Below are 287,391 nucleotides of genomic sequence, written 5' to 3'. Positions count from 1 at the left end.
CTCTGCCTTGAAGGAAATTCCCTTCTTGGCACCCAGACAAGCCGCTTTCTGCTCTAGTAAGTTAGTGGTGTTTTTATCCCCCATCACAGTCCAGGGCTGTGAAGCTCAGAGAGGTTGCAGGTTCCCAGAGCCAGCCTCGGGCAGAGCCCAACTCCAAGTCCACCTCTTTCCCTGATGTACATCCTATCCTGTATCGAGGGGACTTTAGTATTGTCCCCAATAGGTTGCTGCATTGCATTATTCCAGGAGGCATCTCTCCTTAGCAGTTGGTGTTCCCTGAAACCATGGACTATGGCAGCCATTTACTGTCCCCCAAAATAGACAGTTCTAGAAAACCAAATATATAAAGCATTATTGTTTTAAAAAACTTGCTCCTTTTAAAAAATATAGTATATATGCAGAGGAATTAAAGTCAAACAATATGAAAGGGAAAGAAAGTCTCTAATGAAGTTTTCTAATGAAAAGAAAGTCTCTGTCTGTTGGCTCCAAGTGTCCAACATCCTTCTCTGGAAGTAACCGTTATTACCAGTTCCTTGGGGGCTCTTCTGGAAATATACATGGAACAGACTTTTGCATGGAACAGACTTTATTTTCTTGGGCTCCCAAATCACTGCAGATGGTGACTGCAGCCATGAAATTAAAAGATGCTTCCTCCTTGGAAGAAACATTATGACCAACCTAAACAGCATATTAAAAAGCAGAGACATTACTTTGCTGACAAAAGTCCATCTAGTCAAAGCTATGGTTTTTCCACTAGTCATGTATGGATGTGAGAATCAGACCATAAACAAAGCTGAGCATCGAAGAATTGATGCCTTTGAACTGTGGTGTTGGAGAAGACTCTTGAGAGTCCCTTGGACTGCAAGGAGATCCAACCAGTCCATCCTAAAGTAAATCAGCCCTGAATATTCATTGAGGGACTGATGCTGAAGCTGAAACTTCAGTATTTTGGGCACCTGATGCGAAGAACTGACTCATTAGAAAAGACCCTGATGCTGGGAAAGATTGAAGGCAGGAGAAGGGGATGAGAGAGGACGAGATGGTTGAATGGCATCACCGACTGGATGAACATGAGTTTGAGCAAGCTCTGGGAGTTGGTGATGGACAGGGGAGCCTGGTGTGCTGCAGTCCACGGGGTCGAAAAGAGTCAGGCACGACTGGATGACTGAACTGAACTGAACTGTGGGCTCTAGAGCATAGGCTCAGTAGTTGTGGAGCATGGGCTTAGGTGCCCCACAGCATGTGGAATCTTCCTGGAGTAGAGATAGAACCCAAGTCTCCTGCATTGGCAGGTGGATTGTTAACCACTGGAGCACCAGGGAAGTCCAGGAAGCATTTTTAAAGGCAATGTGAGGGAGAGGAGTCCAAGGGTATGTGATTAACTCATGCACTCAGGTCTTGGGGCTATGTACTCATGGTCATCAAATAGTTAATTTCATCCATCTGGTGGGAGTTTTAGCATCTGTAATACAGCTCTGGAGATGGGCATCAGATCGACTATCGAGGTATTTCAGAGAAGAACTAAAGAGAGGATATGGGGGAAGGATCTGTCCCAGGGAAGCCCCATAGCTTCCTGCATGCTTAATTGCTCAGTCGTGTCCTACTCTTTGTGACCCTATGGACTATAGCCCACCAGGCTCCTCTGTCCATGGAATTTCCCGGGTAAGAATCCTAGAGTGGGTTGCCACTTCCTACTCCAGGGGATCCTTCCAGCCCAGGGGTCAAACCTGCATCTCCTGCACTGGCAGATGAATTGCTTACTGCTGAGCCGCCTTGGAAGCCCAAGGCCCGTAGGGTCCTGGTTAGTTACGTTTTTAATTGCCCCATTTCTGTGTGTCATCCACTTAAGGAGTGCTGATCAGATGTTTTGTAGGACACCATAAGTGGGCTTTAAAAAAAACTTTTTAGTTTGTATTGAGGTATAGTTCAATGTTATGTTAGTTTTAGGTGTACAGCAAAGTGATTCAGTTGTACATATACATGTATCTATTCTTTTTCAAACAAGAATGGGTGTTTTTGATGATACTGTTCTGTAAACTCTTCTCTCAAATGGCTGAACCACTGCAAGGATCCCAGGATCCTTGAGCAGGGCTTTTGTGTGCAATTGGTTGGCTGGTGGAAGTGATAAAGGAGAGAGAGTTGGAGCACTACTTTGGGGAGAGAGGTCAGAGGACATTTATTTGGGAACAGCCTGTTTGGGTGGTTCAATGAGAAAAAAGCCTCTTGAAGAGAAGGAGCAAAATCTCCCATGTCAGCACCACAATCTAGCCTATGGGTCTGTAGATCTTCTCTGCTGAGCACAGGGTTTGGAGAGGGGCAGGGTGGTAGGAGACTGAGGTAGAAAGAACTCGGGCTGGAGTCTGACAGTGTGGGCTCCCTTCCAGTTTTGTCACTTGCTGATTGCACGGTTCTTTACAGTCTCCAAGCTCCAGGTTCACATCTGCAGAGTGGGGATAAGCTTTCCTCTTCTGCAGGAAGCGTGAGGATTTGCTGGAATCCTCAGGTGGGAACCCACACATTTTAGTTGCTCTGGAAGGGATGGTTTTGATGATGATGACTGACCCAGAGAGGAATTGGGAACCTGAAAAATGCATGAAGTCTTTGCCCTTAGAAGCTGTTTAGTCTTTGTGGAGCTAGAAACAGTCTCTTTCCTACCTGGGAGGGCTATTTAGATAACCCAGGCACCTAAAATTGCTTTTGGCCTTTCTTTCAGGATAAATATGCTATTTTAGGACAAGTACATTAAATCAAAGCTTCCATTGAGTATCTTCTTCAGAAACCTGCCTGACACCTTATTTTGGAGGAATGCAGTTAAGGCTTGTTTGTGAAACTATTGAATTGGCTAAAAAGTTCATTTGGGTTTTTCCATTAAGATGTTGTGGAGAAATACTTGAGCGAAATTTTTGGCCAACCTGATACAATGCATGTATTTCTTTGTATTTAGAAACATGTATTTAACAATCTGTATCTATTTCTATTTTTTTCCTGAACGTATTGAGCTTTTAAAAAAATGACGGTTTCAAGATTCTGAAAACCATGCCGATTCTACCAGAATGGGGTAGAAAATGGGGACCGCCCAACTCATGAAAATCTTCCACTGACCATTTCTGAACTCGAAGGAACAATGTAGCGATGTGGAGGAGAAAAGGGATCCAACGTTTCTTCCGGGGATTAAAAGTGAGTCCAAAATTGCAAGAACTTGGAGAAAAAGACTCTTGTTGAGTTTCCCTTTGAATAACCGAGGCGCTTTCTCTCTGAGCGCTAAGTGTTGAGAGGCAGCATCCTTACTGCCTAGAAACCCAACAAAGACTGGCTTGGTGGCTGCTTTGAGGTTTCTGTTCCATGTAGAATTCTAACCATGAAAAGACACAAAGATTGGTTTCTTCTGAGTCCTTAACTGAACACCACAAAGGGGGACAATTAGTGGGGAGCTGGGCTACTGTCTCCCACCAGCTATGCTGCTGCCATTCGGAACCTTGGACCCCACACTCCAAAGCCATGTGGGGTACACCACCCCAGTCTTTCTCCATCTCCAGGGTTTGGAAATGTGCCATAGACTTGGCTGCCCTGGTGTGGAGTGTGGTGGGCTCCAGAGAGGCCATTAATTGTGGATTAGAGAGAGTGGGTTGCTATTTAGTTTTGTAACCACTTTTACAAAAAAAGTAGTTGTGTCACCTTTACTAGCTGGAGGTCCTAATCTGTAAAATGGGATGAAAATTTCTGGATTGAAGGCCTGCTATTAAGGTTCAGTTCAGTTCAGTTCAGTCGCTCAGTTGTGGCCGACTCTTTTCGACTGCATAAATCGCAGCATGCCAGGCTTCCCTGTCCATCACCAACTCCCGGAGTTTACTCAAACTCATGCCCGTCGAGTTGCTGATACCATCCAGCCATCTCATCCTCTGTCGTCCCCATCTCCTCCTGCCCCAAACCCCTCCCAGCAGCAGGGTCTTTTCCAACGAGTCAACTCTTCACATGAGGTGGCCAAAGTATTGGAGTTTCAGTTTCAGCATCAGTCCTTCCAATGAACACCCAGGACTGATCTCCTTTAGGATGGACTGGTTGGATCTCCTTGCTATTAGGGTAAGCTGAGATAACTGTAGATAGTGTTGCCTCAGGGTAAGGATGTAATGGGCTTCCCTTGTGGCTCAGGTGGTAAAGAATCCGCCTGCGATGTGGGAGATCTGGGTTCAATCCCTGGGTTGGGAACATCCCCTGGAGAAGGGAAAGGCTACCCTCTCCAGTATTCTAGCCTGGAGAATTTCATGGACTGTATAGTTCATGGAGTCATGAAATCAGATTGATTATATTCTTTGTAGCCAAAGATGGAGAAGCTCTATACAGTCAGCAAAAACAAGACTGGGAGCTGACTGTGGCTGAGATCATGAGCTCCTTATTGCCAAATTCAGACTTAAATTGAAGAAAGTAGGGAAAACCACTAGACCATTCAGTTATGACCTAAATCAACCCCCTTATGATTATACAGTGGAAGAGACAAATAGATTTAAGGGATTAGATCTGAAAGACAGAGTGCCTGAGGAACTATGGACAGAGTTTCATAATGTTGTACAGGAGGCAGGGATCAAGACCATCCCCAAGAAAAAGAAATGCAAAAAGGCAAAATGCTTGTCTGAGGAGGCCTTACGAATAGCTGTGAAAAGAAGAGAAATGAAAGGCAAAGGAGAAAAGGAAAGATATACCCATTTGAACGCAGAGTTCCAAAAATAGCATCACTATGAACAAAGCTAGTGGTGGTGATGGAATTCCAGTTAAGCTATTTCAAATCCTAAAAGATGATGCTGTGAAAGTGCTGCACTCAATATGCCAGCAAATTTGGAAAACTCAGCAGTGGCCACAGGACTGGAAAAGGTAAGTTTTCATTCCAATTCCAAAGAAAGGCAGTCCCAAAGAATGTTCAAACTACTGCACAACTGCACTCATCTCACACACTTTTAAAGTAATGCTCAAAATTCTCCAAGCCAGGCTTCAACAGTATGTGAACTGTGAACTTCCAGACGTTCAAGCTGGATTTAGGAAAGGCAGAGGATCCAGAGATTAAATTGTCAACATCCGCTGGATCATTGAAAAAGCAAGAGAGTTCCAGAAAAATATCTACTTCTGCTTTATTGACTATGCCAAAGCCTTTGATTGTGTGGACCACAACAAACTCTGGAAAATTCTTCAAGAGATGGAAATACCAGACCACCTGACCTGCCTCTTGAGAAATCTGTATGCAGATCAGGAAGCAGCAGTTAGAACTGGACATGGAACAACAGACTGGTTCCAAATTGGGAAAAGAGTATGTCAAGGCTGTATATTGTCACCCTGCTTATTTAATTTATATGCAGATTACATCATGAGAAACGCTGGGCTGGATGAAGCACAAGCTGGAATCAAGATTGCTGGGAGAAATATCAATAACTTCAGATATGCAGGTGACATGACCCTTATGGCAGAAAGTGAAGAACTAAAGAGCCTCTTGATGAAAGTGAGAGAGGAGACTGAAAAAGTTGGCTTAAAGCTCAACATTCAGAAAACTAAGATCATGGCATCTGGTCCCATCACTTCATGGCAAATAGATGGAGAAACAGTGGAAACAGTGAGAGACTTCATTTTCTTGGACTCCAAAATCAATGCAGATGGTGACTGCAGCCATGAAATTAAAAGACGCTTCCTCCTTGGAAGAAAAGTTATGACCAACCTAGACAGCATATTGAAAAGCAGAGACATTACTTTGCCAACAAAGGTCTGTCTAGTCACAGCTATGGTTTTTCCAGTAGTCATGTATGTATGTGAGAGCTGGACTATAAAGAAAGCTGAGTGCCGAAGAATTGATGCTTTTGAACTGTGGTGTTGGGGAAGACTCTTGAGAGTCCCTTGGACTGCAAGGAGATCCAACCAGTCCATCCTAAAGGAGATCAGTCCTAAGTATTCATTGGAAGGACTGATGCTGAAACTGAAACTCCAATACTTGGGCCACCTAATGCAAAGAACTGACTCATTTGAAAAGACCTTGATGCTGGGAAAGATTGAAGGCAGGAGGAGAAGGGGACGACAGAGGATGAGATGGTTGGATGGCATCACCAACTGGATGAACATGAGTTTGAGTAAACTCCGGGAGTTGGTGATGGACAGGGAAGCCTGGCGTGCTGCAGTCCATGGGGTCACAAAGAGTTGGACACGACTGAGCGACTGAACTGAATTGAACTGAAGGATGTAATAATGGTAGCCATTTATAGAGTACTGTTATTCTCCCCATTCTAGGCTTTATGACACAGATACCCTCTGTCTGGCTTTCAAAGCCCCCCAGACCATTCCCAGCTCTATATCCTCTGCTTTGACTGAATAGGTGTCCATGATGTCTCCTGTTCATCTTCCTGTTACCCACAGGGATAAGGGACCATGTCCCTGACTGGAATGTGTGTACGTTCAGTCACATTTGACTCTTTGCAGTCCCCCAGTTTGTAGCCTGTCAGGTTTCTCTGTCCATGGGATTTTCCAGGCAAGAATACTGGAGTGGGTTGCCATTTCCTTCTCCAGAGGATCTTCCGACCCAGGGACTGAACTCAAGTCTGCATTGGCAGGCAGATTCTTTACCACAGTCTCAGGGGAAGCCAAGCCTTAGTTTGCTCACCTTTAAAAGAGTTTGCAAAACAGTTCCTAAGATTTAAATTGTTTTAGGATTAAATTATATGAAGTATGTATAGGGCTCCCCAGGTGGTGCAGTGGTAAAGAATCTGCCTGCCAAGTGGGAGACTTGAGTTTGATCCCTGGATCAGGAAGATCCCCGAGAGAAGGAAATGGCAACCCACTCCAGTATTCTTGCCTGGGAAATCCCATGGACAGAGGAGCCTGGCAGACTACAGTCCATGGGTTTGCAAAGAGTGAGACACGACTTAGCAACTAAACAACAATGACAAACAAACATGTCTAATGCATAGCCCATAATAAGAATTGAATAAATTATTGTTGGTCTTCAACAAATGTTTGAATAAATGTTTCTGTAGTCAGCATATGAATAGCTTGCCTATCTACGTGTATTTAGTGAAATCAGTGTACCATAGCGTTCTCAACTGTATCCTAACCTTTTGAGTTCACTTTCATTTTTAGTTCTTTATTTTCACCAATAGTAAATAAAGTTGTGGTGAATGTCTCCATGCAAGTATTGATTTCCTTGAATGGAATTCTTCTCTTAAGACAGAATCCTAGGAATGAGATTATTGGTTTACAGGGCTTAGTCAGCATTTCCAGAAGATGTTTCCATTTGGCCACATAGGCTGCAAAGAGATATTTAACAATACAAAATACTCAGAAAATGTATATTATCCCAAGCAATTCTTTTTGATCTTTTTGATGGATGTCTTGCTTCCATTTTAGCTTTTCATTTTAGCTAGGTTGAAAATCCATGGCTTTAAAATTTTTATGATATGTAATTATTTCAGTTTTTATTCAGTAGAACTATTATGCATAGTTATTTGTTTTTAAAAGACCTATTACTTACAAAAATTAATGTAACCATTATCTATTTTATGCAACTAGACCTTGGGGTTCCCCCCCCCCCACTTTTTGCCTTTATTAGTGTGTTATGTCCCTTGATACATGTGACAGACATTTGACTCTAACTAGATTAAGCAAAACCAGAATAAGCTGGCTCTTGTAATTAGAAAAGGAGGGCTGGTACAACTTCAGGCAAAGTTGGACCCAGGGGCTAACCCATGTGGCCATAGTTTTGTCCTTCCATTTCTCTGCTTTAAATCCTTCTGTGTGTTGGCTGTGCTCTCGGACAGATTTTCTTCAGAGGATCCCAAAGATGACCTCTAGTACTGAGAGACCATACCCTTTTGACTTGTGATCAAAGAGAAGAGAAGCCTTTCTCCATCTTCCACCCAGCAAATCTTGTGAAGTCCCTGATTGGCTTTCCTAGGTCATGTGTTCATGTCTCAGCCAATCAGTGTGCTCGTGGACTCCTGGGGTAAGGTGAGGGTATGCCTATGCATTAGTGCTCCGTCTTGTAGACTCTTTGAGACCAGATGGACTGTAGCCTGCCAGGTTCCTCTGTCCGTGGGATTATCCCAGAAAGCATACTGGAGTGGGTTGCTGTTTCCTCCTCCAGGGGATCTTCCTGACCCAGACATCAAACCTGCGTCTCCTGCATTGGCAGGCGGATTTTTTACCATTGAGTCATCTGGGAAGCTCAAAGTGGATGTACGTTTAAAAGAAAATATTTTTTCATTGACTTCTTATCAATTTACCAGTTTAGGTGAGGGTGGGTATCATAATATGTAACCCCTCAGGCTTTATAGGCTAGGGAAGGGGCTTCAAGAGTGGGATACTGTTACTGAGGAAGTGCTAAGGTAAACAGCATGCAAGTTGTGAAGTAACCACCAGATGGCACTTTTGATCTTTCACTTTCTAGATCTTTCACCTTCACGCGACAGCTGGGCCCAGACCACCTTCCCTGGGTCTTTCTTTAGATCTCTTAACCCGCAGAGATTTGGTGCAAGCTCTGGGAGCTGGTGATGGACAGGGAAGCCTGACTGTGCTGCAGTCCAGGGGGTCACAAAAAGTCGGATATGACTGAATGACTGAACTGAACCCGCAGAGATATATGTTCAGTGGAACATATTGATGGGTTTCAGAAAAATTGAGGCCTTGCAGTTTGTAAGAAAAGGAACAAGCCTAGTGGGGGTTATATACCATGAGGGAGTATGGAAGAGTGGTACAGTGTGGACGGACCTGTGGATGGAACTGGCTCAATACCTAGATGGTAGTTTGGCTCCAGTGGTGGTGTTTGGTTATTTTCTGTTAAGCTTCTTCTCTTTAGCCAGACTCCTCAGTATAAAATTCTGTGAGTTCGCTTAAGAATGTGTTTTATGAAAATGTCTGAGTTGACCAGGAATTTGGCTATCCGCTCAAGAGTAGTGAGAGATCTCAAACCAGAGGCTTCCTGAACCTTCTCCCTCCCAGTATGCAGCCTGCTGCCTTGAGGAAGCCAGCTGTGTGATAGAGGGTGAGGGGCACACTGCAAGTGCCCACTGCTGGGCACAGGGGTGGACAAGGGTGTGGGGGGACACAGGGCCACTCCTTCCCATCTGCTTTCCCATAACTTGGGTGAGTGAATGTTATAATCTTAGGGCCAGCATGGTCCTGTGGGCTAGGGACCCAGAACTTTCTGGTCGTATGGACAGACATTATATCCTGGCGGCCCACAAGGTAGAATAGAGGCTCTAAAAGAAGGACCTGAACTTCAGGGCTCCACTCTAAGAAGCGTTTTCTTACACACTAGCCCCCAGTGACCACAGTGACCCCTTCCCTTGTTTTCCCTCCCCCACTAGTCATAAAATACCTGCTCTGTGCCAGGCACTTGCTGGGGGCTGGGAATTCAGAGACAAAACCTATTCACTATTGTCAGAGATCCCACAGGCCAGTTGGGGAGATGGACATATGTAGAAAAACACCATTCAGTGTGGAAATGCCGAGGGTGTAGTGCAATAGTGTGTTCAGACAGGCTTGGGTTGAAATCCTGGGTTGGCTAGTTGCTAAGTGGATGATGTTAGGGAGGTGATGTAGCCTCTACCAGACTTTTCTTGTTTGTTAAGTAGGAATGATAGTATAGATGTCAATGCCTATTTCATAGAGTTGGTGTGAAGAGTGAGTGAGAACGTGTGTAAGGCACCTTGTCCCGAGCTTCAGGCAGAAAGATATGCAGGTCTCATTGATTTTCTTATCTTGTATATGTCAAAGCCCAGAGGCAGAATGAACATACTGGGTGACAGAATGTGAGCCAGACTCTGCTTGAAGGTTTGGAGTGCTAGGGAAGAAATTGGTGAGACTTAATAATTAATTGGGACATATGTAGAGTGGTGGGCTTCGGTTCAAAAGACCAGTTGCCCAAACCCAAGGATGGAATGCAGGTCTGTGTGGCCTGACACTCTGCTCTTGCTTGAAGAGGCCTTGGGGACCATTTAAATGCCTGCTTAATGGATGTGATGGGGTCACTAGCACAGTTAACAGGGCTTAATAGAAATCTGATGTCCTGACAAAGGAAATGAGCCTCCTCCGTGTAGGAGGTGGTTTGGGGAGTGGGGGTGTCCTGGATGGCTAAGGGCCCAGAAGCCATCACTTGGAATGACTGAGTGGACAGGCAGCTTTAGCCTGGAGAGGGTCACACATGTCACTACCTTCCAAAAACATCAAGCGTTGGCACCTGAAAAAGGTATTGTGTTTCCTCTGTGTTGCTCCACAGGGGGACCTTAGGAAGCCTCATTTAGGTTTCTGATTTAAGGATGAATTTTAAAACTTTTTAGCTGATTTGGACTTTTCCAACATAGAGTGAGCTGCTTTATAAGTTGTGAGGCTCCTGTTACTAAAAACATTCAAGCAGCCTCTGGAGGCCCTATCTGGGATGACCTAAGGCAGGATTTATACAGGGTCCAAGACACCATAAGGATAACTTCAGAAGAATACAAGAAACTTCTGAAGTTGTTTGCAAGGTTGTGCATTTCTTTGGGGGAAAAAGAAATAGAGTATTCATCAACTTTTCAAGGGCACCCAATGTCCAAATGATAAGTTGCTCAGTCATGTCTGACTCTTTGTGACCCATGGACTATACCCTGCCAGGCTCCTCTGTCCATGGAATTCTCCAGGCAAGAACACTGGAGTGAGTTGGCATTCCCTTCTCCAGGGGATCTTCCCAACCCAGTGATCAAACCTGGGTCTCCTGCACTGCAAACAGATTGTTTACCACTGAGCTACCAGGGGAGCCCCCATGTCCAAAAGCAGTTAAAAAATTCACAAGTTCAAAAAAATCTGGATACAAGGTAGGAATAGATTCTAAGGTGTTTTCCTTCTGGAATTTAAGAGTCTTTGGATTATAAAATATGTTCTTGTAACATGAAATTTTTGTTATTATTAGCTGTCATTTATTTGTTTGGTATGTGTCACATGAAATTTTACATATTCTATTTGAATAATCTCATCTAGTATTAAAAATAACTTTGAGATTAAGCACTACTATTATTTCTATTTTACAAGTGATGAAACTGACGTATGGAAATTTGCTCAAATTCTCAGAATGTTCAGGTTCCCTGGATATATATGGCCCCAAGTTTGGCCTTTTTATGTCTAATAAATGTGATGTTAATACAAGTAGGTCCACATAGGGTAGAAAACTACAGTTTTCCCTTGGACATTTTAAAGGCAGGATGATAATAATAAGTAACTACCATGTAGCGACTGCTTACTTTCTGTGTTGAGACATTCATCTCATTCAGTGCTCATGGTAACCCTGTAAAGTTGAGACTGGGAGATTAGGGGGTTGGGAGAAATGAAGTAACTTGCTCATGGTTGCAGGAGAGAAGCCTGCATTGTCAGCTCAGCAGACGTGGGGGATAGACACTAACCTCGGTGTCCTCTGTGTGTTTATCCGATGAGGGACTCTTTCAATACGTTTGGAGGGAAGTGCAGAGAATCCCTTAGCATCTGAGGCGAGTCAGCTCAGATAGAGTGGCAGGAGGTCATATCCTGAAACCTCAGAACAGGAAGCCAGCCCAAGGACTGAACATGGAGAGGACAACAGTCAGTAACCTAAAGTGCTCGGGTGACCCCTTCTCTTCACCACCCACCCCAGAGCTGCCCGGGTTCCAGGCGGCTCGGTGAGCCTGAGGCTCCAGCACGGCCTGTGTCTTGGGATTCTGTCCTCTCTTCCATCCCAGCTCCTCCCAGGTTCAGGGAAGGGAGTGAGTCAGTAGCCTTATGGTGGGAAAATACTTCAGACTTGCCCACAGCTAACATTCAAAGGGGTCATGTATTGTTTGGGACTGCTGTGAGGGGAAGGATTTGCACTTTTGGGACTCCATAGCTTTCCCCAAGCTTCCTGATATGCGTCAGCCCTCCCCAGGCTCACTGGGGGAATAAGATGTCAAAGGCCCATATCCTGTTACTACTTCTCTGAAGTAGCTAATCCCTCCCTTACAGGACATGCCAACCTAATTGTCAAGGAAAGATATTCCTCCATCCTCTGGGAAATACAGCTGCTTAACTGACTTTTGTTCTTCTGAAACCAGAGTCTGATACTCTTGTCTGGGGAATACCATGTGGACAGACACACACAGAGAGGGACAAGGATTTTGATTTGGGTCTTTATTCAACAGATGGGGCTCCCCCCAGTAAACAATCTATGGGCATCCACTCCAAGCTTTGTCTGGCAAACGAGGGAGGCCAGGGTGGAACAGGGAAGCCAGAAGATGGCCCAGGAAGATTCTCTAAAGTGCTCTGTGGGATTTAAGGGTCACCATTACTTCCCAAAGGCCCATACTCGCTCAGATTGTCCAAGGGGAGAAATTATTTCTTAGACACTGCACAATCCCACACCCTATGTACTCTCCCACTAGGCCCTGAAAGTGGGCTGATCATATAATTTATCAACCACACTAGAACTCTTTTAAGAGCATGGAAGGGAACCCTCTTCATAATTATACTGGAATAACTGTCCTAGACCTGGATTATCTCAGGAAACCAGGACATAGGGTCATCCTACCTAGGAGTGTCCAAACCAAGATTTAACCGTGCTTAAGACCACTTGCCTAGACCTGGGGGCATAGCTCAGTGGTAGAGCACATGCTTAGCATGCATGAGGCCCTGGGTTCAATCCCCAGTACCTCCATCTTCAGGCTTCCCTGGTGGCTAATATGGTAAAGAATCCGCTTGCAATGCAGAAGACCTGGGTCTGATCCCTGGGTCAGGAAGAGCCCCTGGAAGAGGGCATGGCAACCCACTTCAGTATTCTTGCCTGGAGAATCCCATGGACAGAGGAGCCTGGTGGGCTGCAGTCCATGGGGTCTCAAAGAGTCGAACATAACTGAGCGTCTAAGTATAAGACTACTTGGCCACTCGGTGACTTTGGCCAAGTTACTCAGTTTCTTTTTGCCTGGAACTCTTCATCTGTAGAATGGACTAACTAACAAAGAGTCTGTTGAGAAAGCACTCAAATATTGGTGGTGGTGGTGGTTGTTATTATTATTTTTATTAAACTTTATTGCCCTGCAGAGTATGGGAATCAGCCAGGTTGATATCTTAGCAGCTGTAAAGAAATTGAGGGATGTTCTTTCTGTCATAATTTTCTTGGTTTATGATACTTTTTGACTTTACTAATGCAAATACTTAACTCCTGTCTGTCTTTTCAGGCCATTATTTCCAGGAGACAAAAGCCTTTGCATGTAGAAATGATTCCTGTGTAAGGGCTGCTTTCAAAGACACAATGGGTTGAAAGAGCCTGTTGCTTCACCTTCCCTTTTGCTCCTGGGGGAATATCCTTGAATATTAGATGAGTGTCTCATCTGCATCTAATTAGACATCCTACTACTGTTCCCAGAATATCAGCTCTCTTCATTGTGAAACAGCCTGATTATTTTAAATCCAGCTCTGAATTAATTTTTTAAGTCAACATCTTGATGGTTTCAACTTGTTTATAACCAAAACATTGCGTTAAATTTGATACCATGGTCATTTTACTTTTTCCACTTATTTGGTACATGCGTGCTCTGTTGTGTTTTGACTCTTTGCAACCCCATGGACTCTTTGCGACTCCTCTGTCCATGGAATTTCCCAGGCAAGAATACGGGAGTGGATTGCCATTTCCTCCTTCAGGGGATATTCCTAACCTAGGGATCGAACCGGAGTTGCCTGCGTCTCCAGCATTGGCAGGTGGATTCTTTACCGCTGTGCCGCCTGGTGGTGTTGGGACAAATCTGTGGCTGCTTCTACTTAGGCTGAATTTGTGTCTCTCAGTGGTGGGGCAGAGCAGCGATTCCATGGCTGTGGGGCTCACTTTGCTTTGTTGGATGAGTGGGAGAAGCCCGAGGGGAGCATGTGGCTGTAGTATTCTGTTTCTGAAAGACAAAATGAGGCACACCCAAAGCGCATGGGGCTGTGCTGCTTGGCCATGTGGCCCAAGTTCGGTGGACGATTAATCTCTACTTAGTAAACAGTAGGTGAGGCCTGGGTGAGGGCACAGTATAGTCTCATCGGCTGAGGTCGGCAGGAGCTCTAAGACAGCATGTCCTCTTGGGGCAGAAGCCTATTCTGGAGCCCAACACAAGGGTTTACATTCTCTGTCTACTGTCTACTAGCTTTGTGAATATGGGCAATCTGTATTCACCTTGCTAAGCCTCAGTTTCCTCATCTGTAAAGTGGAGCTAAAGGACAGACCCCCACACTCCCTGCTGTGGTGGTTACCAGGAGTCCATGGGATAAGGCTGCAAGGGTCTCAACACAGGGTCTGGCTCAGAGTAAGTAAGGACTATTCCAGTTCCTATTGTCACTGTTCTCACACAGCCCCCAGGGAACTTGGAAAGCCCTTGGCTGAGGCTCACTGGCTCCATACTGCCTTCTGGTGGCATGAATTGTCATGGCCTGGTGTGGAGGAAGCTGGGAGATGTTACCTTAACACACTATTATCAATATTTGTTTTTATTTATTTATTGGGCTGCACCAGGTCTTAGTTGCAGCAGGTGGGATCTAGTTCCCTGACCAGGGATGGAACCCAGCCCCCCTCCATCATGTGTAGTCTTAACCACTGGGACCAGCAGGGAAGTCCCTTAAGAGTAAAAAAAATGCTTTAGGTTTTATTGCTTCCTTAATGACCTCCAAGGTTATCTATTCAACTTTTCAAAAACGGGAGCACAGGGGAGGGCTCTACAAGCAGTATGGTGTCTTCTTCACGTGGGAGAGTGAGCAGAAAAGCTGTGGTGGGCTTCCTTGCCAGTGAGGTTGGGGAGGTCCCAGCCATGGTTCCCTGGCAGGCCAGACAGGAGGTGAAGAAGAGGGAGAGGAAGGGAGACACAAGCTGGGAGCGGAGGTTGGAGCTGTGCCAGGTCTCCCTGGACGCTCACCTGGGGCGTGGCTGGTGTTCCCGAGGCCCCCGTGAATTCCCTCACATCTCCTCTTCTGGCTCCAGAGCTCTGTCTCTGCTGGCCTGTCTCATCGCACACGGACCCAGGAGTCATGGGCCACGTCAGGGACAGGATGGAGTCAGGACTTCCTGCCATTGCCTGAGAACAACTTACTATTTGCCAGGAGCCTGCTCCAGATTGATAGGCCTTGGTCAGAGGGGGCCCCCTCTCTGAGACTGGGGGGGACACCTCTTTGGGGTGTCCCTAGAGCCTGCTCTGCAGCCCTCTGGCTTAATGTTAGACTGACAGGAAATTTCAGCAGCTTCTTTGTCTCCATTGTGGACCTGTTGTTTCTAGAGGGGTCGTCCCCAGCATCCAGCAGTTGGTGACACATAGCAAATACCTCATGATGGAGCAGTGGCTGGCTCATGAATGTTGCACTCTGCCCTTGAGGGTGAGGGATGGCACCTCACCAAGACTTGGCTCCCCTTAGCACAGGGCTTTGCATGCAGTGGTGGCTCCATGAGTGAGTGCAGAAAGCATGTTCTTAGGGGACTCTCTGAAACTAAGATTAATTCCTGGTGCTTGAATACGTCCTAAGAGCTATCATAGGTTCTGGGAGATTTTTACAAAGAGGTGTAAGATGTAGTCCCTGGCGTCTAAGACTGTCTTGTTAGCTGTTCAAGTTCAAATAAAGGCATTAAATTGTAGGAAAAGTCATGTAATAAGTCAGGACCCAAATGGGCCATCCAGATGGCTGCTAAAGTTGATACCTAAGTGGTAAGACAGGTGCCATGGGCTTGCGGTGTGAGAGCTACACAGAGCCCTGTGCTTGGGCTTCATGCGCTGCTGTTGCCATCTTGAAATTCTTAAAATTTGAACAGAGGGCCTTGCATCTTATTTTGTACCAGGCTTGCAGTTGTGTAGCTGGTCCCGACCCCAGTTATGTAGGTGGTTCTGGCTGCAGGTCCAAGGGGATCAGGAAAAGTTCTGTGAGGGAGGTGTGGCTGGGTAGAGGAGCACAGAACTGGGCTGGAGCTCCCCAAGGATGCAGTCATCCTGGTGTCAGGTCTGGGGCAGCATGTGTACCCGCTCAGGACCTGCCTGTGGGAAGAGCGGGGGGTCAGGACCTGGAGTTTGGATCCCGACGTGTGCCCATGTGTGAGGAAGCAGTGTGGGGCCTGGTCTGCCTGTGGGCAGAGGAGCGTGTTCATGCCTCCCCAGGGAGGCCCAGGAGAGCCCCTTAGAAGGCAGCCTGGCTTTGCTTTGCTGCACTAGAGTTACCCTCCTTTCTGGAATGCAGTGAGTGGATGCTCATAAAGCTACTGGGAAGCTCAGAGAAGAGAAACAATGAGAAGCAGTTCTGTAAGTGGGAAAAAGGGCGATTTCCCTGGAGCCAAGCACAGTTCCTGGCACTGCGGGGCCCTCTTGATGTTTGGCAAAGTTTGGGACTGAGAGCCCATTCGTAGTGGCCCAGCTGGTACCTGTCTGTTGGAGGACAGGGTCCAGGTCATCCACGAAGCACCCCCAACCTCCGTTCTCCAGGGGCACACAGTCCCTGCAGGGGATGAGATGTTTGCCCATAAGACCTCCGCTCCTTCTGCTGACACCCTGGAGCTTGAAGTCCAGCTCTTCTCACTCTTACTATCTGTGTTTCTCATGCAAATTGTGTCCCTTGTCTGGACACCTTCAACACAGCACTGCTGGGAGGGTGGAGAATGAGCAGCAGGGCAAATGCCTGGGGCTACTGCTTGACCTCCTGTCCAGGGACTTTGTTATTGTTATTAAGAAGCCAGTCGGTGACTTGCGAGGTTGGAGAAGGGACAGGACTCATGGACCAGGAGGGCTGGAGGAAGAGATGCTGGGATAAACTAGAACCCTGAACTCAGGTGGGGAGTTGTGTGTCTAGAGTGAGTGGAGGGCAAAATTTGCAACTCAGGGATTGGCACCAAGAATCTTACACCCCCGGTCGTCTGCCGTCAGGTGGAGAGGCCTTTGCATTGGCAGGGCTGGGCTTGAGAAGAGTGGGATTTGGGGGAGGCCAGGGAGGATCCTGCAGTCTAGTTTCTTATGGGGGCCCTGTCCTGGTGAGGCCCCACCCCAGCATGGTGTGCTGATCTGAGGGTCAAGCAGGTCTCAGAGCTCCTGGGGGAGAGAGACCCAGCCTCTGCTCTCCCCCGCCCTCACACTGCGGCTCCTCTGTTCTGCCTGTTGGTGCCGTGGCTTCCCTGTCTAGTCGCCCTTCTTTCCCCATAAGGAAGGGAGAGCAGGACCACACCAGGCATTCACGGTCACCCTGCCCAGCGTGGTCTTGGCCCACCCTGTCCTGTTCCTCTCAGCAAAGAGACTGCCAGCCATTGGAGTGGTGTGAGGGCTGACCCTGGGCAGTTTCTGTAACTTCTCTGGGCCTTAGTTTTGTCCGGCTCACACTTGGTGGGACTTGGTAGTGCCAGGAGATGACAGAAAGGAGGCAGTAGCACCCTGCTGAGGAGGTGCTCAGGCAGGGTCCTTGCTGTGCGTCCTTGTTAAGTGCTGGCAGAGCCGGGAAGCCATCCTCAGAGGCGGAGAGACACGGGTGCCTGGCTCCTGGTGAGGCGGACAGAAACTGCAGAGCCAGGCATGTTCCCTTGGGCAGTCCTGTGGAGAGTGGGGGTCCAGGTGGGCACAGAGGGGCCTGTTTCAGGGCCTGGCTGACCGGGATACATGAGGTGCGGGGCCGTGGACAGTTTGTGCAGAACACAAAGTGGCTTGGTTTTGTGGATGTTAAAGGAGCTCACATTTACTGAGTGAGTGTTCACCATGCCCTGGCATCCTGAGCGCTTCCCGTGGATTGCCGCCTTCAGTTTCCAGAAGCGCCATGAGGTGTGTGCACACATCGTCTCCATCCTGCCGGAGCAGAAAGGGACCCCCAACATCGCGCTGGCTGTGGCGCCCACACAGCCTGGTCCTGGAGCCCTGGGGCCTTCAGGTGGGCACTTCTTGCCTTTGCCTGAGTCCCACTAGAATCCTGGGGCCCTGGGCTCCTAACTGGTCCCCTTTCTGTTCCCTCCCCTAAGTGGGAACATTAAATTGACCCTACGGTTCTGTTCTGATGAACCTGGCCCAGGTGTGGGAGTCAGGCAGGGAAGAATCAACAGCCTTGAGACCTGGCTTTCTGTCTTCAGGACATTCCACAGTGGTGACAGTGCTGACTGGTATCTGGGAAACACCAGTTTCCTTCCCAGTACCTTTGTCCCTGTTTATTCAGGATGTAGTAAACATTTGATTGTCATCCTGCCTTAATTAAATAGAAAAAAAAGTCAGTACTCTAGAATTTTGGTACATTTCAAATATATTTTATTACTTTTCTTTTTGTCTTAGAAAGAATATCAAACCTGCATGCAATGCTAATGGTTCCTGACATTTATATAGCATATGACACCATAGAGCAATGCGGCGTATACTGAAGGGGCCCATGTAGGGCTGGCCTTCCTAAGAGTATATTTACAAAGGGAAGGGCCTGTGGTCATCTCAAAGAGGACTGCACCCGAAGAAGACTGCACTGTTTAACACTGAAGGGTTACATGGGGAATCACAGAGAGATTGCTTTAGTATTGCATGTTCCATTGTCGAGAGGGAAAGAAACAGGCTTTGAAGGCTCTGACTCGTCAACAGCATGTGTGTCTGTAGTTGTATGTTGTGTGTGTATTTGTATAAATTTAAGTTTTCTTCTAAGATTTTCACTGATTTTCCCCTAAGATTTTCAGGGGCTTTCAAAACATTAAAGATTGAAGTGGTGAATTTTTCACAAATGCTCATGTTGGAGAGAAGACCCAACCCCTTCCTTAAGGACCATCTATCTGCTTCACCATCCGAGGATCTTGGAAATGTTTCCAAGGATGTGTAAAAATTAACCACAGGGATGAAGCGTATTTCTCTGACAGCCAAACTCGAGTTTGTCAAAGAGCAGATGCAGAGAAATCCGCTCTGGCTTGCCCTGTGACTGGGGCCGCTGCCGAGTCCCCCCAAGGCTGTGACCAGCCGTGAGCCCAGGAGAGCTCGTGGCCGCTGTGCCGAGGCGCCAGGACTTCTGAGTGGAAGCTTCCTGCACTAGGAAGGGAGCGATGCTGTTATGAAATGTCTCAACCAAGTTCCCTGTTCCTCCCAGGCGCTTATAAAGCTCAGATGTACAGTGATGTCTGGACAAATACAAAAAAAAAAAGGATTTTTTTTTTTAATACAAAGGAAAGGCATGAGTTTCCCCACTTTTCAGTAAAAGGCGGCTTGTGATGAAATCTGGAGCACGAAAGAAGGATCTCACATCTGGAAGCCTTTTGCACACAGCTATAAAATGTAAAAACTGACCCTCGGTAAAAAGTGCTTTGTAACAATATTTAATTTGTGTCTTATGCCTGTGAGAAAGAAAGGGTTTGTTTTTTGAATCTGCAAAGTCCTTTGCTTGTTCCCAACTGGTGTGAAGTTTTCCCATCAGGGATTTTTCACCCTATTCTTCGTAGACCCTGGGAAGAGAAAACACCCATGTCAGTGGCTCAGGACATGAGGCAGGTAACACACAGGCTGGTGTCTGAGCTGCTCTGCACCTGGCCTGCGGAGTGCCTCTCCCAGGACCGCAGGAGCCGGGGAGAAGCAGGGGCATCACAGAGGAGGCCCTCACACGGCCGTGAAAGCTCCCCCAAACCCAGCTTTGACCTTTCTAAACAGCCTCCACCTCTGCAGTTTCTTTTTATCCTCAAAGCTCTAGGAAGCAAACCATCCTGGTGTATGAGGAGACCAGGTGCAGGAGACTTAAAAGTCAGCCCGACGCACACTGCATATCAGTGGTGGGAATGACATCTGTCTCCAGTGTGGATGCAGAGGGGAGGGGATAGAGGCACCCCCTCCCTCCATTTAGGCTTGTATCTTTGTGTTTTGTCCAATAATACGTGTCCTCCAGAAAAAAAAAAAAAAAGAAAAGAAAATCCCCAGGCCCAAGGATGGTTGGTGGGGCTGCAGCTGTCACCGAGGCCTGGGGCACCAGGTCACTTCCTCTAGCAGTTATCAGGCCTGCAAGCACTCCCAAGCTGCCTTTCCCCCTCACCTCCCCAGCCGGCTCTGTTTAGGTCCTTAAATTCCTTCCCTCCTGCCTCATGGCTGCCTGCCGTGGGGCCACATGGCACATTCAGAGAGTCCATGCTCCCTCTCCCTTGGTTCTGATTTCTGAGTAATTATGCACTGAAATCAAAAGCCTGATGCTTCTGCTTCTGGTGGCAGTGAAGGCTCTGGGCTCTGAGCTTCTGGGAGCTCTCTAGTCTTGCCCATAGCCTGGCTTGGCTGCTTCCTTCCCCTGCCTCTCTTCGAGGTTCAGCATTCTCTCTCTCTCTGCAAAGATGACTTCAAGATAGTTCCTTTATTGGGACTTCCCTGGCAGTCCAGTGGTTAAGATTCTGTACTTCCAATGCAAGGGATGCAGGTATGATTCCTGACGGGGGGACTAAGATTCCACATGCAGTGCAGTGTGGCCAAGAAAAAAAGAGATAGTTCCTTTGTCTCCACGGAGACATTTTCAACCTTTATAGATAGAGGAAGGGGAGACGAGGAGGACAACGAAATGCCCACATCCCTTTCCAGGACACCTCGACATTCTAATAACGAGGGCACGTGGTGCTAAGTTGCTTCAGTCATGTCTGACTCTTTGTGACCCCATGGATTGTAGCCCACCAGACGCCTTTGTCCATGGGATTCTCCAGGCAAGACTACTGGAGTGGGTTTCCATGCCCTCTTCCAGGGGATCTTCCTGACCCAGGGATTGTACCCACGTCTCTTGTGTCTCCTGCATTGGTGGGCAGGTTCTTTACCATTAGTGCCCCCTGGGGAGCTAGGAAGGAGGGATGAACTCATTTTGTAAGGAAGTGATGGGAGGCCTGGGAGCAGAGGTGCCCTTATGCTCTCACCCATGGAATCTGCAGGAACAAAAAGAGCAGGGCTGCATGGGCCAGACCTGCCCCCTTTCCCTCAAAGCTGTGGCCCTAGGTGGAGGGGTAGGGGACAAAGTGCACAAAAGCCTGAATCTCCCAGCAACGTGACGAAGACTTGCCAGCGCTTCTGTGAACTGGCCCTGCAGTAGCCTCGTTCCACTTTCGATGACGCAGGGCCCGGAGGGTGACTGGACAGGACATGTCCTGTGTGTGTCATGTGAGCTGCCTGCCCTGACCAGAAAGAGGGCTTCATTCTCATCAGACTTTATAGAAAATAACCTCTCTCTCTCATCACTTTCTATTTCAAGCAATTGCAGATGAGGCAATTTTGGAGCAGCACAAAAGGCCCAGGTACTGGGGATGGGCCGAAGCGTCAGATATGGGAGAGGTCATGGGCAGAGCTTAGGCTGGAAGGGCCTGCTGGTAGGTGGAAGTGGGGCAGGAGGGCGGGGCTGGCACCGCTGTAGGAGGGGAAGGTGACACCAGGAGACCTAGCTTCCTAACTTGTGTTCCCAGGCGAGTCACTCCCCACCCCCACTGAGCCCCGCTGTGGGATGAGGTGCAGGCACCAGCTCCTGAGGAGCTCACCTCTGTGTGTGTGTGTGCACGTGTTTGTGTGTGTGCATGCACATGTGTACATGTGTGTGCACGCTTCCCTAATCATGCTCTGCGAACACAGTGTAAACAGGCTCTGAGTGTGTGAGAGGCAGGTCAGCTCCAGGACAGGCTCACCTTTAGGAAGCACAGGGGAGCCAGGAAGTTGTCTGGCCTCAAAGGGACCCTAGGAGATCAGAGCCTGGAAGATCTGACTCTGAAAGCTCTTTTCTGAAAATGGGGAAACAGCCCGGAGAGGACAGACATCTGTTTCAGGGCTCTGGTCATCTGGCTGTTGCTGCCCCCTAGGGTAAGAGTGGCTCTGATTTTAAAGGGTCAAGCCCAAGGTCCCTCCCTGCACCTGCAGCAGAAGAGTTTTATCAGGTTTCTGGGCAGCAGGGGAGCATGTGGGGCACCTTGAGGGAAGACGGTGTGGTTGGCAAGGAGTTATCCTCATCATCTTGTGGTTGTAACCAGTTTTAGAGTTAATGAACCGTAAGCAATTGTGTTTCACCAAACCACACAAATCACTGAGAGATCCATGCCAGGTGCTCATCCAGCCATCTGACAGGGGGAAACTAGGGGTCAGAAAACTTAAGTTACTTAAATAAAGAGAGGAATTAAGACTATCACATATCACAATAGAATGAGACAAACTTTAGTTCACTAAAGGATCAATTTTCGATGCTTACAGCTGTCCAAGAGAGCAGTAAATGTAGCACTAAGTGGTGAGTTCCTTGTCCCTGGGAGTATGTAAGCAGCATCTGGGTATCTGCCTACTGTGACAACTGTGGTGGGTGTTCATGCCTTAGAAGGGCTAGATAACCTAGAGGGAGTTGAGGATCTGGATTTGGTAGGATGGTGAGAAGGAAGGTGAGGGGCGGTGGGCCATACCTGCGCTTCTCATTCCAGGCGTTGTACCATTTGATGAACCGCTTGGTGCTCTGCAGCTTGGGGTGCAGGCAGTGCTCCTGACCCCGGTACCTGGACATGCTCTTGGTGGTGATGCTGAAATGGAGGAAGGTGGGGTAGAGGATGGAGAAGCCTGAATGACAGCCCCTCCGTGTGGCTCCCAATCAGGGCACTGAGAGACTGTGGCCTCCTCCCTCCTTTCAAAGAACCCTACCCACATGCAAACTCCCTGGTTCTTTCATAAAAGTTTCTGGTTGTCCCCTTAATCTCTGACTCCACATTCAGGTCTAACCATGTACAGAGTGATGGGCTCTCACTTTTTCTCCTGGAGCCCCCAGAGTCTGGGAGAGTCCCTCCCCACCCACCACAGCACTCATGCCCCCCTTAGGGAACAAATGTCAGGGGACCCTTTCAGCTCCTCCGAACCTGGGATGGAGAGGTGAAAGAGCTAACGCCAGCATGGTACACATGCCAAGACCTCATTCCTTGGATTTGAGGCACTCCATGGCTGGGCTTGAGTGTGCGGTGGTCTCTGTCTGATCTTCTAAACCCTAGTTCCCTGTATCCTCTCTAGATTGTTCTGGGGCTGGGCATTTGTTGACCTTGAAGCTGAGTCTTGTTGGCCTTGAAGCCCATTCTGATTCCTGAGTGTGAAGTCCCAGTTATCTCACCCTTGGGCAGGAAAATAAGACCGCCCTTCAGGCCTCTATCCACCAGTGTCCCAACACCAGTGGAGATCTAGCCACGTGGTAGAGAAGCAGGTGGCTTTGTACAGAGTGTAGAGCCTGGGTTTGCATCCCAGATCTGTCTGTGGGAGCCTCTTTGAACCCAGTTTGCTCATCCATAAGATGGGTATAATGATAGGACCTACTTCTTAGGGTTATTGAGATGAGTAAAGATATAATCTATGTAAATTGCCTAGCACAATGAACAGTAACTGTTATTAGCAATTGTCATGGAAGACAGGATGGCCAAGGAAAAGCCTTAAGGTGTGAGGTCCAGCCTGGGAGCGGGGGAGGGCAGGAGAGGCTGCTGCCCAGAACTGCCGTGTCCTTCTCAGCCAGGACTGGGCCAAGGTGGCAGGAGTTCGGGTAGGGGAGGAAGGATGGTGTTCAAGAATGAGGGACCAGCTAGTGAACATGGAAGAGGGGAAGGTAAGAGGTGAGGATGTCACTCCCCGGGAGGTTGCACGCAGGAGGGAGGTATGGTGGTGGACTGGGTGCTGGGGTGCAGGCTGAGGGGGCAGAGAGAGATGGTTGGAGGTTGGGGTGGGAGGGGTGGGAAGGGAGGGAGTGAGGTCTGCTAGCACTCCATGGGTTCCTTACTGAAGTGTCAGGGTGCCTGGGCCAGGTTCTAGAAAGGAGCAGGGTTGCCATGAACTCTGGGTCTGCCAGTTGACCGGGAGAGGTAATCAAATCATGATACCTCAGTGGGGACAGAGTATTTCTGGGCAGCCTGTTCTCTTCCCTTCCCTGTGCTCTGAAGTTTCCAGGGCCCTCACCATGGCCTCAGCCTCCCAGGGCAGGGACAGGCCTTGTGCTAATGCCAGGTGACTGGGTTCTGCTGTCGCCAGCCCTCTCTATGAGACCTGGGACTGCCTGGGTCCCTAGTGCCAGATCTCAAGCATGGGGCACTGCTGTGGAGTGGAGTCCAGTTCCCTCCCCCATAGTACCTGGTCACTCCACAGGAATTTAGCCTGTGTGTTGCTCTCTGCCTACAATGCTGCTTTTGCACTTGGAATAAAAGGCTGTGGCCAAGCCAGATAAACTCCTCCTCCTCAGTTAGGTCAGTGTGCAGGCTGAGGATTCCAAATCCTGAAGATCGGGGCAGCAGGGGAGGACCCCACGGAGCTCAAATGCTCAGTCATAACACAGGGACTTGGAAACTTAATTGTGGGGTGAAGACATGAGGATTTCTGCCCCCAGCAATTATGCAGAAATTCTGGGTCCTGTGTCCCTGTGCTTAGCCGTTCTGGGATATTGAGGGTTTCAGCAAGAGCTCAGGAGGTACGTGAAACAGATTGCCCTTTCTAGAATCTTGACTCTCCTGGATCCTTCTAAGTGCAAGGACTCCCACTCTTGCAAAGCAGGCTGCACCCTGAGCCTCATCAGAGATGTCTAGATGACACAGGGTGAGCTGGAAAACTTCCTTTAGTTCAGCTTTGGGGCTAAAAACCTGTTTTGGCCAAAAACGCTGGTCCCTTGTGCAGTCTGAGGAGCCCTAGGAGCTTAAGAGGAGAGAAGACCTCCAGCTCTTCAGGGACCGGGCTTGGGTCCTGGGTGTGAGGTGGAGGTTTAGAAGAGGGTCACTGTGTGCAAGGGTCTCCTGAGACCCCTGCAACTTTTCACAAGGCTACATAAAGTCTTCTCACACACTTGCCTGACTGTCAGTTTCCTTTCTATTCTGAAAAGTGTAGCCATGAAAAAGAGCAAGCCTGTTGATGGCAGGTTCTGTCCTTTGGAGATATCACTACACCTTGTATCCTATTCCATTTCTCCTGTGAGGACTCAGTAGCTCAGCTTGGTGTGTGTGTGGCATCCTTCAGCACTGTGAGGAATGCAGAGTTAACTTGCCATGTCCCTGTCATTTTCAGCCTGAGAGAGCTGAAAACCCCAAGGGGCTTGTAGCTCTTCCCTCAACTGTGTGACCTCCGGCCCCCCACCCTTTTCTGGCAGTTTTTCTGGACCTTGGTCTGCAAGGTAAGGGGCGGGGACAGGAGTCACTTTAGGTACCCAGGAAAGAAGGCAGAGGTATTCAGCTCAGGCCCAGTATTTTCTGAACTCCCCTAACTTCAGCCCCACTGTGCAGCCCCCAGGTGGCAGTGGGAGGGGGTAGCGGGGTGGGAGCTGCCCTGCAGACACTGCTCGGAGGCCTTTGGGCCAGCAGGGCCAGTGAATGGAAGGCACTTGCCCAGATTGAGAATAAAGTGTGTCCTGTTTCTGGGGGAGGGGAAGAGGGGCCAATGGTCCGTGGCAGATATTTGGTAGCAGGTTTGCCAAGGGTTCCCTTCCTGGCCAAGAGCGTATTGATGGGGAAACAGTGGTGCTGGCCTCAAGTGGTTAATTGGGAAGGCAGAGAAGCAAGGAAACTCAGTGTTCTCTTGCTCTGCCCCACTTTTTAAAATATTCTCTGCATCCCCACCAAGCAGCGCTCCAGCCTCATGGCATGTTAACCCCAGCAGAGCCCTTTCCACAGGAACCCGCAGAAGTCCAGCTGGTGTCGGAAGACTGAGGAATCGCTGGAAGCCAAAAACCAGATGGCCATAGTCCCCCATCCAGAAAAAAGCCCTGAAAGGAGGTTCCTAGGACTTCAGACAATGTTTGTTTTAATCTTCTCCCCAGTAACAGGAAGGCAGCACGCCTCACAGTTTGGGCTCAAGTTTAATAGTTCTGGGTGTATTTTGAGTGACTTCAATCTGGTTGTTCTAAGTTGGCACAGGGAAACCATTTAACCTGGGATTGCCCTAGAAAGGTAGGCTGTGCCACACCTAGGTTATCCGTCGGAAACCTAGCAAGGGTGAACTCGGGGAAGAGGCTGTTTCCGGAGCACAGTACTGTGACCCTTTTTTTCAAACTCTTCCAGACTGCCATGCCAGCGTCCTAAGGACTCGCTGGGCAATTGCAAAGGCTCGCCAAGGCCTTGACAAAGGCTGAGAGAAAGGTTTGTTAGGCTGACCCAGCCCCAAGTTGTGCCCCAGCACCGGGTTTAAGAGCAGCGCGCACAGGCTCACGGCGAAGAGCGAGAACTCACATAACCATCTTCTCCTCGCAGTGCGGGTACTTTGGCTTCATTTCCAGCTTCTTCACGTCGCTGTAGCGGATCTTGGGTCCCTTTCGGGAGCACTTGCATTTGGACCCTGAAAGAGAGAGAGCGCGCGGAGAATCGCTCACTTGCGCGCGGGGTCTCCGTCGCAACTCACTGACCACCCTAGATGCCCGCCCAGAGCCTCCGGGGATCCCGGGACGCTTAGCGGTTGGCGCTGAGGGTTCCCCAGGACGGGCCGGGCCGGCGCCCAGGGACCTCCCAGGCACTCACCGTCCACGCGCGCGGCGCACAGCGCCAGGAGCAGCAGGAGCAGCGCGGCGGTCAGGAGCCTCATGCTGGCCGAGAGGCGCGGCGCGAGCAGGTTTTCGGGGAGGGCGCCCGCGCGTCCGTACGCCTTGCTTGGCTCTTTCTGCCCGGAGCGCGCCTCCCGGCTCCGCTCACTCCCGCTGCGCCCGTCGGTGGGAGCTTCGGGGCTGTGGCAGAGCGCTGCGCTGTGCGCTCGGCTCTGGGCTCTCTCCACAGCCTCCCTCCGCCCGCCCAGGCCTCTTTTAAATCCGCTCCTGCCCTCGCTGCGAGCGAGCTCATTAATATGCAGAACCACTCGGTGACTCACTGAGATTTCTCAACGCGGCGGGGGGAGGAGACCTTCCCCGCCCGCCGCCCGCCCCGGACCGCGATCGCAGCAGCGCACACTCGGAGCCACGCGCGCACTCGCTCCTCCAAAGCTCACGTCCGCTACCTTCTCGCTGTCACACACTCTCTCCTTCACACACTTGCACACCCAGGGTCTGGCAGGCACACAGAGCCAGTGCCTGGCGCCACTTGACGGTGGAGAGAGGCTGCTTAAAGGCACGGGCTTTTCTGATTCGCATGGTTCCCTTTGGCCTGCTGTCGTGAGCCGAGCGGGGAGACCCAGGCCCGAGGGCCAGATTTTCCGAGGAGACCTGAAAGGGATTTGGGGCACGTGCCAGGTGTGAGTGCCAGCAGGCCTGACTCTAGGGCATGAGCTGTCTCTATTGGGCCAGCAGCCCTCGTGGCCAGAGCACAGGCCAGGTTTGGAGAGTGGTCGCGGGAAGGATGTACAGCAGTGCAGCCATGTCCTGTGATCCTGGAGCTGGCTCAAAGAACATGTGTGAGATGCTTGGTTACTCTGAAAGGACGGCTTCTAAAAGTATGTGGTTCCACAGGCCATCACAGGTTCCACTGCCACATCATTCTCAAAACTTAGGTGGTGGCTGGCCTGGGAGACATGACAGTGATAGCCATCTGGATGAAGTCCATGCTGTGGACATTGTGCCAGGATGTATGGTGTGGTGTGGACCCAGGCATGATGACAGCAATTCCAGCTCCATGACTTACCGGTGGTGACGTAACCACTCTAAGCCACTCTAATCGGCTATAGGGTGGGAGGAGTCACAGTGCAGCTGTGAGAATTCTGTAAGATCAGAGCTGGAAAGTGTTTGAGTACCTGACCAGTAGTTAGTGCCCAGGAAATGTTACCTATTGGCATCATTATTTTATGTATATCTATGATATATTATGTATACTTATATATAGTATATATGTGTGTGTATATACATGTGTATATGCGTGTGTATGTGCTGTGCTGTAAGTCACTTCAGTCGTGTTGATGTGTGTCTGTGTGTGTGTGTATATATATATATATATATACATATATATACACATAAAATTCCATTTTTTTTACAAGTTTCTTTCCAAGTTGGTATTTTAATTTCTTTACTTGATGGGTATCATTGGAACAGGCTCAGAGAGAAAGACCTCCCAGGTGGCGCTAGTGGTAAAGAACCCACCTGCCAATTCAGAAGATATAAGATATGAAGTTTCAGTCCCTGAGTCCAAAAGATTCCCTGGAGGAGGGCATGACAACCCACTCCAGTATTCTTGCCTGGAGAATCCCATGGACAGAGGAGCCTGGTGGGCTATGGTCCATAGGGTCACAAAGAGTTGGACATGACTGAAGCAATTGAGTACCCACACAGAGAGAAAAATGACCATCCCGAGATCACATAGCCAGGAAGCAGGTGAGGCCAGGAGGGGCCCTGGTAGTGTGGCTGCAGACCTGGGGCTCCTGTCCCTGGGCCATTTGGCTTCGTTCAGGCCTGCGTGCTCTTCACTTGGTGAAGCATTTCCTTGAAAGACCCGGCAACAGAAGACAGAGTGTCTCAGACTCCGAGGGTCCTTGGACTTGGCTTCCAGACCAGAGCTGGAGCCAGGGCAGAAGTGGCCAGGCTCTGGCAGCTCTTGCAGCTCTGGGCTGTCCGTTCAGTGGCTCCTTGGGGGCGAAAGTGCCAGAGAGGATCCTGGGGGGATGGGAGGAGCAGGCTGCTGAGGGGTAGGATGGGAAGAGTCTCTGCCATCTCTTCCTCCCGAAAGAGCCTTGGCTGCCTGGTGGGGAAGCTGAGCCATGAAGAGCCAGCAGAGCCTGTGAATGGGCTTCAGGCCATGTCCTGAATCCTATGCAAGCAGTGATCTCTATACTTAAAGCAAGGCCAACAGATGGGCACTTGGGTTTATGCAGAGCAGAAGTGCAAGGGAGTGATTTTTGTCATTTATGTTAATTTTTTTAAATTTTAAAAATACAAAATTAGCATGTTATGGAAAAATCAGAAAACACAAGCCTAAGAAAACATAAAAAATACACACATAATTCCATCCACTCAGCAATCAACACCAAGATGCTACAGCGTTATCTTTGCAAACCCTTCTGTTTTGCTTACCATGCATGTGCATCAGTGGGATCAGCTTGCATGTCCTATATAATAACTGTCTTGTTTTACCTATCATTACATCATCAGCATTGTCCCGTGTGACTGGTCTTGCTTCTACAATATCTCTTTTAATGGTATTGTTTGAGGCCATATAGTATAATGGCTAAGAGCTTGGTGTCTGGAGTCAGACTGCCTGGGCGTGAGTCCTAGCTACTAGCTGTGTGACCTTGATTTGTAACCTAACCCTTTTAGGTACTGATTCTCTCATCTGTGAGATGGGAATGACAAGGGTACCTATAGCTTGATGAGAATTAAATGAGATGGTGCATGTAAAGCTTTTAAGGTGATCTTTTGCACAGAGTAAATGCTCAATAAGTGCTATGATTATTAGTATTTTGGATGCAGTATGTTTCATTGTATGGGTGCACCATAACTATTTTAATTACTTGCTCCCTGTTGGACATTTGAGTTATTTTTGAATGATATACTTTTACAAGCAGAGCTGTATGACAAATATTCTTGTAGCTCAATTTTGCCATAGCCCTTTAAAACTTGAATCATATCTCAGAAATATAATCACTAGGCCTTGGTGCATGCCCATTTTAAGGCTTTTAATGCAAATTGCCCTCCAAAAATATAGTACTTTTTTATTCTCCAAAGGGAATTTCTTTAATATATGACTTTTGCAGAGCATCTGGAATATATATGTATATATTTAACAAAATTATTTTTATCATATTTATTTCAAGAGTATGCTGATTAATTAAGTGGGATCTAATAGCACTAGGGACCATGGGCACTGTCTTGTAATAGGAGGAAGTGGTTGACCCTAAAAATAGGGGCCACATTTTTCCAACTTTCTGGACCAGACCAGAGGTCAGACATTCCAGTGTTTTCTCTCCAGGTTTAAGCCTTAGTCTGTGTATGCAAAATACATTTTGCATTTTTGGTTTGCAAAATACAGCCATTGTATCTTTGCAAATAGGCCTCATCCCTGTTTGTGTGAGCAATTCTGGGACTGTGGGTCCAGGGGAGGACAGGGGCCCCTGCTTCTGGTGGGTCTTTGGGTGAGGCTGCTCAACTGGGAGAGGGAAGAGGGGTTTGACCCTAATTTCAGGGCACAGAGTTTTTATCAAGCTCAAGTGGGAAGTCTTTGAGTAGGTGGAGGTTCAAATGGGTGAGGTACTTCTTTGCATGTACAATGGCATCACATGATTTGAGGAGATCCTAGGCATACAGTGAAGGACTACACACATGCCCTGCCCTCTGGAGTTCAGTCTAGTGGGTATGCGTGTGTGCACATGTGTGTGTGTGTGTGTGTGTGTGACAGCACCACAGATATTTGCAGTTGTGCTGGGTTCTACAGAAGAGGCAGATGAAGAGTGTCAGAGCATAGGGGAGGGAGGAAGCAGAAGTGGGGAGCCATCTCTTGAGGAAGTTGAAAATGGGCTGAGGCCCTGGGGATCTGCCCCAGGGTCTTCTTGTGTTCATATCCATTGAGCACACACTGCACGCCAGGCTCCCTGCATGGTGCTGGGGATTTAAGATGAGCAGAGGCAAGGACTTCCCTGGTGGTCCAGTGGCTAAGACTCTGCTCCCAGTGTAGGGGACCTGAGTTCAAACCCTGGTCAGGGAGCTAGATCCCACATGTCACAACTAAGAGCTCGCATGCTGCAACTAGAGATCCTGAATGCTACAACCAAGACCCGGTGCCACCAAATGACAAATATGTGAGGACGAATGAGGCAGATGTGCACCTGACCCCAAGGAGCAAAGAGTCTAGCGGAGAAGAAAGACATTAATCAAATGACCAGAGGCACACATGAGATTACCTCAGAGCTAGATGCGATAAAGGGAAGCTGCTATTATGATCTGACCGGGGATGTGCCTGTTGGGTTGGCACTGGAAGGATGGGAAGGAGGTCACCAGGTGGCAGTGGGAGGGAGGCCTCTCCTGCCCCTTTCCAGTCCCTGCTCCTCGCACAGTGATCTTCAGGAGGACCCCTTACTTATAGCCCTTCTGCTCCTGAGCTCACCCAGAGCCCCACTCAAATCCCCAGCAGGTCTCTATGGGGTCTCATGACCAGCATCTACCACACTGCCTTGTCTTACCCCTCACAAGTGTCCACCCTGTCCCCGTCTCAGCAGCTTTGCACCTGCTGGCCCCTCTGCCCAAACTGCTCTTCCCCAGCCAGATGTGGGCAGCTGGCCCTCTTCTCCTTACTGAAGCCTCAGCTCGAATAGTCAGTCTTCAGACACCATTGCACTGGCATCCCCAGCCCTCTCCCTCCCAGCAGTCACTCTCTGTGCCGTTGACCTATGTTACTTTTTACATTGTATGGACATCAATTCACGTTACACTTTTTTTTTTAAGATTTATTTATTTATGGCAGTGCTGGGTTTTCGTTTTGGGCTTTCTCTAGTTGTGGTGAGTGGGGGCTACTCTTCATTGTGGTGTGTGGGGTTTTTCTTGTTTTGGAGCATGGGTTCTAGGCATGGGCTGGGCTCCAGTAACTGTGGCACATGGGCTTAGTTGCTCTGAGGCATGTGGGAATCTTCCTGGACCAGGGATCAAACCTGTTTCCCTGTATTGGCAGGCGGATTCTTAACCGTTAGACCACCAGGGAAGCACTCACATTGCACTGTTTTCATGTTTGTTCTGGAGTATATAGTGGTCATCCTCTGATTTCCTGGTTCTGTGAAGGTAGATACTGCATCTGTCTTACTCATCCTTTGTGCCTGCAGCAGTGTGTGGCATATAGTAGTGGCTCATTCCGTATCTTTTGATTAAATTTAAAAAGCATGTTTTAGGCAAAAGCCCAGAGATGTGAGAGAGCACTGCTGAATTCAGGCTGTGTAGACTATAAGGTCATGGGTGAGTGTGTGCACACATGCATGTGTGAGTGTGTGTGTAGGGGGTGGTTAAGGGTAGCCATTGGTAAGGCCATATTTCCAGGAAAACCAGTTCTTCCCCGGGGCACTGGCTTTAGAAAAAAGACCTTTGGGAGGAGAAGGAGGTGAGTGAGCAGTAGTGTGGTTTTCTAGGAAACCCCACAGGTATCTGGACACCACCTTCCAAAAGGGTTAAAAGCTAGGCAGGTCTCGCTAGGGAGGCCAGAGGTCCCCAAGCCTCAGGAGGAGACAAAGGGACTTTTTTTTTTCAGCATCCCTTTATTAAGCTTTAACCATGTAGGAGGCTCCTTTAATTCTGTGTTGCTATAACGACAATCAACAGTCAGCTCTGCCTGAAAGTAACTTTTTTCCAACCTTGATCTGCTAACTGCCCAACAAAATAGTACATCTTATTCATGGAAATGCTTTTCTTAAGCTATGTTAATGAACTTAATGAGTTGGCATCACCGGCTCCGTGAACCTGAGTTTAAGCAAACTCCGGGAGTTGGTGATGGACAGGGAAGCTTGGTGTGCTGCAGTCCATGGGGTCACAAAGAGTCAGACCCTGTTGAGCAACTGAACCATGTTAATGAAACTATGTGTCTTGTTTAGAAGTCTGTTTTCCTCTAAGACTTATACAGTATATCTTGCCCAGAGACATCTAGTTCAGAGAAGACTCCCCTTGTGCAGATATGTATGTTGTGTGAGAGAGCTACGCCTGGTGCAGCTCTCTCAGCCTTGAGGTGTTTCTTTTATCTATGACCAACAGTTTACTAATGAGTATAAGATGCCTTGCAAAAACTGGTAAGGGGGAGCACTCTCCTGCCCCCTTCCAGTGCCTCTTGCTGGGGGCTTTCTCTATCTCTGTTTTAGTAAAATCTACACAAAACTCTGAGTGACTGAGACTGTCCTTGGTCCCAGAGTTAAATCTTTTTCAGAGGCTATGAATCTGGCAGCACTGTTCACAGTAAGCTATCATCTTGGGGGCTCATCTGGGATCCCAAGACAAAGTGTAAGCTTTCATCTGTCACTCCTAGGTCTGCTGAGAAGGTGCACCTTGACTGGTCAAAGCTGGTTTCCCACCCTGGGAGCTGGGAGACATATGGATTCCTCTCTACCTCCACCCCTGGGCCTTCCCAGCACTGACCTGCTCAGAGGGAGAGTGACTTTGTACTTCCCTGATGATACAGAGCCATCCTAGATTCCAGAACTGGAAGGGGCTGATGCCCCACCTAGCCCTCATTCTGCAGATGAGGATGTTGAGACCCAGAAATGGGGTGGGCATCACACAAGCACTCCAGAGCATGAACGGCAGCCTGGTCCTGCCCCTAGCTGCTTAGACCACAGTGAAATCCTGGGCTCCAAAGACCTGTCTGGCCCTGACAACCACTCATTACAATGGGAAGCACCCCAAGATACCTACTTTCATTGGGTGGTGTAGCTGCTACTCGTGTGTGAGCCTGGTGGGTGCCCCGTCCTCTCCTGAGCCCCTCCCTCTTCTGAGGTCTGCATGCCTTTCTCTGAGTGTCCAACCCATGGAACCCAGGGCAGCCAGCTGCCTCATCTTTGCTGGTTCTTCTTTAGCAGTCTTGTGTACTGACCTCCTTCCCAGGGCCTTGCTCTGAGGTGGAGGGGGTGTAGGACTGAGGTACCCCAAGTTCTTTACATTTGGCATGCTTAGGGAGCCTAAGCATCATAAGTCCAGAGGAAGTGGTGCAGGATGTAGCCAGGCAGTGTTGAATTAGGCTCCAGTCAGCCCCATGGCAGCTGAGGGTTGACTGAGGGTGCTGTGGATTCTCCCAACATGCGAGAAAATGCTGGCAGCAAATATGACAGACTGACAGTTAGCCTTTATTCATTCAACACTACCTCATTGCAGACAGGCATCTTTACTATGTTAAGAAGGAAGGCAAATGCATTTTCAAAGAAGGCCCTAAGGTACAAATGAGCAAAGGCCATCAAAGGACAATTGGGAAAAAGGAAGAAAAGCAGTGATTAACCAACCCATGAAAGAATGTTCATCCTCATTAACAATCGAGGTAAAGCACATCAATGCTTCAGTATTGTGGCATACGATAGTTAAATATTTATTTTAAATAGTAACGTCCAAAGCTGCAAACTGAGGAAAGGCCACATAACCATTACTGGCAGGGTGAGATTTGGGGAAATCATGTTTATTGAATATATCCAGAGTGTTTCACGTATAACTATTTCATCCTGCTAATCCACTTCAGAAAATCTGTTTTAAAAGTTGATAAAGGAGAAATGCCACATGCAAAGATATTCTTTGTTAAAAACAGTTAACCTGAAAGCCCAACGCAAGGGAATTGTTACCTAAACAATGAGAGTTCTAAATGAAATATTATATGGGTGTGAACTCATGATTACAGAATCTGAGGAATTCCATGGAGTAAATGCTTATGTAGTATGTAGAGACCACATAAGGTCATGTAAACACTGTGACTGCAAGTGTGTAAAACAGCAACCACTGTATAAAACATGGCAAAGACAGAGATACAAACATCATTCTTTTTGAGTGGTGGGACTTCGGGCGTCTTTTAAAGCTTCTCTCCTTACTTTCCAACTTATTCGAATGTTCTTAGTATAAAAGGGACTCAGGAACATTCAGTGAAAGAGTGAGGCTTGGGGCAAACCTCCATGATAGGGGTTGGGCATGGCTGTCCAGTGGCTGGCCCTGCAGAAGAGGCACATAGAGTCCTCGGTGGTGCAGGTAAATCCTGCACTGAGGACCAGGCCCCATTTTTGGTGCTGTCCCTACTTTTCTTGGCATAGCTCACTCACCTATCCCAGCAGCATCACCTTGCCTTGTCCTGCCTTGCCTTACCACTGCTTCGTGTTGGCAGCCTGGGTCCTAGCTTCTTCTCCAGGCCTCTGTAAGAGTCCTGCCAAGCCTTGTCTCCTGACACGGCCCTGGGGACTGCTCCCAAGCCTCCACTGCACCTGACTCTCTACCAGTCTCCAGCCATATCTCACCCTCTAGTCTTCAATTTCTGGAAAACATTAAGCTGCTTCCTAGCTCCAGGCCTGTGCTGGCTGCTTATTCTTCCTGAAGGTCCTTTGCCCCTGGGTCAGGCTGGTTGCTGTTTTACCTAATGGATCTGCAAAGAAGTCTTTTCACAGGGACACCTTCCCTGACTAGGCACCTCTGCCCCTCCTCTCCCCTACCCTGTCTCAGTCTGGGATAGCCCATGGCTCCCTGCATGGTTCATAGCCCCATTTTCTCTGTAGTACTACTCCTCACTCCTACAAAGGCTTCTTCAAGGTCTTTCCCTCTTTAGTTCATGAGCTCCAAAGGGTGGGGTGGTTGTTCTGTTTCTTTCCTTTTTATACCAGTGCCCTGGCACAAGCTCAGGGCCTGGCACTCAGCAGATTCTCAATGAATGAGTGATGAATAAATTGATATGTATCACAGTTTACTGCAGTCTAGTGAGCTCTGGAGTCAGACTTTCTGGTTTAGAATCCTAGACTACCACCCAGTGTTTCTGTGTGCCTCTGCTTCCTTGTCTGTAAAGAGGATAGTAATAATAATATTACAAATGGGATTGTGGTGAGAATTAAATGAACTAATACAGGACAAGCACAGAGCATAGTGTTATGTTGCATGGAAAGTGGAATCAAGATTGTCAGGAGAAATATCAATAACCTCAGATATGCATATGACACCACCCTTATGGCAGAAAGTGAAGAGGAACTAAAAAGCCTCTTGATGAAGTTCGTGAAAGAGGAGAGTGAAGAAGCTGGCTTAAGACTTAACATTCAAAAAACTAAGATCATGGTATCTGGTCTCATCACTTCATGGCAAATAGATGAGGGAACAATGGAAACAGTGACAGACTTCATTTTCTTGGGGCTCCAAAATCACTGCAGATGGTAACTGTAGCCATGAAAATAAAAGATGCTTGCTCCTTAGGAAAAAAAAAACTGTGACAAACCTAGAGAGCATTTTAAAGAGCAGAGACATTACTTGACTGATAAAGGTCTGTCTTGTCAAAGCTATGGTTTTTCCAGTAGTCATGTAGGGATGTGAGAGTTGGACCATAAAGAAGGCTGAGTGCCAAAGAATTGATGTTTTCAAACTGTGTTGCTAGAGAAGACTCTTGAGAGTCCCTTGGACTGCAATGAGATCAAACAAGTCAGTCCTAAAAGAAATCAATCCTGAGTATTCATTGGAAGGACTGATGCTGAAGCTGAAGCTCCAATACTTTGATGCAAAGAGCTGACTCACTGGAAAAGACCTGATGCTGGGAAAGATTGAAGACAGGAGGAGAAGGGGATGACTGAGGATGAGATGGTTGAATGGCACCACCGACTCAATGGACATGAGTTTGAGCAAGCTCCAGGAGATGGTGAAGGACAGGGAAGCCTGGCATGCTGCAGTCCCTGGGGCTGCAAAGAGTCAGATATGGCTGAGCGACTGAACAATGACAACAAAGTGCTCCATAATTGTCTGTTCTGTTTTTAAAATAATTTTTAGTATAATATCTTCTAGACTCACCCCTACCCCAGTCTATGGGTTTGATTGGCTAATTCCTTTTGCTTTATATTTATAAAATGCTTATATAGCATGTACTCTGTGTCAAGGAGTATTCTAAAGGTTATACAAATATTTATTTAATCCTCAAAACAACCACATCTGTTATAAAGTGTATAAAAGGTTATACCCACTTTACAGGTGGGAAAACCAAAGCACAGAGAGCTTAAGAAGCTTGCCTAAGATTACTGGCAAGTGGCAGAACTGATCTTTGACCTCACATAGTCTTGCTCTAGAGATCTGCTCAGAACAGCTATATGCTGCCTACTAGGAGGGGGGAATGAGAAACACTCCCTTTTCCTTTGCCCAGGTCTTACTGCTGCTTTCCTCTCCTGTGCTGCTGGCATCTGGCACCAAGCTCTCCTCCTTGGATGGTGTCCCAGGCTTCCACCCCGCCGGGGTTGCCAGGTTTAACAAACAAAATACAGGATGTCCATGACAACATTTGGGAGCATGTGTGTGTGTGTGCGTGCTCAGCCGCTTCAGTCATGCCTGACTCTTTGTGACCCTGTGGACTGTAGACCACCAGGATCCTCTGTCCATGGGATTCTCCAGGCAAGAATACTGGAGTGGATTGCCATGCGCTCCTCCAGGGGATCTTCCTGTCCCAGGGATCAACCCCACATCTCCTGCGGCTCCTGCATTGGCAGATGGATTCTTTACCACTGAGCCACTGGGGAAGCCCCATTTGGGAGCATACTGATTCTAAAAAAGTGTTCATTGTTTCTTTGAAATTCATATTTAACTGAGATCCCTGTATTTTAACTGGCCACCATACATCCAGCACAGTGGGTGGCAGCATGGTTTGGGATCACCCGCCTTCAAGTGGCGGTTGCAGACACAGATGTGGAGTGCCCTGGGGTCTGCCGTGGTGGGGGTGGGGAGAGGAAGGGAAGGCACACGTGTGAACTCTCTTGGAGGGCAGAGTGGGCCTTCAGGCTCTCGCGGAGAAGGAGGGAGACTTTTTACAGGAAGGAGACCGTAGAGGAGGACTTTCCAGGTGGAGGCAACAGGTTAAGCAACTGCTTGGGAAGAGGAAGGCCAAAGGCATGCTAGTACATTAACAGAGCACTGCGAGTTCAGAGCAGGCATTGTGGTGGGAAGGGGAGGGTTGGGAGGCTGAATATGTAGATCACGGCCAAATTGTGCAGGGCCTTGAGCCGGGAGGAGTCTGGGCTTCATCACCTAGGTCATAAGGATCCACTGGAGGACGTCAGTCTGGAGGGCTGTGTGATTGGATTTTGTCTCGTAGGAAGATCTATCGGGTGGAGGAGAGATAGAGCTCGAGGTGGGAGGCAAGAGAAACCTGGGTCGAGGGAAGTCCTTGCCCAAAGGACAGGGGATAGCACTTTGCATCCTTATCCCTGGAATTCTTTGCTTTTTCCCTAAAAAATGTAGTGCAGAGAGGGAAAATAAAAGATGGTTTTCAGTCCTCTTTGTTATCCAGAGGGAGATGTTTCTGATGTTGGTGTTTTTCATTTCTAGCCACCCTCTGTCAGTGGGTCTCCAGCACTCAGAGGAAGGAGCGCAGCAGAGGGAGGGAGGAGACTGGGTTTGGGGTGAGGGTGGGGTGGTTCCTAATTTGCTTCTAAATCAGCGTCTCAGGCAGATGCAGGAGGACAAGGTCAAAGGCGCTGCTCAGAGGATGTACCTGCCAGGTGAACATTAGCCTTAATTCATCTTGTATGAAGAACGCTTTTCAAGCAATTATCTGAGACACGTTGCAGTTTTCTGTCTTAGCAACTGGCCATTGCTTCTGAACACATCCAGGTTCTTAACGGTGAGCGATTTAAGGCTGTAAAAGAATTGTCATAAACAGCTCCCCGGAGCCAAGAGCACAGCCCAGATTTTAAGCACATAATGGAATCATATCAAAAGCAAGGAGGGGCAGCAGGAACCATAAATCCTCGAAGTGCAAAATCTGTCCGTTGTGAAACTTGCGCTGAAGGGGAACCAGATGTGGATGCTGGGGAGAGAGGCGGCAGGAGGGAGGGAGGCAGCAGCGGGAGCTCTCGGGGCTGGAGACGCAGAGGAAAGGGCCTTGTGCACCGGGAGATGCCGCCCACAGAGCTGGCAGGGGCGCAGGCCTGGGGGAGCCAGGCAGGCTTGTGTGTCTAGGGGGTCCGAGTCCAAGGGAAAAGGCAGAGGCTGAAGGTTACAGGACTTGTTGCTGCTTCTTCAGCTGGACCAACACAAGCATTTTACAAGCTTTTCCTGAATCTGTGCTGCTGAAGACACAGCGCTTGGAGCAGTTCTTTAAAATGGATTTGAAATAAGACAGAAAGACTTTGTTTATCCTGTAGAGGGAAAGAGTAACTAATACATGGAAATCCCTTTGGATGGGGTAGAAGGCGTGTGCCCAAACGGTCTTCCTTGGCTTGAGATGGGGGTGGGGGGGTATATTTTATTCTTATGGGTCAAGTCCTTTGGAAGCATCAAGGTAAACACTTACTGGGCACCCACTCTGTGCCAGGCACTATAGCGGGGCTGCAAAGGCCTCCCAAGATGCCTGCAGTGCACGGGGCCAAAGGCCAGCAGTCAGAGGAATTCTGGAAAAGGGCTCCTCACACGAGTTCTGGGAGTTCAGACAGGGTGGTGTAACAATCTCATTCAGAACTTGGGCAGGAGAGCTGTCATAGAGTAGATAGGCTTGAAATGGACCTTGAAGGGTCAGAAGGTTTTACTTGGGCAGAGAAGGAGTGAGGGAAGGATGGGCCCCAGGGACAGAACAGCAGTGGCACAGGCTTGGAGGACAGAAAAGGTGTGATGAGTCAGGGAGTGGCTATGAGATGATGCAGCATAAGAAGTGAGATTATGGGCAGTAGAGGTGTTGAGAAGAGCCTTGAACGCTGGTGTCAGGAACTTGTAATTAAAGCTGATTGGAAAGTTGAATTTGATGCCTCGATCTGTTTGAGGTCATTTCAACTTCCATTTCTGAAAAGAAGAAAACTCGCTAAGTGAAGCAGCTGCGCTATTCTGAAATCAGTACAGGAGAAGAAAAGGTACAATGGAACCTTCCACTTTACCAAGAGCTAGTCCAGTCTCAGCCCATGCAGACTTCCACATCATTGTAATCATACTGTACAATCTGTGTATGCTTGTTTTTCTGTGGTACACCTTATCTCATAACCACTCCTGCCCTATTGAATCCCCACTTTAAATGGCCCAGGGAGCCTTAAAAGGACCCTGCAGTAAAATACAGACTTTCTGAACTATGAACAGTTCCTAGCTTGGTGGTTTCAATCTGGAGTTCTCAAAACGTTTCTCCAGTTCTCATCTGCAGTGGTTTGGAGAGCCCTTGAGGCTTTCTTCCCCATTTCACTCAACCACATACCCCACAGTGCCAGGAAAAGTGACCTAGTGTCAACACTTGCCCAAGTCCAGAGCAGGGGGCTAGGTTGGGCTGAAACATGCTTGGAGCAGGGCCAGGGCTGATGGTGATGCTCTGGGAAGACCCCTTCGTACAGCGGGTAGTGGGCACAGTCCTGCAGGGCCCCAGGTCAGCTCTCCAAAAGCCAAGATGCTGAAGGGCTGAGGCACTGAAAGACTGGTCTATCAGAGCTTGGTTTCTGGGGACTTCCCTGGTGGTCCAGTGGTTAAGAATTCACCTTGCAATGCAGGGGGACATGGGTTCAATCCGACATGTTGGGAGCACCTAAGCCTGTGAACCACAACCAGAGAGTTTATGCACCGCAACGAAGATCCCGTGTGCCACAACTAAGACCCAATGAGCCAAATAAGTAAATAAATATTAAAAAGTGAGGTTTCAGGTGACTACTAGTGACACTTATGGGTGTTTGGGTCTTCCTGAGGCTGCCCGTTTTCAGTGTATTTGGTGGTGAACACATTTTTATGTAGTTTGAATTTGGGATGTGTTGTGTGTTGCCAAAAGGAACATTTTATAGATGAATTTTCAGTCCAGCTGGTTGGTTCTCCTGATTGTAAATCTACTGATTTGCTTTGTGAGAGGCAGAGAGAGGGAGTATCTGGACAGTGGGAATTGGGGGTGTTCTCACCCAGGGCTCACACATACCCATCCCACAACTTTGGGTGCAAGATAAACCACTGTGGGGGAAAGGTTGTCCTGGGCATGTGAGACCTCTCACTCAGAAGAGCTGTATGAGCCTGACTCTCATCAGGAGGGACCTCTCCCCCTCCTTCCTCCACACCCACCAGTGGGCAGCCAGAGCTCTGCTGTGGAGAGGATGAGGAGCAGGGGAGGTCTTTTCTACTTCACCCCTGTCCTTGGGCCTGGGCTCCGGCCAGCCTGCTGGGGCCTGGGAACTGCTCCCTAGTCTCTGAATGCCTTTGCTCCATGTCTGGGGCTGTAAAACTGCTTGGGGCCCCCAAGAATGCAAAGGAGCCCTTTATTTGTGGATTTTTTTTTTTTTTTTAAATGAAGGCACCTGGTTCCCTTAAGCTCAGGGCTTCTGAAAGAGCTGAGGGCCCAAGCTAGTGGAGGAGAACACAGACCCTGCTGGGGGACTGTAAAGCTTGAGCATTTCCAGGTCTGCTGCTGGCCCACCCCCACCCCCACCCCAGCACCTGGGCTGGGGGCTGCACTGTTCTCCATCCTGTGAAGGAGGGCGGGAGGCTCTGTCAGAAAGACAACAGCCTGACTTTGTCAGGCCTCAGATTCAGATACGCCATTGCTCTAAGCTTCGACAGCCCGCGAGGGCGTTTGCTGTAGGCCTGCTCTGTGCCAGGCCTTGTGTAGTGCTGCCTCGCACACACTGTCTTCTAATTCTCAGCCCAGCTCCATGTTCAGTGTGCTCCCTGCTGGTGCAAAGAATCAATGACCTTCCTAAAACCACTCAGCATCTGGGTAGAACTGGGCTGTGACTCACATCTCCGTGACTGCCCACGTGCTGCCACAAGCATATACTGTCCCCAGCTTCTACCCCAGTACCATCCGGTGCTCCGGCAGGAGCTTCCGGGGTGTCCAGGTGACAAGGCTGCCTGTCACCAAAGCTCTCCCCTACCGGAAGGTGGCTGAGATTCCACTATTAGACTGCCCTGCTCTGGGTGAAGGCAGGGCCTCCCCTGGTGGTGATGCCAGTACAGAGCATTAGCGAGTCAGACGGCACCCTGCAGGACAGGCATTCCCATCCCCCGTTGGGAGACGGAGGGCAGAGAAGGGGCTTGCTTAGTCAGGGCACAGGAGTGGGGCAGCTTGTGGCTTGTGCCTGGTGCTTGCACAGGGTCTGTATATTAGATGCTCGTGGCTGGTCCTTCTGTGGGATGGAGGGTGACCAAGGCCCACACTTGCCTGTCATAGCTGCCTCCCCTGGCCCCCTGCTCTGGTTTGAGGTGCTCTGGGCCGTACCCTGCCTCACTCGACCTCAAGTGTTCCTTGTGTCCTGCTTATTTCTCCCCCAGAACCTTCTCCAAGCCTATGGGAGCTACCATTGGCCTTATACCAGTACATCCTGGAAGCCTGGAAGTTTATGCCTCTAGAAGCAAATCCCAGTCATTGCAGAGTGGGAGCCGGTAGATAAATGCTTGGCTCTGCCTTTTAAGGGCCTGGTTCTGGGGGTGTTCTCCAAGTTTTCAGAGACCCTAGCAAAATGCAGTCCACATTGACTCTATCTTTGACCTGGATAATACACCCCATGGTGACCTCTTCTCCTCTAGCCTCACCCTCCCTGCTCCTTCATACCTGCTTCCTGGGAGTCCTTCTAGATGAACCACTCATCCTCAAGTCCTGGTCTCAGACTCTGTGAGGGCAGAACCTAAGCTAAGAAACCCTCTTGGCTGACCCGACCCTCAACTCTTCAGAGCCAGTGGAGACCTCCTGGGGCCTGAGAGTGACAGCATGAGGAGCCTTGAAAACCACCCAGTCCTGCTTGTGTTAGAGAGGGAGACTGAGGCCCAGCCCTTCACCCCCGTGGTCTCAGCACTAAGCCGAGGCTGCCAGAAACAGATGCAGTCTCTGGTCCAGCTCATCCTGGAAAGAGCTCCAGGATTGCTCTTTCTCTCCTGAACAACTTTGTTGTATTCTGGAAAGATCTGTTAACATCTATCATGGTTAGATGTTTATACCTGTGGTTTGTAGTAGGTGATGATCAGATCAGTGTTCTGACATTGTAGGTCCAGAATGTGTATGACACAGGAGTCCACTGCTGAATGTGGGCCATCCTAGAAGAGGGTGTGTGGAGGGCTTAGTGGGCAGTGCCATAGGGACCTGGACAGGGGAGGGGCAGGTGTTTAGGGAGAGAAAAGCTGCAGGGTATGACAGGAAGAGGAAGAGGAAGGCAAGCTGGAAATAATAGAGAGAGAGAGAATGCACACATGCCTGAAATAGTCTAGACCTGGCCCTGGGAAGCAGGACCTTGGGAACTGGGAAGGTAGGTGAGGGCACTGGGAGCTCTGGGAGGCGTTAGTTCCCATGCAGATCCTGGAGGGTGGAGAAGACATTTGGGCTTTTGGAAACTCTGACATACCGAAGGCACCAGTGGCTGTAGGCAGAACTGTCAGAGAGAGAACAGTGGGGGTCAGAAGTGGGAGGGTGAGAAGCCTGGTGTAGATATTCTTTTATTCAAGAATGTTGATGATCCCCTGGTCTACCACCGAAGGTCTGAGAGCTCTAGCAACAGCCCAGGGGGATACTCCCCACCAGAACGCAGCAGAACTCCTGGTGAGGTGCCCAGGGCTCAGGTCCAAGGGCTCGGGGCTCTGGCTAGGCTTCAAGGTTGAACTGCAGGAAGAGCTACTCCATCCAGCTCCGCTGGCCCCTTCTCCCTCTTCTTTTCTGATGCACAAGTTCCCTCCTTTCCTGGTCGTGGCTGATACAGTCCTCAGCATCCTCTATTCCTGGGCCAGAAGCCAGGGCTTCTTGGTCTCTGCATCCAGAGGGTAAAGCACACAGCAGGCCACCAGCAAGATGCTGGTCTACCCTTGCGCCTGACCGCCCTGTTCCTGGAGAGGCTCCCGTCAGATGGCTGGCTGTGCTCTGACCCTGTGTCAACCTCAGTCACAGCCCACGTGTCCTAACCTCAGTTCAGCACTCACCAAGTGTGTATCATTTCCAACCTCTGGCAGATCCCATCCAGAATGGAAAATGAAAAAGGGGGCTTTGATGGATCTGGGGAAGCAATTTCATTTGATTAAGCCGCATTTGCAGTTGATTAAGCAGCATCTGCAATTTCCGGCACCACAGACAGAGTTCCAAGGGCTTCCCCCAAGAGGCAGATGGAGACGGCATCTCGAGGGCCTGAGTGATGAGCTAAAGCCATCGCAGTGACCTGTTTCTGTGGGAACCTGACATCCAGGGCTTTGAGGGGTAGCCCTCCCTCCAAATATTCTATCTCTGTTTTAAACATAGGTCAGACCTTGTTCCCTGATTTTGGATCTTGAAGATGTGATCAATGTATCTTTGAAGTCTGATTATAGCTTCAGTTATAATCACTAACAAGCTAAATGATGAACAAATGTTCTGAAAATGTGAGGAATAGTTAATGTGGAAACCGGTGTTCATTTTGGAATTGAGGCCCGGGAGAAATGCCAGAGTCCCGGCTTTATAGCTTCGGGTACCAGCCCTCCCTAGGCTTGTGCTGGCCCAGACTGTGAGCTTGGTGAGTGCAGTGACAGCATCCATCTGGTTTCCCTGGTACGGTGTCTGATACCCAGCAGGGGCTTCATGAATAATTACTGAGTGAATGCACACTGCCCTGGTGGGATGGCCCTAGTGAGGACTGGGCTCCATCTAGAATCTCTCAAATACTGTGACTTCAGCGGGCGAGGAGTCAGAGGGACTGCCACAATGACTTCATGTTTGGTTTCTGAGGACTTGAGTTTTAAAAAGCCAGCTCTTTTTACATTTTGGTCTTTGTTGGGATATATATCTGTTTAGTTGCAGAATTGCTATGTATTTAAATTTCCCTCGGGAGAAAGTGACTTCAGCTGGGAAGACTTGGCCAGAACAAGAGTCCTGGTGAAACCTGACACATCCCTAACCCCCAAACTCTGTGGCAGTATAGACTGCAGCAAGAGGCCACGTGATGCAATGGGGAGGTCTGGTGCTTTGGAACTGGACAGCACCAGGTTCGAATCCTGCTCTCTCAATGCCTACCTGTGTGACTTTGGCCAGGTCACTTAACACCTTTGGTCTCAGTTTCCTGATCTGTGAAATGGGAGTGTTCAGAACCCTCCTAGGATGGCTGGGAGGACTGTGTGAGGTAGTGTTGATAGCACTTATCCCAGTGCCGTCCACATAGGAGGGGTCTGAACTGTGTGGATAGGGAGGTTGTGGTTAAGTTAAGCCCAGCTGCTCAGAGGCTGGCCCTGGAGGTGAAGGGTAAAAGCTGAGCAAGCTGGCAGTGAGGATGGCATTACCACCAGAGTGGCTGGAGGAAGTGAGCGAGTGGATACAAAACCTGGCAGCACCTCTGCTTGTCTCTCAGTGGCTCCACTGCTTGGCAGATGCCCACATCCCTCTTGTGGTGATCTCAGAGGAGCCTCTTTGCTCCCCTGTTAGACAAGAGGCCTGGTGATCATTAGACTCATTTCATAGATAAGGAAATGTGCAAAACACATGGTGACCAGGCCCAACCTCATAGGCTCCTGGTGATTGGAGCTGCTGAGGGTCCCACACTGGAGGGAAAGTCTCCCAAGAGAAACACAGAGATGCAGCGGACGGACACTGCTGCCCAGAAATTCCAATGGTGAAATCTGTTTCTGGTGGTTAGGACCATCTTCCCGTCAGGGTCACCCATCCAGGAAGGTTTCTGCGAGAAACTTCAGAGTTTTGCTGGGCGGTCGTGACATACATGACTGTGGGCCTGTTGTGTAGGGTCTGGACAGGAGGGAGTGGAGAGAGAAGGAGCTTTGGATTCAGACAGGCTTGGGTGTAAATCCCGGCTGTCCTTCTTTTATTAATAGCTTTGTGACCTCTCTGTGCCTCTGTTTCCTCATCCTGAAATTTGGTGTAACAATAATTATGTCTACCACATAATGATATTCCGAGGACTACATAAGGAAATACTTGTAAAGTGCATGATATAGTGATTGGCACTATATCATAAGAACTTTCATCATCATCCATTCATTCATTCAACATGGTTGTATCTACTTAACAGGCATCAGCAGGTGCCATCAGTAAGCACAAAGATTAAATGGTGGCTTTCCTGAATGGTCCCTCAGTGTGTCTGTGGGGACAGCAGTCTCCCTGCGCTGGTACCCCTAGAGTGAACATCATCATGTGCTAGATACCATTTTCTGGGCACCCCCCACCCGTCTCAGCCAGGCCCTTATCCTCACCTGCCTTGCTTAAGGAGATCTGATGCATTCATTGGAGGCTAGGGCTCAAAAAATAATCTTCAACAATCCTTACATTATTTGTTGTTGTTGTTGTTCAGTCACTCAGTCATGTCTGACTCTTTGTGACCCCATGCACTGCAGTACACCAGGCTTCCCTATACTTCACCATCTCCCAGAGCTTGCTCAAGCTCATGTCCATTGAGTCAGTGATGCCATCCAACCATCTCATCATCTGCTGTCCCCTTTTCCTCCACCTTCTATCTTTCCCAGCACAGGGTCTTTCCCAATGAGGCAGTTCTTCACATCAGATGGCCAAAGTACTGGAGTTTCAGCTTCAGCATCACTCCTTCCAATGAATATTCAGGGTTCATTTCTTTTAGGATCGACTGGTTTGACCTCCTTGCAGTCCAAGGGACTCTCAAGAGTCTTCTCCAGCACCACAGTTTGAAAACATCAGTTCTTTGGTGCTCAACCTTCTTCATGGTCCAACTCTCACATCCATACATGACTATTGGAAAAACCATAGCTTTGACTAGATGGACCTTTGTCGGTAAAGTAATGTCTCTGCTTTTTAATACACTGTCTAGGTTTGTCATAGCTTTTCTTCCAAGGAGCAAGGGTCTTTTAATATCATGGCTGCAGTCACTGTCCACAGTGATTTTGGAGCCCAAGAAAATAAAGCCTGTCACTGTTTCCATTGTTTCCCTGCCAATATGGCATGAAATGATGGGACTGGATGCCATGATTTTAGTTTTCTGAATGCTGAGTCTTGAGCCAACTTTTTCACTCCCCTTTTGAACTTTCATCAAGAGGCTCTTTAGTTCTTCGCTTTCTGCCATAAGGGTGGTGTCATCTGCATATCTGAGGTTATTGATATTTCTCCCGGCAATCTTGATTCCAGCTTGTGCTTCCTCCAGCCCAGTGTTTCTCATGATGTATTCTGCATATAAGTTAAATAAGTGGGGTGACAATATACAGCCTTGACACACTCCTTCCCTGATTTGGAACCAGTCTGTTGTTCCATGTCTGGTTCTAACTGTTGCTTCTTGACCTGCATACAGATTTCTTAGGAGGCAGGTAAGATGGTCTGGTATTCCCATCTCTTTAAGAGTTTTCCACAGTTAGTTGTGATCCACACAGTCAAAGGCCTTAGTATAGTCAATGAAGCAGAAGTAGATTTTTTTTTCTGGAATTCTCTTAACTTTTTCAATGATCCAACAAATGTTGATGATTTGATCTCTGGTTCTTCTGCCTTTTCTAAATCTAGCTTGTACATCTGGAAGTTCCTGGATCACAAGCTGTTGAAGTCTAGCTTGAGGGATTTTGAGCATGAACTTGCTAGCATGTGAAATGAGTGTAATTGTGCAATAGTTTGAACATTCTTTGGCATTGCCCTTCTTTGGGATTGGAATGAAAATGGACCTTTTCTGGTCCTGTGACCACTGTTGAGTTTTCCAAACTTGTTGGCATATTGAGTGCAACATTTTAACAGCACCATCTTTTAGGATTTGAAATAGCTCAGCTGGAATACCATCACTTCCACTAGCTTTGTCCATAGTGATACTTCCTAAGGCCCACTTGACTTCACACTCCAGGATGTCTGGCTCTATGTGAATGATTACACGGTTGTGGTTATCAGGGTCATTAAGAAATGCAAAAAGGCAAAATGGTTGTCTGAGGAGACCTTACAAATAGCTGAGAAAAGAAGAGAAGCTAAAGGCAAAGGAGAAAAAGAAAGATATACCCATTTGAATGCAGAGTTCCAAAGAAAAGCAAGGAGAGATAAGAAAGCCTTCATCAGTGATCAATGCGAAGAAATAGAGGAAAACAATAGAATGGGAAAGACTAGAGATCTCTTCAAGAAAATTAGATATACCAAAGGAACATTTCATGCAAAGATGGGCACAATAAAGGACAGAAATGGTATGGACCTAACAGAAGCAGAAGATATTAAGAAAAGGTGGCAAGAATACACAGAAGAACTGAGCAAAAAAGATCTTCACGACCCAGATAATCACATTGTTGTGATCACTCACCTAGAGCCAGACATTCTGGAATGCGAAGTCAAGTGGGCCTTAGAAAGCATCACTATGAATAAAGCTAGTGGAGGTGATGGAATTCCAGCTGAGTTATTTCAAATTCTAAAAGATAATGCTATGAAAGTGCTGCACTCAAATATGCCAGCAAATTTGGAAAACTCAGCAGTGGCCACAGGGCTGGAAAAGGTCCGTTTTCATTCCAATCCCCCAAAAAGGTAATGCCAAAGAATGTTTGAACTATCGTACAGTTGTACTTATCTCACATGCTAGCAAAGTAATGCTCAAAATTCTCCAAGCCAGGCTTCAACAGTACGTGAACTGTGAACTTCCAGATGTTCAAGCTGGATTTAGAAAAGGCAGAAGAACCAGAGAGCAAATTGCCAACATTTGTTGGATCATTGAAAAAGCAAAAGAGTTCCAGAAAAACATCTACTTCTGCTTTATTGACTGTGTCAAAGCCTTTGACTGTGTGGATCACAACAAACTGGAAAATTCTTAAAGAGATGGGAATACTGGACTGCCTTAACTATCTCCTGAGAAATCTGTATGCAGGTCAAGAAGCAACAGTTAGAACCAGACATGGAACAACAGACTGGTTCCAAATCAGGGAAGGAGTGTGTCAAGGCTGTATATTGTCACCCCACTTATTTAACTTATATGCAGAATACATCATGAGAAACACTGGGCTGGAGGAAGCACAAGCTGGAATCAAGATTGCCGGGAGAAATATCAATAACCTCAGATATGCAGATGACACCACCCTTATGGCAGAAAGCGAAGAACTAAAGAGCCTCTTGATGAAAGTTCAAAAGGGGAGTGAAAAAGTTGGCTCAAGACTCAGCATTCAGAAAACTAAAATCATGGCATCCAGTCCCATCATTTCATGCCATATTGGCAGGGAAACAATGGAAACAGTGACAGGCTTTATTTTCTTGGGCTCCAAAATCACTGTGGACAGTGACTGCAGCCATGATATTAAAAGACCCTTGCTCCTTGGAAGAAAAGCTATGACAAACCTAGACAGTGTATTAAAAAGCAGAGACATTACTCTACCGACAAAGGTCCATCTAGTCAAAGCTATGGTTTTTCCAATAGTCATGTATGGATGTGAGAGTTGGACCATGAAGAAGGTTGAGCACCAAAGAACTGATGTTTTCAAACTGTGGTGCTGGAGAAGACTCTTGAGAGTCCCTTGGACTGCAAGGAGGTCAAACCAGTCAATCCTAAAAGAAATGAACCCTGAATATTCATTGGAAGGAGTGATGCTGAAGCTGAAACTCCAGTACTTTGGCCATCTGATGTGAAGAACTGCCTCACTGGAAAAGACCCTGTTCTGGGAAAGATTGAGGGCAGTAGGAGAAGGGGACAACAGAGGATGAGATGAGTTGGATGGCATCACCAACTCGATGGACGTGAGTATGAACAAGCTCCAGGACTTGGTGATGGACAGAGAAGCCTGGTGTGCTGCAGTGCATGGGGTCACAAAGAGTCAGACACGACTGAGCGACTGACTGAACTGAAGATCTTTTTTGTATAGTTCTTCTGTGTATTCTTGCCACTTTTTAATATCTTCTGCTTCTGTTAGGTCCATATCATTTCTGTTCTTTATTGTGACCATCTTTGCATGAAATGTTCCCTTGGTGTCTCCAATTTTCTTGAAGAGATCTCTAGTCTTGCCCAGTTTATTGTTTTCCTGTGTTTCTTTGTATTGTTCACTTAGGATGGATGGCTTTCTTATCTCTCCTTGCTATTTTTGGACCTCTGCATTTAGAAGGGTATTTCTTTCCTTTTCACCATTGCCTTTCGCTTCTCTTCTTTTCTCAGTTATTTATAAGCCCTTCTCAAGCAATCAGTTAGCTTTTTTGCATTTCTTTTTCTTGGGGATGATTTTTATCACTGCCTCCTGTACAACGTTATAAACCTCTGTCCATAGTTCTTCAGGTACTCTTATTGTATCTAATTCCTTGAAGCTCTTTGTCACTTCCACTGTACAATCATAAGGAATTTGATTTAGGTCATACCTGAATGGTCTAGTGATTTTCCCTACTTTCTTCAATTTAAGTTGAATTTCGTAATAAGGAGTTCATGATCTGAACCGCAGTCAGCTCCTGGTCTTGTTTTTGCTGAGTGTTTAGAGCTTATCCATCTTTGGCTTCAAAGAATATAATCGATCTGATTTTGGTATTGACCATCTGGTGATGTCTGTGTGTAGAATCATCTCTTGTGTGGTTGGAAGAGGGTGTTTGGTATGACCAGTGCGTTGTTATTTATAGCCAAATGATTTTCCAATTTTATTGATTTTTCGTGTAGAAAGACATTTCATGTAAAAAATTTTATAAGAGTCTCTGAGTATTGCGTATATTTGATTTCCATGACTGGAGCCTAGGGGTACTTTCCAAGAATATTTTATGTAAGAGACTAGTGATAACTGTTTCTATTCAGCTGGTAACCATAGAGATGAAACTATCAGATCAAAGTATGAAGGTAATTAATTCCCTGCAAATTACAGCTGTTGAGCTTATGCATAAGACACATGAATTCACTCATAGGCTAAGCAGCCAAGAAGAAATCTCTGTGGGGAGGAAAAGGATTAGCAAGGGCTCTCCAGCAAAGCTGTGTCCCCCATCCCAACCAGAGGCAGGGCCTTTGAGGCACTTTAGGTTTGGCCGAAGGGGTTAACCTCCGTAGCCTTCAAAGTCGTCTTGAATCTCTTCCACTCACTTTATCATTCAAAGTGTCTTTTTCCTGATCCACCAGGCCAGAGCTCATGGATGTGGGGAAGGAAATGGCCTGAAAAGCTCAGCTATGGATTTGCCAAGGAGTGAGTGGTCATCAACCCCCTTTGCCTGTAATCTCCAGGTACCACCTTCCCCATACTTTACTTTACAAAGGGGGAATTTTCTCATCTATATCATCCGCTAAGCAAGGTGACTACATTTTTAACTTTTAAATAGACTGACCTACCTGAGTATCCTCCCTGTTATCTACAGCACCATCCGTTTGAAAGAGTGCCTATCCCAGCAAGTGTCTCCTCTTGTTTCCTGTCAGGCTTCTCCCGTTGTTCACTGGAAGCTCTGAAAAGGCATGCCCACATGGCAGTCTCCAGGAGACAGTGTTAATCTGCTTCCTTCAGTGCCGTGTAGTGTGGTGGTTGGGGTGTACTTCCTTCAGTGCTGTGTAGTGTGGTGGTTGGGGGTGTACTTCCTTCAGTGCCGTGTAGTGTGGTGGTTGGGGGTGTACTTCCTTCAGTGCCGTGTAGTGTGGTGGTTGGGGTGTACTTCCTTCAGTGTGGTGTAGTGTGGTGGTTGGGGGTGTACTTCCTTCAGTGCCGTGTAGTGTGGTGGTTGGGGTGTACTTCCTTCAGTGCCGTGTAGTGTAGTGGTTGGGGTGTACTTCCTTCAGTGTGGTGTAGTGTAGTGGTTGGGGGTGTACTTCCTTCAGTGCCGTGTAGTGTGGTGGTTGGCGGTGTACTTCCATCAGTGCCGTGTAGTGTAGTGGTTGGGGTGCACTTCTATCAGTGCTGTGTAGTGTGGTGGTTGGGGGTGTACTTCCTTCAGTGCCGTGTAGTGTGGTGGTTGGGGTGTACTTCCTTCAGAGTGTATCCAGCTTCCTTCAGTGCCACTTACCAGCTGTGTGACTTCCTTCAGTGCCGTGTAGTGTGGTGGTTGGCGGTGTACTTCCATCAGTGCCGTGTAGTGTAGTGGTTGGGGTGCACTTCTATCAGTGCTGTGTAGTGTGGTGGTTGGGGGTGTACTTGGCAGTGGACTGAGATCCAGCTCTGCCACTTACCAGCTGTGTGACGTTCTGTGAGATTTAGCATATCTATGGCTCAGTTTTCTTTTCAAAAAGGTTGACCTGTTGTTAGGGGATAATGCATGTGAAGGGCTTCCCCAGTGGCTCAGTGGTAAAAAATCCACCTGCAATGCAGGAGATGCAGGAGGTGAAGGTTTGATCCCTGGGTTGGGAAGGTCACCTGGAGGAGGGCACGACACTCCACTCCAGTATTCTTGCCAGGAAAATCCTATGGACAGAGGAGCCTGGTGGGCTACAGTCCACAGGGTCACGAACAGTCTGATGTGACTTAAGCAACTGAGCACACCCACAATGCATATAAAAGCCCTAAGCCTGATGCTGTATCACAACGGAGCAAGGCAGTTTATAACCCCAGTTTGCAGTGGTGGAAACTGAAGTTCACAGAGAATAAAGTGACTTGCTCAAGATTGTGCTTAACCTTGGAAGGTTATTTTGAGGATTAAATGAGCTAATGTGTTTAACACCCACAGAGGGCTGTCAGGCACATATATATCAGTCTTCATTCAATACTAGAAGTGGAAACCGAGTTACTGACTTTGAGCAACAGTAGATTCAATACAGGCAAGGAGGCCCTACAACATTGTCAGAGAGGGCAGAGGAGCGGGTCCCGTGGGCCTCTGGGAGGATTCCTGGGACAATTCAGAACTGATGCTCTGGAGTAGGGCCACCTGCTTCTGTCCCGATTCTGACACTGGGGTTAAGAGCACAGGATTCACAGGATTCATTGTCGTCGCTGGGATCCAAGTACCAGGAAGCTGAAATCAGGAAACTACTGTTGCTGCATCATCACCCAGGTGGCACTAGTGGTAAAGAGCCCACCAGCCAACGCAGGGAACGTAAAGGATGTGAGTTCGATCCCTGGATCGAGAGGATCTCCTGGGAAAAGGCATGGCAACCCAATCCAGTATTCTTGCCTGGAGAATCCCATGGACAGAGGAGCCTGGAAGGCTACATTCCAGGGGGCTGCAAAGAGTTGGACACGACTGAAGCAATTTAGCATGCCCACACACACTGCCACCACAGTAGCCTCTTGACAACCAGGAAGCTGCCAAATGAATGCTGGAACCAGCTGCAAGAAACCCCAGTTTTCTAGGATAGAAACAGCCCAAAGTGATGGAAGGCTAGCCTATGCCTCCCTTCTGCTTCTCAAATCTGGTGTGATTGCATCCAGGTGGCAGAGCCTAGTTGACATCCTCAACCCTAGTTGCAAGAATCAGGGAAGCATTTTAGCTTCCCGACCTCCCCAGCTAGAAGGAGAGTGGAACAGAGGTTGACAGAACCAGACCACAGAATCCAGTACAAAGTACTCATTGGTACTGTTGTGATTGTTCAAAATATTTGACATTATTATTATCCTGGCCCTCTCAGGCAGCTTGGCTTCAAGGCTCACTAGACTGATCAGCCTCTATGAGACATGGTTAAGGTTTGCCTTTCTCTTTGAGTACCTCTCTTACCAATGGTTCTCACTGAAGAACAGTCTCATGTAATGGCATTGTCATGTCTCACCCTGCCACGCTGCCTGTGCCAGGAACTTGGGTCCTTCTGACTTACTCTTCTTCCTCACTACCAATATGCTTAACTCCATCAACCATGGAGCCCTGTGCAGTGCCTGGAATGTCCTACCCATCCCTTCACCCTATTGCTACAGTCCTAGTCAAGTCTTCATCATAATCTCTGAGCTGGAGAGTGTGACTGCCTTTTCCCAGGCCTCCCAGATTCCAAGCTTGCCCCCCGCCCCCAAGCTGTTTGTGTCCCTGACAGCCTGAACAACTTTCTTAAACACAAATCTTGTCCCTCATTCCTCTGCTTTGAGCTCCTGAGTGGCTCCCTGGCCTCCAGGTGGAACCATGTTCAGGGCCTGGCCCCGGGCCCCTTTTGTCTGATCCCTCTGGTCTCACGGTCTCCTGGTCTCATCCGCCCTGCCACACTCCACGCAGCCCTGCAGCCCCTGTGGCTCCCTGAACATGCCATGCACTCTGACATGCCCAGGCTTCACCACGTTGCCCCTGCCTGGAATGTCTTTCCTGCCTCTGCCCCTGGGATCTCTGGGTCATCCCTCAGGACTCCCTTGAGGTTGCCTCCTGCTACAGTCCTCCATGACCTCCTATGTATGTTCCCTACTCCTGCACCTTTGTGGGGGCCCTCTGCCCCCTTAACATCATATATGATGTCTACCTCGCCAGGAAAGACAGCTCCTTGAGTGTAAGAACAGAACTTTCTTATTTTCACCCCCCATTCCCATCTCCCTTGGTCTGTTGCTAGCTCAACCTCTCTGCCAGAGGTTAAGAAACCTCTTCCCTCACTGTTACTCCATCTAGACTTCTCCAACTCTCCCCTTATTGGTTCAGCAGTGGCCTTGTACACCTGCTCTCCCTGAGCAGCAGGCTCTGGCGGGGGTGCAGAGGGTGGACCTTTAGGTAAACTCCAGGCCTGTGCTCTGGGGATATACAGCCAGAGAGGAAAGCAAGGCTAAGTGACAGTGAGAGAAAAGGAGGGCAGATCCAGTGTTACAAGCAAGGACTGGAAAGTGCCATGGGGCCCTTCGTAGGTGGGCAAGCAGGAAGGCATGCAGAGAAGGTAACCCGGGGGTCTCTGCAGAGCTGGTCTGTCTCAGTGTGGGACTCTCCCATGCTGTCCTTTTCCTTCTGGCCAGTGGCCTACTCTGAGCCCTTCCTTTTGCACCTTCTCCAGAATGGTCCTACCTCCTAGTTTGGCAGTTTCGCAATGGCTGTCTTGTCAGCAAAGTTCCAGTTTCCCTGTTACTGATGAAAGGAGTTGCTCCTTTGACATGCAGGCCTCAGCTTGCCCCCGGGGGGTGGGACCCAGAATTTGGGGATCTTGTGTATATAGTGATGGCCCTTATCAGTATATACCAGGAAGCAATGAGTTCTTCAAACAAACTTTCAGCCTATTGGTGAGGCCCGAACAAGTGCCAGCCTCATTGTGCACAGGAGGATGTTAGAGCAGCAGCAGCTAGTGAGTGGCAGAGGCAGGACCGCCAGCTTGGGATGGCCAGACTCAAGAGTGTGGGCTGTATCACCACGTGCACCTTTCTCATGACAGTGCTCCTGCTACGGAGCTGGATGTTCCTGGGCAAATGCTGCTGAGAGATCAGAAGTGGCCACAAGGAGCGGTCCACGACCTTGGCAAGAGCAGTGTCAGTGTCAGTGTCAGTGTCAGTGATGGGGCAGAGCCCGCTTGTAGTGGTTAAAGTGGTGGAGGGCAACGAGGGAATGTAAGCAACTCTTTGAAGTCCCCTAGTTTTGATGGGAGGAGAGTGGGTGCCAGGCTGGGTGAGGGTGGAGAAGTGGGCTATGAGGAAAACTGTGTCCTCTTGTTTCTCAGTGAGTGAGCAGGGCCTGAGCATGTTTAAGGAGAGGAGACAGAGGACGGATAGCGAGTTGGAGGAGTTGCAAGACAGAAGTGCTGATGGGAGGGAGCCCCCTAGAGGTGGGGAGAGTGGGGACCCAGAGCCCAGGGGTGGAACTGGCCTCGGACTAGGGAGAGCTGCAGAGTTTAGGGGCAAGAGGCCATGGGCACGGTGCAGGTGTCTCCCCAGGTGGCAGGGATGAAGGTATGTCTTTGTGTCTCTGTCCTCAGTCCTAGTACTTTCCCTTAGCCCTTGTACTATACTGTTCTTTCCAAGACTTAATTTGTTTACCTTGTTATTGTTTGATTTCCCCCACTTGGCTGTGAGCTCCATCAGGACAGGGGTTTTTGTCAGTTGTGTTCACTGCCCAGTGCTGAGGACATTGCCTTGCACATGTTCTGAATATTAAATCAATAATTGTTGAATGAAAAATTGAATATTTTCTCTATGAGGTCAGAGTAGATCTGCAGCTGGCAGGAAGGGGGCAGGGTATGGGGGAAGCTTGAGAGAAGAGGGGGGAGAAGAGCAGGTAGGAGGGGGAGTGTTGACCTAGGGGACCACAGGAGCACCCCAGGCAGCTCACTGGGAGACTGTTGGAGTTTACCAGTGGGCTCTATGTCAGGGTTCGGGTCAGGCATGGTTCCAGAGTCAGGGCTCCCCCAGATAGGTGAAGGATACTGAGGCTGCAGGGCAAAGGGTGAGGTGTATCTGAGTTGGTGACCTGGAAGACAGAGTGAGTCTGGGGTCTGACAGTGCACAGGGTGTGGCTGTGGATGTGGGAGGCTGGGGCTGCGTGTGGGTGAAGGCCACCAGCAACAAGGAGCTTAAGGGCTGATGGCACCCATGGAGGCTGAGGCACCCTGGATGGCCCCCACCCAGGTCTTCAGTGAAAGAGGAGGTGTGAAGGAAGTAGGTAGATGACCTCTGCTGGGAGAGGAGCATGAAACTGCAGAAGCCTCAGATGGATGGGAGCTGGGTACTGACAGAGACGTCTCATCTGGAAGCAGGCCTGGGGGTGAAGACAGCTGGGAGCCACCTACCAATGCAGAAAGGAGTGGCCTCTATGCAAGAGGGCCATGCGGAAGTGGTGCCCGAGGGGAAAGCTGGCTCCAGGTGAGGCCCGGGGCAGAGCAGGGAGAATACGTGGTGGAGTTACTATGTGTGTGCGTGCGTGCTGAGTCGCTTCAGTCACCTCTGACTCTTGGCAACCTCATGGACTGTAGCCCACCAGGCTCCTCTGTCCATGGGATTCTCCAGGCGAGATTACTGGAGTGGATTGCCTTGCCCTCCTCCAGGGGATCTTTTTGACCCAGGGATCAAGCCCTCATCTTTCATATCTCCTACATTGGCAGGCGGGTTTTTTTTTTACCACTAGCACCACCTGGAAAGCCCTGGAGTTACTATCAGTTCAGTTCAGTAATGCAGTCATGTCTGATCTTTGTGACCCCATGGACTGCAGCACACCAGGCTTCCCTGTCCATCACCAGCTCCCAGAGTTTGCTCAAATTCATGTCTATTGAGTCGGTGATGCCATCCAACCATCTCATCCCTCTGTCGTCCCCTTCTCCTCCTGCCTTCAATCTTTCCCAGCATCAGGGTCTTTTCTAATGAGTCAGTTCTTCTCATCAGGTGGCCAAAGTATTGAATCTTTAGCTTCTGTCCTTCCAATGAATACTCAGGTTTGATTTCCTTTAGGATTGACTGGTTTGCTCTCCTTGTAGTCCAAGGGACTCTCAAGAGTCTTCTTCAGCACCACGATTCAAAGAATCAGTTCTTTGGCACTCAGCTTTCTTTATGGTCCAGCTCTCGCATCCACGCATGGCTACTGGAAAAACCATAGCTTTGACTAGATGGACCTTTGTTGGCAAAGTAATGTCTCTGCTTTTTAATATGCTCTCTAGGTTTTTCACAGCTTTTCTTCCAAGAAGCAAGTGTCTTTTAATTTCATGGCTGCAGTCACCATCTGCAGTGCCATCTATCAGTTCAGTTCAGTTCAGTTCAGTCGCTCAGTTGTGTCCGACCCTTTGCGACCCCATGAATCGCAGCACGCCAGGCCTCCCTTGTCCATCACCAACTCCCGGAGTTCACTCAAACTCATGTCCATCGAGTCAGTGATGCCATCCAGCCATCTCATCCTCTGTCGTCCCCTTCTCCTCCTGCCCTCAATCCCTCCCAGCATCAGGGTCTTTTTTAATGAGTCAACTCTTCGCATGAGGTGGCCAAAGTATTGGAGTTTCAGCTTCAGCATCAGTCCTTCCAATGAACACGCAGGACTGATCTCCTTTAGGATGGACTGGTTGGATCTCCTTGCAGTCCAAGGGACTCTCAAGAGTCTTCTCCAACACCACAGTTCAAAAGCATCAATTTTTCGGTGCTCAGCTTTCTTCACAGTCCAACTCTCACATCCATAGTGCCATCTATAACCATTTGTTGATTTTTCCCTAGAACCATGGTTCCAGAGGGACCATGTGCTCAGCAAGGGTCCCTCTTGAGTGGGGACTGCCAGAAGGGCTCCCACCTGGACGGCCATGTGTGCCTCTCACTTTGGGGACCACTGTCTGATCGTATGGCTCTGTGTACATCCCTCCCAGGCTGTCTGAATTGGATTCCTAGACCTGATGGCTCCTGGGGTGAGCCCTTCTGGCCAGGTTCTGGTGGGGAGCCTTTGGGGTTTGCTGTGTTCAGAGCACCTATTGCTCCTTTGTCTTCTTCCTTACCATGCACAGGCAGGGTGCTATGGTTCTGGGCTGGGCTCTGCTGCTATCCTTGCCCCCCATCAGGGTTCACAGTAGCTGGAGGCAGGATGGGCTGCTGGGGAAACTGAGGCTGGAGGGACACAGCCAGCACTGCTGGTATTAAGGGTGCTTTCACATCTCTAACTGCATGTCTCCCCCAATTCCTGACCTCAGACCAGCCCCGTATGTTGCTTGTCACTCCTTCCTTCCAGCATCCATGCCTTTGTTAATTTTATCCATCAAATCTTCCTTGGCACCACCAGTGGCCTGTCTTTGTGCCGGGAGTCAGAGGACACAGCCTCAGTCCTGGCCTCTAGCACTCACAAGCTTGTCCAGAATGGGGCTGCCTATCAGGGAAACTTGTGGAACTTCAGAAACTTTGGGGAAGTCAGTACATGGCAATGACCTTGGAAAGAGGAGTCTATTCCTGTCTGTCTCTGCCAGAACATATCTAAGGAAAAAAAAATCCATTTGTATTTCTCCATTCTCCTTTCTCCCTTGGCCAACCTCCTCGGGGCTCAATATAGCACTCAGCACTTGTGCTGTGCTGGAGTTGTCAAGGATACTTCTGCTGGCCTCATTACAGCATCTCATGCTGGGAACTGTGTCTTTGGGTGTGGTGTTTGGTTGATTGAAAGTAGGTTAAAGTAATAAGGTAGAAGAGGCCTTTCCAGGGCCTTTCCGCTCTGGTGCTGACGTGGTGATGGCTGGGACACTCCACATGGAGCAATGTGGGGAGTAGAGGAGTACCGTGGTCCTCCTTCTCCATGTGGGCAGGGTCCCCACCCTTGCCTTCTCTGCTCCCCGTGCCCAAGCCCTGAGCATGTCAGTTTGTTGATTTGAGGGTTCCCTAGCTCAAGCACAGTGGTGCTGGGGTGTCCTGGGGAGGGGTGCCCCAGGACCCAGCTGAACTCCCCGAGGAGAGGCTGGGCTGAGGGGGAAAGCCTCCTCTACACCCTTTCATGGGCTGGTGCCTGCACAGAGTCTTGCCTCCATGCCGTCTCCCCCACTGACCTTCCACTTGCTCCCACCACTTTGTAGCCCCCACTTCTGCACTCCTGTTACCCTTCCTGGAGTGCCTTCTCCTGCAGGGATTGTCTATTTTTTCACTGTAGTAACCCCAGCACCAAGTGCAGTGTCTGGTACATAGGAGGGAAGTGTTTGTTGACTGAATGAATGAATGAAGAAATTATCCCTTCCCTGGTCACGTACATGGAAAGTTGAAAACCAATTGCAGAAGAAGGCACTAAGAGCAAAGAGCTGACTGCTGCCTGGGGTCACCCATCCATGGGGGCGCTGAGTCATTTAACAACTTTGGGCACAAGGTCTTCATCGGTAACCTGGCTGCCCACTGTCCTTGCAGGGCTCTGCTGGGGACCACGTGGGAACTCCGTGCACAGTGTTTCATGCATGCGGGAGAGGTCGTCACCGCCCAGGGCTGCCGTCTCCCGAGGCACCTCCTGCTGCCCTGCCTGGGGGATCTGGCTTTTGCTCATTCTCTGCCTTCCTGGACAGACCTGGGTACCTTCCAGAGGAATGTTCTTCTATCCATGCGCAGCCCGTGTATGCTGGAAGGTTTTGTCTTCACCTTGTCTAACTCCTGGGAGAAAGTGTGGTTCTTCGCTCTCCTCTTCTTGGCGGGGACTATAGGTTATACGTCTTTGAAGAGACTGCCCTCCCTCCCCAAGCTTTCAGCTTCCTTGTCACTCTGACTGGCAGGCTCTCACCTCCACTGGGCCCTTGCCCTTTCCTGCTGGATCACGGGGACTGATCAGGGGCACCTCCAGTCTGTCAGCCCCCGCCCAGCTGCCAGAGAGAAGGCCCAGCCAGGCCAGAGGAAGCTGTGCTACTGAAGTCCCAGAGACATCATGTGTGCAGGCTTTGAGTTTGAATCCAGCGATGTGCTCGCTTGCTCAGTGACCCTGGGAGGTTACATCATGTGTCTGGGCCTTGCTTTTTTTCTTTTTATAAATCTGGGTCAACAACATCTGCCCCATGGGTTTATTGTGACGAGTGACTTCAGTGTCAGTCACCCAACCCAGGGTCTGCCACTTAGTAGAAGCACAGAGGATTAAGTGCTTCCACCGCTTGGCTGGCGTCGATCAATAAACTTCCTGCCTCTGACTTTTGTAAAGAGTGCACCCAGAGCCAGGGCCCATGGCCAGTAGCGTGAACCTCCAACAGCTAGAGTCAGCTCTGATGGACAAAAGAGGATTGTTGATGTCTAGCTCCTCATATACTATACTAGTGTGTGCTGCTGAGGGGCCTGGAAAGACTTGAAGCTAAACATTGTCCCACCATTGTGTTCACCAGTGTGCCTTCCCGAAACCATCTCAAAGGAAGTATCCAGGCATTGAGTATCCCATTTGTCATGAATTCTGGATGAGAGTTGATTCAGTGAGACTTTTAGCAAGGGTGGGTAGACTTACAAAGATCTGGGGGTGAAGCCAGATTCCAGATTCATTCCTTACATCCCAGTCACAGCAAAGGGTGTGTACACAATGGTTTGGCTTCTTGCACCTCTATTCCCTAAAGGCTTTGAGCTATGGGGTTGGGGATTCTATTTAGCTGCTAAGAGATGCTTTGTTTGTGTTTTCGTTTTTCCAGTTGCAAAGGATTTGCTTGTTCTCAGCTCAGCTTTGTAGCCGTCAACCCCCTGCATGCAGTTTTCTGGGTAAAGATCTATTCCACCCAGCCTGATAAGTTTTTCTGATTGCCAGGTGGTCAGTTACATAAAATCAGACAACACTGTCTATCTATTCAGCCTTGGCTTACAGGAGGCCACTGCTATGGAGGCCAAACAGCTGGCGGAAGTCAACCTGTGGGAACCGTGGGAAAGAGCAGGGGCACAAGATCTCTACTGACCAAGTCACATAGGCTCAGAAGGAGACCAGACAAGCCCCTAACCCTGTAGTCCAGGCCTGGATCCTGACTGGGCACTAACAGCTGAGAAGTCTCCCTTTTTGTCTATATTGGGCATAGATTTCATTGGTTAGCTCTGCACTTTGAGACTCCTCTGAAGAGTTCCAGACTCCAGCTCCCTAACCTTCCACCCCACCCTCCAGCTCCACAGCTGCTATGTGTTTTTTTTCCCCCCTAAAGATGCTTTTTGAAGGTTGAAGGTGAATGACTTCAGGCAGATGATTAGCCTAATTAAGGTTAATGCCTCCTGCAATTACCAGGCTGGCTTTGAGGAGTATCCCATTCCTCCTTTGCATCCTCAGGGCTGAGTGGAAATACAAAAGAGGCAGTCTCACCCCACAGCAGGCCCAGCCCTACCTTGGCACACTGCTGCAGACTTCCCTTCCCTAGAGTTGGAGTTGTTGGTGCGGTATCTTTAGGGGGCAGGTCAGCTCATCGCCCCAGGGAGCCTTATCCCCTGGAACTGGTAGGTGGGTGGTAATAGCCAGTTTCCTGGATCCTTCACTTAGGACCCAAGGAAGGGGGCTTCAGAAACACATGTTCCAGCCTCTGGCAGGTCAGAGCACCTGAATAAGTGTTTGCTGAAAGGAGAAGATGGTTTCTTTGGAAATCAGATTCTAACGGTTCTCTGGGTGCTGGAATAGGCTTCTGCAGCCCCACCAGTGCTCTGTGATGGTGGCCAGGTTGTCTGAGCCATGAAGTGGGAGAAGGAAGTGGAAGGTGACCAGGTCCCTGACCTCTCCCGGGACTCTGGTTCCTTGAGGGTTCTTATGTCATAGACCGAGGCCTGGTGGGCCATTCCTCTGTCCCCTTCCCAGTTGCACCTCAGTGGAGAGGCAAATGAAGTGAGTATGGAGGAAAGCAGACACAGTGGGAAATGATACATAGCCATGATTTATTGAGTTCTTCCTACAGGCTAAGTTCTTTGACGTGCATTGTCTCATTTAATTCTCATAGTAACCCTCTGTGGTGGGTTCCATTATTATGCTCATCATACAGAAGAGGAAGCAGAGGTTCAAAGTTGGTAAGAAACTTGACCAAAGTCCCACGGCTATCAGAAGCAGCAGGGCCGGAAGTCCATCCCAGCCTGTCTGACGATAGGGTCCTTTCCATTCCAGTGGACAAGGCATGAGTAAATAGTGACCAGAATCAACAGGTAAATTAAAAACAAAAACAAAACAGCCTTGAATTTGGCCCAGGGCCAGGTACATTAGGTTTATCTGTCTCCTTAAGCCTCATAGACTTCCTTGTCAGGCAGGTATAAGTGCCCCTGTTTTAGCAATGAAAAATGAGGCTCAAGCAAATCAGGTGACTTGCCTGAGCCAGTCAGTAGAGAACAGTGATCGCCTGGGGGCATTGAGGTGTGGGAGGCCAGGGGTCACAGCTAATGTTCTTACAAGGAGTGTTTTGTTGGCACTGTTTCCCCTGTTTGCTATAAATAGCCTTTCCCAGTGGGTCCCACCCTCAACCTGGAAGTCAACAGTTGAGGCACCTGATATTCAGGATCCTTGCCTTTTCCTGCAATCAGTAGAAGAGTAACTTAGACTGCTTTGGGAAACTTGGCTGGAAGGGACTTTGAGGTGGCACTGCCCCACTCATGGGAGACCAAACCAGAATATTATGGAGTCAAAAATTCAGGTTTCCAGAGACCGCAAAGGCAGCCCAGCATGATGGTTGAGGGCTTGGCCTTTGGAGCTGGAGTGAACTCTAACTTTGCCACTTGCCTGCTCTCTGATCCCTCAGGGCCCCCAACTGCAAATGTAGATAATAATAATTTTCACCTCAAAGCCTGCTGTGATGAATTAATTCTTGTGAAGCACTTAGAACAGTTTCTGGTACAGAGTAAGTGCTATGTGGGTGTTCATGAATTGTAAACATTCAATGCCATTGGAAAAGGCTTTTGAGTAATTTTAGGTGAGAACTGCAGGATGCAAAATTATGTATATTATGCTTCTAATTTTATTTATATATTTATGCTTTTATATAAATGTTCATAATGATTATCTCTGTCATGGAAATCAGGATGGTTTTTCTTTTTTTTTTTACTAGCATTCTCTCGTCTCTATTTTGTACAATGAACATCAATTACTTCAAAATTAAACCAAAAAATCCTATTAAAATTACAAAACAAAGGCTATTCCTCCATGCTAGGCTCTACGCCTCCCCCTACCCCCACCAGCCGCACTTGCATTATAAGATCAGTTCTAAGTGGTAAGAGTAGTGTGCACCTCTGAAAGGTTGGGAGTTCTTGTTTGGAAGCATCCAAAGACTTTTTCTCTTCTGACTGTGAGGAAGGTTTGGGAACAGCCTGGTTGATGTCCTTGTCTGTGGCTAGCACATATTTCTTCTAGGGTCTCATCATCCTAGATGGCCCCTATCCCCTGAAGAAATGCTGCAGGTGTCCATGTAACAGTGGATTCTCTTGGTTGAGCTTACCTTGGTCCTTGATTTCCAGAAGCATGAGCATTTAATGTCTTCACTGTCATTGCCTGACTTTGTTGCTTGCAGTTTGATCATCCTGAATTACACATCTTTGAAACTGGTAGTGAAACTTAACTTTGAAACTTAAACTTGGAAACTGTCCTGAGTTTGAAGCCAATGGAAAGTCTTGTGAGACTCTTCTACATTCCCTTGATGACTCCTTGGCAAGGATACTGATTTTACTCCAGCACCAGATAAGCAGAGAGATATTTGTGTTGCCAGAGAAAATACAAATTTGGGGAGATACATACCTGGCTTGTGAGGGTGTTTGTCAAAGAGAAGTTTGTTGGTTGAAGCTAGTGTTTCATAAGATACATATTATTTTCAGATTTAAGACTGAGGTCAGACTTTCTCCTAAGGAATCCACTGCAGAGGGCTGTAAGAACAATGTCAGCCCCAGTTCAGTTCAGTTCAGTCGCTCAGTTGTGTTTGACTCTTTGCAACCCCATGAACCGCAGCATGCCACGCCTCCCTGCCCATCACCAACTCCCAGAGTCCACCCAAACCCATGTTCATTGTGTTGGTGATGCCATCCAACCATCTCATCCTCTGTCGGCCCCTTCTCCTCCTGCCCTCAATCCCTCCCAGCATCAGGGTCTTTTCCAATGAGTCAGCTCTTCACACCAGGTGGCCAAAGTATTGGAGTTTCAGCTTCAGCATCAGTCCTTCCAATGAACACGCAGGACTGATCTCCTTTAGGATGGACTGGTTGGATCTCCTTACAGTCCAAGGGACTCTCAAGAGTCTTCTCCAACACCACAGTTCAAAAGCATCAATTCTTCGGCACTCAGCTTTCTTCACAGTCCAAATCTCACATCTGTACATGACCACTGGAAAAACCATAGCCTTGACTAGATGGACCTCTGTTGACAAAGTAATGTCTGTGCTTTTTAATATGCTGTCTAGGTTGCTCATAACTTTCCTTCCAAGGAGCAAGCGTCTTTTAATTTCATGGCTGCAGTCACCATCTGCAATGATTTTGGAGCCCAGAAAAATAAAGCCAGCCACTGTTTCCACTGTTTCCCCATCTATTTGCCATGAAGTGATGGGACCAGATGCCATGATCTTAGTTTTCTGAATATTGAGCTTTAAGCCAACTTTTTGACTCTCCTCTCTCACTTTCATCAAGAGGCTCTTTAGTTCTTCTTCACTTTCTGCCATAGGGTGGTGTCATCTGCATATCTGAGGTTATTGATATTTCTCCTGGCAGTCTTGATTCCAGCTTGTGCTTCTTCCAGCCCAGCATTTCTCATGATGTACTCTGCATGTAAGTTAAATAAGCAAGGTGACAATATACAGCCTTGATGTACTCCTTTTCCTATTTGGAACCAGTCTGTTCCATTAATGCTCAAAATTCGCCAAGCCAGGCTTCAGCAATATGTGAACTGTGAACTTCCAGATGTTCAAGCTGGTTTTAGAAAAACCAGAGATCAAATTGCCAAAATCCGCTGGATCATCGAAAAAACAAGAGAGTTCCAGAAAAACATCTATTTCTGCTTTATTGACTATGCCAAAGCCTTTGACTGTGTGGATCACAATAAACTGGAAAATTCTGAAAGAGGTGGGAATACCAGACCATCTGACCTGCCTCTTGAGAAACCTGTATGCAGGTCAGGAAGCAACAGTTAGAACTGGACATGGAACAACAGACTGGTTTGCTTTTGAACTGTGGTGTTGGAGAAGACTCTTGAGAGTCCCTTGGACTGTAAGGAGATCCAACCAGTCCATCCTAAAGGAGATCAGTCCTGCGTGTTCATTGGAAGGACTGATGCTGAAGCTGAAACTCCAATACTTTGGCCACCTGGTGTGAAGAGCTGACTCATTGGAAAAGACCTTGATGCTGGGAAAGATTGAGGGCAGGAGGAGAAGGGGACGACAGAGAATGAGATGGTTGGATGGCATCACTGACACAATGGACATGGGTTTGGGTGAACTCTGCGAGTTGGTGATGGACAGGGAGGCCTGGCGTACTGTGGTTCATGGGGTCACAAAGAGTCGGACATGACTGAGCGACTGAACTGAACTGAATTGTTATTCCATATCCACTTCTAACTGTTGCTTCCTGACCTGCCAACAGGTTTCTCAAGAGGCAGGTCAGGTGGTCTGGTATTCCCATCTCTTGAAGAATTTCCCACAGTTTATTGTGATCCTTAGTCAAAGGCTTTGGCATAGTCAATAAAGCAGAGATAGATGTTTTTCTGGAACTCTCTTGCTTTTTGATGATCCAGCGGATATTGGCCATTTGTTCTCTGGCTCCTTTTCCTTTTCTAAAACCAGCTTGAGCATCTGGAAGTTCATGGTTCACACATTCTGAAGCCTGGCTTGAAGGATTTTGAGGATTACTTTACTAGTGTGTGTGATGAGCGCAACTGTGCGGTAGTTTGAGCATTCTTTGTCAGCGCCAGAGGAAAGAAAAAAAAGTCAGACTTCTTATCCAGGGTGGACTGAGTTCAAAGATCTTTACCCTGGAATTGTATTGACATGCAATTAGTTAAGCCTGGGCCTGTGTCTGGGCAGAGACTTGCTTGTTTGCAGTGATTCATACTCTATCAGCCTTACATTTTTCTTCCACAGAAAATGTCCACATTTTCAGGACTGAAGGGCTGTGGTTTGTAGGTCTGTCTTGACAAAGCCAAACAGATATCAGATTGAAACAGAGATCAAATTGCCAACATTCATTGGCTCATGGAGAAAACAAGGGAATTCCAGAAAGAAATCTACTTCTGCTTCATTGACATGAAAGCCTTTGACTGTGTGCATTACAACAAATTGTGGAAAATTCTTAAAGAGATGGCAGTACCAGATCACTTTACCTGCTTCCTGAGAAACCTGTATGCAGGTCAAGAAGTATCAGTTAGAACCAGACATGGGACAAGAGACTGGTTCAAAATTGGGAAAGCAGTATGACAAGGCTGTATATTGTCACTCTGCTTGTTTGACTTATATGCAGAGTACATTATGGGAAATGCCGGGCTGGATAAATCACAAGCTGGGATCAAGATTTCTGGGAGAAATATTAACAACCTCAGATATGCAGATGATACCATTCTAATGGCAAAAAGCAAAGAGAAACTAAAGTGTCTCTTGATGAGGGTGAAAGAGGAGAGTGAAAAAGCTGGCTTGAAACTCAATGTTAAAACAAAGTAAAATCTTGGCATCTAGTCCCATCACTTCATGGCAAATAGAAGGGGAAAAAGTGGAAGCGGTGACATGTTTTATTTTTTGGGCTCAAAATCACTGCTGGTGGTGACTGAAGCCATGAAATTAAAAGACGCTTGCTCCTTGGAAGAAAACTATGACAAACCTAGAGAGCATATTAAAAAGTGAAGATATCACTTTGGCGACAAAGGTCCATATAGCCAAAGCTATGGTTTTTCCAGTTCATGTATGGATGGGAGAGTTGGACCATAAAGAAGGCTGAGCACTGAAGAATTGATGCTTTCGAACTGGTTCTAGGGAAGACTCTTGAGTGTCCCTTGGACAGGAAGGAGATCAAACCTGTCAATCCTAAAAGAAATCAACCCTGAATATTCATTGGGAGGACTGATGCTGAAGCTCCAATTCTTTGGCCACCTGATGGGAAGAGCTGACTCACTGGAAAAGACCCTGATACTGAGAAAGATTGAGGGCAGGAGGAGAAAGGGGTGTCAGAGGATGAGATGGTTGGATGGCTTCACTGACTCAATGGACATGAGTTTGAGCAAACTCTGGGAGATAGTGAAGGACAGGGAAGCCTAGCTTCCTGTTGCAAAGAGTTGTACACGACTGAGTGACTAAATAACAACAAAGATCGTGGCATCCAGTCCTATCACTTCATGGCAAAGAGATGGGGAAAAACTGGAAACGTGACAGATTTTCTTTTCTTGGGCTCCCAAATCACTGCAGATGGTGACTGCAGCCTCAGAATTAGAAGATGTTTGCTCCTTAGAAGGAAAGCTATGACAAACCTAGACATTAAAAAGCAGAGACATCACTTTGCCAACAAAGGTCCATATAGTCAAAGCTATGGTTTCTCTAGTAGTCATGTATGGATGTGAGTTGGACCATAAAGAAAGCTGAGCGCTGAAGAACTGATGATTTGAACTGTGGTGCTAGAGAAGACTCTTGAGAGTCCCTTGGACTGACTGCAAGGAGATAAAACCAGTCCATCCTAAAGGAAATCAACCCTGAATATTGATTGGAAGGATTGAGCCTGAAGCTCCAATACTTTGGCCACCTGATGTGAAGAACTAGCTCATTGGAAAAGACTTTGATGCTGGGAAAAATTGAAAGCAAAAGGAGAAGGGAGTGGCAGAGGAAGAGATGGTTAGATAGCATTGCCAACTCAGTGGATATGAATTTGAGCAAACTCTGGGAGATAGTGGAGGACAGAGGAGCCTGGTGTGCTGCAGTCCATGGGTCATAAAGAGTTGGACACAACTTAGTGACTGAACAACAGCAACAAACTTGACAAAGCAATGGAATATGTTAATCTTGGCTAAGCTCAAAGTTAATGTGAGCTCCCAGAAATTGTAATAATTTGGTAGTATCTGACTTTGTTTTCAACTTTCCATTTAAAATATCTGGGAAACATTTATCTGCAGACAAACCATATCTGATTTTTAATCTTGTAATAAGCACATGACATGACTGTACATCTGCCGAGCCCTTCAAGGTCACCCAGTGGCCACCTGGGCTCCATGCAGGTTCTTTTCCTCCTCAGCACCACTTGTAAGCCAGCAGCATAGTCAGATTTGTTTAGGAGATAAGAATCCAAGGCTCAGAGAAGTTCAGTGGCTTGGCTGATGGTCCCCAGCCTTGAGTGGCAAGCCCTGAACTAGAACCCAGCTCTCTTGACTCCCAGTCACCCTGAATTCCACTCCTTCCATGGTACAGAGGTCATGTTCTCTCCCTGGGCAAGGGCAATTTGCTGGGGGGTGTGCGCTCAACAAAAAGTCAACAAGGGAGTTCCTTGGAAATTGGTGCCTTTGTTTTTGTGGCCTCTGAACAAACCTCCCCAACCATAAAGGAGAGGTTTTCCAGGCCTGGTGAAGCTGCTTTTAACATGCACTGTGCATACTTTTATAGTTCAGAGGAACAATAAAATGGATGAAATTACCACCATGGCTAGTGAGAGAAGAGAACAGAATTCCTTGCTGGTGAAACCTGTAATTCTCTTCTGTTCCCTCTGAGTTCCTTGGCCCCCTCTCTGCATCACGTGTCCTGACTTGACCATTCCTGGACTTCACCTGCACCCCAGGACTTCCATGTGTCTACCAAGTTGGCTTGTCTCCTTCTCCTTCTCATGGCTGCCTTCAGAGGGGCTGCTTCTCCAAAGCTCAGATTCTTTCATTCACCAGGTTCCTCGGCTTGGGTTAGCATGTTCTCCAGATCCTTTCTTTTTCTTATTTGTTATTTTTGCACTGTAGCACATGAATTATCAATGGGGAAAAAGTAGATATCAAAGGTAAAGCTTAATCATGACCTGCTTATCATGTTCTAAATAGATTTGTAAATAAAGCTGATCCTCTGTCAAAGGAGATTAACTCATTTCCATGCATGCCTGCATGTGTTCATACATGCTCCTATCCATGTATGTACATTTCAAATAATGCATTCAACCAGCCACACACCCCTCTGTCCATCATCTACCCTTTCATGGGATTTGAGCACTTTTCTGATGCTAGGCACTGTTAAGAGGTGAAGTATAACTGTGATGAAGACAGCACTGATTCTCACCTCGAGGAGGAGAGACCCCTCAAAAGTCACACTACAGAAAAAGAAATGCTATGATCAGAGAAGAGTAGAGTGTACATTCTGTGGGTGATAGCTTTGGAAGAGTAGTATGGATGCATCTCTAAATATGTATGTTTTCCTGTTCTATATGAACTATAGCTCTACCCACTGTGAGCAATTCTTTAGCTCAGGATTTCTGACTGAATATTGGTTAGTACCTAGTAGAAGTTCATCTTGTGACTTCCAAAGGGATCTGCTTCTACTTTGGTAGTTTGCACTGGTCCACGAAGGAGGTGGAATTGGTTTATCCACTGTACATGGTCAGGAGACCATGTTCTAGTCCCATCTCTGTGTGACCATGGACAATCTCCTTACCTTACTCTGCCTCCTTGCCTTTGTTTTTGAAGTGGAGATTATACTTATTTTCATAGTTCACAAGAATATTGTATGGATGTGCAAATGCTTGGGAACTTTTTTACAAATGCAAGGTAGTGGAAGATATGAAGTTGGGTGAGTATTTGGCAGATGGTCCAAGCTTGGAGATGTCTTCAGGGCCATAGGACCAGCAGACTTAGTTAGGGTGACATGCTCCTGATTTGCCCGGGACAGTTCTGATTCATGCCTGAAATCCTGGTATAAGCATTAAGAGTGTCCAATTTTATGCTCAAAACTATTTGTATTGGAAGGTAGATCATACAGCCCCCTTATCTGTATAAGATGTGAGCCAAACGGAACATTAACCTCTGCCTAAGTGTCAGTGAGTTCTGCCATTATGTCTTAGGTTCATCTAATGGAGATGGTCAGAGTCTTCCCAGGACCAGCCGTGATCAATGCTTGCATCTGCATAGTTCAAGTCAGAGGTGAGCAACTCTATCAAGGATGGTGACCTTTTCTCACTGTAAGGAGGCCTCTGTAGTTGCCATGAAAGATCTCCAAGTGTATTAGCTAATGAACTGGTTCCCAGAAAGTTGTGAGGAAAAGCAGATTTCCATTGGGGCCATACCCCACTTCTCCCCAGTGTAGCCTGGCCTTGGAGGGCAGGGCATGCATTGGAGCATGTCCATAAGGGCCAAGAGTGCAGTAACATGATGGGGTTGCTCCATGGTGGCCAACAAACTGATTGGTGGCTATGGGCAGGCTGCGTGAGACATAGAAGGTGTCTTCTTCTCCCCAGGCTGGCCAAGCAGGTATGAGCAGAAATTCCTGCATTCTCCCTGATGTCAAGGCCCCTGATATCTATCACCTGTGCATAGAATAATTCATGTCCCTTGAGGGACTTGCTGCTCCCTGGGACACATCCTTAGATCCTAACTAGAGGAAGGAGTGTGAGCTGGTCTTGGCCCTTTATCTGTGGATATTTGTAGAGTTGGGATCCTATTTGAAGACAAGGCCTGGTGTTTTAAAAGCTTAGGTTTAGTCACTACAACTTGGTGTTTCCTGGTGGTGAGTGGGGCCTGCATCACAGTGTCTGGGTTGTAGTACTGGTTCTGTCACTGACCCCATGAGGTCTTGGACAGGTGGTGCTTCTTTCCCAAACCTGTTTTTCCATCAGTAAATTGGTGTTAATCCTTAGCCTAGTGATCTCATACCATCTCACCTATACCTCATATGGGAAGTAAATGAGCTTTGAAAAGTCATAACATTATTTACTTACTGAGTATGCACTGAGCACCTGTCATATGACAGGAACACAACAGTGACCAAGACAGTGGTAGCCTTGGCCTCCACGAAGCTGCTGTTTCACAGAACGAGGCTGATGGCGAAGCAATAAATAGACAAATAAAGTAGCAGGGTGTGCTCTAAAGTGTAAAGAAAACGTGCAGCTTTAGAGAGAGAGAAGTATACACCTTGGTAGGAGAAGCAGGTATTTCTTAAATAAGGGAATCTGAGAAGACTCAGCTTTTTGATGGCATTTTCACTGAAACGTGCGCATAGGAGACAGTTGCCCAGTTGCAGAGTCACGTTCCAGGCAGAGGGACAGACAGTGAGTCCTCTTGCCACACCTGGTATGTGGTTTACATATTGTTTCTGTTTGCAAGGATTACAGGAGGTGGTCTGGGCCCATCAGGTCAAGGATTAACCTTATCTTCAAGAGAGATTTTTAGGTGGAAGCAGCAAGGTATAGAGCAAGGTGTTTAACTGACCATTATCTGCATAAAGGGATGTGTATATATTCATACGCCCACATATGTGCAGACATCTACCAGAAGCTGGAGATACCAGAAGCTGGTGGTTGTACCTGAGAAGTGAGGCTGGGGGACTGGGGTAAACAAGAGACTCACTTTAAACCACATATCTATTTGTATTGTTCGATTTTTTTTTCTTTTTTTACCATGTGCATGTATTACTTTTCAATGAAAAGCTCAGTTATTTAAAAATATGAGTAGTTATTTAAAGTAAATGTCTGTAGGCCATTGGGTAACCAAAGTAAGACTGATGCATAAGGAGGAATACGTAGAATCTTTCAGGTGCCAGGAAAACAAGCCAGGTTTGGAACTGAGGATGGGTCTGGGGCCAGCACCAGTCTCAAGAGCCCAGGAAAGGGGAGTGTGATGACCCCAAGCATTCAGTCACACAGGCCCAGACATATTTTCATGGCCTTTCTTTTCACTGCATGTGATGGGGTTGCCCCTTCCCTCTCTGACATTCCTTCCTAAGATGACTGATCATGTTTCTTTGGGCCTGAAAATTATGGCCCCAAGCCTTCCTCATGTGCTGACTTTTATTATAGTTGTTTCTATGCAGGTTCAGTTCTCTTACAGAACCATATATCCCTAGAGTTCCTAGCATAGTGCCTCATGCCACATCTATATGTTAGTAAGTGTGGAGTATATATTACAGAGATGAGTCACTTGCCCCAATAGGTTGTCATCCTCCTTCCATGCTGTTGCCCAGGTAGTGAGCACATTGATCACAGTAACTTTTATCATATAAATTAGGATGAAAACTTCCAATGAGTTTATAGAAACAGAATTGAATGATTGTAGAATGAAGTCTTTAATAACTGTCTGCTTTACTCCTGTTTTGTTGTTGAAATTCTTAAGGCATGTTTATGTTTACTTTCTTGCCAATGAGATAATAATGCTTCAACTACCTGGAACCCTCTTCTTTCCAGAGCAGAGCTGACAGCCACTGAATACAAGAGAAATTCAATTAACAGCTAACATGACTCAAGATTTAGTAATAACACTTTCACTCTTTCTCATAAAGGAAATGATTTCTCAGCTTATTTTCACTTTATACATAACTTTAAAAAGTAGAGTTTTCTAATTTTTATGTCTATGACAAATTAGAAGGATAAAGCATAATAGTAGTGACAGATACTTTGATGCTAGCAAGAAGTGACAAAGTAATAGCACAGAAAAGAAACATAAAAAAGCAGCTATCTGATTTCAAAAAACATAGTGTTGGTAGATATAATTAATATGGGGGCAAGAGAATTTCGTGTGTCTTAAAATATTATAGTAATAGATATGAGTCAGTAATTATGAATCCTCAAGGGGAGTTATATTCTAATTCTTCTGTTTAAAGAAGACAGAAGCAATAAATTTTAGAAAGTTTTTTTTTATCAGAAATAGTTAAAATTTTAAAGTGCTGTGGTGCAAGAATGTTTCTTCAGCATAATATAGAATATCTGTCTAAACCAACAGTCAACACCATAGAAAATAGAGAAATTCCCATTAAAATCGACAATATGATAAGAATGTTCCCTCCTCACCTCTACTATTTAGTACCATTCCAGGCAACAAGGCATAAAACCATAAAACAAAAGGTACAGCTATTGAAAAATAAAAATAAAATTATTATTACTTTTAGATTGTATAATTCTCTTACAAGAAAGCTTAAAAGCATGAATAGAAATATTATTAGCTTTAGTAAGAGTGTTCAATAAGGTGGCCAGGCTACATAAAGACTTTATACGCTATAGCTTTACTATGTATTAACACTAGCCAGTTGGAAAAGTACTTGATACGAAAAGCTCACTTTAATTGTGTAAATATATAAAATACTGGGAATAAACTGAATAAGATATGTGTTGAGCACTTATTAATTATGTATTAAAAACTACTAAAGGTCAGTTTTTATTCCAGTCTCAAAGAAAGGCAATGCCAAAGAATGCTCAAACTACGGCACAGTTGCACCCATCTCACACGCTAGTAAAGTAATACTCAAAATTCTCCAAGCCAGGCTTCAGCAATATGTGAATCGTGAACTTCCAGATGTTCAAGCTGGTTTTAGAAAAGGCAGAGGAACCAGAGATCAAATTGCCAACATTCACTGAATCATTGAAAAAGCAACAGAGTTCCAGAAAGACATCTATTTCTGCTTTATTGACTATGCCAAAGCCTTTGACTGTGTGGATCACAATAAACTGGAAAATTCTTCAAGAGATGGGAATAGCAGACCACCTGACCTGCCTCTTGAGAAACCTGTATGCAGGTCAGGAAGCAATAGTTAGAACTGGACATGGAGCAACAGACTGGTTCCAAATCGGGAAAGGAGTACGTCAAGGCTGTATATTGTCACCCTGCTTATTTAACTTTTCATGCAGAGTACATCATGAGAAACGCTGGACTGGAGGAGGCACAAGCTGGAATCAAGATTGCCGGGAGAAATGTCAATAACCTCGGATATGCAGATGACACCACCCTTATGGCAGAAAGTGAAGAAGAACTAAAGAGCCTCTTGATGAAAGTGAGAGAGGAGAGTCAAAAAGTTGGCTTAAAGCTCAACGTTCAGATAACTAGGATCATGGCATCCGGTCCCATCACTTTGTGGCAAATAGATGGCGAAGCAGTGGAAACAGTGGCTGACTTTATTTTTTGGGGCTCCAAAATCAGTACAGATGGTGATTGCAGCCATGAAATTAAAAGACGCTTACTCCTTGGAAGGAAAGTTTTGAGCAACCTAGACAGCATATTAAAAAGCACAGACATTACTTTGTCAGCAAAGGTCTGTCTAGTCAAGGCTATGGTTTTTCCAGTGGTCCTGTATGGATGTGAGATTTGGACTATAAAGAAAGCTGAGTGCAGAAGAATTGATGCTTTTGAACTGTGGTGTTGAAGAAGACTCTTGAGAGTCCTTTGGACTGCAAGGAGATCCAACCAGTCAATCCTAAAGATCAGTCCTGGGTGTTCATTGGAAGGATTGGTGCTGAAGCTGAAACTCCAATACTTTGGCCACCTGGTGTGAAGAGCTGATTGTTTTGAAAAGACCCTGATGCTGGGAAAGATTGAGGGCAGGAGGAGAAGGGTACGATAGAGGATGAAATGGTTGGATGGCATCACCTACTCAATGGACATGAGTTTGGGTGGACTCTGGGAGTTGGTGATGGGCAGGGAGGCCTGGCATGCTGCGGTTCATGGGGTCACAAAGAGTCAGACATGACTGAGTGACTGAACTGAACTGAAAAAGTACTAAACATTACTGTTAGTCATTAAAGATTATTTGAATCAATGGAAAAGTGTAGTATGTTCATGAATTGGAAGATTGTGTATTTTGAAGGTATGTGAGAAATTATAGTGTGAAGATTGAGGAAGTGCTATAGTTAAATTACCTAGATCTGAGTGGCAGCTTTACTACTTGCTAATGTGTAATCCTGGTCAAGTAGCTAAATATCTCTGGGCCTCAGTTTTCTCATCTATAATAATAATTGCCTCATAAGATTGGTGTGAGTTGATATGTATAAAGTGCTTTAAGCAGAACCTGCCACATAGGGATGGCTCAATAAATATTAGCTATTATTTTAATACTGACTTCTCTAAATTAAGTTATCAGTTTATGTATCTGGGAATATTAAACAATATTCTAAAAGGCTTTTTTCAGAGAAACTTTACAAAATTTTATCTGGTAGTTAAGAATTTGGTAAGAATTGTCAAGGGCATTTTGAAAAATATGTAGGAGGATTTGTGTGTCTAGATATTTATGTGTATTCCAAAATCTTAATAATCATAAAATGATGGTTCTGACACAAGAATAAAAAGACAGATTAGCAGAATAAAGCAAAGCTTAAGAATAGACCCAAGTGGTTATAAGAATGCAGTTTCTCATTTAGCATTTCACAGCTATTGGTAAGGAAGGGTTATTCAATAAATATGCTGGCACAATTCATCTACTTTGAAAAAAAGTTAGCTTCCTACTGTGTCAGTGTTTATCAAAGTATGACCACAGGCTTCAGAATTCCTTGGAGCACTTCTTAAAATGACCACCCCTGTGTGGGGGTGAGGGCACCTAATTCACCTTAAGATATGGGAATCGCTGTCATGGACCATACCTCAAAAGACATTCCAGTTGAATTAAAAGGATAAGTGTTGATATTGCCATCTTAAAACCAGAAGGCGATATGAAGGAATATTTACTTCCATATTTGCAATGTAAGATTTTTTTACAGTTCAATAAGAAAAATATGAACGCACAAGAGTAAAAAGGGCAAAAGACATAAATAACCAAACCACCAAAGAAAGGAAAAGACCAATAAGCATATGGAAAAATGCCAGACTTCACTAACACTCAAAAAATGTGCATTAAAGCAGTATATCATTTTTCATATTTCAAGAGGGAAAGCACTTAAAAAACGATAAAGTCCAGTGACACTGAGGATACAGTAAACTGAGCACTTTGACACACGGGTGCGGGACTAGCATGCTGAACCGGCTTTCTGAAACGCTTTGCGTCAAAGTCTAGAAAATATTCACACCTGGGTTCCAAGCTGTTCATCTTCTATGAATTTATCCTGTGGAAGAATCACAGGTTCATATACAGACATATATATTCAGGTATTTGTTGTAGCATTATTTTAATGGAAAAAATTGGAAACAGCCAAAGTGTCCAACAATATGGTAACAGTTAACTAAATCATGGCCCATCAATATGATGAATACTCTGTGGCCTTTAGAAATTACGTTTTTGAAGATGAGACATGAGAAACTGGTTACAATGTATTAAATGAAAACACCATGATGCAAACTATATAAATAGCATGGTTCCTTTTCTTTAATTACAAATAATCAGAAGCATAGAAAAAAATGGAAGGAAGGAAAGAAAATATCCTAAAATGTTAACGGTGCTTATGTCGGAGTGGTTGGATTTGAGCGATTTTATATATTCTTTATATTCTTCAGATTTCCCAATTTTGTACAATATATATATATATATTGTATTTAGAATGAGAAAAATGTTAGTTGAAAGATAATGAAACAGGTGACGCTGGCCAAGAGATTTTGAAAATGAGTTGTATTTTAAGATGGTCACAATAAAAAGACTGTGGTCCTGGATTTAATAGAAAGGTCAATGAAGCAGACTAGACCCATCAGAATCTGATCGTGTGGAGGAGCAGTGGGGCATGAGGATGGACAGACAGATGGGATGAGGGTCAGCGTGTATGGGACCTGCAGGGTACCAGGGCTTCTCAGAGAGTCTTAGCCCCCTTCTGAATAACCCTGCACTGCAGACTCCCCTAACCAGGCACAAACACAGCCTAAGTCCCTGAGGTACCTGCTGCAGGATATTAGCTTCATCCAAACATGGATGAAGGGGCAAAGACACATTGTGCGTGGCCTACCCTCCTAAGTTTCACTGCTTTGAAGGGAAAATACTCTAGTATAAAGAACTTGCTCTTGGGAAGTCCTGAGGTTGCCGATGCAGTTCCCTGGCTGAGCTTTCTCTCCTCTTACTCCCACCTCAGCCCCCAGTCTAACCCCAGGATCCTGGAGCTTGCTGGCCCAGTGGGTGGGGAACTCTGAAGACGGGGGCTTCCCCATCAGCATGGTTCTCACGGCCTGGGAGAGGGCGGTCTCTGCTGACCACTCCAAAATGGACGATAGTGTGTTTCTGCGCATAGCAGCATGGCTGGGGAGAGCTGGTCTCAGGTGTCAAGGCGCAGCAGAGGAGCCCTATAGACTGGATGTGGGCTCTTGCAGCTGTTGGAACCAGGAGCGGTATGACCTTGGGCTTGTCTCTTTACTTCAGCAGTCAGTCTCAGGCTCCCCTTCTGTAAACAAATTCTCATTGGTAATTAGTACCTTGAGAGGCCCTGCGAGGCTTAAATAAGCGAATGTATGGGAAGCATTTATCCCAGCCGGATGCAGGGGAGGTGCTCTATAAATCACAGTTACAATTATTGTGGACTTTCTATTCTTCCCCAGCTTCGTGGCATGTGATATGTGGTGGCAGGTGCTGATAAAATGTGCCTGGCACCCATGAAGCGAGACTTCAGGAACTGTAGGTTGTCATGAGTATTACTGTTGCTACTGCTATTGTTGCTATGGACTCTGTCCCTGGGCACCCTGTGAGGAGATGGCAAGGCTCTGTAGCCCCACCTTCAACGGCCTGCAGCTCTTGGATCTTTGTGAGAGAGGTCTTCCTGTGCTGGTTCTCTTGTCTGCATGAGTGGCTCAGAGAATGGAAAGCAAGTAGGCGGGAGCCTGGGGCGGGTGTGGTTATTCCCTGAAATGAGCACAAAGCCTGGCTTTGCCCTTCTGTCTTCTGCCTTCCAGTGTTTGCAAATTCTGCTCACAGTAACCTCCTTAGCTGGGCCCTCAGGAGCTGCTGGGCAAGGTCGATGAGTCATCCCAGCGGCCTGGGAACCAGGCAATGTAGCCACTGTGCGCAATCAAGTGGAGCAGAAATGTTGACATTTCTGTCTACAATGTTGGAAGGCAGGCGGAGCAAACCCGGGCCACACCAAGCAGGCCATGATCGGGAGACCAAAAGATTTTAGATTGTATGCAGGCTTTTAGACAGATTAATTATTTCTGTTTGTTTTAGTGGATATTAGGAAAAATAAAATGCAGTGAAAGAGTAAGGCTAAGTTTAAATAAGAGAGAGCCGTGCATCCACGCTATGTCGCTTCAGTTGTGTCTGACTCTTTTGTGACCCCATGGACTGTAGCCCACCAGGCCTCTGTGTCCATGGGATTCTACAGGCAAGAATACTGGAGTGGGTTGCCATGCCCTCCTCCAAGGAAGGGAGAGCCATCTTAATGTTAATGGGACTTCCCAGGTGGCACTAGTGGTAAAGAACCTCCCTGCCAATGCAAGAGACAAAAGAGATGTGGGTTCAATCCCTGGGAGCTTGGCATGGGATTCTCCAGGCAAGAATACTGGATTGGGTAGCCATTCCCTTCTCCAGGGAAGCCATTCCCTTCTTCCTGACCCAGGGATCGAACCCCGGTCTCCTGCATTGCAGACAGATTCTTAACCATCTGAACCATCAGGCAAGTCCCTAGTGACAAAGTAGGGGACTTTAAATTTGTCCAAACTAGAGGAGGCTTTATCAGAAGTTTCCAGCTTGGTGCTTATTCGAAGATTGTTGAAGGTTGTTTGACTATAGATACATTGAAAAGATAGGATAAGATTTTGGCTGTTATGGCTGACTTGGTATTTTCTTGGCTGGATCAGATGATGGAGGAGATCTCTGCCCTTTTTATGTCAGTGGCCAACAAGTCAGATACGTGGAAGAGAATTGTCCTCCCATATCAGGTGAAGCATTTCTGATGCGATTAAGTGACACAGCTTCTATTTACATGAACTGAGTTGTAGAATCTAAGTGTGCCTGACCCCGGGCTGGTGACACAACCCTGACTCCATGTCCCTGTGGGGCTCTATGTCTACTGGGGTAGATGGGCCATGTGCTTGCTCAAAAATGCTCACCGTCTTTTTTTTTTTAATGCTTATTTATTTGGCTGCACCAGGTCCTAGTTACAGCATGTGAGATCTTCAGTCTTCCTTGAGGCATGTGGAATCTTTGGTTGCTACATGCAAACTCTTCATTGTGGCATATGAGGTTTAGTTCTCTGACCAGGGATCTAACCCTGGCCCCCTGCATTGGGAATGAGGAGTCTTAGTTACTGGATTGCCAAGGAAGTCTCCTCATTGTCTTTTATTCAAGACAGGGGCTATAATGGCCGTGGGGCATCAGAGAAAGGAAGAGCTGCCTCAATTTGGACAAGAAAAGGGTTTGGGTAAGTGAGAGAGAGACCAGAAGTGATGGTTGACTGGTTTTTGAAGGTGTTTTCCAGGTAGGAAAAGGCATGGGCAAGGGCACAGAGGCTGCCAGCACAGGAAATCCCAAGTTGTGTGTCATGAAGGTTGAGGGGCTCTGAGAGCTAGAGAAGGGGCGTGTGGTGGGGGCAGCAGATGAGCCTGACAGGGCTGTTGGGCCTGCATTGAGGTGTCCACAATCCCCCACTGAGAGGTGAACTTATTTCTAGAGCAGTTCCTAGGGCTTTGAGTGGTCAGCATCCTCTTCTCCCACTTTAGATCACTACTCTCCCCCAGATTCTTGGTTGTGATGAGGCTCTCGAGGGAGAAGGGGACACTAACAGCATCACGTGCCCCTGCAGTCTCAGCTGGCAAATTCTGCTCTGGGGATTAGGGTTTGGTTCCTTTTCAGTGCGCATCTAATCCAAGATGTCTTGTGCACACTTATTGGGATTTGATGGTTTAGGACATTTTAAGAACTTTTGGGGGTGGCCACAGATAGAATGAGGAGGAAAAGTCTTTGATGGGGAGGCAGGAATGTGGGAGACAAACCAAATTCCCTGTTCTGCCCACGCTGGCTGTGACAACTGCCTGGTAGGGGACCCTCAGAGTCTCACAAGGTCAGCCTTCATACACTGGTGAGGGGCAAGGGTTGGCAAACTCTGGGTATGTGTCCAGGATGGTAAATCACTCTCTTGGCCACAGAGAGAATGGATCTCCTCAGGCCCAAAGAATTACTTCCTTCATATGAGCTGAACTGTCACCACCCACCTGTGAATTTCTGTCTTCCCCATTTCCTGTGGGTTTGGACTGAGCCTCAAGCTCTTCAAAGATCAATGGCAGACCCTAACACTAAGACCGAAACTTGATGTCTAAAATCTCAAAATAGTTGGAGTGGGTTGTGGGCAAGACTACTTGGGGTGTAAGATTGCGACTTCAAGAGTCAGAGTCTGCCTACCCTTGTCAATCCTTTTCCATTTCTCTGATGAACGTTTGGACAAGGTTGGTGGCAGTGAGTTTATTTAGCATGTCAAATTCCTGAGGCGGTTGCTCAAGTATAAACAAAGCTTTTAAACACCTAGCTGTTTCTCTGCAAAGTGGGATTTCTTCCATGTCTTCCCATAAACATTCATGGGTGCATGAGCCTTGCTTAAATGTCAGAGTTGGATTGTTCGCAGCATTATTGGTCACTGGCTTCCAGATTTTGATGTGTGTTTTGCTGAACAGTGGCTTTTTAATGTTAGAACATTGGGTCCTCAAGCCAAAGCCTTGGCTTATCAAGGGAAAAAGAAAGGAATCAATTTTAAATCATTTGGGAAAATGTCTAGAAAATTCTAGCATGCATTGTGAATATATGTGTGTGTGCATGCCCATGAACACATGTTTATGTATGCAGGTTTCTGCAAAGCAGACTTCCTAATTCACACTTCTTTTGGACCAAACCTCTCTGGAGGCTTTCATCAGAATGAATTAGAGGATAGTGTCCAGATGTGTGCATTAAAGGCATCCTAACAAGCCCTAAAGGATAAAATTGACCATGTGACCCTGAGAGAATTGATGTTATGGACCCACTGGAGTGTGTGGAGTGGGCACTACCTGGGGGTAAGGGTGAGGGAGCTAGTTCTGCTGGGACTGTTAGCAAGCTTGGGTGAGTCCCTTCACCTGCACTGCTGTCCTTCCAGACTGGCCAGGCCAGACCTGCCCTACTTGATCAATGTCTGATTATCCACGATGAAGCCAGCCATCCTCCTTGGTTTGGTTTGTGGTCCTCTTGGAACAGAGTTCCAGAAGTAGCCCCGACTCAGGGCCTGGCTTGGCATGGGAGGTGGGAGAAGAACAGAGAGTAAGGAGAACCCAGGACCATGGCAGATGAGGGCAGATGCTGTAGTGGGAGAGACAAAAGCAAGCACTGGTGCTTGGACTACTGCTCCCAGGTCTGTTACACCCTCTGCCCTAGTTGTGATCAGAGGGTGGTTGACTTCTTAGATTACCTTGTGTTCAACCGGTGGCAGGCACCAGTGAGAGAATGGAGGCTGAGAAGCAGGAAGAAGCCAGCTGTGTCTGCCCCTCTCTATTTGGGCCACTACCTAGGTCAATGGTTGCGTCTCCCTCGTGGGTCCGTTTTCCACGGGCAGTCTCTCTCTCTGTGGTCTCAGTTGCTGACCAGTGTCTTGGCTTGGCTCCAGAGCTCTGGCAGTGCCACCTCTATGCTTTGACCTTCCAGCCTAGGGATGGTAGCAGATTCCTGCTACTGCTGATCTTTAGGTTGCTTCATATTTCCCTCTTTCTGCTCTTTCGATACTTTTGTAACTTGTACAGAGCTACTGAACCCCTTCTATTAAAGTACTTCGTGTGGTTTTTTTTTTGGAGGGTGCAACTGGGCCCTGGTTGATCAAGGACAACTCTCTCCCTCCTCATTACTCTTCTTCCTTTCTCCTTCCGTCTCCATTGTGCTGAGGGGTGTGAAGACCCTTCAGAACATCTGGCAAAGTGAGCTGGTGTGGTGGAGACAGTTCTATTACTACCATATTGTGTATATATATAGTATATTTTGGTGTTTGTGTTGGGGAAGAGAACATCATGAAATGACCTCTTATTACCACTTCTGTCATGGTGGAACCTGAAAAGTTTTTCCTTTACCCACGTTCCTCCTTTAACGTTTAGTGAGCACCTCTTTGCAGCAAGATGCCGCTATATCAGTGGTGGGAATGGGGTCTGGGCCTGAGAGGAGGAGATCAGCCCTGCCTGCCCCGAGCCCACTGCACATTGAGAATGCTGGGGCATCATGCATGGAAGTGAGAGTGACATGAGACATCACCCAGTGAGGGAAACACAAAGGACTGTGGAGGACAAGAGGGCTCCTTTGACACAGGAAATCCGAGGGCTTTCTAAAGAGGGAGGCATTTGTCTAGTTTGGCAGGATGAGTAGTGTATGGGGAGATGATTGTAGGGGTGTTCCTCATGAAATACATTCAGGGGTTAGAGATGGAGTCTAAGGTTTCCAGTTCCTCTGAATAACTGCAAATCTCCCAATTTTCCATCTGTGCCTTACTGAAGACTCCCAGGCCCTTTTCCTGGAGGTATTACAACCACAGAAGTTAACCGATACATTGAGGAACCTAGGGATAATCCTTAAGAGGTTTTAGGCATGTGCAGAATTCCTGAAGGTTCCTGTTTGGGGCTGGCCTGTCTGTCTAGTCAAAGCTATGGTTTTTCCAGTAGTCATGTATGGATGTGAGAGTTGGACTGTGAAGAAAGCTGAGTGCTGAAGAATTGTTGCTTTTGAACTATGGTGTTGAAGACTCTTGAGAGTCCCTTGGACTGCAAGGAGATCCAGTTAGTCAATCTTAAAGGAAATCAGTCTTGAATATTCATTGGAAGGACTGATGCTGAAGCTGAAACTCCAGTACTTTGGCTACCTGATGCAAAGAACCGACTCATTTGAAAAGACCCTGATCCTGGGAAAGATTGAAGGCGGGAGGAGAAGGGGATGACAGAGGATGAGATGGTTGGATGGCATCACTGACTCAATGGTCATGAATTTGAGTAGGCTCCAGAAGTTGGTGACTGACAGGGAAGCCAGTCCATGGGGTCACAAAGAGTCAGACATGACTGAATGACTTAACTGACTGTCCTTTGGTGGAGAACCCTACCTGGGATTATTTTGCTTTCCATATATCTGCTTGAGGAGAGAAGCAAAGATAAGTTTTTGGTTGGTAGGAGAGCAGAAGAGGAGGAAGGCCAGGCTTGGGCCCGGGGAACATCCTGGTTAGAGCATCCTACTGGTCTGGACTAGCTTAAGGCAGCCTGAGTATGCTAGGACCAAAGGGAGGTGACACTGTTCAGAGTCACATCAGTCGATGGTTGACAGCCTGTTCTCTCAGCTGGGAGAATTGCATGTAGAGACCTGTCCCAGCAGATAAAATACCCCTTCACTGTCCCCAAGACTATGGCAAAGACAAGGCTGGTTGATGTAGACAGACAAAAAGGGAACCTCTCTCCCTCTTCTGCTCCCAGCTGCCCTCCCTCTGTCCTCCTTTGGAGGGATGTCAGAGGCATCATTACCAAGATAGAGGGTGGGAGTTGAAATATATCATGGATTTAATAATGGAGATTTGTGGGATTTCATCTTGCATGCTTCAGCCCCCCGAGGCCACCTCGTATCCAGATGAGCATATGTGTGAAGACAAGGATATATGTCCACAGCTCTGGGGCCAGGAGGCTGCAGCTGGTGCTAGGTTAATTTCCAAAATTAGGCTATGGTCTCTTTCCCTAAAATCCTCAACAATTAGGAACTACTAAGCTGTGACTTTTTAAGGGTGGGAAATTTTTGTCATATTTCTAATTCTGCCTTGGGCTGCTGTGGGCCATTTCACAGAAATTCGGGGCTGGAATAAACTGAAGGGGCATCTTGTGCCAGAAGCCCTAGCATTGTAGCCTCTTCTAAGCAGCCCAGCTTAAAGTAAAAAAACCCTCCTGGACGTTAGACATATAGCCAAACACCTGGGTTGGAATCTGAGTGCAGAAAACAGGCATGGAATGCCAAAAATGCAACACCTGTGGACAAGCTATTGCCTTGGAGGCCAGTCTGGGCTCTGAAGACAGGACTCCACCATGTGCCACTTCACTAACTGCCTGTCAGGTGGGGCTGGGGGCAATTGCCAGCCTGGTGTTACAGAAAGATTTGGGGCTTTGAAATCACATAGATCTGGCTTTTTCTCCTAAGAGACACTGAGCAGTGGTGGGTGGGAAGTGAGGAAGTAAGACAGGGAAGGGAAAGGAGTCACTGGAGGGTGTGCTATCTAGTGGGTTAACTCTATGGGTGATTTGAGGGTGCAGCTCTGGGAGAATGAGCTGAGTCATTACAGCCAAGGGGTGAGGGAGCTGGGGTACTGATCCTCCAACTTTCACCCATCAGGGGTTCAGAGCTGCTGCCAGTGGTGTGGGGTGTTAACTCCCTAGCACACTGGCCTGTTCTGTTGCATGGACTGAGCAGGCTCCACTGGTCAGAGAAAAACCTAGCACAAAGACTGGTAGGAGTTTGCAGTTAGAAGCCCTGGGATTGACCTGAGAATGGTAGGTGTTGAAGGGTTATGGGTAGGGTACCAACAGTGACTGCCAAAGGTACCAAGATTCCAGAAATTTCTGATCTGATTAATTTATCCACATGAACCTGCTGGGATCCCATTGGTTGATCCTCTCCACTGGTAGTATTTGTTCTTACACAGGACTTGAGAAAGAGTAGTGCTTATTCCAAGGAATGAGTGACTTAGACAGATGTGGCAGGTGGCTGAGAGTTTGGGGCAGGCAGACCACAGTTACCTTTATGCAGATGTGACCTACCTGCCTGTGTGGAGCCTGTCTGAACTGGATGGTGCTCTTGTGTCCAGACCATGCAACTGACACACAGACTTCTGGCTTCCTCCTGTCTCTGCTATAGTCCTGGGAGGCCTCCTGGGAAGGTTCCCCTGTTGCTGTTTCTAATGAAAATAAACTCCTTCCCTGGTCTTGAGAATTGAGCACCCAGGCCCATGAGGGAAGCTTGGAGAGCACTGCCACAGCCATGCTCATTACCATGGGGAGGATGAAACGAAGACTCCAGGGAAATTTGGGCAAGGCCTTGACTTGAGCATCCAGGGCCTAGGGGCTCAGGGTGGAGCCAGCTGATGGAGTTTTAGAAATTAAGCACTTGTCTGCCTTTTGTGGCTCAGGGTGAAGGGGGAAGGGTGGGCTTCTGTTAGGCCGAGTCCCATTCTCAGGCCACATTGCTAGAAGCTGGGCCTGACCTGAAGGTGGCAGCACCATCAGACTGCATGGTTGCAGTCTGTCCACAAAAGATAGGCCAGGATGGAGGACAGGGCCTGTGGGAGGGCCTGAACCCTTCCCTTCTTGTACTGACCCAACTTGAGCATGAAGCCTCCAGTTAGAAGCATGTGCATTTTTCATTTGGAGAAATGGACAGTGTTATGGCTGCGTGAACAGAGCCTGCTGTGCTGACTGGGGTTCTCCAGGTAGATTTGGGGGCCTGGTTTGTATAGGAGAGGGGAGAATTAGAAAATGAGGGAGAGAAAGAGATAGAAAGTGGGATCTCTTCATTTAAAGCATTACTGGCTATGCATTGAGTCTCAGCTCTCTCTGTGTCGTGGTGGGGTTTCCTCTCATAGACTGATGGATTTCCTGGACAGCATGCTCAAGTTACGCAGTGACTTTCATGTCCGAGGAATAGAGATGGCGCCATCTCCATCTCTATGTGCCTGTGCTGTGGCTTGTAGCCTTTCATCGCCACACGGCTCCCATCTGTTTGGTGCCTGGAGAACGGCTCTGTGCAACTGGCACTTTTATGGCTCTCATTTTAGAGAAATTTCTGGCTGACTTAATGCTCTGGGAGACCAAATTCAAAACTCCAGGGTGACCCAGCAGATGCCTAATTTTCCAGAACTAATCTGTCCTGCTTGACTCATTCCCTCTCCTCTCCCTGGAACAGCATAGCCGTCAAAGTCTTTCTGATGATGTGCAAAATGACAACTGTAATCACAGATGAATGGAATGGGGCCACTCTGGAGAGCAGAGTCTGTTTGGAAGATGATTCATTCAAAACGTTGTTCTATGAGGTTGCTTTGCACTGGATCCCTATATGAAAAACAGCCACAGGACTTAAAGAGTTTCTCAATCCAATCATTAGTGTCAATTTTAGATGGGCGTAATTTCCTGTAGGGTATTTTTGCTCTTTATCTAAAACAGTGTGTTAGAGGAACTGCTTTGAAGTCAGATCCAGGGAAGGGGGAGGTCATGGAGACGAGGCCAGCCCTCTTCCTGCTGTAATTTAGATGCTTTCCACCTAGAAACAAGGGCCTACATTCTGGGTTTCTTATGATCCCCTCTACCTATGTGATCCTTGACATTTTGAGTGTTAAGATTAAACAGGTATATAAGACTAACCTGAGTATGACATTTCATGTGACTAGATTATCTTTTCTGGCATCCCCTGGAGGCCTGGTCCATGGGGACATCATGAGTTAGCAGGGTGATCAGGTCACGGAAGGTCTTATATGCCACACTGCATTGTGTAGGCCTTGTCCTGATAGGACCAGGGGAGCCGCGAAAACGTTTCATGTGGGAAAGTGGTAAGGAGGCTTGGTGGCTTAGAAGGATGACTCAGGCTTCCATGTGGAGGATCAGTTACAGAGAACTTGAGGGCACTGAGATCTGTTAGGAGGCAGGTACATGTACCCAGGTGAAAGAAGACACGATGGCTTGGACTAGAGATGGGATGGATGGATGGCGTATTTAAGAAGTATGATTTTGTAAAATACACATCTATCAACATTAAACTCATATAATGTTATATAAGTTGTATCTCAAAACAGGAAAAAATAAACATCTAACAGATAAACTTTAGAGAACTCAAGGGTTGGTTGTGAGGTGCAGAAGAAGGGGAAGTCCAGAGTGGTTGTACAAAGTCAAGGTTGACTTTAGCCTGTCCTTCTTGGGAATGTGTTCCTCAATGTGAGGGTCTCCAAACCACCAGAAAGGAAACATTAAAAAAAAAAGAGAGAGAGAAAGAGCCTGAGCAGAATAGTGGGAAAAAATTTCAAACCAATATTTTGAACTATTTTTTATCATCATTTCCCAGACAATGTCATTATACTAATTTGAAAGAGAGCGATCCAATTCATTTTCTATTTGTGGTTGCCAACCCCATGAATACTTGATGGTTTTGGATTACAGAGCTTCCAGCAGTGACTCTTTTGCAGTCAATAGGATGGAGGGTGAGGAGAGGCCTGTGTTTAGGTAGTGATAGGCTGTGTACCTCCTCATGTGTCTCCTGCTTTAATAGCGTCTATTTTGAGCTGAGTTCTTTCTGAAGCTCTGGCAGGGTAAGGAAAATGAGCATTCTTCCTGCTTCTAGGGCTGGCTGTCAGAGTTCTAGAAATGATCTGTTGTGACAAATGGCAATGGCTTTAGGTTATGTGGGAGGACTGCAGCCTTCAGATGGATAATTATCTTTGCGGTTAAATGGCAATTGCAAGGGGAGGGGGAGCTGATATGAGCAACGGGAAGGTGACAGACTGTGGATGATGATTATTTTTATAGGTTTCTTATAAGAAAGTGGGCTGCATTAGTCACAGACATGTCTCCTAGGAGAAAGATGCTTGGTCTGGAAGTACTTTGTACCTGAGGTATAGGGAAACTTATCTCAAACATTGCTGTGGATGGAATTGTGTACCCTTCACGTTTCTGTGTTGATGTCCTAATCCCCATTGTGACTGTATTTGGAGACAGGACTTTTAGGAGGTAACTAAGGTTAAATAGGTCATAAGGGTGGGGTTCTAATCTGACAGGCTTGGTGGTTGCCTTTTGAGAAGAGGAAGAGAGAAACCTCTCTCTGTATAGACACGCACTGAGGCAAGACCATGTGAGTATATAGCAAGAAGGTGGTCATCTACAAGGCCCAAAGAGGGCCCTCACCAGAACCCAGCCATGCTGGCACCCTGATCTTGGAATTCCAGCCTCCAGAATTATGAGAATATTAATTTCTGCTGTCTAAACCACTTAGCCTCCAGTGTTTTGTTATGGCACCTGGGTGGGCATGAGGATGATCTAATATTCATTTAGCCAAACAGATCAGCTCTCCTGGTACTATGCTTGGAATCAACAATAAACCTAATTCCCCTGGATTTAGGGTTTTATACAATGAAGTAGCAAATAACTTGTTTGTTCCATTTTAGAATCTGCCATAAATATTATGAGCTTTAAAAGGAATTTGAAACTTCATTTAAACCCAAAGTTAGTGAATGGCTGACATATCCTCATGATTTCTGAATTCTCTCAGTGGCGGGGAGCATACAGCCATCCCTCCCAGAATTTGAGCTACTTTCTGAAACTAAGTTAGACCTGGGGAGGACCAAGCGCTTTATGCTGCTTTCATTGCTGTTCTCTAGGGGAACAATGCCCATGACTCTCTCTTTCATAGAGTCCAGTTTTCTCTCCAAGAAAAAGGTAAGAAGGTAGGGCCAATTCTACATTACCTGGGTGATAAGGGGGTACTGTATGTGCTTGGCCTGTGGGCTATTCTGCTTCCTTCCTAGGATGTGGTTGCCATTTCTGGGGATAAAATGCTGGCATGGGGTCCATTCTGTAACCCAGTGAAAGTGAAAGTTGTTCAGTCATGTCCCAACTCTTTATGACCCCATGGACTATACAGTTCATGGAATTCTCCAGGCAAAAATACTGGAGTGAGTAGACTATCCCTTCTCCAGTGGATCTTCCTGACCCAGAATTGAACCAGGGTCTCCTGTATTGAAGGCAGATTCTTTACCAGCTGAGCTACTAGGGAACCCTACTGCCAAAGGCAAGGAATAAGCACCTCTTCCAGAATCACTTAGGAGAAGCAATTCAGGGTGGAGAAGCAAAATAGCTTCTAGAACTGAGCTGTGACCTAGTGAATGGAGGACCTGGCCAATGGCCAGTCATCATGGGACAGTGGAGCCCCTCACCTTGAGCTAGATACCATAGAAGGACACTAGAGAAAGTGAAATCTCAGGTCCTTCCAGTAGTCCATGATCTCCCTGAAGAAATAAAAGCCACACACTGGAAGCTAAGACAAGCTCCAGTAAAGGGTCATTATGAGCTAACTTTGACTGGAAAATTTTTGAGAATGGAAAGAAATAAGTTGGGGTCCAATGATGCCCTGGGTCGATGGCATGCTTAATACCTGGGTTTGGGAAGGACTTCTGGAGGCTGGAGGAGGTAGGTTTGTTTTGAGTCCATGGAATTCTCCAGGCCAGAATACTGGAGTGGGTAGCCTTTCCCTTCTCCAGGGGATCTTCCCAACCCAGGGATCGAAGCCAGGTCTCCTGCATTGTAGGCGGATTCTTTACCAGCTGAGGCACAAGGGAAGCCCTTTGGTCCTCAAAGGGGGTTGAAATTTGAGAGGCCTAACACAGAGCTCCAATTTGTTTTTAGTCTATTTGTTTGCTCACTTAGCACATACTTTTTGAGTGCCTACTGCATGCCAGGCCTTGCTGTGCACCATGGAAAGGAAAACAAATAGCTTTGGCTGTTTCGGAGAATTCATTTGTCTAGCCCTGTTGAGGTTCTGAGGATCCAGGTAACTGGAACCAGATGAATTCCTCATTCAAGGCAAGAAACCAAGTGTCCTCTAGGCAGTGAGTGCTCCCAGTGCATCTTGGTCTGGAGACAACTGCTAATTGCCTTCCTCTGTGTCTCCTCTGACGCCAGTACCCATCTTTCCCTACAGGCTCCCCCATGTGTCTCTGCTCCTCATGGGAAGGGGTCCCCTGCTGGCGCCCAAGCATGTGGAGTCAAAGGCTGCTGCACATCTCTTGTGGGGCTTGGGGAGAGCTCTCATTCCCCAGAGCAGGAAATAATCCCAAGGAGTCTGCCAACTCAGGGCTTTGAGCACGACTGCCTGCCAGGTGCTGAAACCACACATATTGAGCTGGGATCTGAAGGTAAGTGGAGAGTTGGTTTTGGGGAGCTAGACCTATAACTAAGTCCATAAAAGAGTTTAATTTTAGGGTAACCAGGCCTAGAAACCTGGCAGTAGAGTCAGCAACCTTAACCACCACTGGCATGGAGCCTCTCTCTCCAGGTGGGACAAGTGATGCTTCAAATCAGTTGGCACTGGAGGAGGCTTGAAAGGTTATCTTGCTAACTAGTGTTTCATTGCAGGATCTTATGTACAGATTTCCTCAATACCAGTCATGTAACCTTTAATCAGTGGTGTGCTGGTAAATGTTTAACGACTGGCTATCTGGGGAAAAGGAAAGAGTCTTGATTTGTAGTTTGCTACTTTTAATGATGTAAATACTCCAGTCATGACTGATTGCCAGCTATCAGTATAACATCCCTGAATGCAGAGTTGGGAAGTAATATAGTTGGCTCTTGTGTGAAAATACAGGCCAGATCCTGCATGCCACTGCCTTTAAATGGAATACCTCTAGTGACAGGAAACTCACTATCTCTAGGCTGGCACAGTCTACTCATCCTTCTATCTTAGGCCTCTCAGATTTCATCCTCTTTTGAGGGTTAAAGCAAGTCTCTCCTGAAGCAAATGTTAAGATATTGTAGCAAACCAGAATCTGTCATTCCTTCATATTGACCAGTACTTTCCCCCTCAACTCTCATTTTTGGTTCCTATTTCTACAGATACTTAGGGAACAACAGGAACATCAGGATTAGAGAAGAATGGTTCTAGTAATTATTACTTACTGGTCTTAGATAATAACTTTCTATTGACCTCCTGATCGTCCACTTGTAAGTCACCTCAAACCTAGCACATTATGTTTCTAATTAATTTCACTCAGCAAATACAATACAACATCTACTTGGCCCCAGGCCCTGTTCTGGGCACTGTGGGGAAATGAATAAGATACACAGTCTTGGCTCTTAAAGGGCTTATTGTTTAGTGAGGGAGAGAGACAAGTCAGACAATACTCTCAAGGGCTTTGCTCAATGAGGTGGGGAGTGGAGAATGTGCTCTAAGGGGCTCTGGTTATGGAAAGATCACTTCTGACTGGATGGGCAAAGATGATGTGAAATTTTAAGCCTCAGTGCAGTCATCTGTAAATTGCTGCAATTTTTGTGGCTTGCTGTTTTTGTTGTCTGTGCTGTGGAGAGGGACCAATAGCATGGCTAACTTCTTAGAGCAGAGAGTGCTTTCCTGATGAAGCTCTGGGCAGCTTCTCTCACACACATGTCTACAGAAATTGGCCCCTGTTTCAGTGACTTAAAGAAGATTTAAAACAGTGCCATTGTTAATCTGATCAATAGCTCAGCATGTGGAATAGAACAAGCCCATAGTTCTTGTATTAGAAACATCCTCTGTAGCAACGGCATGCACAGTAGCCAAAGTCTTTAGATGTTGGACTCTGGTGCCAGTTTTCAACTTCCATTATCCCTGAGGTTGAGCAATACCATATTTACACACCAGGATACATGTGGGCCGCTGTTAGCCAAACCAGACCATGTAGTACATTTCTGTTGAAATATGGTCTGCTTCCCTTGGGAGTCGGAAAGAATTTTCATAGTTCTACACTGCTTGAATGTGACAGGAGAGAAAGGAAGAGAGAGCATCCTCTAGGACTAGAGTGAAGAGCATAAAAAGTGACCTTTAAAAGCCAGATCTTAGATGACCTTTAAAAGCCAGCTCTTATTAACCAAGTTACTCATGATATGCATGGTGACTGGCGTTTGTCTGATAGTTATTGGATTTGAAATTGATATAGGATCAATTAAACTGATTCCATCTCTAACCTTCAGAATTTGTGATTTGTCATCAACATAGTCATCACAAATAACCGACAAGTAACTTTGTATCATATGCTGGTTCTGAAAATGGTGAAACAACCAGTGCAACATGCCAAGTGTTTAGCTTACTTCTGCCCATGTGAAACCACATCCTCCTGCTGAACCAGGAGTTGAACCAGGGGAGGAAACCTATGTAAAGAAGTGGACGCGACAGGATTCACAGGATTTCCAGTTTCATTAATTCTCTTTTGCCCTCCCTCCCTGTTACTTCTTGGGAAAGAAGGTTCAACCAACACTTACCAAACACACAACAAGAAGTAATCAACTTAAGGAGCTCCAGAAATTATTGAGGGCTTCATTTTTTTCTTGGTCCCTAAGACTGAGAACTCTCAGTCATGAGTTTTCTTCATGCTAAAGATCAGAGTGAGGGATATAGAAATTTTATTTTATTGAGGAGGAGTCTTTTTTGGCAAATGTGTTTTTCCATCACACTTTTCTTCATCACATGTTTCCATCAGGAGAGAAATGTTGAGAGTGCTGAAAACTCTGGTATGCACTAAAGTAGAGAAAATTCCTTTTGTAAGCAACAGAAACTTTGACTAGTTATAAAGTGGGTAGAGTTCTCAACCGCCTGTTCTTAGTTAAGGAAGCATGTTCAGCCTCCTTCCATTTTTAGGGAAACCAGTTGGAGACTCTCTAGTGATCAGCTATGCCACCATGACAGGGACCACTGGCTGGATGTTTGGATTGTATTCATTGTTGTAACTAAGTACTTGGGTTCTGAGTTCTAGAAAAGTCTGAACCTAGATCAGGAATGAATGTTTTTCATCACTTACTCTGGTGTATCAATTTTAGGGTATATAGTTCCCCCTTTTTCTATATTTTAACATCTCTGAGATTAATGTTATTAATCAGTGACTGTTAGCCATGAAACAGTCATGACATGTTGTCATTGCCTGTGCCTGTGAAAACTTGGTCTTAGCTGTTTGTATTTTCACTTCAATGAGTTATGAACTGATATGCATTTTGGTACTACACGTATTAGGTTTCATTGACATCCAGAATGTTTTTTAAAAAGATTACACTATGCTTTGGCACAGAAACTGAAAAAGAGCAGAGTATGTAAAACTGACATTCAGTTCAGTTCAGTTCAGTTCAGTCGCTCAGTCGTATCCGACTCTTTGCAACCCCATGAACCGCAGCACGCCAGGCCTCCCTGTCCATCACCAACTCCCAGAGTCCACCCAAACCCATGTCCATTGTGTTGGTGATGCCATCCAACCATCTCATCCTCTGTTGGCCCCTTCTCCTCCTGCTCTCAATCTTTCCCAGCATCAGGGTCTTTTCCAATGAGTCAGCTCTTCACACCAGGTGGCCAAAGTATTGGAGTTTCAGTTTCAACATCAGTCCTTTCAATGAACACCCAGGACTGAACTCCTTTAGGATGGACTGGTTGGATCTCCTTGCAGTCCAAGGGACTCTCAAGAGTCTTCTTCAACACCACAGTTCAAAAGCATCAATTCTTCTGCACTCAGTTTTCTTTATAGTCCAACTCTCACATCCATACATGACCACTGGAAAAACCATAGCCTCGACTAGATGGACCTTTGTTGGCAAAGTAATGTCTCTGCTTTTTAATATGCTGTCTAGGTTGGTCATAACTTTCCTTCCAAGGAGTAAGTGTCTTTTAATTTCATGGCTGCAGTCACCATCTGCCATGATTTTGGAGCCAGAAAAATAAAGTCAGCCACTGTTTCCACTGTTTCCCCATCTATTTGCCACGAAGTGATGGGACCGGATGCCATGATTTTAGTTTTCTGAATGTTGAGCTTTAAGCCAACTTTTTCAGTCTCCTCTCTCACTTTCATCAAGAGGCTCTTTAGTTCTTCACTTTCTGCCATAAGGGTGGTGTCATCTGCATATCTGAGGAGTTATTGATATTTCTCCCAGCAATCTTGATTCCAGCTTGTGCTTCTTCCAGCCCAGCATTTCTCATGATGTACTCTGCATAGTAAGTTAAATAAGCAGAGGGACAATATACAGCCTTGACATTCTCCTTTTCCTATTTGGAACCAGTCTGTTGTTCCATGTCCAGTTCTAACTGTTGCTTCCTGACCTGCATACAGGTTTCTCAAGAGGCAGGTCAGGTGGTCTGGTATTCCCATCTCTTTCAGAATTTTCCACAGTTTATTGTGATCCACACAGTCAAAGGCTTTGGCATAGTCAATAAGCAGAAATAGATGTTTTTCTGGAACTCTCTTGCTTTTTCTATGATCCAGCGGATGTTGGCAATTTGATCTCTGGTTCCTCTGCCTTTTCTAAATCCAAGCCTTGAACATCTGGAATTTCACGGTTCACGTATTGCTGAAGCCTGGCTTGGAGAATTTTGAGCATTATTTTACTAGCGTGTGAAGATGAGTGCAATTGTGCAGCTGAATGGTGTAGTGGTTTTCTCCACTTTCTTAATTTCAGTCTGAATTTGGCAATAAGGAGTTCATGATCTGAGCCACAGTCAGCTCCTGGTCTTATTTTTGCTGACTGTATAGAGCTTCTCCATCTTTGACTGCAAAGAATATAATCAATCTGATTTCGGTGTTGACCATCTGGTGATGTCCATGTGTAGAGTCTTCTCTTGTGTTGTTGGAAGAGGGTGTTTGCTATGACCAGTGCATTCTCTTGGCAGAACTCTATTAGCCTTTGCCCTGGTTCATTCTGTACTCCAAGGCCAAATTTGCCTATTACTCCAGGTGTTTCTTGACTTCCTACTTTTGCATTCCAGTCCCCTATAATGAAAAGGACATCTTGTTTGAGTGTTCATTCTAGAAGGTCTTGTAGGTCTTCATAGAACTGTTCAACTTCAGCTTCTTCAGCATTACTGGTCGGGGCATAGACTTGGATTATCGTGATATTGAATGGTTTGCCTTGGAAACAAAGAGAGATCATTCTGTCATTTTTGACATTGCATCCAAGTACTGCATTTTGGACTCTTGTTGACCGTGATGGCTACTCCATTTTTTCTAAGGGATTCCTGCCCACAGTAGTAGATAAAATGGTCATCTGAGTTAAATTTACCTATTCCAGTCCATCTTAGTTAGCTGATTCCTAGAATGTCGATGTTCACTCTTGCCATCTCCTGTTTGACCACTTCCAATCTGCCTTGATTCATGGACCTAACATTCCAGGTTCCTATGCAATATTGCTCTTTATAGCATCTAACCTTGCTTCTATCATCAGTCCTGTCAACAACTGGGTGTTGTTTTGGCTTTGGCTGCATCCCTTCTTTCTTTCTGGAGTTATTTCTCCACTGATCACCAGTAGCATATTGGGCACCTACTGACCTGGGGAGTTCATCTTTCAGTGTCATATCTTTTTGCCTTTTCATGCTGTTCATAAATGTTTGTTATTGGGGAAATGGCCAAAATTCCACTTTTTCTTGCAAAACAGCAACCAATTAGTTTATGGAAATGCTTCTTAAACTTTAACATGCGAAGTAACTTGAGCATCTTGTTAAAATTATTTTGTAGTAAGGTCTGGGGTGGGACCTGAGATTGCTCATTTGTGGTCAGCACCCAGGTGATGTCACTGCTGGAGGTCCAGACCAAACTTTGAATAACAGGGCCTTGTTATTGTTCAGTCACCCAGTCATGTCCAACTCTTGGCACCCCATGAACTGCAGCATGCCAGGCCTCCCTGTCCTTCACCATCTCCCAGAGTTTGCCCAAGTTCATGTCCATTGCATCAGTGATGCCATCCAGCCAATTCATCCTATGATGACCTCTTTTCTTTCTGCCCTCAATCTTTCCCAGCATCAGGGACTTTTCCATGAGTTGGCTGTTCACACCAGGTGACCGAAATACTGGAGCTTTAGCTTCAGCATCAGCCCTTCCAGTGAGTATTCAGGGTTGATTTCCTTTAAGATTGACCGCTTTGATCTCCTTGCTGTCCAGTGGACTCTCAAGAGTCTTCTCCAGCATATAGTTCAAAGGCATCAATTCTTTGCCACTCTACCTTCTTTACAGTCCAGCTCTCACAACTGTACATGACCACTAAGAAGACCACAGCCTTGACTATATGGACCTTTGTCAGCAGAGTGATGTTTCTGCTTTTCAACACACTAAGTTTGTCATAGCTTTCCTGCCAAGAAGCAATCAACTTCTGATTTCATGGCTGCAGTCACCATCCACAGTGATTTTAGAGCCCAATAAGAGGAAATCTGTTACTGCTTCCACCTTTTCCCCCTTCTATTTGCCATGACTTAATGGGGCCAGATACCGTGATCCTAGTTTTTTTTAAAATATTTAGTTTTAAGCCAGCTTTTTCACTCTCCTCCTTCACCCTCATCAAAAGGTTCTTTAGTCATTTTCCTTTCTTTCTGTGAAAGTAATTTTCTTCACTTTCTGTCATTAGAGTGGTATCATCTGCATATCTGAGGTTGTTGATGTTTCTCCTGACCATCTTGATTCCAGCTTATAACTCATCCAGCCCAGCATTTCTCATGATGTGCTCAGCATATAGGTTAAACAAACAGGGTGACAACAGACAGCCCTTTCATACTCCTTTCTCAATCCTGAACCAATCAGTTGTTCCATAGAGGGTTCTCACTGTTGCATCTTGAGCCGCATACAGGTTTCTCAAGAGACAGGTAAGATGTTCTGGTATTCCCATCTCTTTAAGAGCTTTCCACAATTTATTATGATCCACACAGTCAAAGGCTTTAGCATAGTTGATGAAGCAGAGGTAGAAGGTTTTCTGGAATTCTCTTGCTTTCTCTATGATCCAGCAAATGTTGGCAATTTGGTCTCTGGTTCCTCTGCCTTTTCTAAACCCAGCTTGGACATCTAGAAGTTCTTGGTTCACATTAATGTTGAAGCCTAAGATGCAAGATTTTAAGCATGACCTTACTAGCATGGGAGATGAGTGCAACTGTCCAATGGTTTGAAACATTCTTAGTACTGCCCTTCTTGGGAATTAGGATGAGGATTGACCTTTTCCAGTCCTGTGGGCCCTACTGGGTCTTCCAGATTTGCTGACATATTGAGTGCAACACTTTGACAGCATTATCTTTTAGGATTAATAGGTCTACTGGAATTCCACTGCATCCACTAGCTTTATTGACAGCAGTGCTTCCTAAGGCCCACCTTACTTCACACTCCAGAATGTCTGGCTCTGGCTGACTGATCTCACCGTCATCATTATCCAGTTCATTAAGATCTTTTTTGAAAATACAGTTCTTCCATGTATTCTTTCCATCTCTTCTTGATCTCTTCTGCTTCTACTAGGTATCTCCCATTTCTATCCTTTATTTTGCCCATCTTTGGGCAAAATGTTACCTTGATATTTCCAATTTTCCTGAAGAGGTCTCTTCACACATCACTGTCTTGTCATGAAGAAGGGGCTTGCTTAACTCAGTGAAAATATGAGCCATGCCATGTAGGATCACCCGAGATGGATGGGTCATAGTGGAGAGTTCTGACACAATGTGATCCACTGGAGAAAGGAATGGCCAACCACCCCAGTATACTTGCCATGAGAACCTCATAAGCTGTATAAAAATACAAAAGGATATGACACTGAAAGATGAGCCCCCCAGGTTGGAAGGTGTCCAGTATGCTCCTGGGGAAGAGCAGAGGACAAGTACTAATAGCCCCAGATAGAATGAAGTGGCTGGGCTAAAGTGGAAATAAGGCATGAACAGACCTGATAAAGGAAGGGAGCCACAGGAGGTGAAGCTGTGTTCATTTTGTTACTGAGTTTTATGCAGCAAGTCGTGTACCATTTGCTAAGTCATGCTACTTAAGACAGGATGAATGCCAATTCCCTAGGAATAGAATGAAAATTTTAGGGCTGTAATTGTGTGATTGATTTCATGTGTCTGATGAGGCTCTTGATGAGGTATCATGAGGTATAATTTAATTGAGGTACCAAAAATAATGTTTTATGATCTAGTGAATAATAGTGGCCTTAGATGTAATGAAGTACAGTAATGTGCACACATCATTATCCTTGTATAAATCATGAGGAACCTGGTTTCAACTCTAAGCACTGTATGAACCCTTCCTCCACATCTTGTCAAGAGAGCCAATGATGTGGTGTCATGTTCTAAACACCCCCCAAAACAAAGCATAATCTTAAACACAAATAACTTCAAATTCTTTCAGATTTCCATTATCACTCTGTTCTCAATCTACACTCTTCTTCTAACAAAAAGGTTAAGCTACTGTGACTTTTAAACTGGATAGGCTGAGAGTGAAGGATCTTAAATGGCATCCAGTTTCATAACCAAGCTATCTGATCAAATAACCAGCTAGAATCAGGAAAATATGGCACCAAAAATGATGTTCAGGTACCAACAGGTATGAAAAGCTCATTTAATATGGTCCTTCATGCAAAAGTTATTTGGAAAGGCCAGGGCTTTTAACCACAAACTTTGTCTTTATAATGGTCCTAAGAAGAAAGCTATTTTTGTGTAGCAAGGGCTACAATATAGTCAGGGAGATGCCACACAATGAGAGTTTCCAGCCTCACATCTCTCTTGTATCGTTCAAAAAGCTTTATATTACACAACATCCATCACCATCTTTTTTTTTTTTTTCCTGAGTGAAACACAGCAAATCAAATTTGACAGATGAGGCAAAGGTCGGAATTTGGAGATGGATTGGAGATGAATAAACTGCAGAAACTTAAATGAGAGTCTATGTGGATCCTTGGATGAGGGCTGGATGAGGGTTTTTATGTATTAGATGATAGTCTAAAAAGTCTAGCAGAGAGTCACCTCTCTTGATCCGAGAGCTGAATGGAAACACCAGAGATCTCAAGAGCTGGAAGTTGTCAAAGTTATGGTCAAGTCAGAATGGAGAAAACACAACAAGCACTTCAAATGTTCAGATAATATCCTGAAAAGATCATGTGTTAGGAATAAAGACCATGCCCTATAGTAAGAACTATACCCTGAGATTAAGGGAAAAACAAAACTATACTAGCCCTAACAAACAATGAAACCAAACTCAACAAGATCAAGAGCAATGATTTCTCTATCTTCTAGAATAAACAGCAATGCCCTTTAAAGGTAGATGACATTATTCAAACTTCTATAAGGTACTTTGACAGTGTCAGGAATACAATAAAAAATTATTAGATGTATGAACAAGCAGTAAAATGTACCTGCTAGTCAAGAAAAAATGAAGACCATCACAAGATGACCCACATCTTGTAATTAACAGTCAGGATTTAAAAACTGTTACTACAAATATGCCCAAGAACCTAAAGGAAAAGATGGATATAATGAGAAAACATGGAAACAATAAAAACAAACCAGATGGAAATTTTAAACTGAGAAGTACAATGTCTAAAGTGAAACTTCTTGAACTGGATTGATATCAGATTAGAGACTTAAGAAGAGAGAGTTAGTGAACTAGAGGAGAGCAATAGAAATATTGAACAGGGAGAAAAGAGATTTTGAACACTGAACAGAAATTCACTGACCTATGGGATAATAACAAGCCATTTAATGTATGGGCAATTGGAAGCCTAGGAAGGTAAGAAAGAGAGGATGCAACAGAAAAATGGATTAGGAAATAATGGCACAAAGTTCCTAAATTTGTTGGAAAACATCAATCTCAGATATAAGAAGGTCAGCAAACCCCAAGCAGGATTCATTGTATAAAAACCCAGACCAAGGCACATTGTAGTCAAGCTTCAGAAAACAAATGAAGAAAAAAAAAAAAACTCCAATCTAGAGGAAAAAAGCTACAATCCATACCAAAGGAACAAAAATGTGAATAGCAGCCAGCATTATCAGGAAGAATAGAATGCAGAAAATAACGGAACATGTCAAGTCAGAATTCTGTATATGATATCCAGCAAAGATATCCTTTTAAAATGAGAGTAAAATAAAGAAATTTCCAGGTAAAAGCTGAGAGAAGTTGTTGCCAGAAAACCTACATTACAGTCATGCTAAGGAAAGTTCTTCATGCTGAAAGAGTATGTCAGAAACTTGGATTTCATAGGAAGAAACAAAGAACATACGAGAAAGGGTTTATAAGTGAGTAAATGTGAAAGTCTTTCTTTTCTCTTAAAAATCTTTGAATGATCCTTGACTATTTGATTGGAAAATAGTAACACTCTTTGTGAGGTTTTATAATATATGTTGAAGTAAAATATGTGACAAAAGTAACATAAAGGATGGGGAGCACAATGAAATTGTTTTGTAAAGTGGGGTAAGATATTAATTCTAAGTAGACTATGATGGGTAAATATGCTTCCCCCTCCCCAGTTTCATGGATAAATAATTGACATATACTTCCCAGGTGTTTCAAATGGTAAAGAGCCTGCCTGCCAATGTGGGAGAATTAAGAGACGTGGGTTCAATCCCTGAGTCAGAAAGATCCCCAGCAGAAGGAGATGGCGACCCATTCCAGTATTCTTACCTGGAGAATCCCCATGGACAGAGGAGCCTGGTGGGTTAAGACCACAGGGTCGCAAAGAGTTGGACACAAATGAAGCGACTTAGCACAAAATTGACATATTCAGTTCTGTTCAGTCGCTCAGTCATGTCCGACTCTTTGTGACCCCATGAACCGCAGCATGCCAGGCCTCCCTGTCCATCATCAACTCCCGGAGTCCACCCAAACCCATGTCCATTGAGTCGGTGATGCCATCCAACCATCTCATCCTCTGTCGTCCCCTTCTCCTGCCCTCAATCTTTCCCAGCATCAGGGTCTTTACAAATGAGTCAGCTCTTTGCATCAGGTGGCCAAAGTATTGGAGTTTCAGTTTCAACATCAGTCCTTCCAATGAACACCCAGGACTGATCTGCTTTAGGATGGACTGGTTGGATCTCCTTGCAGTCCAAGGGACTCTCAAGAGTCTTCTCCAACACCACAGTTCAAAAGCATCAACTCTACTGCGCTCAGTTTTCTTTATAGTCCAACTCTCACATCCATACATATATTACTATGTAAGTTTAAGGTATACAGCATGATGGTTAGATTTACATATGTTACAAAATTACTGCCACAATGGGTTTAGTCAACATCCATCATCTCATATAGACAAGAAGCAAACTGTAATCTCTAGAGCAATCATTAAATATAAAATAAAAAACAGCTAAACATCTAATAAAGGAACTCAAATTGAAAGCTAAAAAATATTTGATTAACTCAAAATAAGACAGAAAGGGAGATACAAAAGCACAATAAAACAATGACAATGAACAAATGGGGCAACTTCAAAACAAATAGCAGAAAGGTAGACTTAAACCCAAGCATATAAATAATTGCACTAAATAAAAGTGGACTAAAAGGCAGAGATTATAAGACTGGATATAAAAACAGGACCAAACTATATGCTATGTATAGGAGACACATTTTAAACATAAGTTGAAAGTAAAGGGATGGAAAAAAATACCATGAAACCAGAACAGAAGAAACCTGATACAGCTCTACCAATTTCAGGCAAAATAAATTTCATGATAAGGAAAATTACCAGGGATGATAGGGACATTTCTAAACAATACAAGTGTTAATTCACAAGGGAAATATAACTATTCCAAATACATATGCTTCTTATAATCAAATTTCAAAATATTTGGGGCAAAACTGATGTAACTAAAAGGAAAAATGGACAAATTCACAATCAGTAAAGATATGGAAAATTTGAACACTGTGAATCAACTTAAGCTAATTGACATGGAGAACTGCACTTAATAGGTACAGAATATTATTTTCAAGTATTGGGAAGATCCCTTGGAGAAGGGACTGGCTATCCACTCCAGTATTCTTGCCTGGAGAATTCCATGGGCAGAGGAGCCTGATTGGCTATAGTCCGTGGAATCACAAAGAGTTGGACATGAATGAGCAACTTACACACTTACATGTGATAAATTAGAAATGTTCAAACTAAATGATACTGAAAACACAACATATTAAAGTTTGTTGGGATGCAGTTAATGCAATATAAGGAAAAGTATAGCTTTGAACATTTATATTAGAAAGTTTAAAATCAGTGGTTTAAATTCCTACCTTAAAAAGCTGAGGAAAAGATAAGCAATTTAAACACAAAGTAAATAAAAGAAAATAAATATTAAAGATAAGAGAAGAAATCAATGAAATAGAAAACATAACATTAGAAAATTAACAAAGCCAAAAGTTGGCGCTATCAGATTTTTACACATGTTAAACACCTAGCAAGATTAAAGAAGAGAAAAGACAAGACACAAATTACTACTATCAGGAATGAAAGAGGATATTCCACTATTTGTCCTATATCTGCTGAAGGGATAACAAGGGAACATAGTTAACAACTTTATACCAATGAAATTTGACAGCTTAGTTATTATGTCTAATACCTTGGAAAGCACAACCTAGTAAAATGAACTAAAAAAGAAATAGAAAATCTGAATGGTTTTATATCCATTAAATAAATTAAATTCATGATAAAAGCTTCCCTTCTAAGAAAACTCCAGGCCCAGATGCTTCACTGGTGAATTCATATCAAGCATTCAGCAAAGAAATGATACAAATCTAATTACTAACTCTTTCAGAAAATGGAGAAGGAAACTTTCCAAACTTGTTTTATGAGGTCATTGTAACACTGATACTAAAATCTGACAAAAATACTGTAAAAGAGGAAACTAAAGACCCATATCCTTATGAACATAGACAAACAGAAAAAATTCTTAATAAAATATAAGGATATGTGAATCTAGAAATATATAAAACTATTATGTTATGACCAATTGAGATTCATTTCAGAAATACAAGGTGGGGTTTAGCATTTAAAAATCAATCATTGTAACTCAGTTTATTAAAAGGATAGAGAAGAAACTATATAATCATTTCAAAAAGTGTGGCAAAAACATTTGACAAAAATTCAATACCCATGTTCACAACACTAATTTTCACAGAAAACTAGAAAGGAAAAGGAACTTTCTCCACCTAATAAAGGGCAGGTGAAAAACCTACAGTTAATATCAAACTTGGTCATTGAAAACTGAATACTTCTCCCCTTAAAACCAAGAACAAAACAAAGATGTTCATTCTCATCATTTCTATTCAGCATTATAATGGAGGTCCTAGCCAGGGAGATAAAGCAAGAAAAAGAAATTAAAGGCACATAAATTAGAAAGAAATCTAGCTATCTTTATTTTCAGGCTAACATGATCTTGTATATAGAAAATCCTAAAGTACCTATAGAAAAAAATGCTAGAATTAATAAATAAGTCTAGTAACATTGTAGAGTATAAGATCAATATACAAAACTGATCAGAAGTTTAAGTTTGAGACATCAAGTTGGCAGTAGGATTTAAAATCTAGGATTCGTATAAGAGGCATGTCATGCAGATATAAACGTAGAAATAGATTTTGTTAGATAAATAAAACATTTGGATAAATGAAATCGCCTAAGGAATATAGAGAGAGGCAGAAGAAAAGAGGTCCAAGGACTGAGGGTACCTTTTTAAAGAAACTCTCTCGTTGCATACAGTTACCCTTCCTGTGAGTCCTGATTGTGAGGTGAGGGGCTTATGGGGCTTCAGCTGCAGGGAGCTTCAAATAGAAAGCCATGTTCCCTTTCAGGGACTTTCATCTGCACAGCAATAGGCTCCCTTTGGGTATTAGAACTCTGTTGCTCATACAATAAATTTTCATTAATAGTAACTGACTCTCTAGCTGGTATTTATGATGATTTCATTGAGAAGTCCACAGATACTCAGAGGCCTGTGCTTAGAGGGCATTGGTTATTTCTAGTCTGGGAGAGAGGTCTGCTGAACCATTAAGTGTATGAATCTTCTTTCCATTGATTGCTCAAGAAGATGGATTTTTGTGATAAACTGCAGGGCTGTTTCTTTGTTTTTTACACTTTGGCGACTCGTCTAGAACACGTGCAGTGTTTGGCTTTGGGGCCCTGCAGAGGCAGGAATGCTCCAATATATCACCATCATCATCATGCTGCCAGCCTCCGAGCTCTCATGTTGATGTCTCGCTTCTGTTCCTCCCCCAGACCTGGAAAGATGAAAACTTTGGGCATTTCACATAGCCTCAGGCTACTGATGACTATAAAATATGGAGCCAGATGGATTTACATTCTTTTCCTGAAGACAAAACATAGCCTGTCTCTGCTAAGATCTTATCTACTTAATGAGTAGAGGCAGTATAATTAAGGTCTTTCTCCAGTGCTGTGGATGTGCCAAACCTACTGGAAAGTTTGCTTTGTTTCCATAAATCAAATTTGTTTGGACCTTCACACATTTGGGGGCCTGTTCTTCTGACACCAGTATATGGAGGCTGTCACAGTGCCTTTTTTTTTTTCTTCTCATGGGGCAGTTGCCTTTGTTTAGAGGGAAGCTTCTTGGGTGGTGCTGCTGACTGTGGCCAGATGACCACTTTCAAGCCTAAGTCATGGGATGAAGGAATGTTTCTATCAAGTGGGAAGTGTGAGGTAGCAGGGCTCTGGGAGTGAGCCCTTTGGCATGGAGCAAGTCTTCCTGATCTGGGAGAACCCAAGAGTGCCCAAAGTTCAGCAGGCCCCTGACCAGTGAGCAGAGCCCAAATGACTTTGGGTGGCTTTCTTAGCTCTGCTGGCTATAGGAGGTCTTCAGCATGATTCTTCAAAGAACTTGGTATATTTAGATATATTTGCAATTTGCATTCTAAACAAGCTGTTTGGAATAAATATGCTGTCTACATTGTTTTCTTGGCTCTTATTCGTTGGTTTATAATGCGTTGTTTTTTGGGAAACAATTCTTTCTCTGTTGGCTTGGAAGAGAAACCCAAGAGAAATATCATGTTGGATTCTGTGTTAATCTTTCAAAACAAAACGTGTGCAGGAGTGGCTTGGCCAAACCTGGCTTCAGCCTCATAGAAACTCATAGCAAGTAGATCTGGACATGAGGAGGACTTAGGACAGGCTGAAAACTCTGTTGACAGGTCCTGGTGATTCAGATGTGGATTCTGATGGGCACTTGCTCAAGAATAGAGAGAAGAGGACAGCGGCACAGGTGGCATCCATGGAACTGAGGACATCACTTATCTGCAATGGTGCTGAGAGAATGTCTCACATCCAGGCTGCAAGGGAGGGGACCTGGGCCAGTGGGAGCTAGAAGGGACTGTACAGTAAGTTCTGACCTAATGATGCACAGGCAGGGCAGGGGACAGAGAATAGTCCAGAGATGCCCTAGGTGGACTTATCTCCTATCATGTGTATTAACTGTCCCGTCACCCAGTCTGCAGCACAGACTTGCTGGACACTGCCTATTGTTCTGAAGCAGGTTCTTTTTACAGCCACAGCTGCTCAATTACATTTCTGGGTTGTTTCCTGATGGTTAGTGGGGAAAAGCCAAGAACAGCTGCAGCCTCCGAGAGAATGAAGCCCAGTTCCTTGTGCATTTGTGGCTCTGCCTAGTGTGGGGCTAAAACAGAGGCCCTTGAAGAGGTGACAAAGCTGAGTTTCTAGTCCTTTCTATGGTCACCTCCTCAGAATATCACTCATCAGCTCCTGAATGAAGAATTTTCAAGCTGGGAGTGGGTATGGGACCAGAATGGATATTTCCTGGCTGTGGAAGGCAGAGCGTGAGATTGGAGGGACCTTTGGGGCTGTGGTGGGGCCAAGATGTCCCCATTACTGCAGAGAAGGGCACCTCCTGTTATAACCTGTCTTCCGTGGGCCTCACTCTCCTGCAGCTGGTGACAGGCTGATGAAAGGCTGGCTTGCCCTCTGCCCCTACTCGCCACAGTTCAGAGAGGTCAGGATACACTTGGTCTTAGCCTTCAAAGGGTCAGCTCTTCCAAGCGAAAAGTCTGATCTTATTCAACATTTATGGGGCAGCTGCTCATGCCAGGAGCCATATTCTCTCTGTGGGGGCAATCTTGTTCTGGCCTGGGGCAGCTTCTAGGCTAGTGAGCCAACAACCCTCTGTACTGACATAAAAGCACAGCCAACCTTTACCCGATAATATGTGCCAGGTACCTTCACCTGCATAATCATAGTTAATGCTCCCAACAGCTGTTTGTATTTGGTGCTATGATTTTCTTTCTTTTAATGCTCTATTTTTTTAATTGAAATATATTGACTTAAAATGTTATGCTAATTTCTGCTGTAGAGCAGAGTGACTCAGTTATACATGTATATACGTTCTCTTCCCATATTCTTTTCCATTATGGTTTATCCCAGATTTGATGTAGTTTCCATGTGCTACACAGTAGGACCTTATTGTCTATGCATTCTAAATGTGATAGTTTGCAACTACTAGACCCAAACTCCCAGTCCATCCCTCTTCCTCTCCTCTCCCTCTTGGCAACTATAAGTCTGTTCTCTATGTCTGTAAGTCTGTTTCTGTTTTGCAGATAGGTTCATTTGTGGCACTGTGGTTTTCATCCCATTTTACGGATGAGGAAACTGAGGCTTAGAGAGATAGATAACTTGACTAAGTCTCCCTACCACTGAATGGAAAAGCCCACTTTCTTTACTAAAGCCAGAGGACTGATATCAGAGAAAAGACATATCTTAATCTAGCTCTTATGATAAGCAATGGATAGTGCACGTAAAACTTGATGGAGGGCAAAGTGGTTGTTCTGATAAAGATTAGGAAGGCTCTTCAGAGAAGATCACTCATAAGACAGACTGGAAGACAAATGGAATTTCAAGTGCAGATGGAGAGAAAAAAAAAACCCGGGCAAAAGACCAGTCTTAGTAAAGGTGTTAAGCAAGGTGTGTTCAGGAGATGTCTGGCATGGTGGGAACCTGATGTTTGTGAGAGAAGGTGGTGGAAGACACAGCTGATATTTGGGAGGTCTGACTCTGTGAAGCAGACAGTGAGAGCTGTGAAGATTTAGGGCAGTGCTGTATCTCATCCGAGTGTAGATTTCAGGTTGGTGGAGACACCTGATGAAGTCCAGGTACACAGGGGGCTAGCCTCACTGGGCAATGCCATCTGCTAATATTCATGGGAGAGCTAGCATTTGTTCTGTGTATGTGCATTGCTGCTGCCATGCTAGAGGTTTTATGTTTAATATCTTTAGTCTTTACCACAGCCCTGCAAAGCAGATGAAGAAACGAAAGCTCAGAGAGGTTAAGCCATCTGCTCAAGGTCACCCAGCTAATGAATAATGGAGCCACAAGTCAGTCCCAGGTGTGTGTGATTCCGAAGCCATGCTCTTTGTGTAGCATATAGGGCATTTCCCAAGAGACCAGAGGATGACAGGAAGACTTTTCCTGCCCATCTTCATTCCTGGGAGGCCACCTTCCCTGGTGTGAGTTAACAATGAGGCTGTCACTTAGCACTGATTTCACCTGCAGGGAGGTACCTTCTAATAGGACTCTCCACTGACATCACTGTTGACAGAAAGGGTCGGAAATACACAGAGGGAAGGCACTCACCAGAGTGAGGCCTCTAGGGGAATAACTTGTATTTGGAGGCAATGGGGGTAGCTTGCTGTACCATCCATCACCATTCTAAACAGCCAAAGACTCTGCAAGGCTGTCTCTGCACTGCTCGGATGCACACCAGCTTGGAATGAAACCAAATTGGCCAATTAAATGGCATACAGGAGCCTTGATTATAACTCTGCAGGTAAAGACTTGTGGACAGTTTTCCTTTGGTTGTTTGCCTCTTTCAAGTTGTGTTTCAAGTTTACAGATGTTTAGCCACAGCTGGTTTCTTCTTTTCCGTAAGGGCCCTTTGATAGACAGTCAGTTGAGTTTTCCATTGTTATTTTTCACAGGTCTAATAGCTGTTGGCAACCACTTTGTGTTATTTTGTTCACATAATTATTCACTGAGCCTGAAATACCCCCAAGCGACCATCGGCATCTCAGCTGTGGCCTTGATTGCTGGAGTCACCACTAGGAAGTGGTTAAAACCTTGAGGACGAAGAGGGGAACTTTTCCTAATGAGGTTGATTCAGCCACTAAGAGCAGAGCCCAAACCATGCATTGAGTTCTGGTTCATCCTGAATGGCCTTTGCACAATTGCCCTGAGTTCTGCCAAGTCTGTCAGTGATCAAAACTCTAATTAGAGAAGTGTTTTTGAGAAAGACAGGCCAGCCTGATCTCCCTGGCTCATAAATGAAATTTAGTCCCGAGACCACCAAGCCCCACATGGAAACCCCCTTCTGTCTGCTGTGGGTCTTTCCATTTCTCAGTAGCTCATCTTTGACTGGTAGCTACTAAGAATTCATGTTTCCAGCCCCTGGTAGAGCGTAGGTGCTAAAGAGAGAGAACTCTGAGATTGTCACCTGCTCTCTGCCCAGGCTGGTTAGGGAGAGAGAACGAGAACTTCTCCACTCCTTCACCTCGTGGCCCCAGCAGCAATTCTCGGCAGTGACACTGAGGGCCAAGGAGGGGGACCGCAGACAAGGGCTGTCAAGCACACTGGTGGACAAGGGCAGAGCCTTGTGCCTAACCAGAGACTTGGTAACAGCTCCAAGCTTTCTGTGTGTGAAAAAGAGCCCTAGGAAGTGTTTTGAGACTTGAAAAAAAATCTTGTAAATAGAAGGAAGAAAGACTTTTCCCTTGGTGAGTTTCTGAGGACTATGTTCCAAGGCCCTTGAGGAGCGAATAGGAAGGAATTTAATTTCCCACTGGAAGGATTTGCTCACTTCAGGGAGGGGCAGTGGCTCCTCCCAGCAGATGCTTCACAGGGGAGAGGGCGCTCTCAGGCAGGCTCTTGAGGGAGTTCAGAAGACCCCCTGAGTTTCAGAGGCCTTATGGCAAATCACTCACTTTTGCTTGGACTCAGATTTCCACGTAGCAAGTTAATCCAACAGTGCTACATACAGATGGCTGCCTGGTCTTGCTCCTCCAAGTGCTGGTAACTTCTCAGCCACCACCTGCTGCCTGCCTACACTTGGGGTGTCTGCAGCTCTGGCCTCAATTTCCTCTGCTGTAAAGTGGAGGTTATAATTGCAGCTCCATAAAGGTTCAGGGGGTGGGCTTCCCAGGTGGCACTAGCAGCAAAGAACCCGCCTGCCAATGCAGGAGACATAAGAGGTGTGGGTCTGATCCTTGGGTTGAAGGGATCCCCTGGAAGAGGACATGGCAACCCACTCCAGTATTCTTGCGTGGAAAATCCCATGGCCAGAGGAGCCTGGCAGGCTCCACAGTACACAGGGTCGCAAAAGAGTTGGACACAACTGAAGCAACTTAGCAGACACATATGCAAAGTTTGTTGGAGGATTAAATGAGATAATGCAGGGGAAGTACTTAGCCCCATGACTGACACATAGTAACTGCATGCTCAATGGTTACTTTCTTAAATGTTTTATTTTGAAATAATCTTAGTTTCAGAGATGTTGCAAAGATATTATAGTACAGAGAGTTCTCGTAGATGCCTCACCCAGTTTCCCCTAATGTTGACATCTTACATAACTGTGGTACATTTGTCAAGACTAAGAACCAACTTTGATACATTACTGTTAAATAAACTCAAGATTTTATTTGTCTTTTATTAGTTTTTCTAGCAGCATCCTGTTACTGTTCCACGATTCATCCCAGGGCATTAAATCACATTTAGACTTGTTTTTATTAGACTTCTATTAAAAAGTCTGCAGACCCCTGAAGAGTGGAACAGTGTACAGACTTAGCAGTCAAGCTCAGGGCTTGAGTACAGAGTTGGGAATGTGATCCATGACTTTGCTGTAAAAACGTCTTGCCTAAATCTTTGCTTTGGGGAGACCAGCAGGACCCAGAGTGGCAGTCCTCAGAACTCCTCCAATCTTCAACCTCCCAGCCTTATGGAGGACAGAGCCCAGGGCCTGTGCAGAGGGGTCCTCCTGGACTTTAGGGCACAGGAGGAGGTGGGCCCACAAAGTTTTGGCATTGAGCCCATGGCTGGGAAGGGATCACCTTCAGGCTTCCTAAGGATCCCAAGCCCTCCTTGACCCTCTCTCCCACCCTAAGCCAGTGCAAGGTCAAATCTACTCTGCAGAACAGGCCCCATGATGGGAACAGCCCACGGCTTTTGTTGAAACCTGACTCCTTGGAGCATAGGTTCCAGCCCTCAGAGCCCTGCTAGGAAGTCCTACCATAGAGGTTTAGAAAGAGCTTTGCTCATTTTCCTGTCAGGGCCTGTGGAGCTGGAGAGAGGAAGGAGTTGGCCCAGAGGGCTTAGGGCCTGTGTGGCGTCTTCCAGCCTCGTGCTAGACCCTTCCTCTCTGGCTCCAGGTCTCGTGGAGGTTTCTGGGGGCTCTGAGAGATGGTTTCCAGTCTGAGATGAGATGTCTCAGTAGGGATCTCCATCCCTGGACCCACTGGGGTGCGTATAAAGGGTGGGTGGTGCCCAGCCCCTGCCCCAGAGCAGTGCAGATACTGCTGGAGCATGACATGAAGGCCCTTAGCCCTTGCTCCGACTGGAGCGGTCATCTTCTTTCAGAGACTGTACTCGGGGCAGCCTCTCAGGCCTGGCACTTTAACGTGAGGCCGCATGGCTGGCTGAGCAGCCTGGGGGCCTGTGTCTTGGAGTTGTGCTACAGATGCCTGACACCCTGAGTCCCAAGGCACTCACATTGGGCAACCAGCCAGCCTGGTGCTGGAGGGTGGCTGACAACAAAGAATGTGCACTTAACACACATTCCTTCTCCCAATCCTAGCGCATTAATATTTTGAAACCTCAAATCAGGTTGTTCTCTTAACAACGAGAACCACATGCCCGGAGGCAGCGTGCTGATGGGCTCCGATGTTTTGCATGTGAAATGGGAATCCTAGGCCTGTGGAGGCTGCACTCCAGCCCTAACTATACCACCGAGGGCCCTGCGAGCTTGGGTGGGTCCCTGCCTCTCTCAGGGCCTCAGGTTCTCCATCCACGAAACAAGAACCCGGGGTCTTTAAGGGCCTACCAGCTCTGAGGGTTTATGAATCTTGGGGGAATGGAGACTCTGAAGTTGACTGCTTTATAGGAAAGTTTATTTGAAATCCATAAGGGCCTATGATTGCTTGTAAATGTTTAAGATGCGTTTTTTAGTAAGTCTAAACACAGGCAAAAATGGCAAGAATGTAAACAGTCCTTGGGAAGGCCCTTTCTGCTGGCCCTTGGTGGAGGACTGAGGGAAGAACACAGGGAGGCAGGAAGAGGTGCAGGGTGGTCTTTCAGGGACCGTGGCCTGGGGGCCTGGAGGACTGCGCTATGGCCACGCAGAGCTGGTACAAGTCAGCCTGGACACCGCCTTTCCTGCCACCAGCTGTTTCGGAGGCTTTCCAGCTCTGTCCCAGGAGCAAGGGGTGAAATCTGCAGCCCTGATCTCCCAACTCCCCTTGAGGATCATCCCCTGGACTTCCTGTTGCCAGCTTTGAATTCTTGTCAGAGCTAAACAGCTGGGCAATAAGGTCCCCAGCTAATCAATTTATGGGAAAATAGGGCAGAGTCAATGGCCAAACTCTGGCCTGTGACTAGCCCTCTCCCCGGTTGGGGGGGGAGGCGTGGTTGGGGAGGATCTGGCAAGCACAGCATCCACAGAAACCTCTGGCTAGAAGGCCTTCAGGGCTCTGAGGTAAGAGTGCTTTAGGACAGAGAAAGAGTTCTGTGGCTAACAACACAAATTAAAACAAAAAGCTATTGTAAGTGATCTACTTGGAGTCAGTTGGCTGGGAAACCCCTTGAGAGAGGGACTTGAGTTGATAGCTCTTCATTCTTCCCTTCATGGAGTGTTTGTTGAGTGTTCAGTAGGTCCTGGGTATAGTCCTGGTGCTGACTTGATGGTGGCTGGAGCCTGGCAGGAGAGAAAGGGCGTAAACGGGCGAACCACAGATAGGAAGTGGTGACAGTGGCAGAGGGGGGACCTGATGGTGACAGTGGCAGAGGGGGGACCTGATGATAATGGAGGGCAGATTCAGACACCATGTCTGAGTTGGGCAGTGAGCCCCCAGCAGATACAACTGCACAGGCTGAGGCTCTGAAGTCGGAAAGGGCTGGGCTGAGAGGGAATTTTGAATGAATGGGAAGAGGCAGGCATTGGAGATGCACATGTAGGGTTTTTGCTTGTCTGTGTGTCCTGAGTGGGGGTGGCTTTAGAGCAGGATGGTTGTGTGGGAAGCATGAAAAAAAGGACTATTTGTGTGCACCCGTCAGCATCTTAGGAGTGGACAAGCCTTGCCCACTGGACTAAGCACGTCCACGCAACTAAATGTCAGACTTTTGACTAAGAAGCTACAAGTCAGGGCTCCCCAGGGTCTCAGTCAAACACAGAGTGAATTCATGGAGGCTTTCCCGCCTCCACCCACTTCCCCTGCCAGTCATTATCAGCTGCCATTCTCATTTTTTTGTCCTTGTCTCACAGTTTTACTCATATTTCCCCTCAGATCTTTGCACTTACTTTTCCTGGAGCCCCACTGTTCCAGCTGGCCCATCATTGTTTGAGGAGAGAGTAGGCAGAAGTTCCTCCTGTGTCCTTTTCCTGCTCTCCCCAGTCAGAGGAACCAGAGTGGGAAGAGGAACTTGATTGTGACACACAGCATGTACTTGATCCAGCTCCTGGAAGGAGGGCCTGTCGGAGAGTGTAGATGAGTCAGAAGGCAGGGCCTGAGAGAGCGGTGGTTGTAACAGGAAGAAATGAGAAGATGAAAGTGCTGCCTCCTCTGCAGACCATGAGTGCACCCCTTGACGTATGCCTCTCATCCTCCAAAACCTCCTGGTCTTTAAGATTCAGCCCTGGTGCCAACAACTCAGTGAAGCTTTGTTCAGCTTTTTAGAACTTGCTGAAGGCTGTGTCCTCTGTTCCTGTGAGTTTTAGAGTTGCACTTGGCTGCCTAAGCCACACACCATAGACCCCTGCTACTCAAAGTGTGGTTCCATGGTTTGGCCATTTTGGCATCACTTGGAGTTGTTAGAAATGTAGGTTCTCTGGGCCTTCCCCAAACCTTCTAAATTAGGATATGCATTTTTAAAAGGTCGGAAGTGATTCCTATGTTCCATACAGTTTGAGAAGCAGGACTATAGACTTTCATCAACTGGTTTTCTAGGGGTGGGACTCTGCTCTTCTCGATGGGATGGTGAGCTCCTAGGGGCAGAGCCCCAGCACCTGCTCTTGAAGTTGAGCTGAGAATAATGGCCATCTGGGCAGGGACTCAGCATGCACTTGATTAGAGGTATTTGGAGGTGGTGAGGGGCAAACCAAACAGAGAGGCAAGGGGAAAAGGAAGGAAGAGAGCAATGATGAGCAGTTCATATAGGGTCTTAAGAAGTTTGGAGAAGGTCCCCAGCTAATCAATTTGGAGAAGGCTGTGGATCTCTTGGAATGTCCTCTGTCCAAGACCATTTCACTTAGTGAGTCCTGAACTGAGATGTTTATGAAATCAAGCTATAGCTTGGAGATATTGCAAGACTGACAGTGCAGTGACCACTCTTTTCCTTAACTTAAAGTCCTGGGGACCCTACAGGGGCCGTTTGCTTCTCCATTTCTCTTTGTAAAAGTCTGGCTTACAAAGAGCAAAGGTCAGAGAGACCGAAATTGTGAACCAGCATCAAGATAGGTCAAGGACAGCCCCTCCCCTTCCCTTTTCCATCATCAGGACTGCAGGCTTAGTCATGAGGATGGAGAGACTTTGCCAACATCCAGGAGGCCAGAACTTTGGGCAGCATGATTGAGGAGGATGCTTCCTTCCCGTGAAGGAGCCTCCAGACACACTGATTTCTGAGGAACCACCTGGCATCACTGGGGAACTGCTGCCTCAGAGAAGAAGGACTCCAGGGCAAAGGATAACCCTGGGGGTAAAGCACGGTCATATACTGATGATGTGGAGCTGGAATATTCTCTCTTTCAAAGAAACTGATTATTATTAGGCACTTACCATTAGCCAGATTCTGGAGAAATAAAGGAAGGTGCTCAGTTCAGTGTCCCAATTCCAGGTTCAGATCCACAGGAGTTACATTTAAGGGGAATTTGCTTAGAGTTGAACTGAACTCAGAACACACATCCAACCCCTACCCTTGAGTTGAGCTTGTCATATTATTGGGGTGGAGGAAGCTCAAATTCTGCCTCCCACAGACAGCCTCTCCTCATTACTCTAGCCCTGTCTCCTAATGAAGAGCTGTATTTATCTTCCCAGTTTATACATAGAATAGTGTACTGTTGTGTCTTGGTCTTCTCCCTGACCTCCTCTCTGGCCCCGTCTACTAGCACTCTCTCCCCAGCCCAGTTGTCGATGTATTGCCATTCAGCTCCAAACTCATCCATATTTGCTTGCCCTGTGATAATGGAGGTGGGTTTTGCTAAGTGTTTTTCCTTTGCCAGTAGCATGATGCTCAGCCTTGTCAGTAGAGGACATTGGAGGGACACTGGAGAAAGAAAGGGTTTTCTCTTCCTGATTCCTGGGGGCCTCATTTTCCCAGGCTCCTGTGGAACATGCTTTCTCCAGGACTCAGGTCTTAAGAGCAGTGGCTTCTGCTGTGCCAGATTCCCACAGAGGACCTTTTTCTCTAGTGCGTGGCTCCTGAAGAAGTAGCTTCTTGAGCTCCTGTGATGCCCAGTGTCTAGCAGCTTCCCCCTACATCTTCTCTGGCAGTTTCCCAGAGGAATGCTACCAGCAAGATCACCCCCTTGTGAATGGCTTCCTCAGATGAATTCATAGTGAATTCTGAGCTGTGACATTTCCGTGTGGACACTTTCTTCTGACATCCCAGAGGGCAGAGTCCTGGTAAGTCCCACCAGTAGGTATCTAGTGACTTTTCTGCCATCTAATGAGCCATGACTGTGCCCTCTCTGAGGTTTGGATCCCAGTTTTTGGTATGGGATTCTTCCTTGGGCACTAGGGCACTATCTCAGCTGTAGGCATTGTGTGTGTGTGTGTGTGTGTGTGTGTGTGTGTGTGTGTGTGCATGCTCAGTCGTATCTGACTCTTTGTGACCCTATGGACTGTAGCCTGCCAGGCTCCTCTCTTGCATCTCCTGCATTGGCAAGCAGATTCTTTACCACTGTACCACCTGGGAAGCCCAGGAATTGTGGCTGCTCCCTGTACCTGCTATTCTTACCCTGTATCAGACTCTCCAACTCTTCTTGGCCAGGTCCCCATTGCTCCCCTATTAATAGTTTTTTGTATTAATATTTTATTTGAATTATTGTGTGGTTTCCATGTCCTGATTGGACTCTATGGGAGGAACTTTGAGCAGTACACTTGGTTGTCCACTAGTTTGAAATGAGAGATGGCCAGAAGTGTGAATCTGTATAGATTTATGGACAGTTACTAAAGATTTGACTGGATGGTCAGGGACTTGGAAGGAACATGATTGGGAGATTAGAGACAAGAAAGTCTGGAGAAGGGGAACATGGCTAGACCTTACTCAGGAAAGGCACAGACTATGAAGATATTTGTGTCCCATGTGAATGCCCAAAGGGAATCCATGGTGGAGAAGGTTAGTAATCAGATAGACAGAATGACAAAGTGCTCTGGAGACATCAGCCAGCCTCTTTCCCAGCCACTCCAGTGCTCATTCAATGCACCCATGAATAAAGGAGCCATGGGGGCAGGGATGGAGGCTATTCAGGGGCTTAGCAAGCAGCATGGACTTCCCATTGCAGTGACTGTGTGGGTAATACTGTGGCTAGGTGCCTAGTCTACCTAAAGCAGAAGACAGCACTGACACCCTGATATGACACCATCCCTTGGGGCAATTAGCCAGCCTCCAGGTGGCAGGTTGATTACATTGGACCTCTTCTATCATGAAGGTAGCTGATATTTGTCATCATTGGAATAAACCCATTTTCTAGGCTTTCTCTGCATATAATATGTCTGCAGCACCATCATCTGTGGCTCACAGCATGCCTTATCCACCTTCATGGCATTCTCCATAGCCTTGCTTCTCATCAAGTAACCCATTTCTCAGCAAAGGAAGTGTAGCAATGGGCTAATATCAATCCCATGGAATTAATTGGTCTTACTATATATCCCAGCTTCCCTGGTGGCTTAGATGGTAAAGAATCTGCCTTCAATGTGGGAGACTGGATTCGATCCCTGGGTTGGGAAGATCCCCTGGAGAAGGGAATGGCTACCTAGAGAATTGCCTGGAGAATTCCATGGACAGAGGAGCCTGGTGGGCTGACTCATGAAGAGTCAGACACAAATGAGTGTCTAACACACATTTTTCACACTATGTACCCAATTAACTGGGAGTGGCTGGGCTAATTGGAAGGTGAAATGACTGACTGAAGTCTCAGTTGCAGTACCTTTTGCAAGACAATACCCTGAAAGGATGGGGTCCTGCCTTACAGGACATACTATATGCTTTGAATCAAAGACCATAATGTGGTATTATCTCCCCATAGCCAGAATACATGAGTCCAGGAGTCAACAGGTAGAAATGGGACTTGCATCCTTTACTATTAATATTAGACCCAATAATTCATGCACAGGATTTTTGCTTCCTATTCAAGTATCCTTCAGCTTTGCTGGTTTGTAGGTTTTAGTTCCCTAGTAGAAAACACTTCAAATAGGGGCTGCAACTGTGATTCCATTAAATTGAAAGGCAAAAGTTTGCCATTTTGGACTTCTTCAGTCAGTCAGTTCAGTCGCTCAGTCATGTCCGATTCTTCCCTACCCCATGGACTGCAGCACACCAGGCCTCCCTGTCCATAATCAACACCTGGAGCCTCCTCAAACTTATGTCCATCATGTTGGTGATGCCATCCAACCATCTCATCCTCTGCCATCCCCCTTTCCTCCCACCCTCAATCTTTCCCAGCATCAGGGTCCCTTCCAATGAGTTGGTTCTTTGCATCAGGTGGCCAAAGTATTGGAGTTTCAGCTTCAGCATCAGTCCTTCCAATGAATATTTAGGACTGATTTCCTTTAGGATCAACTGGTCTGATCTACTTGCAGTCCAAGGGACTCTCAAGAGTCTTCTCCAACACCACAGTTCAAAAGCATCAGTTCTTCGGCACTCAGTTTTCTTTATAGTCCAACTCTCACATCCATATGTGACTACTGAAAAATCCATAGCTTTGACTAGACGGACCTTTGTTGGTAAAGTAATGTCTCTGTTTTTTAATATGCTGTCTAGATTTGTTATAGTTTTCTTGCAAGGAGCAAGCATCTTTTAATTTCATGGCTGCAGTCACCATCTACAGTGATTTTGGAGCCCAAGAAAATACAGTCTCTCACTGTTTCCATTGTTTCCCCATCTATTTGCCATGAAGTGATGGGACTGGATGCCATGATCTTAGTTTTCTGAATGTTGAGTTTTAAGTCAACTTTTTCACTCTCCTCTTTCCCTTTCATCAAGAGGCTCTTTAGTTCTTCTTCACTTTCTGCCATAAGGGTGGTGTCATCTGGGTATCTGGGGTTATTGATATTTCTCTCGGCAATCTTGATTCCAGCTTGTACTTCATCCAGTCCAGTATTTCTCATGATGTACTCTGTATATAAGTTAAATAAGCAGGGTGACAATATACAGCCTTGAGGTACTCTTTTCCCAATTTGGAACCAGTCTGTTGTTCCATGTCCAGTTCTCTTCTTTCTTTCTTTTTTTTTTTTTTTTTTTCCATTTCCAGTTCTAACTGTTGCTTCTTGACCTGCATACAGATTTCTCAGGAGGCAGGTCAGGTGGTCTGGTATTCCCATCTCTTGAAGAATTTTCCACAGTTTGTTGTGATCCACACAGTCAAAGGCTTTGGCTTAGTCAATAAAGCGAAAGTAGATGTTTTTCTGTAACTCTCTTGCTTTTTTGATGATCTAGAGGATGCTGGCAATTTGATTGGGCTTCTTATGCCACTGACTCAAAAAGGAGTTAATTCTACTGGTTGATCCTTATTATGAGAGGGTAACTGGATTGCAGCTACACATTGGAGGAAAGGAAGACTATTTCTGGAACCTAAGGGATTTTCTAGGGCACCTCTTAGTACTTGCATGCCCATTAGTAGAAGTTAACCAGAAACTACAGCAACCAAACACAGGCAGGGTGACTGAGGACTCAGGCTCTTTAGGAATTAAGGTTTCAGTCACTCCATCAGATAAAGAACCCCACCCAGCTAAGGTCCTGACTGAGCATGAGGGAAGCACAGAAAGGTTAGTGGATGAAGGAGCCATGCATATTAGTTATGACTTCAAAACCAGTTTCAGAAAAGAGAACTATACTAGATTTGCATACTTTCTGTTATTTATTTTACTTAATATGTTTATTTGTATATGCCTAGCTGACTTCCCTCCCCTTTCCATTTTTATTTTCTGTACAAGTTGTTGAGGTTAACTATACAGTTTAGTCTTTAGATAGCAGATTATTCAGTAGGTCTGTGATGGATCCAGGAGCAATTAATATGGCTACAGTGATAGATGCAATGACCGTTAAGAGTGTGTGTCTCTTCATTTTGGGATAGTCTGAGAAATTCTTCACTTGGAAGGAGGATAGCTATATTTTAGGAGATGGAAATAAAGCACTGTTTCCTTGTTACACAGAAGTTCCAACATGTGCTGAAGTGCGCTTGTGGAAACGGAGTAGCTGAAGGAGTGAACTGCGCAAGGAGAAAATCTATTGCTTTTGGGCTCTCAACCCTTCTTTGCCAGCTCTGTCAGAATGGAGGTGGGCTCTGCAAATGTTTCTTCTTGGCCCACTGGCATAATGTTAAGTCTGATCAGTAGTGAACCCGGAAGGGACATGGAGGAGGAAGAGATTTCCTCTTTCTGGTTCTGTACATCTCACTTGCTAGACTCCTGAAGAGTGCACTTTCTCTAGCACTCAGCCTCAGAGGTTGACTTCCTGAGTTCCTGGTTCCTGTGAGTGTGCTGCAGCCAGAAGAGCCTATTGGCCAGTGTCTGGATGTTAAGTGGGGAAGAGTAAAGACAAATGAACTTGCATGTGATGGTTAATTTTCTCTGTCAACTTGGCTATGCTGCAGAGGCCAGTTACTTAATCAGACAGTCATCCAGATGTGGTTAAAATCTCCAGTCAGTTGACTTTAAGTAAAAGAGAATATCCTTTAATGTCATAAAGATATGTGGGTGGGCCCTGTCTAAGCAGTTGAAGGCCATAAGAGCAAAAACTGAGGTTTCCCAGAAAAGAAGACATTCTGCCTCAAGACTGAAGCTTTCAATCCTGTGTGAGTTTCCACTTCTTCCACATAGATTGTGGGAGCCCAGCCTGCCCCACTCTTACATGTATTCCTAGCAGTGCTGAGCACAGGGTTTGGCCCAGGGAGGATGCTCGATAAATATTTCCTGTCTGGAAACGACAACCATCTGTCGGAGTCGGTGTGAACAGAGCTCTGCCTTGGGGCAGAGGCGGAAGCTGAGGGACTGAGGAGGGCCTTTCCTGTCCTTAGATCCTGTGACAGTGAGTGGGAAGCTCTCCAGACTGAGAATAGGTTGTTGGGAGACTAAGTGGGAAGGGAATCTGAGATCTATAAAGTAAAAATGAAAATTTAGGAAGAGTGCTGGAAGAGATGCAACTTTGGGGAGAGATTCTGAAACCTCGGCTTTGCTGGAGTGGTTGCTGCAGGTGAGGACTTATGTTGGCTATCCCAATGTGTCAGACACCTTCTAAGAACATCACATATATTAACTCATATCACCTTCACAGTTGCCCCTTGAGATAAGTACTATTATGATCCTGTCTCACAGATGGGAAAAGGGAGGAACAAAGGGGGCAAGTAGCTGGGAAAAGATACATTTCACCCTGTGGGTGCTCCTTCTCCAGGCACATCCTCTCAGGCAAAGGGAAGTGGCCCCTTTGTCTATCATGATTAATTCCAGCTCAGACCCCCACTTGTGTTTTCCGGAGTTTGCCAAGAAAATCCCGTGAAGCTAAGTGGGTTTCCTATTTTCTCAGGGACCCATGGTACACCCTGCATCAGCCCTGGTGGTCCTCCATGTGGGGACAGATGTCTGTACAGATCTTTTCACTTAGAGCTGCAGAGCGGGCTTTGTGGCTACATGTGTGATTCATAAAGTTTGCATTTTCCACAGGACTTGGTTTCCAGAACATTTTGGTCTAAGCACGCCAAGCTTTCAAGACTTTCAGCCGAGAAATGCTGTCCACAGATTGCTCAGCTACATACATCCTTCCCACGGCTGTGAAGTTTGGCATGGGTGTTCTGTTATTGCTCCGGGATTGGATTTGGAGTTTTATTTTATTAATATTCTTTTCTGTGAGGATTTAAAGGGGAGGGGACTTGGACCAACACTAGTTTTTTCAGGTTCATCATTATTCCCCACTGACATCCACATTTGGCCTTTTTCTGTCATTTTTGACCCTGTTTGCCACATTGACTCATGTCTTCTGTATCCTGGGTGCAGTGCATGGAGTTGAGTGTGGCTTGTAGATGAGGGAGTATGTTTATAGTCTATAAATTTGCAACCCTCACTTTATTTGAGTTTCAGAACCATGTTTACATTAATTTTTTCTAAGTCAAAATAATCTTGACTTCAGGGGCAAAGTCTGATGTTGTGGGATTTGATCTTGGTCATGTTGGGAATCCTACTCTGACTGTCCCTCTCCTGGGCTGTGAAAGCTTTCAAGACTGCGCTGGCTGATGACCTCAGGGAAGGTGTGCTGGTCCATAGCGTTCTCTAGTCACCTTGTCAAAGTCCGCAAATTCCAGGATGGGCAGCACGGTGACTTCTGTGCCCAACTTGGGCACCGGGTTGTTACTAAGGCTGAGAGCATTGAGTCCTGTGTCCTGCCTCCCCACAAACCTGGAAGGTCTGCCATATTCCCTCCATGCTTCCAGGATATCCAACCTTGCCGGTCACGGAACCCCTGGGCCACCATCTTCTAGTTCTAAGGACCATCCCTCTTCTGTTGTGGGTTGTGTCATACTTGAAATAGGTATGTTGGAGTCCAGTCCTCAGAATGTGATCTGTCTTGGAAATAGTGTCATTGCAGATATAATTAGTTCAATTAAGATGAGGTTACACTGGAATAGAATGGGCCCCTAACCTGACATCCTTACAAGAAGAGGAGACATAGTGACACACAGGGAGAAAGCCACGTTGTGACAAAGGCAGGAACAGAGACTGGAGTCATACAGCTGCAAGCCAAGGAGCTCTAAAGATGGTCATTACAGCAAACCACCAGAGCAGGCAGGGAGGGATTCCTGACAGGTTTCAGAGGGAGCATGGTCCTGCTGACACCTTGATCTCAGACTTCTAGCCTCTAGAACAGTGAGAAAAGACATTTCTGCTGTTTTTAGCCACCTAGTTTGTTACAGCAACTCTAGGAAAATAAAACACCCTCTGTCTTAGGGTCAGCAACTTATTGGTCCCTCGTATGCATGTCCACACTTCATCCTCCAGAATGGTCCAGCATACGCTGTCCTCAGTGGATATTTGGACTTGTTTTGGTGGTGGATGTCCTTTTCAGGGACATAGTGTTGCAAAGGTGATGCTGAGAGCAGCCACTTTTCTTCTATTGACCAACCTTGTGTTTATTTCTATCACTATTTGTTTCTAAGCAAAGCTCCATCATATGAGTAGGTGACCAGGGCTGGTTAAAGTTTGGAGCCATCCAAATGCATGGATTTTCCTTTCAGTTTACTCTTCCACTGTAGAGCCCAAACTGAGTCTCCAGTTTGATCAGAGATATTTCTCAGAATTCTGATAGAGCAGGGCTCTCTGTGAGAGATGGAAGACTTATAAAAGTCAAATGTTTGTGAAATGTGAACTTTTTCATATTTTTATGGCACATGGATGCAATAATCAGGGCATGAGCCATGAGATAAAGAAAACCATCAATCAGTTTCCTTGTCCTTTATAGTGTTGAGATATTATTTCACTTAGCCTGGGGCTACATGGGTACTGGATGTGTTGCTCTGAGTTTTGGTCTTTCTCTTCTTGGTGCTCTTTCCAGAAAGTCTCAGCCTTGACTGTCTCACTCATGATCCCTCAGTCATCCTCGGTTTTAGGGCTTCAGTCTGACCCCCCTTACTGGTCTTCAGCAACTTGACCCTCGTCTTGACTTCGGAGGGAAACAGGTTTTAGACTAGCTTCTGTTTGCGTGCATTTAGTCCTGGGCTGCCTGTCTGCTCCTGCTCCATGAACTGGGATGAACATAGGGAGGGCACAGGCTGAGAAGAGATGAGGTCCTTGGGCTCCAGAGAGAAAGGAATTTCTCTGGAGTGGCCAATGGGCCATAAAGTTATGGTTAAAGAGTGAAGCTACATGTAAGAGAAGCAGGACTGAGACTCAGCTCTTAACTACATGCTGTGTACCAGGGTCTGTGTGTTGAGAAAAGTGATGAACAAACCATACTGAAATCCCTGTTAGTCAACCAAAGACCAGGGACATGAGGCAGGAGGTCCTGTGCTGGGAGGATCAGAACCACTTGGGGAAGTGGTGTGCTCTGGGGCCAGGATAGTACTTGGGGCAGAGGCTGCCCAGAGCCTCCTGCTGGTGGCATGTGTTCATGGAGGACTGGAGTCAGGTCATCGGGGTGAAGTTCATTTTCCTTGTTAAGCCTAGACAGTGGCTGTGGTAGATCTCATCAGGAGCATATTGACCAGTCTTCTGGATCTTTCCAGTGAAGGAGACGGAATTAATAAAATCTGTAGCTAACTCACATCTTCCAATGAGATCTGAAGAGAAATGAGACATATAAATAGAAAGAGAAGGAGCAGAAAGAAGAAAAGCTGACACTGGCCCCTGGCTCCAGTTCATAGACACCACAACCCCTAAGTATGGCTGAGTAGTGCTCCCCTGTGTGCCGAGGGGTGGAGAGGCCGATTGAGATGCCACCCAGTGTGAGAACCACATGTTGGCTTCCTCATGCCTCACAGGTGGGTGTCTGTGTTGGTATGTCTGCTCTGGTTCAGGTACTGGCTTCCTGCAGTGGTCAGCACAGGAAACATCCATCACAAACTGGTGTGCAGAATGACTGAGAGGTGGCAGTCTCCAGATGGGCTGCCTGCATCCTCATTTTGCAGAGTTTCCTGTGGCTCACCAGGCCCCACTGTGATCTGAATGAAGAGCTGCAGCTATGTGTCTATTCTACACTCTTGGAAGGAGTGTCAGCAACACCTACCAAGCGGCTTCTGTTGTAAGCAGGCTGCCTCGGGCAACAGCCAGCTGGAGAAATGGATTAGCCTGATGAACCAACCTCCAAGGAAGCCCTCTCTTCACTTTAGAACCTTCTAACCTTTTACAAAAACACCTAATGTGGGTGACTGAAGCAACTAGTCAGAAGTATGCAATATACAACATGTATCACACGCTCATGCATGTGTATACACACACATGTATGCAGGAGCTTTGGAGTTCCCCAGTGGCCTTGTGTTTTGCTTCTGCAGACTGTTAATTGCAGTATCTCTATCTGCACTGATCTGACAACTAGATAATTCCCTTCCTAGGATATTCTGTGGAGAACAAGATTCTGGTTTGGCCTCTTAAAAGTCAGCTTGAGCCAAGAGGCTCTTCTCATCCCTCTGCAAGCTGGGAATGGTTTTCCCACCTTAGGGCCCTCATGTTTTGTCCTTTGCCATTATACTGTTTTATGAGATTATTTCCTTCTAAATGACTCACAGTCTGTGTTTGTGGGAGCATGCACACGTGTGTGTTTGGGGGGAGGTGTGTGTGTGTGTGTTGCCAGCTGAGATTCTGGAACTAAGGAGAACTGCGTGTTAAAGCACAAACAGTTTTGGTATATAGTTGCACTTATATTGGTTGCCTCCCCTCACTCCCCAGACATTTAATTGTGCATATTTTAATTGGAACACACTTCTGATCCACATGCATAAGATTTAACTTTGGCTTACTCAGCAGGGTCCTAAGCTTGAACATTTTAGCTATAGAGATGGTATGGTAAAGGCACTCAGTCGTGTTTGACTCTTTGAGACTGTTTGGACTGTAGCCCACCAGACTCTTCTGTTCATGGGATTTTTTTCAGGCAAGAATACTGGAGTAGGTTGCTATTTCCTCCTCCAGGGGATAGATAAGCCTTCTTTTTTTTTTTCAAATTAAAAACTTTTTGAGATTCATATGCAGTTGTGAGAAATAATACAGAGAGATCCTCTGCACACTTAACACAGTTTACCACAATGATAACATCTTGTAAAACCATAGTAAAATATCACAGTCAAGATACTGATGATCATACAGTCGAACTATGGAACAGTTCCCTCACCACAATGACTCTTACCCTCCATGCCCACCCAGCTCCATCTTTTATCCCTGGCAACCACTAGTCTTCTCCAGTTCTGTAATTTTGAAAGACATTTTTTAAAAAAAATATCAGGCTAATCTTGGTGAAGTTGGCTTTATTCTTCACTAGGATCCTAAGCTGTCTGCCACTAGCTAGATAGAAATATAAAACAGCTGTTCTCCACGCTCTTTACATGGGCAGCGCTGTACTGTAGTGACTGGTAATACGGGCTCTGCAGGTGGAATCATAAAGGAATTAGTAGGCTAGTGGTCTAAGACAAGTTACTTAAACTTCATATGCAAATTAAGGATCATAATAATAGGACCCAGAGATTGCTGAGGATTAACTAAGTTAATAGATCCTATTATTGAAGACAGTGCTCCTTGAGCGTTGAAGTCTTGGTTGCTCAGTTGTGTCTAACTCTTTGCGACCCCATGGACTGTAGCCCACCAGGCTCTTCTGCCCATGGAATTCTCCAAGCAAGAATACTGGAGTGGTTTGCCATTTTTTTCTCCAGGGGATCTTCCTGACCAGGGATCTAATCTGTGTCTCCTACATTGACAGGTGGTCTCTTTACCACTGAACCACCAGGGAAGCCCTACCAACGGTTGACTTGGCCTTCATACATCAAGGATAATAGTGGGAATGATAGCTGTGCCTGGGAGCGGCCTTATCAAGTGTCTTTATGGAGTCTCTGTGCCTCAGGTGGCCACAGTTACCAGTCCTGAGCTGGCAGCCTCAGGGAAGATGAGCAGGTTGGGACTTTTCTTTCCAAGGCAAGTTGGAATGCCATCTTCCTGGCATTACATCTCACAAGTGACCCAACATGGTTGTAGAAATACAAATATCACATAAGTACACTCTCAGTGTGTGTATATTCACTCGACACATCCCTGCTATTATAGGGTGTCCCTAGCTTCTTCATGCCTATCAGCCTGATGGAGAAAGATAGCGTCTTGTGCTAAAATTGCCTTTCTCTAGTGACTAGAAATGCTGAGCCTCCCTCCTGTCGGATGCTTATTTGCCATCTGCAGCTCATGAAATTGGGTTTCTAGCAACCACCAAGCTTGGTGGCCACCAGCTTGATGCACCCATGAGGAGGCAAAGGCAACATGAGGTGGCTTGGGAGGAGGTGAGCAGTATTTACTGGTTTTACATAAAGATGGCTGCAGAAGCCAGTGCTATGGCCCCCAGAGGGCCAACAGCTCATGTTGGAAGAGAGCTTCCATGTGACACCAGACTCTCTGCTCTGGTCACTGTTTATCGTCATTCCGAGCCTGTGACTGTGCAGCTCCAGCCAGCCTGTCTGTGTCCAACAAGAGGGCTGTTCATAGATCCATGTGGTCGTGAGGCAGTGTGGCTTGGCCAGTGGGAAGCCCTTGGCCTGGGGCCAACAGATCCAGGTTCAAATCCCAACTGTCCCCGCAGAGGGCACGGTGACACTCCCCAGCTCTCCTACTCTGTGCCACCCTGCAGCTTCTGACCTGCCTCAGCCTGTCCTTAGGCCTCACTGCACCCTTGGCCTCTGTGGCACTATTTTTGCCAGTTCCTCTCCCAGCCCCAGGACCACTCTTCCCCTCTGCCCTTGAAGTGTCCTGGTCTGGGTGTCCTCCAAGTCCTTCTCTGTTCATGCAGTTCCTCCTGACAGCACCCACTGGGGCAGCTTCAGAGCATTTCCAGCCAGCCGGCTCCCAGGCAGGCGCTCTTCCCTGGGCCCTTGCTGGCAGCAGTGCCACCTGGCACTCTGTTCCCACAAATGCTCGCTGTGTCTACCCCTGAATGCATTTCTCTCTAAAGCTTCTGCTGGGAGTCCTGTCTAAGTAAATGGCATTGAGTAAAAAAATAAATAAATAAAAATAAATGGCATTGAGTAGTCCCTTGAGCCAAAGACCTCAAGAGTCCACCCTTGGGTCCTCCATCTTTTTTCAATCTCTTTCCCATGACTCCCCCACTGCCCACTTAATGAAATCTGGGCTCTCTGGAGTTTCTCCTAACTTCTTGATTTTTCTCTGCTGATTTTCTAGCTTGTATTCTACATTTAGGTCAAATTGGACAGCTTACAATTGCTCAAGTAATCATGTACTTCCTGGTCTCTGCAGAGCAAGATTTTTCAACCCTGGCACTATTGACATTTTCATATAGATTGTTCTTTGTGGTGAGGGGCTCTCCTGTGTATTACAGGATGTTTAACAGCATATCTGGCCGGTACCCAGTAGCATCACCTCCCTAGGCATGATGATTAAAAATGTCTCCAAAGGTTACAGTATTCATCATACTAAAACTTTCATTACATTCAAAATACATTAAACTTTCCATGAGGTACATTGGACCAAGGAGAATGTTTTAGATCCTTCTTATAATTATTTTTATAAAAATGAAAAAGTCTAAAGGTTGAATATTTTGAAATAAAGATTCCATTTTAGGCTCAAACACTTACATAATTTTATAGAAATGTACATTTCTTTCCTCCAACTTATACATAAGTAATTGTCAGAGTCATATAAACACTACCCATATAATAGTAAAAAGGTAGAAGCCAGTGATCAAATTAGAGTGAAATTCATAAAGCCGCCTTATATGAGAAATACGTAAACATTATTTGTATGCTATGATTTCAACTATGTAAAACCAGGACATGGTAAAAAAATTCATGGAGAAAAACATCAAAGCAACCATGGTGATAAATGTATGGTTTCAAAGATATTAATTCTCTATATTTTGGAATGACAAGCTCTTCAGGATCAAGTCTTCGTTTTACTTCTTATGGTAAACAAGGAATTAGATAAGTAAATCAGAGTTGCCTGAAGCTGTTCTAATGCTCCCAAGTGTGTAGTAGAGTTCGGCAGACCTCTGTAAGGGTGAAATGGAATGTGTGCATTATGACCACTCTCACAATAGAACTGCCACTGTATATCAGAAACCAAATGAGGGAATCTTTGCTCACCCCACATCCCATTCCTACATTCCTATATTTGTATCATATTATATATTATATGCATATGATGCATACACACACATATATATAAAATTGTTGTTTTTTAGTTGATAATTTTTGTCCAACTCTTTTGTGACCCCATGAACCATAGCCTGCCAAGCCCTTATGTCCTTGGGATTCTCCAGGCAACAATACTGGAGTGGGTTGGCATTTCCTTCGCCAGGTGATCTTCCTGACCCAAGGATCAAACCTGCATCTCCTGCATTGGCAGGCAAGTTTTCTACCACTAAGCCAACAGGGAAGCCCCATACATGTGGCTTAGTGATAAAGCAAAAGAGTTGGACACAACTTCTATGTATATGTATCATATATGTATATGTGTGTGGTGTTATGGGTAGGTATGTATGTGTAGGAAAAGAGAGAAAAATGCCTCATAATAGATTTCACATTGAAATCTAAAAATAATGATGCAAAAATATGAAACTGTGATGCAACAATATGAAAGTACAGGGAAAAGAAAATATATAAAACAAAAAACAAAAAGAAAATTGAAAAAAACAGAAATAAAGTCCATTATATGCTTCTGCCTATTTGTGAATAATACTCACTGTCATTACGTGGCAATTAAATATAGTGAGGCTTTTTTTTTTTTAAGTCTCCAGACACTGACTAATGTTCCCTGCGAGGCAAAACTGCCTCTACTAGAACCAGTGGGGCCTCCCCACTGGCTCAGTGGTAACGAGTCCACCTGCAAGGCAAGAGCTGCAGGAGATGCCAGTTCAATCCCTGGGTTGGGAAGATCCCCTGGAGAGGGGCATGGCAACCCACTCCAGTATTCTTGCCTAGAGAATCCCATAGACAGCATAGGCTAGTGGACTACAGTACATGGACTCACAAAGAGTTGGACATGACTGAAGCGATTTAGCATGCATGCATGCACAAGAACCAGTAATCGAGAGTTCATATTGTTTAATCTGCATGGAAAGCCCTCGCCCATGTCTCCCAACCCCTAATTTGTACTTTAGTGATAAATTCCAAAAAACAAATTTTAGAAAAGTATACACTGTGATTGTTGTATGTGTAGGTCAATGAAGATTGGCATAGAATATGCAAAGATGAACATAGTGATCTAAGTTGTGTTTCCTCAGGCTCCTCTTGTTGGGGATTAAAAATGTAGTGACTTCGTGTATAACCAACCTGCATTTGGCTGTCTCTCACTTCCACCTGTTATTGTAGGTTTCTGGCCCCAGAAATTCCTGGGAGTAGTTAATTTCCAGTGGCTTCACAAAAGAATCCCATGATAGATGAATTTCCTCTCCCATGAAATCTACCCCTCGTCTCAAACACCTGTCAGGCTGGCTGATGCCCATACATGAGGTACCTGCCAGGCACCGCGTATCCCTCACCAGACACACTCATCCTTGAAGCCTTGAAGGAGCCCTGCATCTGTGGGAACCCTCATAGCAACCCTGTCTCTGCATTCTCTGTGGAACTATAGCTCTGGGATCTTAATGAAACTGCTCTTTACTGCTTAGAGAGGAACCCATTGGAGGCTGGGCTGGGACTCAGCCCAAGGGACAGATACTACGACAGACCCATTATTCTGCCACCTTGGCTTCGTCACTTATGCAGTGTGTCATGCATGATGCTCTCCCAAGATGCTGGCCAGGGCACAGTCCTGGTGGCCTGTCCCATGGCTCTCCATTTATGCCCAAATATATCTGAATCCCAGTGGCATCAAATCATAATCTCAAGACTGCAGAGAATAAAAAGCTTTATTTGGGGTCTTCAGAATTGCATTTTAGGAGACATAGATTCTAGTGAAACTGAAAGAGTGATTCAACACAGGGAAAGTGTCAGGACCTTATAAAGACAAAGAGCCACACAGTTGCTCTAGTTGCCCAGGGAGAGTTGTGATGAACCCTGACACAAATCAGGAGATATTTGTTCTTAAGGAATTACAAGTTTGTTTTAGGGTAGGGGTCTGATAAGTGGGTAATTGTCATGAATTAGAATAAGGGTCTGATAAGTTTCTTTATCTTCTTGATGCCTTTGTTAGTACAATAAGTAGTCAAAAGGTCAGATTCTATCCAGGTTGAGATATGACTATATCACACCTCTTTAATGGCCTCCTGGCTCCATTTCAGGGAGCTATCTTAGCAATTGAAACTTCATTTTTATTTTCCTTCCACAGCCATGTTGACTGGAAAAAAGCACAGCATAAGAGCTGTGAGTTGAGTTTTATTTAGTGTCTTATTGAGAACCACATTTTGGAAGACAGCCTCTCAGAGAGCTCTGAGGTTATAAACGTAATTTTTGCTAAACGGGTATGTGCATTTGGGCATACATCTACTCGTCACAAGGAGCAGATATCTCAGCTAATGATATCATTGCTTATCTAGGTATGAGAAGATGGAAGAATCTGGGTTCATAAATATCTAAGGGTCTGTTTCCCTGTTTTCCCTAAGCACAGAGTGTCTTATCCTATTCTTTGTCCCAAATTCCTTTGAGACTGTACTGTATGTCCATGTTGCTGTTTAGTCACTAAATCATGTCCAACTCTTTGCAACCCCATGGACTGCAGCGTGCTAGGCTTCCCTGTCCTTCACTATCACTTGGAGTTTTCTCAAACTCATGATTGTGCCAGTGATGTCATCCAAACATCTCATTCTCTCTTACCCCCTTCTCCTCTTGCCCTCAATCTTTCCCAGCATCAGGGTCTTTTCCAATAAGTTGGCTATTAGCATCAGGTAGCCAAAGTATTGGAGCTTTAGCTTCAGCATCGGACCGTCCAATGAATAGTCAGGGTTAATTTCCCTGGGGATTGACTGGTTTGATCTCCTTGCAGTCCAAGGGACTCCAGCACCACGATTTGAAAGTATCAATTCTTCAGCGCTCAGCCTTCTTTATGGTCCAACTCTCACATTTGTACATGACTACTGGAAAAACCATAGCTTTGATATGCAGACCTTTGTTGGCAGAGTGATGTCTCTGCTTTTTAAATATGCTGTCTAGGTTTGTGATAGCTTTCCTTCCAAGAAGCAAGCATGTTTTAATTTTGTGGTTGCAGTCACCATCTGCAATGATTTTGGAGCCCCAAAAGTAAAATCTGTCACTGTTTCCACTTTTTCCTCTTCTATTTGCCATGAAGTGATGGGACCAGATGCCATGATCTTAGTTTTTTGAATGTTGTTTCAAGCCAACTTTTTCACTGTCTTCTTTCACTCTCATCAAGAGACTGTTTAGTTCCTTTTTACTTTTTACCATTAGAATGGTATCATCTGCATATTTGAGGTTGTTGATATTTCTCCTGGCAATCTTGATTCCAGCTTGTGCTTCATTCAGCCTGGCATTTCACATGATTCACTCTGCATATAAGTTAAGTAAGCAGAGTGACAATATACAGCCTTGATGTACTCCTTTCCCAATTTGGAACCAGTTCATTGTTCCACGTCTGATTCTAACTGTTGCTTCTTGACCTGCACACAAGTTTCTCAGGAGACAGGTAGTAGTCTGGTATTCCCATCTCTTTAAGGGTTTCCCACAGTTTGTTATCATCCACACAATCAAAGTCTTTATCGTAGTCAATGAAGCAGAAGTAGGTGTTTTTCTGGAATTCCCTTGCTTTCTCTATGATCCATTGGATCAATTTGATCTCTGGTTTCTCTGTCTTTTCTAAATCCAGCTTGTACATCTGAAAGTTCTTGGTTCATGTACTGTTGAAGCCTAGCTTTAAGGCTTTTGATTATTACCTTGCTAGCATGTGAAATGAACGCAATTATATGGTAGTTTAAACAGTCTTTGGCATTGCTTTTCTTTGGGATTGGAATGAAAACTGACCTTTTTCAGTCCTGTGGCCACTGCTGAGTTTTCCAAATTTGCTGGCATATTAAGTGCAGCACTTTAACAGCATCATCTTTTAGGATTTTAATTAGCTCAACTTGAATTCTATCACCTCCACTAGCTTTGTTCACAGTGGTGCTTCCTAAGGCCCATTTGACTTCACACTGCAGGATGTCTCTCTCGAGGTGAGTGACCACACCACTGTGGTTATCCAAGTCATTAAGACCTTTTTTGTGTACTTCTTCTATATATTCTTGCCACCTTTCTTAATCTCCTCTGCTTCTGTTAGGTCTTTGCTGTTTCTGTCCTTTATTGTGCCCATCTTTGTATGAAATTTTCCTATGATATCTCCAGTCTTCTTGAAGAGACCTCTAGTCTTTCCCATTCTATTGCTTTCCTCTATTTCGTTGCATTGTTAACAGAGGAAGGCTTTCTTATCTCTCCTTGCTATTCTCTGGAACTCTGCTTTCTGTTGGGTGTGTCTTTCCCTTTCTCCTTTGCATTTTGTGTCTTTTCTTTTCTCAGCTATTTGTAAGTCCTCCTCAAATAACCACTTTGGCTTCTTGTATTTGTTTTTCCTTGAGATGGTTTTGGTTACAGCCTCCTGTACAATGTTATGATCCTCTGTCCATAGTTCTTCAGGCTCTGTCTACCAGGTCTAATTCCTTGATTCTGTTCATCATTTCCACTGTATAATCATAAGGGATTTGTTTTAGGTCATACCTGAATGGCCTAGCAGTTTTCCTTACTTTCTTCAATTTAAGACTGAATTTTGCAATAAGGAGCTCATTATCTGAGCCAGAGTCAGCTCCAAGTCTTGTTTTTGCTGACTATATAGAGCTTCTCCACCTTTGGCTGCAAATAATACAGTTGATCTGATTTCGGTATTGACCATCTGGTGATGTTCATGTATAGAGTCTTCTCTTGTGTTATTGGAAAAGGGTGTTTGCTATGACCAGTGCATTCTCTTGACAAAACTCTGTTAGCTTTTGCCCTGCTTCCTTTTTTAGGTCAGTGATAGCATGGCTAATGATGTAATCCTTATAGAATCAGATAACAAGTGACATTCCTTTTTTTTACAGTGGTGAGTGTGGACCCATCTAGAATGAATACTCTCTTCAGTGGGCTGTGGGATTATGAATGACTTTTTTATATCAAATTTTCTTAAACACTGTTTATTATTCTTTTTAAAAAGTCTGATCCATCCTCAAATCTCACCTCCAAGATTTCTGAGCTTCCTTCCACTAGACCTCTATGTTCCCAGTATGATGGAATGTGAGGTCTCTCTCTCCTACACGGTCTACACTTTGACCCTCTTATGGGCCTTTGACAAATCCTGCTGTGTAGTGTTGTTATTTGGGTACTTTTCTCTCCATCTCTGATGTGGATACTCCTTGAAGGTACAGGATGCCTTAAACCCCCTTTAGATCTAGTCACTGCCTGGTGAAACTCCAGCTATGTGACTGGGCTTCTTGAGTACATAACAGTCATCATGTACCATGAACTGGTGACAGTGGTGGACTGTAGGTGACATGAGGTCCTCCCGTGGGATATCCAGGACACTGTTGACTGAAAAAAAAAGCACCATATGAGAGTTGCGAGTTAAGTTTTATTTAGGGCGAAATGAGGACTATAGCCTGGGAGACAGCATTTCAGAAAGCTCTGAGGAACTGCTCTGAAGAGGTCAGGGGAAGGTCAGTATTACAAATGATTTTAGTGAAGGGAGCATGTGTAGTCATTTAGGCAGAGGGTTGCAGCCAGTCACAAGGAGCAGATGCCCCATTAATGATCTTAATGCTTTTCTAGGTATGAGAAGATGCAATAATTTGGGCTCATAAAGTCTTCTTTTAAAATATGTAACTATCTGAAGGTCTATTCTGCCAGTTTTTGCCAGAGTACAGAGTGCCTTATTCCTGATCTCCATCCTGAACTCTTTTCAGGTTGTGTTGAAGGTCAGCTGCTGCAGTGGCTAGTGACTTCATCCTTGTAGAGGTAGATGACAAATGCAGTTTTTTAGTTGGTAACATAAAGATCTTTGATCTGCTCTGCCACTATTTCACTGGGACTCTGGCTAGCTCTCATACCTCTTCCATCTCAGTGTCCCATCCATATAGTGGGAGAAAGAGACCCCAGGGATCTGGCAAGACTCCATTTAAGTGCACTGACCCACTGAGAGGAAAGCTTCTCCATTTATTCAAGGGGTATTTTCAGTAATCTGTGCATTTTAGACCAGGAAATAGTGGTGTGATTTTTCAGTAAAATACCCCAGTGATTACCTGTCTTTAGATATCTTTCACATAAAGAGCTTATGTTCAGGAAGTACTCAGCAGGTTGGAAGTGAGGATTGAAATACAATTCCAGTCACTCCTGGCCTAGATCCCTCTGCTCCTCAGATGTTTTCCTGTAGTCTTGGGGAACTTCTGGAAGCAGGGACCAACTTACAGCCATGGCTGAAAACCAGGACCCTTAATACAGAGCACCATGTCTCTGGGAAGGTTCAGAAAAACTTTGATTTATAATAGAATGCTGCCATTCAGGAAATCAGAGAGGGGTAGTTTAGGGTCAAGAGCTTCATTTTTCAAGAGGCACCAGAGATTTGTGAGGGACCTGGAATTGTAGGTGCTGCTGATTAGGAAAAGAAAATGTTCGCCTCTCCATACCTTGCTGATTTTGGAGGACCAAGGGTGCAGAGTATGGGGATCACAGTGAAGGGAGGAAGACATTTGCTTGGTAAGCATTAATAGTTGTTAAAGTGCCTTGCTCATCCAGGATTATGGGAGTAAGATTTACCATGAGTGGATTTCTCAGAAAATAGAATATTATCCCTGTGAGTAGATTTTGAAAAAGCATCATTGTTGGGGGAGAAATCTTTCTGATGGGTGCTGCGTCTTGCCTGGCTCCTTAAAAGGACCACGTGGAATAGCATTTTACTTCTTCCTTGATTCAGCCTTAAAGCCCATCATATATACCTGAGCTTTAGCTAGTCTCATGGGTTTTGAAACATGTCCCATGCTTTTCCTTCTAAGCCCCCGGGCCTTTGTCTCCATGTATCCGCATCCTGTGCATCTTCCACTCTGTGTTCTCCCCAAAGCACACACAGTGAGTACCAAATAAACATCTTCGAATGAACACCTTAGGGTCATAAAGACCCCTATTATTGTGAAGTCCTGTCCAGTTAACAAAGCACTTTCATTGTCTTTTGCATAACAGTAATGTCCTCAGGGACTTCCATGAGGGAGGAAGTCCTTCCCTTCCTGTTCGTTCATCCTTTCACTCCCTCTGCAAACATTTCATTATCTTCTCGTTTGTCCTGGCATGATGCCAGGCATCAGAGGCATAAAGATGAATGCCACCTGCTTCCTTCCATCAAGAAGCTGATGATCTAAAATTTGTATGAAGAACACGGACATTATTCAATATGGCAAGTGCTCTGCCAAGTTGTGTCCCACCTGCTGAGGAGCACAGAGAAGAGTGTGGCTCCCCTGAATCTAATGGCCCAAGACAAAGATATTTTAAAAATTCTTTTTGGTTTCTTTCATCCTCCTCTCTTTTCTCATTGTCACTTCTTGATATATCTGGTGCGTGCGTGCACGCATGCTCAGTCGTTTCAGGCGTGTCCGACTCTTAGCGACCCTGTGGACTGTAGTCCTCCAGGCTCCTCTGTCCATGGAATTCTCCAGGCAAGAATACTGTAGTGGACTTCCATACCCTCTTCCAGGGGATCTTCTCAACCCAGGAATCAAATCCACTTCTCCTGTGTCTCCTGCATTGCAGGCAGATTCTTTATCGCTGAGCCACTAGGGAAGCCTGATATACCTGGTATACCTACTCTTACCAACCCTTCTCTCCTCTTATAATCTGCTGTTTCTAATCTACTCATTTCTAGGAAATAGGTTGAATTTGTATCCTTTCTTCATAGCAGTGGGTTTCAACTCTGTCTGGCTGCACTTGACAGGCACCTGGGAATTCATTAATCCCCATACTGTGTCTTAGGCTCAGAGATTCTGATCTAATTAGTCAGAGTGGGTCCCAGACTCCTAGCTGATGCTGGTGTGCAGCCAGAGGTTAGAACTGTTTTATGGGCAATTCTAAGTCTGTAGATTCTGACGAGGCTTAGGGATGGCCCTAGACTTTCTTGCAGATTAAGGGTATGGGCTTTGTGACAGCTCTTTCCTAAGACAGAATCTATTTTTAAATCACTGGGGTGAGAAGACCCAGTTCTGGCCTCCGTGCAGGTTGTAACAGCCAGTGGAAGAGTCAATGGATGGAGTGGTTCAAGGCCAAGAAACGACTTCATCCATGCTCCAGGATGTCTTAACACCTCACAAGCAGTCATGAGTGTGGTGGAGAGGATTCCTAATCAGGTGTTTTAAATCTCAGCTAATCAGTATGGTGCTAACAAGGGGCCAGAGATTTTCTCATAATATCCAGATCATCAAGACTCAAGTCTGTAAATTGAGAAGCTTCAAGATCTATGGTTTGAAAACTGAATAGGAGCTATTTATACACCCAGAAAACTTAACTGTAAGCTGACATCTACAAAATATATCTAGGAAGACAAAGTTACCAAAGTAGTGACAAGCTGTCACCTTCTAATTTCTGAAAGATCTTTTTCAAAAAATCAGTCAAGTCAGACTCTGACTGCATCTGGTTGTTGGTGATGTGAGTCTGCTTAGCAGCCACGTGGTGCTACTGGCCACATTCAGATAATTTCACTCAGTTGGCAAGCATTAATCACACACTTGCTATGGGCCTAGCACAGAGGAACATGGACTTGTATGAACACAGATACATTCTTGGTGGCTCTTTCTGTCTTTTGAGACTGACTCCAACTTTTTTAATGTATGGAGATGAAATCATAACCCAGAAGTATCTTGTAACTGCCTCCTCCAGCCCATGGGCTCATGCAGGGCAGCAAACAAGGACTGAAAAAGTCCGTGGGATAGGAAGCACTTTAGGGCCCTTGTTCCCTGAGCCTGAAACTCAGGGTGATTATCACCCTTCCTTGCTTTCACCCAGGAATAGTTAATGCAAAGATTAAATGAAGCAATTTCATGCAACAGGTATGTAATGGTCATCAACTTTGTGATGAAGTAGAGGTAATTTCATCACGATTTCATTCATGGTCTATGACCTCAAGGAAGTCACAGCTGCTGATGAAGGAAAGACAGGTGCTTGGCTTATTCTAATATAAAAGGAAACAGTGATAGTCGTAGTCATGATACTGATGATAATGGCAGCTCCTTTTTGGTGAGTGCTTCGCGTGAGCTGAGCACAGTGTTCGGTTCCTATCCAGTACACATAGCCTACCTGTTCTGTCATGTCGGTGTCCTTGCCATCATATACCTCTGAGAAAACTGAGGATGTGAGAGGTTGGCTAATGTGCCCAGGATCACGCAACCTGCAAGGAACCTTGCCAAGATCCAAATTCAGGCCCAACTTCTCCATCGCCTAAGCACTCAACATCAGTGGTGCATCCTATAAAGAGAGGCCTAAAGGAGATTCTTTGGGGGTTGGATGGGGGCGGACACTTGTGGATAGGGGCTGGATTGGGTTCTCCCAAAAGTAGACCCTGAAACGAGGACTTGGGCACAAGTAGTTTATTGGAAGGGCTTCCCTAGTGGTTCAGTGGTAAAGAATCCACCTGCTAAATTAGGAGATGTGGGTTCAATCCCAGGGTCAGGAAGATCCCCTGGAGAAGGAAATGGCAACCCACTCCAGTATTCTTGCCTGGGAAATCCCATGAACAAAGGAGCCTGGTGAGCTTCAAGTCCATGGGGTTGCAAATAATTGGACATGACTTAGCAATTTAAGAAACAAACAAACTAAAAACCAGCTTATTGGGAGAGGATCTCAGGAGGACCGGTTCAGTTCAGTTCAGTTCAGTTCAGTCGCTCAGTTGTGTCCGACTCTCTGTGACCCCATGGAATGCAGCATGCCAGGCTTCCCTTTCCATCACCAACTCCTGGAGCTTGCTCAAACTCATGTCCATAGAGTCGGTGATTCCATCCAGCCATCTCATCCTCTGTCATCCCCTTCTCCTCCTGCCTTCAGTCTTTCTCAGCATCAGGGTCTTTTCAAATGAGTCAGTTCTTTGCATCAGATGGCCAGAGTATTAGAGTTTCAGCTTCAGCATCAGTCCTTCCAATGGATATTCAGGGTTGATTTCCTTTAGGATTGACTGGTTTGATCTCCTTGCAGTCTAAGGGACTCTCAAGAGTCTTCTCCAACACCACAGTTCAAAAGCATCAGGTCTTTGGTGCTTAGCTTTCTTTATCATCCAACTCTCATATCCATACATGACTACTGGAAAAACCATAGCTTTGACTAGATGGACCTTTGTTGGTAAAGTAATGTCTCTGCTTTTAATATGCTGTCTAGGTTCATCATAGCTTTTCTTGCAAGGAGCCAGTGTCTTTTAATTTCATGGCTGCAGTCACCATCTGCAGTGATTTTGGAGCCCCCCAAAAAATAGTCTGTCACTGTTTCCATTGTTTCCCTATCTAATTGCCATGAAGTGATGGGACTGGATGCCATGATCTTAGTTTTCTGAATGTTGAGTTTTAAGCCTACGTTTTCACTCTCCTCTTTCACATTCATCAAGAGGCTCTTTAGTTCTTCTTCACTTTCTGCCATAAGGGTGGTGTCACCTGCGTATCTGAGATTATTGATATTTCTCCCGGCAATCTTGATTAAAGCTTGTGCTTCATTCAGCCTGGCATTTCGAATGATGTACTCTGCTTATAAGTTAAATAAGTAGGATGACAATATACAGCCTTGACGTACTCCTTTCCTGATTTGGAACTAGTCTGTCGTTCCATGTCCAGTTTTAACTGCTGCTTTCTGACCTGCATACAGATTTCTCAGGAGGCAGGTAAGGTGGTTTGGTATTCCCATCTCTTTCAGAATTTTCCAGTTTATTGTGATCCACACAGTCAAAGGCTTTGGCATAGTCAATAAAGTGAAAGTAGATGTTTTTCTGGAACTCTCTTGCCTTTTTGATGATCCAGCAGATGTTGATCTCTAGTTCCTCTGGCCTTTCTAAATCCAGCTTGAACATCTGGAAGTTCATGGTTCACATGCTTTTGAAGCCTGGCTTGGAGAATTTTGAGCATTGCTTTGCTAGCCTATGTGATGAGTGCAATTGTGCAGTAGTTTGAACATTCTTTGGCATTGCCTTTCTTTGGGATTGGAATGAAAACTGACCTTTTCCAGTCCTGTGGCCACTGCTGAGTTTTTCAAATTTGCTGGCATATTGAGTGTGGTACTTTCACAGCATCATCTTTTAGTATTTGAAATAGCTTAACTGGAATTTCATCACCTCCACTAGCTTTGTTTGTAGTGATGCTTCCTAAGGCCCACTTGACTTCTCATTCCAGGATGTCTGGCTCTAGGTGAGTGGTCACACCATCACGTTTATCTGGGTCATGAAGATATTTTTTGTATAGTTCTTCTGTGTATTCCTGCCACCTCTTCTTAATATCTTCTGCTTCTGTTAGGTCCGTACTGTTTCTGTCCTTTATTGTGCCCATCTTTGCAAGAAATGTTCCCTTGGTATCTCCAATTTTCTTGAAGAGATCTCTAGTCTTTCCCATTCTATTTTCCTCTACTTCTTTGCACTGATCACTGAGGAAGGCTTTCTAATCTCTCCTTGCTATTCTTTGGAACTCTGCATTCTGTTGGGTATATCTTTCCTTTTCTCCTTTGCCTTTCACTTCTCTTCTTTTCTCAGCTACTTTATACTTTATGACCATTATATCTACTACTGTGGGGAAGAATCCTTTAGAGGAAATGGAGTAACCCTCATAGTCAACAAAAGAGTCTACAATCTCAAAAATGACAGAATGATCTCTGTTCATTTCCAAGGTAAACCATTCAGTATCACAGTAATCCAAATCTATGCCCCAAGCAGTAATGCTGAAGAAGTTGAAGTTGAACCGTTCTATAAAGACTTACAAGACCTTCTAGAACTAACACCCCAAAAAGAGGTCCTTTTCATTAGAGGGGACTGGAATGCAAAAGTAGGAAGTCAAGAGATACCTGGAGTAACAGGCAAATTTGGCCTTAGAGTACAAAATGAAGCAGGGCAAAGGCTAACAGAGTTCTGCCAAGAGAACACACTGATCATAACAAACACCCTCTTCCAACAACACAAGTGAAGACTCTACACATGGACATCACCAGATGGTCAGCACCAAAATCAGATTGATTATATTCTTTGCAGCCAAAGATGGAGAAGCTCTGTAGAGTCAGCAAAAACTAGACCGGGAGCTGATTGTGGCTCAGATCACGAACAACTCCTTATTGCCAAATTCAGACTTAAATTGAAGAAAGCAGGGAAAACCACTGTAATACTCAGGTATGACCTAAATCAAATCCCTTATGATTATACAGTGGAAGTGACAAATAGATTCAAGGGATTATATCTGATAGAGTGCCTGAAGAACTACGGACAGAGGTTCCTGACATTGTACAGGAGGCAGTGATCAAGACCATCACCAAGAAAAAGAAATGCAAAAAGGCAAGATGGTTGTCTGAGGAGGAGGACTGGTTGGGAGTCATCATATGAGACAGAGGGAAGGGCAGGGCAGGGAAGGCCACCAAGTCACGGTACATAATCGAGAAGTTCCTCCTGTGGGCGACTGGATGTCAGTCCCACTAGGGCACTTGCTGAGACAGTGCGCACCCACCTCAGAGCTGTCCTACTTCATTGGTGGGGAAGTTGGAACTCGTTACTGTGCTACCAGTTGTTATTAGTTGAGGGCCACTTCTAAGGGCATTCCCTCTCAGGTCCTCTGGCTGCTGGCAGAGCAGGCTCAGGTTTCTCAGCAGATAGCCCCAGGCATCAAGATGTGTGCTCTCCTCTAGGCCTGTCTTAATCTGTAGGTCCTGGAGGTCCGGGGTGAAGGATGGCAATGCAAGTCCTCCCCAACCTGTGCTGGGGAGGCTGCGTGGTGTGCTTGACCCATACCACTAACTCTTCTTCAGGATTAGTGGTTTCCAGACTCCACAAGGGTGAGTGTAGTAAGCCCAGCAACTTCTTACCAGTCAACAGGCATGGGTACTTTGGAGACTTTCTCTCAATGATCAGAATGATGTCCTGGCAATTCAAAGTTCTGGGAGTTTGTTAATAAACCGGTGTAGAAGTGTTTGTTGACTGAAAAAGAAAAAAAAAGAAAAACAAGCACAACCTAAAAGTTGAGAATTATGTTTTATTTGATGCACAAAACTGAGGACTTTAGCCCAGAAGACAGCCTCTCAACTCTTACCAAAGAGGTAAGGAAAGAGCCTGGATGTATAGGAGTTCTGCCACAAAACCCAGGTAGTTGGAACATCAAAAGATTATGGTTAAAGAAAACCAAACATCTCAAGTTAATGAATTTAGTGTTTTTATCCATATGAGGAGATGCAAGAGTCTGAGATCATTGCCATCATTCCTCTGATATGTACATCAGCTGTCTAGGGCTGCTACCCTGTTCTTTCCTTTTCTGAGTCCCTCGGAGTACACAGTTAGGGGTGTCTGCAGTGGCTGCTGGTCCTTTGTTTACTGATATGTAAGACAGCATTTTTCATCTATACCTTTGTAGGCAAAGTTTTCAAGCCCTGCTGGATTTCAGGGCAATGGGCCTGGACTTGAGTGTCAGCCTGGGTAATGTTGGGACTTTCCAGGTGGCTCAGTGGTGAAGAACCTGCCTGCCAATGAAGGAGACATAAGAGACACAGGTTTGATCCCTGGGTCAGGAAGATTCCCTGTAGAAGGGCATGGCAACTCACTCCAGTATTCTTGCCTGGAGAATCCCATGGACAGAGGAGCCTGGCGGGCTATAGGGTCACAGAGAGTAAGACACAACTGAAGCAACGTATCACGCATGCACAGTAATGTCAACCAGGTTGGCCTTTTTGGGTTCCAGTTGGCTGGATTCCATCTCACCCACCACATGTCTGGACCTTCTTTGGGGAACACGGCGCTAAGGACACACTGTGTGAGCTCCTCTGCAGTTCCTGAATAGTCATTTCCAGACGCAGACACGAGCAGCGGAAAGGAGCACGGGCTTGGGAGCCAGGGGCCAGGATAGAGTCCTGCTCCACTGTTTACTGGCTGAATCACTCTAGGCAAGTCCCTTAGTGCTTTTGAGCCTCGTTTCCCTCCTTTATAAGATGGAGATAAAAATACTGAATTATTTTTACTGTTGTTGTGAGAATTAGGTCAGATAATGCCTGCACAAGGCTTTGAATGGTCTGTGGGACTTAGCAAGGATTTAGTAAATGTTCGCTTCTTATTATCCTCACTTTTGCCCAACCAGGATCCTACTTGGTGGAGGCAGGAGGGAGCACTCCAGTGCTTTGTGACCCTGGAAGCAGTCCTGACGTCATGGGGACAGATGCTCCTCGCTTGTCTCCATCTGTCATTGTGAGGCTTTGTTCTCTTCCACAATTAGACATATCAGGTTCAAAAGAGTCATTGTCTCATACTAATGAATAGATTAATAACCTCCCTCCCCAGATGCGGGAGACTTTATCAGCCTCTTGAAATGTTGATGATGTCTCTGAAAGGGAGTTTTAGGGAGGCACTCCTAAATAAACCATTCATCCCTGCTTTACCTGAGCCCCACCCTTGGCTGAGAGGTGGGAGCCTGTGGCCTGGGGGTCAGTTAGGGGGCATGTGAAGTGGGTGCCCACAGGCTAGCCACTAACCAGCACATGGGGAAAGATGAAAAACCTGACTCTAGTATTGGGGGCAGGAAAAAGGCTAAAGGAGCTAAAGAAAGGGAAAGGAATGCCTTTCAAGCTAGGGGTCAAGCTTGCAAATCAACAATGTGTTGAAGCAGGCCCAGCTCTGAAGTTGAGATAGTGACGGTCACTGCACCCTTGCCGCCCCCCTTGAGAAGGCCTGCTTGCTGACTGCTCTGCCTTTGACTGAGTCTCTCCTTGCTCGGTGTCAGTGTTGAGGACTGAGCATTGTCAGTTTCGTTTCCCACTCTGATTCGGGGTGCAGACTGCTTAAATCAATGTGTTTCTCTTTTGTCTTCCCAAGGAAATCCAACCAGTGTTCTGTTTCCTTTATTCCTGAACGTGAATTTCAGCTGTCTGATGTTGGGGGGCAGACCCTTTAACTGGCAGAAGATCCCTGCTCCCCTCTGGTGGGGTGCCCTACCCCTTCAGCTTTTGATGAGATCTGACAGGTGCTTACCTTCCCTGAAGAAAGTCAGTAGCCCATGAAGGAAGCGGAGCTTATTTAGAATGATACTCCCCCCAAGTTGAGAATAGTATAAGAGTCTTTTAACAAACACAACTGGATTTCATATTTATTCTTCTGCTTTCATAATGGAAATTGACCTATCCTGAAATGAACTATACATTTTTTAAATTGTCTACCAGATCTCACAGAGAAGGTATTAGGTTTTTTTTTCACTCTCTAGAATTAACATTTTAATTTTATAGACAGAGATGAATGAAAAACACTGAGGCCAAGGTATCTAACGTTTCAAGAGAAAACAAACAAGACTTTAAAAATGGTGACGTTCATCAGGCTAGGCCCCCATCCTAGGTTTGGCCAGTTTGTTGGAGCTAACCTTCTTTCTCAGAAGGATTGGAAGTCTGAGTAAAGCCAACCACTAGCTTCCAAATTGATTTTCAAACCAAAATTGGAACAGTTCTCAAATGCTCCTGGGATTTGGGGCTATTAATACTGAGGAACAATGAGGAGGAAAAAGTGAGTGTGTAAGAGGTGATTTATGACCGAAAGGAAGTTGCAAGCTTGGAAACTTGTATGCAACCCAATCACAGACCCCTCTGGAGATGTTCCAGGGAAGAGATGGAGAATGTAAAGGGAAAGCGTTTCCGAGGGATATTAAAACTTACAAAAGGAGGTAATGTGGGCTTTGGGCCTGAAGTGAGCAGGCGAGGAGCTGACCACGTTGAATTTCTCATAAACACAGCAGGTTTTTGTGCAGCTGTCATCAGCACCGGGACACCCCACGGGCCTGCTCTTGTACTTATTTCTTACCGTTAGTCCATCACCGAGCAGGTTAAATGGCAGGAAGAGGGTCTCCTCACCGAAGAGTGGGGCTGTGTGACCACTGCTGTGCGAGCCGCAGTCTCGGCTTACCTGTCGGGTTCTTGGGTGTCAAGGCACAACTCCAGCTGCTGGCCCGCAAGCCCAGATGGCCCAGGGGGTGTGGAGGTACACGGGGCTGTGAGGTTAGGCAGGCAGAGCCTGGCCAGGTGTTCTGGGAGTGGACACCTGACTTCATCAGTTCTCTTTTCATATTTCTTACAGAAGTTATTATTATTTGTTCCCTTATTGATAGAACTGATACACAATAAATCACACATATTTAAAGTGTATAACTTGCACACTTTCTATATAAATGTTTATGGTTATGGACATACGTGGTGGCTCAGATGGTAAAGAATTACCTGGTGGCTCAGATGGTAAAGAAACTGTCTGTACTGCAGGAGACCCAGGTTCTATCCCTGGGTTGGAAAGATCCCCTGGAGGAGAAAATGGCAACCCACTCCAGTATTCTGGAGAATTCCATGGACAGAGAGGAGCTTGGTGAGTTATAGTCCATGTGGTTGCAAAGAGTTGGACACGGCTGAGTGACTGACACACACATAGACATAGATATACATAGGTATCTTTACTTGAAGTACTGGGGAGAATCAGTGGATTCATAAAATGCTTTGTGTACAGGGCATTCTTGCAGGATATACACCAATCACATTCATTTGGGGTAAGACAAACAAGAGGAGGAAGGGCTACTGAGATACACTTCCAGCTATCAATCCTTGAGCGATCAGAGGTGGGACCAGTTGCAAATATAACCCAAGTTCACCAAATGGCCAGGTAAGTGTCTCTAAAAAATGAACAGGTATTTATCCAGTCTAGGAGGTGAAAACAATACTTTACACTGGTGTAGTCTTTTATGGCTTCCTGAGTGGCTCAGCAGTAAAGCAGCCTGCAATGCTGGAGACACGGATCCAATCCCTGGGTTGGAAAGATCCCCTGGAGAAGGAAATGGCAACTCAGTATTCTTGCTTGGGAAATCCCATGGACAGAGGAGCCTGGCAGGCTACAGTCCATGGTGTTGCAAAGAGTCAGACATGACTTAGTGACTGAACAAGTCTTTTTATAATTTTTGAAGTGTTATACTACCAGAATTTCACTGGGGAGAGACAACATATCTAGATTGTTATTATGGTTACTACTAATCATCATCTACCAGGTCTTCTCCTTAGAAGTCGTTCGATGGCTCAATGGGAGAAGGTAGAAGGGATTCATATCACTGGAGGGCTGTGGCCATTTCAAAGATCTGCAATCCCATTGGAAAAGCCTTCGAAGGATTGACCATATGGCTTTCTACTGTTAACACTGCATCTACCTGCAGTGTTAATTTCAACCCTCCGTTTTCCAGACCATGCCTCCTGCAAATGCAGACTGTTGCCAACAGAATGAAAATGGAGAAAATACTTTGTGTTTAATCAGTGTTGGCCAAGGAATGGGTGGAGGGAGAGCAGGGGTTCAGAAACGTTTGAAAATGAGGAGAGAGCTGGTACATGGAGGAAAGTCAAGCCATTTATGATGTGCTTAGAACCAGAATTGTTGGCACCATATGTTTACTGGTCCCCCAGGATCTGCATGGGCTGGGAGGTACTTCCACTCCCAGTCTCCCCTTCTGCCAACTGGCATTCTAGCTGACTTAGCAGTTCTTGAGAACTTCACCTCTGATCTTCCTTGGAATGTTTCAGTTCTATATTCAAAAATGGGATGAGGAAGAAATTTCTAAAAGCAAGGGTGTGGCTAGTTGTGGAGGCAGAAGTTCCATTTGGAAGGAGCATCTGGAAAAGCAGTCCCCCCCCCACCCAAGTATGTGTCAGAGAGCTGGGTGGTCAGCAATGCCAAGACAGGGCGAGGCCGGGAGTTCCATGTCTTCCCAGAAATGGGCCTGGTAGGAAGGTCAGCCCTGTCATCATCAAACTGCTTCTGACCAGAGAACACATACTACCCTGTACTTTTCAGTCCTCCATCCTGAGAATTCGGGAGAGCACCAAAGAAAGGCCCAGGGCTCCTTGGTGATGCCTGTGCTTTGCAGCTAGCCCTGTGGAGCACACAGTAGGGATGCCCTGCGGGAGTCATCTCTTCTGCACAGCCTGGTTTGGTTCCAGGATGTCTCCAAGGATTTTGAAATGGAAAAGAAGTGACATCCTCCCTGTAGTGTCAGCTGGCCGTGGCCAGCGGCGGGTGGGGGGGAGGGGGACCTTGAACTCTCTGGTTTCAGTGTGGTGACCTAGGATGTCAGTCTGGCTGCAATTTCTTGCTGACTGCTCGCAATTATCTGACATCTGGAAGAGACCTGTGAGGCTTTCCCAATCATCTTCTGCCTTCACTTCCTTAAAGGCGTGGCTACGTTTTATTTTGTCAATAGACAACACATGTTCATAATACAAATTCCAAAAACACTGAAAGGGAAAGCCATGGACATTCTTCCTTCTTCTTCTGCCCCACCACTAGTTTGTCCACTGACTTTCAAAGGAAGAGAAAGGGTTTCTACAGAGCAGTAGGAATCTGACAAGAACAACCTCTTCCCAGCAGAACCCAAGCTGTGATACCTTTAAGAAAAAAAAAAAAAATCCACTAAGAAAGCGTAACTGATCGGCTTTGCCTACCAGGCTCTCCAAACCCAAAGTGTGTGAATCTGAATGTCTGTCAGTAGAGAGCCCTCAGGGAACTGGGAAGAGTGACTGACAGTAAAGAACCTTGTTTTCTCGTCCAGGTTTACCTACAGATTGAGTGAGAACATGAACACTTTACCACCTAGACACTTCAAAAATTGCTAAATATGTTTTGCTATAAAAGCCAGTCATAATCTACCAAAAGATTATCTTCAAAGATTTTATGGTAGCACTTAGAATTGCAAAATTTATACATGGAAAATATTTCATTTATTACCAACTTGAGGAACATGGTGTTGTATATGAGTGAGGTCTCTATATAACTGAGGTTTGGTATTTAAGTATGCATTTTATTTTCTAACACTACTGTTATTCCAAGTGTTTTAAAAATCCTTCTCTCGTAATTTCCTTCAAGTCAATTTAGGACAAGTGTTATTTTTTATGTCACTTTTTATAAAGGTATGTTTCATTCTCAGTAAACAGATCACCTTTGACACAAGTTACCAATTTCATGAAGACTTGGGGTAGTCATAATAAACAGACATTGTTTTCCTGGGTTTTTGGCTTCAGTAATGTTTTTAGGGACTATCATGGTATGCAGGGCAGCTTGGCCTATAACTGTTCTGCTTTTATTAATGGTACTTCTCCCCCATTTCATGGTCTGTGCTTCTTGTGTCTTCCTTTGTCCTGAGTGTGTCCTATATGTGGGATTCCTGATAACTTCTTCTTTGAGTTGAAAGGTTGACCTTACTAGGGGTCTGGTCTCTATCTCTAGATGTTACAGACATTCCTGCAGGAGATTATGACTTAGCAACCATGGTGTTCATGGTGTTTAGTTAGGGCTATGGGGATGTCTGTAAAGAGGCTCAGCAACACTGAAGCAGCGTGCCATGGAACAGTCTGTTTCAGCTTTGGAAAATAATAACAATGGAAAGAAATTGCTCAATAACTGATTCCATGAGGGAACATGGAGATTGTTAGCCAGTCAATATTGATTCTAAAATTCAGGTTCATTGTAAACATGCTGAAAACAAAGGCTAAAATGCCAGCACTCTGCAGCAAAAGCAAACACTTATCCATGCAATAAGATTTGTTGGGGAAGCAGTCTGCCCTTGTCAGCGGGCGAGCATGCGTTTATTGAGCAAGAGTTGTGTCTGTCACTGGTGCAGGGAGGTGGGGGTAAGTGGGACTGTGGGTGGATGTTTCCACCACTAGCTGCCCCTTCCTGAGCCTGGCTCAATCCTCATGAGAGGTCAGTGTCAGCGGAGTTGATGGGACCTTGGCTACCCATATGATCAGATTATAGTAACATCTATCACTCTCTGAATGCTTACTGTGTTTCAACACTTTGTACACATTTCTCAGTGGATCCTTACAACAATCTTATGAGATCTGTTATTAACTCTAACTTACAGATGAGGAAACTGAGACCCAGAGGAATTAATATATAAGATCAAAGTCATATAGCTAGTAAATTTGTCCAACTGCAGAGTCTGTTCCCCTAACTCATGGTGCTTTGCTGGCTCTGATAAGTGCTCTGCATTAAGTCAAGAAGAGGAGCCAAATGCTAATCCTCTGGCCCCTGACAGCAAGGAGTTGGGCATTCCAGTTCAGTTTAGTCACTCAGTCATGTCTGACTCTTTGCGACCCCATGGACTGCAACATACCAGGCCTCCCTGTCTATCACCAACTCCTGGAGTCTACTCAAACTCATGCACACTGAGTCGGTGATACCATCCAACCATCTCATCCACTGTCGTCCCCTTCTCTTCCTGCCTTCAATCTTTCCCAACATCAGGGTCTTTTCAAATGAGTCAGCTCTTCGCATCAGGTGGCCAAAGTATTGGAGTTTCAGCTTTAGCATCAGTCCTTCCAATGAATATTCAGGACTGATTTCCTTTAGGATGGACTGGTTGGATCTCCTTGCAGTCCAAGGGACTCTCAAGAGTCTTCTCCAACACCACAGTTCAAAAGCATCTCTTCTTTGGCGCTCAACTTTCTTTATAGTCCAACTCTCACATCCATACATGACTACTGGACAAACCACAGCCTTGACTAGATGGACCTTTGTTGGCAAAGTAATGCCTGCTTTTTAATATGCATGTTAGCTTGATCATAGCTTTTCTTCCAAGGAGCAAGCGTCTTTTAATTTGATGGCTGTGATCTGCAGTGATTTTGGAGCCCCCCAAAATAAAGTCTGCCACTGTTTCCACTGTTTCTCCATCTATTTGCCATGAAGTGATGGAACCGGATGCCCCAGAGCCTCCTAGATCTGTCCTCAGTTCCTTCTCGCCCTACTCTAGTCTTAGGACAGAATCTACAGGCACCTTTGTAATCGTAATCCCTGAAACCTAAGGTAACTATTGTGCCTCCACATATGATAGACCCTTCCTCTGAAGTACTTGGTTATAGGAGGGAATTAGAGAACTGGTTAACCGAGGTTTATGCTCATGTGGTTTTTCCCAAGTGGGGCAGTGCTATCATCTGATGACCACGTTCCTACATTATTGAACAAGTATCTAAAAGAAAGGGCCTTGAGAGGTGAATGTGAGAGCTTAAACCTGACATCACAGAGTCCTGTGCTGACAGAGGTGCCTTTTTGCAGTTCTGTTGTATGCATTAGCACATTGAATCCACACAGACTAAGGACAGGAGGTGGCTCTTACTTAGAAATCTGAAGATCCTGAGACTCCATAGTGCTAACTCATCTACCTGTATGTGAGAAGAGAGAAGAGATGAGCTCCAAAGTATCTGCTCTCTGTAATCCTGAATAGTGAAAAGCATTTCCCCAAAATAGCTTCTAAGTAGAGCCCAGTTATGTCACTAGAGGAAAACTGATCTTCTTGCATGAGAGTGAAGGCATGATTTTATTCACATTGGCAAATATTAACCCAGTCCCACTCTATTCTGGATTCTCTTAAACAGAAAAGATCTAACATCTGGCTACTGTTCTTGGGGAGTCTGTGTCTGTTGGGGACTTGGACTGAGGGTAGATAGGAAGAAGAGCAAGGAGTAGTCATTTGCGCCAGCCTGGCATTTGCATTGAAACTGGGTGACCAGCTATCTCTGTTTGCCTGGAAGTGAGGGGTTTCCCCGGAGAAGGGACATTCAGTGCCTTCTCCAGAAAAGACCAGAAAAAGACCTGGACAAGCCAGAATGAACTGGTTACTCTAGAAGTTGCTAAACCTCCTTGTGCCTCAGTTTCCTTATCTGCAAAATGGAGATGATAACACCAGATTTCAGGTGATATAAGAGAAAATTGAATGTGATAAGGTTTGTCAAGTTTGTGACACATGGGGGTATCAGTATATGAATACTTGGAGACAAGGAGGAACGGGAGTCCCCCAGAGCTGTGGAACCTTCAGGAAAGGACAAAGCCAGCATGAGCCAACGTGAACTGGAGAAAACTGTGGAGACAAGTGTGCTCCAGAGGTGACTTAAAGAGTCAGTGAGACTTGGTCTAAAATTGTGCAAGCAGATTTGATTGTCTTGAAATAAAATACAGATGATTCTAGAAATAACTTCTTCCTTGCTTTAAGCCACTTGTGTGTTTCGAGATTTAGCTACTGCTCTGCTATGATTCTCCACCCCTTCTGTCTCCTGACCCCTACCTGTCTGCTCTTTTCCTGGGGATTTGCTTCTGGTGTGCCATAGGCCGAATCCGTACCACCCCCTTCACCCCAAACACCTGCTCATTAACTGGCCACCAGCCCCCTCCCCATGAGAGGTGTCTGGTGAGCCAGGATTAGGGAAACTTAAGCTCAGAGAGGTTAAGTGACTTGCCAAGAATCACCCAGCAGATCAATTTTGAATTTGGAAACAGGAACCAGATGTCGGCACCTTGCTCTGTGCTTACTTTGGAAGGTGGAGTGTGGGGCCTTGGAGGCCCCGACAGAAAAACTGAGCTCCTCTGGGAGAGACCAAGAGACCAAGAATTCCAAAGCCAGCCCGTAATTTATGATCAGGAGTTCCCTCTAAGTGTGTCTTATGGGAAGGCATTCTCATAAAAATTCAGCTTTGAGGATATTCCCTGAGTTTGGAAATCTTTACCTATGAAGGGAATTTCTGACTGTCATTTAGGAAAAGATGCCACAATGCATGAACCTAGTGAATTAAGGATCTGGCACAAGCTGTATCAAGTATCAAGTATAATGAGCTTTCCATCTCCAGTCACACACTCAGTGCTTCTCAATTCAGCCAGAATTGGCAAGAGTCAGGCTGGTTATTAAAGCCAAACCTGGAAAAGGCAATTAAGCGCTCCCGGGGTTAAAAGGTTGACTCCAGTGGAAACACAAATCATAAATTTTACTCACAGATATTCCTGTTACTCAGAGGCTCCAGCTCTTAAACAGCAGTGCCTGAGGAGGAGGGATCCTTGCTGGGGGCAGGGTGATAAAAGGCAGGGATGCCGGCCTGCTGGGTCTGGTTCTCTGTCCGGCTGCAGCGGGAGGGGGGAGTATGAGCAAGTTGGGTCTCTAGGAAGCTCAGCGGTGTTCCAGTAGCTTCCCTGGAGGTGCAGAACACTGTTCAGGTGCCTTGTGTGTGCTACTTGGGCATTTAGAAACAGGCTGACCAACCACCCTGCTTTACCCAGGACTGAGGGGCACTCTGGACAGAGAATTTTGGTCAATGCTAAAACTGGAAAAAAACAGATAAACTTGGTGACCAAATTGCTCACCTTGTAAATGATGCTGATCTTCTCTCAAGAGTACTTGATGTTGTTGTTTCGTGGATAAGTCATGTCCGACTCTCTGTGACCTCATGGACTGAAACACACCAGGCTCCTGTGTCCTTTGCTATGTCCTGGAGTTTGCTCAAATTCATGTCCATTGAGTCAATGATGCTATCTAACCATCTCATCCTCTGCCACCCTCTTCTTTTGCTTTCAGTCTTTCCCAGCATCAGGGTCTTTACAAATGAGTCAGCTCTTCGCATCAGGTGGCCAAAGTATTAGAGCTTCAGCTTCAGCAGCAGTCCTTGCAATGAATATTCAAGGTTGATTTCCTTTAGGATTGACTGGTTTGATCTCCTTGCTCTTCAAGGGACTCTCAAGAGTCTTCTCCAACACCACAGTTCAAAAGCATCAATTCTTCAGCACTCAGTTTTCTTTATGGTCCGATTCTCACATCCATAAATGACTGCTAGAAAATCCATAGCTTTGACTATACAGACCTTTGTCAGCAAAGTGATGTCTCTGCTTTTTAGTATTCTGTATAGGTTTGTCATAGCTTTTCTTGCAAGGAGCAAGTGTCTTTTAGTTTTGTGGCTGCAGTCACCGTCCCATGTGGTTTTGGAGCCCAAGAAAATAAAATCCATCACTGCTTCCACTTTTTCCCCTTCTATTTGCTGTGAAGTGATGGGACCAGATGCCATGATCTGTTTTTTGAATATTAAGTTTTAAGCCAGCTTTTTTTTCACTCTCCTCATTCACCCTCATCAATAGATTCTTTAGTTCATTTTCATTTTCTGCCATTAGAGTGGTATCATCTGCATATCTGAGGTTGATATTTCTCCCAGAAATCTTGATTTGAGCTTGTAATTCATCTAGCTTGGCATTTTCTGCCCAACTATTTTGCAAAATGATAAAACCAAAGATATTGGATGTAGATTTCATACCTCTACCTCAAGGGCAATCAAATGGGAATCACTGAGTTCCCACCACCAGAGGTGCTGTGAAGGTTAGCTGAGAGTAGGCAGGTGAGCTCTGGGCAGAGGGCAGGGGGCTGGACAAGATTTCCATCCAGCTGTAGAGTCTGTGTATTACCTGCCATCCTCCTCAGTGTGACTGTTTTAGCAACCCAGAGGGCTCAGAAGATCCCTGCGTCCTACCCAAGACCTACTCACATGGTGTTATTCAAGCTAATGTATCTTTTGAAAAGAGACGGACAGTAACTCATATTAGTTATTTGTCCAGAAGTGAGTCCCACTTAAGAGCAGCCAACAAGGAGAGCCAGTGCTCCATGAAGAGTGACATGCACTGGCCTGAGAATGGTTTTGTGGTTTTCTGATTAAACCTGTTTTGGATAGTCTGTCAAGCAGGTAGAGAAATAGGCAATCTCAGATGGGTTTATAAAGGAGGTTTTTTAGTGTTTTAGTGTCTATCCTACTGTGTCCTTTCAGAGGGTTATTTGCATGAAAAAGTGCCCCAGAGGAGAAGCTATGGGGAAAGAGCCACTGCCACCAGCCACCTCTGAGAGCAGAGAGGAGCCAGCCCTGTCTGCCCGTTTTAATTTCCTTGGAAAAAGTGACATAGCAGAGTATCTTAGTCCAAATTTGCATGCAATGCAGTCACTCACGGAGATGCTATCTCTGCTAATAATCTGGCAATTAAAATGGAATGTGACTGCTAATTAAACCTGCCACTCAACTCAGAGATGCATATTTGTTTTCCAGTGGAGCTAGATCTGATCTGGCCTGTCTTCAAGATTTGGATTAGAATGGAAGACCCAAAGCAGAGAGTTCCTCTATATACCTTTACATTGTCTTCTTTTGAAAATAAACCTTAATGCGAGCTAAGATCAAATTAGAAGCTCAAACCAAGTAAGTCACCTTAAGTTTTAGAAGTGTACATCTTTGGCATGTTTTCATTGGTTCCTTCTTTTAATGTACTATTTCCTCATTTGATTTGTGAGTAGATCTTTAATAATTTGAAATGTTCATAGTTTGTTTAATGTTAAAGTTTCTTTAAATTTCTATTTGATTAAAATCCATACCATTTAGCTGGGTATATTGGCAAGGATCAGAAGGCTGTATAGTCTACTTTGGAGAATGCCTGCCCATGAGGATTCTGGGCTATTTTAGTTACCATATAACTAGGGAATTTTGAGTCAAGTCAAGGAAAGAAACAGATGAGGCCCAGATGGTGCTGCAGACATCTCCTTGGTAGGGACTCTCCTGTGAGCCCCACATGGACAGGAACTGATTGGAACATTGGGACTAGTTGTGCCAGGTGACGCAGCAGCTTCAAAATGCTCAGCTACAAAGCATGCAGTTGTATGCTCAGTCTCTTTCTGACATCTCTAAACTTGCTGACCTGTGACCGTGTCTGCATATAAAGGGCGTGTGTACCCCCCACATGGGGCTTCCCAGGGGGCACAGTGGTAAAAAGTCTGCCTGCCAGTGCAGGAGATGCAAGAGAAGTGGGTTCAGTCCATGGGTCAGGAAGAGCCCCTAGAAGAGGAAATACCCACTGCAATATTTTCTCCTGGAGAATCCTATGGACAGAGGAGCCTGGTGGGCTACAGTCCATGGGGTCATAAAGAGTCCGGCATGACTGGGCACAGGCACATGTACCTCCACAGCCTTCTGCTATGCTCGGGGCAGACATCTATAATCTAGCGCTTCACTGTTTCCTCTTGAACCAAAGCATGGTCTGAAGCCCTGTTTGTACCATTCTCAAAGCAGCCACTGTCGGTTGAGTGGAATGGAGACTCCAGTGAGACACTGCCACCACCCCGGCTGTGTGGCACCCATGGAGCGCCTGCTGGGTGAGACAGGAGAGGGCTGGGAGAACAGGAAGCCAGGGCTGTTGGGGTGCAACTCCATTCATAGCCTGAGGGAGGCCAGCAGCGTCCCCCTCCCCCGTGCCTTGCTCCAACTCGGGGTGTAGAGTACATATAAGGAGATAGCCTCCTCAGCACCCAGATAAGCCCCCTGGATCCTTTGTCCCACAGGCTTCTGGGGCTTCTGGGGCCAGTGGGATGGAACATTCTGGAGAAAGAGCATTTCTTCTCCAAATGCTTTAGGAGATGTGCTTGAAAGGCCATGAGGAGGGTGTGACTGCTGAGCTCCAGGCCACCCGCTCACCTTGGCAGCCCTGCAGGGTGTCTGTTCTTGGGCAGAGCATCCCACAGGAAGCCAGGCAGCCACAACAGCGGGCAGGACCGTGGGGGGCCAGAGCGGAGACAGAAAGAGACTTTGAAGGAGACTCTTGGCTCCTGGATGAAACGCACCGGTCCCCTGGGCAGTCGGTGTGCTGCATTCACTCCTTTTTATTGAACCACCAGCTACACAGATGTGTCCGCCCACACAGACATTCAGAGGCCCAGTCCTAGCCTTGGACTCCATGGAGGGAGGGCTGCAGAGGGTCAAACAAAATTCACCTTGAGGTATATGAAGATGAAACCAGCTCCCCAGTTAGGACACTACATAGATATTTAGGGATGTGACACGGCTCCTAGAAATGGCTGCAGACAATAATATTAAAATGAGCATTCTATCAACTCCCTGCTTTGACTTTTGCTCTCTAAAAATTCATTATCCACCTGGAAGCTTCCCTGGTGGCTCAGATGGTAAAGAATCTGCCTGCAATATAGGAGACCCGGGTTCAATCTCTGGGTCAAGATCCCATGGAGAAGGGAATTGCTATCTATTCCAGTATTCTTGCCTGGAGAATCCCATGGACAGAGGAACCTGGCGGGCTACGTGCATAGCGTCTCAAAGAGTCGGACACGACTGAGTGGATAACACTTTCATTGGCAGCCAGAATGGCTGACCGTGGACCCCCCACCTCCCACTCACCCTTCAGCCTCCACACTTGCAGCTTCTTGCTTCTCAAGAGCTAGCTGGTGCCTCTGCCTGGACCTCTCCTCCCCGGTACTCTCAGGGCCGGCTGCTTTTTGTCACTCATGGGCTAGCTCAGTGGTCCCCTCCACAGAGAGGCGTCCCTGAGCCCCCAGTCCACGTTGGAAACCTTCCTTCCTGCTCTCCTTCTTCCCAGCACTCATCACTCTTTGAACCTGTCATGTTTAACAACTTTTTTCTTGCTTATTGTCATTTTCTCTCTGAGAATAAAAGATCTCTGAGAGCAAGACCTGGCACCCAGCACAGACTGTGTTCGCAATAAGAATTCAACAGGCAAAGAACCTTTGCTAAGTCTCCTAGGAGCAAACAGTTACTTTTTCCCTGGGTTCTCCCAGTTGGCTTTGCAGGGTGCTGGGCTGGAGTGAAGCAGCCTGGCCTTCCTGAAGCCGGTGTGCAGGAGCCCGGGTGACTTCTTTCCCTTCAGGCCTTGCCGGATTCTCACAGAGAGCTGCCTTCCACCGCAGGGGCCTCTGTCTGGCCGGCCCCACACCCCGGGGCAGCTGTGCTGGCATCTTCCTCCCGATGCCTGTCCGGGAGGCGGCTATGTTTCCTCTTGGAGCCTGGCCGCAGGACAGACGCCCTGGGAGCCTCTCTCTGAATCCAGCCACATGTTTTTGCTCCCGCCCCAACCTTCTTCCCAGAACATGGCCTTTGGGTTTAGAAGTAAACAAATTCCCAGCAGCTCTGGGACACAAGGGAGGTTGGCCTTAGTCTTTGGGGAAGAGAGAAAATTCTGAAGACTTAACAAGAGTAGAATCTCTCCCTTCTTAATGGAGATGGCTGATCCTAACCCAGGAGGAAACAAATCTTGGCTCTCTAACCTGCTGTGACTTGAAGCAAATCTAGAGAAGAGCTGCATGGATGAGAGCCCTGTGTCCCCTGCAAGGGTGACCTTGCTGAGCCTCAGTTACAACACCATAAAATGGGTGGGTGTAACAGTGGTATCGCTGCCCAAGGGCAATTCTGAAGAGCAAAGAATCCAGTGCATGCCTGGAAAGTGCCTGGCATAAGCTCAGTGTGGAAATATCTGGGAATGCCATGGAGCAGTAGGGGAATACAGACTAGCAAGGCCACTAGGTCGGGAGCAGACTGATTTGGCTCACAGGAGATTAGTCAAAGATGAGTGGGGCAGAGTGTCCTTTCCACTCCTGCTGAGGACAAGGTATGGCCATGCGTGCATGTGTGCTAAGTCGCTTCAGTTGTGTCCGACTCTTTGTGATCCCATGGACTATAGCCCGCCAGGCTCCTCTGTCCATGGGATTCTCCAGGCAAGAATACTGGAGTGGGTTGCCACACCCTCCTCCAGGGGATCATCTCGACCCAGGGATCGAACCCATGTCTCTTATGTCAGAATTCTGCCTTGGCAGGCATGTTCCTTACCACTAGCACCACCTGGGAAGCCCAAGGTAGGGCCTTGAGTCACGCCAAATTTGGTGATGCTGTCAGGATGTACAGGAGCTCTGAGTGAGGAGGATCTGATTCTTACTTTTCTTGGATCGCCTGTTCCAAATTCTGTGCTAGGTATAGAGTAGGCAAAGAGAGAGATGTGGTTGGCAGTGAATTCCAGGACAGGGATGCTCAGTGAATACTGAATGAATGAATGAATGAATGAATGAATACTCTCCCCAGCCTCCTGTGCTATTGCCTCTCAGCCCCTCCACCTGCATGCCAATTCAAACCCAAGCTGTGGAACAAGGGCAGGCCTTGGGGTACCTCTGGGAGCAGCAGGTTTTCACACAGAAGGAAACCCATCTGGGGAATGTCTGCCACACCATCCTGTTTTGACCTTTGGAGTGGCAGTCCCCTGCACACCTGTGGGAGATCTCCAGGTTCACTCAGAGCTGGCCTGGGCCTTCCATACTGGAGAACAGCTGTAAACAGCCCTTCCTGCCTCCAGGCAGTCATTGTGCTGAGGGGTGTGGGGCTGGTCCCAGTGTGTAGTGGACTTCCCCCCAGCCCCCGAGCCAGCATGGGAGAAGCCACTGTGTCCTGCAAGAGCAGATGGCACTGGGACATGTGGGGATGAGGGACTAGACAGTTAAGAGTCTCATCTCCCAGTGGTGACCTCAAGAAGAAAGAAAAATAATGGAAAGATGATTGGAAGCCATCTTTAATTTTTTTTTTTTTTTTGAAAGGAAAAAGAAGCAGAATTCCTAAGCATGTAAAAAGCACTATTTAAATTTCTTGTCTGTAGCATATACTCAAACCTATAATTATGGCTTTGGAAAAAAAAAAGGATAATTATGAAAATTTCTGGGCTCATTAAAGACACACAATTGACATTCAAAATTATTTGAGTTAGAAATGATGCTGAAATGAGTCTCTTTTAAGGAGACCCAGAGGAAAAGAGCTTTGCTTTTTTTAAAACTCGAAGTTCTGGGTTAACCCTGAGTGTCACAGGTTGCCTCAGGTAATGCTTCACTCCTTGAGAAGGAGGCGACACACAGGCTGCCCTCTCTGCAGTGCTGACTCAGCTTGGCCTCTAAGGGCCAGGCTTCTTGGGCTTGGTGGGTCGTGATTTTAGGTGAATGCCCACAAAGAGTGGTCATCTAGAGCCCAACCAGCTGCGTATTTTGCTGAAGTACCTGCCCTGCCCCAGGCTGCTCAGGAGACCAAGGAGCAATCAGAAGCCCCGATCTATTGGTTTCCTCAGGATATAACATGATTCTGGAGTCAGACTGATCAGACTCAAATCCCTGTACCATCGCTCACCAGCTGTGTGACCTTGGCACATCCCTTCCTTTCTTTGAAGAAGTTTCATCAGTACAGTATGGGCAGCTGGAAAACCTCCTTTGCCAGAGCCTGGACCCTGCCTTTCCTTGAGTCCTAGCTGCACCCCCTCATCCCATATGCCAGCACCATGATAAGACTGTCCGGTCTGACATAATGGAAGGGTAGACCAGATGTATGAGCCAGCAGAGCCAGCAGGGCACTGAGGTTATGGCAGCACTGCTATCTAAGAATACCCCAGTAGCTTTCTCCCATGGCCCAGTGAAGGCCAGCCCTGGTGTATCCTTGAAGTGATCAGACCCATCTCATAGGCCCTAACTGCCAGGGGACTTTCCAGGAGCAGGCTCTCAAAGGCAGGGCTGTAGGTGTTTGTTCCTAAGAGCACAACCTTTGAGGTCCTTTCCTCCTTGCTACATGAGGAACCCATGCTTTCATGACCTCCCATTGCCCCTGATCCAGGCTCCCACATCACTCTGCCCTTGTACCTGCTTCCCTAACTGTCTAGGCTGTGCTGGGAGGTATGGAGGGCTCTGCTGCTTGGGGGTCTTGCCATCTTCGGGAGTGTCTGTATCCAGCCGTGAGGAACTTTCTAAAGCATGCCGTGTTCCTAGTTGTCGGTGCAGGGAGGCTTCTGAGAGCCACCTTAATGAGGCGGGGCTCACCTGGTGTCCTAAGTGCCATCTCCTGGTGCTCATACTGGGTACCTAGGCTTCAGCCTGCCCCGGGTCCCAGGGCCACTGTAAGGTCATGCTGCGGTTATTTGAGTTAGTAATTGGAAGCTCAGTGCCCCCTGGGTGAACATGGGGAAGTCAACATAGCTGTTTATCTGACTGGTGGTTCATAGCCAGCCATGTGTGGCCTGTGGTCAGTCAGCCATGACTTTATTAAAGGCTTTTTCTTAGAACTGATATTATCAATATCTTTTCCACCTGTGGCTTACATCTGATCTTCTAAAGAATCTGAGAATTTCCTTAGTGTTTATGGCTGTAGTCAATACTACAATTTTAAAAAATGACAATTTGAGATGGATCATAAACCTAACTGTAAAACCTAGAATAAAAAATCTTCTAGAAAAGAAAAAGAGGAGATTATCTTCACAGCCTTGGAGTAAGCAAAGATTTTTTAGACAAGATACAAAAAGTACTAACCATACAGGGAAAGAATAATGAATTAGTTGTCAAAACTAAGTTTCTGTGTTTTCATCTTCAAAAGACACCATTAAGGAAATGGAGATAGGTAAGCCACAGAAGGGAAAATATATGAAATACACATAGCTGATAAAGGAATTATATTTAGAATGTCAAGAACTTCCACAGAGCAAAACAGAAAGACAAGCCAATTTTAAAAATGAGAACAGAAATTTACAAATTAAGACATGCAAATGGCCACTAAACACATGAAAAGATAGTCAACATCATTAGTCATCAGGAAAATCTAAATTAAAATCACATTGAGATATTATATCTCACCTAATACAGTGGTTAAAATTTCAAAAGGGCTGATTACTCCAAATGCTAGTGAGGGTATGGAGCAAATGGACCGCTCATGCCATACTGGTGAGAATCTAAAATGAGACAGTCCCTTTGGTAAATGATTTAGCAGTTTCCTATAAACATAAATGTATGTCTGTTAGCATAACTGTCACCATCTTGAGCCTGTTTGCTTCCTCCTGTCCTTCCACTGATCCTACCCAGGACTGTATTGTGCAGTAAATCTCTTCTCTGTCATTGAAGACTTTGTGGTTAATAGATATTGTTTAGCAATCATTGGGTCTAGGTGGCCTCTCTGCTCTGTTAGTCACCAAACAACGATGAAGACCTTCCCTGACATTCCCAGTGCCCACGAGGCTACTTACCCATTCATAAATCCTGACATAAGAATGTACTTACTGTTTTCAGGTACAGACCTCCATACCCTAGGTTAACTATAAAGTTGTCCTAATGGCCCCTTGGCAGTGTGGAATACCTCTGCGAATACTTCCGGATTGTTTCTGCCTGGTCCCACCCTGTGGGCACACTACCCTATAGTAAGTAACCTGATCTATACACTGTATGGAACTGTCTGCCTTGTTTTTTGGTCTCAAGATACGTTCTTAGTTCTGTGGACAATTTTCATTCCCTCCACCCTCCAACAATATATCTATTCTATGACCAGTGATTTCACTCCTATTTACTCAAGAGAAATGAAAACATATTTGTACAAGAAATATATTTTATGATATTATATCATAATATGATAATTATGATAGACTTATTTATAAGGGAGAAGGAAATGGCAACCCACTCCAGTATTCTTGCCTGGAGAATCCCATGGACGGAGGAGCCTGGTGGGCTACAGTCCATGGGGTTGCAAAGAGTCGGACATGACTGAGCAGACTTATTTATAATAGCCCTGAATTGGAAACAAACCAAATGTTCATCAGTAGAAGAATAGATTTTTTTCACAAGTGATACATTCATACAATGGAATGTATGCATGCCTGCTCAGTTGATGCAGTCCTGTCCAACTCTTTACAACCCCATGGACTGTAGCGCGCCAGGCTTCTCTGTCTATGGGATTATCCCAGCAAGAATACTGGAATGAATAGCCATTTTCTCCTCCAGGGCATACAATGGAATACTATGCGCCAATGTTATTGTTGCTGTTCAGTTGCTAAGTTGTGTCTGATTCTTTGTGACCCTGTGGACTGCAGCATGCCAGACTTCCCTGTCCTTCATTATCTCCTGGAGCAGGCTAAAACTCATGTCCATTGAGTCAGTGATACCACCAACCTTCTCATCCTCTCTTTCCCCCTTCTCCTGCTGCCCTCAATCTTTCTCAGCATTAAAGTCTTTTCCAGTGAGTCAGTTCTTTGCATCAGGTGGCCAAAGTATTGGAGCTTCAGCTTCAGCATCAGTCCTTCCAATGAATATTCAGGATGCACCCCCCCCTCCAAAAAAAACAACAGCAAAATGCTGACACCTACAACGATACGGATGAGCTTCAAAAACATTATCCTCAACAACAACAACAGCAAAAAACAGATACAGAAAAATGAGTCCAGGGAACATACTGTATGCTTCCCTTTATATGGAGTACTAGAATAGACAAAGCTCATCTACAATGATGGAAATCAGAAAACAGTTGCCTCTGTGAGCAGGGAGACAGAGATCAACTAGAAAGGGTTATGAGGGAACTTTCAGGGGTGATTGGAAATGCTTCATGTCTAGACCTTGACTCAGATGATAGCTAGGCAGATTTATACAGTATCTATATAGGTTTATATTGTCAAAACTCAATCAAGTGGAATACTTAAGATCTATGTATTTTATACAAAATTTTATATGGTTTATGTCTCAATTAAAAAATATCAAGAACCCACATTTATTGAACATATACTCTGTGCAGGATTGTGACAGACCACCTCTTCATGGACTCATCAGTGATCACAACTACCTGGAGAGGTAGGACCCATCACGGGCAACCTTCTTATCCGTAAGGTTGCAGAGCTCATTAAGTGGGAGAAAAAAGTGAAAAGCGAAAGTGTTAGTCACTCAGTCATGTCCGACTCTTTGCAACCCCATGGACTGTAGCCCACCAGGCTCCTACTCTGTCCATGGAATTCTCTAGGCAAGAATACTGGAGTGGGTAGCCATTCCCTTTTCCAGGGGATCTCATCAACCCAAGGATGGAACCCAGGAATCTGCACTGCATACAGATTCTTTAACATCCAAGCCACTAGGGAAACAGAACCTAAATTCCCTGGTCTGAGGACTTATTCACCCTGATTGTCTCTTATTTTGTTATCTCTGAACCTCCATTAACATTTTTCACATGACTTATAGAAAATGGTGTTGGACTAAAAATGTGAATTTCAGGCCTTGTCAATTATTGAGTGAACTTGTGCTAAACATCAGGCACTGTGCTGGGGCTGAGGAGAAGCCCTGAACCAGAGGGGTGCCAGCTCAGAAGTCACAGTCTGGAGAGGTCCCTGCAGGCCAGCATCTGGTCCTTCTGGGTGTTTGCTGGCCCAACTCCTCTGCACAGATGGCTTGTGGGTCCAGCCTTAGGGTTTCTTTCCTGTTGCCTCTCAAGGCTCTGCCCTGGTTCCAGAGGGGACTCTGGTTGGAAATTCTTCCCTTGATGTGCAGGTGCCCTATTATCTTCACAGGCACTGTCTGCAGAAGTAGGTCAAAGCACAGGCACCCTGTCAGAGAGAGAGAGAAGGGAATTCTTAAGTCCCTTTGGGCTCTGTGTGCACACCCTGGGCTCCCCGTCTTGGGGGCTCTGCAGGACTCTCTGCCAGCAGCAACGCAGTGGATGCCACTGTGCACATGGGGACCAGGCCTCCCCTTGCTCTCGGTTTCTAAACCCAGGTTGGGTGCAGGTTGAGACATTCTGCCCCCCATAAATCACAAGGGAGCTGGGGCCTTAGGGAGCTCACTTTCCTGCCTTGCAATCGACAGGCAGCACTGCTGGGTCCTGTCATGCCTACAGGTCTGGTGATGAGCCCCCTTCCCTGCCATCTGCGTGGAGTCATCTGGAGACCCGCAGCTCTCCCCATTCACAGTGTGCTCCCAGCTGCCAGCCCTGCAGCAGTGGCGGTGATGCCCACCTGCCTCAGAATTCGGACCATCGGCCCCTCAAGATGCCCTAATGACCTATCCCCTGCTGCCTCCCCCGGTCCGCTCTGCCCAGGCTGTGTGCCATCTTGTTCTCCCTGCACCCATCACTGGCAGTCAGAAGCTTCAGCACACAGCTAAGGATGACTTTACTGGGGATCACAGGCTGAGTTTAGCACTTTCTCATCTTATGAGACTTTTTTCTAATAATTGCCTCTGATATCCTCCCTGGGACCACAGTAAGCCGAATAGCCTGAGGGGGCGACTTGGTAGCCTTCTGGAGACAGTATTTGAGGAGCATAACCCCTACCACCATCGTGCCTTGAGCCCTATGTGCATATCAAAGCTCTTTGCTGTGCATTTTGTCACTCAGTCCTCATGTCATGTTGTAAGGGACACTTGTGTATCACTCCCACATTTAGAGGAGAAAATGCACCCCAAACTTTTAGTAGCTTGGTTCATGTCCCATGGTGGTGTCTGAGCTGACTGATGGTGGTTCAGAAAGACAGCGCTGACTCCCTGTTCTCTGAGCAGAACCTCACAGAGTCGAGATCTGGGCATTCCTCACACACATGTGTTATCATGAACAGATATACTGTATGGGGTGTTTCCTGGGATGCACCCAAAACGGGGCCCGGCATGATCAAGACCCGGACCCTGCCAGCTCATCTTCCACACAGAAACCAGGGTGACTGTTTTCTTCCAAAAAACTAATCTGACCATGTCACTCTCCTGCTTATTTATCTCTTTAACCATCACAACCGTCCTATGAGATGGATGTTAGGACTTTGACATGCAGGTGAGAAAGATAAGTCTGAAGATACCACCTTTACTAACTTGCCTCCAGCACTGTGCTATTGTTCAGTCGCTAAGTCACATCCAACTCTTTGCGACCTCATGGACTGCAGCACAGCAGGCTTCCCTGTCCTTTAGTATCTCCTAGAGTTTGCTTAAATTCATGTCATTGAGTTGATGATGCCATCCAAACACTCATCCTCTGTTGCCCTCTTCTCCTCCTGTCAGTCTTTCACAGCATCAGGCTCTTTTCCAATAAGTCAGCTCTTCTCATCCTGTGGCCAAAGTATTGGAGCTTCAGCCTCATCCTTCCAGTGAACTTTCAGGGTTGATTTCCTTTAGGATTTACTTGTTGATCTCCTTGCTGTCCAAGGGACTGTCAAGAGTCTTCTTCAGCACCACAGTTCAAAAGCATCAATTCTTCAGCACTCAGCCTTCTTTATGGTCCAACTCTCATATCCATACATGACTACTGGAAAAACCATAGCTTTGACTAGACAGATTTTTGTTAGCAAAGTGATGTAACTGATTTTTAATATGCTGTCTAGGTTCGTCATAGCTTTTCTTCCAAGGAGCAAGCATCTTTAAATTTGATGGCTGCAGTCACTGTCTGCAGTGATTTTGGAGCCCAAGAAAATAAAATCTGTCACTGTTTCAATTGTTTCCTTATCTATTTGCCATAAGGTGATGGGACCAGTTGCCATGATTTTAGTGAGAGATCAGTTTTTGTTGTGTTAAGTCATCCAGTTTGTAACTTTGGTTTGCAGCTCTAGGAAACCAACAGAGGATCTTATTCTTAGAGTGGGGAGAATCTGGGTCATGCCTACAGGTACTGTCTTCTCTCCTGGAGATTTTAGTGCCCATCTGCATATGAAAGAGTCTAAGAAACCTCAAAGCCAGGAAACGTGTCATCAGCATTTTTAAATCTATTATTTAAATCTATTATTTCCCAAACAAACTTGATCTTGGGATGCCTTTCTCACAAAACACCTTTTAGCTGGTGTGAAGGTGGGGCTCCAAGGAGCATACTTTGAGAAATACTATTAAATGTCGAACAGGTCTCCTTTCTGGCTACATGCAGGGAAAAATGCCTTCTTGATCAAACCTGCCTGTGCTTTTTCATCACTCCTGACAGCCCTTCACCACACTCATCAGCACTGGAAAAAAAAACCCTCAAGAAATTTAATTACTATAGAAATGGCTATGAAAATGCCATTCACAGTGAGCAATGAACAAGATGGTAATATTTTATATCAGACAGGGACCCACAGGCAAAAATAGCAGAGGCAGATGTGCGGGCTTGTATTGTTTCGTCCAGAGTGTAAAAAGACAAGAAGTCTTAGATCTGGAGGAATTTCCCCAAGGCAAACCTGGAAACTTCCAATCACTACTCAGGGATGCTTTTGAGCACCTCGATCTCTGAGCCAAGAATGTCTTAGTGATAAAAGCACAAGGCAGCCCAGCCAGGACTCCCTTTGGTTCAGACAAAGGTGAGAACAGCAGTTTCTCAGCCTCTTTGGCTGTAGATACCAAGGCCAAGGATGAGCCACACACTTGCTCGGTCTACACGGAGCTGTGTCTACCCCAGCCCCCCCGTGCTGTAACAGGGGGATGTTTTTAGAACAAGATCAAGTAATATGCCTGACATCGCTGCCCACACTCTTCCCTGCCTGCCTAGTTAACTTCCCTGACTCTTCGGTCCACTGCATCCACCTGCTCTACTGTCCCCAAGCACCCTGGGCATCCTCCTGATGGCTGCTGACCCCACACTGTGACGTGCTCCATGACAGACTGTGGGCTCCATCAGGAGGGGATGGTCACGGTCACCTCTGTGTCCTAAGCACCCAGCGCAGCAGCTGACTGAGGGGATGTCTTTGCTGTTCTTTGGAGGCCTCCTCATCCCCACTGCCACGCCCTTGAACATCCTCTCCCTGTAAGTGTCCCCCCGCCCCCCAGATCTGAAAGGAAGTGGTTGCAGAATCACCAGCACCCATGAGTGAGCACCTTTCCAGTAATCTGTACACAATGATAAGCTGCTCAGTGTTGGGTTTCTACAGCAGGCTCACACTGTTGCAAACATTTCCATCCTGAGATGCAGCGAATAACTGTGTCAATTGGCACTGTTCAGTTAGCCTTCCGGCTGTCACATCTGTTTGGGACCTGGCTTGAAGTCATGAAGAAGGTGAAGGTTTTAGTGGTGGGTCTGTGTACTGCTCCAGGGTGTGAGGATGTGCTGTGGAGCACAGTCTCTACATGTGCCTTGTAGTGGCAAATCGGCAAAAACAAGGTTGTCTTCTTAACCAGCTCAGCTTCTCAGTTACATCCAATCCCCAACCTCGGGCCCGTCCCTTACTGGAGCAGATTCTGGATTAGCTAGCTAAGGGACAAGACAATTTATAATTAGCCTTCCCCCAGACTCTGGGCTTTCCAAAGATCTTCCTTGTACATGAGCAATGCAGATCCTTGTCAAATATTGAGCAGGATGGTGGCAACATCCCCATTTTAAAGAAGAGAAAACAGAGGCCCAGAAATGTATGGTTAGTCATTTGGCTGTATTCATGAACTGAAGACTTCTGACTTTAGGGTCAGTACTGTTTGGCCAGTTACTTTAAGGGGCACATGTAAAGGTCAAGTTGGATCAAAATTAGCTAGTATTTTGTTTTGTATTTACTGTGCTCCAGGACCTATGTAAAGAGCTTTTGAGAATTATCTCATTTAATTCTTCCATTAACTCCTTCAGGTATTAGTCTTTCCATTTTACAAACAAGGAAACAGAGGGAATATCCCTGGGCTTTCACTCCCTGGAAATGAAGCTAGGTCTTCCCAGGGCATCAGGATGTCAATAACCCCTGATGGGTGACTGATCCCCGGGGCAAAGTCTCACATCCTAACCCCTGGCAGCCTGGCAGAGGCTGCTCTTGAGGGTGTACTGGCCTGGCTGGAACACAGATGAATCTGTGCGGCCACCGCCTGCTTTGTTCTCAGGAGTCAGTCACCCTGAAACACTCTCTTTGAACTCAGCTGTCTCATTCTGGCTGCCCATCTGGCCATCAGCCCAGCCCTTTGTTTTGAAAGAGAGCTTCCTGTCTGTGAGAAGTTGTCCAACCTCTGAGGCCAGATCCCCCTCTCCTGCCACCGCCACCACCACCTGTTACACCTGGCACCTGAGTAAATATGGCCTGTCTCCTGGCCACTTCCTCACGATGGGTCAGAGCAGCCTGGCGGAAGACATGTTCTGGGGCTCCTGGCCTCTGGTGATTTGTGCCGAGTGCTAAGGCTCTGAAGGTGATTCAGACCCTCTTCCCTGGGATTGGTTGTGGGAGGTACCAGGGAGCCAGAGCAGGATCTCTCAGACAACCTCCATTCAAATCCCAGGTCCTGCTGCCCAATGTATGAAGAAAGATGAGACTCTTAGATTCTCCCAGCCTCAGCCTCCCTATGTGGAATCTGAGTTAACAGTATTACCCATTTCAAAGGATGGATGGGAGCATAAAAGGCACTTAGTGCACAGCCTAGCACGTAATCAATGCATAGTATTTACCAACCATCAGCCATTATTGCTCTTCTGCATGGAGAGGCTCCTGGTTTGTGAGGAGATAGACAAGCACAGACAATGCCAGGGCAGCTAGTCCAGTGCTCTCGGGGAAGCAAGTGCTGGATGCAGTGGGAGCACTGGAGAAGGGGCCCCTAGAACTGCATGGACATCCAGAAGGGGCCACTTAGGGTAAGCCGTGAAGGAGGACGAGCTCCCAGGAGGATGAAGGCGGAAGGGGCTCAGTCCCTCCCTCAAGCTGCTGATGTGTGGCTGTCTCATTTCCCCAGGCACATCAGGCAGGCCATGCCAAGTGTCCTGAAAGAGCTGAGGGGACACCGCGGGGCAGGGATGAGCAAACACAGCAGCTCTTTTTTGACTTCAGTGATCAGGAAAGGCTTCATGGGAGAAGGAAAATGTGTGATGGATTCAACAACAGCTGCTGTTTGAACACGTAGACAGAGGGACGCAGAAAGAGAACATGGCGCGTGTGGGAGGTATGGGTGTGAGTGCATGGTGTGTGCCCTTTGGGGTGGGGCCCCTCCGGCGGAGTGTGAGACTGGCCATGGTGACTCCCTTTATTCATGTCCTGTTGGGCAGGCCCCCAGTGTTCGGACACTCTGTGCTCACAGCCTAGGGGCTACTTAGGAAGGGTCCTGGTGGGGGGAGGGGGCGGCGCTGATCGCCTCTGATTGGTCAGCTCTGCTGCCCAAAGAAGAGCCCCTACAAGGCTTGGCTACTGCTCCCCTGTCGCTGGCATCGTGTTGCATTCCTACTGCTCACTTGCTGGCTGCTTTTTCTCCCCCATCACCAGGCTTCTGCTTTTGCTCGGTGGCTTGTCACCCACATTTTCTGTTCTCAGTGCTCAGCCTCTGTCTTCACCCAGTTGCTCAGACCCCCACCCCAGGAGTTATCCTTGATTCTGCTCTTCCCCTCCCCTCCCCTCAACCCATCAGCAAGCCCTCTATCTCCAAAAGCAGCTGGAGTCTGACCTCCTCTCTCCCTCTCCTCGGCTGCCGCACTAGTCCAAGCGGTTTTCACCTGCTGCCTCAGAAACTGCAGTGATATCTAAGCTGATTCACCAGCCACCACTCTTACCCACTAAGGTCTCTTCTCCTCACTGCAAACCAGAGTGTTCATGGCGTTCCACTTGGAGTAAAATCCAAGCCCCCCACCAGGCTTGCGAGGTCCCACATGATTGCTGCCTGGCCCACCTGCTGATCTCAGCTCTCCTGCTTGCTTCACTTTAGCCACTTCAGCTTCCTTGTTATTTCTCATTTACTCCCAAGCACATGCCTGCCTCAGGGCCTTTGCACTTGCTGTTCCCTCTGCCTGGAGCACTTCCCTGAGGTACCCTCATGGTTCACTGCTTCCCTATAGTGAGGTACCCTCGTGGTCCATACTCCCATGTCACCTCTTCAGAGATTCCTCCCATGGTTCCCTTAGCTAGAGCAGCCTCTCCATTCCTGTCTTTCCCGTGGTCCTATTTTATTGTCTCATAACCCTTCTCAGTCTGAAAGGATCTCAAGTGCTTGTCCACCTGTGTGTTGTCTGTTTCCTTGCCTGTGAGGTCACGGGGACAGAGCACCAGGCCTGTCCTGTTGGTTGCTGGATGCAGCACCTGGCACGGAACAGGCTTCATAGTGGAGGATAATAAATAAGGGTTGAGTGATGGATGGATGGATGCAGGAGCTTGAGGCCTAGGTACCTGGGGCTGAACTCTAGCAAGGAGGGTGGGTCCTGGGCAGCTAGGACTTGGGCTGGGACATCCTTTTCCTGTTGGCTCCATACCACTGGGACTCAGACCTTCTTGTCTCCCAGGCAGCAGGGACTATGGGAAGGAATATAGATTATGTCCAGGCATTTTCTTTTTTGTTTTTTAATCTTTTATTACAGAAACTTGCAACATCTGCAAAAGTAGAGAGGAAGATATAATCAATACCTGTGAAGATGACACTTTCTCTAGCTAAAGTTGGTAAAATGCCATGTCACTGGATAGTGTTTTCATTTAGGTTGCATGATTGTCCTGCCAAAGTGATTTTATTATTACTAAAGGTACAAAACTTCATTTTGAGAAGAAAATAACACATAGCAGCTTTGCTCCAGATACTGAAAACTTGTACATTGAGATCTCGACCAATAGTTCTTTGCAATGACAGTCAGCTCCTTGCGTGCCCCAGCACCCAACTCCACACCAGCTGCCAGCATTGTCCTTGTCCTACTGCCCACGGAGGCTGCCCAGCACAAGGACTCACCTGCTTCTAGGGAAGGATCTGGCATCAGTCTGGATCCCCCAGCTCTGGGCTCGGGGCTCCAGCCCCGCCCAAGCCAAGACCAGCTCTCTGGCCAGCACTAAATGTTGTGGGAAGCTATGGTTAGATAGCATCACCAACTCAATGGACACGAATCTGAGCAAACTCCGGGAGACAGTGAAGGACAGGGGAGCCTGGAGTGCTGTAATCTGTGGGGTCACAAAGAGTTGAACATGATTTAGCAATCTGGGAAGATCCTAACTGGAGGCCAAATCTTAATCCATCAGTCCTTGTTTGCAAATGTTAGTGAACAGGAGAGTTGCCAGAGAGCTCAATAAAAATCCAGAGTTCTGGGCCACCTGCCCCAGAGGTTCCATGTCAGTATATAAGGGGTAAGGCCCTGGATCTGCATTTTAGTAAACCAGCCTCAGTGCTTTTGAAGCAGGGGTCCTCAGACCATATTTGAGAGACAGTGCTATGCTGAGAGGTCAAGCGTGGCGGTTAAAAGGCAGGGTTATTTGTTGTAAATCCTCAGCTTGAATCTTGGCTTACTGTATACTTAGCCTTTTCTGAACTTTAGTTTTTTCCTTTTTCAATGGCGATAAAAATAATACTTACATCCTATGGTTCCTATGGGTTATGTATGATAATACTTGAGAGCTCAGCACAGTGCCAGGAACACTGTAAGTGCTTAGTTCATGTTGGCTGCTGTTATTTTTACTGTTATTTCCCACCAATTCTCAATGCACAGCTGCTCACTCCCCCAACACACGTCTTTTCCAAGAATACCATCAGCTGGATTTCTGGGTTAAACAAAAAGCCCTGATTTGAGGCATTTACCAATTTCTGTGGTGTAAATACTCGTGCCACGGCCAACTTAAGTTCGTAGTGTGAAGACATTGACCACAGAGTTGGGAGAAAGAGGGCATAATTGGCTGGTATGTGCTGGGATGAACTGGCTCCCGGCACTGGCGCTAAGTCTGTCTTTACTGTGAGATCCCAAGTACATTGTCCTGGACTCAGCTGGAGCTGGTAAGTGCAAAGGGCTTTGAGCAGAGTCTGTTGTAATTGCTACCTTCTGCTGCAAGGGGCAGCTGGGTTTTTTTGCAGTTTCGCAATCTGTGTATACTCATAGCTAATGCAGGAAGTGGGAATTGTAGCCTCAAATTATTGTCACTGGGAACCCAGAGCAGACCTGATGTTCAAAGGGCAGAGATGGCTCCAGCATGCTAATATTTACCATTTGCTGTGGACCGCATGAAAGGGTGTGAGGCCTCTAAAGCTGCTGCTGTCTCCTTTGCTGGTTCTGGTTTTGTTTTGTTTTGATCACTGAGAAAAGCAGGCTAATGTTGTGAAGCTAGTGTGGGTCTTGGAGCCAGACAGTCTGGGATCAAATTCCAGTTTTGTCATGTAACAAATGTGTGAGCTTGGGCCAGCTAGCCAGCCTCACAAGTGCTCAGTCTGTTCCTCTGTACAGTGGGCATATCCATGAATACATTGCAGACTGTCCTGGGAGTTAGCTGTGACATATGTCATGTGCCTAGGGTAGGACCTGCAGAGAAGAGCAGCTCAATGAGTGAGAGGTAAGTTACGGCTATTCCTGGGAGGAAGGTGCAGTTCAAATGGCCTTTCTGGAGCTGCTCTTTATCTAGGAGTTTAGACACTAGCTGACAACTCATCCTCATTTCTATGGGTGAGAAGGATAGACAGTTTCCATAATGGCAAGTTTCAAATGTTTCATTCTCTCCTCAGAATGAGCTTTTCTACATGAAGAAGTATTCATTTCTTTCCTGTTAACCTATCATGTGAGTAAAGCTGACTGGACTTTTTTATTTGCCACATTAGGATCTGTCTTTGGGATGCTTATATAAAATATAAGGTAAATGGTTACATGCCACTTAGAGGCTTGGCCATGAAGTAAAAAAGACTCAAAGATGGTGGAGCCACACAGTGGAAGGAGCCCGAGTTTCCTCTTGAGGAAGCAGTGTGCAGGAGAGCACACCAACTAGGAATATCCACTGTGGATTTTCTGTGAGTGAGAAATAGGCCTTTTCTGAGTTAAGCCATTGAGAGTTGATATACTCTGTTACAGCAACTAGCATTAGCCAACTCTGACTAATGGCAATGGCAAAGCAGACTCTGAGAAACCTGAGAAACACTCAAAGAGGTGGTCAGTTAGGGTCCAGGCAGCTAAACTGAGGTCTGAGAAGAGCTTCCATGTTACTCCATCATCTTAGACATGTAGCAGCAGTAAGAGGATCTGGAAGAGGAAATAACTGGTGTATTCAAATAGGAACCCCAACGTGAAAGGCACAGGGTTGAATCCAATGAATGTTTTCTCCCTCGCCAGGCAGGTCAGTTAGTTTAGAACAAAACACAAAAGGCCTTTTCATCATCCTGAGTCCTCTCCTGCTCTTCAGCCTGAGGGGAATTAAGGGTGGCAGACCTGAGGCTTGCATAAAGCTGATGATATTCAGCTCTGGTAGATTATATGTGTCCCCAGCCCATGAGAGACGTGCAATCCACTTCAGGTCAGCCTCCCAGGTTCCTGTGGCCTCCTGTGTGGGTGTAAACTAATCGTGCAGGTGGATTCTCAGGAATGCCCTGTGAACTGCTGTTTTCATGCAGTTTGGAGCAAAGGAGGAAATCTTCAGTGCTAAAGGACACTAGAAAGAGTGTCCCAGAGAAGTAAAGTTGCCAGCATCTCCTTCCTCTCACCAATCCTCTTCATTCACTTCAACTGGCTCTCTCCCTATAGACCCAGAGACGTATAGACAACAAATGAAGCCTACTTCCAATTGTTATCACCCCTGTAAAACTCTTCCCAGCATGTTAAAATCTGTCCATCCTTTTGTGACCTTTCCTCATTGTCTGGCCTGTATTCTTCAGTCACCTGGAGCTGGTACCTCAGGACTGCGGTTGTCTCTGGATCTTCCTTCTCTACAGTTTATCCAGGGCCAAGTCCTGGTGGTTCTCCCTTTGCAGACTTTTCCTCCTGGATCCTTCTTCCTAACTTTCACTCCTGCCCCCTCTGTGGGCCCCGGGCTTTCTTACCTGTGCTGTTGCAACCACCTCCTTACTGGCCCCCTGCTCCCAGCACCCCCTCCCCGCTCTTGTCACCCAGGCACCCTGCAGGTTGTACTTTTCACAGTGCTCTCAGCTCCTCACAAGTCTGCTTGAAAACTTTCCACGTCTTTCTTGGCTGTGACCCTGAACTGTCGATTTTCTGATGGAATCAGAGCATCCTTTGTTCCAAAATTTTCTCATTGTTTTTTTTATTCCATGGGATTGTAGAAAACATCTCCCGCCAGGCACACCCTACTGTTTTTGTGAAAATTATAGGCTGCAAATAACTGCTTAAGTCAACTGCCAGATGAGGTACTCTCTTCAGAGGGAAAATTCCAGCTGTTGAACAAGTTTATGGCTTTATTTTTGGAGCAAAGAGTTCATCAAGTGAAGAAGAGAATTTTCCAGGTGCCTCAGCTCCGTTCTTACTGTAAAGCACATGTGTTTGAGTGGGCTACTTCTTTCAAGGACAAATTTATGACTCCAGTACATAGCCACCCCCTCGTTGGGCGCCTTCTGCAGCCTTAACAGTAGATGCTTTGGAGAACACACAGACAGAAACAAAGACTTAGAGAGGGCCTGAAGAAGAGACTAGCCACCTCCCCATCCTAGCCCACTCCTCTTGAAATTTGAGAGCTTCGTGCCTCAGGCTCTGAGTTGATACTTTGTCCTGAAGGTAATATCTGGCCTAAGCCAGTTTGTTCCCTGAATCTAAACAGTTTCAAATGAGACCCACAAAAGACCAGCTTCCTCCCCATGCACTCTTGCAGGGAGAAGAGGGTACCCAGAAGAAGCTAGCCAAGATCTGTGATCAATCCATGCTAGCCTCTCAGGTGGCCTGCCTTTCCACAAAGCATCCTGGACACAGGCCAGGAAGTGTGTGCACCTGTCCCCTCCCCCAGACCTCACTTCCTTCAAATGCCCCTGTGCCTCACCCCTGTGTCTTATAGATGGATGGACCATCCTCAGCGGCCACCATGCAGGGAAGCTGCATATTCTAGAACTTGCCCATTGTCAGGCAACTCCCTCAAAACCTACCCATTCTGTGTTCTCCTCTCCCTAAATCCTACAATTAGTGGGTTGGATAAACTAATTTACTTTTTGGGTTTAGTGAACAGTAATCACTTAGTATTAACCACACACCTTTTTACTCAAAATGTGGCCACAGACCAGCAGCAGCTGCCCTGAGAGCTTGTTAGAAATGCAGAAGCTCAGGCTCACCCCAGCCCTTCTGAATCAGGCTCTCCAGTTTAACAAGATACCCTAACACACATGGAAGTCTGAGAAGCAGTGAGACTTCACAGACATTTTGCCCCTTTTCAGCAGATTACATTCAATGTGAGACATTTCATGTTAGTGATGCCGGTGGTTTGGCATTTTCACACTTTTACTAAGCCTTCTCACTAATGTGAGCTTCTGTGGTTATCAGAGCAGCTGGACTATGCATTTCTGGAGGCTCCAGGGACCTGGGAGGTTTCTCCTGGCAAGCTGCCTTTAGGCCTGGCATGTGACCCCAGTTTAATTAGTAGGTGAACAAATGAATGAATTAATGGACCCCTGAGGGATTGGACAGCAGACATTCTTTCCATTTTTCCATTTTGCACATGAGGAAACTAAGGCTCAAATAGGTTGAGACTTGCTCGAGTTTAGTTCATGAGAACTGAAATTCCATCACTGACTTCTAACTTCCCATCTCCAAGGGATGGAGACTTTCTGATGCTCTGTTTCAGGGAGGTTTGTGTGATCCTCACTCCCCCTGCCCCCACACCTCTTTCCTTGTCATAGCTATGTAGACTTTGTGGAACTACCTTCCTGCTCTGGGGCTGGGTGTGCGGAGAATACTGCGGCACTCTGCATAGCCCACCTGAGCCCTCATCCTGGCGGGCTGCCGCAGACCTGTGCTCACAGGGTGCTCCCCTCGGCACCCAGGTGGCCAGCTGTGGGAAACCATGCTGGAAGCAGTTCTAGGAATAGGAACTCCAGCTGCTTATCTCCCTCACCCCTCCAGGGAGGAGTACAGACAAGGCTTATTGAGAATGATTTCTCAGTTGTGAATCTGTTAAGCTGGAATCATCTACCCTGGAACACCCCTTCCCTTCAAGGGTACTGGGCTCTGGCCATCCTTGTGGAGCAGGTCAAATGTGACCTGGTGCAGAGAGGCACATATTCACTTGCTTACAGGGCCCTTGGAGAGAGAGCAGAGTAAGTAATCAGGCAGAAGTTGGAAAACACAGCACCACAGGAATGCACTGAGCTTCCCGTGGGAATTACTGCAAAGGGTAGAAGCAGATGAGGGCTTTGCCTTTCACTGATTCCTCCAGCCCCAGCCCTTGACCTTACGAAAGGGGCACATGGGCAAGGAAAGAGCCAGGAGGGTAGATATCAACCTTCATAATTTCCCTCACCTTGTACTTCCTGTAATCACTCCAGCTCAACCACAGCTGGAAGCCTGCCTTGATCTCAGGCTTGAAATGCAGACCAACCCCTATGGGGCTGGGTATCATCATCCCCCACACAGGGCACCGTCATCCTCGGTGCCCTGACTGCCCAAGGCACCGAGGAAAGTTAAAAACACTTGTGAGAGCTGATACTCTTTTTTCCCCCTCAATTTCTTTCTTTCTTTTAAAAATAATTTTATTTATTTTTATTTTTGGCTGTGCTGGGTCTTTGTTGCTGCATGGGCTTTTCTCTAGTTGTGGTGACTGGGGGCTTCTTTCTAGATGCAGTGCGTGGGCTACTCATTGTAGTGGCTTCTCTTGTTGCGGAGCACAGCTCTCAGGCGTGCTGACTTCAGTAGTTACAGCACATGGGCTCAGTAGTTGCAGCCCTTGGGCTCTAGAGCACAGGCTCAACAGTTATGGTGCACAGGCTTAGTTGCTCTTTCGCATGTGGGATCTTCCTGGCCCAGGGTTTGACCCTGTGTCTCCTGCATTGGCTGGCAGATTCTTTACCACTGAGCCACCAGGGAAGCCCCTCTTTCTTTCTATTTATTTATTTTTGGCTGCGCTGGGTATTGCTTTGTGCATGGACTTTTTCTAATTGCGGTGAGCAGGGGCTACTCTTCATCGTGGTGCACAGGCTGCTCACTGCAGTGTCTTCTCTTATTGCGAAGCACAGGCTCTAGGCACATGGGCTTCAGTAGTTGTGGTGTTCAGGCTTAGTTGCTCTACAGTGTGTGGAATGTTCCCAGACCAGGAATCAAACCCATATCCCCTGCATTAACAGGGAGATTCTTAACCAGTATACCAACAGGGAGGCCCATGACTTGGCACTCTGTGAGCACTTCCTACTCCCAGCACCTGGCATCAAGTCATCAGATCCCCACCCCAGGCCAAAGAGATAGGAAGGCCCTCTGATTATCCCCATTTTTAAGATGAAGCAAAAGAAGCACAAAAAGGTGATGTGATTGCCCAAGGTCACACACTGCTGGGTTGAAGACCCCTGTAACCGCATCTTGGTTTAGTGAGTTAGGTGAAGACAGCATGGCTTGGGGAAGGAGGGGTCCCTGCAGCCCTGGACACTATCAAGATGACCTGCAGACTACACTCTGCCCAGTGCTCTGGGCTCAGGCCTGGGGTGTGTGTGTCAGGGCCAGGGTATGACACTGGAGAAATGATGCTGAGGGGCAGGGCAGAGAGTCTGAGCTTTCCCACAGGCAAAGGGAACCCTTCAAGGAGTGTGGGAATCTGACCCATGTTGCAGGTAGGTAAGTGGGTGGCATCGTGGGGGCCCGACTGAAGAAGCAGAGGATAGGCGGCCAGAGGCTCGGGGCAGACAATAGGAGGTGAGGGCTGGCCTGGGGCAGAGAGAGTGGGGCTAAGTAGACAGACCACATCTGAAAGAAACAGCAGAGGTGCAGTTACTAGAACATGGCTACTGGTCCAGTGTTTGAAACGCTTCCTCTTCTGGGCTGGGCTTTTAGCCCAGAATGGGCAGTTCTCTGTCTGTCTCGTCTCTCTGTGAATGTGGGAGTCGGTATGACAGGGATGAATCAGGTCGAGTTTGTGTTCAGATTCCTGGAGTGTGCCCAGTGGTCTCCACCCCAGCCAGGGTGGCACAGCTCTTCCCAAAAGCCTACCGCAGTGGTGAGTGACTGATGGCTCCCGTCAGCTTTGGTGACCTTTTCACTCCCACCTTCCCACGCCTCCCAGCTCTCCCCTCCCCTCCACCATGCAGGCTGAGCCACCGTCCCTTCACGGACTGCACAGACGCTGCACCGGAGCTGCTGAGTGGGCTGCTGCCCAGGAGGGCGTCGGGAGGCTGTGGCTGGCGGAGGTGACTTCACCTCTCAGGACTCTCTCAAGAGCCCCAGGGGAAGGATGAAAGGTTTGGATATGGGAGAGTTGGCATACAAATGCACTTGTAGGAAAAAGCAAATTTCTTAAATTACTAATCCATCCGTTCTGTGCTAATGCCTCCTGAAAGAAAACTTTCAACTTGGATAAAACTGCCTTTTCTTACTTGGGATTAATCGTACCTGTAATTAGGAAACTGTGCCCCACTGAAGCCATGGCCCTGGGTTATAGAGCTGACTTGACCAGGGCGTAGCTTTGTGCCCTTGCCCTTGTGCAGTCCCGTTTCCCTGGGCTGCATGACTCCTTCTTTGTATCTCCTGGCATTTACTTGGGTCTCATAGATGCCTGAAAAGATTTATTCTTTAATTCCTAGCACTGTTAACTGTGCCAGTTTCCCAGAGTCTGTTTTCCAAGGCTTTGTGGTGGACACAGCTTGGACCGCTTGTCACCAGGTGGTGTGTTTCCACTTTGAAACACAATGTTCAGTGCTGAGAAGACATTTTGACCAAACCGTCCTCCTTTCCTCAAGATAGAGGCTGTTTCCTACAGGGAAAAGTCACCTTCAGTCTTCCCTAGCCCACTACTCCAGGGCATCCCTCAGGATCCTCCTCAGGGAGAGAAGCAGGACTGAGCACATTCACTGAGAAAACTCGGGGAGAGCTGCTCAAGCCCCCACCATGCACATGGTTGGTGCATTGACATAGACAGCTGAGGTTTTGATGAACACCTTTATAAGGGCCTGCGAGTAGATGGTGGTCTGGGTTTCAAAGAAAGTGAGCTTATTGCTGACCTAAGCACCCACCAGAATCTCCCGAGCAGCCACAGAAAAGGGAAACTGTTCAGTCATGTCTGACCCTTTGCTACCCCATGGACTGTAGCCTGCCAGGCTCCTCTGTCCATGGGATTCTCCAGGCAAGAGTACTGGAGTGGATAGCCATTAACTTCTCCAGTGGATCTTCCCAATCCAGGGATTCAACCCAGGTCACTCGCATTGCACACAGATTCTTTACCATCTGAGCCACCAGGGTAAGAAAAAATTTCCCACAGGGACCACTCTCTGATCTCATTGGTTATCGTGTCTTTACACCCTAGTGTGAATGAGTCTGCTGCTTTCTGAGGAGTAGAGTGTAAGCCTCTCTTATGGTATGTGCTATGTCAAGTCGTGTTCAACTCTTTGTGACCCTATGGACTGTAGCCCTCCAGGCTCCTCTATCCATCGGATTCTCCAGGCAAGAATACTAGGGTGGGTTGCCATGCCTTCCTCCAGGGGATCTTCCTAACCCAGGGATCAAACGCATGTCTTTTGCATCTCCTGCATTGGCAGCAGGTTCTTTATCATTACTGCCACCTTGGAAGATGGTTGACTTTGTTTTCTCTTCAAGAGGTTTCAGGCATCTGTGAGAGGAACCTTGTCCAGTTAAGAGTCTTTCCTGATATTGTGATAAAAAGGCAGTCCCTGATTTTATCTATGTAAAAGGTTAATAAGGGATAGACTCATGGGTCTGAAACCTTAAATTACAAACATGGGATTTGGGTTGTGGTAAACTCCAGACTAGGAGGAGTGGCCCTTGTGTCCATTTACCCCAAGCTTCTGCCAGCATGACATCCCCTCAGGTGCAGTGTTGCTCAGCCTATTTAGATATTCTCCCCATAACTGCTGCCTCCTATGAAATTTGAGTATCACAGATACATCATGAATCTGTTTGTGTACTGTGGCCTTTTGGAGGGCCACAGCCATGACAGTAGCTAAGACTTCTCGTTCTCCAAGAACCTGTTTTGTCCTGTTGGCGAGTATCCCTCTCACTAAGGAAGCTTATTCTCTAGCCTGTCCCCGAGCAGTCACTATGCAGCTTGTGCTTGGATGTCACAAGCATCAGGCAGCTCACCACCTGCCCCCTTCTCAGGGTAGCCTTAGAATGCTACTTGGCAAGAGAGAACTCTTGATACACACAACTTGAATGACTCTCTGGAGAATTATGCCAGGTGAAAAAAGCCAGTCTCAAAAGGTTACGTACTGTATGATATCATTTACATTATGTTTTGGAGATGATAAAATGTTAAAAATGGAAACCAGATTAGTAGTTGCCAAGGGTGAGGTGTGATTATAAAAGGGCAAAGAGAGGGATGCTATGGCTTTGGGACTGTATAGAACCTATGTATGTAATAAAACTGTATTGACCTGAACACACACACACAAAAGTACAAGTTAAACTAGGGAAATCTGATGACAATCGGTAGATTGTATGATTGTTGGTATCCTGGTTGTGATTCTTTTAAATTTTTATTGGAGTATATTTACAATGTTGTGTTAGTTTCTACTATTCAGCAAAGTGAATCAGCCATACATATACACATATCCCCTCTTTTCTGGTTCTGATATTGTGCTATAGGTTTATGAAATGTTAGAATTGGCTGCCGTCTATGGGGTCGCACGCACAGAGTCAGACATGACTGAAGCGACTTCGCAGCAGCAGCAGCAGCATTGAGGGAAATAGGATGAAAGGCACAGAGAATCCCTCTGTATTTCTTAAAAATTGCATGTGAATTTATAATCATTTCAAAATACAATGTTTAATTTAAAAAATAGTTAACTTTGAAAATAGAAATGAAACAAATTAAAGAGCCTATGTTTTCATTTTCTAAATCTAGGATTTGTTTTTCTCCTTGGAATTTTCTCAGCCCCCATGTCAACTGTCAAAGTCTGTCTGACGGACTTAAAGATGTGTAAATGAGCCCACATGTAAATGAGCCACTCATGTACCAGAGGCAGCAGGAGTGTGCATCCCAGTGCTCTGGGGGTGGGGGTGTCTGCTGGTGGGTGGGGGGAGCTGTTCAGACATGTAGGAGAAGCAGGAAGAATGAAAACCTGGCTTCCCTCCCTGCCCATGAAGCCCCAAGGGGAGAGATGCAGACAGGTGATGGTGACAGGAAGGGATGCTCCCTTGTCCCCCCCGGGAATTGACCTTCAAAGGAGCAACAGGAGAAGGAGGGGAAGGCGCTCAGGCTGCTACTCGTAGAAGGAGCCAGGCAGAGGTTGGGAGCCCTCAGAACTTTCAGTTAGGGAACTGCCTGGACCTGCTCAGGAATGGGGAGGGGGTTGGGCAGCCTGGAGCTGTTTCTGTGGCTTGCACCCACCCTGCCCCTCCCCTCCTCACAAGGCCAGGACATGCACCATTTCTGCAGCAACTTGGAGGTCAGGGGTGAGGAGGCTCTGTCTAGCCCAAAGCAGAGGGGGCTGTGGCCCATTCAGAAAGGAACCAGATTCTAAAGGGGCTCATAGATCTGTTGGATCAACAGTCCCCTCCCCCGCAAATCATTTGTTTTGAAAACTGCTTGTAATCCATTTCATTCTTAAAGCTGGCTGAGCTTGCAAAATGCAGTAGCCCGAAGTCACTGCAGCCCCTGCTTATTTTAGCAGCTGAGCTCCTTGATATGAGATGGGGTCTTTCCCCAGTATCTCCACTCCAGGTGGATCCAGGTGACTCAGACCCATTTCTTGGGTCCAGAATGGACTGAAGTGGACGGCTGCCTGGATCCATGCATGGAAGGGGTTAGCATTGCCCACGTGCCCTTCTGTTGCCAGGACGCAGCCGAGTTGCTTTTTAAGTATCTGAAAGCCTTGGTTGATGTGGAATCACTGCCCAGGCCCTTTGTGAAAGGAGGATGTGGATTCGGTGACGGGGGCCAGGCCCTGTCCTGAGCGCCTCACAGACACACATGCACCCACTGCCCCACTCAGATGTGGGTCCTCTGCTCCCCTTCAGATGAGGCTCACAGAGATGAAGGAGCCTGCCTGGGGTCCCAGCACTGGCCGTGCTCACCCTGAAACCCAGGTGTGCCCAACTCCAGAGCCGAGCTCTACACAACCTGGCCGTCTCCTTTCTGTCTACAGGTCACACTCTGCACGGCCTCTTCACGCCCCTCTCTGTACTCCAGTGAGGCAAGGAAGGTGGGGATTATATCCCCCTAGTAGAGAGGAGCCCAGATCCCAGAGGGGCGGCATGTGCTGAGAACCGCAGAGTTGACTGCAGAACTGTCCTCGATGCCGACTTTACTGGCCTTCCACCTGAACCACGAGGCTCCTCCTGTGGCCCTAGAGACTTGTGTGACTGCCACTTATACACATTTACAGAGGAGTAAGGTGGCTCTAATGGGAATCAATGTTCTTGTGACTCCGGTATTTCCAGTTGCTGGTACTTAGTGACAGTAGGTTCCTCAGATGGTTTGATGCCCAGAGAAATTTTGTAACACCTTTGGTACAGGTGTTCATCTGCCCCTGCACAGCCCAGCTCCGGCACTACCTTGGTGGATCCTGCTCACCTGATTGCCCCACAATCCATTGCACAGAGATGCCAGGGTGGGGCAAGAAGGGAAAAGAGGGAAACAGCACTAGGAATCACTAGACTCATGCCAACAGAAGTGGGGAGTGGAAGGAATTCCCTGGTGGTCCAGTGCTTGGGAATCTGCATGCCAGTGCAGAGGACCTGGGTTTGATCCCTGGTCTGGGAAGATTCCACATGCCTCAGAGCAATTCAGCTGGTGAGCTGCAACTTCTGAAGCCTGTGCGCCCAGAGCCTGTGCTCTGTAGCAAGAGAAGCCACCACTATGAGGAGCCTGCACACAACAATGAAGAGTGGCCTCCATTTGCTGCAACTAGAGAAAGCCTGCAAAAAAGCAACAAAGACAGCACAACCAAAAACAAATTAATTAATAAATAAAGTTTTTTTTTTTATAAATGGGGAGTGGAGCAGGGGGTATAGGTATGGAACAAGGCTGCTTTGTTCTCCTGGAGGTGGGAGAAGTGGACATCTCCAGCTGGAGTCAGGAGGCCTGGGTTCTGGCCCCACCTCTGACCCTGACTGACATCCTCTTCACATTCTTGAGCATAACTGGGGTGCAGGTGCCACCCTGATGAAGGGGTGCTCTTAGGAGCAGGTAGCAGAGGGGGACCTGGCCAGAGGGCTCTGAGCTCCGGTTCTCATTTCAGCCAGCTCTGTCTGATTCAATCCACCTCTGTCTGATTATACAAGGGGGCCCACCTAAGATTGCTGTCCAGAGGATTCCACAGCTAAAGCTAGTTGAAAGCTCCCGGCTAGATGGTCTGAGCACTGCACAATGGGAGCAGACCTCTGCTCTCCAAAACCAAGTGTAAGAGCCAGGAGAAATAAGAAGTAGGGACAATTCCTGCAGGAGGAGGAGACTCATCAAGGGAGAGTGGGTCAGAGAAAGGGAGAGGAGGTGGAAAAGAAGAACCGTGTGTCCACAGAGGCTGCTGACAGCTTTGCTCACTGACTGGACTGATGCCAAAGCTCTGGGACAATTACCTGGACTCAGCCCAAAGAAGATGTAGTTGTGATGCCCTGGAATTCCTCTCCGATTATTATAATAAGATGTGCTCTGGTGATGGCATGTTGCTGAAAACCAGAAAGGACCAGCAGGGAGGGCCTGCAGCCCAGGTATGTGGGGCTTCTCCTAGCCTGGGCAGAGTTCAGTCTTCATCCTGCAGGCTCCAGGTACCATGCTGGAGGGAAGTGGTTTGGTTGTGAACAATTTCAGAAGACCCAAGCAGAGCAAAAGTTGAAAATCAATTCTCCTCTCTTCTGAATCTCTGTGTGAGCATGTTAATTGAGTGGGCAAGGGTCAGGAGTCTGTGTTTCTCTTTTAAATTTCTAACATTTCTCATTCATGTTTGCTCGACTTGAAGCCAGCACTGTGTTGGGCTATCTGGGTCTGTCTGTTGGCCCAGCCACCTGAAGTTCCATGCTGCCTGTCCCCAAGCTTCTCATACTGGTAATAGCAGTTGGTACCTTCTGGGCAGTTTGACCTTGTAAACCGGCTGTCTGAGGGATCCCTCAGTGGTGTGTGAGCCCCGAGGGAATTTTATTTCCTTTCTCTTTCCAGGCGCTGGGTTGCTCCTCCACATCATTCATTAGGGCAGGCAGTCTGGAACATGGTGTGGATTTGCATCACCGTGTCATTTACAAGGACATGTGGCCTTGGACATTGGGCAAGTTAATCGTTTGTTCAGAAATTCAGTTCCCTCCCCTGGAGAGATACATTGCAGTTTATGGACTCTGCCTGGGAGAGGCCACAGGAGCCCAGAGCTTGAGCCCCATCGTGGCTCAGCCGAGGGCAAAGCTGGCATTCCAGGGCACCTTGCAAGATCCTCGACTGTCAGGACAATGATGGGGGGGGGGGCGGTCACTGCTGTTGTTCAAGTGCGAGTGATTATTACAGGTCCTGCATCTCTCCACCCTGGCTGCCCACACCACAGGGGTCACCCCAGACAGGGCTTGATGTTTTAAGTGCCCCCTTTGCTCACTACACAACATATGCTTTTCTTCCAAGAAGCCTGCATGACTTCTGCATGATCTTCTGGCTGATGAAGTGGCCAGCCCTTGTGGGCTCTGAACCTGAGGGTTCAGGGTTTCTTGATTCACAGGTGCCTTGAAGGCATCTGTTGTCACGGTCTGGCTCCCCACAAACTTTCCCTCTGCCCTATATTTCCTTAATTACCCATTGTGCCAAAAGGTTTGATGACAAAGCCCAGCAATGCTTTTTCACTGGTCAGTCAATTGGCTATGCTTTCAGCTACTGTAAATTTGCAAAAATCCCTCTTCAATAGGTCCTGTTGGGTCTGGAGCCATTTTGACTGGTAGCAAATGGAAAAGACACAGTATCAGAGAAAGAAGAGAATGAATGAGGGGGTCAGCTCTAGTGGGCGCCAGGGGCCCCTGAGCAACAATCACTCCCTTACAATCCTTTCCCTCTGCTTTTTTTTTTTTACTTAAAAAATGGCACAAACCACAATATAACAACTATAACAAAAATGTTGCTTTAATCACTCCTAATCCCATCAGTCAAGCAAATCAACTGTTTTTAATTTTGGCTTCCAGAGTTTGTCTGTAAGCAGATGTTTTTCTAAATAGCTGTAATTGGAACACGGTTTTGCATTCTGTGTTCCCCCTTCTCTGCTAAGCCTGGCCTCACATTGCTACAATCTTCCTGGGTATCATTTTTAATGGCGCACTTCATTGTGGCCTCTGGAATTCACTTACCATCCCTGTAAATAGCCATCACATCATTACTTATAACAGCTAAAATTAGCTGGGAAACAAGTATCTGGGTTATTCTATAATTTCTCAATGTTATTGAATTCTAGAAGTATCTGGCCTTAACATGCTTCTGTGGGAAGGCACATCACTGTTCCAAGCATGGAGCTGTTCTCTATGCCTCCTGTGTAAATAAATACATTTTATATTTTCAAAGGAAGCTCCAGCCCAGACCCCTTTGTCTGTCAAGAGCACAACCGGAGATTGTGACTTTTTTGAGTATGAATTTACCTTCTTCGCCATCTCCTCCTCCATCATCATCAGCAGCACCACCTTACTAAGAGCTGCCATTTGTTGAGCATTTACCCTGTGCCAGGCACTGTATTTTTCATCATTATTTTGTTTAACGCCATCACTTACTACTGCGTCTATCCTCCGCCACAGATGAGCACACTGAAGCTCAGGACGCTGGAGTGGCTGGTCTGAAGTCTAGTAGCTCTCAGGAGTGAGAGGCCTCATCCAGCTCCCAGAACCCCACCCTGGGAGGCATCCCTCTAAGGTGACTGAACCTTTGTACCATCTAGCTCCTCACACAAGGGCCTTTCGCCCAGGGCAGTTGGTTAAGGGTTCCCAAGGTGGGCTTCTGGGCCCAGGGAGCCTACTGTCTTAGTCCTTCTGGCTGCTGTAACAGAATACCACAGACTTGTAGCTTCTAAACAACAGAAACTTATTTCTCACAGTAATGGAGGCCGGGAGGTCCATGATCACGGCACTGGCAGATTCAGGGTCTGGGGAGGGCCTGCTTTGTGTAAACCTCATATAGCAGGAAGGCAAGGGAACTGTCTGGGTCCCATTATAAGGGCACTAACTCCACGCTGAGAGCTCCACCCTCATGACTTCATCTCCTCCCCCACCTTCTAGTATTTCTTTGGGCGTTAGGTTTTGAAATATGAATTTTTGGGCCACAAACATTCAATCCATAGAGTGCACTTACTACAATGAACTTTTCTCTTGAGGGAAAAGCAGAACTTTTCCCACCCCACAGGAACCCTGGGCAGAACGGAGAGTCTATTGAAGATGGGAGTCCAGTGGCCATGTTTCCTTTACAGAAATCAAGGCCCAGAGATGCCAAGAGATGGGAAGTGCCTGCCCCAAAGTTGGGTCATTGGCACAACACCCACCCCACAGGAGCTGGGTCGCCTGACCCTGTCCTCCTCACTGGGAAGTGATTTCAACACACTCCATCTAAAAGTGAAGGAGAAGCCTTAGAAAACTCTAACCTCTTTGTTCTTAGAGCATGCTGATACTGTCACATAAACCACGCAGGGCAGGAACAGGAGAGAAGGCAGTCACTGAACTCGGCCTGCTGGCAGACAGCATCGACTCAGAGACTTCAGAAAAGCAACCCTGACTTGACTTGTCAGACTCATTACAAAACTTCCTACCAAAGGGATTGCCGAAAAGACGGGGCTCTTTGCTCTTTTGAGTTTTCCATAGGCAGCCAAACCCCTGAGAGGGACCTTTACTACGACCACAGCCTTTCCTGGGTAGAATTAAAGCTGCTACAGGAAGACACAGCTTCATTCACTAGTTCTTTCACCAAGTCTTTATGGAGACTTTCTGTGCCAGGTAATGGAATAATGGGGGAATAAGACCAGTTTCCTGTCCATATGGAACATCCTCTTTGGTGGGGATAACAAACCAGTAAACAAGATACTTTCTGAAGATCAGTAATTTGAGGGAGAAGGGAGGAGTGATGGGGACAGTGGGTGGAGGTGGGGCAGGAAACCAACTTGGAGCGAGTGGTCTGGGATGGACGGCCCTTCTGGGGAAGAGGCACATGAGCTGAGACCCAACAGAAGCAGCTCAGAACTTGGGGCAGAGCACTCAGGCCTTAAGGTGGGAAACAGCTGGGGGCATTGCCAAAACAGAAAGAAGGGCAATATGACAGGATGAGATGCTTTATTAGGTTCAGCATTAGTGCTGTTTCGAGCAAAGAGAGAGAGCCGCTGGGGTTCCTGGCCTGCCTCACCTTCTTCACTCACCCACCTGGGCTGTGTTCCTCCTTGGTCTCTGTACATCTCTCCCATCGTCACCTGTGTGCACACTCCAGGGAGCAGCATGTGGCCAGGCACTAGTGCATGCAGACAGCAGTCCTTCAAGGTGCAGTGCTCCCTTCAGATTCTCCGTTCCCTCAGTCTGATGGCTTGTGTACATCTCAGAGAGCTACTCCTCATTGGAGGCCATTAACAGATCGAAACAGCTTTTCCCGGATTTTGTGGAGTAATAAGCCTTGTTATGTTTACCTTTTGGTTCCTAGGTGGAGTGCTAAGGTTTGCAGAAAGCCCACCTGTGGTTATTTAATTGCCGAAAGCTGCTCTTGTTAAGGACTTGTAGCCCAACAGCCGTTAGTTCTGAGATAGCCCTGACCAGGCCCTGCCTACTCATTTGCTGGTTCCTGATGGCAGCCATGAAATTAAAAGACACTTACTCCTTGGAAGGAAAGTTATGACCAACCTAGATAGCATATCAAAAAACAGAGACATTACTTTGCCAACAAAGGTCCATCTGGTCAAGGCTATGGTTTTTCCAGTGGTCATGTATGGATGTGAGAGTTGGACTGTGAAGAAAGCTGAGGGCCAAAAAATTGATACTTTTGAACTGTGGTATTGGAGAAGACTCTTGAGAGTCCCTTGGACTGCAAGGAGATCCAACCAGTCCATCCTAAAGGAGATCAGTCCTGCATGTTCATTGGAAGGACTGATGCTGAAGCTGAAACTCCAGTACTTTGGCCACCTGATGCAAAGAGTTGACTCATTGGAAAAGACCCTGATGCTGGGAGGGATTTGGGGCAGGAGGAGAAGGGGACAACAGAGGATGAGATGGCTGGATGGCATCACCGACTCGATGGGCATGGGTTTGGGTAGACTCCGGGAGTTGGTGATGGACAGGGAGGCCATCGCCTGGCGTGCTGTGATTCATGGGGTTGCAAAGAGTCGGCCATGACTGAGCGACTGAACTGAGCTGAACTGATGGGCGTGAACGGACTCCCAGATCTCAGTGCCTGCGGGCAGGGCCCATCCAGGTGTGCACTGCCCTGAGGCTGTGCTGCTGAGGTCTGGGCCTGGCTCAGCACTGACTGAGGAGAGGCCCTGCCAGCCCATCTCCTCCCGTCCTGAGGATGCAGATGGGGCAGGGGGTTGATAGGGGATCCTCCCCCTTCCCACGGCCCTGACTCTGGCTGCCACTCCTGGGTATAGACAACACACTTGATCTGTGTCCCCTGCAGGATGCAAGGCCTTTCATGAAGACCACAGTACACAGGCCCCTGTCTGCTGATTTTCTGGGAACAGCCTCATCTACTTATTCTAATTAAACCTTTTATTTCAGGATCATTGTAGATGCGCATGCAATTGTGAGCAACAGTACAGAGAGCTCCTGCGTACTGTTTATCCAGCTTCCTCCAATGGTAATGTCTTGCAAAACTCTAGTTCAGTATCACATCCAGAATAGTGATCTTGACTGTCAAGATAGAGACAGAAGAATCCCCATAAGAATCCCTCATGTTGCCTGTTTACAGCCACACCCACTCCCTATCCCTCCACCCCTCCTTAACCATTTGCAACCAGTAAACTCTTCTCCATTTATGTAAATATTTGTCATTTCAAGAACGTTATGTAAATGAGCTCACCCAGAATGTACCTTTAGGAATGTACCTGTACCAACTTAGTGTAATTTTCTGGAGAGTCCTTGTTGTGTGAATCAATAGCTGCTTTATTTTTACCATCGAGTAGCACCAGATGGCGTTAGTGGTAAAGAACCTGCTTGCCAGTGCAGGAGACGTGAGAGACGTGGGTTCGATCCCTGGAGAAGGGCATGGCAACCCACTCCAGTATTCTTGCCTGGAGAATCCCATGGACAGAGGAGCCTGATGAGCTACAGTCCGTGGGATTGCAAAGTGTCGGACATGACTGGAGCAACTCAGCATAGCATCCATGCTATGGGTGGGCCACTGTCTGCTTAACCTTTCACCTGTTGAAGGATGTATGGATTGTTACCTGTTTTGTGATACTCTGAATAAAACTACTAACATGAGTCTTCATTTCTCTAGGATAAATGCCCATCTTTGAGATTGCTGCATTCTATGATAGGTGCATGTTCAGTTTTTTTTTTTTTTTTAAGAAACTGTTTTCTTGAGTGACTGTTTTATTTTACCTTCTTACCAGCAATGAGTGATTCAGTTTCTGTATATCTTCTCCAACATTTGGTGTTGTCACTGTTTTGTTTTTTTTTTAATTTAATCATTCTTATAGATGCATAGTGATATCTCATTGTGGGTTTTTTAATTTTTTTAATTTATCTATTTATTTGTGGCTGCACTGGGTCTTTGCTGTGCTTGGACTTCCTCTAGTTGCAGCAAGTGGAGGATACTCTATGGTTGTGGTGCATGGGCTTCTCATTGTGGTGGCTTCTCTTGTTTCAGGACACGGGTTCTAGGGTGTGCAGGCTCAGTAGTTGTGGCTACCGGGTTTCAGAGCACGGGCTTAGTAGTTGTGGCACACAGGTTTAGCCACCTTGTGGCAAGTGGGATCCTCCCAGGCCAGAGATCCAACTGGCGTCCCGTGCACTGACAGGCTGGATTCTTAACCACTGGACCACTAAGGAAGCCCTCTGGGATTTAAATGTACATTTTCCTAACAGATAGTGGTGTTAAACATCTTTTCATGTGTGTTTTGCCCATCTGCATATCCTTTTTGGTGAAATATCTTTCCTTGTCTTTTGTCCATTTTCTGATTGGATTGTTTGGGTTTTTTTACTGGTCCATTTTGTAATTTGTTTACCTGCGGGGATAATAGTCCTTTGTCAGATATGCGGCTTGCAAATATTTTCTCCCACTCTATAGCTTGTTTTTTCATTCTCTTAGAAAGGTGTTTTTCAGAGCAAGTGTTCTTAATTTTGATGAGGTCCAATTTATCAATTGTTCCTTTTATGGAACAATTTTTGTCATTACATCTATGAAATCTTTCTTGGCCTTGTAGACTTATTTTGTTCTAAAAGTTTTATAGTTTTAAATTTATGTTTGTGATATTCTTTGAGTTAATTTTCAAAATAAAATGTGAGACTTAGGTTGAGGTTCATTTTTGTAACCCACAGATGTCCAATTGTTCTATCACCATTTGTTGAAAAGGCTACCCTCTCTAATGATTTGCTTTTGCACTTTTGTCAGAAATCAGCTGGGCATGTATGTGCTGTGCTTAGTCGCTCAGTCATGTCTGACTCTTTGCGACCCCATGGACATGTACCTGTGGGCCTATTTCTGGGTTCTTTCCTGTTTCGTTGATCTGTGTGTATCTCTACCAATACCACACTATCTTGGTTGCTGTAGTATTAATGCATAGTAAATCTTAAAATCAGGTAGAGTGATTCTTCTCATTTTATTCTTTTCCAAAAATTATTTTAGCTATTCTGGTTCCTTTGTCTTTCCATGTAAATTTTAGGATAATCTTGCCTGTATCTATAAATGATCTTGTTGGAGTTTTGATAGAAATTTTGAGTTGTTTTTTTATGAATAACTTTTCTCTAGCTAGCACATATTTTGTGTATTATTTTTAGTAGGACTAAAATTTTTAAATTAGCAAAAAAGAGAAATGATTACATATACAAGTACACCAAAACATATGCATCCTGCATAATCTATTTCATAACCAAACTGTCTTTCAGTTAATATATTATGACTCTTTTTCCATAGCAATGAACACATTTCTATATTATAATTTTAAACTAATTCATAATATTTACCTGTGTGTATATAGTATCCTTTATCTGACCGATCTCCCATTGTTTAGGTCAAATATTTAGTCAAATTTTTAGGGACTTTCTTTTTTAAATTTATTTTTCATTTAACTTATTCTGTTATAAACTACACTGTGATAAGTACTTTAAAGCCATATCTCTGAAAATATCTTCCAGTTATTTTCTTAGGAAAAACATTTTTGAGTAAATAGCTGTTATCCTCTAGAATGTTATGTTTTCCTGAACTTAGATGGAGATTCGGTTCCCAGAACTGAAGATAATGTTTGTTTATTTGCTTGAAACAGGGTTGAGCATCAACCCTTTTTACCTCTGGCTTGCCTTCCATCCCCATTTATCCTCTTGGAATGCTCCCCCCACGCCCCCACCCCTGCCCCGACTCAGGCTTGGATAGGAGAGGGGACAGATGAGAGATCCAAGTCCTCCACAGCTCTCTGCTCTTAACATCTCTGAGGCTCTCTCTGTAGGTCAGAGCTCTGTGTTCTATTTCTAACCCCAGATGTAAACCAGATGAGAAACAGATCCTGTGCCTTCCTTTTAGATTTCCCCCACACCCCTGCATTTGCCCAGTGAGTCTCTAAAGGTGGTTCTGCCTTTCTGGAAAAAGGTGCACAGGGACTCATGGGCCCACTTTCCACCTCCACTGTTACTTACAAGCCTCTCCCCCCAGCCCAGAGTAGCCTGTGACTGTTTTCAGAAAATTCTTTATGGGCTTCAAAGAGTAACAGGATAGTTTTCTGGGATGCTTGTTAAAATTCTTGAATATATTTAAGGGATTTACATTTTCAAAGAGAGAATGTTTTCTCTTTGATGTTGAGAAAAGGTTTTTTTTTCCTTTCCTGTGAATTTAAATAATTTGCTTGACTTTCTAGTGGAAAGACTGCAGCGTTCTTACATTCTAGATGTGGCATTTGTTAGACTAATGATTGACTGCAGGGAGTGTGTGTGTGTGTGTGAATGATTTTGAAATATGTTTTCAAACCAGTGGCCATCTGTAAGTTGTCAGCTTTAAAGAAAAAAGATGTCTTGCATGAATAGAAGTTTCATTTCTTTGAAAGAAATAGTCACACAGAAAAAAAATCAGAAATAATAGTTTAAAATGATCTTTAATGATGACCCAAAGTGTGTCTTCCAGAAGAAATGGAATCAGTCTTCCCCCTTGTGGATAACAAGGGAAGTACCTATTTTCCCCACTGAAAGTTACATGAAAGAGTTCTGAGGGAACGGTAGGGCATAACGATTTTTCTTCCTTCTCATTTAAAAGTAATGGTTAGTACATTTTACGTAAAGTTTGTGTTGAAGTAATAGAATATCTCCATAATAGCTGATTGGCTTTATGAGTGGTATTTTAAAATACACACACAAAATAAGTACAAAGGTTAATGTCAGATTATATGTATACTTTATACAATATTCCTTCCTATCTATCTGTCACTTTAGAGATTCCTGACTCGTGTCCTCAGAGCCCTGGCAGCCCTTTGGGAGAGGTCACTCTTCATGTCCAGGTCTTGTGAGCTGAGAGGTTTGGGGTACTCTGAGAAGTTGTGGACATGGAGCCTGGGGACCCATGGGAGAGGTAACAGTAATTATCACTGTCATCTGGTAGGGAGGTTACTGTGTTCCAGGCACTCTTATCATTTATGACTATTCTCTACATTAATTCTTGTCACAAGCCTAGGCTGCTATTATCCCCACTTCACAGCTGAGGACTCTGAGACTCAGAGAGGGCCAGTGGCAAAGCCCTGCAGGGGACGGGGAGCACAGAAGCGGCTCTGGGAATCCGGGGAGGCAGAAGGAGGCCGTTCTATCTGTGCACAGTCTGAGAAAGGGGAACAGGAGAGGGAAGAGGACCTGTTACAAGCCCAGTTGTATCCCCCCCAATTCACATGTTACAGCCTAACATCTAGTACCTTCAAATGTAGTTTGGAGATAAGGTCTTTTTTTTTAATTTAAATTTATTTATTTTTAATTGAAAGATAATTGCTTTACAATATTGTGTTGGTTTCTGCCATATACCAACATGAATTTGTCATAGAGTCTTTAAAGAGACAGTGAAGGCAAAACGAGGTCATTAGGAGGGGCTCTAATCCAATATGGCTGATGTCCTTATGTGTATGCGTGCTCAGTCATGTCTGACTCTTTGTGACCCCATGGACTGTAGCCCACCAGGCTCCTCTGTCCATGGAATTCTCCAGGCAAGAATACTGGAGTGGGTAGCTATTCCTTCTCCAGGGGATCTTCCCAACCCAGGGATCGAACCTGTGTCTCCTGAATTGGCAGATTCTTTACCATTGGGAAGCCTGTAGAGGCATATGACTGGTGTCCTTATAAGAAGAGGAGACTAGGACATGGGCATGCGCATGGGATGACACAGTGAGAAGGGACCCATCTATAAGCAAAGGAGCAAGGCCTCAAAAGAAATCAACCCTGCCTGTACCTCGATCTCAGACTTCTAGCCTCCAGGACTGTGAGAAAATAAATTTGAGTATTTACATCACCAGTCTGTGGGATTGTATTATGGCAGCCCTAGCAGATTAATACAGCTTCTGGGGTCTCCATGGGGGTTTCTTGGAGGAAGGCTGCTGGCTTGCTCGGGTGGGAGTAGAGCTGCCATGTGAGAGTGACACAGGGGGCGGCGTGCCAGGTCTGTTGGCATCGCAAGTTCAGTTGCCCAGGGGGCGCTTGGTTAGTGGAGGGAGGAGCTAGGTGGTAAAGGGCCTAGAATGCCCGAAGAATTTGGATTTGGTGTCCTAAGCAAGAGGGAGCCATCCAAGGTATTTCAGCAAGGGAGTGATAGGATAAAATCAGAAATTTAGAAAGAGAGGTCTGGAGCAGGTTGGGTTGGCAGGGGAGTATCTGAAGATTGGGACCAGCTGAAAGAGGCTGCAGTTGTCTGGGTGAGAGCTTTAAGGGACTAAGTGAGCATGACTGGGGAACAGGTCAGAAGTAGGTCCCCAGAAGGAACAGTTCATAGGTGACATGGCAGCCACACAGTAGGGATCCACATGGCACTGTCTGAGAGGTAAGAGGCATGACCACTTTGGTGCAGGGGAGGTGAGGGTCGGAGAAGGAGGAGGACTTGGGTACCTCCTCTTAGTGGTACCTAAGAGCTATAAAACCCTTAGTGGTACCTGTCCACTGCTGTGACTGGTGTGTAGAAAAGTATGTCTTCTATTTGACACTGGGCCGTGCCGTGTTAGCATCTTGAGATCAGCCAGGTTGAGAGTATTTATACCAGGGAACCCATCAGAGCTTGGTCGTGTTGTTTTTGAGAGTTGGTTTACTTGAACACCACTGAGCAAAAGAGATTTTAGGGGGATGATTAAACTGTTCTCTCTATATTTTTTATTGACATATAGGTGATTTACAATGTTGTGCTAGTTTCAGGTGTATAGCACAATGACTCAGTTATACATATACATGTATAGCTATTTTTTAATTCTTTTTCCTTATTGATTATTACAAAATATTGAGTATAGTTGCCTGTGCTATACAGTAGGTCCTTGCTGGTTATCTATTTTATATACAGTAAAGTGTATATGTTAACCCCAAACTCCTAATTTATCCCTCTCCACCCTCCTTTCCCCTTTGGCAAGCATAAGTTGATTTTCCTATGTCTGTGGGTCTATTTCTGTCTTCTAAATAAGTTCATCTGTATCTCTCTCTTTTTTAGATCCCATATATAAGCAATATTATATGATATTTGTTTTTGCCTGACTTACTTCACTTGTATGATAATCTCTAGGTTCATCTTTGTTGCTGCAAATGGCATTATTTCCTTCTTTTTCAGGGCTGAGTAGTATTCAATTGTGTATGTATGTATATCTTCTTTATCTATTCATCTGTTGATGGGCATTTAGGTTGCTCCCATGTCTTGGTTATTATAAATAATGCTGCAATGAACATTGGGGTGCATGTATCTTTTTGAATTATAGTTTTCTCTGTATATGTGTCTAGGAGTGGGATTGCTGGATCATATGGTAACTATTTTTAGTTTTTTTAAGGAACCTCTATACTGTTCTTCCTAGTGGTGATACCAATTTGCATTCCCACCAACAGTGTAGGAGGTGAACAGTTCTATATTTTGATTAAGGTCATGATTACATATTGGTGTGTGTTTGTCAAAATTTGTAGATCTGTTCGCTCAATAGGGTACATTTTATTAACTAAAAAAGAGATATATAACTTGAAATATTTATAAATTAACAAATTTATATGAAAATGCAAAGAACATACAATATGTTTTATTTTTATATTTTAAAACTGTAAAATATTTTTTTCAAAAGACCAAAGCTGATATACTCCCATAGCTAATTTCAAGGCATATAATAAATTTATAGCAGTGGTTCATAACTGAAGACTATTTCCCTCCCAGGGGACACTTGGCAATGTCTGTGGACATTTTGGTTGTCACAACTCAGGGGGTGGGCGCTGCAGGCATCTAGAGAGTAGATGCTGTTAAACATCCTACAGCGCACAGAAGAGAATTCCCACAACAGAGAATCATCTGGCTCAGAATGTGAGTAGTGCCAGGAGCTAGAAACTCTGATCACAGTAGTTGAGGCAGTGTGGTATGCATGGATCAACAAAACAGAAGAGAAAGTCCAGGAGGTATGGACCCACACATCTATGATTGAATTCTCACAAAGATGCTAAAGTATTTCAATAAGGGAAAGGAAAGTCTTTTCAGCCAGCAGTGTTAGCATAATGAATATCCAAATGGAAAAATAAGTCTTGATTCCTATCTCAAATCATATCCATTAACTCAAAAGAATCATAGACCTAATATAAAAGGTAAAGCTATAGAGCTTCCAGAAGATAACACAGAAATATATCCTCACAGACTTGGGATGGGCAAAGATTTCTAAGGATACCAAAAGCACAAATGAAAGAAAAATGTATTTTATCAAATTTAAAAATTCTGTCCCCTAGAAAGACATTGTTAAGAAATTGAAAAGGTGAGGTACAGCTTGGTAGAAAGTATTCACAATTCCTATTTCTGACAAAAGACTTGCATCCAGCATGTATAAAAGCTCTTAGAACGTAACAGTAAGACAGACAACCTTACAAAAAATATATATTTTGAAAAGGAGGTTCCTGTGCCTGCATAATAGCATAAGCTTACTATACTTCATTCCTCCCATTGACTGTAATTCAAGATTCTGAACAAGATACAAAAACCAACTACCTAAGAACTCTAAAAAGCAGAAACAGATTGTGAGGAGAGTCAAAACTTGGGCAAGTGATCCATGCAGGGATGGTTTTACCAGGTTCTTTTGTTTTCTCTGTGTGTCTGTCTGTCTCTCTGCTTTGCATAGAGGGCCAGCTACAGGAGTACAATAGCAAAAGCAGCAGTGGCCGGAGGTGGACCCTGGAAGGACAGAGAACGTGGAGGAAATCCAGGAGGAGAGAGAACCAGAAAAGAGGTCCTTTTTTTAGAAAAAAATTTTAATTAGAGTATAGCTGCTCTACAATGTTGTGTTAGTTTCTTGCGTACAGCAAAGTGGATCAGTCATATGTATACATGGAGCCCCTCTTTTCTGGATTTCCTTCCCATTTAGGTCACCAGAGAGCACTGAGTAGAATGCCCTGTGCTATACGGCAGGTTCTCACTAGTTGTCTATTTTATATATAGGAGTGTATATAGTGTTAAAAGTCTTGACCTAACCCCTGGGCTACACATGAATGGGACAGACCCAAATCAGTACAGCCAGGCTTTGGGACCAAACTCAGGTTTAAACCATGTACATAAAAACTTTTTAAAATGAGTTTTATGATTTCAGGGACCCATCTTTTTAGCCTATTCACTAAATAATGTAAGCTCAGGACAGACCCAAACCACCACTGCAACGCAACAAAGGCTTAGAAAACTGAACTTAGATTTGAATCACTGCATACAAAAGGTAAGACGGAACTTGCAGCTTGAACCTGAATTGCCTTCTAAAACAAAAGCATCAACTGTCTCCAGAGGATTCTATACAGGACCCAAATCTACAACATAATATTCATAATGTCCAGGATATTTCAAAATTACCTAGCATACAAAGAACCAGAAAAATGTGGCCAGTTCTCAAGGGAAAATAGATGCCAGTTCCAAGGTAACCCAGGTGGCACTAGTGGTAGAGAAACCGCCTGCCACTGCAGGAGACATAAGAGACTTGGGTTCAATCCCTGGGTCAGGAAGATCCCCTGGAGAAGGGCATGCCAACCCACTCCAGTATTCTTGCCTGAAGAAGCCCACGGACAGAGGAGCCTGGCAGGCTACAGTCCATAGGGTTGCAGAGTTGGACATGACTGAAGCAACTTGGCATGAACCAAGGTAACCCATGTGTTGCAATTATCAAAGACTTCAAAGGAGATGTGATAACCGTGTTCCATCAGGTTACAAATATATTGGAAATGATTAAAAGGATAGAAGTTCTCAACAGAGAAATAAAACTATAAAAAAGAACCAGATGGAAATGTTAGAACTGAAAAATTCAAAATCTGAAATTGAAAAATTCACTGGATGATTTCAATAGCAGATTGGTGATGACCAGAGGAAAAACCTGTAAACTTGAAGAAATCAAGGGAAATTACACAATCTGAGGAACAGAGGAAAAAAGAAAATTAGAAAAAATGAACAGAGCTCCAGGGATCTGTGGGAAAATGTATTTTTAAAAAATAACATGTGTGTTATTGGAGTCCCAGAAGGAGAGGAGAAGCAAGCTGGGAAGAAAATATTTGACAAATATTTGGCCTAAAGCTTCCCAAATTTGGTGAAAGAAAGAAATTGACATATTCAAGAGGCTCTACCAATTCCCAAAAGGATAAAATATGAAAAATAATCTATCGTGACAGAGAGTAAGTCAGTTGCCTGGGGTTGGACTTGAGGGAGGGACAGAACAGAAGTGCAGGGGGAAGTTTGGGGGGATGATAAAAGTATCTGTTAGCCTGACTGTGGTGATGGTTTCTCAAGTGTGGATATAAGTGAAAACTTATCAAATTGTGCACTTTGAATAGATGCAGTTTATATTAATTTTTTCTTTCTTTTTTTTTTTTTTTGCCATGCTGAACTTGTGGGATCTTTATTTCCTGACCAGGGATCAAATCTGGGTCCCTGGCACTGAAAGCCCATGTCCTAACCACTGGACTGCCAGGGAGGTCCCACCAGGACTTTAACAATAACAAAGAAGTTGTTAGAGTTGGCAAATGATTTGGACAGAAATGAAGATAACATAAATTGACAACATGCACATGTTTGTTGTTCAGTCACCAGGTCGTGTCTGACTCTGCAACCCTGTCGACTGCAGCACACCAGACCTCCCTGTCCCTCACCATCACCTGGAGTTTGCCCAAGTTCATGTCCATTGAGTCAGTGATGCCATCCAACCATTTCATCCTCTCTTACCCTCTTCTCCTGCCTTCAATCTTTCCCAGCATCAGGAAAAGACCATGTACATGAAAAGATGCTAAATACCATTAGTCATTTATGCAAATTAAAACCATAAAGATATACCACTACATACCCACTAGAATGGCAACATTTCATTTTTTCTTCAAGGCATTTGAAGGATATTTTATTTTATTTTTTTCATTTATTTTTATTAGTTGGAGGCTAATTACTTTACAATATTATAGTGGTTTTTGCCATACATTGACATGAATCAGCCATGGATTTACATGTGTTCCCCATCCTGAACACCCCTCCCCATCCCATCCCTCCGGGTCATCCCAGTGCACCAGCCCTGAATACTTGTCTCATGCATCCAACCTGGGCTGATGATCTGTTTCACACTTGATAATATACATGTTTCAATGCTATTCTCTCAGATCATCCCACCCTCACCTTCTCCCAGAGTCCAAAAGTCTGTTCTATACATCTGTATCTCTTTTTCTGTCTTGCATATAGCGTTATCGTTACCATCTTTCTAAATTCCATATATATGCATTAGTATACTGTATTGGTCTTTATCTTTCTGGCTTACTTCACTCTGTATAATGGGCTCCAGTTTCATCCATCTCATTAGAACTGATTCAAATGTATTCTTTTTAATGGCTGAGTTAATATTCCATTGTGTGTATGTACCATAGCTTTCTTATCCATTTGTCTATTGATGGGCATCTAGGTTGCTTCCATGTCCTGGCTATCATAAACAGTGCTGTGATGAACATTGAGGTGCATGTGTCTCTTTCAGATCTGGTTTCCTCAGTGTATATGCCCAGGAGTGGGATTGCTGGGTCATATGGCAGTTCTATTTCCAGTTTTTTAAGGGAATCTCCACACTGTTCTCCATAGTGGCTGTACTAGTTTGCATTCCCACCAACAGTGTAAGAGGGTTCCCTTTTCTCCACACCCTCTCCAGCATTTATTGCTTGTAGACTTTTGGATAGCGGCCATCCTGACTGGCGTGTAATGGTACCTCATTGTGGTTTTGATTTGCATTTCTCTAATAATGAGTGATGTTGAGCATCTTTTCATGTGTTTGTTAGCCATCTGTATGTCTTCTTTGGAGAAATGTCTGTTTAGTTCTTTGGCCCATTTTTTGATTGGGTCATTTATTTTTCTGGAATTGAGCTGCAGGAGTTGCTTGTATATTTTTGAGATTAATCCTTTGTCTGTTGCTTCGTTTGCTATTATTTTCTCCCATTCTGAGGGCTGTCTTTTCACCTTACTTATAGTTTCCTTTGTTGTGCAAAAGCTTTTAAGTTTAATTAGGTCCCATTTGTTTATTTTTGCTTTTATTTCCAATATTCTGGGAGGTGGGTCATAGAGGATCTTGCTGTGATTTATGTTGGAGAGTGTTTTGCCTATGTTCTCTTCTAGGAGTTTTATAGTTTCTGGTCTTACATTGAGATCTTTAATCCATTTTGAGTTTATTATTGTGTATGGTGTTAGAAAGTGTTCTAGTTTCATTCTTTTACAAGTGGTTGACCAGTTTTCCCAGCACCACTTGTTAGAGAGGTTGTCTTTTTTCTGTTGTATATTCTTGCCTCCTTTGTCCAAGATAACGTGTCCATAGGTACGTGGATTTATCTCTGGGCTTCCAATTTTGTTCCACTGATCTATATTTCTGTCTTTGTGCCGGTACTATACTGTCTTGATGACTGTGGCTTTGTAGTAGATCCTGAAGTCAGGCAGGTTAATTCCTCCAGTTCCACTCTTCTTTCTCAAGATTAGAATGGCGACATTTTAAAATGATGGTGAGAATGTGTGATGGGCTTCCCTGGTGGCTCAGGCGGTCAAGAGTCTGCTTGCAACTCAGGAGACTTGGGTTTGATTTCTGCATCGGGAAGATACCCTTGAGAAGGGAACGGCAACCCACTCCAGTACTCTTGCCCGGAGAATTCCATGGACAGAGGAGCCTGGCAGGCTACTGTTATAGTCCATGGGTTCACAAAGAGTAGAACACAACTGAGCGACTAACACACACACAACACACAAGAGTGTGAAGCAACTAGAACCTTCATACATTGCTGTTGGGAATGTAAAAATGGAATAACCACTTTGGAAACAGTTTGGCAGTTTCTTATTTAAATATGCACTTACTATGTGCTCAAGTTATTTTTTTTTTTTCATTCATTTGTTTTTATTTATTTATTTTTGGCTGTCTTGGTCTTCATTGCTGTGCAGGCTTTTTCCTAGTTGTGGCGAGCAGGGGCTACTCTTTCGTTGTGGTGCACAGGCTTCTTTTGTTGCAGAGCCCAAGATCTAGGGCACGAGGGCTTCAGGTGGTTGTGGTTCCTGGGCTCTAGAGCCTGCACAAGCTCAATAATTGTGTCACTGTTGAGCTTAGTTGCTTTGCAGCATGTGGAATCTTTCCAGACCAGGGACTGAACCTGTGTTTCCTGGTGGATAAACACCTTGTCATGCCATACAATGCTCTACTGCTCACTGATAAGAAGGAGCAAGCTGTGCCACAGTCGGAATGAGTCTTAAAATGTGGAACTAAGGTCACATATTAAAGAATACATACTGTGTGGTTCCATTTATTCTAGACTGCATCTTTACCATTGAAAAGCAAATCAGTGGTTGCTTGGAGTTGGGAAGTAGAGAGAGGATTACCTGAAAAGAGGTATTTCTGTATATTAATTTTGGGGTTGTCACATGGGTGTATAGATTTGTTATTATTGTTCAGTCGTGTCCGACTCTTTGCAACCCCATGGACTGCAGCACGCTAGGCTTCCCTGTCCTTCTCCATCTCCCAGAGCTTGCTCAAAACTCATGTCCATCGAGTCGGTGATGCCATCCAACCATCTCATCCTCTGTCTCCCCCTTCTCCTCCTGTCCTCAATCTTTCCCAGCATCAAGGTCTTTTCCAATGAGTCGGCTCTTTGCATCAGTGGCCAAAGTATTGGAGCTTCAGCTTCAGCATTAGTCCTTCCAATGAGTATTTAGGGTTGATTTTCTTTAGGATTGACGAGTTTGATCTCCTTGCAGTCCAAGGGACTCTCAAGAGTCGTCTCCAGCACCACAATTTGAAAGCATCAATTCTTTAGTGCTCAGCCTTCTTTATGGTCCAACTTTCACATCCATACATGACTACTGGAAAAACCATAACTCTGATTATGTGGGCCTTTTTCAGCAAAGTAATGTCTCTGCTTTTTAATATGCAGTTTGGGGTCGTCATAGCCTTTTTTCCAAAGAGAAAGTGTCTTTAAATTTCATGGCTGCAGTCACCATCTGCAGTGATTTTGGAGCCCAAAAAATTAAAATCTGTTACCGTTTCCATGGCTTCCCCACCTATTTGCCATGAAGTGATGGGATCAGCTGCCATGATCTTAGATTTTTGGTGAACCATGTACTTTACAGTGTGTATAAATTAGACCTTGATAACATTGATTTTTTTTTAAAGGTGACTGTTGCTGCTTCTGCTAAGTCACTTCAGTCGTGTCCGACTCTGTGCGACTCCATAGACAGAAGCCCACCAGGCTCCCCTGTCCCTGGGATTCTCCAGGCAAGAACACTGGAGTTGGTTGCCATTTCCTTCTCCAATGCCTTAAAGTGAAAAGTGAAAGGGAAGTCGCTCAGTCATGTCTGACTCTCAGTGACCCCATGGACTGCAGCCTACCAGGCTCCTCCGTCCATGGGATTTTCCAGGCAAGAGTACTGGAGTGGGGTGCCATTGCCTTCTCCATAAAGATGACTATATAACACGAATTAAAATTATTATCAAACTGAAGAGATAAAAAAATATGGCATTGGTACCAAGGGATTCAAAGAGAGGGACAGAACAATAATTTCAAGAAACTGACTTGAGTTTGAAACAGTTAAGAATTTAGAATGCTTTGGTGTTTTAAATCAGGTTGAGAGAGAAATGATATATTCATAAATGATGTTGAATCAACTGACTAGCCATTCAAAATATAAAAATTCGAGCCTTATCTGTTACCACTTACAAAAAATAAATTCCATATGGATTCAGGAATTAAGTCTATTAAAAGAGAAAAGCTGACAGAAAGATGGGGGAGCCCTGCCTGGGCCTAGGGGTCCACTGAGTCACACTTTGCTTGGAATCTCCCACTGGGTAAACCTGTGTCCTGGAGACGCCCAGGCCTTGTGCCCCTCACCTCCACCCCATGGTGGGCTGGGGATCTCCTGTCTTGAGCCTTGAGGCTAAAGACTAACTCTGAAGTCCGCTTCTCCAGGCTGTCCTAGTGCTCAGGCTCAAGTCTCCAATCTGTACAGTGGTCTAATAGTCATGCAGCACTTTGCAGCTTGCACGTCTGTAGAGAGGACTGTGCGGGAATCACTCAGTGGGGTAAGCCACTAGGCGAGTGATGACAAACGCCCGTCTCTTCTCTCTGAGCAGGAGCTCCAGGCCTGGGAGAGAAGCTGGGGCTGCTGGCTCTGTGGGAGAGGGTAGACGTTCGGCACAATCAGTCCTCGCACGGCCGTCTCACTTCGTGCTCCCTAGTGACCAGGGAAGCACAACAGAGGAGAAATGGAGACCAGAAATCCAGGCCTTGGCTACACTCCCGAGGAGCCTGAGGCACCCAGGTAAGGAGAGGTGCAGACAGCCCCAGGCAGCGGAACAGATGCTTGAGACCCCTCCTCACCTTCTGGCGGAGGCCCTGGGGGACTCTGTGAGTCTCTGGCCACAAGTCTCCCAGTGAATTCACTGGCCCCGTTGTGGAGAACTGATCTGATTTCTGGAAAATGCCTGCCTGACCTTTGTCCCCCTGAGTCTCTGGAAAGGCTCTGGATTTAGCTGAATTAAGAGGCAGGTGATGATCACAGGTGTTGGGTGCTTGGGCAGGAGTCTCCATGGTAACAGAGCCATCTGGCTTTCTTGCCTGGCACCAGGCCTTATGACTTCATGATGGAATCTTCTCTACTAGGCAGCGAGGTTTCCCAGGGGGAAGAGGAGGCCAGGAGGAAGGGACCTGCCGAGGAGGCTTTGTCTTTTCACCCAGAGTTTGAAGATGAAGCTTAACCTTGTCATGACTCAGGGCTGCTGCTAACTCTGCAATGGCCGCTGGAGGTGGCATCCGGGGGGAGATAGTGTAAACAGCATTGTGCACTGGTCACCTTTGGCTGAGCCCCCTGGAGAGCTGGTGGAGGCAACTCTGACCTCCTTCGGTCCAGCCTGGCTGGTGGAGCGGAGCCAGGACCCAGGTGGGAAAGACTGAGGTCTGGGAGAGCTGTTGGCCCACCACTGGGAGGTCCACACTGGGCCAGCACCACCGCATGGCAGGAAGGGTAAGGCCTAGGTGAGCCCAGCCCACAGAGGGGCCCGCGGTCACAGCAATGGGCCTCTCCCCACAAGCTGCTCGCCAGAAGAGCCCTGCCAATCTTCATCCTTGTGTCAGAGCCCTTCATCCACATAGCCAGCCATCCAACCAACCTGTGTGAGGTAGTGTCCTAGGGCCGCTGAGATAAGTCACTGCAAACAGGATGATTCACACAGTGCAAACTGATTCTCTCACAGTTTTGAAGGTCAGGAGCCAAAATCAAGGTGTGGGCTGGGTCCTCCTTCGGGGCTCAGAAGGAGAATCTGTTCCCTGCCCCTCTCCCAGCTTCTGGTGGCTGCTGGCGATCCTTGGCATTTCTTGGCTTGTGTCAGCATTGCTCCAATCTCTGCCTCTGTGGTCACGTGGCATTCTCCCTGTGTCTGTGTCCAAATGTTCATCTTATAAGGACACCAGTCATTGGATTTGGAGTCCACTCTAATCTAGGATGACCTCATCATAACGATTCCATTTGCAAAGAGCCAATTTCTAAATAAGGCCTCATTCACAGCTACCAGGGGTTGGGACCTCCTATCTTACAGGGGACATGGTTCAACTCTTGATACCATGTAAGTCACAGTGAAAAGCCTTCAGAGGAGGGCAGACTCAGGTTCAAACCCCGGCACCACTGCTAGTCTGTCCCGTTTTCCTGACCCAGCAAAGCTGGAAAGGCAAATCTGTCCTCATGTGCTTCTAAGGACTCCCAGAGAGAGAGGACTCTCTGGGAGTGCCTGTGGGGTGTCTGGGGAGTGGCAGAAACTCAGCAAAGGTGGCTTGAGTGGGACATGTGGGACTCAGAGGAGGGCCTGGTCCCCTGTCTCCAGGAGCTCATGGTCAGCAGGGTAGCAGGCAATGACCAAGGGTTAAGGCTTGAGACGGGGACCTTGTGCTCAAGCTGTACACAGGAGTTGGGGCAAGCATGGACCAAGTGGCCTGTGGCAGAAGGTGGCACTCCAGCCCAAGGCCCCATCAAGGATCAAGAAGGCCAGGGCCAGAGCACAGTAGGTCCCTCCTGTGTGACCTAGGTCCCTCCTGTGTGACCCAGAAGCCACATGGGGACCCCACTATATACCCATGATCCTGACAAAGGTGGAACATGGGCTGGCTTTTCACTGACAGGTACTCTGGGTACCTCTGTCCCCTCAGGGCCTGGACAGTAATTCCTCATTCTCCACCCCACCCAACCCTAAGACATGGCTTCTCCCTCCTGGTGACATTGAGTCTGGCAAGGACTTTTTTCCTGGCCGAGCCCAGTTCAGCGTTCTTTCTTCCTCTTTCTTTCACTTCAACCTTCCTTTTGTTCTTTCATTATTTGGTATCTACTGTATGTCAGGACTGTTGTAGACTCCAAGAATATAGAAGACAGATGGGCCTTGCCTAGGTGGAATTTATAAACAGTGAGATAAAAGGCATTAATCCAGTAATTATGCAGACAAATGTTGCACAGCAGAGGAATGGGTGCTCTAAATGAGAAGTCCCAGGGTGGTGGGAGTCAATGGTAGAGCAAAACAACCAAGCCAGGAGTTAGGGAAGAGACCCTAGGCCAGGAGCTGGAGCTAGTTGTCAACTAGGGGAAAGGAGAGGGGGAGAATCCAGGCAGGAGCGTTAGCACATGCAAAGGCCCTGTGGCAAGAGGATAGTTGGCAAGTAAGAAGGACCTAGAGAAGGTCTGCATGGCTGGAGTGGACAGAGTGTAGGGCATGTGGGTCTCAAGGAGGCATTTGCACACCATGTTCATTAGCATTACTCACACTAGCCCAGAGGTAGAGCAACCCAGTGTCCCTTCATGGATAATGGATAAACAAAATGGGATCCATCCACGCAATGGCATGTGACTCAGCCTTAAACAGGAAGGACAGCCTGCCACCTGCTCCAACAGGGATGGACCTTGAGCAGATGAGCCAGTCCCCAGAGAATAAGCACCATTAAGATTCCACCTCCCTGAGGTCCCTGTGTGTGTGCTCAGTCGCTTCAATTGTATCCTACTCTTTGTGACCCTGTGGACTGTAGCCTGCCAGGCTCCCCTGTCCATGGGGATTCTCCAGGCAAGAATACTGGAGCCGGGTGCCATGTCCTCCTCCAGGGGGTCTTCCCAAGCCAGGGATCGAACCCACATCTCTCGAGTCTCCTGCATTGCAGGTGGATTTTTTTTTACCGCACAGCCACTGGGGAAGCCCCTGAGGTCCCTAAGGTCGTCAAATTCATATAAAGTAGTCGAGGGCCAAGAGCTGGCGGGGAGGAGGGGGGAGTCAGTGTTTACTGGGGACAGAGGGTCAGTTTTACAAGGTGAGTGATGGAGATGATGGTGGTTAAGTGTGTCCCACCAGCCTTAGAGGTGGTCTACATGGTGTGAAGTTCATGTTGAGTGTGTTTTATCACAGTGAAAAGATGGGAGGGAAGCCCAAGGTGGATCTCTCAGGTGGGTCATAGGTGAGCACGGGCTTTGTCCGAGGCTCAGCCCCACCCCCGTCCCTCTCACTAGACTTCAACCCTCACTCCATACCTGTCGCCGCTGGCCACTCACCAATCCCTGCCGGCCCCTGGGCAGCATGGACTGGCCTTGGGCAGCAGGCGGTGAGCCTGAAACAAAGCCATGAGAGCTTCCCCCAGGGGACCAGGCTCCTGCAGGGTAACCAGACCGTGATCCTGGAGGCACTCAGACCACAAACCAGTGTTATCAGGATATCTGGGAGGAGTGCACGTGATGAGGTTTCTCTAGAGGAGAGTCGGGCACCTGGGAGACTCAGAACTCTGGGCAACAGGACCGGGGCGGGGGTCCCACAGCCCACTGTGCAGCCTGTTGGGTCCCCTTTCCTTAGCACATGTGCGTGTGTGCTAAGTCTCTTCAGTCAAGTTGGACTCTTTGCAACCCCATGGACAGTAGCCTACCAGGCTCCTCTCTCCATGGAGATTCTCCAGGCAAGAATACTGGAGTGGGTTGCCATGCCCTCCTTCAGGGCATCTTCCCTACTCAGGGATCAACCCCACCTGTGTCTCCTGTGGTTCCTGCATTGCAGGCAGATTTTTAACCACTGAGCCATTGAGGAAGCCCATGGGGCATATGAGATGCACTGAAAGTCAGCAGGTTAGATCCATCACTTGTTGGAAAAGTATCAGTTGAGTGAAACAAGACTGCTCACACATGGAGTAGGCAGATCACTGATCAAGAAAAGTGTTTCAGTTCTGAAGTGAAGGGCAAGGTGATCCAGAGTCAGCTGGGGGAGGTGGGAGTCGGGAAGGCTCCTCTGAGCCAAGAGTCTAAGAGCAGATTTGGGCACAGGCTCTGAAGCAGGACCTACTTGCTATGACTGAGGAAGGACAAAAGGCTGACTAGTGTATCCAGGAGGGAGAAGGAGCCACTTCTGCAGTGAGACTGCAGGTGCCGGCAGGCCGGGTGCCCTGAGGCTTGTGGGTAACCTGACCCTGGCTGGGAGCCACCCTGGGTTTTAACCAAGCAGAGCCACATTTGGAAAACCCCTCTAGCCTCCGGTGTTGGCAGGAGCAGGGGAGGGAAAGCTGGAGAGGCTAAGGGAGTTGGGTGCCATGACAGACGGAACACCCTTCTCTTCCCAGATGTCCCAGGAGAGCTGCAAGGCTGAGCCCAGAGTCTTGTCCTCTCCAAGGCTCCTGGAGGAGGACAACCCAGAGCCCCCATCCCAGCAACTACAGGCCACCAGTTCAGGGGGCAGCAAGTCCCTCGGCAACCTTGACCTCTCCATTGGGCCCCTGGTGGCCCTGGAGTACCTGCCCTTCTTCCGCACCTATGGGCAGCTCCTGGCTGAGGAGGAGTTGGCCCCACAGCCTGAGGTCTTCAGGGACCAAGGAGGAGACCAGAGTGTCAGAGAGGAAGACTTAGAGCTGCCAGTCGGCTTCTTCCCTTACTATCGCTCCAAGGAGGAGAGTTTCCCCAGCCTGGCCCTCCCTGGCAGGTCATGTGCAGGCTCCCGTGACCCTCCCGCCAGGAGAGAGGGGCTGGCCTGCTGCTGCTGCACGATAACAATCATCGGCGACTGCTCTGTGAGTGAGGGAGACTACAGAGGGTGTGCGGAGCAGCACTGGGTGCCCTGGGGCCCTCCAGACCCCTCCCAACCCTGACCCCAGTAGGCTTGGCCAGGCTCCCCCAGGGTCAGCTGGAGCAGTGTGTCATTGGTTAAGAGCACAGAGGCTGGAGGCAGATTGCCTCACTCAATCCTAGCTCGGCCACTTACTCGGAAAGTAGCCTGGGAATTGTTTTAAGCTTCATGATTCTCAGTTTCCTTATAAAGACAGAAAATAGTAGTAGCTACTATTTGTTTAGTTCTTAGGCTCCCAGACAAATGATTCATTTCATTTTTCCTAATAAGATTCCTATGAGGTAGGTATTATTCCCATTTTATGGAATGAGACTTGGAGAAGTTAAGCAACTTGGCCAGAGACACTGCTAGCAAGAGCAGTCCTGGGATTTGACCCAAAGCCCATGCCCCACAGAATCACTAATAGCCACTTCCAGCACCATGAAGCTGGCACCGATCCTGTGCCTGCAAGATGGAGGCAGTGGGATGAGTGGGTTCTAATCCCAGTTGGGAGCCCTGGGCTGGGGGTGGAGGGGGTGACCTGTACTGCTGAGAGCTTCCCTTCTGTAGATCAGACATGCCTTTCCCTTCTTTCCCTAGTGCTACTGTGGAGTGGAGGCCCAAGCCAGCCCTGGGTGCCAGGCCGAACCTGGGAGCCTGGCTGACGGTCTTATCTCTCCCTGACCCAGGCTCGCCCAGCAGACCTCACCTCCGGGCACTCTCACTCACCCACCCACTGCCCCATCCTGATGGTTTCAGCTGGGCCTTCCCGTGATAGCGGCCTGGACGCTCCTCTCTCCAGCGACATTGCCTTCAGGGCCCAGGCGCTTCATGCTTCAGGATTCGTGCCTTACTACAGAAGCCCCGAGGAGGGGCTGCACATGAGCCCTGGGCCCCCCACCTCTCCACTCTGGGGCGAGGAGTCCACAGGAAAGCTGCTCAGGCCCAGGGCAGCCACACTGTGAGGGAGCAGGAGCTGGTGGTGCCAGGAACCACCAGCAAACAGCCCTCAGTACCTGATGATCAGCACGCAAGAGGGGAAGTGACTGGGGGCAAGGCTCCAGGGCTCAGCTTGTCCTGGGACTGGAGCTGGCCTGGATCCGCAGCCCCCAGGTCTTCATTTTCCCTTCTGGAGGGAGGCACTCAAGCCCAGGCTCTCCTGTTGGTCTCTAAAGAATACCCTGCACCCTACTAGTGGGTGGCTTGACCCCGGGGTCTGAGTCAGCAGCAGAGAGCTCAGCCTGCATCCCATGTGCAGCCACATCCCCAGGAAGTGACCCCACCACGCTGGCTGCTCCCACTCCTCTCTCCTAGCTGGAAAACCTGCCCAGTGGAGAGCACCTGTCCCAGGAGTGCCTCCACAAAGGGGAGGGAGCAGGGTTTGCCTGAACACTTGAGAGGTGCAGAGATCAGAGACTGGTTTGTAAATAAATCATTCCACTCCCAGGGTTGGACTTGGTGCACTAATTTGATGCTTTGGAGTAATACTTGTGGCTTCCATTTATGGAGCATGTACTGTATGCTAGGCGCTTCACAGAGATCATCTCCATAATCCCGAGGTGCAGACACTGGTGTCTTCTGCGTTCTACAGCTAAAGAAACAAGCTCAGGGAGGTCAAGTAACGTGCCTGAGCTCACACAGCTCATAGAAAGAAGAGCTGGGATTCACACCCAGGTCCATCTGACCTGGGGCCTTGAGCACTCGAGCACTTGCCCTCATGACCCTCCTCGGGGAGCCTTGACACAGCCAGGAGAGAGTCAGCTACTGCCCAACAGGCTGCCCTGGACCTGTCCCCCCGCCCTCCTCACTGTCCCTCTGCCTTTCCTTCTCCAGCTCCTTGCTCTTTGGAGCAGCATATGTCTGCCGAGCCCCTGCCTACTTGGACCCCGTGGACATATTGTCTGGTACCCCAGCTCCAGGTTCACCCCGTGTACCACAGCAGAGGGCCCTGAGGCTGAAGCAGGTGGATAAGGGCAGTGTGCTACTCCCGGGACTCTGCACGTGGACGTTGGCCCCTGTTTGAAACCGTCCAGTCATACCTGTCATGTCCCACGTTCACAGCCACTCTGTCCCGCGGTGCTGGTTCCCTGCCCCCTTCTTCCGACCCATACAACCCGGTGGCTGATTTCTGTTCCTGACCAGGGGGATGCCTGCCCCTGCTCCCCACTCTTCCTGATGATGGGGAAGTTGAGGAGGACGGGAAAGAAGGCAGTCAGTCATACTTCAGGTACATGCAAGAATTTCTTGTTAAAAAAAAAAAGTTTCATTTTTGTTTCCTACGATTTCCCTTTGGGCTGGGAGACTTGGGGTTGGGAGTGTGATGGATGAATCTAGTGGCTTTGCTGGAAGACTCCTTGGCTTGGTGTGAGGGGATTGGCCTGATTCCTTGTGTGTTCCTCAGAGCCGGGTCTGGGTGGGTCTGTGCTGGCTGGCATCCTTGAGCCCTCACTGCCCTCAAATAGTTAGGAGGTGTGTCTGGGTATGTGTTAGAAACCAGGGCCACCCTCTTCTGTGCTTTCTGAGCTGGTCCCCGGGGATGACTCCCTGGTCCTGTGTATGGGGCTCGTAGAGCTCATGTCGGGCTGGGAGCCCTGTCGCCAAAAACCATTATCTCCTGAGCAAGCAGGCGGGACCTCACTTGCTCATGGGGCTGAAGAGACCCTGGAGCTTTTCAAGACTGGGAGCTCTCTTGAGGGACTGGTTTGTAGGAAGGATCTTGGGCAGAGAGGTCCTGGATGGGAGGGTGGGAGGGCTTATCTTCAAGAGCAGGTTGCTTCTCATCCATCCAGCTAGCACCAGCCAGGAGCTGCTCTGGGTCAACACAGGCATGAACACTCGTGAGAACACAGAGGCTTGAACAAGGCTGAGAGGTAACTTACGATGAGTGTTTACTGTGCGCCAACCACAGTGCCGAGCACTGTACCTCACATAACATGTTGATTTTGAGTTCGGTACCGCTTCAGCTAGGTACTGTTAGCAGCCCCATTTTACAGAGAAGGAGGTCCAGACACAGGGGGATTAAATGGCCAACCAAAGAATACAGAGCTGGAAAGCTACGAGTCCACAGGATCGAAAATAATTGGACATGACTGGTGACTGAGCACAGACATTTAATACAAGCACAATAGTTATGAGCGTGGACTCCAGAGCTAGGTAGTGTTTAGATCCTGGCTCTAATGCTTTCCAGCTCTGCATTCTTTGGCTGGCCATTTAATCCCCCTGTACCTGGACATCCTCCTCTGTCAAATGGGGCTGCTAACAGTACCTAACTGAAGTTCTACGGAACTCAAAATCCACATCTATTTCCATGTGATATATTGGGCTTTCCTAGTGGCTCAGATGGTAAAGAATCCACTTGCAATGTGGGAGACCTGGGTTCAATCCCTGGGTCAGGAAGATCTGCTGGAGGAGGGCATGGCAACCCACTCCAGTAATCTTGCCTGGAGAATCCCCATGGAGAGAGGAGCCTGGCAGGGAATGGTCCATGGGGTTGCAAAGAGTCAGACATGACTGAGCGACTAAGCACAGTACACATAACATATTATCTCAAAACTTAGTTATGTTTATGTTATATGTTTGTTAGTTGCTCAGTGGGCTTCCCTGGTGGCTCAGATGGTAAAGAATCTGCTGCAATGCTGGAGACCTAGGTTTGATCCCTGGGTGGGGAAGATCTCCTGGAGAAGGAAATGGCTACCCACCCTGTTATTCTTATCTGGAGAATTCCATAACAGAGGAGCACGGCTGGCTGGCTATAGTCCATGGGGTAGCAAAGAGTCAGACACCACTGAGCGACTAACATTTTCAGTAGCTTAACATAACAATAAACACGTATTTTCTCCCACCATTAAGGTTCAGGAATCTGGGAGCAGCTTGGCTGGGTGATTGAGCTTGGGATCTCTCATGAAGCTGCAGGTAAGATGTTGACCAGGGCTGCAGTCACTTGAAGGCTTGACTGTGGACTGGAGGATTGGCTTCCTGCCTCACATGGTTGGCAGATCTGTGCTGGCTGTGCTGGCTGTTGGCAGGAGGCCTCCGCTCCTCACCTTGTGGGCCTCTTCACAAGGCTACCGGAGCAGCCTCACAACATGGCGACTGGCTTCCCCAGAGCGATCGATCCCAGAGACAGACGCTGGATTGCCTATGACAGCTGAGCCTTAGAAGTCACATAGCGTCACCTCTGCCATACTCTGCTGGCCACACAGGTGAGCTCTAAGTCAGTGTGCAAAGAGAACTCACAAGGGCGTGAGTGGTCAGAAGCGTTGGGAGCCATCTTGGAGACCGGCTACCATAAGATATAGTGCCAAATTCTGGGGGTTCATGGGGAGAAAGGACTCATTCACCAGAGCAGGCTCTGGAGTTAGGGTAGGAGAGTCAGAGGGAAGTGGCCTTAACTCTACACTTGGGAGGAATGTGCTAAGAGAACGGTTGTATCCCCAGTCCCCAGATTATGCCTAATTTTTGGTAGGTTCAATTCAGTTCAGTCACTCAGTCATGTCCAACTCTTTGTGACTCCATAGACTGCAGCATGCCAGGCTTCCCTGTCCTTCACCAACTCCCAGAGCTTGCTCAAACTCATGTCCATTGAGTCCGTGATGCCATCCAACCATCTCATCCTCTGTCATCCCCTTCTCCTCCAGCCTTCAGCCTTTCCCAGCATCAGGGTTTCTGGTAGGTACTCAGAGGTTAATCATTGGATAAAGCATCAACAAGGCAAAAAAGGGGCCCAATGTGATTTTATGTGTCTAAAGTTAGGGGAGGAGTGGTCATTATGAGGCACCTGGATGGTAGGCAGGAGGGAGAAGGTGGGGGTCCCCTTAGGCAGTGTTCCTGCAGTGGAGAGAGGGCTGGAACTTGCCTGCTTTGCCAGGAGACCTGGCTTCAGCAGAACCATGTAACCATGGGGCAGCGGGCAACTTCCCTTCTGCCCACTCCCCTGCAAATGAACTTGAACTTCATTTAAGGCTGGTTCTCTTCAGCCTTCTCCCTTGGCAAAGCTTTTGTCGCTTAGGAGGTCTCTATTTTGGAGAAAATCGAATCCACATGGTTTTGAGATTTTGTTCTTTGAAGTCTTTTTCTTTGTAGTCACATCAAAAATGAGATGTCCTGGGAGTCCTTCACATCTCCCCTCTCTTAAAAACAGGAAGAGCTCTTTGCCATGTTCACACTCACCCTGGAGCAGAGAGTTGTGGGTTTGGGTGGATTCAGAGCTGAGTTTTGTTACCCAGACTCTTTCTTCAAGGTGTGGGGTCTTAAGTCTGGTCTCAAATTCCGTTTTTTACATTTAAATATTTATTTAATTACTTAGCTGCACCAGGTCATAGTTGTGACACACGGGATCTTTGATCTTGGTTGCAGCATGCAAGACCTTTAGTTGCAGCGTGTGGGATCTAGTTCCCTGACCAGGGATCAAACCTGGACCCCCTGAATTGAGAGAGTGGAGTCTTAGCCCCTGGACAACCAGGCAAGTCCTCATCAGGCCCCCGGTCCACTGTGGCACCCTCAGACTCCTCCTGAGCCTCCGTGTCAGCAGCTGTTTCAGTGCCCAAGTGTATACTGGCTTTGACTGCCAGCCTAGCACCAGGGAAAGTAGGCCAGGAACCTCCTCCCCTTGCTACAGGTAAGCCTTGCCTCTCGAGAGTCCCAAATGCTGTGCAGCAGCGCCCTCTGCTGGCCTGTCTTAAGACATCCACATCTGGCATCTTCGTGGTCCAGAATTTCAGACTTCTACTTTGCTACAAAAGGCAGAGGGGAAATTCAGGCCTGGACCTGCCCAAGGTGCCCCCAGTGAGCAGCAGCACCAGAAGCAGAGCCCAGGCAGCCGAGCCTCCTGGAATATCTTTGATCCCTCACTTCACAGTCAATCACCTGTAATTTTTGACTTGGAGCATCAAATTGAATGAACCCTAGACCCAAATACAGTCGTAACATGGCTCTGAATAGACTTTCTCAGAGAACTGTAAGTAAAGTAAGGAATCCTGCCCCAAGTGAAGAACTTCAGTAGCACCTTGAAAATCAGGCACCAGAACCAGACTCAGGAAAGGGACCCCAGAATTCCCATTATCTGAGGCTGGCACAGAGCGATGCAGGAGGTACAAACACCCAAAGAAGAAAGACAGCCACGCCCATGGCTGTGGGGAGTTGTTAAAGGTCCCTCAGCAGAGGGGAGCAGAGGTGCTGAATGTAGGAAAGACAGGTGGGAGACAAGACAGATGAGGGCCCTGAGGGTCCCCAGATGGAAAGAGGAGCAGGGGATGAGCTCTGGGGATAGACAGAGAGCAGGGTCTTTGCCACGGGGCGTCAGGCAGGAGCAGGAGCTGGCCCAGGGGTGGTAGGTGGGCGCAGGCAGGGGATCTGAGCTTGGCCTGGAGTGTTGAGGATGTATAGACCCGAGGCTGGAGAGACTCAGGGTGCAACCGGGAGGCTCCCAGCCTTTCTACCTGGCACACAGATCGCCCAGTGTTCTCACAGTCGCCCCCTGTGGCATCTCAGGCAAATGATCCCCTTCCTGAGAGCAGAGACTGATGCCGACCAGAAAGGACAAGTGAGAAACGGGATGTGCACCACTGATTGTCAGAGCACTGCCCATCTGCATATCCTCACTGCCGCTGCGTGGAAGCCGTTCTGGGGGTTACCTTTGGGGAAGGAGTAGAGGAAGAAAGGAACTGGGGGATCTTTCTGGCCCCAGCACCCCAGGGAATTGACATCTCTTTGCCTCTGTTGCTTTACCTGCTCTCTCCCAAGGGTGGGATGTAGTGTGCATGGCAGCACCACAAACACTGCTCGATTGTAGGGATGCCAGGACCAAGCAGCAGCCCAGAGCCCTCCCTAGGCTCAGGGTCTTGCCGGGTCTAGGGTTCTCTGGCCGGCCCCCAGCTGCCACGAGAACCAGGTCCTCCCCACCTCCCTCGGTGGTGAGCCTCCTGGGCAGATCTGTGGCCCACATTTGGGGATGGAGCACAGAGCTTCCGTCTGGAAAGGAGCTCACACCCTTGGCACTGCTGCAGCTCATTAGCAGTTCAAGCAGCCGCTTTCTGGGCTCAGGAGGCTGTCCCAGGGCTCCAGGGCCTCTGCCTGCCAACTCAGGACCTTCCCGTTTGGTGCCAAACTGAGGGACTGAGGGAATGACAGCACCCCCTCCCCCGGCACCTGCTGGGTGGTCCTCCGAAAGAGTGGGCTTGGGGGAACTGGCAGGCTTGCCACCTGTGGACAGGCTCCAAGGTGAATTCACAAAACAATCACTCTTTGGAGACCTTTGATTTCTCATAACTGTCCTGGCACGTGTCCCAGGCATGGCGGGGCACAGTTTGGTTGGTTGCTACTGGTAGCTCTCACTTGTTTCAGCTCTTTTAGGATCAAGCCTCAGTAGCAGACTCTGTCTTGCTTTGGAGGAAGGAGCCCTGGGAAGCTGTCGTGCTATGATGGCCTGGGGGATGTGACATAGCTGTGTGTGGGGGAGAAGGGCAGGCCCAGCAGAGGCCCCTCCCTGAGACCTTACCCCTTGCCATTTCCTGCAACCTCAGGTGCTAAGGCCAGATGCCCTGCTGGGAACTAGCAGGACACTGGGGGCTCCAGGGAGCTCTCACTCCACATAGCCAGATCATGTTTCTAGTAAGCATGTACCTCCAGCTGGGGCCTGGCTGGGTGCAGGACCTGCCTCCAGAGTGGGACTGAGAGAGAGATGAGAGATGACTGACACCCCACCCCCAGCCTTTCAGACTGGACAGTGCAGGCTGAGCCTGAGCCTGGAGGGAGCTGGGTCCCTGCAGAGTTTGACATGACCTTGGCCATCCGGGTCCTGCTGTCTCTGGGCCCAGGGCACCTAGTGGGACACGGCTGGGATGACAGTAAGCATCCCTGCCTGAGGATGGACAGGGAAGAGAGGGCCCATGACTGATGGGGCTTAGCAGAGGCCCAGGGAGACATGAGCACCCCGCTGCCATTTCAAGGCAAGGGGCTGGACAGGAAGGTGGGAGGGATGAGAAATGTATGGGAAAAGGTCAAGAGCAATCTGTTGGGTTGTTCCTAGAATGCCTCCCCAGCTCACAGCTCTGGGGTCATGAGACCCCCTGACCAGACAGGGTCTCTTTAAACCTCCCTACGCCCTCTATGAGCCACCCTGTCTCTGTTTTACAGGTGTGCACAGTAGAATCAGCAGGAGATTCTTTGTGACCTAATGGTAGGGTCTGGCTGGGCAATGTGAAATCTGGAGGGCAGTCTGGGAGGCTGGAACCACTCATCTCCCATGTGGAATTTCTTCCTCAGTGAAACCTCCATGTTGCTCTAAAGCCTTTCAGCTGATTGGATGAAGTTTGCTCATTTATCAAGGATAAACTCCCTGACTTAAAATCAGTTGGCTGCCACATCCACAAATTCGCTTCACAGCCACACCTAGGTTAGTGTTTGATTAAATCACTGGGTACTGTCACCAACCAGGCTTACACATAAGGGTGCCTATTGCCGGGGGTGACACCAGTGCCTACTCCCAGCTGCTGTGAGGAGAAAGTGAGGCTGTGCCCAGACCCTGACTTGAACATGTCTTCAGGGCAAGGCAGCACTGGCTCCGTGGGCTTGTCTGGAGCGTGTGGGTAGAGATAAAGGGGTATGCATTTAGGGCTGGTGGAAAGTGTCTCAGTCAAGGTAGCTGAGCTAGGTTTGGGCCTGCTTGTCTGCTGGGGGTGGGGGCTGGTCCAGACGGCCTTGGGGGTGAGGCATCAGTAGCTTCTGAGACCTGCAAGGTTCACACTTCCAGAGGCACTGTGTGCTTGCTACCTGGCCACCCAGACCTCATGTCTAGGGAGCAATCAGAGGAAACTTCCAGGCTAGCCTCACCCCTCCTGAAGGCCTGGCCAGGGACAGGCTAAGAGTTTCCAGGGCCCTAGAGATTCCTACCTGGCCCAGGTGCTCTCGGCAGGGGACTCTGTGCCCTCAGCCAGGGGCGCTGCCGGACCTTCAGATCTGGTGGGGTCTGCCCTGGGTGGTCCACTGTGGCAGCCAGGTCTTTGGGAATAAGCTCAAATCTGTCCACGCACCGCTAAACCTGTAACTCAGATGTGATAACTTTCATCTCCTAATTTGACCAGTTTTCTAAAAGATTAAAATCTATGTAAAATTTATATGACATACAATCACCTTCCTAGGACTGGGGATAGTGGTAACACCTATTTCATAGGGCTGCTGTAGGAGTAAGCCCAGGTGCAGTGAAGATGCCTGATTTCAGTGCTCAGGACATGTTGGACATTATTAAGACAGTATTTAGAGATGATTTGGAGCCCACCTGGGCTAGGTATTTTCCACACATTATTTCAGTGATTCAGGAATAGACCAGATTTTGAAAGCTGGGGGCTTGCGAAAGATGTGGAACATGGGGTGAAGAGCCCCTGACTGCTAAAGTTGTTATGGATAATTGTCTGTCCTTTGTATTTTATTGCAAAGCTGTCCATGGCTTTCAATCAGCTCAAAGAATTGAGAACTTCTGATTTGGATGATAGTTGGATGTGTGTGCATGCCAAGTCGCTTCAGTCACGTCCGACTCTGTGACCCCATGGACTGTAGCCTACCAGGCTCCTCTGTCCATGGGATTCTCCAGGCAAGAGTACTGGAGTGGGTTGCCATTCCCTTCTGCAGGGGATCTTCCCGACCCAGGGATCGAACCTGTCTCTCCTGTGACTCCTGCGTTGCCTGCAGTTGCAGGCAGATTATTGACCGCTGAGCCACCAGGAAAGTTAGCTGGGCATTCAATTACAATTATTCCAGCTCTGTTTTAGCTGAAAAGATGATGTGTCCATCCAGCTAAATAATTCAGTCACAGAGTGACCTTGGTGTTTGTAATCAAAGACTTCCTCATGTTCCTTCCTCTTTACCTCTTGTCATTTGAAAAATGTCCCTGAAATCACTTCCAGTGTCTCAGAGATGTGAATAACTGCAGGTGGATACTCCCTGCCAGCCCGGGCTCTGTGCCTTTAAGGTCCACCGGGGGCGTGATGTCAGCACCCCGAGCGGGGAGTGGGGCAGCCCGATGTGGAGGAGGACCTGCTTGCAGGGAATCCATGTCCCTGACTTCACCCATCTGGCGCGCTTGCCCGCAGGCCCTGTCTAGAATACACTGAATGGGCACTGACCCAGCTCCGGGAAAGCGAGGCGCCGCTGCCGGGGCCATGGGCAACTTCCAACTGGAAGACTTTGTCGCGGGCTGGATCGGAGGTGAGCGCAGCCCCGGACGGGAGGGATGGAGGGACCCCCAGAGGGGAGTGTGGACGGGGACAGCCCTGCCGGACAGGAAGAGAGCGAGGCGGCGGGCGCTGCACGGGCTGAGTCTCCACGCGGTGCCTGATTCGGGAGCTCCAGCCAGCCACCTACTGCCCACACACTACCCAGGAGCGCGCCGCCCGCCGCCAGGCTGGTCTTGGGGCTGCTCGCCTGCTGCCGCGCGAGCCCCACTCAGATTCTTCCGGAGCCTGCGATTGCCTCAAAGTTCGGGTTTGCAAAACTTGATCCTGATCCGTAATGATTAAACCGCCCATCAAAAGTGGACAGCCAATGGAGCATCCCGGCGCGTACACTCCCTTCGGCGCCCCAGTGCGCACCTGAATTTGGGCACTCCTGGGAATTTGTAGGTGAGGGTGGCGCTTGACCACCGCACGCCCAGGATGCGGAGCCCGGCACCACGGTCAGGCTGGCTCTTCGGGCTGTTGGGGGAGCTGGAGCGCAGAGCTGGGGACTCAGCACCGGCCCCAGACGCCCCCTGCCAGACAGGGGAAACCCTTATGGTTTTCAGCTGCTGCCAACTGTCACACCTCTCCTCTGGCACTGTTGGGCGGGCTGATCCCTACCTACCGCTCCTGGAGCCGCTGTCTGCTGGGTGTGTTTGCTTGGGCAAGAGTCACATCCACTGCCTCCCTTCTTGATTCTTCTCTGTCCGGTAGGGGGTCGGTCTGTCCCTCCTCTTTATTCAACTATTGGAGGTTTGAGAGACTTTGCTTATTGTAAAATACAGTCTTTCTTTTGGCTCCATCTAAGAGGATCATTGGGCTTCCCTGGCGGCTCAGTGGTAAAGAATCCACCTGCAATGCAGGAGTTGCAGGAGACGCAGGTTCAATCCCTGGGTCGGGAAGATCCTCTGGAGAAGGACATGGCAACCCACTCCAGTATTCTTGCCTGGAGAATCCCACGGACAGAGGAGCCTGATGGGCTACAGTTCATGGGGTCGCAAAGAGTCAAACAGGACTGAAGTGACTTAGCACACATGCTCGCAAGAGGATCATCAGAAAAGAGATGTTGATGAATGCAGCCCCTCCCCAAAGACAAAGTAAAATACCGGCATGCTCAGGTAGAGACTGTGGCCATCGCGTTTGTGCCCCACCAAGTGTCCTAGGTGTGGAGACCAGGAGACCTGTAGGAAAGGGAAAAACAGAAACAGAGCATCTAGAATCAGTGGTTCCTCTTCTGGTGGCCCCTCCCACCCAGCAGGAGTCCATGTCTGTCCCCCAGAGGTGTAGGGCCCCTGTTTCTCACCCTCCCAAGCAGAGGCGATTTCTTTCACTGGGTGCAGTTCTGTTGCACAGACTCCCTTGGATAGGGCTACATTTACCCGCCATGGGGCTGTGCCCAGAGACCCAGTGGGCACATCCAGGCCCTCTTCAGACAAGCTTTCTTCTGTTCAGAGGGAGAGACTTTCCTTGACTGCCCCTTCAGTAGTCTGATCAACTTCAGTAGGGCTGCCCGGGACGTGATTTGAGAAATGTCCTGGAGGGGGAGGCTACCAGAGTGGCTGAAAACCTCTGATGACACAAGGACTCCCCACCTCACACGGCAAGTAGTGGGTCATCCTTTATTTGGAGATTGGCCTTACTTTGTTTACGTCAACAGGTTTCTGCTTCCATGAAATAAAGATGAGTGTAGAAGCAGGGAATACTTATTAAGTATCAGGTGCTGTTTAAATGCTATCTGTGTGCTCAGTCGCTCAGTTGTGTTTGACTCTTTGCGACCCCATGGACTGTAGCCCACCAGGCTCCTCTGTCCATGGGATTCTCCAGGCAAGAATACTGGAGTGGGTTGCCATTTCCTCCTCCAGAGGATCTTCCCGACCCAGGGATTGAAGCCACATCTCCTATGTCTCCTGCACTGGCAGGTGGATTCTTTACCATTATGCAACTTGGGAAGTCCCTAAATGCTATATACTTTTAAAGTATATAGTATACTATATACTTTATAAATGCTATATACTTTTATTGAGGTTATTTTACATATCATAAAATCCACTCATTTCAAGTGTACAATTTAGTGATTGTTAGTAATTTTACTAAGTGGTGCAACCATTACTGTAAGTTAGCTTTAGAACATTTCATCCCCCAGTAAGATCCCTCACACCTATTTACTGTGAAGCCCCATTCCATTCCTCTCCCTCTGGGCAACCACTAACCTACTTTCAGAACCTGTTACAAATCTACAGTCATGGAGATTTCCCTCTATGTTTTAGTATATGATTTCTATAGTTTTAGTGCTTCCGGATAGGTCTTTGGTTTCTTTTGAGTTAACTTTGTATGTGGTATGAAAGTGAAAGTCACTCAATCTTGTCCAACTCTTTGCGACTCCCTTGGACTATAGAGTCCATGGAATTCTCCAGGCCAGAATATTGTAGTGGGTAGCCATTCCCTTCTCCAGGGGATCTTCCCAACCCAGAGATCAAACCCAGGTCTCCCACATTGCAAGTGGATTCTTTACCAGCTGAGCCACAAGGGGAAGCCCAAGAATACTGGAGTGGGTAGCCTATCCCTTCTCCAGCAGATCTTCCTGACCCAGGAATCAAACCAGGGTCTCTTGCACTGCAGGCAGATTCTTTACCAACTGAGCTATCAGGGAAGCCCCTATACGGTATGAGGGAGAGGTCTAACTTTATTCTTTTGCATTGATACCCAGTTATCCGAGCACCTTTACCTCCCTTTCTATAGGGTGTTTGTCCTGGAGGCAAGGCCCCAGTTTTGCTCCATTCCCTTTGCCTTCCTCTGTGTGTGAGCCTATGCCTGAGGTCCCCTTCTGGTGATTGGGCGTGGACCGAGTAAGTGAATGTAAGTGCCTGGGTCCTCTGTTCAGTCCTGAGAGCCAGCTGGTGCAAGTTCAAAGTCCAGGGGCTGAGTAACCAGCAAGTCTTCTTGATCCCCAGGTGCAGCCAGCGTCATCGTCGGCCACCCCCTGGACACAGTCAAGGTACAGTAGCCATGTCACCATTACCTTTTGGAAAGAGGCCTGGAGCCAGTCTGCCTCCAGTAATGTGCCAGCTGTTTCTGATCCCCAGAAGGTCGCCAGCCCAGGGCCAGCTCTCTGTGCCAGTCCATGGGGGTGGAGTGCTGGGAGGCCCAGCCTGGAATGCTCTACCCTCATTGCTTGGCAGTGATTTTGTTTTCATGAATGCTCCATTTCTGCCTCCAGGTTCTCAGGAGCTGCAGGGGAGAGGGCGGGGGCACTGGGAATGTTCTCCTGCACGCCTCTGTAAAACTAAGGAACCAGAAAAGGCTTCCAGTGTGAGGTGACATCTGAACCAGAATCTAAGGTCAGGCGATTGGAGAAGATATCCCAGGCACAGAGAACAGAATGGGCAGAGGCACTGAAGTGGGGACACCGCCTGGGGGCCATGCTTAGGAAGGGCCAACATGGCCAGTTTTGCTGATGCCTCAGGTTTCTGAAAGCAGCTATGGATCAGAACCCAGGAAGGGTAGGTGGGCAGTCAATCCTTGTAGGCCTTGAATATCAGCTTAGGACTCTGGACCTAGGTTGGGAATGGGAAGCCATGGTAACTTGATGGAGCCAGCAAAGCCCCTTGGCATTGAAATCATCCATGCCCCTTGTTCTTCAGGTGTGGAAACTGGCCCAGAAAGGGGAAAGGCTTATCCCAGGTCACCACAAGTTGAAGCACTGAGAAGTGAGGTGCTACAAAGGGACATCTGATTCCACCCCCACCCCTGCCTCCTGTCCCCGTGCTAAGCAGCACTCACAGTTATACCCTGAGAAGGTGGCCACGAATAGTGCCTCCTCACCCTGACTTTTGCATTCGCATCTAATGCTCTGCCAGGATTGTGCACAAAGAGGAACCTCTCAGGCCCTCTTCCAGGGGCCGTTGTGGCCCCCTTCCTCCCCATCTTCCTCCCTATGCAACTGTGGGCCCCTCCTCCGTCAGAGCCCAAGTCTGCTCTCTTCTGATGGGGAGGTCAGCCTACATGTCTAAATAGTTGAAGGTATTTCCTGGCTCCTCAAGTCCCTCACACAAGCCCAGCCTTTTGCTCATATGTCAAACACATCCTGGATGCTTTCTCCATGCAGGTGCTGTGGGGCTGGCAGGGCAGAGGTGGTGGACTAAGCAAGTCCAGTCCCTGCCCCTGCACACCTAACAGCCATGTTTCTGACCCAGGCAACCAGTGTGTTTCCCTGATAGAGCATCCTTCCCTCACCCACAGCCTGGCCAGGGGCTGGTAGAGCCTGTTTGGAAGCCCCATCCTCATCTCCTGCCCCTGGCATGGCAAGCCTGGCCACCCTGGGCCGCATGTCACCTGTAAAGGATAAGACTCTTCCTTTTCTCCACCCCTCCCCCTGAATCTCTACAGGAAAGCTTTCCCAACACATCAAATCTAGTCTTTGTTCCACCTGAGAACCTCTCTGTTGAGAGTACCAGCCTGATGATGCCAGCTTCCATGGCTGGCCTCTGGGTCCAGCCCGTGGCTGGCCTGGGGCCCTTGTTTCTCTCCAGAACATTTTCCTTCCTTCTGGTTGGCATTTACTCTAGAGTTCCTATTTGCTGAGAAAGGTCTGGGCCAGAGTCCCAGAGTCAGAATAGCCTGGAGTCCAGTTCCCACTTCCCGCATTTTCTCCCTTAACCTCCCTGAGCCTCAGTTTCCTCATCTATAAAATGGACAGTGAGCCCCTTCCCCAGTGGGGCTGTCATGCAGATTGTCACGTTGGCAGCAAGGGGAGAGCAGTGAGCAAGCCCTTCTGTCCTGAAGAGCACATGTGCTGGAGTGTGGTGATGCAGACAAGCAACTTGTCCCAGGTCCCCAGTCTCCCCCCCGAAAGAACCAGGCTGGAAGGACCTAGGCTGCTGACCTGGGGCAGAGACTCCCACCTCACAGGTGGGAGAGCCAGGCTGGCTGCTTGGGGCAGCAGAGCTGGGTCAGGACTCACCGCAGGCTCCTGGCACACCTGGTATGCTTAAAGTTTATGTCTGATGCAGTGTGACCAGGGTTTTCTAATCAGGGCTCAGCTCTCTATAGACCAGCGAGAACACTGTAAGAAAATAAATTTGCATTGTTTTAAGCCACTACATTCATCATATGTTGTTACAGCAGCAATCAGAAACCTATACAGGGAATCAGCTTTTTTCATCAGTGAGGTGGGGATAGTATCCACACCTCATAGCATTTGTGGGATTCTGTGAGATAAGTTCCGTAAGATGCCCAGTATGTCCCCACTGGTCTATATTATGTGCTAGCTCCTGTCACAGTTGGAGATCCTAGAGGCTTGAACTCTGCTGCTGGCATGGGTGTCAACTTCCTCAAGGGCTGACAGACCTTTGCTCTGGTCTAGGCCCAGGGTGAAGCCTTCCCTGGGCTTTTCTGTGGCCTTACTCAGACCCTCTGCCTGTCAGCGGAGTCAGCCTCCATTAGAGTATGCCACCATCTCATCCTCCAGTCAGTCAGTGCAAGGGGCCGAGTGCCAGGGCCACGCTCTGCTCCAGGGATGAGAGGAAAATACAAGATGGCCCTGTTCCACAGGGGGAACCCAAATGCCCTACAAAGCCAATGGAGGTGACAGAATTCCAGCAGAGCTATTTTAAATCCTAACAGATGATGCTGTTACAGTGCTGCACTCAATATGTCAGCAAATTTGAAAAATTCAGCACTGGCCACAGGACTGGAAAAGATCAGTTTTTTCCAATCCCAAAGAAGAGCAATGCCAAAGAATGTTCAACTCCTGTACAATTGCATTCGTTTCACTTGCTAGCAAGGTTATGCTCAAAATCCTTCAAGCTAGGCTTCAGTAGTTATGTGAACTGAGAACTTTCTGATGTGTAAGCTGAGCTTCAGAGAGGCAGAAGAACCAGAGATCAAATTGCCAACATTCGCTGGACCATGGAGAAAGCAAAGGAGCTCCAGAAAAACATCTACTTCTGCTTTATTGACTGTGCTAAAGCCTTTGACTATGTGGATCACCACAAACTGTGGAAAATTCTTAAAGAGATAGGAATAACAGACCACCTTACCTGTCTCTTAAAAAACTTGTATTAGGGTCAAGAAGCAATAGTTAGAACTGGACATGGAACAACTGCCTGGCTCAGGATTGGGAAAGGAATATGTCAAGGCTGTGTATTGTCACCCTGCTTATTTAACTTCTATGCAGAGTACATCATGCAAAATGCTGGGTTGGATGAAGCACAAACTGGAATCAAGACTGCTGGGAGAAATATCAATAACCTCAGAAATGCAGCTAATACCACTCTAATGGCAGAAACTGTAGAGGAAGTAAAGAGCCTCTTGATGAGGGTAAAAGAGGAGAGTGAAAAAGCTGGCTTGAAACTGAACATTCAAAAAACTAAGATCATGGCATCTGGTCACATCACTTCATGGCAAATAGAAGGGGAAAAAGTAGAAGCAGTGACAGATTTTATTTTCTTGGGTTCCAAAATCACTGTGGACAATGAAATGAAATGAAAAAAATATGAAATGGAATGAAAAAAAATAAAAAGTTTGCTCCTTGGAAGGAAAGCTATGACAAATCTAGACAGTGTATTAAAAAGCAGAGACATTCCTTTGCCATAAAAGGTCCATATATTCAAAGCTATGGTTTTTCCAGTAGTCATGTATGGATATGAGAGTTGGACCATAAAGAAGACTGAGCGCTGAAGAACTGATGCTTTTGAATTGCAGTGTTGGAGAAGACTCTTGAGAGTCCCTTGGACTGTAAGATCAAACCAGTCAATCCTAAAGGAAAACAGCCCTGAATACTCGTTGGAAGAACTGATGCTGAAGCTGAAGCTCCAATACTTTGGTCACCTGACATAAAGAGCCAGCTCATTTGAAAAGACCCTGATGCTGGGAAAGATTGAAGGCAAAAGGAGAAGGGGGCGGCAGAGGATGAGATGGTTAGATAGCATCACGGACTCAATGGACATGAATTTGAGCAAACTCTGGGAGACTGTGAAGGACAGAGGAGCCTGGCGTGCTGCAGTCCGTGGGGACACAAAGAGGAGGACATGACTTAGCGACGGAACAGCAACAACAGCAAATCAGATAAGCAGGTCACATCACTGGAGCACTGAAGTTCAGACCCAAAAGATGAGCTGAAGAAAGAGCCTTCCAGGGGAGAATTGTGGGTGGAATGTTCTGGAAGCAGGAAGAAACTGATGTTCCAGGGTCCAGGAATGTGTAATGTGACAGGCACAGCAGGTGTGGAGGAAATTACCTGGAGGTGGTGAGAGGCACCACAGAGGCACCACCCAGGACCTCTGTGGTTCTGGTTAAGGGTGGGATTCTTCTGATTTTGGAGGGAGGCCTCTGCAGAGCTTGATGCAGCAACGACAAACATTCATCGTTGTTTGGAAAAGATTAGTCTGACTGTTGTGTCGATACAGACAAAGGAGTGAGCGGGAGAGCAGGAGGCCATCGAGGAGCCCAGTGCATCACTGGGGGGACAGACACGGGGGTTCTGTATCTGTTGGGAGGTGAGATGAGCAGGCCACTCCCAGGAGTATTTGGGAGGGCAGGGTGCTGGACAGCAGACAGGCTGGAGCCACAGGTTAGCTCTTGTACTCAAGATGCAGCAAAACCATATGTCTCCAAACAAGCGTTGTTCTTGTGCAACAAACTGGCCTGTCTTCTTCTCTCAGATCGAGGGGGCTCCTGCTGCATTTAGCAAGGGGCGAATGGGATGTGTAGGGAGGCAGTGCAGGTAGAAGACAGAAGGCCAGCCAGGCTGGGACGGGGCCACAGGGGCAGGGCCTTCCCCTCTCTGGGCCCCTGTGCTGGGAGCCCAGCATCATGGGAGTGGCGGGGATGTAACCTGTCTCCGCCTGGCCTCAGGCCCTTGCCTTTGCCTTTCTCCTCAGGCTCGCCTGCAGGCCGGCTCTGGCTATCGGAGCACCCTCACCTGCATCCGCACGGTGTACAGGAGGGAGAGTGTAAGTGCTCCTGGCGGGAAGGTTCTCCTGGGGACCAAGGTCACCGTCCTCACCCCCTGTTCATGACGCTCATCACCTTTGACTCAGTGTTCCCTGTTCATCTCATACCACTCCTCAAATATTATGTATTACCTAAACTTAACCCTGTCCCCGGCTGCAATGTTATTGAAGAAGAAAACTGTGTGTCATCTCTCTGGAGAAATTTTGAGGCACTTAGAAACATGGAGTGGAAAATTCTTGCAAAAACAGGGTGACCTGTCAAGTTTTCAAAACCAAATCAGTGGCAGGTTAAGCCATGTGTTCACAGCTCCCTTATCCCAGAGTGGGGCAAGGGGTGGGAGGTGGGGTGGCTCTTCTGATCCCAAACACCCAGAGCAGGCTTGTACCACACTCCAGACCAGGGGACTCAGGGGTTTTCTCTGCAGAGGGGAAAATCTGAGTAACAGATTTTGTAGAAGCATCAGGTGCCATTCTTGAGAATGAGTATGTGCTTTTTGAAGACTTTCTAAGACTCCTCCTTGGGGAATTTTAAATAAATTTTAAAATTTAGGATGAAATGACCTATTAGTTTGAAGAAATAGGCATAAGCAGACAGAGAACAAATATATGGATACCAGGAGATAAAGTGGGGGTGGGATGAATTGGGAGATTGGGATTGATATATATATATATATATACACACACACATTACTATGTATAAAGTAGATCACTAACGAGAACTTCCAGCATAGAATAGGGCACCTTACTCGGTGCTCTGTAGTGACCTAAATGGGAAGGAAATCCAAAAAATTGTATGTATATGTGTACATGTAGTTGATTCACTTTGCTGAAGAGCAGAAACTAGCACAACATTGTAAAGCAATTACACTCCAATAAAAATTAATTTGAAAAAAAGAAATAGGTGTAAGCCCTGTGGCAGCACTGGGTTTTCCTGGGGTCACTGGAAACATGACCCCCTTATTGACATCTGTCCCCACCAGGCTCCCTCCTGGGAAGTGGCCTGGAGCTCAGGAGGCTCCTGCTTGCACCTGGAGTTTCTTCTCCTCCGTTGGAGTGTGTCTTGTGTCTGCGTGTTATTCTGGTTCTCTGGATGGTCTGCTTTAAAATCAGGGTGAGCCCTGCAAACCCAGCACTAGCTGTTCTGGTGTAATGTTGTCCTCCTCCTCCATCCTCTGAATGGCAGCTGTTGATTCTCCTTTCTGGGCCATGTGCCCTGAGGTTTCTGTGGGGGCTGTTGGCATTACTCTAAGACACGGTGGTTCAAAGCTAAGTGATGTCTCAAGTTATCTGAGGGGCCTTGTAGAGGAGGAGTCTGGAGTATGGTGCGTGCGTGCATGTGTGTTTGCATGCACATGCGTGGGTGGACACTTGTGTGAGGTGGTGTCCAGGCCCTTGTAGACAGAGTGCAGGCACGCAGGTGAGGCTGAACCGGCTTGAGTACAGCCTGGAGTTTTTACAGTGGCTTCCCAGTGCTTTTTCAGCTTTGGTGCCCTGCATGTGGCCCTGATTCCTCCAAGGGCCTCTGGGATTTCCCAGGCTCAGTGGCGCATCTGTGGTGTCTGCTGAGAATGCAGTGTGTGTTCACAGAGGCCTTTCAGGCTGCTCATTCGGGGACTCTCCCTCCAGCTCTGTTCCAACAGATGCGCATGCTCGGGGCACCCAGTACCTGCTGGCCCAGGTGCCCCTGGGGGGCTGTGGGACCCTTCACACCCCGCCACTACAGGCTTAGTGCATTATATTTTACTTGCCTGTCAGTCTGTCTGCCTGGGTCCTCTCCTCCTCCGCCTCCAGATTGTGAGCTCAGTACAGGCGGAAAGTGCTTCTTTCTTGTTGTCCTGCAGGGCCTGGCGCGTGCCCAGAGAATGCTTTCGTTGGAGTGGCGCATGAGCAGGGAGCATGTGGTGCTTGGCAAGCCCACTGCCCACTGGGCCTCCGTGGGCTGCCCTTGGCCACACCCAGGAACACTGCCAGTCTGGTGACAAATGCAGGTCCCAGGCCCAGCACACCATGGCTCAAGAAACAGCTTCGTGCAGAAGCCAGTTCCTCCTCAGGGCAAGGATGCTCTCATGCTTCCCTGTTTCTCCTTTCACATCATCACCCTCTTATTCTTTCCACCAACATCAGTTCAGTTCAGTCGCTCAGTCGTGTTCGACTCTTTGCGATCCCATGAATCGCAGCACGCCAGGCCTCCCTGTCCATCACCAACTCCCGGAGTTCACTCAAACCCATGTCCAACATACTGGCTTGCTTTTCTTGTGGTGTCTCCCCCGCTAGGCCGCAGGCTTCAGGAGGGCAAGGTCTGTGCCAGGGGTGGCATAGGCCCTCATGCGTCCTCCTCCTGGGTCTCCCCACAGGTGTTTGGTTTCTTCAAGGGCATGTCCTTCCCCCTTGCCAGCATCGCCGTCTACAACTCGGTGGTGTTTGGGGTCTTCAGCAACACACAGAGGTTCCTCAGCCAACACCGGTGCCGGGAACCTGAGGCTGGCCCACCCCGCGTGCTGTCTGACCTGCTTCTGGCCAGCGTGGTGGCTGGCGTGGTCTCTGTCGGGCTGGGTGCGCCCGTGGACCTCATCAAGATCCGGCTGCAGATGCAAACACAGCCATTTCAGGAAGGTAAGAGGCCAGGGAGGTGGCCTGGTGTCTGGGCACCTATGACCCTCTCATGGCTTCCTAGCTCTGGGATTTGGTTAATATCCTTTTTATGGAGCAGGGCATCTATGTCAAATCATTTTTATTGATAGCGGTAACTCTCATTGGTCAAGGGTTTACTATGCACCAGATGTTTGTGAAGAGCCCCACATATGTTCTCTTAATTCATCTTCAGAACAATTCTCTGAGGCAGGCACTGTAATTGTTTCAATTTTGCAGATGAGAAAACTGAGGCTCCCAGAGGTTGAGATACTTATTCAAGGACACACAACTCATGACTGGCAAGTCAGCACCAGCATTATAGTTTGCAGCCCCTGGCATGAAATGAAAATAATCTGTTGATCACAAATTAGTAAGAATTTTAAAAGGGCAAGAGCAGAGCATTAAGTCAAGTGAGGGGCCCTGTGTGACTGTCCAGGTCTCAGAACCACACCTGCCCCTCACACCACGGAGTGCAGCCAGGAGGCCTTGAGCTGGATTGGTTGCTGGTTCATGAAGTGGGTGCCCCTCACTTTGCATCAATGTTCTATTAGAGTTTCATTTCTTATCTGCTGTGTAGCTAGCTACTCCTGCCCCATGGTGAGCTGGAGCTGACATCTCCCTGCTGGAAAGAGGTGCCTGCCCCTTCTCCTGAGGCCAGTTTTGATAAAGGAGGTTGGAAAGAACGAGAAGGCACTTGCTATGTGGACAGAAAGGGCCGGCTGTAGAGAAAGGATGAGCTGGGGAGTCTTAGACAAATTCTAATACCTTGGAGTTTGGTCCTTGGCTCTCATTTTACTCTGCCTCCTCAGGGAAGATACCATCCCCTTCTGGGCCTCAGTCTCCTTATCTGTATGATGGAAGGACTGCATCTTTGTCCTTCCTGTGACCTCAGATATATACCTGACAGATGTTTTGGGTAAGACCCCTCTTCTTGGCCACCTTCTGAGTGGCCTCCATGTGAGCCCTCTGCCCACAGAGGCTAGGTGGGGGGCAGCTGTGCTGACCCATGGCTGAAGCCCCAAAAGTTCACTCAGGAGCATCCTGGGCCAGTGCCTGTCCTCCCCCCACTGCTACCCAGGCTCCTTGATTCACCTGCCCTCCCTGCGCAGCTGGGCAGGTGTCAGGGCAGGTCTACACACACTCCAGGCATGGTGCCGATGCTCCTCACAGGGGCCCCTCCTACCCCAAGAACAGGAGTCACACCTGCTAGGTGCTCAGTGCCCCAGGGCCCATGGTCACTGTGAACATGCAGGGAGATGTAAGGCAACAATGAGATGGTTCACCCAGAGAGTCACAGAGCACGCCCCCCTGGGGGCCACTGAGGAGATACAGGGCAGGGGCATCCTCAGCCCCACCTACCTAACACGCTGAGTCATATCTTGGTACCGTTCAGTTTGACCAAAGGGTTGCACCTCTGAGAAGAGTTCGAAGCTCACTGATCTGTCCTGTGTCAGAGGCAGAAGCAAAGATGTAGAGAAATGAAGGGGCATTGTGAACAGGCCTAGAGCGCAGGGGTCCGGGCCGCCAGGCTGGTTTTTTATGTTCTCCTGTCTACTTTTGCAAAGTTGTGTTGGCCTAAGGTGCAGAGTAGGTCTCTCTCCATAAGCCTTGGAGCTCTTTGGGGTTTATATGTTGGACGAGTCTCAGTGGTGGGGCTCCTCGGTTCATGGGGGCAGCCCTGCCCGCATCACAACCAAGGTGCCCCATCCCCGAAAGGGGAGGAGAGCAGGGCAGGTGTGCATGCATACCTGTGAGGGCCCCCGGCCAGCCTGGACACCCAGGGATAGTGCCAGGACAGGGGATCCCGGGACATTCGGAGACAAGTTCATCGGTGAACTTTCTTGACAGTGTTGGGTTCCATCCTCTGTTCTTCCCTCGCCCATCTACACTTTCCCTGAAGAGGGACTCTAGAATGATGGCTGACTTTGCAGGCTAAGGCCTGAGCTACAGGAGTCCTGAGCCCAGTCTAGAGGAAGGACAGGAGCAGCTGCAGAATAGCCAGACCCAAGAAAGGCCCCACCCCTGAGTGTGCAGGAGCCTTACTTTTAGGGAGCGGAGCAGCCTGTTAGCAGCTGCCAAAGCTGCTAAGTGCTCATCGTGCCCTGACACTGTGTTAAGTGCTCTTTGTGCATGGCCCCATTTAATATCCACCCGACAATGTGAGGTTCATTTACCCAATACACAATAGTTATGCACCTGCTGTGTGCCAAGCCTATGGCTAAGTGCTGGGGCCGTAGTGGTGGACAGAAGACTGTCCTGTTCCTCTTGCAGCTCTCCATCCAGCAAACGGGCAGACAGGCATTGGGCCACTCCAGACAGGGTGGGGGGAGTGGGAGGGGCTCTCAACTGGGCAGGGGGTCAGGAAGGGCTTTGGGGAAGGTGGTGGGAGGGGTCAAAGGGGGGCCTGGAGGTCAGGACTGGGCACCTGTCAAGGCCACACTGAGGGCCACCTGTGCCTGCTCGCCTGGGCCCTGGGGGCCTGGGGCGGAACTCCCTAGAACTGCCATCTGGGACGTCAGGACTCTTGTGGAGCCCTTGTTAACTGGATGAGCCCTCTGAGCAGGGAGGATGCGGGGACGTGCGCTCTCCTTATTCTTCCCCGGCATCTCATCCTACTCCTGTATGGATGGGACCATGGCCCAGGTTGTAAGTTTATCTGTGATACCAGAAGGAAACCGGTTCTCAAGCAAACCCCTTAAGGCAGCAACAGAAAATGAAGATGCACTTGTTCTGTCCTTTCCAGGGTGCCAGGAAGCTAGCCTTTAGGGAACTCAGGGAAGGCTCTTAAAAAGAGACCAGGGGAGGCCCTGCACACAGAAAAACTTTTCTCAGCCCTTCTAAGCTCGAAGTCATTGGCACCTGGTCCCAGGGGCTTATCTGACAGTGCAAACACAAGGGAGTTGACCTGAGTGTATGGACAGAAGGTAGAAACCAAGGCTGGAGGGTCCCCCTCAGCTATGCCCCTGGAACCTCCAATCTGGACTAAGCCAGAACACTCCTGGCTGTGGGGGCAGGGAGCCAGTGTTTCCTCAGGCTTGCCATGTGGCAGGCACTGTGCGAAGAGCTCAGTGTGTTTAATATTCACAAAAACCCAGTTCCTGGACATTTACAAAGGGGAGACAGAGGCACAGGGAGATTCCACTGCCTGCCCGAGGTCCCTGCCTGAATTGGGGGTGGAGCTGGGACAAGGGCCCAGGCAGCTGACTCAGGACCACTGATGCTGTTTCTGCTACTGCCCCCAGGGTTTTGTAGAAGCTGAGGCTGCAGCGACTTTGGTAACATCTGGCCTTTGCACAGAATCATCATGTACAAAACCAGCTGCAAACTTTGAGGGAGGGAAGGGAAGTGGGAATTTGACTCCAAAATGACATTGTTCAAGGAGTGGGCGCAGCCCGTGGGCTCCAAGGGACGGGTCTGAATTCTGTGGCTTTGGGCAGCTCCTCTCTGCACGGCCCTCATCCCCTCAGATGCTTTAGAGAGGGGGCTTTGGTGACTATGGGTGCAGGGCAGGATCAACTATTGGGGATAAAGCAGGGGAGGCAGGTTGTGGGTCACCAGGCAGTTCTTTCTGCCCAGAATCCCTCCAGAAGTAGAGGAAGGATGTGGTTTTTATTTCACTTGTTCCTCAGAAACCCTCTAGGCCAAAGGTAGAGGGGTAGACTCACTGGGCCCAGGCAGGAAGCATCAGTGAGCACTGGTACCTGGAGAATGTACCCTTTTCCATTTTTTGAACACCCACAGCCCTCCGAATCTATGCTTCAGTTTTCCCCTTCTTATAGAAAAACAAAACATACTTTCCATGTCACTCTGGTGTTAGAAATGCAAGCCATTCAAGCACTTATCAGCCTTGGTGCCTGGGAGGCAGTGGGGAGTGATGGGAATAGTTGCAAGTTGCCCAAATCCTCTCTAAGGGGGTGGCTTCGACTCTGCTCCAGCCGACTGTTGCCACACAGCCTGGATCTTTTGCTTTTTTAAAGAAGGCAGAAAGCTAGATTTTCCCAGGGTCTTTTAACTGGAAATTGTCAGATAGTTCAATCAAAACCAAAATCAAAATGCAAATCAACATAACACCATGCAGCCCAGACCATTGTGTGGACTTGACAGTGTGGGCTGTGGTTAGCTGCCAACTTGTGGTCTCTGCTCTGAGTCAGGCCCACTCTCCCTGACAACTGTGCTGAGAAGGGTCAATTTAGGCTGCCTTGTGGGATTGCTCATGGCTTGTGACTTTACCCCAGAATTACCAGTCCATTTCCTGGGTGATGACAATGAGGGTCTGTGAGAGACCAGGCTCCATACTAAAGGCAGGAGCCAGAGGCCTCTGGCTTCTTTGTTTGAGGGCAGATGTCAGGTGGAATGCAGGCCATGTTGAGGTGAGAACCCAGCTCATCTGGTTGGAGACGTGCAGATATAAAGCCATTGAGTTCATCCTGATTGTCTGAATATGGAGGAAAAGAGTAGCCATACAACCAAGTACAGCCACCATTAACACATTAGTGTATTTCTTCTTCCTTTTCAGTGAGCATAGATGAAATGTTTTAAGAGGTTTTACTCATGCTATCTAGACAGTTTCATATCCTGTTGTTAACTCAACAGTGTAACGAACATTTTCCATGTTACTAAAATAGCATTATAAAATGAAAATAGATGGATAATATTTAAAACAGATGTACAGTAGTCCATAAAACACACACATATTTTGAGAAGGATGATATAGCATAGTAGGAATTCAGTTTCTGGGGTTAGACTACCTGCTTCTAATCTTTTCTTCACCGATTGTCAAGAAGCCTCAGTTTGTGTGCTGTGCTAAGCCGCTTCAGGAGTGTCAAACGCTTTGCAACCCCAGGGACTGTAGCCCGCCAGGCTCCTCTGTCCATGGGACTCTCCAGGCATGAATATTGGAGCGGGTTGCCACTTCCTACTCCAGGAGATCGTCCCAATCCAGGGATTAAACCAGCATCTTTAAGTCTCCTGCTTTGGCAGATGGGTTTTTTTTATTTGTTTGTTTTTTACCACTAGCGCCACCTGGGAAGTGCAAGCCTCAGTTTACTCATCTGCAAAACAGGAATAACAAGAGTAGCTGCTTCATAACTGGGGTGGGATAGGATCATGCATAACACATGAAGATCTGAGCACAATTTATTGTACATTGAAAACATGAGATAAATGTTAGTGATACAGTTAAACTTATTATTTAGAAGTTTTCCTACTAACGTACATTTAGGCTGTTTACAGTTTTTCCTCTTCTGAAAATAGTGATGTGATCAGCAAATTTGTCCATAAAGAGTTGCCTTCATTTACAGTCATTTCTCTAAATGTGTGGGCTCTTTGATTCATGAGTAGGTCAAAGAGTATGGTCATTTTTAGGATTCTTGGTACGTGTTGTGAAATTTGTTATATAGAGGGGTTTTACCAAATGATAACAGCATTTGCTGAAGTTTAAAGGGAATGTCCATTTGGCACTGCCTACCAGCACTTGCTGGATGGCAGTTAGCCTCTTGAAAACTCCCAACTTCACAGAGGTTTTCTCCTGGGGTCTCCGTCACTTGGCCTGAGTTCATTCAGATCTGGCCTTGACAGTAAGGTACCTGTGAAGGTGCCATTTTCAAATTACCATTACCCTTCCCACGGGCATGAGCTGCACTAGGCGCCCTGCTGGGACCATGCTGGAATTTGGGGCTGAGGTCCAGGGCCAGCAGTTCTTCTACCTGGGCCAAGTCACATCCTAGAGCCCAGTGGCCAGTGACACTCACTCCTCCCCCATCTGGGAGCTTTGAGGTCTGTGTTTTCATTAAGAACCTAATTAATGTGCAGATCACAAAGCCCTTAACACCACAGGAGGCTGGGGTTTGGGGGACTGGAGGAGGACTCAGCATTAACTCTGTGCTGACCCTTGCAGTAATTCCACCAGGTCTAGCTGGAGGCAAAGGGCTGAGTGTTATACCTGTTTAAATCCATTTTTTTCATTCACTAGCATTTTCCCAGCCTCTGCAGTGAGTCAAGCTGGGTGGGTACATCAGGTATCAGACACACACAGCCCCTGCCTTCATGGAGCCCTGTCTGGTGGGGAACCAAATGTGCACCGGAGAGAGAAAGGCCTGTGGAAGACTCTGGAACCTCAGAATCTGGCTCTGCACACCAGGAAGTCTCCAGAGAGGAAGTGGCTATCAACTGGGTGCTTGAATACTGGCTAGGATTTGGAGGTGGTGACGTGGGGGGAAGGAGGTGTTTCAGACTGAGGACCGATGGAAGGAAGGAGTCAGGGGCAGGAAGGGCAAGTCTGTGTGGGGATGAGTGGGGAGGGGTGGAAGACGCAGGGTCAGGTGTGAGGAGTTTGGATTATTAGCTGAGTATGGGTTTCTGTGCTATTCTGCAGGCAGTGGGGTATCTTGGACACCAACATGACCTGAGCAAAGCTGTGTGTCAGCAAGTGATGAACCTGACCTTCAGAGGGATGGAAGGGGTGGGAATGGTAGAGGTAAAGAGGCTGCTGCCACAGACCAGGCTAGAGGCTGTGAACACCTGTCTCAGGGCCATGGACTTTGGGAACAGAGGGGAGCGATAACTGAAAGAGGCATCGATAATGCAGAACCAACAGGCTAAGAAGGAGAGAAGAAAGTATCGAAAATGACCCAGGATTTCAAAGTTGGGTAGTGATGAGGGAGGTGGTACCACCTACACAGGGGATGAAACAGCAGATGAAGCTGGTGAGACAGAGCTTGGTGGGAGCGGGTCAGCACGCATGCTCGTTGTTGCGGCTGATGGTTTGGATCCCGGCTGGAGAGGCAGTCTCAAGTAAGAATGTGAAGACTTGGCCTTGGTTCCTGTTGTGGTGGTGGTGGAGAGGGGGCGACTCCAGCTGCAATGTTAGGGCAGGAGGTCTAGACAGGAATGTGACAGACATAAAAGTGACAGCTGAAGTCATGACGCTAGATGCAAACGCCAAGTTGAGCTGCAAAAACAAAGAGGGGACTGGCAATGAGAAAACGCCGTAAAGATGTTTGGGAAGGAGCTGCACTGACGCTAACAGCTGTAGTTAACAAGTGCCGTGCCTGATCACGTGTTCTGTGCTAACACACACCCTGAGATTCAGTCACCACCGCAACTCTATATGAGATGCGCACTGTCAGTCTCCATTTGATGGGTGGGGAAACGGACGCTGGGCTTAAGGGACTTACCCGTGCTCTCTGGGCTATTCTGCCCCAGACTGTGCCGTTCCACACCCTGGAAACACAGTCCTGAGAGACTCGTGTCACCATTGTGGGGAAGGAGAGGGAAGAGGGGAGAGCTGCTAAAGCCAAGGTGACAGTGGATGGAGGCAAAGAAAAGACTTTCTTTTCCAAATTGGGAGAGGAGAAGGAAAGAGAAAATTGAGAAAGAATTTTGAGGCAAGAGGAAGGAAGTTGAGGGAGCCTGACTCTACCATATTTAATATAATCTGATGGAATGAAGGGGACAGAGTGTAGCTAGGATTCGAGGAGGAGAGGGTCCTAATATCTGGATATGCCAAGAGGGGACACGTTGACAAGGGCTGGGTTGGATGGTAACAGTGGGGAGTGCCAACTGAGGGTGATCATCAGCCACTCACCTGAACGCAAAGCCCATTTGAGTTTGGAAGGCTGTCTGATGACAAAATGGGGTGAAACCATTTCTCTGATTTCCCTGGATCTTCAGAAATGTCTGACTGGGAAGGGCAGTAACTGTGCCTCAGAGACCTTGACTACATCAGTTTGTCTCTTTGGCAACATAGTTTTAATGCTCCCATAAAGATGTGTGGCTGCTCAGAAGCATCTTTATCTCTAGGCAGGTTAGCCATCTGATACTTTTGAAGAATTTCCCAGTTCAGGACAGGAATGATTAATGCTAAGCTCTGTTAGCATTATAAAGAGATAGATGTTTCTCCATCAGTTTCTAAAGAAGGAAGCCTGTGGGAAGGCAGGAATTCTTGGAATGTGACGAGTGGCACAGAAACCACAGTTGGGGTCTTCTTCTCAAGTAGGCTGTATGCCAATAGGAAGTGAGGGCTGGAGCAATGGCAGCCCAAAAGTGAAGGGAGGAGTTTTGTGAAGAGGCCAGGCATATAGCCATGCAGTTCAAGAGGCACCCTTGAGTTCTGGACAGTTGACTCTTTTTCAAGCTGTGGTCTTACATAGCTTGCCAAAATTAATGAAGATGTACACAACATAACACACCATTGTACAAGTTCAGTTCAATTCAGTTCAGTCACTCAGTCGTGTCCGACTCTTTGCGACTCCATGAACCACAGCACGCCAGCCCTCCCTGTCCATCACCAGCTCCCAGAGTCCACCCAAACCCATGTCCATTGAGTCAGCGATGCCATCCAACCATCTCATCCTCTGTCGGCCCCTTCTCTTCCTGCCCTCAATCTTTCCCTGCATCAGGGTCTTTTCAAATGAGTCAGCTCTTCACATCAGGTGGCCAAAGTATTAGAGTTTCAGCTTCAACATCAGTTCTTCCAATGAACACCCAGGACTGATCTCCTTTAGGATGGACTGGTTGGATCTTCTTGCAGTCCAAGGGACTCTCAAGAGTCTTCTCCAACACCACAGTTCAAAAGCATCAATTCTTTGGTGCTCAGCTTTCTTCACAGTCCAACTCTCACATCCATACATGACCACTGGAAAAACCATAGCCTTGACTAGATGGACCTTTGTTGGCAAAGTAATGTCTGTGCTTTTTAATATGCTGTCTAGGTTGCTCATAACTTTCCTTCCAAGGAGTAAGTGTCTTTTAATTTCATGGCTGTAATCAACATCTACAGTGATTTTGGAGTCCAGAAAAATAAACTCAGCCACTGTTTCCACTGTTTCCCCATCTATTTGCCATGAAGTGATGGGACTGGATGTCATGATCTTAGTTTTCTGAATGTTGAGCTTTAAACCAACTTTTTCACTCTCCTCTTTCACTTTCATCAAGAGGCTCTTTAGTTCTTCTTCACTTTCTGTCAATAGGGTGGTGTCATCTGCATATCTGAGGTTATTGATATTTCTCCCAGCAATCTTGATTCCAGCTTGTGCTTCTTCCAGACCAGCATTTCTCATGAGGTACTCTGCATATAAGTTAAATAAGCAGGGTGACAATACATAGGCTTGACGTACTCCTTTTCCTATTTGGAACCAGTCTGTTGTTCCATGTCCAGTTCTAACTGTTGCTTCCTGACCTGCATACAGGTTTCTCAAGAGGCAGGTCAGGTGGTCTGGTATTCCCATCTCTTGAAGAATTTTCCAGTCAATTGTGATCCACACAGTCAAAGGCTTTGGCATAGTCATTAAAGCAGAAATAGATGTTTTTCTGGAACTCTCTTGCTTTTTCAATGATCCAGCAGATGTTGGCAATTTGATCTCTGGTTCCTCTGCCTTTTCTAAAACCAGCTTGAACATCTCTAAGTTCACAGTTCACGTATTGTACAAGTTACATACAGTAAATAGGGACACACCCATTTGTTCTTTCAGTCCATTGACAAAGGCAAATATTGTCTTGATTTCTAGACTTGACGCTAGTGTTGGTAGCTCTCAGTGCTGTGTGGGTAGCCACAGTCTTCCACAGGAGGCTTAGCAGGTCATAGCAGGGCATAGCTGCCCGAGATTGGCAGGTCTGGCTCTTCTGGAATCTGAAATTACATCAGGACAAGTTAATAAAGACAAGAACAATAACTATTTGCCTCGAGTAAAATACACTTGTACAACACACATTTTGGTAAACTGTACTTGCCAAAGTGCATTCTCAGTTAATTTTCACAAAAGCCCAATGAGGATATGGAGAGGCCTCTCGTTGCCCCCTTTTGTATATCACGAGGAGGCTGAAGCCTAGTGTGGTGGAGTCCTTTGTGCTAGGTTGTACAGAGAATAGCAACTGGGCAGCAGAGCAAACCCCAGCTACTGCTAACACAGAGCTCTTTCTACTAAACCATCTGCCTATCATGGACTCTTTAGATCATGAGAAAACTGCCCATACCCTCTACAAATAGGAGCCAGGCCAGAGCTTCCCATTGGTAATACCCTGGGGAGGTGAACCCAAGGTCCCCCATCCTATTCAAATCCAAACCACAGAGGTTATACCCAGCCTGTCTGTTGGAGGATGTCCATCCACAGTACTGGATGCTTCCACAGCATCTTAGACCAGTGTGGAAGCTTATACCATGATTGGGAAGTGTCTTTTGGTCTCTGGCACAAGGACCAGACAGGGCTGGCCTTGGAGGTACGCCCCACATGGGAGGTGAGGCTTTGGGAGGCTCCTCGGCTAGAGCTGCTGATCAGATGCTCAAGTGTTCTCTGAATGGGTGTTGAGGCACATAAGGCCCACAGTGTCAGGCACAGGGTCACAGGGCCTGGGACACATCGCAGTGTGTGGTTCCTACCACCAGAAAACTCACTGAGCCAGTTAGGGGAAAACCATGTGCTCCACCTGCTCCAAAAACAGAAGCAACCAAAACAGACCATGACGGGGATACAGCCTTGGCAGGGACTAGGGGTCCTGGTTTTTTCTTTTTTTTCATTTATTTTTATTAGTTGGAGGCTAATTACTTCACAACATTGCAGTGGGTTTTGTCATACATTGACATGAATCAGCCATGGAGTTACATGTATTCCCCATCTCGATCCCCCCTCCCACCTCCCTCTCCACCCGATTCCTCTGGGTCTTCCCAGTGCACCAGGCCCGAGGTTTTTTCTATGAGTACCTTTTTTAAAAAAATTATCTATTTTATTTGGCCATGTTGGGTCTTAGTTTCAGCCCTCTGGCTCGGTAGTTGCGGAACTCAGGCTTAGCTGCCTGTAGGCATGTTGTGTCTTAGTTCCCCGACCAGGGATGGAATCGAGTTCTGGAAGGTGGATTCTTAACCACTGGACCACCAGAAAAGTCCCTACGAGTACTTTTAAATATACGAAATGGAATCCAACCCATAGAACAGTGGCTTTACTTTGTGTCTATGATTAAGAAAACACATATGATAAGAAACTACTGTGGATTATCAGTGTATTTAAGTAATTTTTATTGAGTTCCCACAGTAGCACCTACACATATGAGAAAAATGGTCAGACATGTATATGAGATATTTGAGGAATTCTATCAGTCTGCAAGGCTTATGGATTGGTGGGTCCCTTGAAGTAACCCCGTGCTCCCCTGTTGCACTTGAGAGCCTGCTGGCCTAGGGGTGTCTGAGCACAGAACACTTGGTGAGCCTGCACATTGCTGACTGGGGACCAGCAGGGCCTCATCTGTGCGTGGCTGACCTGCTAAGGATTTTCTGGAGAAAGTGATGTGTTGAGAAATGATGTTGTGTCCACCTCCAACCACCCCCCGCCCCCCTCCCGCCGACAGACAGAGGAGGTCTGGTGGTGCTGTCCCTTCCAGGGAGCGGTCAGTCCTTTGTGTCCTGAGGCCTGGGCTCTCCTTACTTCAGGTGGATCCGTGCCTACTCACTGCGCTTCCCCTGCCTCTCCCGTCTCCAAGGCCGTGACCCACTGAGGATACTGAATGAACAGTGTTGCCTAAGGAAGGAAAGAGTTAAAACATGTTTGTGTTTGTGTCTGGGAAGGATACCGTGGGATGCTGCAGCAGGCCCCTGGGTTCTCAGAAGAGGGGCACCAGAGGCAGATCTACAGGGACCTCAGCCTGCATCTGGGCCAGTGCAGCCTCTCTGAGGTAGGAGGATCCCCCAGGGAATGACTGTGTGGGTACCGGTGAGGACTGGCTAAACCTGGACACCCCATCCCCTGCAGAGCTCTCTGAAGAGGCACCTGCCATCAGAGGGGCCTTCTGGCCCAGGCAGGAGCCAGCAAGCCAGGTGCCAGATGCTGCTGCTGAGCAGGGGGGCCAGATGGCCACAGCGTGTGGTCCAAGGAACGAAGCTGCTGCTGAGCAGTGAGCCACATGGCCCAGCGTGTGGTCCAAGGAGTGAGAAGGGGACTGGGCCGAACAACGCAGGGGAGCCCGGAGGAGGGGTCTTTTTAGAACTGTGGAGGCTTCCTGTGCTCTCAGGTGAAGGTGAGGAGCAGAGCGGGGGCTGATATTACTGACTTTGAACATCCTGCCTGTCTTGTGGGCTTGAGTTGATCCTAAATCAATTTAGGAAAACAAAGAAAACCACAGACATCTTGAGTGTTACTGCACCTATTATAGTAAAAGGCTCTTAGTTTAAAGAGGACAGTAAAAAATGGCCTCAATAGCAAAGCAAATAGCAAAGCATTCAGGATAAGAAATAATAAAAATTTGATTCATCATCTTATTCTTACTTCAGGACAAAAAGTTCTCATGAGGGAAACTAAATACATTTCACCCTAGAAGGAAATATACCTAATGTGAACCCCTCACAGGCATGTGTGCATCCCCAAGCCCAAGGCCTGGAGGCTCCTGAATAACAGGCTGAGGGGAGGTTCAGTGTGAGCAAAGTACCCACCTCCTTCCTTGGGTTCCTTGCACAAAGACATACAAATTCACATATATCGGTTGTGTATATTTCTGAGAACTGCTTGCCAGCAACCTCCCAAGTCAGTTTTTAAGGGTCGCCAAAATTTGTTTTACACAAACTAAAATTGGTCCAGAGTTAGAGTTACCAGAGGCTCCAATTCAGCACTTTTCTGAGTCTGGCTGCCAGGCCTCCCTGGCAACACCTTCCCCAGCTGAGCCACAGAGCATCTTGTGGTTTGAGCAACTGATCGGAATGCCTGCTGTCTTCTGCCTTGTGGTCCAGTATGAATTGTCCATACCACTACCACTAAAGTAGGTGGGCCTGTAACAACTGTCACCCAAAAGAGATTTGCTTTTCATCGGGTGACACGTCATTGGCATCACAAAATCATTTTACCTTGAAAAGCAGGAGAGGCTAGGTAGACTTCAGATTTTTGCTCTGCCTGAGTGACCAAAATGGCTTATTTCAAGCATAAGACGTCTTTTTCTCAGTAGGATATGGGATCTGGTGCATGTCATGGTCAAAACTCACCAACTGTGCACTTACAAGCTACATCTTTTATGGGATATAAATTACACCTCAGTTGAAAAAACAAACTAATCAGAACAAGTAGAGGAGGCCAGAGAAGACAAGGGGATCTTGAGGTTGATTGGTCTTCATGGGAAAAGAGGTGAGACTGGAGAATGGAGAAGAAGTCCAGCAGAGGATGCATCATCTCAATATAATAACACATCAAACAAACTTCAGATAAGGAAAGTTCTGTTAACAAGAAGCGGGGCGGTGTACTCTTAAAAAATGTCATTGTCATCATAAAAAAAAAAAAAAAAAGCAAGGCTGTGGAAATACTCCAGATGAAAGGAAGCTACAGAGACGTGACAACGAAATATATTACCTGATGGACTGGATCCTGTCGTGGGGGTGGGGGAGAAAAACTCTAAAGATCAATGTGAGATCACTGAGAGCGTGAGCACAGGCAATACATTAGATTCAAGGACTGTCCGTGTTCCACAGCATGTAGGATGGCATCCTGACTCTTAGGAAACACAGACTGAAGTATTTAAGGGTAAAGGGCTATTTTGTATGTAACTCACACTGAAAGGGCTCAGAGAATAAAATTATATATTGTATGTATGAGCCAAAGAATTTGGCTTATTGCTTATTTTGGGAGAAAAAGAATGAAAGTACAGATTTGGTGCTGGGTTGGGTCTTGATGACAAGGCTGGCTCTCGGTTTGGCCAAATGTTTTTCCGATTTTATCAGACTCTCTTGTTCTATCAGTAACTCCTGAAAGTCACATCGTACCCACAACCGATTGAGGAAAACCTTGACTCCAGGTCGGGTCACTGTCACCTGGAGCTGAACCAGGCAAAGTTTAGGAATTGGGACAAAGGCATCTGTTCAGTTTAACTGCAGATACATGTTTGAGTGAGAAGTGGAGGAGGGGTATGGGCAGGGAAGGAGAGGGCACACAAGTCATAAAACAAATAAGGTAAAATGTTAAAAATAGGTGTGGGGGTAAACGTGTTCTATGTAAAATTTTCTCCTTTTGTTGGTACTTTTTTTGCAAATTTGAAGTTATTTCCAAATAAAAAAAATACTTACAAATGACAGGAATGAGCTGCAAGGAGTTCCGAGGGCTTCACAGTATCACCTTGTGTCCAGAAGGCCCTGACAGCCAGTTCAGACTCGTGTCAGTGTTCCCGGTCAGCATTATAATTGTATTGATATAATAGTTGTAAATGGATCATTTTCAAGCAATTAACGCTAAATTGCTTTTGTTTTAACCCTAGGAGAATATGAGAGAATTTCCTTATTGCTTATCCTGAAAAGGGAAAAAAAAGGGCAGGATTTTTGTTGACAAAGCCAGTGGAGGTTGGACAGGTGTTTTGTTTTTTGTTTTTTTTTTCCAACATCTGTACCTCCAAACAAGCAGAATGTTAACAGGAGCTCTCCTTCAATAAGTAACTTTTGAACTCTACGTCATACTTATAGTTGATTCATGAGAACTTTGATTCTTGGGACAAATCACTGGTACTTCCAGGTAAGCACGGCCCAGGCAAAGTTTATATGTCAGGACAATTACATCTATTTGGTTTAATGCCAAATTTTCCCAGGATGACCCTGGTGGTATCCTAGTAGCTTTGGGACAGAAAGGAGTGTTCAGTGATCTCTCAGAGGGCTCTCAAAGACTGCAGTGTCTGACCTTGCCCTGAGCTCAGAGCACCTAGTGCCCCTAAATGTGGCTGCCACACCTGCTCACTCCCTGCGGGATCCATTGTAAAAGAGAATGGGACTCGGTCTCCTGCGGTTGGCCTAACACACATGACCATTACCCTTCTCTTCCCCCAACATGGAAAGAAAATATGGGATTAGTTTGTTAAAGCAAACTTTCCAGGCAAATAGAAACCTCCCCCTTGACCTTGTCTATATCCAGGATGAGTGAAAAGGACAGGTTGTACTTAACTCATAAATCTCCCGTTTGGACCGTGGCATCATGAAGCTGAGTATTCTTTCCTGACCTTCATCTGATACAGATGGGGCTATTTAGGGGGCTTGGAAGTTCACCTGTGTAACGAAAGTGATCTCTCTCTTAGCCAGCATGCTGTAAAAACCCAACTGAGCTGGTGCTTCCAGGGAATTGAACCCAGGTGACAAAATGGGCATGTGGTCACAAGCAAGCTTCATTCTGTTTCTGTCCTGGTCACATCACCTTAGTTCTCCAAGAAGGGAAAGTTGAGAATATGATCTGCTTTATCTGCACTGGGACTGGAAGGTCTCTCTGGCCATGAGTCAAAGCTATGCCAAAGGGTCTGTAGCAGAGTAGATGAGCATCAGACAGGGAGATGAAAGAAGCCAGGTAGAAGGATTAGAGTCACTACTTGCTGTCCTGAGAAGATGCTACCGATGTAACAACCAGATCAAGACCAATGATCTGCCAGCAGAGACCCCAGTGGTCAGAGAAGGAGACAGCACTCTGTGCCCTGGACTCTGAGGGGCCAGTGGCATAGTTCTGCCCTACAGTTGTTTCAGGGCACCGCCTGGCCAGGGCTGGAGTGAGTCAGAGACCATGTCCAGCCCTCCAGCTTGTCATCTGGCCTTAGTAATACTCTAGTGAGACCATTGCACCCCTACAATGTTCCTGGAACCATGTTGAGCTCTTTATAGATATTACCTTGTTTATACTTGCAACAGCCTGTTCTCTTTTTTATTTAAAAAAATACAGGGTCCCAACTTTATTGAGATAACAGTTGATATATAGCCTTGTATAAGTTTAGGGTTCACAGTGTGATGATTTGGTGCACATATGTGTAGTGAAATGATATCAAGATAAGGTCAGTTTGCACATCCACCACCTCACATAGTTAGCATTTTGTGTGGGTATGTGGTGAGAATGTTTAAGATCTACTGTCTTAGCAACTTTCATTATGGGCTTGTCCTCTTTTCAAAGATAAAGAAACAAAGACTTAAAAGGTGCCTACCAAGGTCAGAAAGTTGGTAAGCAGGGCCAGGATTTGGAGCAGGGACAGTTTAGTTTTAAATCTCATATGATTTTTAGCATGCTATGCACAAGTAGACACACACACACACATACCCACACAGTGTGTTGGATTTTCCAGCCTCTGCTTCAAGACAGAGCTTGGTCTTGCTCAGCATATTTGTTCTGAGACATCGTGCAGTCACATCTGCTCAGAATGTCATAGTGATGGTTGACGGAGAACCTGCAGACATTCTAAGGCAACAGGTGTTGTATCACCTGGTGGGACTGCTTCCAGTCTGGCTGCACATGCTGGCAGGGGCTCCACACTGGGGCTTCAGAATCCCCATTTGAGCTGCCAAGACAGTCAGAAGGTTTGGTAAAAATCAATTGGTGATGTGAGTGGGAACTCTCAATGGGCTGGGCTGGGCTGCCTCAGTGCCAGAGAATGGCCAGTCTCCTGCCTTGGGCCACTTGCCACCTTTTTGCCCTGTCTTTGCAGCCAACCTCAGTTTGAAGCCCAGAGTGGCAGCTCTTGGGGAACAGCCAGCCTACCAGGGGCCTGTGCACTGCTTTGCAACCATCGTGCGGACAGAAGGCCTGGCGGGGCTGTACCGGGGAGCCAGCGCCATGCTGCTGCGGGACGTTCCAGGCTACTGCCTCTACTTCATCCCCTACGTGTTCCTGAGTGACTGGATCACGCCCGAGGCCTGCGCAGGCCCCAGCCCCTGTGCTGTGTGGCTGGCGGGCGGAATGGCGGGTAAGGGCGGCATGGTTGATCCCTGACCCTGTGCTGACCACCGCCGCGGGACAGTGGGGCAAGGGCAGGGTTCGTCCAGCCACTCTTCCAACAGTTCTTTGTTAAGTACCTGCGTGGTCAGACCTGGGGCTTCCTTGGTGGCTCAGTGGTAAAGAATCTACCTGCAATGTAGGAGATGTAGGGGACTTGGGTTCAGTCCCTCGGTTGGGAAGATCCCCTGGAGCAGGGCATGGCAACCCACTCCAATATTCTTGCCTGGAGAATCCCCATGGACAGAGGAGCCTGGCAGGCTACAGTCCATGGGATCGCCAAGAGTCGGACACAACCACAGCGACTTAGCACACACATGCACTCACACACACACACACACACACACACACATACACACGCATGCACATGCACACCGTCAGACCTAGCCAGGCGGAGGAAGGGCTAGGGATGGGGAATGGGCCCCCTCTTTCTCCCTGCACCTTCTCTGAGTCCCTATGTGGGCTCTTTCTGCTTTCAGTTGGAAGGTATATTTTGGGCACTCACGCTGTGTCAGGTAGTGCTGAGCTTTGAAAAGAAAATCTCTTATCATGGTCCATCTTTTTAAAATATTGGCACCCTGCAAGTCTTTCTAACATGAGGATTTCATTCTCTCCAGAAGGTAAGAATCACTCTCCCCATTTTTCAGATGAGAAAACTCAGGTTCAGAGTGACCAACCCAAAGTCACACAGCTAATGCAGACAGTATAGCAGGGACACTGCCATCAGAAAGAGCCAAATTCAAATCCATACTTAGTCACTTTGTGACCATGGACTGGTTACTTAACCTCCCTCCTCAGAACCCATGCTGCATCTCCATGTCACTTCAGCTGGAAGTCAGTGTCCTTTTCTGCTCACGTCCCCTTACTTAGCTCAGTGTCAGCCACACTGGTCTATTTCCTGCAACTTGACCATGCCTGGCTCCCTCCCAACCACAAAGTCTTTGCACTTGCTATTCCCAGGGCTTGGATTTAGCATAAGCCACCAGTGACTTTGACAAGATTTGAATGAAGAGAAGGGTGTGAGAACCTGATTGAAGTGGGATCAAGAGAGAATGGGATGAAAGAAATTGGAGAACCCAAGTACACGCAACACTTCTGAGGGGGGGAGAGAGAAACACAGCTATAGCCAGAGAGGGGGGTGGAAGTCAAGAGAGGATTGCTTCTTAAGAAGGCTGATAGCCTGGTATGTTTGATGCTGATGGGAAAGATCCACTGGAGAGAAGAAAATTGTCGTGACCTCCCTGGTGGTCCAGTGGCTAAGTCTCTGAACTCCCAGTGCAGGGGACCCAGAGTTCAATCCCTGGTCAGGGAACCAGATGCTACAACTAAAGATCCCGTGTGCTGCAACTAAGACCCAGTGCAGCCAAATAAATATAAAAAAAGAAAGAAAGAAAGAAAGAAAATTGTCATTCTTTCTCCTCCTCCTCATAACCAGCTGTGCTTGAAATAGGGACCATAACAGAGCCCACATCTTAGCCACCAGCCCCCAGTGTTCCGCATCCTCCTGCACGTCTGAGGCCTGGCCTGTGCCACCTCCCAGTAATTGCTCAGTAAGTACCGGTTGGCTGAGAGGGCAGATAGGCCCCTGCTGCTCTCATTTCTGGTGAGAACAGATGCATGTGACCTGGCAGGCAAACCTGTTTTTGTAATACCCAAGCCCATGGGCTGAGAACAGGGGGGTATGCCAGGGCAGCACCTAGACTGACTCCAGGGAAAGTGGCCCAATTTATCCTGGCAGGAGGAAGGAGACACCCAGAGGGTTCCCAGAGGACCAAGGCTAGGAGGCCAGGACGCGCAGGGGGCTGGGGACAGGCTAAGGACTCATTTGGGAACTGCTGTGCATCAGTTACAAAACCTTGCAAACCAGCTGCCTTGGACTTTGGCATCAGTTTGTTTTTGTCTCCCCATCAAAGAATGTGCCAATGTCTGTGTTTACACAATAACCTGGTGGTGTTTTCTTGGAGTCCTTTAAAGTCACAAAAGTGCTCAAACCGGGACACCTGAGCTTCATCCAATGAAGAAGACTCAGTGGCACATGGTCCTAAGGCTTCTTCTATACCACATCACTGCAAAAGATAAGAGCTCTTTAAAGACCTGCCCCTGCCCCTCTTCTCTACAATCCCTCAGCTGGCCAGCAGCCTATCTGCAAGTGTTTGTTTAGCGTCTCTGTGTTCATAATAAATTGTGCCTCTGGGGAGCTACCAGCCTTCGGCCTCAGACCTCACCTTGGACTCCCTCCCCTGTGCGTGCTCGGAAAGTACTGGGCTTTTTCTTCCAATAAAAGCTGTCAACACAGGCTTCTGCTTACGAGGCACTAGCTACGCACCTGGCTCTTTGCTAAATGCTTCATGTGCGTCAGTTCATTTGTCCTCACAGCAGTCCCACGAAGAGAGGTGCTGCTGGCACGTTTTACAGAAGACAAACCCAAGGCCTAGAGGAGGAAGAAAATTTCTGCAGAGTCCCACAGCATGTGGTGAGCGAGGATCAGGGACCCCTTTTCTAGGTCCTGACCCTGAGCTCTTTCCAGAAATCTACAGGAAGCCAGGGTCCCTCCACACCCTGACCAGCTAGCCCCTCATAGCTATTTGTCTCTCTCTTTACAGGAGCAATTTCCTGGGGGACAGCAACCCCTATGGACGTCGTGAAGAGCCGACTGCAAGCTGATGGGGTTTATGTAAACAAATACAGAGGTGTCCTGGACTGTATCTCCCAGAGTTATCAGAAAGAAGGTCTTAAAGTAAGCCCTGCAGCAGTCACATGTCAGTGACCTCTGGGGTCAATGTCAGTCCTCGGGGGGCAGGGTCAGACAAATGCGGGGATGTCAGACTTTAACAGGGAAACCAAAGTGCTGGCAGTTACCATTTATCGAGCGCTACGAGCACTGCCTCTGGGGAGCTGCCAGCCTTCGGCAATGGCCTCACCTCGGACTCCCTCCTCTGTGCGTGCTCAGAAAGTACTGGGCTGAGAGGTTCAGAGAGGACTGGTAACCAACCTGAGGTCACACAGCTGACACGTGATAGAGCCGGGACCTGGACCCACCTCCAAGTCGCCAAGCTTGCCTCCTTATCCAGTCCTGTGGAAGTTCTATAGGCAAATCCCACTGGCCTTCAAAGTCAGATTCCCTGGGGATTCCCAGTTCTTTTGCCAGATCCCCAGGCTGGGGAGCCTGATGTGGAGCCTAGAGCCTTCACAACAGTGGGGGAAAATCTTTGGTATTATTGTTCTCCGTTTTGTGGCTCACCCACCTGGTGGGTATGGGATTTGGTTTTATTGTGATTGCATTCCTCCTGCTGTCTGGTTGTGGCTTCTCTTTTGTCCTTAGATGTGGGGTATCTTTTTTTGGTGGGTTCCAGAGTCCTCCTGTTGATAGCTGTTCAACAACTAGCTGCGATTTTGGTGTTCTCACGGGAGAAGATAAGCACACATCCTTCTACTCCACCAACTTGAGCCAATCCCCTGCCTCCTCAGCCAAATAGGCTGGGAACGCCTTCCTCACTCCCTGCTCAGTACCTCACCCTCACCCCTTCGCCAAGTAAGAACTCCCACACCCACCGCAGGCATCACATCTCGCAATTTCCAGTTCCCTGATCTGTCTGCTGCTTTCCACCCAACACTAGCCAGACTCCATCACCTCTGGTCTTGGCTATTGAAGTAGCCTCCAGCCTGGCCTTGGCTCCATTCTCCTGAACCCAAAGGGCTTATCCTAAACCCTAGCCTCTTCTTGCCTCTAAGCTATCTCAGAATGAAGATCAGGTTTCCACATCTAGTGTCTGAGGTTATAAACTAATTCATCCTGATCTATCTTGCCTCCCATGATACCTCTTAGCCCCCTCATACTTGGTCTTCCTTGAATGGGCCCCTGGCTTTCTTGTAGTGCTTCTTAGAGGCTTCCCTGGTGGCTCAGTGGTAAAAAAAAAAAAAAACAAAACAAAACCTGCCTGCCAATGTAGGAGACATGGATTTGATCCTTGGGTCAGAAAGATTCCCTGGAGGAGGAAATGGCAACCCACTCCACTTTTCTTGCCTGGGAAATCCCACGGACAGAGAAGCCTGGTGGGCTACAGTCCATGGGGTTGCAAAAGAGTCAGACATGACTTAGTGACTAAAGAACAACTTGAGTAAACAACAGCACAACTTGAGTCAGCCAGGTCTGGCTACTTGTAAGCTAGGGGAATCCAGACAAGCTTTATCTCTCTAGTCCTCAATTTCTCCTATGATAACCATCCCTACCATAAACAGAAGAGACATTTGAAGGTTACATTAAATGAGGCATATAAAGAGTGCTCAGTTTAATGCATAATACATAAAGAACACTTAGAAAGAGTTACCTCTTTAGTATTAGCAATGGTATTTGTATTTATTAGTACTAATTTACTACTGACCTCTGGGCCTTATCTCATGTGGCAGCCTCATCCCAAACACTCCATTTTTTTGCCTCATCCCAAACCCTCCATTATTTACTAACTGCCATCCCAGTGTATTCAAACTTCTATCTTTTTGCTCCAGTGGAGGGCCAGAACTTCTTCTCCAGGAACCTGGACTTCCACAGAGGCTGTGTGTGAGACTGCCCAAGTCAGTGTTCTCCAGGTCCTACAGCCAAGAGTGGCTGGAACCAGTTCACGGGCCACTGCAGATTTCACCGCCAGGACTGAGGTCTCTCTGCCTGTTAGCTGATGCACAGGTGGGCAGGACTTTGTTGGGTCCCTTGGTGTAAGGTGCTGGATCCACAGCTCCCACAGAGGCACCTTTGTTCCTGGACGGTTGTTTAATTTTTGTTGTTGAAGTCAGGGCAAAACGAAGGATGTCTTGTGCTCCCACGATGCTGCTGTTGCTCTCCTGGTGTGTCTACCTATTGTGAGATTTTTATTTCTTCATACACCTTCAAATCACTGTCTAGTGGTATTTTATTTCAGCCTGCAGGACTCTCTTGAGCTTTACTTACAGGGTAATGTTAGTCACTCAGTTGTGTCTGACTCTTTGTGATCCTGTTGACTGTAGCCTGCCAGACTCCTCCATCCATGGGATTCTCCAAGCAAGAATACTGGAGAGGGTTGCCATTCCCTTCTCCAAGGGATCTTCCCAACCCAGGGACTGAACCCAGGTCTTCACATTGCAGACAGATTTTTTACCATCTGAGCCACAGGAAAGCTCTTACAGGGTAGGTCTAGGGGTAATGTACTCCTTCAGCTTTTATTTATCTCTCAATCTTGAAGGATAGTTTTTCTGAATATAGAATCCTTTGTCAACAGTTTATTTTCTTTTAGATCTTGGGATATATTGGCCCATTGCTTTCTGATCATCTAAGTCTCTGATGAGTAATCTGCTGAAAGTCTTACAGAGGATCCTCTGTATATAATGAGTCACTTCTCTCTTGCTGCTTTCAAGATTTTCTCTTTGTTTTTCAAAAGTTCATTATAATGGGTCTTGGCGTAGCTCTCTTTGAGTCCATATTACTTGGAGTTCACTGAGCTTTTTTAATATTTACATCCATGTTTTTCATCAAGTTTGGGAAGTTTTTGGCCATATTACTTCAAATACTCTTTGCCCACCCCCCCCTTTCTTCTTGGACTCCCACAATGTACTGCTCTGCTTGAGAGTTCCCCACAAGTCCCTTAGGTGCTGTTCACTTTCCTTCAATGTTTTTTCTTTCTGCATCTAAGACTCAATGATTTCTCTTGTCCTGTCTATAAGTTTGCTCATTCTTTCCTCTACCTGCTCAAATAAACCTTTGAATCCTTCTGGTAAATTTTTTTCATTTCAGTTATTCATTCAGTACATTTCAGCCCCAGAATTTGTCTGGTTTCTTTCTGGGTTTTCTATTTTTTTATTGATATTTCTGTTTTTTCACATATCATTTTCTTGATGCTCTCCACATGTTTAGTTTTTCAAGCATCTTTAAGAAGGATGTTTTAAAGTCTTTGTCAAGCAGATATGCTATCAGGTCTCTTTGGGGGACATTTTCTGTTGACTTTTTTTTCTTTGAGTGGACCATACTTTCCTATTTCTTATATGCCTTGTAATTTTTTTAATTGAAAACTAAATATTTGAGTCTAATAATGTAGTAACTCTAGAAATCAGATTCTGTCTCTTCTCCAGGGTGTGGTAGGTTTCATTTTTGATTGTTGTAGGCTATCTCTGTGCCAAAGATCAACCTGATCTTTAAACTTAAGGTTTTCTTAAACCTTTTCTCAAGTTTTTTCTGAGCCTGCGCCTTTCCCTGGGCATGCACGGTCACTTTTAATTTTCCCCATAGGTGCAGTTGCTTTTGAATTTCCTAGCCTTTAATGTCTGGCTCTCAAAAGAGGAAAAAGAGAAAAATGAAGGGAAAGGGGTCACCATTCCTTTAAATTCCCTGGAAATCACTTCAGCCAGAGGAGGAGGGGCTTGCAAAATGGAGAGGGATGTTAAACAAGGATGACTGTCTTCCTCTTTGCACCTTGTGATCAGAAACAGCAATCAGTGGCCAGACACAGATGTCCAATATATTCCGAGGACAAGGTTTTCGTTGCCCACCCTGGTTCCTGCAAGCTGTGTGCAGGTTGCTCCAGAAACATGTGCACAGCTGACTGGAGTGGGGGATACGTAGCTGCTACTGTGCTGAAAGCTAACATTGACCAAAATTAACAACTTCCCGAATGCTCCCCTGGAAGTTGGAAGCCTTCAGTAAACTCCAGAGTTCTAAAGTAGTTACATCAGACAAATTCTGTCAGTGTAATAGTTGTCTAGGTGAGGAGACAGAGTCCTGACATTTTCCACTCTGACATCTTCTTAGAATTCTCACTTCAGTTTTTTCCCTCCAGTTTTATTGAGATATAATTGATGTACGGCACTGTGGATGTTTAAGGTATACAATATAATGACTTGACTTACATATATCATGAAATGATTAACACAATAAGTTTAGTGAACATCCATCATCTCATACAGATATAAAACTAAAAAAATAGAAAAACATTTTTTTCCTTATAATGATAACTCAGGGTTTCCTCTCAATCACTTTCATATATGATGTATAACAGTGTTAATTATATTTATCTTATTGTATATTATATCCCTAGTACATATTTATCTTATAACTCAAAGCTTGTGCCTTTTGACCACCTTCATCTAATTTCCCCTCTCACCACCCTTCACTTCTGGTAACCACAAATCTAATGTTTTTTTTCTGTTTGTTTGTTTGTTTTAGAAGTATAATTGACCTACAATACTTTGTTAGCTCCTTGTACACAGCATAGTGATTTGATTTTCCTGCACATTTCAAAATGATCACCATGATAAGTCTAGTTACCATCTGTCACCATACAAAGATATTACATAGTTATTGACTGTATTCCTCATGCAGTACCTTTCATACCCATGACTCATTTATTTTGTAACTGAAAGTTTGTACTTGTTAATTTTCCCTCACCTATTTCTCTCCTCCCCAACACTCTTCCCCTCTGGCAACCACCTGTTTTCTCTCTGTATCTATGACTGTGTTTCTGGTTAGTTATGCTTGTTCATTTGTTGTGTTTTTTAGACTCCACATATAAGTGAAATCAGTTTTTGTCTTTGTCTTATTTCACTTAGTATAATACCTTCTAGGTTCATCCATGTTTTCACAAATGTCAAGATTTAATTCTTTTTATGGCGGTAATATTCCATCGCATATATATGTATCTTCTTTATCCATGCATCAATTGATACACACTTAGATTTCTTCCATATCTTGGCTATTGTAAATAATGCTGCAATGAACATAGGAGTGCATATATCTTTTGTAATTAGTGTTTTCATTTTCTTTATGTAAATATCCAGGAGTGGAATTAGTGGATTGTGTGGTTGTTCTGTTTTTTAATTTATTTGAGGAACTCCATACTATTTGCCATGATGGCTGCACCAACTTATCATTATGAGCTCTTTTCTACACATCCTTGACAACATTTGTTATTTCTTGCCTTTTTGATAATAGCCATTCTGACAAGTGTGAGGTGCTATCTCATTATGATTTTAATTTGCATTTCCCTGATGATAAGTGATGTTGAGTACTTTCCATGTGTATGTTGGCCATCTGTATGTCTTCTTTGGATAAGTGTCTATGCAGGTCCTCTGTTCATTTTTAAATCAGGTTGTTTGGTTTTTTGATGTTGAGTTGTATGCGTTCTTTGCATATTTTGAATATTAACCTCTTATCAGATATATCTTTTGCAAATATCTTCTCTCACTCATTAGGCAGCCTTTTCATTTTGCTGGTAGTTTCCTTCTCTGTGAAAAAGCTTTTTGGTTTGATATAGCCCCATTTGTTTATTTTTGCTTTTGTTTTCCTTACCTGAGAAGACTGCTCATAAAATATTGCTAAGACTGATGTCAAAGAATGTACTGCCTTTGATTTCTTCTAGAAGTTTTATAGTTTCAGGTCTTACATTTAAGTCTTTAATGTATTTTGCATTTATATAGGGTGTGAGACAGTAATCCAGTTTTTCCAAAACCATTAATGAAGAGGCTGTCTTCTCCCCATTTTACATTCTTGGCTCTTTTGTTGTAGATCAATTGCTCATATAAGTGTGGGGTCATCTCTGGGCCCTCTATTCTATTCCATTAGTCTATTTGTTTGTTTTTGTACCACTACCATACTATTTTGACTACTGTAGCTTTGTAGTATAGTTTGAAAGCAGGGCACATGATACTTCCAGCTTTGTTCTTTCTTAAGATTGTTTTGGCTATTCTGGGTCCTTTGTATTTCCATCCAAATTTTAGAATGATTTGTTCTAGTTCTGTGAAAAATGTCATTGATATTTTGATAGGAATCACATTTAATTTGTAGATTATCTTAAGGAGTCTGGTCTTTTTAATAATTTTAAGTATTTTAATGAGCATAGTGTATCTTTCTGTTTGTGTCATCATTGATGTCTTGTAGTTTTCCAAGTACAAGTCTTTTACCTCCTTAGTTAAACTTATTTCTGTGTATTTTTTGTGCAACTGTAAAAAAGACTGTTTTCTTAATTTCTCTTTCTGTTAGTTCATTGTTAGTAACAAATTTCTGTGTATTAATTTTGTATCCTACAACTTTACTAAATTCATTGAAGAATTATAATAGTTTTTTGGTGGATTTCCTTTAGGATTTCCTTTGTATAGTATCATGTCTTCTGCAAACAGTGACAGTTTTACTTCTTTTCAAATTCAGATTCTTTTTATTTCTTTTTCTTCTCTGATTGCTATGGCTAGGACTCCCAATACTATGCTGGATAAAAGTGGTAAGAGTGGATTTCCTTGTCTTGTTCCTAGTCTTAGAGGAAATGTTTTCAGCTTTCATCACTGATGATGAAGTTAACTGTGGGCTTGTTATATATGACTTTATTATGTTAAGGTATATTCCTTCTATACCCACTTTACTGAGAATTGTTATCATAATTGGATATTGAATCAATTGTCTTTTGTATTTATTTTTTTAGCAGAAACACAGTGTGTGATTCAGCCAACAAGTACAGAGGGAAATATAAGAAAGATTCAAAACAGATGCTCAGTTTTTGAGATAGTCTGTTTTCCCAAATATTAATGTGTCACATTTCCAAAAAGTCTGCAGAAGCAAAATATATTGCTGATTTCATTTACTACAAAATGTTACTGTGTTGTTAAAAGCAAAGTCCTAGAAAATAACTGAGGTCAGGTGATTGATTTCTTAATCTCAAAAACATCTGACCCACAGTGTATATTCAGACAGGTTTTAAGTCATAATAGCAATATTAAAGTTGATTAACTACATCATTGATGGAGATTAATTATTTTTATTAGTTGGTTAAAAATTTTATAGTATTTATAATATAAAAATGCATAGGAAGCTTCAAAAGGTATAAGTGGATATACTGTCTAAGTGTTCCTCCTGTGACCCCCAGTCTTCTCTCAAAGGCAGTCACTGTTATGAGTTTCACATTTTCAAAATATTCACAGACTGTGCAAGCATATATGCACTATATATATTTATGTGTGTTTATATAAGTGTTTGCATATAAACATACATAGTAACATGAAAAAAATCCTATACAGCCCTGGAAAGTTGGGTGGTCTCACCATCAGATCCCCAGCAGCAGCAGGAAGAGCACCTTTTCCTAAAGCCTCGGGTAGGCTCCAGCCCCAGTGGGCTTAGAGCTGGCTTTATGGAGCCCCCATTCCCAAAGAGTTCTGCTGCAGCTCACTGAGGCTGCCACCTGTTCTCACCTCCCTATGGAAGAAGAACTCGGTGTAGTAAAGAAGTGGAAAGGAGTGAAATAAAGACGATGGTGCCCAATTTTATTAGCCCCTTATAACTCAATGATTACCAGGAAAGCAGTCTTGATGATGGGGGAACTAGAAGTCCATGGACTTTGGGGGCAGCCCCAAGTCAGAATGGTAGAAAGGTGGAGTAGTTTGGGATCCATTCTCTGCCTGCTTTGAGGATCATCCTGAGCCACATGGGCCATGGCTCACATTTGGAGAGTTGTCATCTGCAATAAGGAAGCTGGAGGAGTGACTTGATGTCCTCTAGCTCCACAGAGGTGACTGCTTTGAGGGGGGTCAGGACAGTGAGGTGAGACTGGATGACTCTAAGGAGAGATGGAGAGGACCATTGTAGACAAACTTCCTGAGGCATCAGGGTTGGCTGCTCTTTGGTTCTGCCACTTGGGGGATCTGGAGCCTTTCTTCTGCTCTAGGAATCCCCCTACCACAACCACCACCAGGACTCTTTTGGCTCAGAGACTGTTCTTTTTTCTCATTAAGGAGTTTGTTCATGTGTTCATTCACTCATTCCTTCATTCATCTGCCCATCCAACTAGCCAATGATTCATTTAATAAGATTTATAGAGGATCTTCTAGGCCAAGCACAGTGCAGGTGCTGCGGATTCCAGTGGGAGCCATACACATAGCCCAGCTCTCACTGCTCTGATTAGGACTATTAATGAGTGTATAGACAAGTCACAGGTGATTGGAGGATGGTGTGAGAAGGGCTGTGATGGCAGAGATACCGAGGGCACAGAAGGCAGTGGGTCATAAGCCCACTTGGTGTGGCCATGGCAGGGCTACCAGAGGGTAGAACTGAGTCTAGAGGGCATTCCAGCAGCAGGGACAAGAAGAGGCTCAGCGGTGGGAGAGAGCTGGCCCAGTGAGAGGAATGGCAGGCTAATATACTGCCCACAGTGTCAAGTGTAAGAGGCAGCTCAGAGAAATGCAAGGAGCATGTGGGTCCTGGAAGGTCAGGGAAGGGTATGGACTTGATCTTGGGAAGTGGGGAGTCATTGAGGATTCATGAGGAAAGACTCTGTCTAGTGATTTTGTGTTCCAAAAGCCAGGGTAAAAGCCAGCAGGTCTGCACTTTGCTTCCCATCTTTGGGCCTTGCAGCAGAGCAGGCCACAGCTGGGGGGAGGTCATCTCCGGCTGTCTGAAGTGGCCCACAGCTCCTGCATGACCCAGTGCCATGGGAGAGGAGGATCACACTCCAAGCTGGGTCCTGACTGGCTTGCCTCGCCTTGTGGAGGTGCACATGGGAGCCTCTGTGTACACCCAGCATGGAATTTTCCTCTCAGAGCCTGACCCAGTTCCTTGTTGTTATTCAGTCACCCTGGGTGAATTCCATCGCTGTGGAATTCCAGAAAGGTTAGACATTAGAGCAGGAGTGCTAATGTTACAAGGAGCCTGCTTGCCCCCTACCTGAACGTTTCACTGTTTGTCTTGGCTACTTGCTCACCTCTTCAGATCTTGGCCCATCAGCTCCCTTTCCTGGGGCCAGGGCTCCCCCCCAACCCCGGGTATACTGAGGCCCTTCTCACTCCTTCCTGACAAACCTGCATGTCCCAGGTTTCCACGAGTGCCACGCTGCAGACATCTCTCCTGAAGGGATGTCACCTGATGTCCTGGCCCATGACAGTGGTCTGCACCTACCCTGACACCAGTGTCCAACTAAGGAAACTGGGGACATGCAAAAGGCTGGACTTTTACCTTCTGAAAATTACAGTACCAAATCTAATCTGTGAACAGTAAATTATACAGGCATCAGTTAACAGGTTTACTTCTTACACCTGACAATTCTCAGGTCATTCATGTGTGGGTAGTAATTTGCCTTCAGACGTGTCATCTCTTCCTAGAGAAGACATTTAATGACAGCTCCTCCCCACCCTGGGGCTTCCCAGGTGGCGCTAGTGGTAAAGAACCTGCCTGCCAATGCAGGAGATACAGGAGTAGCGGGTACAATCCCTGGGTTGGGAAGATCCCCTGGAGGAGGGAATGGCAACCCATTCCAGTATTCTTGCCTGGAAAATTCCATAGACAGAGGAGCCTGGCAGGCTACAATCCATAGGGTCACAAAGAGTCACTCATGACTGAAGAAGCTTAGCACACCTCCCCACCCCACCCCTCACCAAGGCCCTTATTTGTTTTCATCACGTTCTAGGTTATACTGCAATTATTCCTGAATGGAGCTTATGTCCCCTAGTAGGTTATAAATTTCCCAAGGGCTGGGACCACATCACATAGGTCAATGTTTACCCAGCACCAGGCAGGAAAATTCATGGTGGAAGGGAAGCACCTTACCATGTTCCCTAGGGGTGACAAGTCCAGTCTTCTTGTATTAAAGGCAGGATTTAGCAGCTCAGTACAGGCCACTCGTACTAATACTCCTCGGCATTCATATTTATGAGGAAAGTGGAGTGTTGTTACTCTGTATGAAGTAGTGATTTCACACACTATTGATAATAAGGATGGTGGTGTGATTTGTCAACAGTTAAGGAGTGCTTACTGTAGGACAGGCACTGTGAAAACACCTTTAAAAGCAACATGTCATTTATTCCCTCAACAACTGTGGGAGGTCAATTACCCCCACTGAACCGTTGGGAAAATCGAGTTCTAGAGCCTTGGCCACTTTCCCAGGTAACATAGCTGCTGACTGGCAAAGCTGTGCCTGGACTCCGCATCTGCCGTCTGCAGCGCGGCCTGAGTTCCCCCGACCCTGCCCCGTCTGGGACGTCCTGTGAAGCACGGGTCACAGTGCTTGGTCAGGGCCTGGTGCTCTGTCTACCACTGCAGAGCGTATGGAGCTGTAACTTGCAGTCCCAGAACAGAGCATGTGTTCGCATGTTCATGAGAGAGCGCACGGTTTTAAGCAAGCGTATGTGGTGTTCACCAGACTCACCTGTGAGCCGATAGTGTCTAGCGCATGCGTAGTGGGCCTGCGAAGAAATGTGCCTTCGGAAGTGATGTGGGTGAGGGCGGAGGTGTGGATGCCTGAGGAGGGTGCCGGTCAGTGTCCTGTGATAACCCCGCCTCCCGCCAAAGGTGTTTTTCAGAGGCATCACAGTCAACGCCGTGCGGGGCTTCCCCATGAGCGCAGCCATGTTCCTTGGGTACGAACTCTCGCTGCAGGCGATCCGTGGGGACCACGTGGTGACCAGCCCCTGAGCGCCAGGTCAGTGCATCTCTTTCCCTGCCCCTTGTGCCCTCCCGGAGCTTAAATCCCCTTCTCTGCGGTGAAAATGGTGTGGACTTCGGAAATTTCCCTCTGTTATTTGTTTCCTGTTTGATCTGTTTTAGTTCAGGACTAGAATTGCCACCCTTCTTGTCATCAAAAAGCTCTTCTGAAATGCCCACCTGTGGCTGGTTGTGGTCAGTAACTGAGGCTGGCACAGAACTTACCTGTTTGTAGCGAGCTCACCTGTCTGTTTCCCATTCAGCCCTTGGAGAGAAGTGCATTAGCTTCACCGTATAAATTCAGTAACCCAAGACAGAGGTCTCAAACCAGGGTGCCCACCCTCTGTTACACCGTCTCTCCACCTCACTACTGAATAGGCTCCTAAAGAACAGCCTTTGCCACCATCCCTGCCTCCCACACGCTCTCTTTTTCCTGTTCTCATTGTAGAAAGGTCACTGCAACCAAAGGAGGTGAAGGCAATGGCACCCCACTCCAGTATTCTTGCCTGGAAAATCCCATGGATGGGGGAGTCTGGTAGGCTGCAGTCAATGGGTTGGCTAAGAGTCCCACAGGACAGAGCATCTTCACTTTCACTTTTCACTTTCATGCATTGGAGAAGGAAATGGCAACCCACTCCAGTGTTCTTGCCTGGAGAATCCCAGGGACGGGGGAGCCTCATGGGCTGCCATCTATGGGGTCGCAAAGAGTCGGACATGACTGTAGCGACTTAGCAGCAGTAGCAGCAACCAAAGGGATCTGAAAATTGACATCTGAATAAGTGACTCCCTCGCTCCAGCTCCACTGCCTTCAGTGGCTCCCAACTGCCCTCTAGGTTAAGTGTCAGTCCTTAAAGCCCTCATCCTCGCCAGCATCCTGAACACACCATCCTCACTCTTGCCTCTGGGCCTTTGTGCCTACTCTCCCAGCCTGACACCCTCTTCTTAGACCTTTCTCTTGTCCTTGGCCTTACCAACTCCTCTTTGTGATCCAGACCCTGGTGTAGAACCCTCCTCCTCCAGGGAGCCTGCCCTGATGCCTCAGCCTGGAGGAAGAACGCCTATTATAGGCTCTGCTACCTAGTCAGCTGAAAATTCCAGGAAAGCTATAACTATTTTTTCACCTTTGTATCACTAGTGCTTCCCACGAAATCTGGCGCACAAATGTTCGCACAGAACATCAAGTAGATGGGTGATCAGCTTCCAATATCCCCTCAATTCCTTCTCTTCTTCTTCTCCCTTGTTTCCCCTTCTCTAGCCCAAACTAGTTATCTGCAGAGCTCAGAAGACAAAGTGGGATGTCACTGAATTTTCTGGAAAACAAGAGTCTATTTTGTTTCAGTCATGGCGACTGCAGATTCTCGTAGGAAGGGTGGTCCTCAGTAGGAAGGCCTAGCCAACCTGTCTGCTGCCTGTCCTGTATAAGAGCCAAGCTAGGATGTATGGATGGAGCCATATCCTAGAGCCAGGGAAGGGCAGGATGGATGAGGCTGATGAGAGTGAGCCCAGGCCCCACCCTGGACGCTTGCTTTAGTCACATGCTTTAGCTTTTTATTAAAGCACCTACATCCACAGCCTTCCTGGCTTTTTGCCCTCTCTTACAAAAGGGAAAGGGTAGCAACACATTTTGCATACTTAAATACCCTGGGTAAAGAGTCAGTGTACTTGGGTCATGTTCAGGACAGGGAGGATAAATCTGGTTCTTAAAACTGTGTTCAGATACTGGCCACATCCCCCTTTTAACAGATGAAAGTGACTTTGAAAAAATCCTATCATAAAATCAATGCATTTTAATGTAGGAAAACATAGAAAATGCCAATAAAAAGAACAAAATAAAAATACCTTTAATCCCATGGCCTTGTTAATATTCTTCCAACTTTCTTTTTATCCCCCAAATGGGATCCAATGTTATGCAATGTTTTATAGCTCACTCCTCCCTTTTAATAGTTCAGGACCATTTTTCCATGTCATTAAACTTCAATTGCAAAGGGTTTTAATGCCAAGGCTTCACAGATCCCAGAGTTGCTGGACACTTGCCTGAGCCATGGCCCCCTGCCACTCGCGGCCACCCTGGTTTGGCTACTTCAGGAGGAAGGAAGATGTTTCCAGCAAGCCCAATCCTGATTGTCTTGAATTTGGCCTTTCAAAGCAGTGACTGGAAGTTTTTCCTTCTGAAAATGCTCTGATAGGACAAAGGGCGCAAATGTCTGTGTGTCTTTCCTGCGCAGGGGTGGGTGGGGCTAGTGCCTCTGAGGTGGAGGAGGGTGTTCCCAGGGACTCTTCTGGAGCCTCATCTTGAACAAGCCTCACCCAGAGAGTTCAGCTTCCTGCTCTAACCCAAAAATACCAAGGCCCTTCAACAAGTCCTGGATCTGAATTTACCAAGTAGCGCTGAGATCTCTGGCAGCAGTAGCAGCCATGCCTTGAAGACAAGGTAGCCAATTCCCTCCTTGTAGCCTAGACTGAGGACAGAGTGGGGTGAGGCAATTAGAGAATTAGGGAGCCCTGTAGTTCCTAACAAGTGGTGGGATGCTGTCTATCTCGATTTCTGGAATGATGCTGGCCCACCCTCTGCCGTGACATTCGAACTTCACTGGCCCTCTCTCAGTTTCAGGACAATTTCATTTTCAAGGCAAGATGATACATCTTTTCCCCCCAGCAATGTCTTTCATTGAACTTCTACAAAACAACCCTGGACAACCTCATAGTCCCTCCCCAGTCTGTTCTCGTGGTAATGCTTTGCCCAGTGTTGCTTCACAAAAACAATTTGACTCCTAGATCTTGCTGACTGATAACCCCAGTGAGATGATAGTCTTAACCTTTCCTCCTTTTTCCCCAGGGCCAGCATCACCTGACCAGGACCTCATTCTGTGACAGCCGACGCTGATGGTGGCGGTGTCTCCAGAGCCTGCGGTGGTGAATTGAACAAAGAGAGAAAAGGCCTCTGCGCTCACCCTAAGCCAGCTGGGCTCACCTCGAAATCCCTTCTTGCCCAGCATTGAGCACAGGTGGGGCAGGCATTCTCTGGGCCTTCTTTTCACGTGGAAAGCAAAACAGAACAAAGTGAACTCCTGATCCACAGTCTGATTTCCGTTATGATGTCATTAATCTAAATTTGACTTCTCACTGGAACCACGTGGGGAGACCACTGCTTTTTTGCTATTATGTGTCCATGACGTCACTCTCGCTTCTGTGCCCACCAGAGACTTCCCTCATCAGTCCTGCAGCCCCTTCCTCCTAAAATGAATGCAGCTTCTGAATCCTCAACACGGTACCCTGGGGAGCTACCATCAGCCAGCCTGATGCGTCTGTTCCCAGCTAAACCCCAGTGGGGAAGGTATCCTTAGATTCTGAACCCCCCACCCTTTTTTCCCCCCTTGAAAAGGTCTTCCTTGATTTCTCCACAGCTCCCCATCCCCCTTGAGTGATTAAGAGCATGTCTCTGAAAATCCAGTGCCAGGACAAACAGTGGCTCTGGCGCAGAGTCGAAATGTTCAGTCTAGTCAGTTTATCCTATTACTGTAGCAAAGGGTTCCCTGCTTGAAATAAAACCCTTAGTATGGTCTCCTTGATTTTTCTCCTTACTACCCCTGGCCTTGCAGCATCCTAAGGCAGCTCTACGGGCTGTGGTCTAAACTCTCCATCCTGCCAGCACCAGGGTGTTTTCTCAGTCCTTCAGTTATCAAACATTTTTGAGCATTTACTCTATTTTGATTCTGTCCTTGATGTTGGGGACAGCCTTGAGGGTCCCCCGTGGTTCTTCTGCTCTGGAGTATGACAGGCACTTCTGTTTACATGTGAGTTGGGTCTGCATGCATCACTGGGCTGGGCAGGCACTGTGGGTGCTGGTGAAGAGGATGACTGGCATCTGGTCCATTACCAGGGGAGCCTGAGGTGTTTCCTGTCACACAACCCAGAGCATGTTAATTAAGTCCTCCCCAGTTGGATCACTGCCTAGTGCTGCTGCTGTTTGCCAGTTTGTTTGGAAGCAGTGTTGTATTCACTGGGCCAGCTGGGGTATTCTCTTGGGTGTCCCGATGAGCTGAGATCCATAATAGCCTTCTTCAGGTAGAACCTGTCCCAGGGTCTCTTGATCATCTTGGCTCTTCTCCATGATTGAAGGAGGTAAGTTAAAATGGAAATATGATGTTCACAGTACATTAAGTGCAAAAACAAAGTAACAGGATAAAATGTGTGATGTTATTTATTTTTTAAAATATGTTATATAATATTTAAATATGGATAATTACATAGATATTGAAAAGAATCTGGAAGGAGACACATCAAACTTAATAGTGGCTATTTTGGAAATACAGAACTGGGGGAAGACTTTCCATTTCAACTTTGATGATAATGGTGATTTCTCTGTGCACCATTATAGCATTTACTTTTTTTTTTTTTTTTTTTACGAGTGTATATTGATTTTGTGCTTAAAAAAAAAATAAAGGTACATTTACTTTCAGAGTCAGGTTCTGTACTGGGCACTTACTTCGCAGGCTCCTGCTGGCTCGGCTGCACTGGCCAAGCTCACCCAGACTCTGAGCAACAGCTCTTCCTCTGCCCTCCCTGTCCTGTCCACCCTGGGCCAGTTATACACAGCCTGAAGCACACTTTCTGCGTACACACACACATACACACACACACACACACACACAAGAACACCTGGGCTGGGAAAGGATGCAGCTCTACCTTAATGAAAGCACTTGACTCCAACCCAGACAAATCTTGTATGTAGCCAGTCCTGGGAGTAGTCACCAGACAATAGCCTTCGCTTCCTCTTAGATTCTCCTGGAGGAGATAATATTGGGAAATAATTGGGGCCAACAGTTTGGGGTTTTTCCTTAGTCCACACATATTAACCTTTCTTTCACTCAACCCCAAAAAGCATGTGTTGAATCTGACTCTGCCTATTGCCTGTGCTAGGTGGTGGGTGACCCCAGCAGGGACCCTGCCCTCGGGAAACTGAGTACAGGCTGATTCTGTGTCATCATCAGCAATATGTTTACCAATGAAATTCCATTTTTAAGGGAGGCTGAAGACAGAATTTCATGTCGAGCACCGGGTCTGGTGTCTGCATCCTGGGCTTGAAGAACTGCAAACTTGCCCTTTTACCTTCCTGGGGACAGCGAAAATAATACCAGTGACTGTTACTCTCCAAGAGGTTCTCCACCATGGTCCTTCCACCCTGCAAAACTATGGAGGGCTGCAAGGGATTTTTTTTTATGTAGATTATAACATTTACAGAAACTAAAACTGATAATTAAAAAAAAAAACTTTTACTGGAGTATAGTTGATTTAGAGTGTTGTGTTAGTTACAGGTGTATAGTAAAATAAATCAGTTATATGTATACATCATCCACTCTTATTTTTAGATTATTTTCCCATATAGGTCATTACAGAGTATTAAGTAGAGTTCCCTGTGAGATCCTATAGGTCCTTATTAGTTGTCTCTATGTAGCTATATGTCGTATTGAAAGAAAGAAAGTGAAGTCGCTCAGTCGTGTCCGACTCTTTGCAACCCCCTGGACTGTAGCCTACTAGGCTCCTCCGTCCATGGGATTCTCCAGGCAAGAATACTGGAGTGGGTTGCCATTTCCGTCTCCAGGAGATCTTCCCAACCCAGGGGTTGAACCCCGGTCTCCTGCATTGTAGGCAGAATCTATACCGTCTGAGCCACCAGGGAAGTCCATGTGTAGTATTGTGTGTAGGTCAATTTCAATCTCCCAATTTATCCCTCCTCTCCTTTCCCCCTGGTAATCATAAGTTTGATTTCAAGATCTCTGAGTCTGTTTCTGTTATGCAAATAAGCTCATTTCTGTCATTTTTATCAGAGTCTACATATGAGCGCTGGCATATGATATCTGTCTGACTTACTGCATTTAGTGTACGAGTCTCTAGGTTCACTCATGTTGCTGCAAGTGTCCTTATTTTAGTTTTTATGGCTGAGTAATATTCTGTTGTGTGTATATATATATTGTATATATATACAACATCTTCTTTATCCATTCCGCTGTTAATGGACATTTAGTTTGCTCCCATGTCTTCGCTATGGTAGATAGTGCTGCAGTGAACACTGGGCTGCATGTGTCTTTTTGAATTATGTTTTTCTCCAGATGTATGCCCAGGATTGGAATTGCTGGATCTTGTAGTTCTATATTTAGTTTTTTAAAGGAACCTCTGTACTGTTCTTCATAGTGATTGTACCAATTTATATGCCCACCAGTAATGTAGGAGGGTTCCTTTTTCTCCATACCCTCTCCAGCACTTGCTGTTTGTAGATTTTTTGATGATCAGCATCCTGACTGGTGTGAGGTGATACCTCATTGTAGTTTTGATTTGCGTTTCTTTAACAACTAGTGATTTTGAGCATCTTTTCATGTGCTTTTTGGCCATCAGTAAAAACAGATTTTTTTAAAGTACTTGCTTAAAGTATAGTAAGAATGTTAGCATCACATATTTTAATGAAACAGTTACTTTTTCCAAACAAAAACAAATAATGAAAAGAGTTGCACTGTTTTACATTTTTGAAATCTTCTAATGTCTGACTTAAACAGAGGACAGTTGGATTCCATATTTGCTTCTGCATTCAGTCAGTTGTGATACTTCTTGTCATGAAGTTTTCTGAAAACGCCACTGTAAACTTGCTATAAAATGAGAGTAAAAAGGCATATGACATCTTGGAGTCATATGAAAATAGTTTTGAGTACGGATCTCTCTTTAAGAACACCTGATATGCATACACACCACACACACACACACACCCCTGATATGCATGCGCGCGCGCGCACACACACACACACACACACACACACACACACACACACACACGTGTCACCTGAAAGGGCTCCTGGCGTATAAACTGCGAAATCACCACTAGGTGGCGGCAGAGATCAACGAAATGCACCATCGGTCGGCCGGCGCTTCTGGAATCTTGTGGCATTGGTGTCACTGGTGAGAGCAACTGGGCCCCCTGACACTTAGAGAAGTGTCAGACCTTGTTTTCAGGGTCTCATCATCTCCATTCTGGTCAGTGTTCTTTTATGTCTCTGTGGTGGAGCTGTCTTCAGGCCAGGGAGACCTTGTCTTAGGTTCTAGCTCCAGGTCTGTAATCAGCTAGCTTCATGATCTTGGCAAGATTTGTCCCTCTTGGACCTCAGTTTCCTCATCTGTAAAATGGCCACACTGGGTGGCTCTCCCTTACTTACCTTCCAGGGCTTCAGGAAGACTCTAGCGCTAAAGTGGTTTTGTAAAGTGCGAAACATAGGATGGTGGATGTTGGGTGGTGGTGGTGGGCATAGGTGGTGGATGTTGGGCACTCTGTGATATTTCTTGTTCTGGTTTCTGTTCTGTTTCTTGTTCTTGTTCTGGTTTCAGCCTGGCTTCCTCTCTGTGAGTCTGGGTTGTTAGCATTTTCCAGGGGGTGATATGGAGTGGCTACAACAGTGATCCCTGGGTCTTGTCTCTGCCTGTAAAGCTCTGACTTTTACAACGCTTGGCTCCTAGGCCTTTGGGACCCCCAAGTAGATATCTGGTTTGTGCGCTTGAGTGGGTAGATGCCGATGCCGGTGTGACCTTTCTGATGCCCAAGATATCTGTGGAGTCATTGATTCAAGTCCTCTAGTGTTCTGACTCCCAGTGCCTCTCTCTGATGGGCTGATAATCAAAGAAGTTTCCAGCAAACATTTGGCCAAGCAGCGGAGTCCAGCCTGTGAGCACCCGGGAACCAGAAAACCCATGCAGAGACTGTCTGCTTCCCACCCTTGGCTGGGAGTGCGGAGGGGCCAGCTTGCTGTGGGCTCAGTCACCCTTGCCCATCACAGGACCCACCCCTAAGTGCCTTGTGATCCTGCTTCCTGTAGTTTAGGAAGACATCCGTGCGTCTTAGTCACCTTTGTGCTGAGCCCAGCACTGGCACCCATTGCATGCTTTACTGGTGTTTACTGATTGATTTAACCACATCCTCAGGTGTATAAAAGATTTTAAAAAAAGAAACTTCCTTTTTTTTTTATTTAATGAAGTTTAATTTTCTCCAAACTTTCATTCTACCTGGTGGCAGAAAGAGTGATTTTGCCATTTCAGATGTAAAATTCAGAAATTCCAAGTAAAATCCAGCCAGTTCAGTATTTGTTCCTTCTCCTCCCTCTCCTGGGGCAACTTTCAGTTCTTGGGGCTTGGGGCATGAGGGAGAGGCTTCTGGCTCCTGTGCAGTCCTGGGGCGTGGCCTGTCTGCATGGTAGCTTCTGTGTGGACATCTCCATTCCCACTGGCCCTGGCCTCAGGGCCTCTGCATTCCATATCTGCCAACCCCGAGGCCACTCTGGCGTTTCTGGCCACCATGGCACATCCACGCCCTTCTTGGTTCTGTGGGAAAAGCCTTGCTGTCAACATTGAAGCTGCTCAAGGGCCGGCATCAGGTCCACCTTCCTGGGGCTCCCTATGCCACACCACTCGGTGGGTAGCAGGAGGCAATTTCTTTTCGGATTGTAATCTCCCAGGGTGCACAAGAGGTGCAGCTCAGGAGCCCTCCCTTCTCAGGTCCTGAAGCCTCTCTGGATTTCTGCCACCACCACTCCAAGGTCATCTGGGGGCTGGGCACTCCCCAGTGTCTGCTATCATCCTCTCTTCTCCAGTTTCTCTGGAGAAGAGTTGTTACTCTTCATAGAGTTGTTACTTCCTCCCCTAGAACTAGGAACTCTACCTTTGGAAATTCAAAAGCCAAGAATTAACGTCTATATTAATCAGTAAAGAACAGTCACCTCAACTGATGCAGAAAATGCATTTGACAAACTCCAATACTTGTTCATGATAAAATGCTCAGTGAAAGAAAACAGAGAGGGTTTCCTCAACCTGATAAAGTGCATTTTCAAAAAATCCACAGCCAACATCAAACTTATGGTGAAAGCCTAGATTCTTTCCTACTAAGATCAGGAACAAGACTCTGGCCATTTCTATCCAACATTGCACTGGGTGTTGCAGACAGGATAATTAGGTAAGAAAATGAAACACATTGGAAGGAGAACTAAGCTACTTCTACTTGCAGATGATGTGATCTTGTACATAGAAAATCCTAAAGAATTCACTAAAACCTGCTTTCAATAGACCCAATAAACAAGTTCAGCAAAGTTTTCAGATGTAAGATCAACCTACAAAAATCAATTCTATTTTTATAACTTAGCAATGAAGATCCCAGAAATGAATCCAGAAACTCAGCAAACAATTCTATTTACAATAGCATTTGAAAAATGAAATATTTAGGCACATTTTAATAAAAAGAAGTACAGGACTTCTACACTGAAAGCTATAAACCTTATTGGAAGAAATTTTTAAAGCTCTCAATAAACAGAAAGATAGTCTAAGTCATAGATCAGAAAACTACATATTGTTAGGATAGCAGTACTTCCCAAATTGACCTACAGATTTAATTCAGACTTTCTAAAACTCCAAGCTACTTTTTTTTTTCTTTCAGAAACTTAAAAGCTAATTGTAAATTCACAAGGAAACACCAAGGACCCAGAGCAGCCGAAACAATTTTGATAAAGAAGAGTCGAGTCGGAGGACTCACGCTTCCCCACTGCGAGGCTGTAGTGATCAGCGCGGCGTGATGCTGGCACAGGATAGACTTGTAAAGCGGCAGATAAAACTGAGAGTCCAGAAATAAACCCTGACATTCATGGCCAGCTGGTTTTTGATCTGGGTGTCAAGACAATTCCATGGAGAAAGAATAGTCTTTTCAACAAATGGTGTTGGGACAACTGGGTATCCATCCACATACCAGAAGTTGGAACTTTATCTCATACCACAAAAATGAACCCAAGACAGATCATCGACCTAGATGTAAGAGGTAGAACTATGAAACTCGTAGAAGCAGACACAGAAATATATCTTTGTGACCTTGGGTTAGGTAAAGATTTCTTAGAATAACGAAAGTACAAGTAACAAAATAGACACATTCGACAATAATTTCAAACTTTTGTACTATCAGTATGTTGAAGAAAAGAGACAACTCACAAAATGGGAGAAAATATTTGCAAAACCTGTGTCAAATAAGGTACTTTTATCCAAAAGATACAAAGAACTCTTACAACTCAACTATAAAAAGACAACTCAGCTTAAAAATAAACAAAAGATTTGAATAGGTATTTCTCTACAGGTGGCCAATAAACACATGAAAAGGTGTATCACTAGTTATAAGGGAAATGCAAATCAAAGCTACCATGAGATACCACCTTATGTTCAACAGGATGGCTACAGTCAGAAAGATAATTACAGGTGATGATAATTAAGTGGAGAAATTGGAACTCTCATACATTGCTGGGTGGAAATGGAAAATGGTGCAACTACTTTGGTAAACAGTTTGACATTTCCTCAAAAGTTAAACACAGCATAACCTTATGACTCAGCAAGCCACTCATAGGTATATACCTGAAAGAAATGAAAACATATTCACACAAAAAACCTTTATGTGAATGTTTGCATGCATGCATGCTCAATCGTTCAGTCGTGTCCAACTCTTTGTGATCCCACGGACTGTTGCCCACCAGGCTGTTCTGTCCATGGGATTTCCCGGACTAGAGTACCAGAGCAGGTTGCATCTCCTCCTCCAGGGGAATCTTCCCAGCCTAGGGATCAAACCCATGTCTCCTGTGGCTCCTGCTCTGGCAGGCAGAGTCTTAACCACTGAGCCGCCTGGGAAGCCCTATGAATATTTATAGCAGCATTATTCATAACAGCCAAAGAACAGAATCAACACAAATGTCTATCAACTGATGATTGGATAAACAAAATAGAGTATATCCATGCAATGGAATATTATTTGGCTATGAAAAGAAATGGGACTTCCCTGGTGGTCCAGTGGTTAAGACTCCAGGCTTCCATTGCAGGGAGCGCGGGTTCAATCCCTGGTCAAGGAACTAAGATCCTGCATGCTGTGCAGCATGGCCAAATTAAAAAGAAATAATAAAGAGATAAAAAGAAATGAACTACTGATGCATACTACAACATAATGAACCTTGAAAGCATCATTACAAGTCAAAGAAGCCAGTCCCAGAAAAACACATGTCATATTTCATTTATAGGAGAATTCAGAAGGGGCAAATTTATAGAGACAGAAAGTAGATTATTAGTTGGTTAGGTTGGGGGAAGGGAGAATAGGAGATGGCTGCTAATGTGTTCAGGGTTTCTTTTGTGGGTGGTGAAAATGTTCTCAAATTAGACTGTGCTGATGGCTGCCCAGCCCTGGCAATATACTCAAAACCACTGAGTTGTACACTCTCAATGGGTGAATGGTCTTTGCATTTCTGCCGAGCACTCCATTCCCAGAGGATGAAAGGTGTTGGTCTGGGATGAATAAGGAGGGGAGCAGGGTAGAAAAGGAATTGCAGGGCTGAGGCTGTACAGTATCTTCCTGCCTCACATTGGATGGGTGGGCAGAGAGAGACAGACAGACAGACAGGTGCATGTAGGCTGGTCAACTTTCAGGCCAGCAGCGTCTGAGCTTGGCTTTGGCCCTCGACAGTGTGCCCTGGTCTGGAATCTCCTGAAAACCAACCCTGCCAGGGACCGGGCAACGTGAACAAAGCAGCTGGCTGTGTAGAGAGCCGCCACCCTCCTGTGGGTCAGATTTAAGAATGTAGCTCTAGAGTCAGTTACCTGAGTTGGAATCTTGGCTTCTCCACTTGTGAGCAGTGTGCCAGGCAAGTTATATAACCATTCTGGGCCTCAGTTTCCTCTTTTGTGAGCTGATCATAATAACCTACCTACACCTACCTTGGGGAAGGGAAAGGCTGCCCACTCCAGTATTCTGGCCTAGAGAATTCCATGGGCTGTGTAGTCCATGGGGTCGCAAAAAGTCAGACATGACCGAGTGACTTTCACTTTCACTTTTCACACCTACCTCATGGGCTTCATGAAGTTTCAAGCAGAGAGTGAACAAAACATCCTTCACCAAGTGCCTGATACACAGTAAACAGTAAATACTAGTCCTTCTTCTCCTGTCTACAAGGTGACTTGTAGATCAATCTCAACTCCCCTGGCACAGGAAGGAAGGAGAGTTATAACAGGGCACCTCACCGCAGACAGCCCTGAGAACCCTGCTCTGAGCTGGCTGCAGGGGTGCAAGCTGTGGGTAGCACCACTTTTGCAGAAAAGCCGAGGGAAACCACGAAGCTCTGCTGGTGACTGAGCTGTGACAGTGGGCCGCAGCTTATCTCTCTGCCATCTTCTCTGACATCCAATCGTGTCCTTAGGTTGTGTTTTGAAACCATCCCCAGCCGCCAGCATGTGTCCTTGCTGTGATCCCTGCAGAGGTGAGTGTTGCTGAGGGGGCGGCTTCCGAGGTTGCAGGCTGTAAACCTCATTGTGTAATGAGACACAGCTCTGTGTCTGGGACCAGTCATTCAGAAAACCCAGATGGATGGAGAGGAGAGGAAGGGAGAGGGGGAGGCCCTGCTGCCGTGACCTGAATGCCTCGTGGTGGGCGGTCCTGGGAGCTACCGAGGTCTCTGACCCTCCTGGAGGTGCCCCAGCAAAGCCCAGAGAGGAGCCTGGAAGAGTGTCCCCCAGTTTCTGTAAGTGGGGTCAGAGCTAAAGAAATACCCACAAATCCCTTATCACATTTCTGAAATCCAAACAGCCCAAGATTCATTGAGACTCATTTCGCTGCCAAGCCTGACTGCCTTGCATGATGGCTCTGTGTGTTTTGCAGAATATTAATGTGTTTAATTACAGCATCCTACCCTAGGCTCTGTTTGGATGTTGTGTAATATATGGCGTGTAAACGGCATATTCTCTTTCTAAAAGGCTAAACAGTTTAAATTGTGAAAACCCTCTGGCCCCCAGGTTTTTGGGTAATAGAATGTGGACCCGTATTATCATGAATCTGTTTTACTGTTGAACTGTCATCAGAGGAAGCACAACGTAAAAATTTGATCTACACAGTGTAAGAAATCAACAGAATGCAGAGAGCAAAGTGTTTGGAATTGGAAGCAACTGGGGCTGGATCACTACTCTGAATCTCAGAACCCATGGGACCTTGGGAAGGTCATTTAACCTTTTCGAGCCTTGAGTTCCTCATCTGTAAAACAGAAATAATATTACCTGTCTCCTGCTGTTTACTAGGAGGTTAAGTGCTCAGATGTAAAGAATCTGCCTGCAATGTGGGAGACCCAGGTTCGATCCCTGGGTTGGGAACATCCTCTGGAGAAGGGAATGACAACCCACTCCATTGTTCTTGCCTAGAGAATCCTATGGACAGAGAAACCTGGTGGGCTACATAGTCCATGAGGTCACAAAGCGTCAGATGTGATGGAGCGAGTAACACAAATGAGATAATGTATGCTTAGTACATACAGAAAGAAGGAAGAAAGTGTTAGTCGCTCCATCATATCCAACTCGACTGTCACCCTCCAGGCTCCTCTGTCCATGTGGATTCTCCAAGGCAAGAATACTGGAGTGGATTGCCATTCCCTTCTCCAGAGGATCTTCTCAACACAGGGATCAAATCCAGGTCCACCTTATTGCTTGGGCTTCTTTAACATCTGAGCCACCAGGAGTCCAGTCCATACAGTTGAGTTCAGTTCAGTTATTCAGTCATGGCAGACTCTTTGCAACTCCATGGATTGCAGCATGCTAGGCTTCCCTATCCATCACCAACTCCCAGAGCTTGCTCAAACACATGTCCATCAAGTTAATGATGTCATCCAACCATCTCATCCTCTGTCGTCACTTTCTCCTCCTGCCTTCAATCTCTCCCAGCATCAAGGTCTTTTCCAATGAGTCAGTTCTTCACATCAGGTGGCCAAAGTATTGGAGCTTCAGCTTCAACATCAGTCCTTCCAATGAATATTCAGGACTGATTTCCTTTGGGATTGACTGTTTGGATCTCCTTGCAGTCCAAGGGTGCTCAAGAGTCTTCTCCAACACTGCAGTTCAAAAGTACCAATTCTTTGGTTCTCAGCTTTCTTTATGGTCCAACTCTCACATCTATACGTGACTACTGGAAAAACCATAGCTTTGACTATATGGACCTTTTAGAGCAAAGTAATGTCTCTGCTTTTTAATATGCTGTCTAGGTTTGTCATAGATTTTCTTCCAAGAAGCAAGCGTCTTTTAATTTCATGGCTTCAGTCATCATCCACAGTGATTTTGGAGCATAAGAAAACAAAGTCCATCACTGTTTCCATTTTTTTCCCCATCTATTTGCCACGAAATGATGGGACCAAATGCCATGATCTCAATTCTTTGAATGTTGAATTTTAAGCCAGTCTTTTCACTCTCCTCTTTCACCCTCATCACGACGTTCTTTAGTTTCTCTTTGCTTTCTGCCATAAGGGTGATGTCATCTGCATATCTGAAGTTATTGCTATCTCTTCTAGCAATCTTGATTCCAGCTTGTGATTCATCCAGGCTGGCATTTCACATGATGTACTCTGCATACAAATTAAATAAGCAGGATGACAACATACAGCCTTCCAGTACTCCTTTTCCAATTTTGAACCAGTCCATTGTTCCATGTCCAGTTCTAACTGTTGCTTCTTAACCTGTGTATAGATTTCTCAGGAGGGAGGTAAGTCGGTCTGGTGTTCCTGTCTCTTTAAGAATTTTCCACAGTTTTTTGTGATCCATGCAATCAAAGGCTTTGACATAGTCAATAAAACAGAAGTAGATGTTTTTATGGAATTCTCTTGCTTTTTTCTGTGATCCAACAGATGTTGGAAATTTGATCTCTGGTTCTTCTGCTTTTCTAAATCCAACTTGAACATCTGAAAGTTCTTGGTTCATATACTGTTGAAGCCTGGCTTGGAGAATTTTGAGCATTACTTTGCTAGCGTATGAGATGAGTGCAATTGTGAGGTAGTTTGAACATTCTTTGGCATTGCCTTTTATTAGGATTGGAATGAAAACTGACCTTTTCCAGTCCTATGGCCACTGCTGAGTTTTCCAAATTTGCTGACATATTGAGTGCAGCACTTTCACACCATCATCTTAGGATTTGAAATAACTCAGCTCGAATTCCATCACCTCCACTAGCTTTGTTCATAGTGATGCTTCCTAAGGCTCACTTGACTTTACACTCCAGGATGTCTGGCTCTATGTGTGTGATTACACCATTGTGGTTATCTGGGTCATGAGGATCTTTTTTTGTATAGTTCTTCTGTGTATTCTTGCCACCTCTTCTTAATATCTTCCACTTCAGTTAGGTCCATACCATTTCTGTTCTTTATTGTGCCTGTCTTTGCATGAAATGTTCCCTTGGTATCTCTAATTTTCTTGAAAACATCTCTAGTCTTTCCCATTCTGTTTTCCTCTATTACTTTGCATTGATCACTTAGGAAGGCTTTCTTATCTCTCCTTGCTATTCCTTGGAACTCTGCATTCAGATGGATGTGTGTGTGTGTGTGTGTGTGTGTGTGTGTGTGTGTGTTAGTTGCTTAGTTGTGTCTGACTCTTTGCAACCCCATAGACTGTAACCCATCAGGCCCCTCTGCCCATGGAATTCTCCAGGCAGGAACACTGGAGTGGGTTGCCATCTCCTTCTCCAAAAAGAACTATGGAAAGAAAGTGAAGTCGCTCAGTCGTGTCCAACTCTTTGCGACCCCATGAACTATAGCCTACCAGGCTCCTCCATCCATGGAATTTTCCAGGCAAGAGTACTGGAGTGGGATGCCATTTCCTTCTCCCATTCAGATGGATATATCTTTCTTTTCTCCTTTGCCTTTTACTTCTCTTCTTTTCTCAGCTGTTTGTAAGGCCACCTCAGACAACCATTTTGCCTTTTTGCATTTCTTCTTCTTGGGGATGATTTTGTTCACCGCCTCCTGTACAGTGTTATGAACCTCCGTCCATAGTTCTTCAGGCACTCGATCAGATCTAATCCCTTGAATCCATTTGTCACTTCCACTGTATAATCGTAAGGGATTTGATTTAGGTCATACATGAGTGGTCTAGTGGTTTTCCCTACTTTCTTCAAATTAAGTCTGAATTTTGCAATAAGGCCATAGAGAGTAAGGGCTAAATATTACATGATTAATACTAAAACATAATAGTAAGTATATTATTTGATAGACCTTTCTCATGGTGCCTTGTCTGTAGGATTCCACAGGCCAGCTGGGGAGCCCACACAGGAACCAAAGCTGAACCGTGCCCTCAGCGCACCCAGCAGGGCAGCCTGCAGTGCTGAGAGCTGGGTGCCAAGAGGCAGAGCCCTAGGGACATGTAGGGGTCAGCCTTTGAGTCTCAGAGAGGAAATCATATAGGAGTTGCTGGGAGATGCGTGTAAAAACAGTCATCGCTGAAGCCCGAATTCTAAGGTTGTGGAAGATCCCGAGGAAGCCTGTGCCCCACCCCTGCCACATGAAGTTTTCAGTTTTCTCAGGAAGCCGATGGGTCGACAGACTGTGACTGTCATCTGCATGAAGGTGCGTGTCCCCTGCAACATGCCTGATGGCATTTGGTGCTGAGGGAGGACCAGGTTTAAAGCAGTGAACTGAAAGCCTCTTAGAGATCCAACTTGTTACCCTTTGACAGACACAGCACTGTAAATTCATCCCTGAGAAACTTGTCTGTGTCAAAACCAAGACTAGCATAATCGTGATTGGATGTTCCCATGGACTCACTATTTCCACACCAATAATAAAAAGCTCCCCTGACTTTGGCCCCCGGTGCTAATACTCCTCCACTTTCCCTGTGCAGGAGGGGCTTGGATGCAGGTGGAGGGTGAAATTCACGCCAACCCCATCGCTAACCATGCTGGACGGCTAAGGGGACCACACTGCCCACATCATCAGGGAACCTCTTCTCTGGCCAAGGCCTGTTTGCTGTGCAGGTCATGTTGGATATTGCTTGACATTGTAACTGATGGAAATTCCTTTGAGCAAATCCCTTTGAGGAATCCTGGCTCTTGGTGCTCTGAGCTTTATGTATTATTGGCATCAGAAGTACTGAGGGATGGTCTACACTCATAGACCATTTTAATTTTGCCAGTACCTAGAAAAATACTGCCCTGAGTAGATTCCTCTAAGATCTTCCCAAGCCTCTGAGCCTTCAGGCAGTGGGGAGAAAGCCATCCTGATTGTCGCACCACCCCAACCCCAAGACCCTTCGCCCTGCCTCCTTCCTGCCTATCGCACAGAGCCAGGGAGGCCAAGCAGGAGGGCTGCTGGCAGGCTGCCCCCCCCCACCACCACCCACAAGGGGCCAGGTCATGTGAATCCCATGCTATGGGCCCTCCTGAGGGTGTTTGAAGGGAATTCACCTTTCTGAGCTCGTATAGTATGCTCTGGGTATCATTCCTTCTACAGGTGGGCACATTCCCTGTCCACATACAACTATGTACTTTGCTTTTCACCTTAAAGGCCTTTCATCCATTCAGTCAATATTTATAGAGCAACTCCTCCAGGGCACGAGCAGTACAGGCCCAAGATAGGCATTCGGGACACAAAAGTGAGCAACACAAAGTTCTCTGTCCTCAGGACAGTAAACAGCGACCGTAATGAGTCAGTACACGAGAGAGTACCCTAGAAGGTGGTGAATACTGTGACATGGAAACCAGAATCAGAAGTACTGATCTGAGGGGGGAGTTGGGGGGCAGGTTGAGTATTAAGCTGTGTGTGTGCTAAGTCACTTCAGTCGTGCCCGACTTTGCAACCCTATGGACCATAGCCCACCAGGCTCCTCTGTCCATGGGATTCTCCAGGCAAGAATACTGGAGTGGGTTGCCATGCCTGCCTCCAAGGGATCTTCCTGACCCAGGGATGGAACCCTCACTTTCTTAACATCTCTTGCATTGGCAGGCAGGAGATGGGTGGTTAAATAGTCAGAGTTCTCTAGAGAAATAGAACCAGTAGGATTGATGGATAGGTGGATAGATGGATAGATAGACAGGCAGATAGATAGCTGGCTTTATTATAAGGAACTGGCTAATGCAATTATGGAGGCTGAGGAGTTTCCCTCTCTGCCATCTCTAAGCTGGAGGACCAGGAACCTGGTGGTGTAGTTCTAATCCAAGTCGAAGGCCTGAGAAACCGGGGAGCTGGTGGTGTGAGTCCCAGCTCAAGCTGTCAGGCAGAGTCTGAGCTCTTCTTACCCTTCCTTTTTGTTCTCTTCAGGCCCTCAGTGGATTGGATGGGGCCCACCCACGGTAGGAGAGCATCCGCTTAATCCGATCTACCAATTCAGGTGCTCACCTCAGCCAGAAACACCCTCATAAACACACTCAGAATAGTGTTTAGTCAAATATCTGGGCACGCCAGGCCTGGTCAGTTTGACACATAAAATTAACAGATAGCTACAGTCACACCATGGTAGCCAGACAACCTAGTTAAAAAATTCCTTCGGTATACCCCCAGGAAGCTCTGCACCCCAGCTTGGCACTGCATCTGGCAGAAGATAGGTGCTAACTGAGGGTCCTTCCGGGGAGTGGATGACTGTGTTGATCCCAGGGTTTCTCTACTTTCTGCTCTGACCCAGATCATCTGCTTCTTCAGCATGGTCAAGGGCTTTCCTCTCTTACAAACACACATGTCCACATCTTGTGGGTCCTTCATCTCCTGGCCTGACCAAACTGCTGCCTTCTCCCATTTCAGATACACAGTTGGCTTTTCAGGACCCCAAAAGCCGTGGCAGTGCCCTGAACATCCCTCCAACAGAACCCATAGATAGGGTACCTCAGGTCTGCCTTTGGCCTCCCCTACAACACCCTCAGATTGTCTGCCCACTCCGATGTACCCTTCCTAACATCCCCAGACACGGTTCATGAGCCTTCAAGTTTTTGTTCAGGGAATAAACCTTACAGTTATTACAGGAGTATTTGATTCATCAGGGGCTTCCCTTGTGGCTCAGATGGTAAAGAATCTGCCTGCAATGCAGGAGACCTGGGTTCGATCCTTGAGTCAGGAAGATCCCTTGGAGAAGGGAATGGCTACCCACTCCAATATTCTTGCCTGAAGAGTTCCATGGACAGAAGAACCTGGTGGGCTACAGTCCATGGGGTCACAAATAGTTAGACACGACTGAGCAATCAACACTTTCCACTTTCACTCGACCCATCAGCTCATTGACAGAGCTTGTAGCTTTCTTTGTTCTGAGCATCAAGGAACAAATAAGCACCTGCAGACAAGATTGAGCTTTTTCCCTGTATCTATTTATTCCAAAATAAAGACATAAAATTTTAAACAAATTATTACAGCTGATTTTGACTTAACATGGCTTATTTGATTTTTTAAATTACAACAACTTAAAGAGGAGGCTTTCTAAATTCAATAAATAGAATAAATAACATTTCAGCTTCACACATTGTCTCTCATCCTTTCACTCTGGAGACTTTGCAGCAGAGTCTTCAGAAATGTCACTGTATTGCCTCTGGTGGTTTGGTTGCATGGCTGTTCACAGGCAAAAGACTGTGGGGATAAAAGTTGGCAAAGGCAGAGTGACTAAGACAGTATGGAGCCCAGCAGCCCCAGAAACCGCCCTGCCTAGAACCTGGTGAGCAGTAGAGGGGTGGTCACTGGGAATGGAGGGTATGCAGGCAGTAAGGGGGCTTGAGGCAAGGAGTAAATGAATGAGGCTCCAGGGCTAACATTTTGTGTAGGCGGCACAGGTGCTTGACTTTGTGGTAGGATTTCAGGTGCCTGCTTGCCATACACACACACCCCCCATCAAGGGGTCCTAAATCTTATTAGAGATGTCTTCTTGAGATACTTTGAGGCTTAAAATTTTGTTATTGTCCTGTTTGGTTGTCCTTCCAAGGTTGTTTTATAGCACAGTGACTAAGAACAGGATTTGGCTGTTTTATAGACCAGAGTTCAAATCTCAACACTGCCATTTGTTAAACAGGTAGCCTTGGGCAAATCAGTTAACCTCACTGAGCGTCAGTTTCCTCCTTCACAACATAGGGTGTAAGTCTGACAGTTGTCATTAAGGTAGGTATTCAGTGAAACAGTGACTTCCCTGGTGGCTCAGACGGTAAAGTGTCTGCCTACAATGTGGGAGACCCGGGTTCAGTCCCTGGGTTGGGAGGATCTCCTGGAGAAGGAAATGGCAATCCACTCCAGTATTCTTGTCTGGAAAATCCCATGGACAGAGAAGCCTGGTAGGCTACAGTCCACTGGGTTGCAAAGAGTCGGACATGACTGAGCAACTTCACTTTCAGTGAAACAGTATAAATGAAGCGCTTAGAACTGCATGCTGTTGATGGCAGAAGCCTCTGCAGTCCAGTAGCTGAGTGAGGGGTGGCCCTCATAGCAATAGTAACGAAATAGTTTACCCCCTGCCCTTTCCTCCAGGGCCTAGGGTATATATATATATACAGGCATTTAGGGCACGTGACAAACTTCCACCTGGATGTAGATGTGTCTTCCTTTAAACACCTCCCTGTTCAGCGGAAAGAAAACCTGTAACTTACAGGTCACATCGTCTACTCAGCTAACTGAATCTCTAGGATAATTTAGAACTGTATGGGCGATAGCCCTGATTCTCAAGATTTAGGTTCTAATTACCATGTGGCTAGATTCTTTCATTATTCAAGATGTGGAGAGAAGTAAAAGCCAACAGAGAGGTGAGTGTTTTTTAAAATGAGAACGAACAATGAGCCGTCCTGGCAGTTTAGTTCAGTTCAGTTGCTCAGTCGTGTCTGACTCTGCAATTCCATAGCATCCAGGCAGAGCTCACATTAATTCTCTTGTTCTGATTAAGTTTCTTAGATGTCTCTAATCAACCCTGAACTACCAGTTGTTCCAACCTTATCACCCTTTCTCATCCAGGTGGAGTTGGCATTGACATTCACACAGAAATAACTAACCAGAGCACATCACAGATACACACACACTTACTCCACACTTGTTGCTCTTGAGGGTTACGACTATTTTCTTCAGCTGGTTGACATTCAGGTGGAATCTCTTGGTCATTGCGGAGTTGCTCATCTGTGATAGGCCCTCCTGGAAGCATGCTGTGGTGCAGTTGTCCTGGTAAATAACAGGGAGTTAGGAAAAGAAACACCCAGAGGACAGCTTTGACTAGGAATCACAAAGAGAATGCTTTTAGAGGCAATTTTAATTTAACCAATATAGTCTAAACTTGGGCTTCCCAGGTGACTCAGTGGTAAAGAATCCGCCTGCTAGTCCAAGAGATGCGAGTTCGATCCCTGAGTTGGGAAGATCCCCTGGAAAAGGAAATGGCAACCCACTCCAGTATTCTTGCCTGGAGAATCCCATGGACAAAGGAGCCTTGCATCCACGGGATCACAAGTGTTGGACACAACATAGCAACTAAACCACCACCACCATTGTTTCAGCAGTAGCTAAAACTGTGGATTATAAACCAAGGGGATGGGCTAGGCCGTAAATGTGTGGTTCCTCCTCAGAAGGTTTCCTCCCCGGAAACCCTTTTTACTTCCCCTCCACCCGCAATCTCAGACACCCTATCCTCCCAGAGGGCAGCCTTCAAACCTTGCAATAGCTACTATAAATCAGCTAAAGAGAAGGACAGGGAGGGAAGGAGAGAAGCAGGGAGGGACGGACAGAGGGAGAAGACAGAGCATGTGGATAGTTGAGGCCAGAGGAAGGACAAAGGGCTGTCGTCTTATCTACATTGTTTTGCAACCCTGGAGTTAACCAGCAAATGGATTAGAAAACAATGTGCTATGAACTACATCATTTATTCTATTCTCAGTCCCAGTTTGATTTAATTGTGCATATGGCCACTAATCTCAAAACACATTCAAGATTCTTTTTATTGAAAAGTGTTCAGACTTCTCAAGGAGACTAAATGCAAAGAAATGTATACAGTATAGAATTTCAAGATTTTGAAGGGTTTTAAAAATTGTTACTAATCTGTAATGATTGTAATGAAGTCACACTTTGTTACTTAAAATACATCAAATAGAACAATTTTGACTTAAAAGCTTAAGAAAAAACAAGATCAAGATAACTCACTTTTACTATACTTACAGAGGAAATGGGCAGACACAAACAATCAGTCTCCTGCAAAAGAGAAATTTCACATGTGAAGATCCCAGATGTGAATATTAAAATCAGTTTGGAAAGTTCTTAAGAGCATCTACTTACACTGGTGCCACAGTTGCATTGTGAAGATGTGTCTCCCTAAAAAGTAGAGAACAAGAACTCATGAAGAGTGGTGTGTTTTTCATCCTTTTATATTTCCCTTAAGTTTTCAATAGCTGCCTTTCCCACTGGTGCCCTGCCTTTGCATCTTACCTGCAGGTTGTTGATGAGGTACTCAACATTCTTGATTCCTGTGAAGAATGTCAGGGGTGTGAAACACCCCGGCCTGGCTGAAGCGCAGAGGAACAGGGAAGAGGCAAGGACCACAGCCAGGAGCATCTTGACACAGAGCTGGAGCTTAGTCTTCAAGTGACTTGAAATGCCTTCAGATCATGTTGTATTTAAAGCCACAAACGTGGGGAAACCCTGACATCAAACTGATACCAATGCCCACTTTTTCTCTGTAAGTTTGGGCCACCTGACATTGAAAAAAAAAATTGTGTATGTATACATATATCTCAAACTGAGTCACTTGGCGAAGACTATGTTACATTGTCCCAGGAAGTATCATTCCTCAGAAATGATGCTTTTCAAAAAGTTAGGTACCATGATGCTGTAGGAAAAGCTAAAGATCTTAAAACGATAATTTTTTTAAGGCAGAGGTTCTGGTTGTGAGAGTGAAAATACTTTCCATGAAAGCCCAGGTCTGTATTTCCCCCTTTTTACTTTATTGGAAATGCTGATATAATAGCCAGTCATCAGTGTTCTAACGAAGGGGGGCGGGGAAGATGAGAAATTGTGCAGGAGAGTTGTCCTGTCATCAGGGCTTTGCAAGCTCAGTCACATCACTGCTACCTCAGTCTAACTATATTCTACTCCCCAATCTTAACCTTGTCTTCCATGCCTGGGGCCAGATTCTCTACCTCACATAAATGAAATGCATCTTTGAACAAGTGACTGAAGGAAGAAGTCTTCAACTAAAGCACAGGAATGCGGCAACAATGCCTGTTAAAACTGGCCTGGAGGATTCCTTAGCATCTTTAAGGAACTTCCACAGCACTGTGCAACATCCAGTTAAAAACTCTGTGCTCAAAATAAGGTAATAGTTAACATTTAGCGAGTACTTAGTACATACTAGCCACAGTTCTAAGCACTTTATGGAAATTAAGCCATGTAACGCATACAGCCATCAAATGAGGTTCGTACTAATTTGTCATCTCCTTTTTAGATCTTTTAAAACACTGACTGCACCTTACCTTCTTGGTTTTTTGGCGAAGCTGTTTTTATCGCTATGAGCCAGAAAGCAGTCTCACTGTATCCTTAAGAAGCATGTAGTATAATTATCCTCATTATTTTATTTTATAGATGGGGAAACTAGGCACAGAGAGGCAATTTGCCCAAAACCAAATTTGCCCAAAATACACAGCCAGAAAGCAACAAATTTTGTCTTCAAACTGAGAAGTCTGACTTCCAGATTCAGACCTTCATACTTTGACTCTCCTGCTTCCCTGTGTGTGTGGGGTTTTGGTTTTTTCTTTTTTTGTCTGCCTTTTCCATCAGGATATGTGCCATTGGGGGTCTAGTTCATCCCTGTATCCTCAGCACTTGGGAAAGTGTCTGGGGAACAATGGGCCATTACTAAATGTTTTTGGGTCAAATCACTAATATGACAAGTTTTCGAAATAGTGAGGAAGGTGAACATAAACTGAGATTTTATAAGACTTTTAGATCTAGTTTCTAGGGTACATATTTGGAGGCGTTTGCACTTAAGAAAATGCGTCTTCTACACACCAGAGACTGAAAAGGCACTTTGCTGGGCCCTTTGTGCCATAGTGGCCAACAGGAACACGTCCGTAAGATGTCTCACCACTCCTCCTCCTACTAGAAGAGTATGTGACACTTTTGCTTTTCTCAGTGCACATTGTTTCTTAAGGGTGACCATGGATCATTGGCATGTGGCTGCACCAGAGAAGAGGAGTATCTTGGTGGCAAACAAGGTAAAAAGAAATTGGCCTTCTGCTTAATTCCTCAAATCCTCCCACCTCTTTGACTTCCAAGCCAATGCTCTGCAGGCATGAAGAAGAAGGTTCAAAGGCCCCCTAGCCTATGGTAAACACTTTTATTACCGAGCCTGGTGTCTATTCCCTTTCCCTGAACGTAGGACCCTGATTAGTTCAGGGTGGCAAGTGTCCAGCCAAACTTTCACTTTTTAAGGCTCTCTTGCTGCTGCAGGCCACCATGTGACATGTTATGTTTAATGGGATGTCTGTATAATTCTTTTGCTTTCTTGGTAGAAGGAGAAAAGAGTAGCTGAAACCTGCCCTTACCATTTTGGGCATGGATGTGATGGCAGGAGCTTCAGCAGCAATCTTATAATCATGAAGGGAAGAATAAGAGAATTGCGACAGTAGCAACACTAACACTTTATATAAACAGAAAATAATCATAAAAGCAATAAAAATGAAACTGTGAAACAGCAAGAGAAAGTAATGATAAGAATAGAAGAGTGGTCCTAAATTCTAGCTAGGTTTCACTGCCTACTGAAGACCCTGAACCTTGAAACTCAGTAAAAATGGGAAGCTCTTAATATAAATGGAAACTAGCACACGCTGCAGAGATGTTAAAGATATGTGAGGGTCAGATTGAACCTTTTTCCCTGACATCACTGAAAGTTTTAAGAGACTTAAAAGGCCAGTCATCTCACTGTTTGAATCAACATTATTTAGTACTGAGTGTGTGAACCATGGGAACCATTTGCCACAGCATCAGGTATACCTCTCACACTGAGGAAGTCTCCACTTACCGCACAGATGGGGATGTGCCCAGAAAGAAAAATGGACTTGTCCAAAGTCAGTTACTGAGGGGATTGGATAGTGACATGATTAAGACCAGGAACCCTGAGAACAGACTGCCTGGATTCAGATCTCACTTCTACCATTTGTTAAACACATGGCCTTAGCTGGGTGTCCAGACCTCTCCAAGCTTCCATCTCTTGACCATAAAACAGGATGAACTGGGGATGGGGTTGCCATATATAAAGCCTATCTCAGAGGATTCTTATAAAGATTAAGAGAGATATTTATGTAGCAGGTAATGTAGATTAAGTAGCCTTAGGATGAATTTGACAGGACAATGCAGTCTAGTTGAGGACTCAACAAGCTATTAACTATTTGGCCAGATTCAGTGTAAGCTCTACAAGCTAAGAATAGTTTTTAATCTTTCAAAGGTTTGTTAAAATGGTACAGATGAAACTATTTGCACGGCAGGAATAGAGATGCAGATGTAGGGAATGGATGTGTGGGCACGGGGTTGGGCAGGGAATAAATTGGAAGATTGGGAATGATGTATGTCCACTGCCCCGTGTAGAATAGATAGCTGTGGGAAGCTACTGTATAGAGCAGGGAACTCAACTCAGTGCTCTGTGATGACCTAGAGGGGTGGGGTGGTGGTTGGGGGATGGCAGGCTGGGAGGGAGGCCAAGAGGGAAGGGATATATTAATATGTATACATATAGCTGACTCGCTTTGTGGTATAGCAGAAACTAACACAAAATTGTAAAGCAACTATACCCCAGTAAAAACTATAATTAATAGAGAAAAGAAAAGAAGAATTCATGACAGAGTATGTATGTAGTCTGTGATGTCTGAAATATTGACCCTCTGACCCTTTACAGAAAAAAGTTGCCTACCCCTGGCCTAGCTGACATACGGCATTCCTTATTTTCAGTAGACACCAGCGGCTATCTCCCGCTCCTGAGAACGGCACAGTTAGAAGCCGGTGGCCCTGTGTCTCTTCTCCCATTGCCCTTCTGGTTATTCAGGTCAGCCCTCCATGTAGACGGAAAGGGACTGGGGGCCTTGGAATCTTTAGCCGCCAGATTCTCTGAAACGCAGACGGCCCAAGCGTAGGACTTCCTGTGGCTATCTATGGCGTGAGCCTGGTGGTCCCACGAGCAAAGCGTCTTCTCTTGGTGTGGCCATGACCCACCAAGGAGTCTCAGGTAAGGCCTGGTTTACTGGGAAGAGCTTTACATAATGAAGTCAAAAGAAGTGAGTGAACTTACCTTCTTTTCTCCCCCTGGGCCTAATCCTGGCCTGACCAGTGAGTGAGCTGTGGGTCACCCACCCTCCCCCTGCCCTCTAAGAGCTGGTGCCAGGGAAAGGGGATCCGTGGACACTGGTGCTTCTTGGGCAGGTTATCTGGTCTTTCCAAGCATCAGTGTACCACCCACACTCACCTGCATAGGAGTCTGGGTAGATCACCTAGGCCTACCTCATGGAAGGATAGGAGTGTTCCATCTGGAATACTTCTTCAGGAATGAGCCATGTTTACCCTGGGAGATTTGGTCTGATCCGATACAGACTCTGCTCATACTCTGCTACTCTCACCTGCCACCGACCTCACTTACCACCCTCCAGTCATGTTGGTTTCTTTCTATATCCAGCCTCCAGGCCATTGCTCTTTCTAAGCTCTGCCAGGAATTTTCTTCTTCAGCTCTTCCATGTATGGCCCATTCTCATCCTTCGGGTTTCAGCTAAAAAGCCACCTCCTCCAAGAAGCCCTCCCTGACTACAGTAACCCTTGCAATCTGTATGATTCTGTCTTAGGGGCTATTCCTCCTGGTTCACTGTAAGTTCCATGAGAGCCAATATGATGACTGAGTCTTGTTCATCTTTGTTTTTCCAGGGTGCAGTCTATGTTAAGTGCTCAGGAATTACTGGTTAAATGAATGAATGATGAATATATTCCATCTTGTTAAAACTTTACATTTATATTATTTATGAAGTGACCAATGCATATTCTCCATGGATCAGTAACAAGAAAGAGTGAATATAACATTTTAAAAACCTGAGCCAGGAAAGACTTTGAAGGGTGATTTCATCAATGAACAAAACAAACCTTCCTGTTTGGTAGTCTCTTGAGAAATTTGAAGTACTTTTAAATCTTCTCCCTTTCAATTCTCATTGAACTACATGAGGAAGGCATGTCGGGTGTGGAAACTTCAGCTCTGTGGAGGATGAAACAGACAGAGAGAGGTGACTGTTCTTTACAATTCTTTCCCATATCCCCACCCACTCAGTTATAAAGAAGAAACGAATTAATAATATTTAAATGGTAGCTTTGCGATTCAAAAGACCATTAAACAGCAGATGTTTATCTACACAAAGTCTACAACTTTTGTAGTTTAGCTTCTAGGATTTCTTTCAGTATGAAAATGTAAATATGCAAATGATCTCTTACAGAGGAAATGCACCAAGCTCAGAAATTCATTACTCACTTATTTTATCAAGAAGTTTGGAGAGGAAGATGTTTACCAAGATGTAGCATAGATAACATATTTTACAATAAATGACAAAAGACTATACTCAAGCATTTATTTTGTTCTAAAGATAAAGTTTGACATTTTTATTCTGTGATTAAAAACCCATGTGTCACAGATTATTTCTCTGGGAATAAAACAAAATGGTTATTTGTTCTAGGAAGCCACAGTGCAAACTGATACATACCCCCCACCAAAGGCAGTTTCTAAGTAAAACCCATTCTACCTTTTTCTGTAAACAACCAAGAGATAACTAGTTATGAGACTCCACAAGCACTAATTTCTTAATCAAATAGCTATTTCTAGGTTGGTATTTCCCAATCAAGTGTGATGGGGCAAATCCCACTGGATGTGCTGTCATCCCTCTGGAGGCTTCTCCCGGAGGTGATTTCTAGCACCCCTCTCCTCCCATCCATCCCTCCTAAGGAAATTCTGGGTCTCCTGAACATAGAAGCTACTGCTCCCGGACTGGCTCCCCCGTGGTTTCCAGAGCTCCAAGACCATCATCCTCTCCTCCTTCCCCTCCCTGCTTCTCCTCCTCCTCACTGTTGGTGAATGACAATCCAGGCTATCTTCTGTTTTTATTTATTTATTTGACTGCACCAGGTCTTAGTTGTGGCATGCAGGATCTTTGGTTGCAGTGTGTGGGATCCCTTAGTTGTGGCATGCAGGGGTTGAATTCAGGCCCCCTGCATTACGGGCGTGGAGTCTTAGCCACTGAACCACCAGGGAAGTCTCCCAAGCTATCTTTATCAATGAAGTTTTTACATCCTCCCATCCACCTAGCCTATCATTGCCTGAAACCTGCCCCTACATTAATGAGAGACTGTGGGACCCCTTTGCTCTGGCCAGTTTATTAGTGTCCATCTAATTAAGAAAGGATGAGAGCTCCTGTTCTGGATCCTACTGCGGAAGGCACTAGAATTTGTTGCATTTGCTTACTGTGTACAAGGTAACATGCTAAGCACTTTATGTATGTTATCTGACTCAGGCCTCTTGACAATCCTTATTAGCCCCATTTTATAGAGGTGGAATTTGAAGTTCAGAGAGACTGAGAGTCACCTTAGTCACACAGCTGAAAACTTGAACTGGATTTATCTGCTTAGTTGTATTTCTGGACTCTCTGATTTCTCCTAGTGACTGGTCTACTTATACTGGTGCTATTGTACCATGGTCTTTAGTTTCTGTGGCTCTTCTATATATCTAAATATGTGGTTGAGTGTATCTGCCTGTTTCTTATTACTTGTCATTTTCAAAAGTGCCTTTGTTGTTGTTGTTCAGTTGCTTAGTCATGTCCAACTCTTTGCGACCCCATGAACTTCTGCACCCCAGACTTCCCCATCCTTCACTATCTCCCAGAGTTTAGCTCAAACACGTGTCCATTGAGCTGATGATGCCATCCAGCCATCTCATCCACTGTCTCATCCCCTTCTTCTCCTGCCCTCAATCATTCCCAGCATCAGGGTCTTTTCCAATGAGTCAGTTCTTTGCATCAGGTGGCCAAAGTATTGGAGCTTCAGCATCTGTCCTTCCACTGAATATTCCTAATTTCCTTTAGGATTGACTGGTTTGACCTCCTTGCTATCCAAGGGACTCTCAAGAGTCTTCTCCAGCACGACAACTTGAAAGCATCAATTCTTCAGTGCTCGGTCTTCTTTATGGTCCAACTCTCACATCCATGCATGACTACTGGAAAAACCATAGCTTTGACTATATAGACCTTTAAGAGAAAAGTGATCTCTGCTTTTTAATACACTGTCTAAGTTTGACATAGCTTTTCTTCCAAGGAGCAAGCATCTTTTAATTTCATGGCTGAAGTCATCATCCTCAGTAATTTTGGAACCCAAGAAAATAAAGTCTGTCACTGCCTGCATTTTTTCCCCATTGATTTGCCATGAAGTGATAGGACCAGATGCCATGGGCTCAGCTTTTTGAATGTTGAATTTTAAGCCAGCTTTTTCACTCTCCTCTTTCACCCTCATCAAGAGGCTCTTTAGTCCCTCTTCGCTTTCTGCCATAAGGGTGCTGTCATCTGCATATCTGAGGTTATTAATATTTCTCCTGGCAGTTCTGATTCCAGCTTGATTCATCCAGCCTGGCATTTCGCATGATAGACTCTTATTATAAGTTAAATAAGCAGGGTGACAATATGCAGCCTTGATGTACTCTTTCCCCAATTTTGAACCAGTCTGTTATTCCATGTCCTGTTCTAATTGTTGCTTCTTGACCTGTGTATAGGTTTCTCAGGAGGCAGGTAAGTTGGTCTGGTATTCCCATCTCTTTAAGAATTTTCTACCGTTTCTTGTGATCCACACAGTCAAAGGCTTTATTCAGACATTTATAGCTCTAGAAGGTTTTAGAATCCTTTTGATAAGTTTTCCCCAAAAAATCATATTAGAATTTTAATTGAGATTGTGTTCAATATAAATTGAATTTGGGAAAAATTGATATCTTTAAAATATTGAATTTCTCCACCCAGGACGATGATATGTCTCTCTATATATTCAAACCTTTTTTATTTCCCTCAATTAAATTTTACAGTTATTTTTTTCATACAGGCCTTGCAGGGTTTTGTGAAGTTTATTCCTAGGTTTACCTATTTATGGGCTTCTCACGTGGCTTAGTGGTAAAGATCATTTATTGAAAACTTATTATTATTCTGGACTTTTGTTATAGGCCTTAGGGATAAAGTAGTGAGCAAAACAAAGTGCATTATTTTGGGAAGCCTACATTCTAGAAATCAGAGAGAGACAACAAACAAATGAATAGCTTGGTAATAGGTGGTCTTAAGTACCTTAAACATCAAAAGCAGGTGAGGAAACAATGAGTGGTAGAGGGTGGGAGCTATGTTTTTAATTTTTTTTTAAATTGGAATATAATTGATTTACTAAGTTGTGTTAGTTTCTGTGTACAGCAGCATGAATCAGTGTGTATACATGTATCCCTTCCCTCCTGAGCCTCGCTCCACCTCCTCCCGTCCTGCCCTTCCAGGGCATCTCAGAGCGCCAAGCTGAGCTCCCACCGGCTCCCTGTGCCACGCAGCTGCTTCCCACCAGCTGTGTATTTTGCACATGGTGGTGTACATACGTCCGCGCTGCTGTCTCGAGGTATCCCATCCTCTCCTTCCTGCCCTGTGTCCACAAGTCCAACCTCTACGTCTGCGTAGGGAGCTATGTTCTTTCAGGTGGAGGGTGATTTCGTATCAAATCTCTGATACAGTAATTAGAGTAGAGGCCCAAAGAAAGTGGGTGAGTGAGTCGGGGAGATATCTTGGAGAGCGTTTTCAGGTGGAGAGAATAGAAAATTCAAAGGTCCTGAGGATAGTGTGTGTCTACTATGCAGGAGGAACAGCATGGAAGCAAATGTTTCTGTAGCAGAATGATTGAAGACAAGAATGGAAATGGGGTCAGAGAGAGGGCCAGAAGGCAAATCACAAAGAGCTTGATTGGCAGCAAGGAGGACTGAAAAGTTTACTAGAAATAAAGTTGGCACTATTGGAGAGCTTTGAGCAGAGGAATAACATGATTTGACCTATACTTTAGGCCATGAAGAATAACTGCTGCCTGGAGAATAACTGGGACCAAGAGTGGAAGACTCGATCGCCCTTAAGAGTTAGGTCTGCAAGGCTGCTATTGACCAAAGTGATATTAATATTGGTAGATATATCAGAATATGGATGTATTTTTAAAATAGAGCCAATAGATTGTGCTGATTGCTGGCTAAATGAGAGAGAAGGAGAAGGGTCATTAAGGACTGACATAAGGAAGACTGCAGAAGAAAGAGGTATAGAGTGGAGGAGTTGAGGTGGGATGAATTTTGTTTTGGATGTGTTTAGTTTGAGATGCCTATTAAGCATCCAGTGGCCATGTTGAGTAGGTAGCTGGGTATAAAAGGGTAAAGAAAGAGCTGAGGTGTTTACTATTTTAATAGCTGTTGGGTACAGGGTTACATTTTCTAACTGGTTATTGTTAATATATATGTAATAATCAGCTTTTTATATGTAACAAAAGACCATACCACCTTAGTGGCATGCAAAAATAATCATTAATTTCACCTATTAATTTTAACCTAATTTACAGGGTTCATGTGAGCTTGCCTAAACAGCTCTGCTGATCTTTGGGTTCACTTACACATCTTCAGGTTTGCAGTAGTAGGTTAATCTAGGTTGGGACCAGCTTCCACATACCTGAGACTATTGGGATAATCCCATGGGAATGTTCTTCTCATAGTAGTGGAAGATGTGTAGGAGTAAGCCCAATGCTTAGTTTCTTCTAAGCCTCTGTTTGCATCTCTTCTGCCTACATGCCAGTGCCAAAGCAAGTCATATGGCTGATCAATGAGCAAAGCAGGACACCTTGTCCATAGTGAGAGGACATGTTGCAGTTACTGGCAAAGAGGGTGGATATGGGGAGTAGGGAGGACCTAGGCCAAATGATGCAATCCAACACAAGAGAAAAACGATTATCATTTGTATCTTTATTTTGCACCCACCAACTACCAAATCCTCTTGTTAGTTTGAATGATTTTCAATGGATTCTCTTGTTTTTATTCCTTAAGTAGATGTTTTCATTTGAAAATAATCCTTTTGTCCAGGGATAGCAAATTTTTCTTAAATATCCAGTTAGTAAATATTTCAAACTTTGTAAGCCATCTTACAAAGCTGGGTCTCTATCCCAGCTCTTCAACTCTGTTGCTATAGCAGGAAAATAGTTAGAGATATTACATATTTATATTAATGTGGCTTTGTCCTAATAAAACTTTATTTAAAAATAAACAAGTGGCTTTGTCCTAATAAAACTTTATTTAAAAATAAACAAGTGGCTTTGTCCTAATAAAACTTTATTTAAAAATAAACAAGTGGCTTTGTCCTAATAAAACTTTATTTAAAAATAAACAATTAATGAGCTCATTTGCTGACCCCTGCTGCTCTAATCAATTTCTTTAGAATACTATGTCTGATTTCTTTTTGTTGTTATTTTACAGCTAGGTTTAAGGAAATGCCATTGTGATCATAGCAAGCCTTGTGGGCATTCACTTTACTGGTAAAACTTTCAGTGTTTTTTATTTAAATATCATGTTAGTTATTGATTTCTTCATAAAGAATTTGAATTTCTAGTTTATAAGTGTTTATTAGAAATGATCACTCAGGAACATATTTGAGTCAGTGCTAATGAGATAGATGAACCTAGAGCCTATTTTACAGGGTAAGGTAAGTCAAAAACAGAAAAACAGATATCATATTTTAACACATAAATATGGAATCTAGAAAGATGGTACTGATGAACCTATTTGTAGGGTAGTAATGGAGATACAGACATAGAGAAAAAACTTGTGG

General features: G+C 46.4%; 4 protein-coding genes and 1 non-coding gene across 7 annotated transcripts; 3 read left to right on the top strand and 2 right to left on the bottom strand.

Annotated features, from left to right (window-relative positions):
• The first annotated feature begins 12,589 nt into the window (after positions 1 to 12,589).
• On the top strand, positions 12,590 to 12,661 carry TRNAA-AGC. Its single transcript has one exon. It is a non-coding gene; the product is annotated as a tRNA-Ala (tRNA).
• Positions 12,662 to 18,201: 5,540 nt separating this feature from the next.
• Positions 18,202 to 26,673, bottom strand: CXCL14 (C-X-C motif chemokine ligand 14). The gene is made up of 4 exons (XM_043465459.1): positions 26,384 to 26,673; positions 26,099 to 26,204; positions 22,331 to 22,444; positions 18,202 to 19,387 (listed from the first exon to the last, which is right to left on the bottom strand). Exons 1-4 carry the CDS (start codon positions 26,445 to 26,447, stop codon positions 19,372 to 19,374), a joined length of 300 nt encoding a protein of 99 aa, XP_043321394.1. The 5' UTR covers positions 26,448 to 26,673; the 3' UTR covers positions 18,202 to 19,371.
• A 115,827-nt stretch (positions 26,674 to 142,500) lies between these two features.
• LOC122439213 lies at positions 142,501 to 205,255 on the top strand. The gene is made up of 4 exons (XM_043464301.1): positions 142,501 to 142,542; positions 198,878 to 199,065; positions 203,370 to 203,813; positions 204,538 to 205,255. Exons 3-4 carry the CDS (start codon positions 203,370 to 203,372, stop codon positions 204,811 to 204,813), a joined length of 720 nt encoding a protein of 239 aa, XP_043320236.1. The 5' UTR covers positions 142,501 to 142,542; positions 198,878 to 199,065; the 3' UTR covers positions 204,814 to 205,255.
• An 8,607-nt stretch (positions 205,256 to 213,862) lies between these two features.
• SLC25A48 (solute carrier family 25 member 48) lies at positions 213,863 to 259,931 on the top strand. 3 transcript variants are annotated; one of them, XR_006269012.1, is made up of 9 exons: positions 213,863 to 214,048; positions 217,008 to 217,051; positions 221,937 to 222,008; positions 224,363 to 224,621; positions 241,044 to 241,301; positions 243,934 to 244,067; positions 254,613 to 254,742; positions 257,581 to 257,749; positions 259,769 to 259,931. XR_006269012.1 is itself a non-coding variant. In XM_043465456.1 (8 exons), exons 1-7 carry the CDS (start codon positions 213,955 to 213,957, stop codon positions 254,733 to 254,735), a joined length of 984 nt encoding a protein of 327 aa, XP_043321391.1. In that variant the 5' UTR covers positions 213,863 to 213,954; the 3' UTR covers positions 254,736 to 254,742; positions 257,581 to 258,304. The 3 variants fall into 3 exon arrangements, 2 of the variants coding, with proteins under 2 accessions (XP_043321391.1, XP_043321392.1); XM_043465456.1 differs by lacking the exon at positions 259,769 to 259,931 and having other exon boundaries at positions 257,581 to 258,304; XM_043465457.1 differs by lacking the exons at positions 221,937 to 222,008; positions 259,769 to 259,931 and having other exon boundaries at positions 257,581 to 258,304.
• A 14,093-nt stretch (positions 259,932 to 274,024) lies between these two features.
• On the bottom strand, positions 274,025 to 277,075 carry IL9 (interleukin 9). The gene is made up of 5 exons (XM_043467530.1): positions 276,950 to 277,075; positions 276,800 to 276,835; positions 276,683 to 276,715; positions 275,567 to 275,698; positions 274,025 to 274,135 (listed from the first exon to the last, which is right to left on the bottom strand). Exons 1-5 carry the CDS (start codon positions 277,073 to 277,075, stop codon positions 274,025 to 274,027), a joined length of 438 nt encoding a protein of 145 aa, XP_043323465.1.
• Positions 277,076 to 287,391: the final 10,316 nt, after the last annotated feature.

This window comes from Cervus canadensis, chromosome 4 (genome assembly GCF_019320065.1).
Source record: "Cervus canadensis isolate Bull #8, Minnesota chromosome 4, ASM1932006v1, whole genome shotgun sequence".
NCBI classification, from domain to species: domain Eukaryota; kingdom Metazoa; phylum Chordata; class Mammalia; order Artiodactyla; family Cervidae; genus Cervus; species Cervus canadensis.
This window is presented reverse-complemented; position numbering and strand designations above follow the sequence as displayed.

Coding starts and splice junctions, on each gene's coding strand:
- CXCL14 (XM_043465459.1), bottom strand. CDS start 26,447: ATGAGGCTCCTGACCGCCGCGCTGCTCCTGCTGCTCCTGGCGCTGTGC. Junction 26,205..26,383: donor GTGCGCCGCGCGCGTGGACG/GTGAGTGCCTGG, acceptor TCTCTCTTTCAG/GGTCCAAATGCAAGTGCTCC. Junction 22,445..26,098: donor TGCGAGGAGAAGATGGTTAT/GTGAGTTCTCGC, acceptor CCTCCATTTCAG/CATCACCACCAAGAGCATGT.
- LOC122439213 (XM_043464301.1), top strand. CDS start 203,370: ATGTCCCAGGAGAGCTGCAAGGCTGAGCCCAGAGTCTTGTCCTCTCCA. Junction 203,814..204,537: donor CAATCATCGGCGACTGCTCT/GTGAGTGAGGGA, acceptor TCCCTGACCCAG/GCTCGCCCAGCAGACCTCAC.
- SLC25A48 (XM_043465456.1), top strand. CDS start 213,955: ATGGGCACTGACCCAGCTCCGGGAAAGCGAGGCGCCGCTGCCGGGGCC. Junction 214,049..217,007: donor TGTCGCGGGCTGGATCGGAG/GTGAGCGCAGCC, acceptor CTTGATCCCCAG/GTGCAGCCAGCGTCATCGTC. Junction 222,009..224,362: donor CGGTGTACAGGAGGGAGAGT/GTAAGTGCTCCT, acceptor GTCTCCCCACAG/GTGTTTGGTTTCTTCAAGGG.
- IL9 (XM_043467530.1), bottom strand. CDS start 277,075: ATGCTCCTGGCTGTGGTCCTTGCCTCTTCCCTGTTCCTCTGCGCTTCA. Junction 276,836..276,949: donor ACCTCATCAACAACCTGCAG/GTAAGATGCAAA, acceptor TCTACTTTTTAG/GGAGACACATCTTCACAATG. Junction 275,699..276,682: donor TGTGTCTGCCCATTTCCTCT/GTAAGTATAGTA, acceptor GTTATTTACCAG/GACAACTGCACCACAGCATG.